This window comes from Cetorhinus maximus, chromosome 18 (genome assembly GCF_964194155.1).
Source record: "Cetorhinus maximus chromosome 18, sCetMax3.hap1.1, whole genome shotgun sequence".
NCBI lineage: Eukaryota > Metazoa > Chordata > Chondrichthyes > Lamniformes > Cetorhinidae > Cetorhinus > Cetorhinus maximus.
In genome coordinates, this window is record NC_135896.1 from 15,823,491 (window position 1) to 16,043,718 (window position 220,228).

The window sequence follows — 220,228 nt, forward strand, 5'->3', positions numbered from 1 at the left end:
TCATAATGAAGCAGACAGTACTTCAGGCTTAAATAAAAACAGAGCAAGCTGGAAATACTCAGCAGGTCAGCCAACATATGTGGAGAGAGAAACAGGGTTAACGTTTCATGAGAACTTAGAGATGTAACAGATTTTAAGCAAGTACAGAAGTAGGAAAGTGGAGGAAGAGGAGAAAGATCAAACAGATGGTCTGTGGTAGGGAGAAGGCAGAAATGATTAAATGACAAAAGAGATGATGGTGCATTGCAAAAGGAGTGGTAATAGGACAAGCAGAATCATTACCAGAATGTGCTACCTAAAAAGGTTGGAGCACTGGTTTTGATCCAAAATTGTTGAATTCAATATTGACTGCAGTTCCTGTCCATTATTTGCTGATATTTCATTTTTTTCCATCTTGTCAGGTATTATCAAAAGAATTTCCTTTATTCAACCCATTGTGGTTGGTGCTAGATTCTCCTCCAAAGCTGCTAATGGCATATTCCAGTTGACTCCCCACCCTGCTTCCTCCTCATCTGGAAATAATGGGTCCAGTACTGATCAATTCCTCATCACCTGAAAGCACTCAAAACAACATTAGTTCACTGCGAACACTCCTTTCTGCCTTATTTCCATAGCGGTGATGGACCTGCTGCCAAATATAGGCTCAGTACTTCCAGTTCATCTGTAAGGAGAACTTCGCCAGGTCTCTGCCCCTTTTTGTGACTTGTGCATCCAAGCAAGGATCAGGAAAATCCAACATATTTATGCTAAGTACCAATCTGAAAATAATCTGTTGCCACTATGTGAAATGTGATCTCTTCAACATCACGTTGAGTTGTAGAGTTCTCAGGCAGGGCCTAAGGACATGATGGTAATTAGTTAGGTCTACCTCATACAACAGCTCCAAATCCATTACTATTCCTCTACAGAAGGACAGAGTCATACATTACATCTTGCTGGACAAGGGGGAGTTATCTGAAATATAAGGCTGACCCGATAACATGAATCAAAATTAGCGGGCAAGAAAAATTGGCTGCCTTGATGTATTTACAGCAGAAAAACTCTACTTATTTCCCAGCTTCTCAATTTTAACTCCCGGTAGTTGCTGTTCGCCTTCAAGTGGCACGTTGCACACGCACATACATCAGCATTTCACACTGAAATTTGCATTTCTAAGACAGTGTCTACTTGTCAGCACTTGTTAGCCGAAAGAGGTGTGAGAGTCAGCTCTGAGTGAGATGAGCAAAAATGCTTCTGAAAAGTTTTCTGTGCATCCATGAAATGCATCGTATGGACAAGTGACTCCCATGTTGGTTCTGACCAGGTGGAATAATGGCTTTTTAAGGCCTTGTCAATTCAGGTGAGTTCCTCCTTTGTGTATAATAATATAGCTTCACAGCTCAAGATGATAAAGGTATTGATTGGAAGATATGAGGTTCATCTGATTTTTTTGGAAGGGAAAGGGATAGCATGAAAAAGAGGGAGAGGACAGTGCTAGGGCTAGATACTTGAGAGTGCCAATGGGCTACAAGAGAAGTCATTGCTGGAGATGCTCTGGCTACAAGTGCAACCAAGCAGGGCAAATGTTGAGCTGGGATATCCATTAAGTGTTATTGCTATTCTTGTCCACCAGGGGATGCCAATGTAAAATACAAAATCCATCAAAATGCTATTTTGAATTATATTTTATTGCCATTTATAAATATTCAATTTTTTCTCTTGTTCCTTTACAACCTCATTATTTCTCTGCAAAAGTGTTCTTTTATGTGTGTGAAAAAGTACATGAGGGCATGCCTTTTTAAACGCAATTGCCAGAGATTTTCAGACCATTATTCGATTACTAATTAAACTAATGGGTGATTTCAGGGCAATTCCAGGCCCCTTCACTTCTAATGCTGCAGGTATTATATCCATCTGTTAGACTGCAACCAGCTCTCACAGCTTCCAATTCTGAAATGCAGGAAGTCAAGTTAGACCCTTCTGATGGCTGTGTTGCTGTGGTTTTCAGGGAATATTCCATGAAAACCATCACCCATCTTGATTTCTTTGACTCCGGCCTTGTTGGGTTTGCAACAGCGATACTACAAACTGGCCTGCGGGTTTCCAATGCGCACTATGAATCGATTATTAATAATTCAAAAGTACAAAGGCTGGAAATCCACAACAGGCTGATCAGCATTGAGGAGCTCATGGCAGGGTGGTGAACAGGGTCAGCACCTGAAGGGTGGGCACCTGAAGAGATGCTACAGAGAGACGCAAGGTCAGGGCTCCGCCTGGACAAAGACGTCCACGATCTCTTTGAACTTGTTGGAGGTGAGGGAGGCATGTGAGAGTTAGAAGGTGGAGGGGGAGGCCACAGATTATCCCATGCCCTCCGGGAAGATCCTTGAGTGCATAAGAATACAGGAATAGGTCTTTTAACCCTTCAAGTCTGTTCTGCCATTCAATGGGGTCAGTGATCTCACTCTTTTTACCCACCTTTACCCCACATCCCTTGATCCGTTTGGTTCACAAAAATCTATCTAGCGTCAAGTAGTGGGTGGGTTTGCCTGCAGGTGCTGAGGTCCAAGCCAGACCTGATGATGGGTGGCTAAACCAGTTCTGCACCCAGGCACCCCTTGGTTTACAACCTTTGGAGTTCACAGACCAAGGATGGGGGCCATGCCAGAGGGAATGGGAGGATGGGAGGCAGTAAAAACTTCACTGGGGGGGAAAGGGATGTCTGAGGTGAAAATGGAGAATGTCGAGCAAATCAAGCTACAGAAGTATTACAGAAAATGAAAGGCAAAAGCCTGGCAATTGGCTGAAAGAAGTCTAATTTGGCCATCCCCAAGTAGTGAAGAAGTGCATGTTTGCTGCAATCTTTACCGACAGTGGATTAAACAAGTGAAATCCATGTCAATGTTGACGATATCCAGCCACTAGCTGCGGCCCTTTTGTGTAACATGTGCAGCTGTAAACTGCAGCGGCTGTTATCAGTCTTTTGAAGTTATTTTTTTAAATTGACATTTTGGCAAGGTTAACATTGAGCCACCTTGCTCATGCCAGGGCAAGAAAAGAGTATCTCTGCATATCTTCAACATTGTCCAATTTGTTACAGTGTTAAATATGGTGAAGCCCAAATTCGCAGAAATAATGCAGAAATTCGATCGCAGTCAGAGAAATAAACAGAAGAACTCACAAAATAAACGGTGACACTTCCCTGTAATTATCTTAGCTGTGAATAAGGCAAATTGAGAAATCATTCACAACTCCTTGAGCAGTGAAGTTATTTCTTCCCTGCCAGTCTCCCGCTTCATAGAATCGTACAGCACAGAAAGTGGCCATTCGCCCCATTGTTCCCGTGCTGTCTCTTTGTTAAAGCTAGCTAATTACCCTCACTGCCCTGCTCTTTCCCCTTAGTTGGCCCTGTAATGTTCCCCTGTTCAAGTGTTTATCCAGTTTCCTTTTGAAAGTAAGTGTTGAATCAGCTTCCGCCTCCCGTTCCCCGCATTCATAACAATTGGCCATGTAAAAAATATCATCTGGTCTCCCCGGTCCCTCCGGGTAATCCTCTGACAATTAGTTTAAATGCAGAAAGTGCCATCGGGATCCTGTTCAAAGCCTGGCCCGCTTGTCACAATTGAACCAACGAATGGATTTTATCCATTGCTTCCCGGGGTAATTCATTGTTTCCCTAATAAATCATGTACTCATCAATCTTTATTCCAAGAAACGTTGCGGCAAAATACAGCTAATAACTGACTCTCCAAAGTTTGAAATCGGTAAAGCTATGCCCGGAATGGATTGTAACCCTCACTCCGTACGCCGGAGAAATTCATTCTATTTTGGATACAAGCCGATCAAATGTAACAATACCGACACACACACACACACACCACAAAATTCAATAATCCCAGCTAGCGGAAGGAAAGCAGGAAGGTGATCAGATCTTTGTCCTTATACGGGATTTAAAAAAAACGCCCCTGTAAAGTCTAACTGCAAAATCCACAGCAGGATTTTCTTAAAGCAACAGGTGTATTGTGGGGTCCGATTTCAGGTTTCTAATCAGGCTATTTCCTTTCGTGTGAATCACTAAGTAACAGGCACACCGATTAGGGCAAGAGACTGAGACTAAGACGTGTAAATGACAACCTCCTTTCCCCCCTCCCCCTCCCCTCCCCTCCCACGACCACATAGTTTCTGCCTCTCCCAAGGACAAATAATGATCACTGAACTCAGGAATTCGGCACTTTGTGACCTCGGCTTTGGAATTTATGTTAAACCCAGTAACTAGTAGATTTCGGCAAATAAGAGTGTGTTTTATTTTAAACCACTGAAGATTTGTTTGGAATTGTACAGCACAGACGAACATTCGGTCCTTGGCCATTTAAATGCCACTCTCCTGCGCTTTCTCCTATACAATCGCCTCAGTTCCCTTTGGCAGGCATTTTACCCACTTCCCTTTTTGAAACTTGCTATTGGATCCGTTTCCGTCACTCGTCCAGGCAGGGTTTTTTTATCTTACACCAGCCGCACAATCGGCTTGCAACATGATAGCTGCTGACAGGTAAGCGGGTGTTGTGAAATGGTTAATAAGGCTGCGGGGATAAGTGATACAATTTGGTGTAATCCTGCCACCCACACGTGATAAAGCGTAGCCTGTGGAGGGAGGAGAGAGAGAGAGAGAGAGCCTAGCCCAGTGTGTGGTGTGTGTGACGGCGACTCTGTAAAAATCTCTCTCTCTACCTGCTTTTAATTCTGTTTGCTTTCACTTTGATTGGATTCCCGGGGGTGCCGGTCAGAGCCTGTGGAAGAACTTTCAACATCATTGAGCGATAGCTGAAAATCCTCTCCTGGGGAGGGGAGAGAGAGAGAGAGAGAGGGAGTGTGTGTGTGTGTGTGGAAGAGAAGCCGAAGTTCTTTGTTACCAGTATCGATTCTGAGGAACCAGTTGCACTTTGGAATCGCCTGTACCCTGAAGCCGCCACCCACCAGGGAGTGGAGAGGGATTCAGTGACTCTGTTGGTGGAAGGGCTTCGATGCTGTTTGCGGGCGGACACATCACGATTAGGAGACACAAGGTGGATTACATCCCGTCCATGTTCGACAGGATTCCCCTTCTCTTGCGACAGGAATGCGCTGCTCTCCTTTTAAAAAAGAATTACAAACCAGTTGACATCAGTGTGTAGTTTTTTTTTAAAAAAAAATATAAACAACCAACCACAGGCAGCCCGGAAATCTTAGCCGGCTAGGAAAGCCTTTTTTTAAAAAAAAACCCACCGAGGCTGCAATTGAGGCGGAGAATTGAAACCATTTATTGAAGTCTTTCTCCCCCCTCCAATCTTTTTTATTTTCCCAAATCGGGGCTACTGGAAGACTTTTTTGTTTTGTAGAGAAGTTGGTAAAAGCTCTCTCTCTCCCCCCCCCAAATAAAAGCCATTGAGTGAGTGGCTGCCAAGTTGCTGGGTCCTCACGTTCAGGATAATTCCTCAGCCCTGACCTGGGTCAGCATGAGTTGCTCTTATTACAACACGAGGAGGTAAAGCGCAGGACAGGAGAGGAGGGGAGGGGAGGGGGGGTTTATCAGGAAGATTGTTTTTTTAAATAAGAGATTGGAATATAAATTTAAAAATTTTTTTTTTTAAAAAAGAGGACATGGCTAAAAATTCACCGGATGGATCGAGAGAGGACCTGAGTAAGATACCCGATGAGGAGTTGGTGAAATGGGGGAAAGCAGAGCTGGTTAGGAGGCTCCGGATGACAGAGGGTGAGAGGGTGAGCCTGATGCTGGAGCATGGCAACCTGATCAAGGATGTCAACCGCCGGCTCCAGCTTCACCTCCATGAGATCAGGGGGCTGAAGGACATCAACCAGCGGCTGCAGGACGACAACCACGAGCTGCGGGAGCTCTGCTGCTTCCTGGACGATGACCGGCAGAAAGGCAAGAAGCTGTCCCGGGAGTGGCAGAGGTTCGGCCGCTTCACCGCCAGCGTGATGTGGAAGGAGGTGGCCACCTACCAGCAGAAGCTGAGGGAGCTGGAAGCCAAGCAGGAGGCACTGCTGAAGGAGAACCTGGAGCTGAAGGAGATCGCCCTGATGCTGGACGAGGAGCGCAACGACGCCGGCAGCCGGAGCTCCATCGACAGCCAGACCAGCCTGACCCACCTGAACGGGGGCTCGGGCACCAGGGACGTGGGAGATGGCAGCAGCACCTCCAGCACGGGCAGCGCCGGCAGCCCTGACCATCACCACCACCACCACCACCACCACAAAGCTGTGGACAAGGGGGCTCCCAGCAAAAGATCCACCGATGACCTTTCCGGACCCCCACATCACAGGAGCATCCCCAACGGGCTGAATGGTGAGTACCTGTTGCTTAACCCCTTTTGAGATTTGTGTGCCCACAAGGGTGCTGGGTATTGGTGGGAGTTGTGAACGCTCGCCTCTTCCGTACTTTTGGTTTTGGGGGTCAGGGGGGTGGGAAAATTGGTAGAAAACGTTCAAAAACTGCGACCAGTGCTTCAATCCCGGGGGTTCAGTCAGAGTCCGGGACATGGAGCTAAATCGCCTGGTGACATTGGAAAGTTGAAACCTTTTATTTTCTGGGCATTCTGACAACATCCCGCGTGTGAACCTGAAATCGACCTGTTCAAGTAGGTTCAGCTACCAGCTAACTTCACCCTGAAGTTGAGTAAGTGGTGTGGGTTGGTGAGTTGAAACACTATGCACTGCGCAGACAGAATTTGCACTCAAAATGTAACTACTATATCCAATAATTTGAATTAAGCAACTAACCTCATCCCCATTCTCTCTTTGTAAGAAGCTGTTCTGAAATTTACATATGATTTCTATATAAATAGGCATTTCTTCCTAACTCTCCCTTGACCACTTTCCAATGTCTCTCTCACCTATTTATGCTTATTAGTAGACCAGGATAGGGATACAAAGCATTACAGTGGGATTTTTTTCCCTATAATCTCCTAAATTCACCTTTTTCCCCTCCACAATTTTTGTACTTTATTAACCATCAGCTAGCCAAATTACATTCCTGGTAATGGCATGTCTGCTGTTAATTAACATGGAAAAAACAAACAAACCAATCTCCCATTTTGTGTTAAGAGGAATTTTGGGCCCAAGTTCAGCTATTTCCTAGCGCTGCATGTGCAGCACATTTAGGCAGCTGCATAAAAAGTGCTGTTACTTAAAATTCTAGAAAAACAACAATTTGGTATCTGGAATGATGCAGGAATCCAAACCACCTTTTTTTCCCTTGATGGTTTTTGCATTTCCTTTCCATGTCAAAGCAGCCAAATTGCTCTAATGCCAGATAGATCCTTCCATGTGGCCATGCTCAGTAAAAGTGAATTCTGTTTTTGTTTTGGATTTCCAGCATCCGCAGTAGTTTTTTGTTTTTATCTCAGTAAAAAGTGTCTGATGTAAGAATTTCTTTACAAGTTCAATTTTCAAAACAGCGTTCGTGACTTAACTCTGTAGGAATCAGGAGCAATTCTGTATTTTAAAAATTAAAAGGATGAGAAAATGCTGGAATTACTCAGCAGGTCTGGGAGCATCTGTGGATAGGGAAAACTGAGTTAACGTTTCAGGTCCATGACCCCTTGTCAGTGATCCCTCAGGGGATCGAAGGATGTGGGGAGTAGATGGGAAAATGGAGTTAAGGTCGATGATCAATCATGATTGTATTGAATGATGGAGCAGGCTCGAGGAGCTGTGGTTCTGAAGAAGGGTCATACAGACTTGAAACGTTAACTCTGTTTCTCTCTCCACAGACGTTGTCAGACCTGCTGAGTTTTTTCAGCATTTTCTATTTTTATAATCGAGGAGCTGCATGTTCCTCTCCTGTTCCTGTTTCTTATATTGAACAACTGGGTTGTGATATATTCTAGGGGAGTCATAACTTTATAGTTTCTTACAGTGGGTGTGGTTTAATTGGACTTTCAGAAGGCTTTCAACAAAGCCCCACATAAGAGATTGGCGTGTAAAATTAAAGCACATGGGATTGGGGATAGGGTATTGAGATGGATAGAAAACTGGTTGGCAGACAGGACACAAAGAGTAGGAATAAATGGGTGTTTTTCCAAATGGCAGGCAGTGCCTAGTGGGGTACCACAGGGATCGGGTGCTGGGACCCCAGCTATTCACAATATATATCAATGATTTAGATGAGGGAGCTAAATGTAATATCTCTAAATTTTGCAGATGACACAAACTGGGTGGGAGGGTGAGCTGTGAGGAGCACGCAGAGATGTTTCAGGGTGATTTGGACAAGCTGAGTGAGTGGGCAAATGCATGGCAGATGCAATATAATGTGGATAAATGTGAGGTTATCCACTTTGGTAGCAAAAACAGGAAGGCAGATTATTATCTGAATGGCTATAAATTGAGAGAGGGGAATGTGCAACGAGACCTGGGTGTCCTTGTACACCAGTCATTGAAGGTAAGCATGCAGGTGCAGCAGGCAGTAAAGAAGGCAAATGGTATGTTGGCCTTCATAGCGAGAGGATTCAAGTACAGGAGCAGGGATGTCTTACTGCAATTATGCAGGGCCTTGGTGAGACCACACTTGGAATATTGTGTGCAGTTTTGGCCTCCTTATCTGAGGAAGGATGTTCTTACTATAGAGGGAGTGCAGCGAAGGTTTACCAGACTGATTCCTGGGATGGCGGGACTGACATATGAGAAGAGATTGAGTTGATTAGGATTATATTTGCTGGAGTTCAGAAGAATGAGGGGGGATCTCATAGAAACGTATAAAATTCTAACAGGACTAGACAGGGTAGATGCAGGAAGGAAGTTCCCGATGGTGGGGGAGTCCAGAACCAGGGGTCTGAAGATATGGGGTAGACCATTTAGGACTGAGAGGAGGAGAAATTTTTTCACCCAGAGAGTGGTGAGCCTGTGGAATTCGCCACCACAGAAAGTAGTTGAGGCCAAAACATTGTATGTTTTCAAGAAGGAGTTAGATTTAGCTCTTGGGGTGAAAGGGATCAAAGGATATGGAGAGAAAGCGGGAGCAGACTATTGAGTTGGATGATCAGCCATGATCATAATGAATGGCGGAGCAGGCTCGAAGGGCCGAATGGCCTACTCCTGCTCCTATTTTCTATGTTTCTATGTTAATTAGGGTATTGGAATAGTTACAAAATTGAATCAATTGCATTCAAACTCTTTCGAGTTATCAACAGTCACAGATTGCAACTCTTTCAAGTACAATCACAGTTCTTGGTTTTCCAGGAGTGGGACATGAACCCACAACCCTTTGATTCAAAGGCGAGGGTGCTATGAACTGAGCCACAGCTGACACCTCCAATTGCATTCAAACTCTTTCAAGTTATCAACAGTCACAGATTGCAACTCTTTCGAGTACAATCACAGTTCTTGGTTTCCGGGAGTGGGACAAGAACCCACAACCCTCTGGTTCAAAGGCGAGGGTGCTATGAACTGAGCCACAGCTGACACCTCCAATTGCATTCAAAGTGCACACCATATCATAACCGGCTAATTAGTATGCCAGTTTGGTTCTTGTTTTGAAGATGGCTGGCTGCTGTATAATTACAAACTGCTGCAGTTTCACAAGTATGGGCCCTGGACTGCAGGACACACTGCATGCAATGTTATCACATTGCATTGTAGAGTGACCTATTTGAACAGGACCAGGATAGTTGGCTAGATCTTGAAGGATAGAGGGAAAGAAAAGAAAGACTTGCATTTCTATAGTGCCTTTCACAACCATTGGACATCCCGAAGCGCTTTACAACCAATGAAGTACTTTTGAAGTGTTGTCACTTTTGTGATGTAGGAAATTTGGCACCAGTTTGCATTTAACAATGACCTGATAATTGGGGTTTTTTTGTGTGAGATGTTGATTGAGGAATAAATGTTGGCCAAGACACAGAGGATAATGCCCCTGCTCTTCTTCAAAAGAGTGCCACAGATCCTTTACGTGCGTCTTTGAAAGCAGATGGGGCCTCGGTTCATCGTCTCATGTAAAAGATGGCAGCTCTAGCAGTGCAGCACTCCTTAGTACTGCGTTAGTGTGTGAGCCTTGATTTTTTTTTTCTGTTGAAGGGTCATTCGGACTCGAAACGTTAACCGTGTTCCTCTCCGCAGATGCTGCCAGACTTGCTGAGTTTTTCCAGGTATTTTTGTTTTTGTTTTGGATTTCCAGCATCCGCAGTTTTTTGCTTTTATCTTGATTTTTTTCTCTCTCTCTCTCTCAAGTCCTCAAGCAGGACTTGAACCTGGAATCTTGCGACTCAGTGGCAAGACTGCTGCCAACTGAGCCACAGCTCTCTGAAAGGAATCAGAAGTAAGTTGTCGGCACCAGAAATATTTTTTTTAAAAAAAGGGGCTTCCTGGTAGCTTAGTGAATAGATGCATTGGCTGGTGTGATGTGAATTCATACAAACCAGGATGTACCATTTTGATCTGTGCCGGCCTCAGAAGCTGGGCAGTAGTGAACTATATTTGACCTCCTGTGACCCTGCACGGGAAAAGGAAAAATTAGCCTCAGTTCTGCAGCCAAGTTTCTGATTTTTTTTTTGTATTTTTAACTCTTTGGACAAAACCTGAATTGAACTTTGCTGTAATTTGTCTCTTATTTTCCATCTCCATAAGAACAAAGGCATAGGAGAGCGGACAGTCGGTATTTTTCTCCTGTTATTATTGAACAATGATTTGCATTTGTATAGCACCTTTAACACAGTAAAATGCCCCAGGCGCTTCATAGGACCTTTATCAACCAAAATTTTACACTGAGCCACTTGAGGAGGTATTAAGACAGCTGATCAAAAGCTTGATTTAAAGCGTTAGTTTTAAGGAATGTCTTAAAGCAGGAGGGAGAAGCTTAGGGAGGGAATTCCACATCCTAAGCAGCTGAAGGCATGGCCGGCAATAGTGAAATTATTACAGTGGGGGATGTGCAAGAGGTTAGAATCAAAGGAGTGCAGAACTCTTGGGAGGTTGCAGGGCTGGAGGAGTTTACAGAGATACGGAAGGGCGAGACCATGGAGTGGTTTGAAAATTAGGATGAGAAATTTCCTTTTGAATTGAGGCATTGCCAAGCTGGGAGCCAGTCGAGGTCAGCGAGCACAGGGCACACTGGTCTTAGCACGAGTTAGGATATGGAAGATGATTGACTGCCTTCAAGAGAAAATTATATCGTTGGCGTTCTGTGCCTATTTTACTTCATCTTATAAATATTGTGGGCCTGTTGTGGAAGAAGTGAGAGAAAATCACAGGAACCATTCCTGGCAATTCCTATTAGGCAAGTCTGGGGGGTTAAATATCACTAAATTGTTCCACAATATTTCTTATGTCCCTATTTTAACGAGCAGCAAGAATAAATGAGCTTGTTATTGATTGATTGTAGTGTTTTTGCAAACATGAAATCTGTCTACATAGTGTTGAATCGAAACTCGGAGCAGGTTGGCCTATTTATTTAAAACTAATTCTAATGTCCATCGATTTTATTTATGTGGTTGTTGAAAGCAAGGATAAAGCAACGTGATTATTCATTTCCTGATGATCTGATCAGTGTTAGATATGCAGATAATAGTGTTTAGCTACACTTGCCGTTTTATTCTTGGAACCATTATCCAAGCCAAAAGGCTTCACTATGATCTTATCAGCCAGTTTCCTTTAATCTATCCTGCTTATCCCAGGATTACGTTGGGCACATTCAAGTACCAGTGTATTGGGCAAAGAAACACATCTAGTTTCACAGCTATGATCCTTCACAGAAACGATGGGTCCTTTCCAAGTTATACTTGATGTAACCTCATTGATGCATTTACTTAATTAACCTTCTGAGATTTAGCCACCATCATTTCTTCATACCTTGGTACATCTGCACAGCTCTTTCTGGACTACAGATTTAAAAGGGGTGTTGTGCTTGAGTTTACAGTGTTACATTGAAACGAACGAAAACTGCTGGCAACACACCAAAGCTTGGTGAGGTTGTTTAATGGTGAATTTGTGTTGTTGACTCAACAGTCCAGAATCCACTAGTTGTTGTGATTAGCATCAACCCAGCAGTTACATTAACTTTACTGTCTTAGTCCCATACAGGTTGACAGATAATTTGCAATTTGATGCCTGATTTGACCTGGTAGTGTGACAGCTAGATTTGCAGGTGACTTCCGAGTCACTGTGCTGTTGGAAAGCTGATCTTTTTGAAATTGAGGAGGAAGGAGTACAGGCTAGTAGAACCTGAAAAGCAAGTTCTGGCACACTAAGTTGTGCAATGGGCAAGGGTTGTGCCAGTGGCTGTGGGAGATGTTTTGGAGGGACTAGGAAAGGCTGCTTGCTAATTGCTGGGTTTTGCCCTAGGAAATTGGCCTTTACCCGTTCTCTGGGCCTGTGGGAAATGAAACTTCTGTTTCTTTTTATTTGTTTGTGGGACGTGAGTGTTGCTGGCAAGGTTAGCATTTATTGTCTATCCCTAATTGCCCTTTCTAAGGTGGTGGTGAGTTGTCTTCTTGAACCGCTACAGTCCATGTGGTGTAGGTAGGGAGCTCCAGGTTTTTGCCCAGTGACAGTGAGGGAATGATGATATATTCCAAGGCATAATGGTTTCTGGCTTGAAGGGGAATTTTCAGGTGGTCTTTTGCCATTGGTCTGCTGCCCGTATCTATCTAGGTGGTAGAAGTGAAAGGTGCTGTTGAAGGAGGCTTAGTGAGTTTCAACCTATAGGTGGGGGCATGGTGGGGAAGGTGGAAGAAAGAGGAAGTTGGGCATTGGGATATAGAGGATGGATAAAGGAAAGTTAGGGGCAGGAGGGGGAAAAAAAAAATCAGGATTAATTTTCCATTGCTTGAGAGTGGGAAAGGGGGTGGGGTGGGAGGGAAAGCCCTGAGACTGAGAAGTTAAGGGGGAATTAGTGTTAGAAATGGCACAACATTGTTTTTTCATTTCCTGTAACCGGTATGTTTTATAAATGACTTCATTTATTGACCGGATGGGATATACTAAATGTGTAGAAGGAATGTGGTCAGTCAGGTTTGGAGCAGGAATTCCGATGATAAGCAAGTGGACTATATTTAAAAAAAAGTGTACCTGTTCACCTGTTTTGAATCTGTCAGCACCTGGTGGCCTCAATACACCTGCAGCAGGTATGCACGGTCTGTTTAACACCCTTCACTGTGACAGCAGCACTTCCTGGCTCATTTGCTTATCTCAGCAATAAATTTTAATTAAAAGCCTTGTCTCAGCATTGTTATATACTGAATTATTGGTGTAAAAAGTTCTGATGTGTTTATGTCACAATGTTTATAGCACACAAGGAGGCCATTTGGCCTGTCGTGTTTTTGTTGGCTCTCTGAAGGAGCAATTTACCTAGTGTCACTCCCCCATGTTTTGAATTTTGAAGTCACTAAAATGTAAATTCCTTGCCCTACATTATCTTGCTAAATTCCTGGTGTATGGGTTTGTGGTAAACTGGGCCAGGGGCACTTATCGAACATATCTCCTGAGGCAGCAAATTAACGCACAATGTTTCTAAATTTTACATTTAAACTTGGCATAGTTGATGGGCAAAGACCAGGTCATTTGTCACAATCAACAGGTCCTTCCCTCAGCTGGCCCATTCCACTTGGCCTCAGGACCAAAGTACTGAGACTGAAGGAGAAAAGCAAAAATAAACTTGGGTTCCTGTTCCTGATGTCCAGCTGGTAACCTAGCTAGACACTGCCAGAGGGCTACCTTGACTTACTGCCTAATATGGTATAGTGTCAAGACATGAAGAATTGCTACTTGGAGAAGATACCAGAGGACTGCGATCCCCACCTTGCCATGTACCAGTGTCTTCTGGAGGGGAAGTTAGATAGTTGTGGAGGCAGGAATTTTCAAATGGTTAGGGTCAACCTAGGCATCTGCTCCTTAGTTCGGTTTGCAGCTACCAGACTGAATTCCATTGTTTGCCACATTTAGATAAATCGAGTTTGGAACTGGCTCATCCAAGTTACAAGTAACAAAAAGAAATAGATGAATTGTGAACTGGAGTTATTTGATCCTCTTTTTTTTTTGTTTCTGAGAAATCTATACTAACAAATTGTACTTTTATTGTGCCTGTAATATTTTTTGAGGTACAGTCATTGTTATGTATGCTAACATGATTGTCAAATTGCACATAGCAAATAAATGCATGGCAACGTAACCTCTTTCTGGTACTATTGGTTTATGGCAGAATATAGGACAGATGAAAAGTGGGCAAGAGCATTTGTAAATAAGGAGAAGAATTTTGAATTTCATGCTTTGGGGAAATGAGAGATGATGAAAACAACAAGGACAGGGTAATGGGTGAGTCGGACCTATAGTGGGAATGGATGAGTACAAATGAGTTTTGGATGAGCTGGAAGTAGTGTATGGTGTAACTGTGAAGGCCACTGAGTAGGCAATGAGAAAGTCCTGAATTGACGCAACTAATGCTTTATTAAGGTTTCAGCATCTGTAGGAGAGTGGTAGATGCAGAGGCATGGAATGTAGCAAAAGTGGAAGTAAGTAATCATATTGATGGGTTTGAATCTTAGTTCCAGAGCGAATAAGATACCAAGGTTTTATGCAATCTGGTTAAACCTGAGTGAGAAGACAAAGTAGGGATTTAAAAAAATTTATTCATTCATGGGATGTGGGCGTTGCTGGTAAGGCCAGCATTTATTGTCCATCTCTAATCACCCTTGAGAAGGTATTGGGGAGCTGCTGCCTTGAATACAACTGAGTAGCTTCCTAGGCCATTTTAGGGGGCAGTTAAGAGTTAACCATGTTGTTGTGGGTCTGGTGTCATGTAAAGGTCAGACCAGGTAAGGATGGCAGAAGATGTGAGTGAATCAGATGGGTCTTTATGACAATCCTGTAGTTTCCTGGTCATTATTACTGATACTAGTATTTTATTCCAGATTTCATTTATCCTTAGATGCCTTGATGGGATTTGAACTCATGCTCATTTGTCCAGGCCTCTGGATTACTAGCCCAGTAACATTACCACTATGCTACTATCTCCATTGGATGGATTTGGGAATAAGGGCGCAGAGTTCAGGACCCAATGATAAATTGGAGAAAGTTCTGCCTGACTGGTGTCAGATTGCCAGTCTAACCTCTCCCACCCTGGGCTTGCCAGACCCCCTGCTTTTCTCCGAGGTTCCTATCTGAACTGTCATTGAATCAGTAACTACTATTGTGTTGTGTTTATTTTTGAACTTTCTCTCCTTCCTTCCTCAAGGCGTGGACAGTTGTTTGGGCTGTCCCACTGGTTCCACCCATTGTTCAGTAGTGTGTCCTAGGCTGTTTATAAGTGCACCAAGATAGTGAGTACTAGCAACCTATCAATCATGTCTGGCCGCCACCACATATATTTTCTTGGGAATGTTGTATGCTGTAATTTTACAAACTGGAAGAGAACATCATACCAGCCAGGACTGAACTTTAACCAGGCGCTGTTCTTAATCTTCAGTGAAGCACTATGGAAACCGCAATTTAATGCTAGGGCTTTCTGAGATAACCCTTTTTATTATATTGTACTTTACACTTGGTTGGCAGATGATTGAATATACATTACACTTGGCTTGAAAATGGAGTGGATTGGTAAACCATTTAATTTTAATTGTATATCCTTAACCACATAAAATACACTGTTGTGGCATGAAACATGATAGCTGGTATGGTCAAGCAAAGAGCCACATTTAATTGCTAGTTGTGGACTTGTCTGTTCCAATTTTCATTGCAAGAATGACAACATTCTTAAGTAAGTTTTCAGAGTCCTTTTTTACCCCACATGATTGACAGCTAATTTTATGTAATGTTATTAATCAGGAAGCGTTAGAGGTATCGACGTGGTGCTATCGACTACCAGACTGGCAATTTCAGGCTTTCAACAGACCCAAATGGAAGTGTGCTACATTCATCCATAGCCATAGGTATCATTGAGGAGAGAGCAGGGGGTACACTACGGTGGGAGTGGAAATTGGAGCGTAATTAAAATTTAAAAGGATGGAGACAATTAAAGGGGAGCACATGCGGAGTAGGCTCAAGGGCCGAATGGCCTACTCCTATTCCTGCTCCTATATTCCTATTGTTATAGGAGGATTCTTTAGCAGCCTTTGCCAGAGCTGAAAGAGCAGAAAAAGACCAAGAAGAGGCAAGCGAAATTGAAGGGGTAAAGAAATCTAAGGTGCAGGTACGATCTTCAGGTCAGAGCTTGGAGATGGTGCTGCAGGAAGTGATTGTAAGAAGGATCCTCGACACATCATCCCTATTGGTCAGCATGCTTGCAAAAAGGTAGAGCCAAGGTTAAGGTCACAGCTATCAATGTCACTGCATGCACTAGCCCTATGATGCATGATTGCTGGGGGGTGGGGGGGTGGTGGTGGTGGAGGAGGACACTTATGTGGAGTGGTGGGAAACGTTTCATCCTGATGCTTTCCAGTCTTCTCCAGGCTGTTTTTTGTAGCTGAGGACCCCCACAGGTCTCCTCTCCCGAATCCTAGGAGCTAAATATTGTTCGCTAAGCACAGCATCAAGCTAGAAGGAGAGAATGCTACCTCTGTTCTAATCCCCGCATGTCCCATTATCCTCTGCCCTCAAGTGTCAGACTCGTCCTAAAAACAAACACCTGAAATTCTAGTTGTACGAAACAAAGGTTTTGATGGGTATCTACTTCCTACTCTAAGGATTGGCCTAGGCTAAATTCAAGGTGTGTGATTATGAAATTCAATCTAAGTGTAATACACCTTGTTGATGAAAACCTGAATACTGCCATATGCTGTTGATCAATAGCCACTGATATACAGTACAAGCCTGTACTAGAATTTCTTTTGCCTGGAGGAGAAACCTAATAATTGAATTTGTGAAGCTGTCTATATTCCCAGAATGAACAGCGGCTGTTCATTCTGACCTGATTTGCTTTGAAGGGTGTAGTGTAAAGTGTGGAGCAAATCTAGTTGCTGGGATTATAGAATATAGCACTGCAGTAGCAGTTAATGGGCTGTGTCCTGCAGGTTGATCAAATCCAGTCAACATAGCCATTGTGGATTAGCAAATCTAATCAAAATTACAGTGTTAGCCTGCTCAAAAAGAGAATATGAGGGACAGGGAGTCGGAATGTGGTAACTGAATGGTTATGACCACCAGAGGAGGAGAATTCTGGCCTCGCCAAAGAGTGCATGCAATGAGAAAATATAGTGCCTTTGTAGGCCAGAAGAAAAAGAAGGCCTAAGATACTTGATGCTAATTCGGGAGAGGAGGCCTGTGGGGGTCCTCAGCTACAAAAAACAGCCTACTACTCCTGGAGAAGACTGGAAAGCATCAGGATGAAACCTTTCCCACCACTCCACAAAAATGTTTGCCAAGCCTATGAAGAAGAGATTAGGATGGGTGACCCTAAAGCTTGGTTGATGAGATGCATTTTGAGGCAAGAGGAAGAGAGACTTTCAGAGTGGGGCTCTATGCGACTGAAAGAATGGCCACCAATGCTTTGTAAAAGGGAGGAAGCTATAAAGAGGCTGCAGTCAGAGCGAGTCAGAAACACTTGGGGTTATTTTTGCAGGGTGATCGTGGAGTAGTCTGCCGTTTTGGTAGCTGAAACCTGCTACCAATGATGGGCTGAAGAGAGGAGGGGTTGATGGTGCTGGAGGGGAGAGGGTGCAGTCAAAAGGCTGAATGAAATTGCAGAGATCGATAGTGGTGATGCAGTTAAAGGATATTGGGGGACTGGAGAAACCAATGTAGATCAGTAAGGACAGGAGTGATGGGTGAAGACTTGATGGCAGAAAGGATATGGGCAGCAGAGGTTTGTTAAGTTGAAGTTTGTGGGATGGAGGTGGGAACTTGAAAAATATTGAAAGAAAGAACTTGCATTCATATAGTGCCTTCCACAACTTTGTGAGGTCACAAAGCACTTCACAGCCAATGAGCTGCTTTTAAGTGTGTTGTAGTATAGGGGTAACTAATTTGCACACAGCAAGGCCTCACAAGCTGATCTGTTTTAGTGATGTTAATCAGGGGTTTAATTTTGGCCAGGATGCTGGGGCGATCACCTGAGCTCTTAGAAATAGTGTTATGGGATCTTTTACATCTGGGTGCAAGGGCAGATGGAACCTCAGTTTAACATCCCAGCTGAAACATGGTGCCTCTGGCAGTGCTGCACTCCCTTAGTACTGCAGTGGAGTGTCAGCCTGGATTTTGTGCTGACATGACTTGAACCCACAACTTTAGCCGGTGCTCACCACTGTGCCACGGTAGAAACTGGAGTAAGGCAGTCTGAATGTCACTAAGGTTAGGATTGGGTTTGCAATTACAATACCAGAAAGGAATTGATTCCCAGCCATCGCAGTAGTGATTTACTTCTCCCGCGCATCCGCCCTTACGCCTTCTCTCCCCTCCCAGAAACATGATAGGGTCCCCCTTGTCCTCACTTATCACCCCACCAGCCTCCGCATTCAAAGGATCATCCTCCGCCATTTCCGCCAACTCCAGCATGATGCCACCACCAAACACATCTTCCCTTCACCCCCCCGGCGGCATTCCGTAGGGATCGTTCCCTCCGTGACACGCTGGTCCCCTCCTCCATCACCCCCTACTCCTCAACCCCCTCACACAGCACCTTCCCATGCAACCGCAGAAGATGCAACACCTGCCCCTTCACTTCCTCTCTCCTCACCGTCCAAGGGCCCAAACACTCCTTTCAAGTGAAGCAGCATTTCACTTGCACTTCCCTCAACTTAGTCTACTGCATTCGTTGCTCCCAATGTGGTTTCCTCTACATTGGAGAGACCAAACGTCAGACTGGGTGACTGCTTTGCAGAACACCTTCAGTCTGTCCGCAAGCATTACCCAGACCTCCCTGTTGCTTGCCATTTCAACACTCCGCCCTGCTCTCATGCCCACATGTCTGTCCTTGGCTTGCTGCATTGTTCCAGTGAAGCTCAATGCAAACTGGAGGAACAGCACCTCATCTTCCGACTAGGCACTTTACAGCCTTCCAGACTGAATATTGAGTTCAACAATTTTAAATCATGAACTCTTTCCTCCATTATCACCCCCTTTCCGTTTCTTCCTCCTCCTTTTTGTTTTTTTCAATAATTTATATAGATTTTCCTTTTCCCACCTATTTCCATTATTTTTAAATGTATTTCCACCCATTGTTTTATCTCTACCGTTTAGCCTTTTTTGATTCCTTCACCCCACCCCACCCCCACTAGGGCTATCTGTACCTTGTTTGTCCTGCTTTCTACCCTTAATTAGCACACTCCTTTAGATAATATCACCACCTTCAACAGCTCTTTGTCCTTTTGTCTGTGACATCTTTTGGTTATCTCCACCTATTACTGGCTTCTCATCCCAACAACCCGACCACCCCCCCCCCACCTTTAACCAGCTTATATTTCACCCCTTTCCTATTTTTACTTAGTTCTGTTGAAGGGTCATGAGGACTTGAAACGTCTACTGTGCTCTTCTCCGCCGATGCTGCCAGACCTGCTGAGTTTTTCCAGGTATTTCTGTTTCTGTTTTTGTTTAGGAATTGACTCCAATGGGTAATGTTTATAGAATAAGCGCAGTGAAGTTGAAATGTTTTCTCTTGCAGAATTTAGGAAGGACTGGTGGTCTCATGTTGCCCTTATCAAACAATCATTATTGCTGCAGGCCATTGTAAATGTTTTCCTGCACACATCAGGAGGTCTCTTTATTTTGCACACTGTTTCACATTTCCAAAGTGTTCCTAATGATGATTTCCGGTTATGGTGACTGGCTGATGGAATGAACTGTTTCTTAACTGTGAGATCATGATCTCTGCCCCTCTCTCCCTGTGCAGGTAAAGCACTAATGGAATGCATACCCATTAACCACTACATTTGTACTCCTGCATTATGTTGTCTTTTGGAACACAATGGATTTTCAGTTAAGGGAGGGGAAAGGGATGCAGGGGTGTGGTGGTGTGGGTTAGTGGGAAAGCACAATTCCTAATTGAGAAATCGATTGCAAGGAAGGGCGATGTTCAGTTTCTGCTGTGGAAAACTGTTCCAAACTAAAACTAGTTCCAGAACCGAGGATACCTTTCCATTGTCAGGCTGCCTTTCCCCTTTTATGCCTCTGAATTCTCATTCATTAGGGTCATGAATGCGTCTCCTTTTGTTTGCTACGCATCCTTTCAAAGCAGCGCAACAAAGGGCACTGAAAAGAGCGTGACAGTTGTTTTGAGGTCTGGGGGGCAGAAAGGGTCAGCTAGGGAAAAGGGGTCTGCTTGTCAAATCGCCCTTTTATCTTGGTAATTGGATTCCAGCTGACTCGGGGGCCCTGCAGCCTGGTGGGTGAATGGTGCTGAAACAGAGAATTTGTGGGCAGGCACAGAAAGAGCAGAAAGAGATTGATTGCTGCAAACCTGTCGGTGTGTTATCTCCAGTAGTAAACGCTATCTTTATTGTCATTGGCTGTTGCGTAGCAGCTGCAACACAGTGATTTACAAAATGCTCCAACCAGAGACGTCCAAGTAGTAAAAGTCCACCTACAGCGACCTATCTAGTGTACCCAGCAGTGAGGCGGCTCTATTGAACATAACACTAGAGATTGGTGTAGGGTACAAATGGTCACTTGGCATTATCTGTATTTATTGTAGAACTGAGTTTAAATGTAGTCAAATTTAACACTGCTATTGTAGCTCTTTATACAATAGATCTTTTTTTAAAAATCCAATCTCTTCCCTCTCCCGCCCACACTTTTTCTCCTCAAGGCATTGTCTGATGCTGTGATACGGTTACATGAGCAACAGCAACCCAAGTGACCCCAGGCAATGTTGTCAGCTTGTTTGACTTGGGAATATGTTCCAGCTGAGCCCGGTTCCTTGGCCGTTTAACCTCCCCAAATTTCTGTCTTGAATTTTGTCCAATTTACTGCAAAGTGACACGTTGTCGGCGATGATATGCAAAAGACAATCATCAGAGTACAGTTCAAACTTGAATATGGATTTGTGCTAATGAAGCAATTTAAGCTTAGAATGCTTGTCTGCTATTTTTCTAATAGGTCAGTTGGTTGATTTGCAAGATGATAATGAGTGAAATCTAACATTAACTGCTGCCCTTTTTGGGGGAGGTAGGCAGTGTTCTTTGTTTATGCTGGCTCTTTGACACTGCTTTGAGGGTCCAGTCCCTCAGAAACAGCAGTGAAACTGCAGTAGGCTTGAGAGGAGGTTCAGAACAACAGATCAACACACACATCCATCTGGGAGCAAGATGAAGGTTGCTTTGGTGTATATCGTAACCTGAGTAATGGATTTAACCAGTGCTGAAATTTTTGTTCATCTCTATGGTGAGAATGAAAGCACGAGGACAGGAAAAGAAAACTATAACAATTTAACTAATCCCTGGATTAGGGATGGGAAAATTGGCAGAGGTTCCAACTCTTGGGATGCTATTGAATGATCGCTATCTGCTGCAGATGTACAGGTATTGGGGAGATTTAGATTTGCCTCTAATGGTCCACTCCCACCTGCTGATACTCATTGTTGAGACTCACACATGAATAACGGTCACATGGGCGACGCATTGAGGTGAGTGGTGGCTGTGAAACTCTACCTAGCAAAGAATCGACAGCTTTGGGCAGTGGTAGAATTGACAAGTAGGAAGTGGGGGATGGGGGTGGGGGGATGGTGAAGAGGGGGAAAGTGATGTACCCTAACGATACAGAAACACTGCTGAGCATCAATATCATGACAGATGTAAAAGATGTATCATTCAGTTTGCTGAGCAGGGCAGAGGTAAATGGAAAAGCTTTCCTGCATGGATCTGGATAATCCATTAGAATGCTAGGCAAGGGTCAGGGAATCCGTACAAAGGGAGGAGGGAACGGGAAGTGATCAGGCATATTGTAATTCTATGCTTGGATTAGGCACACATTCATTCAGAGTCGGCGGGACAGAATTTCTAGACCCCGGCTCTGCTGTCTCATGTTAAAAGTGCTTCTAACTCAGCAGGTCCTCAGATGCTTCCATGGTTGTCAGGTTTACAGACTGACTGGATTGGAAAAGCCATAATACAACCTTGCAACAGCTAAACTGGAGCTGTTGAGCTTGAGCTAGTTTGATAGTAAACCTTGCCTCATAAAGCTTATTAGACTCTCCACAAAAGACTCACTGGGCGTCTTTCATATGACTCAAAGTGCAGGTAATAAAGACTGATGAATTTTCTTAGTGATCAAGCTTTGTAAGGAATGTACAATTATAATGTGGGGGGTGCACTTCAGAGAGTATGCTAATGCAGAAACATTTTTCAGCAGGACTGGAACATTCTAATGTGTGTGTGGTACCTCTCACATTTCCTTCTCTCTCTTGCTCCCCACCCCCGCCGCTCGCTTCAGGTCACTTGAGATTACATTGTGTGGGTTGATGAGCAGCTTCCCATAATGAGTATTGGCAAGCTATACAGTAACTGTTTTGAGATGCAGATGCTAATAAGCAGCCTGCACTAGGGGTGTCCAAGCGTTTTTTGTCTTTTCGAGAGTTATGAATGTGGGCACTGCAGTGCCACACAGAAGTTTACATCTATGTTCCATTTAATCCATATGTATTTCAAGTTGCTGTTACTGACAGGCCTCTTTTTTTCACCAAAGTTCGAAAGAAAAAAGGCTCTTTCCAAACTCTCAGACCCACAAAATTCAAAGGGGGCAATTAGGAGACATAACTGCCAATGGAGCAGACTTGTGTCAGTGTGTCAGCTGTAGCTCAGTTGGTAGCGCTCTTGTCTCTTGAGTCAGAAGGTTGTGGGTTCATTCTCACTCCCAAGTCTTGCGCATAAAAATTTAGGCTGACACTCCTGTGCAGGATTGAGGGAGCACGGCATTGTCGGAGATGTCATGTTCAGATGAAATGTTAAACCAAGGCCCTGTCCGCCCCCTCGTGTGAAAGTAAGAGATCCTATGGCACTATTTCGATGGAGGGCAGGGGAGTTATTCACCACATCCTGGCCAAATTTATCACAAAAAACAGATAATCTGTTCATTATCACCCTGCTGTTTGTAAGAATTTGCTATGTGCAAATTGGCTGTTGTGTTTTGTCCATTACCACAGTGTCTAGAGTAAAAAATATTTAATTTGGCTGTAACATCCCGTGGTTGTGAAAGGCATTATTTAAATGCATGTCTTCTCTTTTTATGGTTTTCAAACTGAATTGCAAGGTTCAGGAGCCATATGTTGTCAAGGGCCCTATGTGAATAGCGCTGGCCTACATACTGCAGATAATTGAGACATAAATGTGAAATTGTTTGGTTTATGAGATACCCAACAGTGACCATTTTAAGTTCTCTTTGTAACTAAACAAGTTACCTTTTAATTGTTCATGGATTTGATAAACTAGTTACTCATTCTCAAATGCAATCCTCTTTAGTTGCTTTATTTTAGTTTTCTAAAACAGCAACTTATATAGCATCTTTAACATAATGAAATGGCGTAAGGCACTTCACAAGAGCATTTAAGAACAAAATGTAACACTGAACCACGTGAGGCAATATTAGGTCAGATGGCCGAGGCTTAGTCAAAGAGGGAGGTTTTAAGAAGTGTCTTGAAGGAGGAGAGAGAGAGGGGGAGAGGTGTAGGGAGGGAATTGCAGAACTTGGTGCCGAGGTAACTGAGAGCACGACGACCAATGATGGAGCAATTATAATTGGGAATGCACAAGAGATCAAAATTAGAGGAGCACAGATATCTTGATGGGTTATGGGGTTGGAGGAGGTTACAGAGATAGGGAGGGGCAAGGTCAAGGAGGAATTTGAAAACAAGGATGAGAATTTTGAAATCAGGGTGTTTAAAAGCTGCTTATAAAATGCTCAGTTGTGTCAACTTCAACTTCAAAGAGGGGAGGGCTAAAAGTCAGAGTTTGACAGGGTACCTGGTCTCTTTTGGGTATTAAGGTGGATATGTCTGGTGTCAGCAGAATTTTAGATTACGTTTCCACATTTCCACATGGAAGCAATGGCTCACTAATTGCTTGGTCCTGACCAGATTGAAAGCAGGGCTGAAATTTATAAAAAAAAACCTTTTCCCTCTCTGCCTTCCCACTCAAACTTTAAGGTCGGGCCTCCTACTTGCATCAAAAAAAGTGACTGGAATGTTAGGTCTTGTCCTGGATCCATGCAATTTACTGAATATTCACCTAAAGGCCATGTAACCTTGCTCTGCACATAAGGCATTAGGATTTGAGAACAGCACTGCATTATAAGGTTAAAAACGGAAAAAATGTTGGAAATACTCAGCAAGTACCCTGCACTATAGGGACCGTTTAGCTTTCATAACTCACATGTTGGCAGCATTGACAAGTTTGGGTTCTTTTGTGCATCTAAGATCTCCCCAGTGTACACAATCCAATTGAGCTCTTTCTACCAGCAACCAAGTGCTAAAGCTAGATTGATGTATGGGGTAATGCTGATGAATTTCATTGAATAACACAAAGTGAAGTGAGCTTGAGAATTGCATCTCAACATCATTTTAGAAAATAGAATGGCCTATTACATTACATATATTAAATTACATATTATATATTAATTACAAATGGCGTATGTAGGCATGGCAACTATGTTAAAGGTTTTATCTGCAGGTGATTGAATGTACTGGACTCCTGAGAGAGTTCCTCATTCAGTGAGTTACCAGTGTTAACTGGGCCTGGGAGAGGGGCTGAAGAGAAACAAAGGTAGAAAAATTGCGAGACATAATATGTAATACTGAATGTTTGATCCTGTCTCAGGAAAGCTGCCTCTAGAATATGGGGACTCGAAGTACAAATGCTCAGCTTTACTGAAACTTGCAACAGCACATTCATACCCCCAGAGCTTTAACCTAATAGTTTTGTCATACAGTGACATTTCTATGGGCTTACAGTGCTGTAAAAGTGTTATGCTTCATGGTAGCACTCTGCGAGTCTGAAGGTTGTGGAGACTTGAGACTTGGGACATTTCAGAGACTTGAGTGTAAAATCTTCACTGATATGCAAGTGCAGCACTGTCAGAGGTACCTTCTATTAGGTGAGACATTGAACAGAGGTCCTACCTGTCCTCTCGGGTGGGCATGACAGATCCTATCACACTAAATTGAAGACTAGCAGAGGAGTTCTCCTGGCCAATATTTATCCCTCAATCAATGTAATTAAAACAGAATATTTAGCCATTAGCACCTCACTGTTTGTGGGGTCTTGCTGTGCTCAAACTGGCTACAATATTTCCTACATTAGAGTAGTGGTGACACTACAGAAGCATTTTATTGGATGAAAAATACAAATTCGTGTGTGTTGATCTGTTTTTTTTTTGTTGTTGGTTTCCAAACATCAAGTCATATTGTGTGCGTTCAGTTGAGGAAGAACTGTGTGTCTGCTATGGGCTGCATTTCTTTAATGTTCACATATTTTCAAGTTTACCGCTCTAACCAAGTGGTTAGTTATGCAACAGAATGGACATAGACATGTGAGGTGGTTACCTTTCCATTCTTTGGGATTGGGAAATAGTGAGGGACACTTTACTACGTTAAAGACTCTATAAATATGAGTTGTTGTTGATGCAATGCGGGAAAAAGCTTACTTTCTACCTGAAAGGTGATCATTGATCCTACCTGAGATTGGTAGCTTGTTGTGGAATGATTTATACATGCTTCCAGTAATGATAGTAAAAACCAAGTAGAAAGGATCAGAGTTAGCTTTGTGTGTGATGAACTTGGCATGCTGTTTAAATATCACTCCGATTAGCACACTCCAAACAAGGTTCTGATTCATCCTGGGGATAAACAAAGAAACTGACCCAGAAACTGTAAGGTCAGTGTTTATACAAATAAAATGTTCAATGGCTGGAAATTGGGTGCAAGCATGCAACTGGCCCAGTCTGTCTTGAACTCGGTCTGTTTCTACATGGGATGGGCTGAATTTAAAGCGTGCCATTTCCATGAAGAAAAGTATTGCCAAAAATATTTCCTTTTTTTTCTCTTTTTCTCTCCCTCTGCCAACAAAAAGTTAAAGACTTGCTAATTGCTTGTCATACAGATTTCCCACTAAAAGCTAGTAAATGTTACTACTGAGTATAATATCAGATCCCAGTACTGTGTGGATTTACATTAATTGTCACATTGCAGTGTGACACGGCTTGTGTTACGCTTTGCGGAGAGACATGAGAATGATTCAGTTGCAGTTGAACTTAAGGGGACCCCATTTAGCTGATGCAAATTGGTATGTGCGTTTTTTTTCCAAAAAGTGCATATTTCTCGTTTTTTTTGATGACATTCAAATAAGATGCACAGGATGCTCCTGAGATAATTAAATAAGATAATTTATCAAACTATCCTCAATTCAGTTAGATCCAACGACACTCACTTAAATATCCTGCGAAGCATCCAGAAGAGATCGGCAAAAGCTGGATTCCGTTAAGCAACTTAATGGTGCTTTTCTAATAGCGAGGAACATTTTATTACATTAAAGGTGCTATATCAATGCAGGTAGTTATGGATCTCACAATCCTAGAGTGTGGTGTGGAGTTTATTGGAGATGTTAGGTTAAGCAATGGGAAATAGTATGGGTTCATTCTAGATTTTCAGTTGGGGTGGGTGGAAGGGCACGGGATTTGTATTTTTACTCTGTTCACACTTGTGAAACTGCAACAGAATTGCAAGTATGATGGATTAAGTGGGATCTCATGGTAGTAACCACTAGGTTTACAATATCTACCATTGTTTACTTGTCATCCTCTCTCTTTTGCTTGTCATCACTCCAAAAATAAAAATCGTATCTCCTACCTTAGCTGTAAGGTCACATTCAGTTCAGGAATTGGTGGGAATGTACAAATGCAATTTTGTATTAATTTGCAATCCATAGATGTGCCTCCATTCTGCATTAGGATGAGGAAAGCACAAGAGAAGCCTGCTGAGGGACTGGCTCACTGCCTTGGCAATGGTAACACACTGGCTTGAGACCGCGCTCTCTGCCAAACACGCACTCTCTCACTCAGGAGTTCCTAGTCAGTAGCTATTCTGCTGTGGAAAGTGCCAGGCATTTCCCTTTGGGTGGACAGTCAAGTTATTTTTGGATTGAAAATGGCATTTGTGGAAGCTACTGATAAAACTGACGCTCGGCCTGAGAACAGAGGAGAATGGAATGATTTCACCTTCCTGTGTATATCATAGAATCATGCAGCACAGAAAGCAGCCATTCAGCCCACTGTACCTGTGCCAACTCTTTGAAAGCACTATCCAATTAGTCCCACATTCCTGTTCTTTCCCCATAGTCCCAACAACTTTCCTCCTTCAACCTTCAAGCACTGTATTTACCCAAATCTCTTTTTACAAATGTTCTAACTGAGTAAAAGATGCAGTTGCTGGCAAAATGCAGCCACCGTGGGAAGGTAACAGTGGAGTGATGCCACATTTGGAGTAGTGGAGGTTAGCAGTGAATATTCACAGGTGGAAGTTCAATACTGCTACCCACCAATGCTTACGGCCGTGTATCTCTGAGGAGACTTAAAAGATGGGCATGAGTAAAGACTGAGGCTGTGGCCAGAATGAACTGAGAATTGTAAATTAACAGCAGCATTAGAGTGGGCTGAGCTCCAATCGATCTCCTTAAATTGCAGTTTGTTATATTGCCTCCACAAACAAGACACTATCGTTATGTGCTAGATTTCCACAAGGAGATTTCATAACATTGCAGTGATCGTTGCAACAAAAAAAATCCAATAATCTGTGCAGAATGATGACATAATTACAGTTTAATAGTTTGCCAGCAGGGAGTTTCTCAGCAATAAAATAGAGCAGGTCTGATGATGGGCACTGTAGGAGCAAGGCTCAAGCAACTTCTAAATGTCAGAAGAAGCCTGAGATGGAATTACTGTTGGGATATTTGTTCCCAAATTTATGGCTTGATTTACAATGAGATGTGATAGGCATTGGTGAAAGGATGAGCCATAACGTAGAATATGTTGATGGGGTTAAATGAAGTTGGGTGGGAGGAGGCTCGTGTGAAACATAAACACTGGCATAGCTCAATTGGGCTGCGTGACCTGTTTCTGTGCAGTATGTTCTATTTTATTAACTTTATAAATAGAATAATGTTATTTACAATTGATTCTGCACTGTTCGCTTCAGCACCCCCCTTGTGGAAACTACACCTCCACCCATTCAAAAAATTTTTATGATGGTGTGTTTAACTAATAACAGGGTCTCTTTCCACTGGAGCTGATGGGGTTTAATAAATATGAAGGGTTTGAATAAGGTGAATAGGGAAAGATATTTCCTTTTTGGTTTGGTGGTCAGTGGGGTTGCGAATTCCCGTTGCATGCTGGAAGTTTGATCACGTGACATCTGATGGACCAAAAATGGTGAGGCCGCAGCCAGACTTCTCGCGATGTTCTAACATAAAAGCCAAATACTGTGGAAGCTGGAGATCTGAAATAAAAACAGAAAGTGCTGGAAAAACTCAGCAGGCCCGGCAGCACCTGTGGAGAGGGGAACAGAGTTAACATTTCGAGCCAATATGACTCTTCTTCGAAACCTTGTAAGTTATCTTGAGACCTGAAGAAGAGTCGTATTGGCCTCGAGATATGAACTCTGTTCCCCTCTCCACAGATGCTGCCAGACCTGTTGAGTTTTCCCAGAACTTTGTTTTTATTTCTCATGATGCTTTGTGCCTCTAAAGCAGCTCCACGGCGTGAGGGGAGAAGTTGCCTTTGCTCAGATGCACTCCCTGGAGGTTGGACAAACTAAGGCTACTCACAGGTGCTTGGGAGATATTTCCTAAAATCCAAGGACCCCTGAAGCTGTCAACTCCATTGAAGAGAACTCATCAACTGAATAATGTAACTGAGCATAAAGAGAGATTAGGAGAAAATTCACTATATTAATGCATAGAATGCTTTGTATCAGGAATAGATGAGGAAAAGACAGTTAGTGGAAATTAGCATTTTAAGAAAAGGCTTTGCAGAAAGAGGTAACCAATGGAATTGGTTTTGGGTTACTCTAGAAGAGTTGACAGACATTGGCACAGAAGACAGCTCACCACCACTTTTTCCAGGGCAATTAGGGGAGGGCACTTAACTTTGCCACTGATGCTCACATCCCAAACAGTCTCCAATTCTATGTTTCACAGAATCACAGAATTGCTATGGTGCAGAAGGATGCCATTTGGCCCATCATGTCTGCACCGGCTCTCTTGAGCATTTTAACTTAATGCCAATCTCCTGCCTTTTCCCCGTAACCCTGCACATTGTTTCTATTTAAATAATCATCCAATGCCCTCTTGAATGCCTCAATGGAACTTGCCTACGCCACACTTCCAGGCCGTGCATTCCAAACCCTAACTACTCGCTGTGTGAAGAAGATTTTTTCTCACCCCGCATTTGCTTCTTTTTCAAAACACTTTAAAACTGTGCCCTCTGGTTCTCGATCCGTTTACAAGCATGAGCAGTTTCTCCCTATCTACTCCGTCTACACCCTTCATGATTTTGATAACATCTTTCAAGTCTCCTCTTAGCCTTCTCCTCGCCAAAGAAAACAGTCCCAACTTCGCCAATCTTTCCTCATAACTGAAGTGTCTCATCCCTGGAACCATTCTCGTAAACCTCTTCTGCACTTTTTCAAATGCGTTCACATCCTTCCTATAGCATGGTGCCCAGAACTGAACACAATACCCCTGCTGAGGTCTAACCAGTGTCATATATAAGTTCATCATAACCTCCCTGCTCCTATGCCCCTATTAATGAAGCCTAGAATACTGAATGCTTTAGAAACTGCTCTACCTGTCCTGCCACCTTTAATGACTTATGTACATATATACCCAGGTCTCTCTGCTCCTGCACACAGTTTAGAATAATATCCTTTATTTTATAGTGTCTCTCCATGTTCTTTGTACCAAAGTGTATCATCTCATGGTCCTATGATTATAAATTCATATTTCCTGATTTGAGTTTGGAGTATAACCATGGATTTTCTACATTGTGTTGTGTCACAACCTCTGTAAACGGGCCATTATTCTGCATTTGTTCAAATTCAATCCAATTGCCAAAAAAATGTTCTGCTGGAGTCACAATCTCAGGGTGTATCTTCTTCAGAATAAACAATTTGTGCTCCTGGGAGCAACTGAAGAAAATCATTAAACTCAAATAAAAGCAGAAAGCGCTGGAAATGCCAGCATTTTCTGCCGCCTTATATTGCTTGAGCATCTGAAGAAAGAATTATGTTTCTGATGTCAGCCAGAACAATTCTCTTTTGGGTCTTTTACAAGACATGATTAACATGCAAAAGAAGATGGCTGTTGCTGCCCTGGCAACAGCCTGTGCCCTGTCGACTGAGAAAGGGAAATGTGACTAATTGGACACCATTTTATGCCTTCATGAGTTCTGTGTAATGGGAGTAAATAGGGATTGATTTGCTACTTCCAAGATTTCTCTACACTGAAATTGGGTATTGATCTGGAGTTAACCGTGTTTTGTGTTTGCCATTGAGGACCTGATCTCTCGCTTAAACTTGTGGAGAAAAAGAGTGACTGCTGGAAGTAAACAAGTTGTGGCCCTTTTTAAGATGCAGACTTTCACCATGGGAAACAATAACGCTTATCTTTTTCTCTCATGAAGTAATTCCCACAAAAATTAGAATTCCTGCAAATAAAAAGTGCAATTCTGGTGCATTAAGTCCAACCACTTTGCCAATTGGTACAGTAATATCCACTGATTGTAGCAGCACCAAGATGTTGGAATTGGGGTACTGACATTACTATGAAAATATTCCAGACGTATAAATCATTGGTGATGACCATGTAGCCACTCACTCACAAACAGCCAACAGAATTCATGTATTCTTCAATGCATTCCTTCTACCAGCCTCTACACCCCCTAGTACTGAATGCTGATAATGCATTTCTTTCTCCACATGAAGCCCAAATATGCCTGTATGGTTATAACGTTTTTTTGAGGTGGTAAAAAAGTCTTTGGAGTTGGACCACCGTGTTGTACTTGTTACAATCACTACATCTCCCACACTGGTGCTCCTTTCATACTCCTGTTTGATTTAGTGCCCTCATGTTGCACAGGAATCAAAGAAAGAAGCCTGTGAACATTTGTGTCCTCGCTGCATTTTTGAGCCCCTCGAGAGATTGGTGCACTTTACAATGCAAAGCTGTCAAAAGAGCCAGATGGCTGCCCACCTTGAGACATTTGCAATTTCCCAGGGTTACAAAACACTACTATAGCAAGTTGCACTTATATAGCCCATTTTAAGTGGCACTGCATGGGACCGTAATCAGGGGAAAAATTGACACCTAGCCAAAAAAGGAGATATTAAGACAGGTGACCAAGGCCGAGAGGTAGAGTTTTATTACAGATAGGGGAGAGATGGTAAGATGGTTCCCCTTTTCCCACCCTCGACTTACTGAAGACAGATGTATTTTAAAAGAAAAGTGTTTTCACCACCACCCCTGCCCGAGTGGTGCAGCTGTAAAGAACAGATATATAATAGGCTTTCTCATAGGCTTTGAAAAGAAGGAAAACATTTCTTATTTAACCCCCGAATGTGTTTGCAACCACACCCAATCACACACACATACTGACACACACACACACACACAAAGAAAAGATTGTGATTGCAAAAAGATAGCATGCATTTGGGTCTCAGAAGTCCACAGTTCTCTGTCACACTTGCTTTTTGTGAGATGAAATCTTGAAACATTGCAGGCCTTTAGGTCTTTTAATCATCCACTGAAGAATAGAGTCTGGAGGTTTAGAAAGTTGAATTTGCTGTGGATTACAGCAGCAGATTTCTCTTGCTCCACTCTAGTAGAGGTGCAGTTGAACCCTATAGCAAAAACCTGGTTCTGTTCCTAAAATAGATGGGTAATGGTCAACCTGAATTTTCTGCCTGCTGATGGCTCTTAGGCAAGATCTGGATCGTTTTCCTCATCCTACTCCAAAAATGTGTCTTATTAACTGTCCTGATCTGAAAACCTAGCTTCTTTCATGTGACTGGAGCGTTTCTGCCCATCATCCCCGCAAATGGTTTTTGACGCTGCCATTGTCAAACAATGGGTTCCGAGTTTCACCCATTCATACTTCATCGTAATAGGGTTTTCTTCACACCCATTCTTTGGAATTCCACGCCAAAGCCAAAAAGCCTGCAAGCAGTATTGTGTACCAGTTTCTTTGATTCTTTGGAAAGGGGTAGCCATTAGCCACAGGAAAATTATTACATTTTAATGATTTCTCAATGAGATGTCCCTAAAGTTTTGTTTGCATTTTAATGCCTTGTCCAGACATGAAGATTAGCTCCAGGGTCTTGTGCAGTTCCATGTATATTGACAGGAAAGAAGTTCACCTGACCTCTCAACTCCTTTTGTTCTAAAAGTAGTGACCATTTCTAATTTATATTTCACAAATCCTTGAGGCTATATTGCGTGAGTGACAGTTTAAACAGAGTCTTAAAGGAGCTGGAGAGATGAATAGGTTTCAGGACAGAGTCCAGAGTTGGGGGTCTAGACAGCATTGTTGTCATTGACAGGGCAAAGGAAGTGCGGCATGGCCCAGAGTTGGAACTCCAAGTTCTTGGAATGTTGCCGGGCTGCAGTTGGTTACAGAGATATGAATGGATGAGGCCATAGAGGGGTTTGGAGGGCTGAGAGTCAGGTCAGGTTAGTGAGCCTGGCTTAAAAAGTGTCCACTTGAGGCCAAAGTTTCAGTTAAGATGCTCAAAAGGTGTTAGAAATGCCATACACTACCACACAGGAAATTTGACTTCCAGAAAAGAGTATTGAATCTTACAAATTTGGAATTGTTGTGAAGCAGTCACAAGGTTAGCAGATGGGGGTAATTTGGTAGGCATTGTTTCATGATAATGAAGGAAAAACCGAATTGAGTCCTGAAATATTGGACTTTAAAAATAAGACCTGAGTTTTTGAAAATGCACACAAGCCATTGGCTGGAATGCTGAAAGGTGACTCCCTGCAGACATTGGTGTTTGAGCCTTTTGCTGCTTACTGTTTTCACTAATGATTTGGATATTGGAGGAATTATCTGCAGGTTTACTGACAATACCAAGTTATGAGTGAGAATTGGGGATGTCGAAGATGCTTAATGTTGGGGAATCGACCGGTGTTTGGAAAATGATAACACTTTTTCTAAAAGTGCTTTACATATGGACAGGTCTCATGCCAAATATACTTAGTACATAAGGGGTAGGTTCTGTGATGTAACATAAATCATGATCAATGTGATCTCAAAGATTAGGTTCAATGCTTAAAGAGGCCAGAGAGGAATAGTCCACATTTTCTCCCCTCGTTGATGTAGGTTTTATTATGTAGTTTTTATCTGGCCATTTCAAGGCAGATTATGCGGCTCTGGATGGGATGGGATCTGTCTGTGTCAGAATGCATGGGGCATGACAACTAGATGAGTCAGGCTAGATGGACCAGGGTCTTTTTCCTTCTGTAAATTTTTGTATGTTTGAATTTTAAACATTAATTTTGGGGCGGAGAGCTGCTGCACACGTCTGCGCATCCTGGATGGAAACGACACTTCCCCAAACACCTCTGGAGATTGTTTAAACTGCATCAAGGTGACAGAATTCAAAAGTATTCAGCCTCAGGAAATGAGCCTTGCTGAAATGCCACGTTTCACAATCTCCCCTTCCTGTCTTTCCTTTTTTTCTGATGGCTTGTCTGTTTTTTTTTTAACTGGCTCCTGGATTTCTGCATTTCACAACATCGGGATTACTGTTTGGAAGATGACTTGAATCTTTTTCAATAATAAAATTAGTTAGTTGATCCGGTGAGGTTAATTGCCCACTGTGACAGCCAACTGTGCCTTGTCTATCATGCTTTGTTTCCCAGGGAACGGTGAAGTTAAAGAAAGGTTTGCTTTTGATGTGGAAATTTAAGGAATAGATAACGGCCATAGTGTGCATGAGTGCATTTGCATTTGCAAAGCAGCAAAGTGATTTCTGTTTGTGCAGACGGTGGGGTCTGGTTGCAATATATTCTTCATTGATAACTCAATTGGACATCTATCACACTAAATAGCCTGTAGTCAGAGTCTAGCTGCAATAAATGTCAAGCCAGCTGCTTAAATCTTCTGAGAGCTTAATTAGAAGAATGAGCTATCTGCACCTGACAGTGACTGAGTTTTCTTGCACTTGCTCCTTTGTACCTGTGTGGAATGATTATCAAGCCCAGTAGTAACATCTTTGGATGAGTTCCATTGGATTGGACAGTTAAGGGCATCAACTCCAATGGTTAAGGTTGCAATCTGGGCATCGCAGCAACTTCCCTCACCCCTCCACAGTCGTAACGGAGATTCCTGTTTCTTCACCATTTGAGGGTGACATTGCATTGTTCGAGTATAATACAATGCGCAATATTATGCAAATGCCCCCAATTTGAGCTTGGTATGAATTTAGCAGCTCAAGATCACTAAACCAGGTTATCTTGTCATCATTACATTGCCATTTGTGGGAACTTCCTGTGTGCAAATTGGCTGCCATGTTTCTTGCATTACAATAGCGACTACACTAAAGTACTCATTGGCTGTAAAGCACTTTGGGCTGTGGAAGGCACTATATAAACACAAATCTTTTTCTTAATACAGCAATCTTCACATTTGCTTTACAATTGTGTCCAGAATAAGTGAGTCATGTATATCCTAGGGCAGGACTGCTGTTGCTCTTGCTCTTGCTCTCATCATGCCTGTGCCTGTGCAGTTTTGTTTAATCCTGCCTTACAATTACCAAAGTGAAACCCATTATCATCAGTGAAGTTTTATAGCTGAGGCTAATTGCAAACCTATTGAAATGTATTAGGGGTGTGTATGTGAATTGGGTTCTTCCATTCAAATTACTATCTTTTTACGTTGTCTTTGTTGAAAAAAGAATGGAAAGAAACAGTCTCAAGTGATTTAAATGCTCTGTGGTAAGTTCAGTAGATAATTGTCTGGATGTGCAAGGGACCTACCGCAAACTCTTGTGCTGAAGTTATACTCTGATACTGTCAAAACTGAGTGGTTGTGTAAGTCTGCTGTCTTCAGGGGATCTTGGTGTTTGGCCCTGGGGTCAGGTTTGCCCCACAGCTGGAGTCGGAGTGTAGATGTGTCTAGGGAGTACAAAAATTCTTGCGAGCACAAAAATCTGAACAAAATAAAAGTCTTAGGGTAATGTACGTTTATTTCAGCTGTTTACTTCAAAAGCCAGAGTTGAAAGGTCAGGATTTCAAAAATACCACTTGATCTCCTTACTGACCAGAGGTGTGAGCTCTGACATACTTATGATGTTGAGATGCAAACATAGCCTGTTGTTTTCAAGGGCACTGCTCAGGTACATTGTGTGGAGATTGTGCATGTAATCTGGAGATAAATTAGTGTTTGACTGGTTAGAAAGTTTACTGGCTGCCAGCATGACTATCTTCCTCAATTTGTTTTAGATACTTTTGAGTCTTTACAATGTGATAAAGAAATAACTTGCACTTATATAGTATCTTTCACAATCACTGGAGATGCCAATCCATTTCACAGCCAATTACATACTTTGAGGTGCAATCGCTGTTGTAATGCAGGAAAACACACTGCAGCCAATTTGTACACAGCAAGGTCCCACAAACAGCAATGAGGTGATAGGCATAATGTTCCCACTTTTACTACATTAAAACAATGATTACACTTCAATAAGTGCACTTAATTGGCTGCAAAGTCCTTTGGAACATCCTGAGATTGTGAAAGGTGCTATATAGATGTAAGACTTTCTCTATTAGGAGGATTCTGATCTAAATTTACCTTTGTAATTGGAACTCTATGTGAAAGCAAGACTTTTCTTTAGCTTAATGTCTTGAAGTTTCCGTTCCTTGTTAGGATTCCTGGACAGCTGTGGTTTCTCACACCCTATGGCAATGTTACTTTCAAATTTGGCAGTGAAGAGATTGACAAGAATGGCCTGAGTTGATGGGAGAAGAGAACGCCATGTTAAAATAGCTTGTTGGTGCAGCTGATTGTTAAGTGCCTTTTTGCGGAGTATGTATTATTCTGTAATCTGTGGGGCCCAATTTCAAGGTGAGTCAATGTGAGTAAAGCTTCCCGAATTTTACTGAAATTAATTATTAAGCGATGAAAGGAGGGGGAAAACAGCAAGTGTGTTTATTTATGTAAGTAGACTGATAAGTAATTAGGAGAAACCATAAATCCTGATGGTAAAATGATGCTGATAGTGTCCCCTCTAGTGGGAGAGAGAGCTGGGAATGTGAAAAAAAACTTGCATTTACATAGCACCTTTCGTGACCTCGGGGTGTTCCAAAGCACTGCACAGCCAGTCTTTACTTTGTACTGTAGTAACTGTACTGTAGGTAACATGACAACCAGCTTGCAAAGACCAAGGTCCCACAATAAGGAATAGTCTCTGAAGTGAAGCCCTTATTAGAAAAATGCGTGCTCCTTCATCAGATGATGAATGCACATTTTTCTCTTAATTTCTCCTTTTAAATAGAGTTGCTGATTTCCAAGTGAGAGGGAAGTCTGAGATGGAGTCAGTGTGTACTGTTATTGCACAGTCCCTTCCAATCAGATCAAGAGAAGTATTGAGCAAGTCCTTAGCACAGAAGCACTCCTTTGCATTTTTGACCAGTGTCTGGGGATCGATCTGCCTGTCTCTTCTCCCTCACCCCAATTGGCCTGTTTGTGCTTGGAGACGAATTTGGTGCACTTACAGGATGTTCCACCTCATTGAAATTTGGTGTGTCTTTGTGGTGCAATGTAAAAGCCACAAAACTGCAACAAGTGGTTCATTTGACACCTTGAACTTGTGCCACCACCCAACAAAGGATTTTTTTTCCCAGGTAGACTACATCCCTAGAACAGAATGCACAGAAGGCTCAGCTATGTTGACTCTCAGTGTAAGCATGTGGATCAGTAGACATTCAGTTCAGAACAGCACAAAGCTCGACAGAGTCCAGCCCTTTGATGTTTAACTTTACCTGATATCAACTCGATTTGATATGTTTTCCTGAATGCTAAAGTATTTAGATGACTTCACTGATATGTTGCAGTGGAGTCAGAATCGTTAATGGATCTCTTGCATTGACTGCTTAAAATAAAGTATACAATTATGTTGCTTTGCTTTGTGTTTCTGTATGAAGTTTTGGGCTATTCTGAAAGGGTGGAAACTAAAGTTCTAAAAGGCCAAGGGAGCTTTGTGCTGCGTGATGCCTCCAACTTGATGGACCTGATTTCTGAATTTTTATCCTTGCAACAAGAATCGGAGGTTCTTTCATCAGCCACTGTAGCAAAATACAAAGATCATTGCTGAAACAGAAGTGTTGATCATGACTGCTGACTGATTTGCAGAGGTCATCAACATAAAACATGCTGGTCGTCTCAGCTTTAAGGAACATTGTGTTAGAGACAGGCTGGGGTTTCACAAGTTTCTTTCCAAAGCATTGCCTGCGAGCATACAGCCTTTGGGAGAACTGTGAATATTTGAAGCTGGTTGGATAACTGTCCAGTTGAAATTTGGCGAAAATGATGAGTTGGCAAGTTCAGGACAGCTCGACTAATGCAAAGTTAGGGGGGTGGGGTTGGATTTTATCATGCAGCACCTGACTGCTCAGTAAATTTCTAGAAGTTGGTTGCTGTGCTTAGCAATTTAATTGCTTCTTGACCTGCAAGAATATGTGGCAGGACTACAAATAGCAGCAGCTTTATGTGGATAATAAAGTAAGAAGCCATGTGAGTCAGCCTGCAGATCAGTACACTGTTCAAGGGACTGAAGAAAAAGTTCCCCTTCACCAACTGACTCTGGTACCAAGACCATAAAAGATGTCTGGCCCACTCGCTCAACATTTCCACTGTACTGTTCTCTCTCATTAAAATGGGTTATTTTGGTGGATCACTTTGGTGAATTATTTTATATGGAACTGTTGCCAGTTTGCAATTGTTGGAAAGCCAAATGGACAGATTTATGTAATGATGGTGGTTGAAAGCTTTTTTTTGTTCAGCTGAACATATGGTGCTCAAACTTCTTGGATCCCGTCAGAGGTAGGTCGATTGAAACTTCAAAGTGCATTGGTTTAGTAGTTTGTGGCAGCAGATATGAGCACGGATGCGCTACAGTAGAGTTGGCAAAGCATCTACTGAAAGGTCAACAGATTGGCTACCATTTTAACAATTAATTTAGGGCATCACTAGGAGTGGTGTGTGTGTGTGCCCCACCCTATATAATATGTCAGCAATAGGATTAACTGCTACTTAAGCTCAGGATCTGGGTGACCCTGGCAAGGCAAAATATGTATTGCCCATCTCTTGTTGCCATGACAACTGAGTGAGTGGCTTGCTTAATGAGGACATTAAGAGTTGACTATGAAGTATGGACTTTAGTCAGGGGCAGGTTAGCATGGCAGATTCTCTTCCTTTGGGAACTTTCCTGTTTTTTGTAGTGTTTGTGTGTGTGTGTGTGTCTGTTTATGTATATTTGGAAAAGAATAGTATCTAGTTTTTGTTGAGAGTATTGACCCAGTTATGGGATGCTGATTGCTGTTGACTTAGAAAATTTTACAGCTTGATTGGCCTTCACAATGACTAATGCATCAAAGTCGCTTCTTCCAGTTCCAGTTTCCTCCCTTTACGGTATTCGTTGTCTCACCAACATCCTGTATAACTGCCAGCATAATGCCTTTTACCTTTATGTTCTGAACTGTTGAAAGATTGTTTTTGAGTGGTAGCTTAATGGGTGGCATCCAGATAAGGAGTTCCATCTTTTTTCTTTTATGGCATTTACACTTGTTACAAAAGTCTCTTCATGAAAATCCTAATTCTATAGCACTTCCTGATGCTGCTACAATATTTGAATTGGCCTCTGCAGGAATGAGAGCTGTGAAGTGATGTGCTAATAACACACTGGCACCCCTCATTGCTTATGCCGTGGTTATATTGCAACACCAACAACTTGCATAAAATAAAAAACACCTTTGGCAAAATGCTTCACAGGGCGTTACTAAACAAACTGCATTGCATGAAGACATATTCGAACAGGTGGCCTAAACCTCGCTCAGTTTTAAGGAGCATCTTAAATAGAAAAAGAGAGATTTTAGAGTGGGAATTCCAGTGTTTAGGGTCTAGGCATAGTTCCGAATGATGGCGTAATTAAAAATCAGGGACATGTGAGGCCAGAATTGGAGGAATACAGAAAGCATTGTAGGGTTGTAGGATTGTAGGGCTGGAGGAGCCCAGAGATGGGGAAGGGCGAGGCCATGGAGGCACTTGAACACAAGGATGAGAATTTTAAAATCGAGATATTAACCTGGCCGGATGTGGAACTTGACTGTGACTCCCACCCTGTGATTATACTTGGCCCAAACTGCATTTTCAGGATTTTAGCCTCAAGTGCTCAAACTGCTCTGATTGTTAAATTGTTGAAGGCAGCGAGCACTCGAACCCTGACCACCAGGAATGTTAAAAGTTGATCCTCTGTTCTTGGCTGACTTCAGCAAAGGTCATGGTACAGACACAGAGATTGTTTACAGTGCCTGTGGGTTAGGGATGAGAAAATTGGCCAGGGTTCTCACTCCCGATCTACAACTCCCGGCAGTACTAAAGGGGTGCTGAACAGTCGAGGTTCCCTACTCAGATGAGAAGTTAAACCAACATTCTCTTTGCCCTTTCAGGTTGATGTAGAATATTGCTTAATTGGCCATCTATCTTATTGCTACACGTGGGATCTTGCTGTGTGCAAATTGGTTGCTGTGTTTACCTACTTTATGACGGTGATGATATTTCAAAAAGTACGTAAATGGTTTTAAAGTACTTTAACACCTCCTGAGGTCAAGTAAGGTAACGGTGTGAACAGGAGGAAGAACTTCTTTGTCCAGAGGGTGATGGGTGTTTGGAATTTGCTGCCTGGTTTGGTGATGGAGGCAGAAAATCTCAGCTCATTTAAAAGGTACCTCGATCTGCACCTGAAGTGCTGTAACCTGCAAGGCTATGGACCAGGTGCTGGAGAGTGAGATTAGAATGGACGGCCAGTTTTTATCCTTTTTTTAGCTGGCGCAGACACTGATGAGCTGAATGGCCTCTTTCTGTGCCGTAATATTTTTTGTGGTTCTATGTGCTCTCATGAGAGGGTTGGTCTATGAGGACAATTGAGTAGAATTCCTCTATACTCTCTAGAGTTTAGACAAGTAAGAAATGATTTCATTGCAACATGTATAATTCTTTGCCCCGGCTGGAGTGTGTAGATTGAGGGGACATGGTTTCAAGATAAGGGGTTGGTCATTTCAGAGTGAGATGAGGGGTAATTTCCTGACTTAAGAGCATTTTGAATCATTGGAATTGGCTACCCCAGAGGGTGTGGATACTCGGTCACTGTGTTTTCAAGGCTGAGATAGTTTTTTGAACTCTGAGGGAATCGAGGGATATAGGGATTAGTTGGGAGACCTGAGTTTGAGGTACTAGATCACCATGATCTTATTGAATGGCAGGACCAGGCTCAACAGGGCACACGGACCACTCCTGCTTCTATTTCTTATGTTGAGTCAAATGTTGCAGAAGGGACTATATGAAGCCAAATTCTTCCTTAAATTTAAATGCTGAATATGATCATGTGGAGTCAGTTTGGAGAACAAATTGATCTAGATTATGAGGTTGAATACCTTGCCAGCCCTCACTTTTCCATTTCTGCTAGGGAGGAATAAAAGACATGTAGTGGTGAGCAAGTGACACGCTGGTACTTGTGTTGTGGTTATATTTGCATGTGGTGTTTGACAGTGGCTCATCCACCCTCCAACATAATAGTTCTGAATTGCAGCATTCAAATTGGAAACCTATTCCTACATAACTAGTATTATTTGGGCGAGGTATATTGCTGGATGTCTGAAACCTGTGAGCCATAGCCCAACAAGGAATCGACATGTTTAGGAAAGGTGGAGTGAAAATTAGTGAGACAAAGTTACAGTTAAAACAAAAAGCTTCCAGCACTGATTTTTAGCGTAATCGGGCAGAAGACTGGATGGTGAAGTTTGTTTCCTTTCTTTCTTTCCCTTGCCTTGCCTGTTCACATCAATTCTCATTGTTCACTCCCCCCAAACCCCACCACCACACCGCTATTAACCTTTCCCATTATGATCCATGGTTGTGCCATTTCTCCCAAATGGATCAGAAGAGCTGTAGAGTCTGTGGGATGCTTCCCTGCTTTATGAATAATCTGAAACTTCCACACAACCTGTTGGTTGTTGCATTATACTCCTGCCATGATGTCAAGAGGCGCTTGCCACAGTGGATGGATACCAGGCTGGAAACTTGAGCCTCCATCCCTCCCCTAACAAAGCCATCGGGCAGAATTAGAACCAGGGCCTGAACCTGGCTGATTTGTTATCCGACATCCCATCGCACTGCGAGTTGAAGAAGTTCTTGCCACATTGCCTAACTATGTTCATTTGTGTGCATGCACCCATGTATTTGTGTCCCTTTTGTGCTCTTTCCCCCCACTCCCTCCACCCCACTGAGCCCGAGTGAATTAATTTCCTGCCACATTCCATGATAAACTGCATCCTGAGAATTTTCATTTAATGACAAGTTGATTGATCAGCATGCTTCGCAACACCATTAGTTAGCAAAGGACCCAGGCAGTGTGCTGTGATGGCATTAATTAGAGGCCAGATTGTTAATGATGACTGTGTTGGCATTGCGCCCGTTTCCTTGAGTAATGCAAAATGTTAAGTGCCTGTGCAAATCAAAACTGTTTGCTGGATAAGAGGAACTGCCAGCTTTTAAAACAACATCACCATATTATTTGTGTAAAACTTGTGTAGTTATTGGGCCCCTTTTGAAGTGTGTGCAAAACTTTGGTTGGCAGCCTTTCAGTGTACTTATCAAGGAAAAATGATTAAATGTGATGGTGTTTCTGATGTGGGAGCTGGTCTTTTGTTGTTCCAACTTTGGTAAAACTGTTAAACGAGCACATATGCCTCACCGGGGCCTATAATAATGCTTTCATTTTGGAGTATTCTTTCCAAGCAGCAAGGTAAGGCCCCACCCTATATAATAAGTTAGCAGTAGGATTTACTGCGACTTTTTGTAAGCTCAGGATCTGGGTGACCCTGGCAAGGCAAAGTATTTATTGCCCATCTCTCGTTGCCATGACAACTGAGAGAGTGGCTTGCTTAAAGAGGACATTAAGAGTTGACTATGAAGTATGGGCAATAGTCAGGGGCAGGCTGGTGTGGCAGATTCTCTTCCTTTGAGAACTTTCCATTTGGGTTTTTATGAAATTCTGGCAGCTTTCAGGTTTATTTTAAGGTGTTAGCCCACAAATTGGCAAGGCCCCATGTACCCACAGGCTGCAACCCTAGCACTACTGCCATCATTGGCCCCTCCAACACTGATCTGTGGAGTCAGCAGATGGGTACTCCATTTGCTTGGGATTCATTGGGTTCCTGCGCCACTCTGGGTGTCCACCTGCTCAATTCAACTGGAAAATCCAGCTCCTTGTTGCCTTGAGGGAAGGGTTTACCCAGGTTCCCAGGTACTCCAATACCATGACCACTGCACAATGCCACTCGAATGCTGATCTTGAGTATGTTGACTTTTCCTGAGGTTGTGAAGAAATGCGGCATTCCTGCCTCCTTGCTGAGCAAAGCTTCAGAGGGTGAAGCTGCTTGGCTGAAACTCTGGCATCGCCAGTTCTCAAATCCATTCTGACCTTTGCTTGAAAATTTGTGCCATGTCATCTTTACATCCACCTGAGGGGGAAGGCAGGCCATCAGTTTAATGCCTGATCTGAAAGATGGCACCTCCGTCAGTATGGCATTCCCTCAGCACTGCACTGGGGTGTCGGCCTTGAATCTCTGGAGCGGGACTCGAACCCACAACCTGACTTGAGGCCAGAGCGTATCGACTGAGCCACGACTTGATGCCCTGCTTGTTGATGGATTTTTAACTTAATCCTTCTGTTTCCCAGAGGGGGGCAGTTCTGTTTTGGTAGACACGCCAACTTATCTGCACCAAACTGTCTCCAGCTGTAAACAACACAAAGCCTGACACTCTGGCGCTGTTCTGAGGGTCTGCTGCATTGTAGGAGCTGTGGTGATAAAGCAAGGTCCCATTGGCCTGTTTAATTAAGTTCGGAGTCAGGATTCTTTTGCATTCGTTTGTGAGATGTGAGCGTCGGTGGCAAGGCCAGCTTTTGTTGCCCATCCGTAATTGCCCTTGAGAAGGGAATGGTGAGCTGTCTTCTTGAATCGCTGCAGTCTGTATGGTGTAGGTACACCCACAGTGCTGTAGACATATGATCATCCCTGGCACCTTTCAAAGAAAAGCAGTAAGATCTCCTGGCCAATGTTCCATCACCAAAAGAAAATAGTTCAAGTGATCATTCGTCTCTTGGTCTGTGTGTGTGATCATGCTTAGAGTAAAATGTCTGTCAGGTTTGCCAAATATCAACAAGCACTGCGCATGCAAATAACTCCAGTGCATTGAAATGTTTCCAAGAGATGTGAGAGGGTAGTTATCTCCCTGTTATGTATTGCACCGAGGGAAAAACTCACCATATGGATTCACAGCAGGCAGTCATTAGAAAATTAACTTTATTTGCACCTCCACAGCAGAGGGGGCAGTATAACAAAATGCTCAGCGATTGCAATATACTGCAGGATGTAAATACACATTTTGCTTTCTGGAATTTGGATTAGGCCTATAAAAATCTGACAGTTATAACGGATGTTTTTTTCTGAATCCCATTTTCATCCCTCTCGCTCCCCTACCATATCCTTTGCTCCTAATAGTGTTGACTCCTCACTGGTGTACGATGTCACTGGCATTCAACCCTCGTCCAGAAATCTTTTTCATCGTGAGGTGTGATGGTTTTGGGGCTTTTCGACCTTGGTGAGCAGTGCCCCTTGTCTTCACCCCTTTGACATCCAAACAGGCATACTTCCATTTGAGACTGTTGCCTCGCGATTAGGATTGCATGTTTTTAAGGAGCTTGAAGTTCGATTTATAGGTTTGCTTTTCCACTGGGAAAGACCTGGCAGTTGTCATTAAAACAAGAAAGAAAGACTTGCATTTATATAGTGCCTTTCACAACGTCAGGAATAACTAAAACGTTTTGCAGCCAATGAAGCAATTGTGACATGTAGATACAACTAAGGACTTAGCTTTTCTGCTGTTAGCATTGAACTGTACTGAATTAAATCCGTTTAAAGTGCTAAGCTCTGAGCTAACCTGCTAGATAATTAGCTGAAGGATATGGATTTACATTGGAGCCCAGACAAACTTAATCTTAAATTTATGCCCAAATTTAAGTATTCTATGCTAAGTGGATATTGCACCAAGATGTCATTTTAAGAGTTATTTGTAAAGTCATTCAAATCATGTCTAGCTCGTTCACTGCTGATTGTACTTACATTTTAAAACAGAGTATTAAAGTGCTTCCTAATATCTTGTTGATAATAGCATATGGTGTCGCAACAAGTTGGACACATACAGAGGTGTCCCAGATTCGATCCATACTTTGGGTTTTGGGGGTCTTGATCCCTGCAAGAAGGGAGTTGTTGCCTAGTTTTCCCCCGGCTCCTATCCAACGTGCAATAACCGTCTTCTGAAAGGGTGTGTTTGAGAATGATGATGAGATTACGGTTGGCTTCTATGGTTCCATAAACCACAGAGACATGGAGTCTAGGCTCTTACCTGAATGATGCCACTTGTGCAATACACGGGAGACTGGTGTCTGTGTAAGATTTTTCATTGAGTTGATGCTTTCAGAAAAGAAATTATATCAAAATCATGTGCCGGCTCTTTGAAAGAGATATTCGGTTATTCCCATTCCTTTTGTTCTTTCCCCATGGGCCCTGTAATGTTTACATTTTCACATATTTATCCAATTCCCGTTAGAAAGCAACTATTGAATCTGCTTCCGCCACACTTTCAGGCAATGCATTCCAGATTGTGTAAAAACTCACTGTGTAAAAAAAAAATAAGTTCTCATCTTCCCTCTGGCTCTTTAGCTAATTACCTTAAACCTATGTCCTCCAGTTACTGACACTTACAGTGAAAACAATCAGAAACTCTTCATAATTTTGAACGTTGTTATCAAATCTCTCAAATTCTGAGGAGCACAAATTCTGAGCTTCTCTGGTTTCTTTAGCCTAATTTCCAGACAAATTGATCAAAATAGCCAATAGCAAATTGATCAAAACAGCCAATAGTGAGTTGTGTTTAGAAGACGCTGCCCCTGGGACTTAATGGGAGACCGGGCCCCTTAAATCTAATAAACCAACTGAACATTTGCTTGCCCTCTTTTTGTGCGTATGTGCATTTAGACAAACTGTCCCTTTGTTTCAATATGTCGTGGCAGCTGGTGGCTGACAAGTGGCTGTCATTGCATGGCTGAAGCCTTCAAGACAAGTTTTTTTTTGTGTGTGTGTGGGGGTGAGAGAGGGAAAGAGAATTCGCCGGTTCATTCTTTGGAGGGGAGTAAACGATTTAATTCACATTGAATTGAAGAGTATAAAATGCTTATTTCCTTGCCTCAAGCGTGCAGAAGAATCAGGAAGAGTGAAGAGTCCATTTTCTGACACTGATTTTCATGTTTCAAGATTAATTTCTGAAGTTGACACGAATACTTGCCCTTTGCTCCAGACATATTTTTTCAAAATAAATTTTCATCCCATTCCTTCACCACAGCCCTTCCAATTCCCAGGCTTACTAATGCCTTTCACGACTAGTTGCTGGTGTGACCTTCGCTCTGTTAAAAGTTCTGTGTCCTGTGATGTAAAAGGACACAGGCAAACATTGATTGACTATGCGGGCACTCTTCCAAACCACCCCCGACTGTTGACATCACACCGGTCTTGCGGATGGGCCTGTTTCAAGGAGATTAAGAGATGTGAAAGAGAATCTCGGCTGTTTCAAGCTGTCGCTTGACATTGTGGAATATCGCAACAGGAGTGGGCCATTCTGCCCCTCAAACCTGTGCGCAGATGGTGCAGCGCAGATGGCTGACCTTAGAGTCAGCAAAGTGGTTGTATGCAGACGTTTAATCATGATTAATCTGGAGACTGTTCCAATATCTGCAGGTGCACATTTCATCAAGGTCACTGGACAGTGGCAAGAACCAGGAACCTTGGCTGGCTTTCCTAAGCCCTCTCCCCCCCACGCCACCTTTAAATCCCTGGTTGATGTCGGTTAAGTTGGAATACACCAGGGATCGGACCAGGGTCGTGTCCTAGTGTCAGTGGTTCGGTACTACGTCAGATGGTGCACTTGCCTCCTCGGCCAGTACGGGAGTTCTCTTTAAAATTTTTTACTGAACACTGAGCTGCCGTCTGCTGCTGGGAGGTGCTGTGTTTCTGTGCAGCGAGATAGGACAAGAGCACCCATTACACCTGAGTCCCAGCTTTAAAAACCGACCCAAGCTTGCAGAAGAGTTTCAAAGTAATGATCGAAGATGATGCATTGTTGTTGAACAGCTTGACCACCAAATCTTGGGCTGTTCACTGGCTGCTGTTGCAACCAATTGTTGAGCTAATGACTTGATCTGAGACCACTGAGCAAGTTGTGCCATGTGTGCGAAAGGCATACTCTCTTGTTAATTGGATCCTGTTGCATTCTAGATGAGGATCTATTTGATCCTTTCGCCACCATCGCCCACACTGGGATTATCCATTTTCGCCCAACGATGTCTTTTTAGAATGAATTCTGAAACCAACATGAATAGTCCCAAACTCCTGCAGACTGAATTATAGCCCTGTAATAACTATTTTATCCCTGGACTTGGTCTAATCATTCTGAACACCACCTCCTTTTGGTGAAACTATTGCATCTACCGCAATAAATTTCAATGATAGAGCATCTTTATCATAGCAAAATGGCCCAAACCGCCCCATGGGACTGTAGTCAGACAAAATTTGATACCGAACCACATAAGGAGAAATTAGGCCAGTTGACCAAAAACTTGGTTAAAGAGAGAGAATTTAAGGAGCGTCAAGGGAAGAGAGACAGAAAGAGAAAGATGTGGAAAGATTTTGGAATGGAATACCAAAGCCTTGGGGCCTAGAAAGCTTTAGTTACCACTTCCAATAGTGGGGCCAAGGTGCCTTTCAAATTTCCCCTTAGACTGTGAACAGTAGCATTGGCGAATCCTGGAAGGTTTATTTCTCGGTTGACAGCTGGTTTGTTTGAGACCTGCATCTCAGGAGCTAGCATTACTCCCACAAGATCTTGGAATATAGGGCCTGAATCTTGCATTCGTCAGGCGCGCGTGATCGGCAGGCCCAGAAGCGGACACGAAATGTGCTTCTGCCTGTGATCAGCTCCTGAACGCAATTTCATACTGGCTGGTCAGTTATTGGCCAGCCAGTGTGAAATGCAGGCTGAAAAAGGCTCAGCGCTGCCAGGGGGGGAGTGGGGGTATGCGGAAAGCGGCCGGGCGCCGAGAGAAGGGAGGGTGTGGGCCTCCGCTCCCTGAAGGCTGACGGCTGCTGTGGAGCTGCCTTAGGGAGCTGCAGTAATTTAAAAATGAAATGAGCTCAATTAGCTGCTGCAAACTGTGCCAATACTGTAAATGCAAGCACCTGGCAGCAGACTACGTAGTAGAACACCCCTCAAATGTCTTTTTTATTTAACCCTGGACATTTCATCCTGCCCTGGATGCAGATTGGAGTGAAAACGTGAAGCCTGCCTGGCCATTTGGCCCATCTGTCAACCGTAAAAGTGGATGGGCCATGTAAAATTGCTGATAAGTGGCTCCTTAATGGGCTTAATTGCCCACTTAATTGTCAGCCGGTGCACTTCTGACTCCCTTGGCTCGCCTGCCGACTGTAATGTTGCGCGGGAGCACGATGACATCAGGACACGTGCCTGACATCTTCTCGTGTGATTTCACGCAACTCTGGGTCGAGGGCGTGCCTGCACGAACAGCATAAAGTTCTGGCCTAGGAGCAGGAGCGGGCCATTCAGCCTGCTCTGCCATTCACTTAGATCATAGATGGTCTGTATCTCAACCCCATTTATCCCTGTAAATAACTGGCATTCCTGAGGTCTCAATCTTTTCTCATTCACTTGGATAGCGCAGACACTTGCATGTCGAAAAACAATCAGTTTTTAAGTGAGACAATTAGATAATGAATCTCAATTCTATGCTTGAGTCAACCAATTGGTAATGAACAAGAATTCTTGCCTAATTGTGGAATGATGCAAAACTCAGGAGTAGACTGACTGCAACGCCAGGGCAAATAAGTGACAACAAAGTCTGACTATTGTCCCTACTGGAGACATTAGCCCCAGATAAGTTTGATATTGTGACCCACCTGTGACAATTCCAGTTGAATTTTAAAAATTATATTTTTTAATGTGCATCATATGGCACCATGATGGTTATTCAATTGGACAAGCGATCCAGGGCTTGTGACAGTGTGAGCAGAGCACCGACAAAATGCTGGCTGCGCAAGCTGCTGGTTTTGATATTTAAAACCCAACTGGTTCCCTAATGTCTTTCGGGGAAAGAAACTTACCACATGAAGCAGGTCTGGCCAATAGCATGACGTCAAATCTTGCATCTTGTGCTTGACTGTTAATCTTCTCAGGCAGTCCCTTGGGACCAAGGATGACTTGCTTCCGCTCTGGTTTAATGGGTTCTGAGATGGCTGACGAGCCCAAATCTGCAGACTCCGTCACATGCCAGGCAGACGGTGCATGGAAGGTCGGCTAGACGAGTTGCTGGGACGCCTGAAGTGGACCCATTGCGCAAATAATTGTTTAGAAGAAGCAGGGGGCTGGCACCACTTGCCTAGGGTGGGTAAGAATGGGAACTAAAACATTAAATGCTGCGTCATCATCATCATCATCATCATCGCATTCTGAAAACAAATAATGTCATCTAGCCTATCACCCCTGATATTGAAAGGAAATCATCTAATTGTAACATGCGAAGTGCAAACATTTGTTGCCTGATATTTCACCCTCTTGTCTGCAGCCTAATCAGCAAAAAATCATCCTTTCTGAGTTGGCCCTGTTGTGCAATGTGTGTAAATGGGGCAACTCTGATCTTCAAGTCTTGGCAGTGCCCAGAATGAATGCCTCAGAATCCTGAGTTTTACATGCAGCTAAAACTACTGTTGTAAAGAACTTAGAGCATTGAAATTCTGTTGAGTCGCCAAATTAAAGGAACTTTAAAAAAAATGGTTAGTCTGCTTTCCTTTGATGATGTCCGCTGATTATGTTTTCTTCAATTGTGAATCATTGAATTGCATTAAGTTATTTGTCATGGATTGGATTACAGTTTGAATAAAAACTGAGGTGAGGGGAGCCTTAATGTGGAGCCCAGGCTTTGGGAGAGTCACCCAGCAGCACTGGTAGGTCGACGGGCCAGGTCCTGCCAATACGTGGGGTGGAATTTTGCAGCCTCATGAAGGCGGGGGCTGGGCCGGAAAACGAGGCGAGCCGTTCAAAAGCCCATTGACTTCATCGGGACCAGAAAATCCCGCAGGCGGGAGGGGCAGTAAAATTCCACCCGGGGTGTTTGAAACGGGAAGGCAAGTGAAAAGAAAGGTAGAGGGTGGACAAAAATAGTTTTACACTAGGATTTTTTTTTTTTGGGGGGGGTTGGTGGTAATCTTGAATCCCAAAAGTCATCCGATACATGGGAAGAGTTAATAACATGTTTGTTTTACACTTGTTTCATTTGAGGTATTCTGAAGGATAAAACCTGTAGCCTCGCTGGGTACTGTTGTACAATGAGAGGAGTGGGTGGGTTCAGTGCCGTGGGTTTGCAGTCCCTTTCAGTTCTTGCTCTCACTAAAAGCGGCTGATCCTTGGGATTAAAAGGCATTGTGACATTTGTCCCTTGGCCTAGCCCTTTACAATCAGGGCTCCCTGCCACACCATGGTGTTTTTCCAAGTTCCCAGAAAAACTTGGCTTTGATCTTCTTTTCTGCCTGCAAGGTTTGAGAGTTTTAATGTGTCAGTTTGCTCACCAAATAGACGAGGCTGATTCCAATCTGGCTCTGGCGCAGTGAGGCTTGTGAAAACACCACCCAGTGTTCTGAAAAGCCCGCTTTTGAGAGGCTCAGTCATTGAGGTATAGTAAAGTGAATCGCTCTGCTGTAGCAAACGACTAGCAGCATCTGTCATAGGACATAAAGTTTCCAAAGATCAGATTAAATGCAGCAGTCCCTTCCAACAATTTTGGAGTCTGATTATCAAGCACTGCCTCAGTGAAGCCCTTCAATCGGAAAAATCAAATGGGGTCTTTTTTTTTAATGCGTTCGTGCACGTGGGCATCACTGGCATTTATTGCCCATCCCTATTTGTCCCTCCGCTGAGAGGGAGCAGGTTCAATTGGGACTTGGGGGGAAATTGAATCATTGCACGTGAGGGATTGTAGAATGGAAGGGATTTTAAAATTAAAAACCGATTTCCTGGAATAGTTTCCTTGTCTTGGTGTTGGTTATGCTGTCGGGCTACATATGGCTGCGCCTCATGCCAAGGAACAGTTTACTCGGGCCACTGTACAAAGGATTACTTCTGCAGGCTGCCAGGACGAACAATTGGTTCACGCTCAGTGATTCTTGACCGCCCGCCATCTGCACACTCCGATTACTTCATGAACAAAAGCTTGTGGTGGGCTTTTAAGAGTTTGTTTTTTTTAAAGGAATTTGAAAGATGGCAGTCACCAGCTTCTGGCAGTGTGCAAGGATTGTGGGACGGGAGTAGGATGCCTGTTTTATTGGTGAGCGGGAAAGTATGTTGAAGTGGAAGATTGGGGTTGAATGCAGAGCAGGCTCAGCACCATCTGGAAAGAGAGGACTCAGATTGACTTGTAAATAGAGAATTGAAAATCCAAAATCTTGTTTTCGTTGTAGCTAACTGATTTGCCATAGCATTGCTTGCAATGGGCTGAACCATCATCCCAAGGTCAAAGCGGGCGTGCCAGCAATTTCTCACTACCAGTGTGCCAGTCTGTTGGCATGTTCCCGGCCTGTTTTCAGGGAGGTGACTTCTGAGAGCATGATGGTTACCTGCCCTCTTCCTATGGCATCTGATTGTGACTGGAGCTTGTAGATGGCATGGTGGCAGCCTCCCAGCAGCAGGCTGGGGTGGTGGGGCCAGAGGCGCTTCCTGCAAAGTAGCCCAGCATGAATCAGCTGGACTGTGAGAGGCATATCTCCGGCCACAGGCCATCCCCTGTGGAGGGAGGCCCCCTCTGCTCTGATGGCATGGCAGCTGCAGCCACAGTATATTTTGTAGTCTTGAGGATGGGGTGGGGCTGCCTGGAACCTCATCTGTTCCACTGGCCCTCCCAGCTGTGGAACTTGCTAGCCATCCTTAGTTGGGTGGGGCTTCCAGAGGCGCCCTCTTAATTAAGACCATAAGACATAGGAGTAGAAATTAGCCCATTCGGCCCATCGAGTCTGCTCCGCCATTCAATCATGGCTGATAAATTTCTCAACCCCATTCTCCCGCCTTCTCCCCGTAACCTTTGACCCCCTTACCAATCAAGAACCTATCTATCTCGGACTTAAATACACTCAATGACCTGGCCTCCACAGCCTTCTGTGGCAATGAATTCCATAGATTCACCACTCTCTGGCTAAAGAAGTTTCTCCTCATCTCTGTTCTAAAAGGTCTTCCCTTTACTCTGAGGCTGTGCCCTCGGGTCCTAGTCTCTCCTACTAATGGAAACATCTTCCCCACGTCCACCCTATCCAGGCCTCTCAGTATTCTGTAAGTTTCAATCAGATCCCCCCTCATCCTTCCAAACTCCATCGAGTATAGACCTAGAGTCCTCAAACGTTCCTCATATGTTAAGCCTTTCATTCCTGGGATCGTTCCCGTGAACCTCCTCTGGACCCTCTCCAGGGCCAGAACATCCTTCCCGAGATACGGGGCCCAAAACTGCCCACAATATTCTAAATGTGGTCTGACCAGAGCCTTATAAAGCCTCAGCAGCACATCCCTGCTTTTATATTCTAGTCCTCTCGAAATAAATGCCAACATTGCATTTGCCTTCCTAACTACCGACTCAACCTGCAAGTCAACCTCAAGAGAATCCTGGACTAGGACTCCCAAGTCCCTCTGCACTCCAGATTTCTGAATTCTCTCCCCATTTAGAAAAGTCTACGACTCTATTCCTCCCACCAAAGTGCATGACCTCACACTTCCCCACGCCGCACTCCATCTGCCACTTCTTTGCCCATTCTCCTAACCTGTCCAAATCCTTCTGCAGCCTCCCCGCCTCCTCAATACTACCTGTCCCTCCACCTATCTTTGTATCATCCGCAAACTTAGCCAGGATGCCCTCAGTTCCTTCATCTAGATCATTAATGTATAAAGTGAAAAGTTGTGGCCCCAACACTGACCCCTGCGGAACTCCACCAGCCACCGGCCGCCATCCTGAGAAGGACCCCCTTATCCCCACTCTCTGCCTCCTGCCAGACAGCCAATCTTCCATCCATGCCAGCTCCCCGCCCCCAACACCACGGCTCCCATCTTACCGAGCAGCCTCCCGTGCGGCACCCCGTCAAAGGCCCTCCGGAAGTCCAAGCAGAGAACATCCACTGACTCTCCTCCGCCTAACCTACTCGCCACCTCCTCAGAGAATTCCAACAATTAGTCACCGCTTCCAGAGTCCCGCCACAGTCACCTCCAGGCTGCTGTCCTGGAATTCACCCCGGCCTTGAGAACGGGACCCTGGAGCTAAATTTCAGCCCAATGAGTCCGAGTACAACAAATATCTGTTTATTCTGTATATTAGTCAATGCACCCTCCTACCTCTAAGTCAAATGTGGTTGATAATTTAATTGGCCTGGGAATCAAAATATCCAGTCAAAGCCCAGATCTTTAGCGACAGGCTAAAACCTTGAAGTTAATACTTTAATGATGCTGTTACAACATGAGGAAGACAATTCTGCGTGTAATTTAATAATTTCATTCTGATTTATCTAATTGATTGTTTATTTAGTTTAAAATATTATTTTTGAGATCGATTTTACCTGCTAGGACAGAAGGCTGTTAAAACTAGCCTCAGTGTCCCAGGTTGAGGGAAGAGAAACTGGATTCCCATTTCCGGATTGTGCCTGTGTGCGCGTTTTAGTTAAAGATGTTCTGGCTTCACCATGACCACTCCATGTTAGATATTTCACCGAGGGTTGCTCGGTCCAGGTCACACGTGGAAAACAGTTTGTGAGAGTTAGCGAGAGCTGCCCGTTTCCATGGGGACAGTATAACAGCATGAGTTTTTTCTTTCGTGAGAGGTGGGGTGTTGGAGGGGATGGAGGGTGGTGGTATGGGTACAAAATAGGGAGGCCAAAGAGTAATACTTTCTCAAGATATCCTGGAAGATCCCATCAAAACTTGTACGCAAGTGGCAGTGCAATGATGTATTTAGTACCACAGAACTGCGGTTAAGACATAAAATTCCCCAAATAGTACATTGATGGCCTATTAATGTAGTTTTGGTCTGTGGTGCAAATTTACCATGGCAGCCAACATGACAGTATGTGAGTCAACTTTTAAGTTTGGCCAGTAGTTAGTTGGTCCATAGGAGCTGTAGTTTAGCCAGTCAGGCAGGTGATCCCTCCTGGATCCTGGATGAACATCTAGAGACGTTGAAGCAAGAACGGGAGGATGAGGATGAGGGTGGGGTGGGGGGTGGAGGGTGGGTGGGTGGACTTTTTTTTTTCATGCAGCAAGTTGTGATCTGGAATGTGTTGCCTGAAAGGGGTGAAAGATATCATAGTGACTTTCAAAAGGAAAATTTGGATAAATACTTGAAAGGAATGTCATGCCAGGCATTGGGGAAAGAGCAGAAGAGTTGGTGCTAATTGGTAAACTGCATAGCTTTTTCAAAGAGTCAACACTGGCATGAGGGCAGAATGGCGACCTCCTATGCTGGGAAGATGGTGGTGTAGTGGTAATGTCACTGGACTAGTAATCCAGAGGCCCAGGGTTATGCCCTTGGAACTCAGGTTCAAAACCCATCATAGCAACTTGTGGAATTTAAGTTCAATTAATAAACCTGGAATATAGTCACAGTAATGGTGACCACGACAACTATCACTGATTGTCGTAAAAACCCATCGGGTTCACTAATGTCCTTTGGAGAGGGAAATCTGTCATCCCTACCTGGTCTGGCCTATATGCAACTCCATATCCACATTAACGTAGTTGACTCATACCTACCCTCCGAAATGGCCTAGCAAACCATCAGTTTTTCTTTTGAAAAGTTACTATGAAATCTTTCACCCCTTTCAGGTGGCGCTCCCAGATTAAGGGCAGTTGGGGACGGGCATCAAATGCTGGCCTTGCCAGCAACACCCACATCCCATGAAAGAATAATTTAAAAAGAAATCACTTTGAGCAGGGGAACATGCGATTGTCTCCATGGTCGGAAAACCTCAGTGTCCAGCCTTGCGTCTAAAGCATTTCTGCTACTGAAAAAGACATTTTGTTGAAGCTTTCATCTAGCACTCATCAGGATACCAATGTCAGGGGATGCAGCAACTTCATACTGTATGAGAATGGCACTGTCAGTCACAATTAACTGGTGCATTCTCCATGGCAATGCCTCTACCAATCACAGTCCACTTGCCAACCAATCAGCACTCTGCTCATACAGTAGAAAGTTGTTGCATCCCCTGACATTGGTATTCTTACGATTGCCCTGATGAGTGCAAGACAAAAAGCTTCAACAAAGTCTTTTTTTCAACAATCCTCAAGTTCTGGACTGCCAAATGACTATATAAAATAAGATCTGCTGAGGTAGAGAATTTCCTTCCAGACTGCCAGCGCTATCTTTGTCCCACGACAGCATCTAGCTGCTTCTTAAAATGAGCCTAGAATCTTGGCCTCATTGATCCTTCCTTGAGGCCCATTACAGCTGTTGTGTAAAGAAATGCTTTCTGACGCCTGTCCCAACTTTGCCTTTTAACTTTGTACCCTAGAGTGTCTTCTCCCACTGGTGTGCATCTGAAGGAACACCCTGGCATCACTTTCACCACCCGACTTTCAGTCACGATCACACGAGCACTCCTGGAATTCAACCCCTGCAAGCATTCCCCGCCTGCAAGGAGAGGAGGGAAGAGCATTCAGGAATGGGGAAATGTTTTTTTTACATTCCCTGACAGTTACAAACCAGTTCAGGACTTGCAGGGCGTGGAACTTCAAAAAAAAGGTTAAAGAAAGGTTATTGGACAAAGTGTTCTATGAAGGCAATTTAGTTAACAAGGTCATAGAACATCCAGAGTATTTTTTTAAATGAGAAACGGAAACTACATTGTTCCTCAGTTTTAAGTATTGAGGTGCCTGAATGAGCAATGTGTGCTGTATCTCAATGAGCCTAACATTCTTTTAATTAATTCATTACAGCTTATTATTGCCACTGTTTTGTTTGGTAAATGCAGATTTATAAATTGAATGTTTGCAGGAGGGATTTGTTAACTGTCTAAATTGTCTTTTATTCATTCAGGTTAATTACAGCAATCGGACAGCTGAATCCCATTTTAGATTCGAGCCGATCCACGTTTCACTCAGTTGTCCGCTTGTACAAAGTGAAGTAGAGGCTGGGTTTAAAAATAGCATTTGCAATGCAAGTTCACCAGCGTTTTCCTTTTTGCCGTCTTCGAAGCATTTGAATGGCTTTGAAAGTGACAGAAAACGAGGTTTTGAATAGGTCGGCTTTAATGACACTAACATGGAAATCATTGTGATTTGCCTTTGTGCTCGACATTATGTAGGAGGTCATTTCTGAAGCCTTGGAATGTCAAGAAGCTTTTTAAGCACTTCATTTAAAATAAAAACCTAGCAGGTTAGTGTCTACACTAAGGTCACTTTTCGAGTTTGACTCAACCGTCAATTTCCAAGAAGTTACCAAATCGATGAGTGAGTGAGTGGCTGGGTGGTGGGGTGTGAGAAAGAAAATAAAGCACTTCCATTCGCTATGTACCACAGAATACTCAAAATGTTGAGCTACCACTCCTTACCTCTTGAAAAAACTCAAGTTAGCAAAACAAGATTTACTCTTAGCAAATATGCATTGACTTTCCTTAACTAATCCATATTTGTTGAAGTGACTGTTAATTTTATCCTGGATGATCATTTCTAAAAGCTTTCCCACCACGGAGGTTAAACTGACTGGGGTTTTTTTCTAGCAGAATGGTGCAACAGGTTTGAAGGGCTGAATGACCTACTATTATTCCTATCTCATTCCCTATAACTGATGTTTTAATTTGAGTGGGGCCATTCTGGCTGGGGGTGGGAAGCCATGTTGAACAGAAATTTGGAGATTTCTTGAGGGTGAAAGCAGATTTATGCCCTTCATTGGCACCTCCTGCCAGCCAGCATCGGTGGATCTGGGATTGAGCTGCCTTCTCGTTCACTTACCCAGCAAGTACCAGAACTATATCAGCATAGGTCCTAGCTGGCCTTTTGTACCTTAATAAAGCGGCATTCTTAATGTGTGAACCCAAACTAGGAGCTGTTTGATCGCAATGATGTTGTAGCAGAGCCCAGCGCTGATCAGATCTCCATGTGCACATTGTGCCAGGGGTCACTCAGCATTGACAAGTTTTACCTGATTCCTTCCTTTCCCCTAGCACAGGATGTCGAGGTTAATTATAGCAGTCTTGAGTACTACCTTGGCTAAGGCCGATCTAATATAACTGAAACCAGAGGTTGGTTTATGGTCATTCTGATTTGTGTGGTTCTGTGCCGCACAGTGCAATTGCATGTGGAGCCCAAGAGGAGAGCTGAACGTGCTTTTCTCTTCTCTCTGAATCTTGCACAGGTCCCTGGGGCTCCCAAAGGCCTGCTGTTTGTCCTATCTCCCCTCTCACATCTCTTCCTCTTCCTCTTGCATCTGCAGGAACATTTAGTTGTTTGGCTGCACAGTTTTGAGGTCAAGAACTTGCCATGTGTAGAATTGTGCGTGAGAGTGCATGCATTACTCATTGTCTTGTTAGGAACAGAAAATGTAGAGATTTAAAAGTGGCCTTCAAAATTATGAAAGGTTTTGACAGAGTAAATAGGGGTAAATTGTTCCCATTGGCAGGTGGGATTCTAACCAGAGAAGATGATTAGAAATGTTTTCATGTAGCAAGTTGTTATGGTCTGGACTGTAATGCTAAAAGAGAGTTGTGGAAGTGGATTCAGTTGTAACTTTCCAAAGGGAATTGCATAAATATTTGAATACAGGGCTTTGGGAAAAGAACAGGGTTATGGGACTAATTGGATTGCTCTTTCAAAGGGCTGCCAAAGGCATAATGGGCTGAATGTCTCCTTTTGTGCTGTATAATGCTATGATTCTAATATATCTGATCAGGGCTGACACTAAAGCATATTCGTAGGAGTCAGACTCTGCTAGATGGTTAAGTGGTTACAGGTTAGCATTCGCAAGTGCTTCAAATTAATTACAATGACCACCACGCATTTGAATAGGAGATTGTCGGTAACCAGTTGAAGGTGGATCTTGGCTGTATGTTAATGTCTGAGAATGTGTTAATTTTTCAGTAAGAAGCCAAAAGCATCTCCCAATGAGCCTGTGCTAAAGAGGTCTTATTATCATTGATATGAAAGTACAGCCTTGTGCAGCATTCGCAAATGTCCTGCCTACGTTGTCAATGCGCTGCGGCAATTGGCTTGTTTCCATTGGGGTTTACTGGACTTGGTGTATAGCTGGCGATGTGTGAAAATGGTTCTCTACAAAACAATGCTGAAGGGCCAGTAAATAAAAAATGCGGTCCTGTGGGATTTCAAATTTAGCTGCACTCCTAATTAAATCTGCTTGAAGTTCCTGAAAAGTATTGACATTTATTGAAAAATCAGTGAGTCTTGTTCAATGTATGTAATATGCACGTGTCTCCCAGGCTGAGTACTGCAAAGCTGCTCATTCTAAGAGCTATATGCTGACCCAGGACCAGAAGTTCTGCCTTCATATGTTGCCACGTAACTCGTAAGAAGCATCCTAGGCTGGAGGAAGAAAGGAACTGGTAACTCCTAACCATATCTTGCAACAGCCAACAAGTGAACACAATTGTCGATAGTCCCCTGATTGTTATCCATCCACCACCACCCCACCCCGGCCAACTTTTTAGTTTACGACATTGCAACAAGTATAAAAAGTTTCCTCACAGCATTAGCCCACCCACATTGCTTGTCAGCTAGATGAATCACTGCTCATGGCTGTCAAGGCTCAATCATTTATCCAATTTGATTTGAACGACAGTGACTTGTGATCTCCTCCATGGAATATTAAACATCATGACATTCTGCTAATGTCACCCTGTAAGGATTAGCATAGAATTGTAGTGCAGTGCAGTATTCTAATGTTTAGGTTATTGATGGAAAAGGACACGAAGCAATCTAGAGTTTAAAAAAAATTTAATTGGAGGGTCAATTTCAAAGGGGTGCTGTAAATTGGGATCAAAGCTTGGCAGGCAAAACTGGAACAATGGGCTGCCATTTAAGAGGCAATAACTTGGGTACAGGCGCGATACATTTCCACAAGGAGGAAAGGTAGGGCAACCAAAACCAGAGCTCCCTGGATGATGAAAGAGAGAAAGGTGAAGCAGTAAAACGGTGCATATGACAGATGTCAGGTTGGTAATACAGGCTGAATAGAGAGAGTTCAGAGGGGAAGTGAGAAAGGAAATAAGAGAGACAAACAGTGTGAGAAGAGATTGGCAGCCAGCATAAAAGGGAATACAAAAATCTTCTATAGACATATAAATAATAATAAAAGGAGGGGTGGGGCTGATTGGGGCCAGAAAGGGGGATCTACACATGATGGCAGAGGTCACGGCTGAGCTATTAAATGAGTACTTTGTATCGATCTTTCCCGAGGAAGAAAATGCTGCCAAGGTCATAGTGAAAGAGAAGGTACTGGATGGGCTAAACATTGCTCAAGAGGAGCCATTAGAAAGGTTGGCTGTGCTTAAAGTTGATCAGTCACAAGGACTGGGTGGGATTCATTTAAGGATGCTAGGGGAAGTAAGGGTAGAACTTACACAGGTACTGTCAAATATCTTCCATGCCTCCTCAGACATAAGGGTGGTGTCAGAGCACTGGAGAATTACAAATGTCGGGCCTTGTTCAAGGAAGGCTGTACTGATAAACTGAACAGCTACAGGGCTGTCAGTTTAACCTCAGTGGTGTGAAGGCTTTTAGAAAATAATAACTTGGTATGAAATTCATTTGGACAGCTGTAGATTAATTAAGGAAAGCCAGCACAAATTTGTTAGAGGCAAACCATGTTTAACTATCTCGATTGTGATGTTTTGATGAGGTAACAGAGAGGGATAATGAGGTTGATGTGGTGTATGTGGATTTTCAAAAGACATTTGGTAAAGTAACACACAATAGGCTTGTCAACGAAGTTTAGTCCAAAGGTTTCAAATGGAAAGTGGTAGCATGGATAAGAAGTTGACTGAGAGATAGGAAGCAGTGAACTGGTGAACGGTTGTTTTCAGACTGGAGGAAGGTATACCATGGGGCACTTGGGAAGTTTTGCGAACTGTGAGAAGGATAGTGATAGACTAAAGGACATAGACACAGGCTGGTGTAATGGTGAACATGTGCAGATGAAATTTAATGCACAGAAATGTGAAGTGTTATATTTTGGTGGGAAAAATGAGAAGGGGCAATATAAACTAAATTATCTTTCAAGCTGCCTCAGATACAGTGGGATGAAGGAGCAGTGAGACCTTGGGGTGTATGTGCTCAATTCATTGAAGATTGCAGGGCAGATTGAGAATGTGGTTAAAAAGGCGTACAGGATCCTGGGCTTTATAAATAGAGGCATAGAGTACAAAAGGCTTAGAGTACAAAGACAAGGATGTTGTGGTGAATCTTTATATAAAAAAAGGTTCAGCCTCAACTGGAGTATGTTGTGCAATACTAGGTACCTCACTTTAGGAAGCATATGAAGGCTTTAGAGAGGGTGCAGAAAATAATCAAGAGAATAGTTCCAGGGATTAAGAGACTTCAGTTCTGTGAGTACACTGTAGACACTGGGGCTGTTCTTATTAAAGAGGAGATTTGATAGTGGTGTTCAACATGGAGGGGTCTGGATGGAGTAGGTAGGGAGAAACTGTTCCCATTGGGGACAAGAATCAACATCAAGAGGTCACAGATTTAAAGTGTTTGGCAAAAGATCCAATGGTGACATGAGGAAAAACTTTTATGCAGTGTGTGGTTAACATCTGCAGAGCATTGCCTGAGAGTGTGGTGGAGGCAGATTCAATCATGGTATTCAAAAAGATATTGGATAATTATCTGATGAAAAACTATTTGCAGAGTTATGGGGAAAAGAGAGAGGAGAAGGACTAGGTGACTTATAGAGAGCTGCCATGGGCAAGTTGGGCTGAATGTAACCATTCTAGGATTCTATGGTATTCAAAATCAGAATTTCTTCCAATAATTTTCCCACTACTGGGGTTAGGCTGACGGGTGTGTAATTACTCGGGCTATCCTTTCCCCCCCTTTTTAAACAATGGCAGAATGTTAGCAGTCCTCTGGCTGGAGAAGATTGGAAAATGATGGCCAGAACCTCTGTTATTTCTTCCCTTGCTTCACTTAATGGCCTAGGGATGCATTGCATCCAGATCTGATGATTTTATCTACTTTCATAGATGCTAAATCCTTTAAAATTTCCTCCCTCATTGTTTATCCAATCCAAAATTTCACACTTCTCCTTAGCTACCACGCATGCATTGTTCCTGTTTTCTGAAGACAGACGCAAAGCATTCATTAGGAATCATGCTTGCGCCTTCCAGCCTCCACACATCGTCTGTAATAGATCCTACTCTTTAGTTCCTCTTGCTCTTTACGTATTTTGAAAACCTCTTAATTTTAATGTTGAGAGAGTGAAATGGACCAGAGCACTTAACAAATAGGAGTCGAATGATTCTGTGCAATTTTATTCCCCTGAGAAGCTCAGTGCCTTCAAGTGGGAACTTTTGGAATACAAAACACACCAACGATTACTGAAGCTGGACACATGACACGCAGGCTGTGTGCCCGATCCCGGCAGCTGGAAGGTGAATACCTAACCTGGACAATTTTAACTGTTCACCTGCCCAGTTTCCCCTGGGCAGGTAGGTTTAAAGTCCCAGATCCCTGATGGGAGCTGAGGGCTATCACCCATCACTCATAGTCTTTCTTTTCAACATTAAGGTCGACACAGCATAAAACTGGGAAAATCATAAGGCTCATTTCACAACTATGAGCAGGAGTGCCAAGTAGGCAATCAATTTGCAAGGACAGTCTATATGGAGCTCTGACTAATTAAACATGGGTTATGAAACAGGGTAAAACACAGCAATCATTTTATATTCAAATAAGTGACCTTTAATGAAGCAAAATTGAGAAGCCAGAGGCCCCTGGTGTGTAATAAACATTGAAAGCAGCTTGAAGGTAACTCACTAAATCTCAGCTAATGATGCATGCAAAATCTAATACAGCACTAATAAACAAATCTTGACTCGGCTAATAACCACAGGAGCAAACCACAATCTTAAGCAAGGAAGGCTATTCAGAGATGGTTTGGTCACCATTGAAACCCATTTGCACAGACTGGACCCAATTTTAATTCTGTAAGGTGAATGGGTTTTGAGTGAATTAAAATCTGGCCCTCTGGAATCTGGAATTCTGTCCTCCAAAAAATGGCGTTGGATGCTGCTGCATCAATTGAAATTTTCAACAGTGATAAATTTTTGTTAGGTAAGGTTATCAATATGGAGCATAAGTGCGTAAATAGAGTTGAGGAACAGCTCAGCCATGAACAAATTGAACAGCGACGCATGCTCAAGGGGTTAAACATTCCTACGACAGTCAAAATTTCACAAATCGGGATCCTCTTGATGAAAGCCTCTGGATAAAGTGATAGCTCTTCTGCTTTGGTAGGTTGGTGCTTTGGCACTAAGTCTGAGACCAGAGCATCTCAGGTTCAAGCCCATCTCGGGTGGCTGACTTTAAACAAATTGTGTTTAACTAACTTGGGACTTTTTTGATGAGTCATCAGATATGGCTAATGGGGGGGGGTAATTCCTTCTGTAAAGCCTAGGTTTAAACAGTAAATGGAATGTGCCTTTACGATTTAGTCCACAGTGCTAATTCACAGCTGATTAAGAGCTGTGAGAGGAAGCCCTTGTGGTGCAGAATGCTGACACAGACAATTTTGGCCAAACGGACCTGTTTCTGTGCTGTGGGGGTGTTTTTAACCCCCAAATATGATTGGACAGGAAATTTAAAATGTAAAAGATTTCAAACCTGAGCTCAACCCACCTTGAACCCACCCATTGCTGGCTGTAAAGATGATGGGGATGGGACAGACAACATTGCTGTCTCTGTGCCGGATCCCTCTTAACTATTCCAATGAGGCTGCGTGCCTCAGGTTTTATCTGTGTTCCAGTTTCAACACTGGCCGACATGCTTTCCCAGACCTTGGGAGACCCGGCAGCTGAAAGGAACTGAGGACCACTGGGTGGGACAGTATCATCCTGCTGCTTGTGGAGCAGGATCTCCCATCCCCAGTCCTGCTCCCTCGTAAATATTGAGCCTAATATGTAATGCATTTCCATCTCTAGAAAAACCACTAATCCTTGGCAATTACCTACTTGCCTACGTTGCAACAGTGATTGCAATTCAGAAGCACTTCAGTGGCTGTGAAGTGCTTTGGCACATGCTGGGATTGCGAAAGGTGCTGTGCAATTTAAAATCCTTGTGCAGACGCCTGCACTTGGAATACCAACTCTGTCTGTTCCACAGGCGCTGCCAGGAAACTACCTGTTATTAGGATGATTATTGTCAGCTGAAAGAAAGAGGAACTTAGGAGTTGTTTGTTCTGAGCATTTGGTTTTGATGTTTCTCCTTGTGTTCAATATGTTGCACGCTATTGATAATATCCTCTTCACTGTGATTCTTAAGCCACCAACTGCTATCGTGCATAATCTGTACTGCAGAGATGGATGAGTCAAACTGTTTGGCTCATCTTGGCCTATCCGCCATGGTAGAAAAACCTGTAATTCCCTCATCACTGCCTCCAAATGACTCTTAATTGATTGAAGATCTTGGATTCATTGACCTTTGACAATGATGAATGATTTCTTTCTCCCCACACATCCGCCCTCTAAAAATTCACTTAATAGCTGCTTTCTGTAAGCAGAAAGTCCCATGGAATTTATAATTGCAGGTGAAATTATACAGTGAATGTTTCTGCTAAGAGCTTGATGCTGGGACCATTAGGTTGTTTGTATTGAAAACACACTGTTCAAAGCCTGGAGTTTTAATAATGAGGTGTTAAACTGATTAGGATTTTCTGTATTTGCATCTACAGAGTGAAAAGCTGAGGCTGTTTTATTTTGGCTTAGGTCACATGCTGACTGCAAAACTATAAACCTGAATTATCCTAACTGCTATAATTACATTTGCCAATTGTAAATTAAAGGCATATTTGAGGGATGGCTTCGCAATTATTTGAATCTAAACCCAAATGATATCAGTATAATGTGTAAAAGTTTTACACTTTACTCTGTTGACTTGAATTATCTTTCCACATTGGCTCTCTATGGGATCTATATCAAATCTGGGACAGTAACATCTTTTGAAATAACAGGACAAGTTGAGGCTGCTTTTATATTGAAATAAAAAAGCTGATGGGATCATTGACTTTAGTGAATGAAGGCATAGAGTGCTGAAGCAAGAAAGCTTTTAAAAACACTGGTTAGGTCCTGGCTGGAGTATTCTATCCAGTTTTGGGCACCACACATTCAAAAGGATGTCAAAACCTTGGGAGTGGGTGCAGAGAAGATTAATTAGAATGATATCGGGGATGAGGGATTTCGCCAACATGGAGAGGTTTACAGAAGCTAGGGTTCTTCCCCTTGAAGGTAAGAAGATTATGGGGAGGTTTAATAGGGAAGGAGTAGATGGTGAAAAGCACTTTACACTTATAGGAGGGTTGGCAACTGGAGGGTACAGATTTAGGGTAATGACAAAAGAACCAGAGGTGGGCTGAGGAGAAATGTTTTGTGCATTGAGTTATGATCTGGGATGCACGCCCTGAAAGGGTGGTGGATGCAGATTCATGAGTAACTTGCCAAAGTTAATTGGGTAAATAATTGAAGGAGCAAAAATTTGCAAAGCTACGGGGAAAGTGAAGGGGAGTGGGAATAACTGAAGAGCTCTTACAAAGAGCCAGTACAGGCACGATGGACCAAATGACCACCACCTGGGGTATTTCATTGCAATATGGGGGAGATTTAGAATCAGCACTGGTTGATGCATCAAATTAGTATTCATTTAACTCTACACCAGTGCTGCTGCAGCACATCTGTGACTGTAAAGTCCCTCGCACTGCCGGTGTTAAAACAGAACGATTGCTGCCGCCAGCAGTGGCCACCTTTTGTCAGCCTGCTGTCTGACAGAGCTCCTCCTTTACAGTAGTGGCAATTTATGACTGTTGTGTTGCTGACCTGCATGAACCAAGCCCCATGGTTGTGTTGTGTTATGTGTCATGGTGTGCTGACATCCAGAGCACCTGTGGCAGGAGCTTAGTTTCAAATGGATAATGCATTACAGGACTGCAGTGGCCATGAAAATAAGCTGCAAGATGTACTGCAATGTCTGGAGTGTGCAGCACCCTGGATGTATTTTTTGCATCTGCTTATGTCTATAATATCTATATATTTTATAGCTATTTAATGGGGAGGTACGGATGTGACTTGTTTGATTTGTGCTGAGATAAGAGAGGAATGACTTAGTCCTTAGTCTTTTTAATTCACTAATTTCTTTCTCCTCTACCATGCGCCAATGCATGGCCCTCATGCTGTTGAACATGCCATGTCCTCCCTTATGTAGGACCTCAGTCACTAAGGAATCATGATCACCTTGTTTTTTTTAATTCAACTCATAGACTTCAGGGCGATTTGCATTTTGTTTTCATTTTGTTGAAGATTGGGGTCGCCAAACTGTGTTATCTGTTTTTCCAAGTGATGCCTTCACTGCCCAACCACCACACTGATGTGGTCAGTCTGAGTCAGGAACCAGCAGTGCACAGTGACATTCAGCAATGTGTGTAAACCAGGGGGAGGGATCGGGATAAACTGGAGTTGTAGGTTAGAAGTAACGCTGAATCTTGACTTGGTGAGTTAATGGTGACTGTTCAAACTGGTAAGGTGCATTGTTTATTCCATGTCTGAATCAAGTTAGCCATTCTGGGCCTTAGAGACTGGAGGTGCAACATTCAGGTTCACAGCTCATTTATATCGTACAAGAATTCCTTGGATTCCAAACTTGTGAGCACATTTGCTTAAAAAGTCATGCATTTTTTTAAGGTCACATTTGCAGTTCTCATTTTCTGCCTTTCCCGCCGAAACCACTTCATTTACATTGAAGCCCTGAAGTGACGGGAAGAAGGTGGGGGAGTGGCAACAGCTGAATTGCTCAATCAGAGAGCCCCCTTAGTCACAACAGGCCGAATGGCCTCCTCCTGTGCTGTAACAATTCTATGATTCAGTGAGAGCCGTTCCCAGAGCACACAGTAAATGAATTACTTTTTTTCTTTTGAAGTGTAGTGATCATTGGCTACCATGATTCCTACATTACAATTTGTGCACAGCCACGTCTCTCAAACTGCAGTGAGAGAAATGCCATATCATCAATTTTTTTTAGTGCTGTTAGTTGAGGGGTAAACATTGGCCAGGACACTGGGGAGAACTCCCCTGCTCCATTTTGAAATCGTGCCATTGGAATGGGAGTAGGTCATTTGGCCCCTCTAGACTGTTCTGCCATTCAATGAGATAATAGTTCATCAGCAATCTAAATCCATGCACCTGCATTGTTCCATATCCCTCAATATCTTTGGTTCACAAAAGTCAATCAGTCACAAAAGGTACAATCTGCTTGGGCACTGATAGAACCCCAGCATTTATGGACTTTCTGTTTCTCTTGATCTTCTTTACTAACTACTTTGTCCAACTTTTTCTGTGTCTTGGTCCTTTTACCTAAATTACTCAGTTTAACAAAAAATTAGGCCTAGTGACAGACAGCAGTCCAAATTCCACCAACTACAAAGATAGTGGGCAGATTCGTCTGTGCCCACTGGCGTTGGGCGTGTTTGGTGGCGTGAGCAGACAATGTGGCGAGAGGGCCAAAAATCAATTTCACGATGTCGTGAAACCAACTTGTGATCACCTGTTCTACCCGCTGATGGTGGGCCACGTTTCTTGTCATCGGACGCCGGGAACCCCGTTGTAATACATCTGCGTATCATTATAAGCCCAGCCCGCCAGAATCGTCCCCCCTGCTGGATCATCCGCCATCACGCTGATGTGTTTTCCAACAGCGTATAAAAGGTGTGCACTTGGTGGCTACACTTTGAGGGGAACTTGGAGGTGAGTGCACAGTAACGTTGCGGAGCGCTTGCCCGGGCTGCCTGTTGGACTTCAAGGCTGAGGCGCGTTGGGCAGGGGGTTGTGGGGGGGCAAAGGGCTACCCTGCGGGTTGAAGATAGTGTTAAAAGCACATGCAGGGTGGGGGTGGTGTGGGCGAGGGAAGTTGCCACGCATTAGGGAAACCTTGTATGGAATGACCATTCCTCTGCAGCTGAGACAGTTCAGGCGCAGCCACATTGATATGATTGGAGTCGGGTCTCTAACTTCTCTGCCTACTCGAGCCAAGCAGAGACATCAAAGTACCACCAAGTGCTTCAGAGCTTTTCACCCCTTGGGCATAGACTGCAAAGTAGTGAGCGCTTTAGTGGACTAAAGAACAATTGGACGACTGGGAATGTTGTACAATCTCATTGCTAAAGCTGACTGTTGAGCAGTCACTGGTGGAAGTGCTCACAGTCCTTTGCAATGTCATCATCCCGGTTTGGACCAGTCTCTCCAGTGGTTCAAGCTAATAGTGGAGCCTCGCAGCGCGGGTTAAGAGAGTGCCTGAGCTGAGAGGACAGCATGCAGTCCAGTGGGCAAAGCTGTTGCCAATTGGTCAGGTGGGGTTGGGCGGAGGTGGTTGGGGTTTCAGGCAGCCATGCAGCGCACTAATCTCTGGCCATCCAAGTGGTAGCCAGCACTCTCCGGGATGTATTAAGGGACCTTCAGACTTAACCAGGATAGGTTCTTAGTATACCCATGCTAACCCACATGTCTCTGTCTTTCATCCTACAGCAGGAGTAGATCAAAATCATGGATCCTGTTGAACTAGCTCTATGGTTTGTGGCATACCGAGAGTGAAGACAACTGAAGATATCCCTGGCTGCGCAGAGGGAGGATCAGCACCCTCTGGAAGAAGGGGCAGCTGGGGCTCCCGCACACACAACCAAAGAGCCACAGTGAGCTAGACCCATGGTCAGTGGCCGCTGCCTTTCATTCCTGCAGATGACCGAGAACCAGTGTCACTGAAGACTGCACATGTCTAGGGAACTGGTCAGCCACATCTGCCACCTGCTGTAGGATTTGGCCCCACTGGGGCATGGAGGGCATTCACTGCCAGTGACTGTGAAAGTGACAGCGGTGCTCAATTTCTATGCCAGTGGCTCCATTCAGGGCACCACAGGTGACCTCTGTGGGATCCACAAGCTTCCATCCACAAATGCACCCATGAGGTCATGGATGCCATCTTCGTGAGGGCACACAACTTTGTGCATTTCGCCTGGGAAAGCCAGGATGTAAGAATGATTGGGTTTGCCCAGATCTCAGGTTTCCCACAGGTGCAGGGTGTCATCGACTGCGCTCATGTGGTGCTCAGATCTCCATCGCAACACATGGTCAACTATGTCAACTGCAAGGGATTCCATTCACTGTGCAGCTGGTGTGCGACCACCACAAATGCATCCTTCAGGTCTGTGCACGGTTTCCAGGGAATGTCCATGACTGCTACATTCTCAGTCAGTCGCAGATCCCTGACATCTTCCAGGGCCCACAGAAGCTATAGGGTTGGCTCCTTGGGGACAAGGGCTACCTGTAGAGGGTGTGGCTGATGAGACCCATGAGCCTGATGAGGCCTCAGACTGCAGCAGAGCAAAGATACAATGAGGCTTATGCTGCAACTCACAACTTGGTGGAGCAGACCATCGGGATGCTGAAAATGAGGTTCCGGTGCCTGGACTGGTCTGGTGGAGCCCTGTGATATAGTCCACAGAGGGTGTCATGCATTGTCGTCATGTGCTGCACCCTTTACAACCTGGCGCTGCAATGGGGAGAGGGGCTGGCTGAGGAGGAGCTGGAGGTCTCCTCCGATGAGGACGCTGCCAATGGGGATGAGGGTGAGGAGGTCCTCAGAGGCGACGATGATGGTGATCTGGCTAGATGAGGCAGGCGTGCTCAGGAGGCCCTCAGTTGCTAGGTTTGTAGACTATGATGACGACATGCAGTGAGGAGACACCATAGACCCTCACATTGCACCTATGAACGTTTGACTCCAGTCTGGCTTATGGCAGCGCACATACCCTCTGTAATAATGCTCCTGTCATGGAGACGCAGTGGAGGCCCTAATAGTTGCTCGATTGCAGGAAGATGATAATGACATGCAGTGAGGACATTCCATAGATCTTCACATAGCCTCTGAGAATATCTGACTCCTGTCTGGTCGAGGGCAGCTCGCTTGCGCTCTGTGATCAGGGTCATATCATAGAGATGCAGCCAAGAAACTTTAAAAGCATCTGACCCTTTTTCCGCCTTCACCTGACTCCTTGAGGAGCACAGCATCACAGCTGCTGAAGAGATGGGGGGGCCAGCCCTACCTTAAAGATGCTGAGAGCACACAGAGAATGACAGTACTCTGTGATGCCTGCCCACAACATTCTGGCAGCAATGACGAGCACCGTCGAGGTGCAGGCATCAGTAATGTGTCCAGGGAGAGTGATACCGGAACATCACTTTGGTCTGAAAGCTGCACAAAGCTCAGGGAAGATGCCCTGGACTGAGACACCTGTCTTTATCTTGTGCAGAAATGTTTCACATCTGAGTGACAAGAACACTGCTCATCAGAACAAGGAGCCATAGGCAGGGAGACATTCTTGGGAGTTTATTGACAATAATGAACAGTATGTATAAGTGATTAACACCTGTGCCCAGGCTGTGCAACTACATCATCTTAACCTGCTCCTGGGCCTGGCCAAATTGGCCATCAACAGGTCCAGGCAGTGGGCGATCGAGGGGGGAGTCCCGCCCGATTGTTTGTCCCTCTTCTGCGGCTACGTTCGCGGTCGGGTGTCCCTGGAAAGGGAGCACGCGGTGTCTGCCGGCACCATCGAGGCCTTCCGTGCCCGGTGGGCACCACGGGGACTGGGGTGTTTTGTTGACCCCTTTAATCACATCTTGGTTTGATGTTTGTAAGGTTCCTTTAAAGTTTTTCCTTGATTTTACAGCTGACCTGACTTAGGGGCTGTGCTTGATTTCTCCCTTGTTATTGTTAATTTAGTTAATTGTTTTAACTCTACAAGGGTTACATCATCTTAACCTTCCTAAACTTGCCGCTACGTCTTGGTACTCTGCGGACATCCACAGCGGAGATGGAGGCGGCCTGCTGACTGTTATGCCCTGATCCTCCTCCCTATGGCTGCCCAGGGGCCCCTGGCTGACTCCTTGAGGAGCTGGAGTGAAATCAAGCCGCCCCGCACCCTTCTCGCATACACACTGTTGGAGGCCAACTGTGGCAATAGCGATGGAATTGAGCCTGCGCAGCAGTATAGGAGCAATGTCCTGGACCAAGGTCTCCATGGTGGCCATCATCTTACCAGTGTTAACCTCGGTGCGTTTGCAGGCCGGCACTATCACCTCAGCCTGAAGACGGACGGATTCCTCCATCGTGCCTTGCAGCCTGAGAAGTGCAGTGGATATCCCTTCCTGATGTTCCCAAACTTGCCTTTGCAGCTCCAGCATCTGTGACATGATCGAGTCCAGAGGCTTGTCATCTGATTTGGACTCAGCAACATTCTGGCCTCCAGCAGTCCTCCAAGTGCCGGACACCTGGAAGGTCCCTGCTGCCACTTGCTGTGGATCAGACAGTGCAATGTGCTCACCAGATTGTGATCCCGAAGTTATTCTAAAGCTAGATCCCACCGAGGTGTGTGTCTGTGCGCTGGTGAAGGGTGTGGGTGAGCGCTGTGATGGGACTTCTAGGAGGGTGCCTCCAGATTCCTCTTCAGTGGTTTCTTCAGGGCTTGATTGGAGGCCCTGGGTCATGGACTCCAATGGCTGTTTCCCAGATGTCCCTGCAGAAGCAAGGGGAGATAATTAGTGCATGGCAGTGGCCTGTGAAACAGGACACATCACTCACAGCATGGTTGTCTGATGGATGTTGCACTGCTGGATCCTCACTTGGTAGAGCAGCGTCGACCTCACTGTCAGCACAGGACCGGTCCAGATTGTCACCGGCCAGCTGGATGGATCTGTTTTCAAACTCCCGTAAGGACTTTGATCTCAGGCATTCCTTCATCGGTCTGCGGCCCCTCCCTCTTGTTCTGTGCCAGCTTGTCCTGCATGAATAGAGGTGGAGAGAGTGTAAACAGGACACTTGCCAGGCTAGATGAAAAGTGTGCCTGGCATGTGTGGGTGGTGAGTGGTCCCATGTCACTTGAAGCTCCCAGCTCCAAGTGGACAGTAATTGTCAACTCTCACGACATAAAACAGCCTCTGAGATAATCCTGGCATCCCCGATGGCTTGGCTTAGTAAAGCCAGTGAGTAACTGAGTCTCACAGGTCAGAGAAATGCCTCCTGGTTGATGTTGTGTACTGGCAGTGATAAGTACAATGGTTTGCAGATGTTGGCTCGGACAGCAAATACAATTCATGCAGATGTTGGGCTTTGCTGTGATGCCATTTTTCATGGTGGAATGTGTTCACTGTCAAACTTGCACATGTAAAATCGCCGGTTGCATGAGGTACTAGGAGATGCCCTGTAGCAGAGGAATCAGCCGTCAGCAAGAGTCTATGTCTTAAGAAGAGATGGAAGTGGGGAGACAGAAATTGCTTAAAGAAAATATCAATTCTGACTAAGGATATGATACATCCATTGTCTCTAGTGAACTTTAAACTCTCTGCCCCATCCCCTGAACTACTTGGGGTGCCATGAGTGGGTTTTATAATTCATAGGGTCTGGAACAGGCCATGCAGCCTTTTGAACAAGTTCCAGTTAGATCATGGCTGACCTTTCTTTATCTTGGCTCCTTTTGCCCGCCTTTGCTCAATATTTTTAGCACCGTTACCTTTGTGGAGCACGCTCGAAGGGCCGAATGGCCTACTCCTGCTCCTAGTTTCTATGTTTTTTTTCTAACAAAAATTTATCGATCTCCGTCTCCTAAGGTTTCAGTTAGTAGCATCCACGGGAGAGTGCTGCAGATTTCCACTGCCCTGTGTGTGAAGATGTGCTTCCTCGTCGCAATCCTGAATGGCCTGGCTTCAGCTTCAAAATTGTCCAGTTGGTCTGTGCAAAGCCTGGGTTTCCTTGAGAAAATTGATGAGCAACAAATCCTGGATGAATGCTGAGAGCTCTTCGAACAGATGGCTACAGCGCTACACTTGGGTCATGTGTGTAGCAGTGCTGTTTAATCCATTGTTGACAAGCATGTACATATGGAACTATTATCTCCACTGTCCACATATGTGGGAACCTGTTTTGACAGCGAAAATGAGTGAAGATTAACTGGGCAGCTTGGAAGAAAGGTTGGGTGCTACCTGAAATGAAGGGAAGCTGAAACACCTGTGCATTGCCTAATCTTTCCTCCCTTGTCTCTCCTCCCCCCGCACTCACACTCTCTTCTTGGTGAAAAGATAATGAGAAGTGAAATTAATTTTAAAATGGTCATTTTAAAATGCTAAAATCATTAGTACTGTGTAGTTGCACATGGAAATGTGGTGCCCACGAATCCAATTCCTGTGGATACGATATTGGGTGTATTGCAGGAACAATCTGCTGCCAGTTCAGGGCTGTACTTCAGTGTGATGCTGCCTGCTTAGCTTTACAGTGACAATTGCCTTGACAATTTAGCTTTGACTGAGACTTAGCTCATGGGTCATGGTACCTTGTCCCTCACTGAAGCTTCTCATCCCATCTATGCTTTCCAACAGCAGGCCTACCCACCCTGCCAAGATGGCGGGTTGTCTCTCCTCCAACTGCAGTGTTGTTTCAGTCAGGAAGCCAAGGGATGACTTTTGGTGGGTGGGGGTGGGGGTGGGGAGGTGGTGGTGGCTGGGTGGGGTGGAGGAAAGAATGTGGCCCTGAAAAGTCCTGTGGCATATCTGCATGGGAAAGGAAGGCCTCGTGATTTAAAAAAAAAAATCTATTTCGGTTGTGATCGGGCAGGGTAATAACTGTACGCTTGAAAAAGGCATTGTCACAAGTACACAAGCAGGGTCAACATCTGTTGGGAGAGAAAAGACAAGTTAATGTTTGGGATGAAATCTTCAGCAGAACAGACATGAACAGTTCTGACAAAGAGTTTTTCCAAAGCATTACTGTGTTTTTGTCCCCAGGTGCTGACTGAGCTGTGCGCTTTTCCTGTTTTTGCTTCAGATTTCCAGCCTTGCAGTTTATTCCCCTTCTAAGAAAAACTCTAAACTTGAAGCATCATGTACGAAATGCTTTTAGCCAAGTCGACTTCCAGCCTTGCAAAGGCTCTCAGACTGAGGTGATGCCCTGCTCTTAATAGACATTGACCCTAACTACTTGGGGCGACAGTAAATATCCAGTTTAGATGAAATAATGGAACTGTGAAAAGAGAACCTTTTTTTTTGTCTGTTGAAGCAATGGGCAGAAGGAATGATTCATCCAATTGTTGTGTGGTGTAGGGGAAGTGGCAGCTCCTCAGGGAATTCAAGAAGCTTATTCCTCCTTTATCCAGTAGTTTTTGATGAACAAACATAATCTGATGACTCTATGTGTGAAGACAGAAGTTTAAGTTAAAGGATGATATCCCAGTGCTTTCAATTACCAGACTGCCAAAATCCATCTCTGTGACTGAGCAACTGAAAATAGAAACAGCCTCCACGTTTCTCGGTTTCCTGGGAACTCTTGAATTGATAGTACCAATTCCAGAAAAACCTTGAAGCGATAATTTCAAAAATCAGTTCAAAAGAATCGTATTGTTGATTTAACATGAGCTTTTTCCCCGCCTTTCTTCTCTTCCTCTCTCTTCCCAACTTACTTTTGAAAAAAGGACTTGTAATACTTCCCCTCAAAAGAGGAACTAAGTAGGTTCCCACCCCCACATGTATTTTTTGGCCTCTCAAGGAGATCAGGTGCCTGGAAATGGGGGTGGGGTAGGAAGTATCTAACTGTGACATTCCAGGCATCGGGAGCATGGGGTAGATGTGGAGGCCCAGCTTGTCCTTTCTTGCTCATTGTTTTCGTATAGTCACTTTTTTGAAGTCCTTTTCCCAATTTGAATTTGTTTTTCGGAAGAGCATGACAATGGTGCTGGGCTACACAATATTTATTGTTCAGTTCCAGGACCTAAACAACAGCTAATATTTATATAGTGCCTTTAATGTAATAAAACGTCCCAAGGTGCTTCACTGGAGCATTATAGAACAAAAATGACACTGACCCACAAAAGGGGATATTCGGTCAGATGACCAAATGCATGGTCAAAGATGTAGGTTTTAAGGAGTGTGTTAAAGGAGAAAAGTGAGATAGAAAGGTGTAGGGAGGGTATTCCCTCGCTCAGCACTGAGGTAAGTGAAGGCCCGGCCACCACCGGTGGTGGAGAAATTATGATTGGAGATGCACTAGAGGTCAGAATTAGAGGAGCACAGATATCTGAGGGTTGTGGGGCTGGAAGAGATTATAGAGATGGTGGGGGGTGGTGAGGCCATGGAGGGAATTGAAAACCAAGGATGAGAATTTTAACATCAAGACGTTGCTTGACAGGCAGCCAATGTAGGTCAGTGAGCACGAGTGATAAGAGCATCAGGACTTGATGTGAGTTAAGACACGGGAAACAGAGTTTTGGATAAACAGCATTATGTGGATAAAATGCACAGCACTGTAATTGGATGCAAACCACATAATTCCAGTTTTATTCAAATGGGCTGACCCATTCGAAGGGTACAAATGCCCTACGTGTACATGTGCCACATTAATCACTCGTCATCATTCCATGTGTGCTTTTCCATAGTCTTTTCCATGTATGGCACAACTGCAGAATATCTTGTACAGCTGAGGGGAGCATATGAGGCTGTCCAGCTTCTCTACCTTCTAGGAAAGGATAAGCATCACATCTTCCTGATCCCAGTGCTTTTTATTTTCAGTCCCTTGTAGTTTAATCTTTTGTATTCATATACTCCTTTTGGCCAAAGGAGGCTCCTCTGAATATGTTTCTTACTCTTCCTTGGGTTGTCAGAGTTGAATGGTCATTGGGTAGAATCGTCCCAGACTTGCACTAAGTGCGGTAACGGGCACGAGAAAAGATGTTTTACTCGCCAACCACAATGGCGGGTTTCCGTGCCGTATCTTCCGCCTCCCGCCTAATTAATTATGCAGCCTCAGGAAACCCGCCATCTTGATGGTGAGTGGCCTCTGAATCACCTGCCACGCTGTTACCTCACCATTTCCTCACTCTGGGTACTATATCTAAACTGCAGCCGCACACACAGTTCTCGATGCTTTCAGCCCAGGACGGCTGCAGTGAAGACATAGCCCTGAAAGCCAAGAACAGTTCAGTGACCCGTCACTGGAATGTCTTTTGGAGGGCCGCAGTGATGTCCTCCACCCCCACTCTGGCTTCAGGAGGTCCAGCAATCTCACCACTCCAGCTTGGAAGGCGATGGCAGTGGTGATCAATGCCAACGCTGCGCAGAAGAGGTTGGCCATCCAGTGCAGAAAGAGGATGAATGATCTCATCCATGCTGTCAGGGTAAGACAACCATCTCATCACTCTAAACTCACAAGGCCATCACACATTCACTGGCATCTCACTCACTGCCAGCTCAAGGGACATCACCACTCGGTCTCTCACACACACCCTCACATCTCCATCTGGCCTCATCTCCTCTGGAGGCTGCCTCCTCAGCCCTCTCCATCTTGAGGCCACCTGCACAGTTCAACATGTGTCCCTGCACACACCCTGGGTACCCCCTTCCCCAGTACAGCCCTCACCCTGCAGCCTCTTCCCTTGCCTGAGGCCACTTCTCCCCCTTTCCCAAGCAAGCCCTAGCCTTGCAACCATTGAAAAGGTAGCCCCGCCTTATGGCTGGCCTGGTAGAGACCTGCCCTTAAGCCCCACTAAAGTGATGTGGTGCTGCCTGCAAAGCCTGGTGCTGATGACCATGAGTGCTGCCTGTAGCAAGGTAGGTGAACAAACCTCAAAATCCTGAGCCCTGCAGCTTGCCAGGTGCATGTCACTTATGTACAGTTGTGAAACACGTCGGCATGAATGTGCCCAGATGATCCAGCATGGGGGGGATGATTCCGACAAGCAGGGCTTATATGAGATGCTAAAGTATTGAAATTAGGCTCCCAACGTGCGGCAGTGGGAAATGCGGCCCGCCATTGACTAGTGGAGCAGACGATTGCAAACTGGTTCATGACAGCATAAAGCCGATTTTTGGCCTTCTCGCCATATTGTTACACTGCCAAACACACCCGCTGCCAACGGGAGTGGAAATTCCACCCATTATCGGTGACACAGTGCAACTTGTGCCTTTTAAGTGAATTTAATGGTGAATTGGACTATCATTTGCAATGGTTTTGTTTCCATCTGTGACTTTGGATTTGGATTATTCAGGTTTTGGGATCCAAACTGATTTGCCCATTGAATCTTCTTTCTGGTCAATAGAAAGATGGTCTTTGTTTCATCAGCCTAGAAGAGGAAGGTCAACGAGCTAACCTGTAACACCCAGTCTTTCCATTGACCCACCCAAAGTAACCCATATCTAAAACAATTCTTTTATTTCATTTTTGTTCTGGGATGGCAGGATGTCTGTCCCTTCTCCGTTTTAACATCTCTTATTGACAACTGGTTTATCCAGGGTAATGGGCCTGGCTGTTTGCATGCGGCAAATTCGCAGGATGAACAGCAACAATCTCAATTTATATTCCACCTATCATGTACTAAAATGTGTCAAAGCACTTCACAGGAGAGTTTTCAAACAAAATTTAATACCTAGCCTCATAAAGACTTAACAGAGCAGATGGCCAAAAATTTGGTTAAATGGAGTTAATTATAAGAAGGAGAGATAAAGAGGAAAGGATTACGAAGGGCATTCCAGAGTTTAGGAGCTTGGCAGCTGAAGGCATGGCCACTGGCCACAAATTTTGGGGCAATTGAAACCGGTGATATAAAGGAGTCCAGAATTGGAGGAATGTGGAGATCTCAGCAGATTGTGGGGCTGTTGGAGGTTATAGAGAAAGGGAAGGGTGAGGCCATGGACAGATTTGAAAACAAGGATGAGAATTTTGAAATTGAGGCTGTCATGAAGCTATTAACATATATAATATTATTGAAAAATATTTTTCTTTTAAAATTAGAGGTTTAGTCTGTGGGTGTGGCTTAATTGGATTAAAGTCAGCTAGTCTGGGTGCTTTGATATGTACTAGTTTTGAGATGTAAGAGAGAGAGAAAAGTGTATTTTCATTCTTTGAATAGAGCATTCAAGAAGTGGGTGAAATTCTGGCACCTAGCGAGCAGAGACCATTCAACATGTTTATATTGCTAATAAAATTGGTACAATGAAAGGGGTTTTATTGTTAGAAGAAGCTGGTGATAACAATGAGAATTTACATTCAATGGGCTGTGCTAGGTATAAAAAGACGACCATTTTGTGTCTGTAGAGCAGAGGCAATGTGAGATCAAAAGCAACTGTAAGCCTCCAACTGTCTCCACTGGAACCAAATTAAAATCCTCATTTTGAATTCGTAAGGTGAAAATGCTTTGTCGGGTCTCTGGTTAAGTCTATGGGCTGCTGTTGCCTTGATGGAGATTTGTTTGGGAATTTGTTCAAAGTTATGATCGTAGTGATTTATAGCCATGTGTATATATTTAACTTGTGTAAGTTAATCAAATGTTTCATCATAGCTTAATATAAAACCTTGAGATCTGGTGGCATCACTCCTGAATTTAGAGTTGCATCTCAAACATAACACTTAAAATTATAGGCTACAACAGCGGCTTAAAGTTTCCCTCTGGGATTTAAAAAAAAATAACTCAGCTTTACCGACTGCTCAGTCATAACAATGTGGCACCAGACCCGGAGTTAATGTGGGTTAGGGAGCACAGGGATGATGGGTGAAATTGGCGCGAGCCGGTTCATGTAGGGTGGAAGATAGGAGGCCAACCAAGAGAGAATTTTGGAAGACAAAAACAGAATCACCTGGAAAAACTCAGCAGGTCTGGCAGCATCGGTGGAGAAGAAAAGAGTTGACGTTTCGGGTCCACACGACCCTTCAACAGGGTCGTGTGGACCCGAAACGTCAACTCTTTTCTTCTCCACCGATGCTGCCAGACCTGCTGAGTTTTTCCAGGTAATTCTGTTTTTGTTTTGGATTTCCAGCATCTGGAGTAGTTTTTTGTTTTTATCTCTGAGAATTTTGGAAGTGTCAGGTCTAGTGATGTTAAAGGCATGGTTGAGAGTTTGAGTAGGAGATGTAATGGGCAATGTTACAGAACTAGATCAGCACCTCAATGGTTCTAATTTAGATAGCTTCAAGCTACAACAGATTCCTAGAGTCATATTGTTCTGGGTTTACAGTGCCCTCCTCTCCAACTTCCCCCTACCCCCCACCCCCCAAATCTAAGGTGATTTAGAGCATACAGTCTATATAGTGCAGCTGGGCAAGTGAGAACATAAGCTGCAGTTCCCTTCTGTTATAAGACTTAGTCCTTTGCAAACCCAACTGCCACAGCCACATGATTGTGATGAGATATTGCCAGAAAAAATTAAAGCTCTCCCATTGTAAATTGGCTTGAGCTAGAAGAGAAATGCACTTATTTTAATATGAGTTCTGAAATACAGCTCAACTCATCTGATTTGATTTGAAGAAGCTGGTAAGTGAGTTGCTAGGAAACCTAACCTATGAAATCAAACCCGATTTGCATGTACAACAAAAAAGCAGCTGAGCAGGCCCAATCAGGCCCAATCTTGCTCTGTAGATAAATCAGCAGCAGGCAACCTACATCATCAAAGGTTCACCGAGAGCATCAGGAATCTGCAAAAGGATAATCTTCATTCCAGACTGCACACTGTGCAAATTAATGTGACCTTAACCATTAGAGGATTGGGCAGCATTATCCGGGCAGAATTCAACTTTGATGAGGCCAGTTAAATATTTTGTGTATTCAGCGATTTAAATATTCTGTTTGTTTTTCCCTGAGTTCTTGTTCCTATTTAGCAATAGAAACTTGGGCAATCTAGTTGTTAATAACAGCTATTGGAAATCGGAAACCAAAACAGAAAATGCTCAAAATGCTCAGTAGGTCCTCAGGACATCTTAAAGCTCCTTACAATGAACGCAGTACTTTTGAAGTGTTATCAATGTTGTGATGTAGGAAAAACAACAGCCAATTTGTGCACAGCAAGCTCCCATAAACAGCAATATGATGATGACCGGATATCTCTTTTTAAAAAATTTTTTTCTTTTTTTAGCAATGTGGATTGAGAGAGAAATATTGCTCAAGACACCATAGAGAATGTCTACATCCACCTGAGGGGGCAGACAGAGTCTCCACTTAGTCTATCATCTGAAAGGTGGCACCTCCAACAGCGCAGCTCTCCCTTAGTATTGTACTGGACTGTCAGCCTAGATATGGTGCTGCAGAGAGAAACAGAGGGTTAATGAAAAGTCCAAGCTCTTTAATAGATGTTGGTACTTGTTTCATAGAGGAAAAGTATGTAGTTTTTTTTTCCCTCTGGCCAATTTCATCCTCTCATCTACTCAAAGCATTGACTCTTGCTGGTATGTAGTCCTGTAGATATTTCACATGGGAGTTGAAACAGTTGATTCTCCTGCAATTCCTGCCAATATGGGATAGGGTAACGGCAGAGAATATGGAAGAATCTAGCTGGCAGTGAGGCGTATTGTTGCCTCACAGCTTAGACCTGGATTCCCCGGTGCTCCCCAGTGACCATCACTGGTTTCCCCATTTCTCTCACTCTGGTAGAGATGGGAACCAGCTCTCGTTTTTTTGCTGCACTCCCCCGTCACCTCAGTTACCACCACCTCCTGGGATTGTCATGTGGACGGGGCTGATGGGTGCAGGATGGGAACAGTAAAGGCCTGAGGTCTGCAGTTATAGAGTGAGGGCCTAGTGAAGGTCTCTAATCCCCATTCACCTCCCCCGGCCCCAGACTTAACTATGCCTAGGCCTACAAGGCTCCAGAGCCATTGGCATTTATTGGTTTCTTAATCCTGTTTTAAATAGCTGGCTGCCTCCTTCATGAGGGTTCCAATAGGATTTTACAGCAGTGGGTTGGTGGTGCGGGTGTGTGGTGGTGGGTGGGTGGATGAAGAGAGACTGCCAGGCTCCTTTTTTTAAGATGGAAGGAATCCTGTTGAAATCCTGCCATACATCTTCAGCGACCCCCTGGCCCAGGTAAATGGAGTGGTATTGTGGCAGAGATGGAGGAGCGAATAGAAGTTTTCCTCACCGCTACTCTGTCAGAAAGAAGACTATCCAACCCTTAGTGTGTTCTTCATGAGTAGAAGGCACCATAGAGGAAAGCAGTCAAGCCTAGTACACCCTCATTCAATATCCCTGTACACACATTTTACCGCAGGAGTCATTGGTTAACAACCTGGATGCAGAGGCCTTGGATGACTTTTCCCTTGCCCTTGATCCCACCCTGAGGCTGAGGACAATTGTAAGGCTGTGAATTCTTGTGATCAGTTAGCTCAGAGCTTTCTGTTCTGTATGACTTTACTTCTATGCTGCAGCGCAGCATCTAGGCTGACACTCATCCTGAGGGACTGCTGCTCTGTCCTGTTGGAGGTGCTGCCTTTCGGATGTTAGACTAAACGGAGGCTCTGTCTACCCCCTCAGACGGATATGGAGGAATCCTCTCTCGTGTCCTGAGCAATATTTCTCTCTCAATCAACATTACTGAAAGAAAACCCAGATAATTGGTCATCATAACATTGCTGTTTATGGGAGCTTGCTGTGCATGAATTGGCTACTGTTTTTCCTACATCACAACAGTGGCCACACTTCAACAGTGCTACATTCGTTGTGAAGAGCTTTTAAGATGTCCTGAGGACTTGAAAGGTGAATATACAAATTAAGTCTTTCTTTACGCTAGACTGACCAGTGTTTTTACCCACTCGCCTACTGAGAGATCTCTCCAATATTAGTTCTTTGATATGTGCTCCCAATTTACAGTTTCACACCACTGCTGAATGTGAAAATTCATCTCAAGATGTGCCTGTCTGAACTTTCTCCTTTTTAGAATTTCAAGTACATTTGAGTGTTTTCTTAAACCTAGTATGTACACTCAAAAATAATGGACTACAGTTGCAGTTATGATTTGATACAAGAGTTGCTTTGCTTTTTTATTCAGTGGTCTCTCACTATCTGGCCAAGTCACTGTTTGAAAATAAGGGGTTGCCCATTTAAGACAGAGATGAGGAGAAATTTTTTCTCTGAGGGTTGCGAATCTTTGGAACTCTCTTCCTCAAAAGGTGCTGGAAGTAGAGTCTTTGAATAATTTAAGGCAAAGGTAGATAGATTCTTGATAAGCAAGAGGGTGAAAGGTTACTGGGGGTAGGTGAGAATGTGGAGTTGAGGTTACAATCAGATCGGCCATGATCTTATTAAATGGCGGAACAGGCTTGAGGGGGCAAGTGGCCTACTCCTAATTCGTATGCTCGTATGTCAGATACTCAGGAAAAGAATTATATTGAATCTACAGCACAGAAACGGACCATTCTGTGCTCCACGCAAGCCTCCTCCAAACCTACTTCATGCGCTATTGGTATAACCACCTTGTTCCTTTCCCCTGCATGTACTTATCTAGCTTTCCCTTAAATGCATCTATTCTATTTGCTTCGACTACTCCTGGTGGTAGTAGGTTCCTCTTTCTAACACTCCAGCTATCTCAGTTTCCTATTGGATTTATTAGGGACTATCTTACATTTCTGGCTTTTTGATTTGTACTCCTCCACAGCTGCGGCTCCCTTTATGCAAAGTTGTGCCATTGGTATTGTTAGGAAATAGAGATTAAGTTATATTGGTATTTGCGGGTGTTAGGAGTGAGTTTTAGCTTTAATGTTTAAGTTTGATTTGTATTTCTGTATATGTGTGTTAAAAAGAGTCAAGTTGAGTTTTAGTTTCACCTTTAAAAGGTGCCTGCATTTCTAATGAGAGTTTACAACTGTAAGAGCAGTTAAGCAAACACAAGAGTAGAGAAACTGGGCTGTTGCCTAGCAAGAGGGGTCCAGAGAGGCAGGACCCTCCCACAGACACATTCAGAAGACACTAGAAACAGCAGTTTTTGAGTTGGGTTTGAAGACAGCTGCCAACCAGAAGCAAGCTAGAAGGGGCAAATAGCCAGTCCCAAGCTAAAGAAGTCGTCCCCAAGAACCCAGGGAAGTGGAACAGGAGAAAGTCCCAAGAAGACCTTCTAGTCAAAGGAAGGACAGGAACCTGGAAAAGGTCCTGTTAAGTGAAGTTAAGAGTGAGGGGCAGAGAAAGGCTTCAAGCTGCAGAATGCAGGGTCAAAGCGATATAGAATTGAGAAGCCAGAAGGTCCAAAGAGACAACTGAAGGTCTGTAACTTTTTGCTACGGACATATGAAGCTGTGGTGCATGGTTGACAGCTGAGTCAGTGGGCGAGAGTGTATGGAGGAAAGCCTGAAGGCATGTGGTGACCCGGGGGAGAGGAACACTGGAAGGGGAGTCTGAAACCCTGGAGGTGAACCCTTGCGGAAGGCGTCTAAGAGAAAGTGTCGGTTTGGGAGAAGAACGCAAGGTGAGTTTTTGGAGAGTGGGGATTAGAAACCCTCGTGTGGTACCCTCCATGGCATTTGCTCAGCTAGTTACCCCATGCCACCTGGTAGATTTGATGCTGCTGTGTACACACACACTTTGGCTGTTCTTCTCATCCTATTTTAAGATCAGTGGCATGTCTTTAACCCTTAAACTCACCACCACCAACAACCATGCCCCCGAGAGAATGTTGTTTAAGCCTTACATTGACAAACAAACAGTGATTGAGTTTTATTTCCTTTTGCCATTTAACGGTCCAAGCTTATAACCAAATAATTATAGACTGGCAATAAACCTGACCTGTACAGCCTTCTAACTGCACCCTATTAGAGCAAACGCTTCTGTAGTTAGGGAATCAGAGCTAGTCACTTGTAGCAACTTCCACCAAATGCACTCTGCATGGAAAGTGATTGTAGGATAAGCTGCCGTGAAGCTCCATATTTCCAAACCAAGTGAGCACATAGGGTTCTGAGTAAAAAGAAATGAAAATAGCTACAGAACATGAGAAAATTACTGAATGATATGCAACAATAATCTCCTACTTACCATGAATAGCCTTTGACTGAAATGCACCAAATGCTTCTCACAATTAAATAAGTGTTTTTGAAGCGTGGTGTCAGTTGTTATATGCAGAATAGGACGATCTCTATGGTTTATATGGCTCACATGCTCTGTTTTTTTTGGTTGCATAATTTGTGAGCAGATACCAGGGATATTTCTGGTATTTGATTCAATGAAGCGCGAGCGGTTAAAAACTTTAATATAAAATAACTAACATCGGGCCACTAATCTCACCTAACAACAAAGGAGAGAGGGCGACTGACAGGAGGAGCTGGAGAAGGGTGATCAACCAGCATTGAGGTGACCTCAAGTAAAATGAGAGAATCTGAAACGAAAAGCAAAGATCACTGGGGTTATAGGACCCTGGAAAGATTATTGTTCCACAGAATCAGGTGGAAATTAAATAATTGTACAGCCTTAATTCTAGAACCATATAAATGAAAATAATCTCCCATTACCAGATAATATTAATTTATGATCACCCAGGCATAGTTTTCATCTTTTAGTGATTCTATGAGGAGAATAAGTTATGGTTGAATTATTTTTTTAATGGTGTAAAGTGATTTATATCATGATCTCACAGGGGCAGTCTCAAACTATGGGTCACAAATAAAAGTCAGTTGCTAATAAATCCATTGGTAACTGCTTTACCCAGAGTGTGGAACTAGCTGACACATGGAGTAATGGAGGTGAATAGCATAGATGCATTTAAGAGGAAGCTAGTAAGTACATGAAGGAGAAAGGAATAGAAAGATAGTCTGTTAGGTTGGTGATGGTGGGTAGACTTGTGTAGAGCATAAACACTGGCATGGGACTACGGGGCTGACGAGCTTGTTTCAGTGCTGTACACTTTATTTAATACTCTTGTGGTTCCATGACACAGTCTGCTTTGGAGCACTCCTGTGTAAGTCCAAGATCAATCTTTGAGATGATCCTTGCAAACAAACCTGCCTCTGTACCCACCCCACCTCCCCTGCCAACATTCCACTGCCCGTACTGAAGGTTTCATTGGTGCTTGATTAGTTTGGATTGCAGGAGAGCCATGTCCATCTGCTAGCTCCAGCTCCCTGGATCAGAACTGTGCAATGTATATCCTCTCCATTATACCAACCAGTTCAAATGGAGACCACCAAAAGAAATCATTGTTAAAGCTTTGGATCTTATGCATGAGGTCCTGGCAAGACTTTTTTTTTATTCATTTATGGGATGTGAGCATCATTGGCAAGATCAGCATTTATTGCCCATCCCTAATTGCCCTTTAGAAGCTGTTCAGTGTATTGAAAGTTAAATGCCATTAACAGGCAGTGTATGTTCAATTAACTACTTGTGTTTTTTCTCAAACTACTCCCCAAGCGTCTAATGCTTAGGATTCCAAACATACCAGTACTTATTGCTTCCAATACTGGGGTTGCTGTCAGGCTTAGTAGCAGTGCTCACATCATCACTTCACAGAAGTCCTGTGTTTTGTCAGTTTATATGCTTCCTTGCGAGCACTGTCTCTGAGATTGCTTCTTGGGTTCACATGGGTGGTCTAGAGTGGATTTTATGTTGGGTTTCTGGCAGTGAGCTTACAGCATTCCACCAGAGATCATGATATATGATCTATAAATCCTTTACATACATTTTTCAAATAATCCAACAGCATTTGATGCTTTTCATCTTTTATTTTACTACCAGTTCCTGAATTCTCAAGTGAAAGCTGATCTCTGCTGGTGTAGCTTGAGTTGAGTTGCAAGGGAATGTTGTCCCATGGTTCCCCCTGTGGGAGCAGCAAGGGTGATGAGAGGAGGATCTGGCTTTCTTGTGAACCCACTGTCCTGTTGCTATGTGAAAAGTGATTAGCTGGACCAGGAATGAAAGAAGGAAAACTTACAACATCTGTAATGCCTTTCACAACATAAGGATGTCTCAAAGTCCTTTACAGACAATGAAGTAAATAGGGGACATGACCCAACAAGATGCCAGTGTCATTGGCAGGGTGGGGGTGGAAAAAGCTACAAAATAGAGGGTATTGTAAATCAGGTGGCTGTAGCTTTGGCCTTTTGCTACAAGGCCTGACTGAAAAGTTGAGTCTCAATAATGCCATGATATCGCAACGGGGCCAATAGAAGAGACAGGCCCCAAAAACTACCTCAGCTGGTGCGCGGAGTGAACGCACACCATCAGCATTAAGCATTACACTCTAACCAACTGAGCTAACTGGCCCGACTTTGTTCAGGGGAGAGATGAGAAGCCGTTGCTGGACATTTACTGGCTGCGTTTTGGATAGGTAGAAATGGAACCATGAAAGAGCAGTTCCACAAGAGGAGGATAGGGGGGGAATCCCTGAAGGAGACTGGAATAGAGACCAGAATAGAGAGGAAATAATGAGGCCTCCTATTAACATGGACTGGATCAGTAAGTTTGGTTCAGCATTGTAGTATAAAATGAAGGCACATTTTCATTTCTGCTAAACCTGCAAAGGTTCACACCTTTTATTAATTAAGGTTCTTTATATGATCTGTTTGTGTCTTTTTTCCACTTTCCTCCCCCATGGGACGTTTGCTGAGCCTCTGTAGGGTGAAGCCACAGTGATGCAACAGTTGGATGGCACCAATGTGGAACCAAAAGCTGTATTTATCATGGTTTTTAAACACTATGCTCAGCACATCAGCCTATTCCCTGCTAACTGCTCTCTAATCCAGTGTTGTTTTGGAGGATTAAATCATGAAAACACCCTACCACAGGCATTCGAATCCTCAGCCCGAACCCTGTGGAAAGCCTGACAGTGCATGTCTCGAGTGAGTCGCCTTCATTATCAAGGGACAGACAGATTCCTGCTCCTCTTGTTGACTTGTTTACTAAACAAATGCCAACTCTTTAAATTTAAAACAACATTGCATTTAAAATTGCATTTAAATTTAACTGGGGAATACGACAAGTAGGACTTACCCAGATGTGTCGAGCCTTCAACTTCAAATTCCAACTGGTCATGAGATCCAGAGACTTGAGCACAGAATCTAGGCTGATGCTCCAGTGCAGTACTGAGGGGAGTGCTGCACTGTGTCTTAGATGAGAGGTTAAATCAAGGTTCTGTCTCCCCCCCCGCCCCTCGGCTGAAAGCAAGAGATCCCATCGCACTGTTTCAAAGGACAGCAGGGGAGTTCTCCAGAGGGTGCCAGTCAATGTTTATCCATCAACCAATTTTACATTTTTAAAAAGGCCCAGTTGATCTGGAAATTATCTCATTGCTGTCTGAGGGAACCTGCTGTGCGAGCTTTGGCGGCCGCATTTCCTAATTACAACAGTGACTGGATTTCAAAGGTATTTAGTTGGTTGTCAGGAGCTTTGGGACATCCTGAGTTTGTGAAATGTGCGATATAGATGCAAGTCTCTTTTTGTTTCCTTCTAACTTTTTTGTGAAGTTGCCCTATCCCCAAATGACTCCGCCCCACCCACGTTGCTGAGGCTCTCAAGCATTTTAACTCCGGACTCAACAACTTGAACACTCTCCTTGATGACCTCCCATCCTCCAGCATCCATAAACTTCCAACTAATCCAGCACTACAGCATATACCCCGTCTCTCGATATGTCTCATTTGATAACCCAAACTGGTTCCCCCTCCCAACCCACAAATACAATTAACATTTTTGCCCACATCTACCTCCTTAGCTTCTCATTGCTCTATCTCCACCAGAACTATAATTCTCTCCTGGAAAATTCATCCTCTAGATCTGTCCCTCTCTTCATAGAATCAGAAATCACAAGAGGCCATATGGCCCATCATGCTCGTGCCAGCTTTTTGAATGAGCTATCCAATGAGCCAGGTTCCCCAGCTCTTCAATTACAGCTGTGCATTCTTTTTATTCTTATTGAAGTGTAGATCTAATTCTTTTTGAAAGGCATTATTGAATCAGTTTCCACCACTCATTCGGGCAATTTCACTCCATCATTTGGAGCTGGAGCCTTCAGTTGGCTGGGCCCTGCTTACAAGAACTTTCTGCCTTAATTCTTCAAATCCTATTTTGACTTTGCTTTCAGTCGCCCTTCCGAATCTGTGCTCACAGCCCGATGTCCAATCCATGATTTGTGAACGTTTGTGTATGTGGAAACTACTGCAAAAACTCAGGCGGATGCCCTGGCCTGTGATACCTGTGATCTAGGAAGGCAGTAAGCACAGCTACTTCCTTGCACTGAGTTGAATTGCTGAGATTTCTACGCACCCCCAGGAGGTTAACAGCACCACAAAGAGAGTGCCAAGGCAGCGTGCTGAGAATTCATGCCCAGGGAACAATAAAGAGAAGAAAGCTGCCAATGCTTTCAATCTGAAATGAAAACAGAGGTTGCTTGTCATGCATGCAACCAGCCCATCAACACCTGCAAGAGAGAAAAGACAATTAAAATGCTTCAGGAAGAGACACTTCAGCGGAACAGCACTCTCTCTCCCTGTGCTGTTAAATTTGTTCTCTTTCTTTCCAGAAACTCTCCAGGTTGCTGTCTGTTTCCAGCATTTTCTGGTTTTATTTATGAATTAATATCCCGTTGAATTTTCTCCATGCGGAGAGCCCTTGTTGCTGTGCACAGTTTTGATGCAAGAATATAACATCTTCTGATACGGCACCAATGTGCAGAACATTTTCACTCATGCCTAGTTGTCTTTCTTGAGGCATTACAGTTTACATAATTTCTCAATTTCCCCCTTAAAAATTGGGTAAATTCCAAACCCTGGTACAATAATAGGTTTTTACTGAACAGTATCTTGGTATTGGCTCAGCTGTTCAGGAAGCGGTGTACAGTTGTGGATGAAAGTAACTAAAGACATAATGAGCCTGAGTAAATGTCTATCATGTAATTCCTCCAGCATGAAGTATAATTGGTTTTGGACTCAAATTATTACTTTCATAAATCTTTGGTTTCAAGATTGTGACATTTCCCTGCAATCTGTGGAGGAAAGTGTAGAAGAGGATTTGTCTCGTGCATTTAGAGGCTAAACCCACAGCTTGCAGTAGCCAGATGGGCGATTAGTTACAACCAGGGGCTCGGAGAATAAAATGTCTGTCGTTAACCTTACACTTGCAGTTATAAGTCAGTATATATAGTCAATCCTTGCTGTAGTTTCCATGCATTGTGTTCAAAATGGACTCTCCATTATCTATCATAATGAAGGACCCCCTCCCCACTCCCCCCTCCCCACTGTGGATAATAGAAATTGGTGAAAAATTGTGTGTTGCCAAACATGGCACAATAGCACCCGAGACATGGGAATTAATACAATTATAACCCAGGTGACATTATGTTTTATTCATCAAGAAGAGGGGATGAAATATCAAAAAAGATGAGGCAAAGTCTTGCACAAGGCGCTGTGCTGGAAAACAATCAGGATGGCAGATAAGAAGAATCCGGATAATGGAGGGCCCCCTGAAAATTATGCTTTGTGCATTGGAAATAAGCATCTGCCAATTCCTGAAGTGTAAATAATTGAATCTTCCCAGTATGTGAATGTGTCCTCTTTAATGTGGAACTTGCCCCTCCATTGCTGAAATGGTGCTCCAGTTTATTGGGTTGGGTTTTGCTCGCCTCTCTGCCAAACCTCCCAATGGCACTGACTCGTGCTTTTGGAGGCATAACTGGTCCACCATGTTTGACTTGAACAAAAAGCACTACCCTGTACCGTTTTGATCATTGGCACAGTTGCTTTTTGGAATGTTTGTAGTGTGCTGGCTGGTTGTGTGCTACAGTGTCACCACAGCATCATGCCTTCAGTGGTTTTCAAATTGGCTTTTGCATCCTGATTAACGACGCAAGGACCTTAGGCACCATTGACAGCCCAAATGCCTTCTTTACAACAGTGGCTACACTTCAAGGGTACTTTGGATCTTCTGAAGTCATACATTCCTTAAGTTTCTGTAAAATTTTAATGAATCATGTTAGCTTAAAAGGGGGTTTTAACCATGTGCGCAAGACCAGGACCACTGTCTTGGCCAGGCCAGAGGCCCCAGTGTGGCCAAGGAATATCAGGCCAATGAAAAAGTAGCTTTCATGCTGACATACTGAAGTTTGTTCTGAGTTACAATACTGAACATGTCAGGCGTGGGAACTGGGTGGCCTTAGGTAATGGTTTTTCAATGTGTCTGATAAGAGACTCTCTGGAATGAATGATATTCAAGGCTGTTACCATAGGTTTGTGTGGGAAACAAACCCATCACACGATCTTGATGAAGATTACAGCAACTTGAAAAGATTTCCTGACCATACCATTGCATAAAGAACACCAGCAGGAAGGGGAGAGTCAGGCTGCCTTGATTCTGATACACACAGCTCCTGATAAATCAATGGCTGGTTGGTTGCAAAGTGCTATTTGTGTACATGGAGCTCTTGCACTTGTGTACTGCAGCAGTCACTGGGATGTGAAACCTAGGAACTTAGTCTTTTGACATAAGCAGGCAAAATTCTGCGGCACTCATACACAAAAGGAAAGTACTCGCAGCAAGACAAGACAGAGAGGGTGGTCACTGAGCAGATAAAAGGGGAAAAATAAACTTGCATGACAGTGACTGCACTTCAAAGTAATTAATTGTGCACACTTTGGGAGGTCTTGAGACACCTGATCACCGTGTAAGCATTTTTTCTTAAGTGAAGGGAGAGTGAAGGCAAATTGAAGCCGAAGGGGTTTTAGGATCTCGAGACTAGAAGAACATGATCATAGTGACTGAATGAGTGGATAATGGAAAGCAGTAATCTGGAGGCAGAGTAGTGTGAGATGTATACAGTGATGTACGACAGGGGAAGGTAGTTTAGATAGAGCGAGGCAGAACTGTGGAGGCGCTTGCAGATTCCCAGCTGTGCTGCAGTTTTTCAAAGTATGCATCTTGAGGCAGAGATATGTGTTGGTATTTAAATAAATGTTCATCAAAAAAAAGCTGCCCATGATAAAAGTGCAAGTTAAAACATAGAATTTGAGAGTCATGATGATGAAGGAGAGTTGATCCAGACAAATTGTTTGATTAAGGTGAATAGTTCAGCAGCAGTGGCATTCGGTTAAGAATCTATTTGTGAAACTTGGAAACCCAACTAAAGTTTTCCTTCGCTGACCTAACTTCAGGAAATAGCGTGCAGTATCCTATTGTAGAAAACAACCTCAGTCTTGCTCAACCCCTAGAGACTGGGAATGCAGGAAATAAGCTCAGAAAATGCCAGAAAGACACTTCACATCAGTCAGCGGCTGAAAGAGAAAGACATGTTATACTGGGCGGGATGGGACCGCAAACTGTGACGAGCCATCCAAAAATCAGTTGACTTTGGCGGGACCGGAAAATCCCACCGGTGAGGGGGTCCCATAAAATTCCGCCCTTCAAAACGTTAGCCAACTATTTCAGATACTTACTGAACTGTTGTGTGTTTCAAGAATCATCTTGCATTATTTGCATAAACGCTCGTTTATTTTCTTCTGCTGTTGCCATAGACCAGGAACCAGACCTAGAAGCTTCCGCACCTCTATGGGTGATCTGTTCACTTTGATAAACCCACTTGAGTGATCAGGACAGCTGATTAACATCAACTTGTTCAATAAGCAGACCTCACCTTCCTGCAGCAAGATTACTGTGTAACCAAGTTGATGCCAGGGATGAGAAACTATAGCTGAGAGAGACTTGAGATACTGAGACTATTTCCACTCAAGCAGGGAATGCTGAAAGAAGATTTAATGTTTTTTTTTAATTGTGAAGGGTTTTATATTGTAAACAAGGGGAGATCGTGATGAGGGATTATCAATTTAAAATTATGACCAAAAGTTGGAAAAGAGGCTTCAGAAAAATCTCCTTAATAGTGGGTTGTTAGAACATGAAATGCTTTGTCACACAGAGTGCTTGAGGCAGGGACAGTTGCATCCAGGAAGGTAAAATCAGATAAATTGTTCAATTATTTTTGCATTGCTGTGCTGAAGAACCAGCACAGACACAATGGGCCAAATAGCCTCCTTCTGTGCTGTGAACTGACATGATTCTAAGACAGCTGCTGAGAGTGGAAGTGCTTCAGCTAAGTGTTGGGCAAATAGTCTGATTTATTTTCACACTTCCATAGCACTCCTTCAGTTCTGCACTGGAGGGTCAGCCTAGGTTTATACTCAAGTCTCCAGAGCAAGTCTTGAACTCACAACCTTTTGACTCTCTGGCAAGAGTGCAGCCACCAAGCCAAGCTTACAGTTGAGGGAGGTCTGAAAGATAAATGGAAATATTGGAGATACTCAGCAGTTCTTGCATTGTCTGTCACGAGACAAGAAGTTGGATAAATTGTCAAACTGGTGTGTATTATCACCACAAAGGCTTTCCTGGCTTGATGAATGTCTCCGATGTTTTACGTGTTTGGTTATTTTCAGATTTTTCAGCACCTGCAGTGTTATGCTTTGTAGCTCGCTTAAGGAAGAGCCTTGTTTCAAACCGGTGATTTACCTGTCATCCTTGCATCAAAAGGGCCAACATTACCGTACGTTATGACAGCTGGTTACTGAAGCCCAATGAAAAATGGGCATTTAAGGGGTGGGGTGGAGAAAACTAAATAAACACCCAAGGAAAGATATTATAGGGTACATAAAGGAAATAATGGTGCACAGCTCGAGTGTGGAGCTGCCATCAGCATGACTACAAGTGGCCTCCATCTGTGATGAAAGCTCCATGGTCCGGTTTCACCAGTGGAGCTCATTAGCATTGTGGAGTTTCCTGGTGATTGTGAATGCATCGTGACAAGTGACCTCTTGTCCTAACCTGAATTTTTCAGTGACATCCCTGTGAAGCACCCAGATCATTCAAGTGTTCTTAGGAGCGTGACACAATTATACCACTAATTGGTGTTGGCAGTGTCAGGCACCCATGGATTTGAATATTGACAGGGCACTTTTGAATATGAGCTCATTGTGGGCATCCATTGGGCTGGCTCCATTGCTGCAGTACATTTATTATATTTATAGTGCTGGCTGTGAGGCTATTTTTAGAATATGGACCTGTAGCTACTGGGAGCTGCATTAATTCAACACACATCTCATGCATGCACATGCATGTGGAGCAAGGTAACCCTGGTCAGTGTTAGCAGATGGTTTGGAGTTTCATTGTGATTGGGTTCACGAGAGGTGGGTGGAAAATTGCAATAGACCACTGTTAAGCCAGGGGATTTGTTGTAATGTGACATCCTGCAGTTATTCACATTCCTGGACAGCACTTTCGCCAAATTCTAATTTTAAGCAAGTGCTGGTGTGCGCTTGCCAACTGTAAGAGCAGCTGTTACAGTAACCATCTGGAAGTTTCTGTCAGAGTTTGGGTGAGGAGGGGAGCAGTATGGAAGTGTGGGAGAAGAGACAGAAACATCGATGATTAAACTTGTTGATGAGGAGAAACTGATGGGAGAATGTTCAACCTGATCGAAATTCCCTTGAGTTTAAGATGGGCCCTCTATCTCTCTTTATATTTTTCATCCGCCACCTTCAACATTCACTCCCTCCACCACTGACGCACAATGGCAGCAGCATGTACAAAATGCACCGCAGCACCATGGCTCCTTCGACAGCACCTTCCAAACTCATGGCCTCCACCACCTAGAAGGAGAAGGGCAGCATAATGAGATCACCAGCACCTGCAAGTTCCCCTCCAAGCTACACACCAACCTGACTTAGAACTAATCGTTGTTCCTTCACTGTTGCTGGACCAAAATCCTGGCAATCCCTTCCTAAGAACATTGTGGGTGTACTTACACCACATGGACTGCAGTGGTTCAAGAAGGTGGCTCACCACCATCTCACCAAGGGCAATTAGGGATGGGTAATAAATGCTGGCCTGGCCAGCAACACCCACATGCTGTGAAATAATTTAAAAAAAGAGTCTTTTGAAGTCTTGAAGACCTTTATCAAAATATCCCGTAAACTTCCCAGCCTGGGAACTCTTTCTGAAAATGGTGTTTGTATCTATCTCTGTGCGTGAACTCAGAGAAATAGTTTGACAAATAGATGGGAGGAGTAATGTTACATTCTGGGATCAGGTGTCATAATGTAATCTGAGAAAGAGGGAAGGGCTGACAACTATCCTACTGGGAATAATTAAAGGAACCACAAAACTCATGGCTGAATAAACAGACCACTGTACTGCATGGGATTCAACCAGAGTTAGGTTAGTGCTGTGTTATAATGTTACACACAATGACCTTTGTATGAAGTCTTCCATCTAAATGCAGCAACAAAGCTGATTTTAAAATGGACTGTGAATGTTGGGGAAGAAGATTCAAGAGGATGAAATTTATGAATGCCTCGCTTGATCCACCAAAAACAGGAACAAGACACCAGTGTAGGGTGAGAGGCACAATCCTTGTGTGTGGAATTTACGCACTCTGAGACTGTTACCGCTGCACTGTGACAGTGCTGGTCCCAGTGTTTGCCTAATGAATAAGACTTGGGCCAAGAACTGCACAGTGAGGAAGGAGTTACAATTTGGAAGAAGGCCTTAGAAGTTAAGTATACTTTTCTGCTATGGATGAGCAGATTTAGTAGTGACCCGATCAAGACCTTTGAGGTTATTAAGGGTTATAAGATAAATGGTGATAATTGCTGAAAAAGAGACATACCAAAGCTTTTCGTCTTGCACTCATCAGGACACTTCACAAGAATATCGATATATGGGGAAACAACAATTTATATTTTGTGAGGAGAGTGCTGATTGGTTGGCAGATCGGTCACCATCACTGGTGCACCTCCATGGCAACGCCTCAGTCACCATCACTGGTGCACCTCCATGGCAACGCCTCAGTCACCATCACTGGTGCACCTCCATGGCAACGCCTCTACCAACCAGAGTCCACTTGCCAATCAAACTGCACTCTCTTCCCATAAAGGGAAGCGATGGTGCAGTGATATTGTTGCTAGACTAATAATCCAGAGACACAGGGTAATGCTCTCCTGGTGACCCAGGTTTGAATCCCACCATCGCAGATGGTGAAATTTGAATTCAATAAAAATCTGGAATTAAAAGCCTAACGACGACCATGAAATCATTGCCAGTTGTCGTAAAAACCCATCTGGTTCACTAATGTCCTTTAGGGAAGGAAATCTGCTGCCCTTACCTGGTCTGGCCTACATGTGACTCCAGACCCTCAGCAATGTGGTTACTCTTAAAATGCCCTCTGAAATGGCCGAGCAAGCCACTCAGTTGTCACCACTACCTTCTCAAGGGCAAATAGGGATGGGCAATAAATGCTGGCGAAGCCCACATCCGGTGAATGATTAAAAAAAAAAATAGTTGTTTCCCCTTATATTGGTATCCTTGCAAAGTGTCCTGATGGGTGCAAAATGAAAACCTTCGACATGTCTCTTTTTTCAGCAATACTCAAGTTCTGCACTACCAAACGACTTAAGTAGTGATAAGTTGTTCCTAACCAGACAGCAGGATAGTGATGAGAGGACACAAATTTAAGATAATCGTAAAAAATTTAAGGGATGATTAGGAAATACTTAACATAGCGGATGATTAGAATGTGGATCTCTCTGCCTCAAAACTGTTGTTGAAGCTACATAGATTCTGTTAAGAGAGAGTTTGATATTTGCTTGAAAATGGGGAATATTAAACAGCATGGCGAGCCAGCAAGAGGATGTGTGTGGAGAAAAATACTTGTGCAGGCTGGACTAGACTAAATAGCCTGCTCCTGTGCTGTCTCGTTGACACCTTTTAAGGAAAAAAGGTTGGCATCGGGTGCTTTACAGTCAATGAAGTACTTTAGAGATGTCGTCACTGTTGTAGGAAACATGGCGGACACCTGTGCATGCTGCAAATTCGCACAAACAACAATGTGATAATAACCAGCTAATCTGTTTTATGATGTTGATTAAGGGATAAATATTGGCCAGGAGATCAAGGGATAACTTCCCTGCTCTTCTTTGAATTAGTGCCTTAATATAAACAGTGCTTGTTTCCTCTTAGCTTGGCAAATTCATTCTATAACACCCCTCTCTTTATATTTTTCTTTGTAAAAGCCTAGTTATATCTGTGTGTGTGTGTGTGTGTGTGTGTTCTGTGTTGTCACGGAGACACTCCAGAACGGTTATATTGTATCTCCCTTAAGTACTGGATGCACGCTTTTGGATGTTTCCCAATGCAGCAATTGTTTTCTCTTCCAGATGCAGGCTCTTAAATTCATTGGGGATTCTTCTACTCTCATGTCATAACTCTGCCAGCATCCCTGCCCTTCCCCTCAGGAGAACAGTGTAAATGGCTGCTTTAACTGTTTTTTTTGATGCCTGTGCTAACTAATAGTGCAAATGCTACATAATAAACCTGTCAACAAAGTCCATGGAATAAAAGGGACAGTGGCAGCAAGGATATGAATTTGGCTGCATAGTAGGAAGCAGAGAGTAGTGATGAACAGTTATCTGACTGGAGGAAGGTATATAGTGGTATTCCCCAGGGCTCAGCTTTTGTTTATATCTATATTAATGACCTAGACTCGGGTGTAGAGTACACAACTTCAAAATTTGCAGTTGCCACAAAACTTGGAAGTATTATGAACTGTGAGTAGGATAGTGTTAGACTTCAAAGGGATATAGACAGGCTTGATGGAATGGACGGATATGTGGCGGATGAAATTTAATTCAGTGAAGTGACACATTTTGGCCGGAAGAACGAGGAGAGAGAATATAAAATAAAGGGCAGAATTCTAAAGGGATGAAGGAGTAGAGGAATCTGGAGGTATATGTGTATAAATCATTGAAGATGGCTGAGGAAAAGGCACACTAGATTCTGGGCTTTTTAAATAGAGGCCTAGAGTATAGTAACAAGGGCGATCTAATGAATCGTTATGAAACCCTGGTTCGGCCTCAACTGGAGTATTCCGTCCTATTCTGGGCACCGCACTTTAAGAAGGCTGTGAAGGTTTTGGAGAAGGAGCAGTGAAGATTTCCAAGAATGTTTCCAGGCTTGAAAGAATTCAATTACACGGATAGATTGGAAAAGCTGGGGCTGTCCTTTTCGGAGAAGAGAAGATAGGAGATTTAATAGAGGAGCTCAAAATCATGTAAGATCGAGACAGGGTAGGTAGAGCGAAATGGTTCCCATTGGCAAAAGAATCACAAACCGGTGGACACTGATTTAAAGAGATTGGCAAAAAAACCCAACAGCAAAATGAGGAAGAACCTTTTTCTGCAGTGACTGATTGGGCCCTGGAATCCACTGCCTGAGACTGAATCTGCCTCCACCACAATCATGGCTTTCAAAAAAAATAACAGAATTGAACCGAAGAGAAAACATTTACAGGCGTGTGTGGAAAGGCAGAGGAGCGGGATTGCTGAGTTTCTCTTAGAGACCGTGCATGGACATGACGACTGAATGGCCCCTTCCTGTGCCATAACCATTCTATGATTCTGTGATTCCCGTTGCTCAGATTTTGTCCCCCTCCCTTTCAAAATGGATATCATCAACCCCGTCTTCAGAAAACCCACCCCATGACCTCTGTCCTTGCCCCATCAGCAGCTTTTCCAAAGTTCTTCAATGCACTGTGACCTGTCAGATCCCTGAATTAATTCCCACTAGCTCACCATCCCTGTCCTGGCTGTCCCACACTGGCTCGCCATTGTTTGATGTATCAAATTCAAAACCCTTGTCTTTTCTTTGAATCTCTTTGTAACCTTGCCTGCAACCTTGTCTCTATATACAACCTTGTCTTTATACACACATGCATGCACGCACCATTCCTCTTACTAACCTCGGGTACTTCGCCCACCCATCACTCTCACACTGGTGACAAAGGATTTTGGACCCAACTCTCCTTTTTATTGTTGTTGATCCACCAGAGCTTACCTCATATTAGCTGCCCAACACTTTCCTTTCCCAAGTGTGAGACTCATTTTTCCTGGGACATGCTCTTAAAGGGGGACACACCTCAAGAATTTCCCGTGTGCAAGTCAGAAATTGCACACGCAATCAAAAGTCAGTTTGGAGTGCTATTTCCAATTTGCAACTTTAAAATAGCCCGTGGAATTTACAGCAATCCTGTAGAATCCTTTGGCAATTTACAGCGACACTTCCCTCCCTCCCACATGCAGAATCAGTCCTGTGGGCAGACTGCTGTCTGGTTGACCCCTCGAAGCACACATTCTGTGTTATGTTGCAAAATGAGTTATGCCTCTTTGAAAAACAGTTCAATTTTGAGTGCACACACATTAAGTATAGATCACATCCTTGTTACTTTTTTATATGAATATTCTCAGGCTTTTATTCTGTTGCTATAACAAGCTAATTATGCAGGCTTCGGGTCTCTGGGGAGAAGGCAATAAACAATTAGTAAATGATAAATATTTGCTCACTTTTAAAAAAAAAATTCCATTCCCACCCCTCAATTGCCCCTGTCTGCACATGATGTCTTCTTTTGCTGTGGTCTCGTCCTCCAGTCCCTGGTCCAAGCGCACAGTCTTCACCTGCTAGCTGGGATGGTGAATCTCAACTGGCTGTTGGTTCATGGATGACCTCACACACCCAAGCCTAAGCTTGGCTTCATCCAATCACGTATGTGCACGTTCAAGTAGGAATTGACTGGATGGCAATCAGCTGCGGGAGCTCTAGAATCTCTTTTCCTCCCGTCCGCCATTGCTATCCAAGCCTACAGTACTAAGACCAATTGCAGCAGCTGAGGTTAACTAACTTAGCAGGAACCAAGAATTGAGCCTCAGGACCATCTTGCTTTTTAGAGCAGTGTCATTACCTACTAGGCTACTGGGGAAAACTCGCAATTGTTCACGCCGCAGGTGTTTAATACACTAGAAATGAAGGTTAAAGAATCCATTCAGTGAAGCAGCCTCTACTTGACTTTAGATTTCTAAGTCTCCTGATCTTTGATGTGAACCCTGTTTGAGATGTGTGTCTTTACAATCCGTGCTGTGTAGCGAGGTATTATAGACTTTGCCCTTCTCCAAAGGGGCTTCTAACTGCCTGTAATTAAATATCTGTGTATAATTCACTTGGAAAGATTTGCCTTACTGACTTCACTTTGTTTTTATTAAATTCCCTTAATTTACTTCAAGGTTTTTTTTAAATCCCTCACTCTGATTGAAGTGTGTGGACGTACTGACCAAGATGAAATGAGTACTTGGGCTTTGAACTGTTTCGGGACATCCTGAGATTGTGAAAGATGCTATATAAATGCAAAACAAAAACAAAAATACCTGAAAAAACTCAGCAGGTCTGGCAGCATCTGTGGAGAGGAACACAGTTAACGTTTCGAGTCTGTATGACTCTTCAACAGAACTAAATAAAAATAGAAGAGAGGTGAAATATAAGCTGGTTTGGGGTGGGGGGGGGGGCCCTAACCCTTAACCCCTCCTTAAACCAGCTTATATTTCACCTCTCTTCTATTTTTACTTAGTTCTGTTGAAGGGTCATTCGGACTCGAAACGTTAACCGTGTTCCTCTCCGCAGATGCTGCCAGACCTGCTGAGTTTTTCCAGGTACTTTTGTTTTTGTTTTGGATTTCCAGCATCCGCAGTTTTTTGCTTTTATCTATATAAGCAAGTTCTTTCTTCTGTTAAAACTTAACTCATTGGTACAATACATATCAAGGGTGGTGCTCAGTGTGTACAAAGCCCTGACGATAATAGATGGTGGCTAATCTAACTATTGATGAATAGGACGAAGCAACCATTCTGCAGCAACATTGCCCAAACTGCCTTGTTTGGTATCCTTGAACTTATTCTGTACACAGTGTAAATACATAAAAGATTGCATTCTTTCTCTGTCGGTGAGGATAGCTAGGTTATTCAGTGGGGGTTACACAGCTTGTTTTATATGGTTATTGCTTTCCTAGCTGAGAAAAATGACATGCAGCCATAACTTGTTGTTAGATAGGCAGATATGAGTTTGGGCACACTCCCAGTGGGGGGTAGTGGATAGTGATTAGTGAGCTTGGATGAAAGCTCCCTCCTTTCTCAGCTCAAGAATGGGCAGACTAACAACAACAATATCCCCAGCGTTGCTCTGGCTGAAATCCAGCAACTCAGCAAAGACATCAAATGTTCTTTTAATAAAAGCCATGAGGTGTCTAGTTCCATATAAGGGCCACCTCCACAGCTTTGTCCTTGGAAATATCAAGAAGCCTTCAAGTGACATTGCCTTTGGCTTCCACTCAAAGGGAAACTGCCTTAATCTAATCTCCCTTTTCTTCTAGTGGTATTTCCCTGGTCTGGGTGTGTTGCACAATCACTTTTTTCCACTGACTTGTCTTAGATAGGGAATGAGCAGGACTAGTACCAGAAAATAAGCCCTTGACAAGCGGGTCCTGTGGAAAGCACAAAGCTAAATAAAGGCAGACATTGTTAAAATCCCACCAAGCTCACGTGTCTGTCAAACTGGCTGAAGTGCATCAGCCACCTGCAGGAACAAAGAATGCATTTGAAAAGCAACTTTTATGATCTCAGGGAATCTTAAAGTGCTTCACAACCAATCAAGTTATTTTTGAAGTGTAATGTTATAATGTAGGAAATGCAGCAGCCATTTTGCACACAGCAAGGTCCCACAAACAGCAATGAGGTCATGACTCGATAATCTGCTTTAGTGATGTTGGTGAAGGGATAAATGGTAGCCAGGCTACTAAACTGATAACAACTTAAAAAAAACAAAGGACTTGCATTTATATAGCACCTTGATCACCATTCTTGGCAAAGTGCTTAATAGTCAATTAAGTACTTTTGGAGTGTAGTCACTGTTGTAATGTAAGAGATGCAGCAGCTAATTTACACTCAGCAAATTCCCACAAACAGATTATTTTTATTGTTTGGGAATGGGTGTCACTGGCAAGCCCAGTATTTGTTGCTCATCCCTAATTGCCCTTGAACTGAGTGACTTGTGAGGCCATTTCAGAGAGCAGCTAAGAGTCAACCACATTGCTGTGGATCTGGAGTCATATGTAGGCCAGACCGGGTAAGGATGGCAGAGTTTCTTCCCTAAAGGACAAGTGAACCAGATGGGTTTTTATGCTAATCAATGACCGTTACATGGTCACTATTATTTAAACTAGCTTTATATTCCAGATTTTCTTCATTAAATTTAAGTTCCACCAGCTGCCGTATTGGGATTGGAACCCATGTCACCAGAGCATTAACCTGGGTTAACAGTCCAATGACATTACCACCACTAGCTTTCCTTAATGATAATGACCAAATAATCTGATTTTTGTGGTGTTGGTTGAGGGGAAAAAAGAGGGCCAGGACACTGGGGATAACTCCACTGCTCTTCTTCAAAATAGCCACAGGATCTTTTACATCTAGCCGCACAGGCAGATGGGGCCTTCGTTTAACATCTCTCCTGAAAGACAACACCTCTGACAGTGCGGGACTCCCTCAGTACTGCACTGAATGATGTGCTTGGGTCACTGGAGTAGGACTTGAACCCACAACGTTGTGACTCAGAGGCAAGAGTGCTACCGGCTGAGCCAGGGTTGATGACAGAGGGGCCGTTGTTCATTAAGATGGAGAATCTTCCCCACACTGTGTCCAATTGAGAGTCTGAAGATATGCCACAATGAAACTAAGCAAGAAGTATTATGGGGGAAGGTGCCTCTGCCCATTATCTACTAGGCTACTGAGAGAAACGTGCAATTACTTACACCGCAGGCGTGATGATTGTGCAACACACCCATACTAGGAAAATATCACTAGAAGAAAAGGGGTGGCATGAGCAGTGGTAATTTTGTCCTTTTCAGTCTGAGGGGCATTGCAAACCACTGCATTTTACATTGACAGATCCTAAATGCCAGCAACTCAGGATTAGTATCTCAAAGATGCGGAGAATCCCTTTCTCAGTAGTCTTCCTGTCAAGTCTCAGTCTGGCTGCATCCAAGTGGTAATGAAGCTGTTGCACCCATTAGTCGAGGGTTTACTGTTTGTTTTTTTTTAGTTTATTCAAAACTCCATTTCCAAGAAATAAGTTTGGTGGCTGCACGGAGGATTGAAGCTGTTCATAATTTGAATACCAGTGACGTACGCGTTAAATAAATATGGGTGTGTTGCACAATCATTACGCCTGTGGCATGAGCAATTGCATGTTTCCCTCAGTAGCCTAGTAGGTAATGGGCAGAGGCGCCTTCCCCCGCAACACCCCTGAGAGTTTTTAATTTCTTTTTAAAGCACCATTAAATCCAATTGCATAACACTGAAATCGTATATTTTCAATATTTGAATATTTTTCATGGCGCTAATTATTTAACTTGTAGTTCATGTGGGAAATAAGGGTGGGAATGGGCCATACAGATCAATAAGGCCTCAGATGTACCTTCAGGGTAGCATTGGCCCAAGTGATCCTCAATCAGGTGATGGCAGGGGAACAATACAACTGGCTTCCGAATCTCTGGACAGCTATGGGAGATATTAGTAAGAGTGGGAATTTTCTGCTCCCTCTTTTGTATGTGAAGGGCAATTTCTTGGGGTAAACTGATGGGTGGCTGCGAAACTGAACCAGTCTTCAGGGGAGCAGATGGCTGTTGGGGGGCTGTTGGGATATTGGAGAAGGATGCAGAAAGTTACACACACAATAGTGTTTCAAAAGAGCTGCTGATATTTCATTAAGAGAGCGTCGGAACGCCTCAGTGACTAGAATAGCTATTATTGATAACTCCACCCCCTGCTGCTGTGCTGGCTTTGGATAATAAAACATCCACTGTGGAGGGACACCAGCAGTGCGGTCTTCACTTCCTATTAACGTCAAGAATTAAAACCATGTCGGTCACTGTGCTTCCATCTCCTTTCCAATCCAGCAAAGTGTCGTAGTAGACTGTCTCCTTGAGTTTTCACATGCTGATAGAATCCATATACTTGGACAAAAAAAAAATCAAAACTCGACCTCATTGCTTCCTGACTTTTTCCCTTTGCACTCTGTGCTATCCCACATCACAATGCCACTTCACCATGGGTTCTCAATAAACATTAACTTGAATCTATAGCACAGCCTAGTGTTCTGTGGAATGTTGCTCCAATTTTTTTATATAAGCTTTGGCGGTGGGGGGGACATAAATAAGAAGCATGTTACTTGTTAAAATTCATTCTCAGGTTGTGCATATCGTTGGCAAGACCAGTATTTATTGCCCATCCCTGTTTGTTACAACTGAGCGACTTGCTTGGCCACTTCAGAGGACAGTGAAGTCAATCACATTGCTGTGCGACGGGAGTCACAAATAGGTCATTTGTGCCCTTCAAGCTGAGGGATGTTAAGGCTGAGGGATGGGGTGTTTGCATTTCCATGGATAGCAAGCACTCTGCTATAACACAAATTATATCTGCTCTGTCTTTAACCATGGGGCTCATTATCCCCTTCACCCACAATAGTGGGACATGTATTTCACCCCATTTCTTATTTCAATTAATGCCTCATTTAGAGACAGTTTTGGCCCAAACTCATAGGACTCTTGCAACCCCACAGTAAATGGTTTTTGTTACTTCACTCTGGGCCGAATTTGTACCCAGATGCCAGAGGTCAAAGGTCAGCATCTAATAACCCCACATTGCACCGTCCCTTGCTTTATTTTGTTTCCATAAGTTAGATGTGAACCCCCTAAGCTTTGGGAAAGAAATACAGCCTTGAAGTAGTGCCTTTGGCATGGGATCTCTTTCTCTTATGTGGGAGAGATACACTTGTATGAAGGGAAAAAGGAGTATGTGCGTCAGTTAAACAGACATTTCATTCAATAGGCCTTGCTAACTGATTTATGTAGACTTGTTTGTGTTAAATCTCGGAAGTGAGTGCAATATTTTGACAGCGCCTAATTTATCATTTAACTTTCAGCGGAGACTTTCAAACTTTTCCTTGTCACAGACCAATTGGGAGTACTGACATTCAGCAAATACAGAACAGATTTGGTATGCTGAATTCCCGTTGTAGTTCATGTCAGGCAAGCAGCCTGACAACAGCAGGGAAGTGGAGAGTTTGGCAAATGTCATCAGCGTTGTTGTGGAAAGTTGACTTTGCATCTACAGATGGTGTCACCAAGGAGAAGCAAGTAGATGAAGAAGAGGAAGGGGCAAAGGAAAAATCCTTAGAGTCTGGAGGTAATGGCCAGGGCCAAGAATAGATGCCATTACTGGAGCAGATCGGGCTGGTAAGAGTGAAACCAAATGAGGGCATTTCCAACACTCTTGCTGCATAAAATATTTTCCACTGGAACACAACACCAGAAAGTCAAAAACAGGGAACAGATCTTGAGTACAGAATTCTCAAGGCACAGTGGTCATGGGGAATGGTATCCCCATTCATGGATGGACAAAAAAACTTAACAAATCCCATAGATTCTCTTGGATCCCCTCATAGCCTCTGTAGGGTCCGGGGGCCCTAGTTTGAAAAGCTACAGATTATCTCCATTGCAAAGGGACGCAATAATTTGTATTTAATCCCAGGATGGACGAGTGCATAGATGACTTTGGTTGTACAAAGTTATCTGTAGTTGTGAGTTTGCAATAAATTTATCTCGTAATTCTCTCCATCTATTAACCTTCAAGTAAATTTGCACTACAGCTTTACAAAGCTACATTACAACAGTATTTAAGTAGATAAATGAAGAAAAACATTGTGTATTCACGCTCCCATGTGCACAGTTTTGACTGCTGGGTGTGCATGTTAGGGATTGGCCATGTGCCTGCCTTCCCAATATTCCCTCCTGCCTGTGAAGCTACCCACAAGGAGATTAAAAACTCATAAAATTAGCCCATGGTCTCTCAAGTTGCTTTATTTCCACCTTTTTGAAAATCCTTTTATTAGACAGCTGGGTTTCTGGCCCACACTGGAATTACTCCCCACGTTTAAAAGGATGCCAAGTCAAGCCCCTGAGAATTTATGTTTGTGTAGAAGCACGCTCTGGGAGGCCTCTTAGTCAAACAGAACAAACTTAATCTACGCGAGGGCTCCCATTGCTGCTTGTATCCAGCCAGCCCCTCATACAGCCATTTTTTCCTAGGAAATCCCTCCCTAGAATTTTTTCCCCCGTGCTAGCCACACATTGGTTGAACAAATCACATGACCCCCCCTACTCAGTTGAACTGATCTTAAAGTGACAGTCATCACAGTTTGCTCTCTCTCTTTAAAGGGCCCCATGCTCGCCAACCTTCAGGAAGTTCAGGTACAAATTGATTGAACCAATCCCAAGTGATGTGTGGCAGTAATGTTGGATTTTAACCTCCAACAACAGCATTTATGTAGCACCTTTAATTTAATAAAACATCCCAAGGTGCTTCAAGGAGCATTAAAAAAACAAAATTAGACACTGAGCCACATAAAGAGATATTGGGGCAGATCACCAAAAGCTTTGTTAAAGAGCTGGGTTTTAAGGAAGGAAAGAGAGTTGGAGAGTGTGAGAGGGGGACTTTCAGATCTTGGGGCCTGGGTAGCTGAAGGCATGACCACCAATGATGATGAAATCAAATTCAGAAAAGTGCAAGAGGCCAGCTGAAACTGCACAGTCTACCAGCGTTGACCTTCCTGCTGTTTGTCAAACTAGGACAGCCACCACCCCTCCTAGTTGTTTGGGGCAAATATTTGGAGGAAGAATCTCGGTAACTTCAGGTGCCTTTAATAAAGTAGAATGGCTAGCCACAGTTGACAATGTTAGAAATGCAGGTCCCTTTAAGAGTAAACCAGGACAAGCTTCACAGTGAATTTAGGGCAGGTGATGTTCATTGAAGCCTGTATTTAAGAGCTGGGTTTTTCCCTAGTGAGAGGGTTTTTGCTTCTTGCCAAGGAAAGGGTCAAGGAGGGAAGAGAGGCAACTGGTATTTGTACTGAACTGCAGTTTAGCAATAAAGCAGTTGTGATTCACAGAATGTCTTCTGCTGTCTGATTCAGTAACTGGATATCCACCTGTTAAACAACATTGACACTGAATATTGTAGACCTGTCTGGTTCTGGTCAGATTTGTGAGTTACACAGGGAGTTCCTAATGCACAGCATAGGTACCTTGATTCCAGAGACTCACTTTACCTCCTGTCACCTTCTAAAGGAGACTAGTAACTAATTGGCTAAGATCCAAGGTTGGAATTATTCTGTAACGATAACACCACACTACAGCAACCTTCAGTAATTTCAACTCTACGTTTTCACTCTGGTTCTCGAATTCTTAAAAGAATTATTTGAAACCCAAGTAAATATATTTTGTACTGTAATGAAGTGGCTGGGAAGTGAGACTGAGACTTTGAGTTAGGTTAAGTCCTATAGGAAGCTTAAGTTTTTTTTGGTTTGTGATAATGTCTGAAGCACTTAATTAGTCTGATCTATTCTCTCACTCCCAAATGCATTCCATTCCAGGTCACTGCTGATGCCTCCAGAACCTGCTTTACTCTCTCTGCGGCATAATACTCTTATTGCCTGTGTTGTGCCTGTACTCGATGTGCTACGTAATAAGTGTCAAATACTGAATGGGCTGACACCCTCATTTCAACTTTGGCTCCTCGCTTGGCCTTGCTGTCTTGAGGGAGAGTTTTTTTTTAATGAGTTGTAAATTGGGTTTGAGGTGAAATAATTCAGAGGCCTAACATTTCTTGAATGGAGGGGGCAAGGAAAAGAAGGACGAAAGAGATTGTTGAAGAGGCAAACTAAACCTTGACCAATGCAATCTTGTCTGCTGTGAGGAAATTGTTTTGGCAATAAACAATGGTACATAGAGGAAACTAGATGAAGACCGGAGGGGAATTTTGGATTTGCCTTTTCATTCTTCTTAGCATAGCTGGTCACTTTTGCTTCAATTTTGTTGCAAATTGAATTGTGTAGACTGCGAAGTAAGTTGCACTATTTCAAATTCACCTCAGTACCAACCTGCCCCTTCTCTTAATATTTGCATGTTATTCATGATTCAGTGTTCCTCCCCTTTTACACACCCCGTCCTAATTTATTTGGTGATGGCAAAATCTAGATCTATTTATAGAGTTCCCAAAAGGGATCCACAATGTCAGCTGTAGCTCAGCCGGTAGCATTCTTCCTACAAATATTGAGAGTTCAAGCTCCGCTCGAGATTTGAGTGCAGAATCTTGACTGGCGCTCCAGTGCCAGTAATGAGCAGGTGGTGCACTGTCGGAGGTGCTACCTTTCGGCTGAGGTGTTAAACTGAAGCTGTGTCTCCCCTCTCGGGTTGATATAAAAGACCCTACGACAATATTTTGAAACAAAGCTCTGGAGTTCTTCCTGGTCTTCTGACCAATATTCGTCCCTTAACCAATGTCACTAAAACAGATTATCTGATTGTTATTGCATTGCTGTTCCAAAATTGGTCGTCTTGGCTGTCACAACAGTGACAACACTCTGTTCTATTTCTATGTTTGCTTAATACAAAATTACTACTCTCACACAGGAATGGTAAACAAAACATACATTTGGGTTTAGTTGAAGATGTAGTACAGGATTTCTCAGCAGTCAGATTTACTATAAAGATAAAACAGCTATTGTTAATAGGAAAGCATAGCTGCAGTTCCTTCATGTCACATGCTGTTAGCTAAATTGGAAGCTCCTCTGAATAATGTCTGCTGGTCACATAGTTTTCATCCTGGCTACTTTCTAATTAGCATATTTTCTCAATGCGATATCACAACACACTTGAAGCACTTTGGGGAAATTTTAAATTCATTTCTGGGATGTGGGCATCACTGGCTGGGCCAGTATTTATTGCCCATTCCTAATTGCCCTGAGGAGGTGGTGGTGAGCTGCCTTCTTGAACCGCTGCAGTCTATGTGGTGTAGGTACACCCACAGTGTTGTTAGGGAGGGAGTTCCAGGATTTTGACTCAGCGACAGTGAAGGAACAGCGATATATTTCCAAGTCAGGATGGTAAGTGTCTTGGAGGGGACTTGCGGGTGGTGGTGTTCCTATGTGTCTGCTGCCCTTGTCCTTCTACATGGTAGCGGTTGTGGATTTGGATGGTGCTGTCTAAGGAACCTTGGTGAGTTTATGCATTGCATCTTGTAGATGGTATGCACTGCTGCTACTGTGCGTCGGTGTTGGAGGGAGTAAATGTTTGTGGATGTGGTGCCAATCAAGCGAGCTGCTTTGTCCTCGATGGTGTCAAGCTTCTTGAGTGTTGTTGGAGCTGCAGGCAAGTGTGGAGTATTCCATCACACATCTGACTTGTGCCTTGTAGATAGTGGACAGGCTTTGGCGAGTCAGGAGGTGAGATACTCACCGCACAATTCCTAGCCTCTGACCTGTTCTTGTAGCCACAGTATTTATATGGCTAGTCCAGTTCAGTCCCTGGTCAATGACATCGCGTTCTCAAAAGGCACAAAACAAATACAAATCATTTCTTTCTTTTTCACCCCCATTTACTGTTTCCGCGTTCCATACCCTATCAATCTGGCAATGAAATGCACACATTGCCAGTATAAAGGAAGACTTGGGTTTTCTGTAGCCTGCTGTGCCATGTTTCTCAGAAACTCCAATACTTGAAGCAATCGATAGTGTTTTTTTAAAATACTTTCTTATTTTGGTGCAAAATAAGTAATCGTTTCTTTGTGTCCTACTTGTCCTCTGAATTGGAGATGTTGCAGAAATGCCTGCAGCAGATACTTGAAACCACGGTGGAGTTATTGGCACAATGCCAAGTTAGCGTGTATAGTGCTTTTGTGATTCGCTGTGGTTGGAAGGTGTTAATTTTAATTTTCTATCAAACATCTTTGATCTGTCAACAAAATGGATTGTAGGTAAGGAAACTTAGTGATGTTATCTGTTCGCACTCTTACCATCAATACAATGGGAAGGATGCAATACACATGAAGTGTTTTATAAAAGCTTGCATTCATATAGCGCGTTTCACAACTGCCAGTCATCTCAAAGTGCTATTTAGCCAGTGAAGTACTTTTGAAGTGTAGTCACTGTTTAATACAGGAAACGTGACAGCCAGTTTGTGCTCAGCAAACTTCCACAAACATCAATGTGACAATGACCAGATGAACTGTTTTTTGTGATGTTGATTGAGGGATGAATATCGGCCAGGACGACAGGGAGAACTCCCCTGCTCTTCTTTGAAATAGTGCCATGGGATATTTTACGACCAGCTAAGAGGTAGACTTGGTTTCATGTCTCCTCTGAAAGGCAACACCTCCTATTGTGCAGCACTCCCTCAGTACAGCACTGCAGTGTCCGCCATGATATTTGTACTCAAGTCCTGGAGTGGAACTTGAAGTTGGAGCTGTGTGTCTTAGAGGCAAGAGCGCTATCAGCTGAGCCACACTGACACTAGAGGAGCGCTGAGCTAATTCAATCTATATCATGGGTAATGACTAACAGAGGATGATGTAATTTGGACAAGTCAAGTATGATTAAAGTTCCTTTTGAATCCAAATAGTGAACCCCATCAAATCTCTAAATAGAGTGATGTTGTGGTGAAGAATAACTGCAGGTTTGTTCCACAGGCTGTATGCCTACTCTATGGGGAGAATTTTCCCCCCGTCGGGTGGGCCTTCGGGAGTGGGCGCGAGCAAGCGTGGAGCCGATCGCCACCCGTGATCGGCTGCGCGCTATCATTTCACGTGGGCCAGCCAATTAAGGCCTGTCCAGCGTGATGCGCGCCCGGAAGTACTCAGCGCTACCTGTGCGGGCAGGGGGAGGAGGGAGAGTCGGGGCCTGTGCTCTTTCGTGCATGTGCGCGAAAAAGTACAGAAATCTCCCTGAGGCACGGAGCTACCTCAGGGAGATTAATTTCATAATGTGAATTTTAAATAAAGAAGCTAAAAAAATCATGACCCCTCATGAGACAGTGTCACATGAGCTGGGACATGTTTTTGAAATTTTTGAAAAATATTTATTAATGTAATGAACCCTTCATGAAACCTCATCCCACCCGTGGATGAGGTTTCATGAAAAATGTGAAGGCCGCCTGGGCTCTTCACCTGCCCGCCAACCTTAAGGTTGGATGGGCAGCCCTGTCAATATCTTTAATTGGTTTAATAATGGCCTTAACAGGCCTTTGACAGTTCGGCGGACGCGCAGCCGATTCTGGTGCGTGCCCACCGAACGGAAGATCGGAATGTCGCGCAGTGATGTCGGGATACACGCCCAACATCGCCGCGCGTCATGTTGTGCGTCGGTGTTTGGGGCCCGCCCCCGCACGCCAAACAGAAAATTCTCCCCTATATTTCCATATGCTGCCCATGAACATGAACAGCCCAGTTATAACCTGATTCAAGTAAAAACAGAAAATGCTGGAAAAACACAGTTGCTGCCAGACCCTGAGGAGAGAGTTTTTCCAGTATTTTCTGTTTTTATTTCAGATTTCCAGCATCTCCAGCATTTTGCTTTCCTATTAATATAACCTGATTAAGTTGCTGTGGGGAATGTAATTGTTAGATAAACTGCTTCAAAATGACCCAGTTGTTATATATTCAGAAGTAAAACTCCAGGCTTGGTCCTTGCTCTGTGTTGTGTTTGCCAGAGAAGTGGTCGACGAACTCCTGTTGTCCACAGCCCCTCTTGACTGGGGAGGTGGTGGAGTAAACAGCTCTGCTGAGTAGTGTACATGTGTGGATGTCAAATTTAGATCGTATTCTAATTTGGCTATAGTGGTCAAATAGATTATTGACACTTATTGCCTGGGCCCAACCATATGGAGTGGCTGGGGTACCAAAATGTGGCCAGTACATTTCCTGGGGACCTTATTTCAGTGTGAATTAGCAGTTCATGGGGAAAGGGAGAGGTGAGAATATTGGAGAAGAATATTTGTTTCAAGAAATGTCATCAATCTTCTTAAATCCAGTTCGATCAGCATAAGAGACATGGTCATTGGGCACCAGTAGTGACACTCACTGACCATGAAGTTTAGGTGCAGATCATCCATGATGTAATTGAACGGTGGGGTAGGCTCAAGGGGCTGAATGGGGCTAAACCAGGACACGTAATTCAGAGAGTTGTTTAGATGGCTGGCTGTTTAGATAAAACTTTGGGAAAGTTCCAAAGCATCCACAGACAAAAGTTCATGTATAAGGGGTGAAACCACTTACACTTTTGCTAGGGCTCTAATGAATGAAACACAGATACATTTGGACTGAGCTTGCTAACTCCGGTTGGGTGGCATTCCTGGAGATTTTTTCATATGACTTCCAAACCCCTCCTTCCACCCACGCAGCCAAACCACTTTTTCTTCCCATCTCCAATATTTTTTATAGACAATGAACAAAAGTATTCAAAGAAAATGAAGAAATGCACAGTTTTTTTTTTGTAATGACCCCTGTGATTTCTTGCCCTGGGTTTGTGCCTGCAGCAGTGCTCCAGCGATTCATATTTAATTCCTGATGGCTTCAACACAATCCTGGAGGGTTGGCAACCCTAATGTGGGAACTGTACCTCATGGAAGGGGAAGGACTTTGTGAACCCAGTATACATTTAAAATTTAATTATTGGCTTTTGTGAAGGTTAATTGGCAAACGCAGCAAGAAGGTTTTCTGTATTTTGTCTCGATGAAGACAGTACCAGTTTGATCAGCTATTGAGGGGGCTTTTATTGATTCACTTCGGTTGCTACTAAAGAAATGTTATCGACCCTTAGGCCTCCTGAAGACGTGATCATTATTTTCCTTTTTTAAAAGAGAAAAGCTTTAGCTCCCCAGTGGCTTATTTCATAAAGGTAACTTACAACCTTTGCAGCAACTGTATACTCAAGTCAAAGTACAGGCACTGCTGCCATCTTTTCTGCCTGTTGATGCTCTGAGCTACAGGCCTACAAGCTTTGTTTTTATTCAGCAGCCCAGGAATATCTTCCCTAGCCATCAGGGAGGGCCCACTGGCATGAAAACAGACTCCTCAGTCGTGGTTTGAAGACAATGAATGGTGCAGTTGATTTTTTGCTGTTGTTTGGATTGTGTGGAATGCTCACAGTGCTGTAAACAGAATGGTTTCCATGCTGCAGAGAGCTGCCAAACCAGTTCAAGGAGCAGCACAATTGGGCAAACATGGCAAATGGCATTCGACACTGATAAGGAACTTGGAAAAAATGTAGAAGTATACAATCAGCTGAATTGAATTAGGGCAGACAGAGGAAAGGAATCTAAGTCGAGTCGTGATTTTCCATTTCTAAACAATGTGCTGATGAAAGTTGAAAAACGTTTTAAAAAGGAAAGAATGCATAGTCAGAAGAGTATAGTTACTGCTTAACTACTGGTAGATTCAGAGGTTGATTTCCCCTGGCTGCAGAGTCTAGAGCCATGGATTCAGAGTCTCAGGGTAAAGGGTTAAGGACTGTGGTGAGAAGAAATTTCTTCAAATGGTTGTAAGTCTTTGGAATTCTCTACCCCAGGTGTTGTGGATGCTCAGTCATTGAGTATATTCAAGGCTGAGAGCAGTAGATATTTGGATCCTAAGGGAACCAAAGGACAGAGGGATTAGGAGTTGATGTAGAAGATCAGCCATGATTTTATTGAATGGCGGAGCAGATTCAAGGGGCTGTTTGGCCTACTGCTGCTCCTATTTCTCATGTTTGTAACGGTATAGAACAAGTCTACTACAGAGGCTAATCTAAGGCTTCACAGTCCACTGGATTAACCAGTTTGAAGCACTGTGTGCCATCCCGGTCACTACACCATGCCATACCAACATACATCTGCAGTGGTGAGTGTACAGAGAAAAGCAACAAGCCTACCATCAGGTATATGGGGATTAGCCATGAGGAAAGATTAGAGAAAACTGAGCTCTAATATCGAGAAGGAAGGTGCTTTAGGGGACCCCTTGTGTAAAGTATTCAATAACAGTGATGACCAATCTGCCAGGCAGGTTAGCAGAGGTCAAAATATTAGTAGAGTGAGAAAGAAAAGCGAGAAATATACAGCAGGTCAAACAGAATCTGTAAAGTGAAAAGATCAGGCCTGACACTTTTGGGGGTGCACCTACTGCCAACTTAAATATTAGCCTTGTTTTCTGCTCTGTGGTTGAGGTAGATGAGGTGTGAATGGCAGGATAGCAGCCATCCAAACATAAAGTAAAAAAGAAAAAAGAAACGAGAGATTTAAAAAAAACAAACCAGCAAAGAGAAAAGGCACAAAATAAAATGGAGGCAGAGGTTATGATCTAAAGTTGTTGAACTCCATGTTGAATTCGGGAAGCTGAAAGTGCCCAGTCGAGAAATGAGGTGCTGTTCCACAAGCTTGCATTGAGCTCCATTGGAACACTGCAGCAGGCCTAATACGGGAAGGTCAGAGTGGGAGCAAGATTGGGAATTAAAATGACAAGCAGCAGGAAACTCAAGGTCATGCTTGCGGACTGAATGGAGGTGTTACACAAAGCGATCACCCAGTCTGCAATTGGCCTCCCCAATGTAAAGGAGACCGCGTCATGAGCAGAGAAAACCGTATACTAAATTGAAAGAAGTACATGTAAGAAGTACAAGAAGTACTGTTTCACCTTGAAGGAATCTTTGGGGCCTTGGATGGTGAGAAGGGAGGAGATAAAAGGGCAGAAAAGATCAGATGAAGCAATTCCCATCGGGAAACCTGTTGCTGATAGCAAATGGTAGCAAGAATAGAATGGATACAATGCAGCAATGAACCAAAGGTTCTCTTGAGAGAGAGAAAATGAAACAAGGTAGTGAAGAAATGGATGAAATAATCTTAGTTCCTTAATCTCCTTAATCTTAGTCTCTTAATTTACTGCATGTCCATGTGTTTACGATTGCCTGGCAAGCCTGGGCACCCAGTTCACACAAGAATAGTTTTGCATGAACACCAGGAGATGATGCACAGGATGCCCACACACCTTTTACATTCAAATGATTTTCCTACTTGTCGGTGTAAAATTTGTTACTTATAAACTTCCTCAGATTTTTTTTAAAAAAAGGTTCCAGTTCCACTCTTGCAAAATCGAGAAGCCACAAAGTTTTAGGAAATTCTGGACCAATGTATGAACCTGTAAGTTTTTTTTTAATAACAGAAGTTCAATTCACTGAGAATAGGTTCATGGCGAGCTCATTGATTTGAAACCAATGAGCAGTTGAGAGCCCTTTCCTGTGTCTGCACCAGTCTTCCTTTACAAAGTGCTCTGCTGGAACATCAGTAGTTGTTTGGCAGCAGATTGTGTGTTATAATAACCGTAGTGACTGTCTACTCAGTCTTGACGACTTTAGAATGATTTTGCACACTGTCCCATCTGGTGCATAATGAAGATTCTTTTAAATGAACAAGCTGCCTTTCTGCTTCTCCCCATGTGATGATTGGACTCTCCAAATCCTCTATTTATAGAATTTGCAGTAAGATAGACATCATCCATTTATAACCCTTACCAACAACTCTGTGTACTTTGCTTTGAATGGACCATCCATGCAGAAGTGTGGTTGAAATCCACGCTCATTTTTGAAGTGGCAACTCTAACAGAGCAACTACATGTGAAGCTATTGAGAGGGATGGTGCATATTGAGGAAAATGGGCAAGATGTTTGCCCATTGGTGTAACACCAAGTTCTGTGTGAACCCTGTGACCTGCTACTTGCTGAAGGAATGTAAGCTGTACCTATAATTTGCTATTCCAGTCACTGCTTCAATGCTGGCCAAGGCTTGAACAGGGATTGAGTGCCTGAACAAGCAGCTTCACGGTGCAGCCCAGAGGTCAGATGACCAGATGCAGACATGATTATAGGGTCACGAGGAACAGAAAGAGGCTTAAAGACTGGGGTCTTCTTAGTGAATCACTTTAACTCACTGTGGACTGATATCTTTCACAGCACAGACACCAAGGTGCCTTTAGTAAGTCTAAAAAGAGAGCGGAGGAGTGGAATTGGAAAACATCCCTGGAATTCAAAGTCCCTTGATTGAAGAGCTGGTGCTACAATCATTGATCCAGAAATAGACTCTTTTATGAAACCTTTTGAATATTGTAATTGCGTTCTGCAAACGAAAAAAGGCTTGCATTTATAAAGTGGCTTTCATGACCTCAGGATGTTTCAAAGCATCAATGAAATACTTTCAACTGTGCTCATATTTTAAAATATGCTCTTTCTCTGCACTCCCTGTCTTTACAATGCAGCATGAATTGACAGTGAATGAGAAGATGGGCAGGCACCCTGACACCAGCTTCAGCCGCTCACGTGGAGCTGCATATGGATTTCACACACTGGTGGTCGGGTGGTTGGGAGGAGAGCTGGGTTTCGTTTTCTATACGATCTGTGAGCTGTTTGGATGAATGCACGTCCCTTTCGAGTGTAGTATATCAATTCAGTTATATAATAGGAAATCATGCACGACGTGTAGAATATGTTGGCTGATTTTTTTTCTCCCGGGTTTACCATCATTCAACAGGCTTGTAAAATTGATCAACATAATCTTGGAACTGGTATGTCCCATCAGTGATTTTATTTATAAAAAGTCAGAACAATATGAGCATCCTTTACAAGGTTTGCCACATGAACTTACAAAATTGATGGGTGGAAAAAGAGCAGCTGGTCCATTAAGCTGTCCCACACTCATGATGGCTGATCGTCAAGACTAAACACTCCCCTCCCTCATTTCTGTGCCACTCTCCCCCTCCCCCCACTTCCAAAGCCACATAATGTCCCAAGAGGCAAAAGAGAGAAGTGGGGGGATTGCAACCAGTACAGGAGATCAAATGAACCAAGTATTATCTATAAAAGTATTTATTTTTGTTAGACAAGGGATATGGAACCAACCAATTCTCAGCCATCATGCCCAAAGCCTCTGGAATGTCCTCCAACAAGATCTCCAATTGGTCAACTCCTTCACTGCCTTCAAAAGTTTCCTTGAGAGTAGTCTTCCCTCAGCTGGTAGCACTCTTGATGCAACCTGATCCATCAGGAAAAAAAAATTCAAGTCAATGGAGCAAGAAGTTCCTGATTGCAAAGAAAAAGGCCCTTCATCTGAAGCTGTATTGCAAACATTGAATCAGTGGTTTATGTTACTCCTCTTTCAAGAATACCTAAATACCTTAACAAAACAAACCTCTCTAGCTTCTCATAAATGTAACTCCTTGACATTAAGGTACATAATAGAGTGGATTCCTGGGGCCAGCTTGGTCCCATGGCCGGCTGTGGAAATCCACCTATGAGAGGGAGGGTGAAGAAAAAGAATCAAAATATAAACATGCTGCTCTTGTCAAGCTGTTCCAACCAATCATGAGCCAGTAACGAAAACCTTATTGTTTTCAAGCGGGTGGTGAGGTGCAGTTTGGTTTTTCTGCCTTGTTGGTCTTGGCCAACGTTTTTTTCCCTCCTCAGATACCACCATTAACCGGGTAATTCACCATCCATCTCGCTTGCTGGTGTGGAGACCCACTATGCACAAAAGTGGCAATTGCATTATCCCACGTAACAACAATGAATCAACCTTGAAAGAAATTTGTAGATTATGAAGCTATTTGGCGATGCCTGAGGATGTGATGAAGTGCCGTATAACTTTGGGTCCTTACTTTTCCCATTCTGTAAGTTTTTTTCTTCAATCATGCTTTTTCCCCACCAGACACTTGCACCCTGCTGTCAATTTTACTCTCTGCTGCCATGTACAACACACAGTGATGTCTAATCTGTACATAATGTGCTCCTGAAATATAAGTTGTTTGTTTAATTTAATGGCTATATATAATGACTCCATTATGCCAGGCCAGAATAGAGATGACTGTATCATTTTGCAGTCAGTCATGTGTGGTGACCACTACTGTAAGTGACAGAAATTTGTTTTCCACACAATTTGTATTTTGTTATATCCTCCACTCACTCCATTTCACTGAAGCAATAATCTTGTACTGGCGAGACTTTGTCTTGGTCATGAGTTCAGAGCTCGCAAGTCCCACCCTGCCTCCAACTCATTGGCTAATACAGTGGTGCCAGTGTTCACCCTGTACTTTAATTGTATCCAGTGAAATGATGAGGCCCCTTTAACTTCCTTAATTCCCTAAGCCACATGAACACTTTGTGACATTTTGTCCTGATCTACACTGAAGTGATTTAACTTCATGTTCAGTGTACTGCCTGAGGAACATAATGTTCAAACGAGCATTGTGGCTGGGGTGTTTTTAAAAAATGACAGTCGATATTACACCTCTGTAAGAGAAGGAAAACTATCAAGTTGTTCCTGGGCCTGTGGAGCACAACCTCCATGGTGTTTGCACAAATAAACTGTAATTCTGCCAACTAGCACATTGCATGTTACTGTGAAAATTGTTGTAGCTGGCTGTCATTGGGGCATTACCATTAGCCTCGGTGCACAGGCAAGGGCAGGAGGAATAAAATCAAGTTTCCCATACCTGCTCACTGTCCACTGAGTGTGGTTGTGTCTGTTGATTGAGGGCAGAATCAGACCAATTATCAAATTACCAATTACCATACACTTGCTATCAAGGCTCATATTTGGAGGGTAGAACTTACATTGATTCACTGCACAGAAAGGGGTCATTCACCCTATGCCAGTGTTAATGCTCCACTCGAGCCTCCTGCCACCTTTGCTCAACTCACCCTATCAATACGAACTAATCTGGGGATAGGGTACCAGATAGTGACTGGTGCGTATGAAACCATCACCTACCAGGAGAGGAAGAGAGAAATTGGGTGGCGGAGTGGGGAGGAGGTTGGCAAAAAATGTTTCTCTGATAATATCTTTTGTGCGTAAATTTTGTCAGCAGTGGGGGTGCTTTGCCTTCAATCTTGCTTTTGGCTCAATGACTGACAGCCCCCTTGCCGGGAAAGAAGACAGCTGGCCGCAGGAACCACTTGGATACATTCTGCTTCTCAAACCCTCATCCATGTATTTGTTACCTCTAAACTTGACGATTTGACTGTGCTCCAGGACGGCCTCCCATCTTCCAGTCTCTGTAAACATGAACCCAAAATTCTGCTGCCCATATCCTCACTTGCACCAAGTCCCGTTCACCCATCTTGCCAACCTATATTGGCTCATGGCCTGGCAATGCCTCCTTTTTAAGTTGTTTTCCGGGTCCCTCTTATGTCCTCACTCCTCCCAGTCTCAGAAATCAGCTTCAGCCCAGCACCTCTCTGAAATTTCTGTGCTCCTCTAATTCTGGCTTCTTATGCTTTCCCAATTTTTTAATCACTCCACCATCAGCTACCAAGGCCTAAAGCTGTAGAATTCCCCCTCCACATCTCTACCTCCCTTTCCTCCTTTAAGGTGCTCCTTAAAGACAACCTCTATGACCAAGCTTTTGTTCATCCGCCCTAATAACTTAGTGCCTGATTTTGTTTGATTATGTTCCTGGGATGTTTTACTATATTAGTACTATTTTTTACTACATTAAAGACCCTATATAAATACAAGTTGTTACGTATTTAGACTGATTCTAAATGCAGAGGACAGTGTGAGCCTTCTCCCCTAAAAACTGAGATGTGCGTCTAGCAGTGCACCCCAAGACCATCTCCTCTTTACCTCCCTACACCCCATTAACTGGGAAATCAACCAAACCTTGGGAAATAAATGTACTAAGACAAATAAAGTGACTGGTGTTTTATTTTTATACAGGGTGTAAAGGATATGGACACTGACCCATATTTATTGCCCCTTTTCTACCCCTCTCCTTATAGCATTGAGAGTGATCCATGTAGGATGTGAGCAGGGACACATCACAGACCACAGAAAGGTGGTAAATTCACTTGATTGAAGGGCGTTGGTAAACCAGTTGGCTTTTGACAACAATCCAGCAGTTTTCATAGTTATTTTATCAGGAAGCAGCACACAAATTGCCATATTTGCCCTGGTGGGGTTTGAACTCTCAACACCTGGATTACAAGTCCAACACCACAACCACTAGGCTAGTGGATTGTGCACCTTGGAAAGAGGGCTTGTATCTTGTCACTTTTATTAAAAGAGAAGCCTAATCAAATCTAACCAAACTGGGCACAGTTTATTTTCTGAATCAGATTAATTTACTTCAGTGTGACCTATTTTTAAAACATCTTTGGTTTGTTGCCTCAGTGATGACTGGCAACAATACTTGGAGTTACACAATCTTTGTGAGTTACTCCATCCTGTTCCCAGCTGAAGGTAGCTGGACAAACCTGAATAGCGGTTAGCACTGTCGCAAAAGTTGTTCCACCCTTAATGCCACTTCCTGTCTGAGAGTTAGGTAGAAGTTTACATAACAAGCATCTCCTGTTACATTTTTAATAAGCTGTTTTGAAACATTGCAACATTTAGAAAAGGGGTGTGACTCATGCCTGTATCCAGCCTGCCAGTGCGGTTCTGTAGAAGGAGTTGCCTGGTTTCTTTGAAAATCTCCTTCTATACTTATCAAGGCACTTATGGTCAACACCAGGAATGGTGGGAATGTTGGCAGTCTTTCTAAAAGCAGAAAAACAGGTTTCTAATATCAAACCATCAATCCCCTTCATGTACTGCTGCTTCACCGTGTATTGAGTTTCTTGCCATGGTGAAAGAATATTTTCCCAAGAGCAGGCTGCTGAAAACCAAAATGTTTCTCTCTCCTGAGAGAAACAATGAGAATCACAATCGGTGCAAACTCATTCCCACCCCCCCACCCCCCAACTGCCATCTCCCAGAATCCGAGAAAACTCTTTAATCAGAGAGAGAGAGAGAGGGAGGTTAGAACGTGGAATTTACTATCACAGGAAGTGATTGAGGCAAAAATAGCTTGGATGCTTTCAAAAAGAAACTAGACAGATCAGTGAGAGGAAAAGGGAGTATATTGAAAGGTCAAGATGAGATAGATGGAATAGAAGGATAATTATGTGGAGTATAATCACCAGCACAGACCAGTTGGAACGACTGACCTGTTTCTGTGCTCTCTTGTCTATGTAACTCTAAGTATGGTGATTCACACTGAAAGTGAGTGAGACTTTAGAGGCCTTTTGAAAGTAGCATTTTCAATCCAACACGATGCTGCCAGACCTGCTGAGTTTTTCCAGGTATTTCTTTTCTGTTTTTGTTTTGGATTTCCAGCATCCGCAGTTTTTTGTTTTTATATTTTTGTCTCTGTCTGTGTTTATGTTCCACCCAAATCCCCACCCACTTCATCTAAGCCTATCTGCGTATCCTGCTAATATTTGTCAACATTTGAGGATTGGGGCATATCTGAGGATTAGATTCATAATCAGCTTGATACTGTAGCATGGTGAGTTAGGGAGGTCCTTCCCACTGGATTGCAGCTTTCTTTATCCCTTATTAAAAGCCCACTGTTGAGGAAGGCCATTTAGCCCATCATAACTGATCTATCCTGAAAGACAATATGGTTCCCTTCTGTAAGTCGTCACAGCGTTTACTTGTTTCTTAAATAATCCCAAGATTTTGCCTCCATTATGCAAGCCCAACAATGAATTTCATGCAGAGATAAAAACAAAAAGCTACTGCGGATGCTGGAAATCCAAAACAAAAACAGAATTACCTGGAAAAACTCAGCAGGTCTGGCAGCATCGGTGGAGAAGAAAAGAGTCGACGTTTCGAGTCCACATGACCCTTCAACAGAACTGAATTCTGTTGAAGGGTCATGTGGACTCGAAACGTCGGCTCTTTTCTTCTCCACCGATGCTGCCAGACCTGCTGAGTTTTTCCAGGTAATTCTGTTTTTGTAATGAATTTCATGCATTGGCCACAAGAGCTTTGTGGGAACAAACTTCCTAAGGTCAGTTTTAAATGTTCCTCTTTACGTTCCACTGAGTAACCTTGTCCTTCATTCAGTTTAGTTTGAAGTCAGGGTTTGGACCTACACACATCTACATCTATTTGTTTATGTATACCGTACTGAAAACCCACATAGAGTGGTTAGAGCACAGAAACCCGACAAATCCATGCCAGCTCTCTGTATGGTAACCCAGGCATACGTAAGACCCCTTCTTTCAAGTCTGACCTGGTCTTTCCTCCTGCCTCAGTCATTCAAAACGCTGAGCAGCTTTCCGGACTTGAATATCTCCCAATTGTATTGGTGATTAGAATTCTGTCCGGTGACCAAGGGACATCTCTGAATTACTTAGCCCCCTAATCAGTGGTTGTGCCTTCAGCCGTCTAGGTGCTAGGCTCTGGAATTCCCTCCATAGCCCATTCCGCCTTTCCCTCTCCTTTTAAGATACTCTTTAAAACCTATTTCATGGTAATGCAGTGATGCCAGAAATAGGTGGCCTGGCACCAATAACACATTGTTAATTTAAAAAGGAATTCCGACAATGTCATGCAAGGAATAGTAATGATATGTAATTGGAAGCAGGCATGTTGTGAATTTGTGGTTTTATCTTTGTTTCTTTAAAAGCCCAACTCTGTGCACAAATGGTTATTCTCCGCCTGCGCTTATCCCACCCAGCTCACTTAAGGTAAAAATGGATCACTGCTAAACATACAGGGTGCCAGAGGCTTTCAAACTTTTCAGTAAATCTTAGTGCATTCTAGATACTCCCCCGTATATATTGGTGTATTCTAGTGGCTCCCCCAATAAATATTGGTGTATTCCAGGGGTTCTACCCACAAATATTATCAGAACCCTGGAGAGTATCCCTGTAAATGTTGTCAGACTCTTGGTAGGCTGCAGGGGTAGGGTGGTGCGGGCTGCTACCCTGTAAATATAAACAGAGTCAGACTGCTGGAGGGGTCTGTCCCTTTAAACATTCAGACTCCTGTGGAGGTGGTTGGGGGTGGGTCAGGAGGGTTGTGGGTGTGCTACACCTGTAAACATTGGCAAACTCCGGGGGAGGGTGGGGCTACACCTGTAAAAATTGGCAGGCTCCTGGAGAAGGGGGTGGTGGGGGGTAGGGCTACACTTGTAAACATTGGCTGACTCTGGGGGCTGCCCCCTGCAAATTTTGATCTTTTTTTCTGAGGCAGGGGTGGGAGTGGGTATGGTGGTGTGCACGGGGAGTAGCAGGGCTGCAAATGTTGAGATGCTCTGTTTTAATGTCTGAAAGGCTGCGTCAATTGCTGATAGGACCATTGTTCTCATTACAGAAGGCAGAGTTTTATTGGTAGACATCAACTAAAATAACATTCTGGCGAGTCAACACGTACAGAAAGTCAATCAGTTTGTGCAGTGCTATTATCACAAATAGATTTTCCATATAGGAACGCATTCCTCCATAGAAATTGTATTTGTCGACAGTATCTAGTACAGTTCCAAAACCAGTAGTTAGCAGATGCCGTGAGACTGGTTCTATTGTTATAATGCCAGAGTATTTTTCAAAAATAAATTTGGTTTATACTTAAAAATAGTGATTGAATGTTTAAGCACCAGGAATGAAGAACAATGAAAGTTGCTGCTTGGTGTTAGAATCAGAGCCAGATTTGGAACCTTTCTTAGTAATATTTTTGTTTCCAAGACGGAAGCTTGTGTGTCAGCTCCCATTTGTACTGAGGGACCGCTGCGACTGTCAGAGATGCTCTCTTTCAGATGAGATGCCGCCTTAGTGAGATGTAAAAGATCCCATGGCACTACTTGAAGAAGAACATGAGAATTCTCCTGACTAATATTATCCCTGAGTCATTATCATGTTGCTGTTTGTGGGAACTTGCTATGCAGAAATCGGTCATAATGCTTTCTACATTACAGAGGTATCTCAAAAGTACTTCATTGATGTAAAATACTTTGGGGCATCATGAGGTTGTGAAAGATGCTATTTAGATCTATTTTCCTTATTTGTGCTGTTCTGCAAATTAAACAACTTTAATACAGTCTACTCTTGAAAACTCAGTCATTTTCATGCTAAAAAAAAATTAGCAAATGCTTTGACATAAGAAATGTAAATAAAGGAATTTGAGTTATCAGAAAATTTGAATTAAGGGACTGGATTCCGAAAAATCGGCTGCAATTCAGCCCTTTACTGTGATGACAGAATGCTTGTTGATTTTGAAAAGGAATCTGCCATAACCCAATCTGTCGTCGCAAATGTTTGTTGTTTGTGTTTTATCCTGCTCATAACCCCTCAAGCTAAGCATTGTTTCAGATTACAACACCTTTAAGCTTCTGACAACCTTCTCTGCTTCAGGTCATCTCTTATTCTTCCATGTTTTAATAAAGCGCTGTACTGTCTGTGGAGGCAGTGATGTTTGCTGTGAAGGGGTGTGACTCTTGGAGTGCATTCGTGTCCTGCTAAGCTAAGCCTATCTTACTGACTGTTCGTTTTGCTAGCCTTGCAACACGCAGTCAGTTTGGGTCAGGATGACCTGAGTGGATTACAATCTCTCAGCATCCATATAGCAGACTGCTTCTCGTTTACAACATGCACTGGGAGGCCTTAGGTTGCTTTACCCATCCCTTGCACCAAAAGTTCATATTATATCACAATGTTGGAGGTTGGCATCAAGGTGTTTATGCCAACTCTCTTGCAGATCTCTGATCCCATACACTCTCTTTATGCCATTAGAACATCAGACTGAGAAAATCCTCACTCGGCCCATATGTTGCCCAGGCCCAGACTTGGGACTTTATCTAATTGCCAAAATGAAGATGCACTGTTTTTACTCCACTGGATGATTACAGTAAATCAGCTCAATTAGCTTATAGCGCATTTGCCAGAAGGATGCCCACCATTTATTTGACCCAACTGGGAGTGTCCATTGACTGTCCTAACCTGCACCAAGTCCTGTTCATGCATCATCCTTGTGGTCACTGATGTACATTGGTCAAACAATGCCTCCTTTTAAAATTCTTGCCATAGTTTTCACATTCCTCCTTGATCTCACCCCTCCCTATCTCTGTAATCTTCTCCAGCCTCATAACCCCCTGAGATATCTGCATGCCTCTAATCCTGATCTCTTGAGCTTCTCTGGTATTAATAACTCCACCATTGGTGGACATGCCTTCAGTGGCCTGGACCTGAAACTTTGGAATTCCCTCACTTAAACTCTCTGCCTCTCTATCGCTCTCCTCCTATAAGCTGCTCCTTAAAACCCTTTTCTTTGACCAAGCTTTAGGCCATCTGCCCTAATATCGCCATATGTGGCACAGTATCTGATTTTGCTTGACTACACTCCTGTGAAGTTTTTTTTATTCGTTCATGGGATGTGGGCATTGCTGGCTAAGCTAGCATTTATTGCCCAACTATGATTGCCCTTGAGAAGGTGGTGGTGAGCTGCCTACTTGAACCGTTGCAATCCATGTGTTGTAGGAACACCCACAGTGCTATTAGGAAGGGAGTTCCAGGATTTTGACTCAGCAACAGTGAAGGAATGGCAGTACATTTCCAAGTTAGTATGGTGTGTGGCTTGGAGGGGAACTTGCAGGCATGGTGTTCCCATGCATCTGCTGCCCTTGTCCTTCTAGATGATAGAGGTCATGGGTTTGGGAGATGCTGTAGAAGGAGCCTTGGTGAGTTGCTGCAGTGCATTTTGTAGATTTGTAGGTGGTGCACACTGCTGCAACTGTGCATCGACGTTGGAGAGAATGAATGTTTAAGGTGGTGGATGGAGTGCCAGCCAAACGGGCTGCTTTGTCCTGGATGGTGTTGAGTATTTTGAGTGTTGTTGGAGTTGCATTCATCCAGGCAAGTGGAGAGTATTCCATCACACTCCAGACTTGTGCCTTGTAGATGGTGGACAGGCTTTGGGGAGTCAGGAGGTGAGGTACTTGTATTATTATATAACTACATAGTTATTACATTAAAGGTGCTACATAGATACAACATGTTGTATAAATGGGACTTTGTAGTCCATATTTAACAACAATTTGCATCTAAACCTCAATGGGTCTTTTTCAATGTGCCACCTACAAGGTTTGCCAAATATGTTGGAGTGGTCAGTAATGTAAGGCAAGCGGGTATGGCACTGGCTGCCTGGTATACTCACCACCTGAGATTCAGTCCCGTTAACGTCAGTCGAACTGAACAGCTGGCTCACTGTATAACGGGCAGCCAATGCTGCATTGCTGCTTCCTAAGGCAAAATTCTACCTCGTGTTATTTGTCGTACTTCAGGGAAGGAAAGTATTTTGAAATTTGAAAGAAATATTCAGAAGTTGTTGATAAACTGGGTTCTTTTTCTTTTGGCTTCTGCCCTTTTTGGAGATCCCCAGACTGTAAATCCTGCACTGAGTTCCTAAGTTTAAAGAGTTGCAGGAAGAAGTGGTAGATCAACATCTCGGAGGGGATGAAACTCACTCAGCGTTATTGACAATAACCAGATCGCTGTCACTCATCTTTCCTAACTCCAATGTTGCTCTTCTTTTACAGATCCAGCTTCAGCCTACATCAGACAGCTAGAAAGCAAAGTCAAGTTACTGGAAGAAGATAACAAGATTTTATCACAGGTATATCCTACCAGACTCTTAGTTTGCTTATACCCAAGTCCAAATTGAGCATTGGGATAGTGTGCAGAACTCTCCAGCATCAGCCACTGTTCATAGTGATCAATGTAAAGTCCTCTCTCAGAGACAAAGCAGAACAGAGATGTTGTATCATGCTTCTATACACTCAGCATTGTTGCTCTCTGGAGCCTTCCCAAATTCAACCCGATGGCCCGAAATGCTTTTCCATAGTGATTGCGCTTAGGTTGACTAACATCCAAATGGTACTGTGCATGTGAAATTGTGACAACAGGTCAATGGCACATCCATTGGTACTTGTCGGAAATGTGGGTCCAAGATGACCTAAGAACAACACGGTTGCTGATTGTCATTTCTGACTGATTGTAGGTCTGGTGTGATTGCCCTGAACAAATATATATCTGCATCACTTGTGGGAATGATTTTATATGCATCGTGATTCTTAGCGGTAGGACCTGTCCGCGTGCATGTAATACTTTAATGAAACACCGCTGAAAATTGGTGACGTCATTCAAGTCCCAATGCACTTCCTTATCCAAGAGCAGAATTAAATGCAATTCATCTGCAGAGCCAACCAGAACAGATTTGGATGAGATTACTGGTCTGAGCCCAGCAGTTTTTTCAGTAATGGTTAAATTTAGTTGCCAGAAAGAAATATTTGTGAATGCCTGTTCCCTGCAAGCATCCTACATACCAATGTTGTCAAACACCGACCTCAGGAAGTAGGTTTTCAACTTGCCTGGCTGTCCATCAATCAGCTACCTATTATAAACACTGTCTGCTTAACATTTGCATTGATTTCAATGGCAGTAAAAACTGGACGGTTTCTATAATGGACACCTGATCCTCAACACCAGCCTTAGGCCAACTTGAAAATCTACCCCTTAGTCTCCACCCGGAAATGTTACCTGCATATAGCAGTTTTTATTGATTACATGGTGTGCAAGCTCTGGAAGAAAGGTAGTGTGGCTGTGAGGCACATGCTTGAAAGTTCTACATTTAGAGCACAGCATTGAGGAATGTCATGCACAGGACTGTTTTAAAAACCTCCCCAGTGACAATGAAGCAGAGGCACAATGGAGAAAGGTCACTGCATGAGACCTTCCAGCCATAGTACACTGAGGGGCTGGAAAATTTGTAGAGCCCCTTGGGCTGTAAGTTTCACATGGAATGTATATTGTGAATATCAAGAATATTGAAATTGTATTGAGGCACCTCAGAGAGGAGCATGTTGTATGGAGAAAAGTTGAATTCTATTGCACTTTCTGTAATTGTTCAATTTGAAATATTTTGCCCTCAGGCTGTATTCCTGACATGGAAAGTATATAGTATATAGTAAATATCACGAGTATTACAATTGTATAGAGTGGAACATACTTTACAGAGACAGGCCGAAGTTTATTAAACTTTTTGTAATTTTTTAGTTGAAATGTTTCGTCATGAACTTTTACAAATTTTATGAATAAAGTATACTTTTGGAAAAAGTGACAGCGAGGGAGTTAGGGATGAGCTGCACACCACTCAAAGCAAATTGGAAAGGATTTTTACGACTGACTTAGACCTTGGTCTTTCTTGTTTCACTGCATGTTACGCTATTGCCAAAATGCTGCAAATGTAATTATTCACTGCTAGAAAAGAACAACACTTCATCCTGTTTATTGACTCCTTACCATTAAAGATTTAGTTTATGTATAGTGCAACATCACAATGTTATGGGCAGGACTGCTCATAACCACCTTCTCAAGGGCAATTAGGAATGAGCAACAAAATGCTGACATTGCCAGAGACGCCCACATCTCATGAAAGAGTTAAAAAAAAAGACGTTTCAAGCAAGCTATGAATACTTTACCTTTTTTGAGTGGGTGGATTTTAACATCACCTTCAGCTTATTGCTGCTTCGTGACTGTCTAGTATTCCTGAATCTTGTAATAATAGATGTTCCTTCTTGGGGAAAATTCGGCTTTTTCCATTTTATTCTTTCTAAAAAAGCAAAACTTTAGGTAAACTTGGAAGGATAACAAAAAATGAGGAGGTGTATTTTCACTGAGAATGTACCACCTTCAAAATGGGGTTGACCTGGTCAAAGACCTTGCAGCTCAGCTGAGCATCAAGTGGACTAATCCACTGAGAACAGAAAGTCATCCTCGCTCGAAACTTAGAAAACAGTGTTCTTTTTCTCAATTGATTCTGATTCGGAGTAAAAGATCATTAACATCCATGTTCCTAATTTTTTCTTCATAAAGCTGATCTACCTGTAAGCTGCAAGAAGGGTCGATTTGATCAGCCTTGTTCTTAGAGAGGTGAATACATCTAAGTGTGTGAGATGTTAAGGATAGTCTCCCAACAGAATTACCTGGTTTATCTCTTAATGAAGGCAGTGAACCAGGCTGGTAAAGATCCCAGTATACACTGAATCCCCTCAACGACCTCGCTCAGGCTTTTCTTCTGTGTGATCTTCATGGTGATGGCTACCCAGAACAGGGATCACAGCCAGACTTAACAGTAACCTCACCCTATGCCCATATGCCCATGTATGTAGGGGTAGGGAGAATTCAACAACGTGCCGCTATGTCATAATGTACCTTTCCATGTCGATTTACTACAAATGCAAGTTTTGATCTTTGTGTACTGTTTGAGGCAGCGAGCACATTGCACAAATTGGAATAGACGGCAATGGTTTCACAGGGCGGAATCTTCCGGTCCTGCCAGCAGCGGGAACCTTGGCGGGCAGGGAAGCTTAATTTGGCAGGAGGCCAAATATCAGTTTCCTGATGGTGGGGTGAGCCTTATTAATTAAGTTCTCGGGACTTTAAAGGCCGGTTAAAGGCGGGTCGAGCTTCCTGGCGAACAATGTTGGGAAGCTCTTTTGCATTCATTAGCATGTCATGCATACTCATTAAAAGGCCACTATGCCGGATTTAAGCACCCCCCCTCCAAATTAAGTTCCCACCAGCAAGAAATTAGAAGGTTCTGCATGTAAGTAGTGTGCACCTGACGAGGTAGGCTACTTCATGATTAACAGTGAGTTGTTGTGCATTGTCCTATCTGTAAACGCCAGCCTATGTTTGAGACTGAGTGATGGCAGTGCAAGTTGTGTGGAGGATCACTGAGGAAGGATTAGCAGGGAAGGGTGGGGCAGCGGCTATGCAAAGGTGGAAGGGGTAGTGCAAACTGTCCAGGTGCCCTTTAAATATGGTACCCGGACCTTGGGCCCCATGAGGTAGTGGCGGGGATGGCAACATCCTGCCCGTCCGGCAGTGAGAATGGGCAAGCTCCTCATGGACGCGTATGTAATGAGCTGAACTGTGCAATATTGCGCGTGGCCAGCTATCCTGCCCAACAGCGGAAATCACTCTCACTGCTGCGCCCGCCACCGAACTTAGATTCCAGAATGGAAGATTCCAGCCTCGGTCTCACTCGGGGTGTTGAATATTTCCAGTAGTTTTGTTGCTAGGAGCCAACTGTACAGCATCATGTGGACCTTCTTGATCCTGTCTGTAGGAACTGAGGTTAAACATTATGAACAGCTCATCAAATGTGTAACCTTTGAACCAACTGCTGACTGTGGGCTTGATTAACTTTCTACCTCCTGCTTCCATTCCCTTCCTAATTTCTTCTGCAATCTGTCAGCATCCACTATACTCTTGTTATCTCTCTCTCTCTTTACCTCTCAGTGTGTGTTTATTTTTGTCTGTCAGTCATCCTCTTTGAAATTGAATGCATTGAATCTGGTAATTTGTGGGATAGCAGTATAAAAATACCCATGAAAGCCTCTGGGTTGGCATTGAAAGATACACATGTCCCACCCTAATTGGTTGATTTTGAATGCTCTTTGAAGTAGCCAACCAGTTGTGAACAATAACTACAAAATCTAATAAAAAGAAAATTGGACACATCCATTGACAACAACCCAGGCACGCTGCCAGGGGTAAGACTAAAGCAATCACAGCCCTCTCAAATTCAGATTGTCCAAATTCAAAGACTGAACACTGAGCAAAATGTCAAAAGCCATACGATAAACATAACTGCGTGAATGTGTCAACTGGCGAAAGCTGAACCCTACCCAGAAGCAGTCGGGCTAATTTAGGAATCGGCGAATGCTCATGCTCACTGAGCTTGTTTGCTCTGAAACCAGGTGCTTTTATCATTGCCCCTTTCTTCCCTTTCCTTTGTTCCAATCTTCTGACATTCCAGTCCCCTGACAGCAGTCTCTGTGTGTGTGCTGCTGTTCGTTTATATTTGCCATCATGTGCCGTTCTCTTTAGGCCTGCTTTGCTCCAATGTGAAATCCAGAGACTGGATTGAGGATGTGTAGCTGAAGAACACCAATAGGTCTGTATTGCTGCTCTGAATATGACGGCAGATTCATTGACCTGCTTTTCACGGCTCAACAGTGTCAGACATTTCCTGCAGGCCAGGCAGCTTATGGCATTAGGAAGCCTGGCCTGATTCCCCTTCTCTTCCTACCCATGCCCCCTCCCACATAAACATTCCACTGAAATGCTTTTAAAGATGAACTTTTCTCTTGCATTGAATTACTATTTCCTTCTGGTGCCTGAGGTCACAATACAAATCTGCCCAGCCTTCCTTGGCTCTTTTTTGTGATGTTATCTGAGTGGGACGTCTAGCATCTAATCAACATGCGCAGTCTTTTACTCTTCATTGCACCAGGACTGCTTATGCCTTTTCTTCACAACCCATAGGGAGGAACTGAGTTGCTCCAGTGTCACAAATAGGGCGGCCGTTGGTCCAGTTTTATACTGCACAGTCAGTTTTCAGCTGGTCTGGCCCCCATCCAGTACCAGGCGTGATTATGTCCAGTATTTTGATTTTGAAACGCCTCTAAGAACCACCTTTGTTTACCTTCATTGTTTCCTGAGGTGCCCATTGGTCACAGGCCTCAAGCCTCCCACAGGCCGTGAAAATATTGTCTAAGGAACAGTGTGCCCGAGGCATAAGAATTCAATCACCAATCAACCACAAAAAGCTGCCTTAACATTTTAAATAACAAACTGGGTGTGTAAACTTATTTAACTAACAGTGCTTTGCTGCTGCTCCAGCACCGCTATGTCTGGCTGTTGTGCTGTAGCCTGACCTCATTTCGCTCCCTGTCAGCTGGTTGTTTAGAGAATTGATGTAAGAGATGTGCTGGTAAATCTGGCTCTATACCTTAGCTTTGAACCTCGTGGACAACAGCAAGACCAGTGCATTGAAGGGTGTTACAATGCTTAGTTTATAACCACTGTCCCCCTTCTGTGCTCGTCAATGTGAAGGGATCTTAGAAATTGGGATATAGGCCATCTTGTTTTGGACAGACGGTGTTTTGTGTGAACTCTGGGATACTGCAAACAGATGCTGACTAAAGCTCCTCTGCCCTATCCATGTCAGACTTATGCCTCAGGAAAGTAGGCAATTAACTGCACATTTTCCTAGTGTGGCATTTTCCATCACCCATCTGTACTTCATCCGAATGTTATAAAGCTCAAAATAATCCTTGCAGATTTCTTGCAAGTTTGGAAGAACATCAATCCATTACTGGAGAGAGAGAGAGAGAGAGAAAGCAAGTTAACATCTCAGGTCCATGACCTTTCATCAGAACCATGCTGGTGAAAGGTCATCAGCCTGAAATGTTAAACTCTGCCACTCTCTCCACCGATTCTGCCTGGCCTGCTGAGTATCTCCAGCATTTTCTGTTTATTTTTCAGATTTCCAGCCTCTGTAGTACTTTTCTTTTGGCCAATTTATAACTGGCTGCTTTACCATATGGCACCTCTAAATGAGAGCAGTTGAATGTTAAATTGGAAGGATAGCGTAGCTCATGCCTGATAGGAATTGGTTGCGACTGCATGAAATCTGTTTGATGTAGGACTCTTGCTAGTACATTAGTCTGCCTTGAATCTGAAACTAATCCTTGCGGTGCAAGTTGCTAACTCTCGGTGGCTCTGAAGCTATATCCTAATAACTTAAAATAAACACTAAGAATGGTCAGCATGTGAAGGTAATTGTTTTTAACTGAGTAAAAGTAGAGTGCTGCTCCTTTTAACCCTTAGAAATAACAGTGCGTTTTCACACTTGTTGGAGAGGTAAATGTTTACATTTCTTTTGTGCGCCTCTGGGAGCATGACCTCCATACCTTTCAAATGGTGTTCTTAGAGGGGCCTTTGCAGCCTCCAGTTATACTGGCTACACATTTGTGGTTTTCTGTAAAAATGCAGGGTGACTAAAATTGCCTGAAAAACTGAGAGGCAAACGATGACACGCACTCTGTAGGGGAACCATTTTATGAGTTTGTGTTCCGATGGGGAGCTGTGCCCTCTGACCTATATTTGCCCTGTGTGCTGGGAAATGATTTTCCAATAAGCAGTGCAAGAGAATGAGGCTTGACCACCACATCACTCACTCCTAAAATGACCTTTGGTGTGCTGAAACCATGAACCCCATTCATGAAGAATGTTCCATTCCTAACGGCATTCCTCAGATAATCTCCCTTCTCGTAATTAAAGAAATGCTCCTTACTTAAAAGCAATGAAAAACATTGTTCCTATTTTTAGGGTAGATTTGCTAGATTGATGGGTTCTGCTTTTTTGGCAAGATATTTCAGATTTACTAAGATAAAAGGAAAATACTGCAGATGCTGGAAATCCGAAATAAAAACAGGGAACGCTGGAAAAGCTCAGCAGGTCTGACAGCATCTGTGGAGAGAGAAGCAGAGTTGACGTTTCAAGTCTGTATTATCCTTTTTCAGAGCTAAAAGGCTTTAGCTCTGAAGAAGGGTCATATGGAATCAAAAAGTCAACTCTGTTTCTCTCTCCACAGATGCTGTCAGACCTGCTGAGCTTTTCCAGCGTTCCCTGTTTTTATTTTGGATTTACTGCTGCCCCAAGTTGCTTGTTGTGCTCTGAAGGCTTTCAATCAGGCCACTTGACCAAAATGTATTGCCACCATTAAAATAAACAAATGTATCTATTTGGACAGAATAGGTTTTGCTATAGCTCATCAATATCCCCCACAGTCATCGGCCAAAACCTCATCAATACTGTGTGGCTGCTCCATTGTGTGAAAGTGTCAGGATGAAGCATAAAAGGCTCCATTAGTGGCTGATTGATCTTTGAAAGATCTCCAGATTGGGTGTCAGCGGCAGTGCTGTCAATTAGTTCACTAGCCACGAGGAGCAGAACTATCCCTACAGTCAATGTGACTTTTAAATGTGTTGCAAAACTCCTGCTTTTTACTAATAGCAATAGATTGCATCACGTCAGCTGGCATTATGAAGGGGCAAAGTATTATCTGTACCACACAGAATGGGCAAACCTGCTTATTTTTGTCAAATGAAAATCAGCCCCACTTTGATTTATTCACTTCACATATTTATTCATAATTCTGATTGTTAAGAGTTTTGGTTTTATTTTAATTTAATGTTGTACTGTTTTGTGTTTTGGTCAGCACGAAAGCAGTGATTTTCTTTAATTAAACACCGGAATTTTATCCAAGGTCCCAAGCATTACTTCCAGCTGAAGCAGCAATTTATGTGCACTTCTTTCAATTTAGTCTAATGTATTCACTGCTCACAATGTGGTCTCTCCTACACTGGGGAGACCAAATACAGATTGGATGACCACTTTGCGGAGCACCTCTGTTCAGTCTACAAGCACAACCCCTAGCTTACAGTGGCCTGTCATTTTAATTTTTCACCTTGCTCTCACACTGACATCCCTGCCCTCAGCCTGCTGTATAGTTCCAGTGAAGCTCAATGTGGAACAGCACCTCACTTTCCGATTTGGCACTATACAGCCTTCCGGACTCAACATTGAGTTCAACAATTTCATGAACTCAGCCCTCGCGTTTTGTTTTATTTTCTTTGCACGTTTCAGTTTTTCTCTTATTTTTGCTTTCAGACAGCAGGACACCTGTTATAGGCCCATCTTTTGTTTCTTTTCTTGCCTCTTCACCATTCCCTTTGGGCTTGTAAGACTAATTCTTCTATCATTCAATCTCTCCTGTCTTTCACCCTATCCTTTGTCATTGTCCCACCTACCCCTTGCTCAAAACCTATTACATATCTAACTTTTCCCAGTTCTAATGAAAGGTTATGGACCTGAAGGGTTATTTCTGTTTTTGTCTCCACCTGACCTGCTGAGAATTTCCATCATTTTCTGTGTATTTTTCTGATTTCCAGCATCTGCTGTATTCTGCTTTTTGGATAGAATTTTATGGTTGTCCACACTCTCTCTAATTATCACCACCCACTACCATTGATTTTTAAGTAAAGTGAAATGGTGGGCTTTCTAAAATTTTCAAGCAATGTCACTTAAACTGTGAATGCTACCCAGCAGTACAACGGTGAATTTTTCCAATTCAGGTTTGAGAGTTATATATAGGGAGAGGATTTTTGTAACACTATGGTCACAGATCATATCGCCAGTTGGAATCATTGAATGATATAGTACAGAAGAAAGCCTTTTTTAATATGTTCATTTGATGTGTCGCTGGCAAGGCCAATATTTTTTGCCCATCCCTAATTACCCTTGAGAAGGTGGTGGTGAGCTGCCTTCTTGAACTACTGCAGTCCATGTGGTATAGGTACACCCACAGTGCTGTTAGGAAGGGAGTTCCAATTTCTTGATCCATTAACAATGAAGGAAGAGCAATATAGTTTCAAGTCAGGATGGTGTGTGGCTTGGAGGGGAACTTGAAGGTAGTGTTTTGTGTCAGCTGCCCTTGCCCTTCTAGGTGGTAGAGATTGCGGGTATGGAAGGTGCTGTCGAAGAAGGCTTGCTGAGTTGCTGCAATGAGTCTTGTATATGGTATACACTGCTACCACTGTGCACCAGTGATGGAGGGAATGAATATGCAAGATTTTGGATGGGGTGTCAGTCAAGTGACTGCTTTGTCCTGGATGGTATCAAGCTTTCTGAGTGTTGTTGGAGCCACACTCATCCTGGCAAATGGACAGTATCCCATCATACTCCTGCCTTGTGCCTTGTAGATGGTGGACAGGCTATGGGAGTCAAGAGATGAGTTAGTCACACAGAATTTCGAGCCTTTGGCCTGCTCTTATAGCCACAGTACTTATATGGATGGCCAAGTTAAGTTTCTGGTCAATGGTAACCCTAGGTTGTTGATAGCGGGTGATTCAGCGATGATAATGCCATTGAATGTCAAGGGGGGGGTGGTTATGTTCTCTCTTGTTGGAAATGTTCATTACCTGGTACTTGTGTGATGTGAATGTTATTCGCCACTTATCAACCCAAGCCCAAATGTTGTCCAGATCTTGCTGCATATGGGCAGGAACTGCTTCAATAACTGAAGAGTTGCAAATGGTATTGAACATTGTGCAATCAGCAAACATCCCCACTTCTGATGGAGGGGAGGTCATCGATGAAAATGGTTAGGAATAAGACACTACTCTGAGGAACTCCTGCAGCCTTTCACCCCATCATGGCTTTGCTGGCTCATTGAAAGAGCCAGCCAAATGGTCCCACCACCACACCATCTTCTACCCGCCCACCCTGCTCTTTCCCCACAGCCCAGATAATCTTTCCTTTCCAAGGAAAAAAAATTGCCTTATTTGAGGCGATGAATTCAAGCTTTGAAACCATCTGGACAAAAAGGTGAATTTAGATGACTAGGCTACAAATGAAAATAAACAATTGCTGTTTTAAATGCAACAACTTGGGTAATTGCTGGGAATAAGTTTGCTAAGACAACTAAATATGCCAGATAGAGTGTACAAACAGCAGGGTGCTCAGCAAAAGACCCAGATTTAAGATAATTGGCAAAAAAATCCAGAGAGGAAATGAGAGTGTTTTATACACAGCAAGTTGTTCTGATCTGAAATACACTGCCTAAACGATGGCGGGCACAGGTTCAGTAGTAACTTTCAAATGGGAATTGGATATAAGCTTCAAACGGGGAAATTTGTAGAGCTATGGACTAATTGGATAGCTTTTTCAAAAAGCTCCAGGCACAGTGAGCCGATGACTTCTGTCTGTGCTGTGTGGCTCCGTGACGATAGAGCAGATCAAATGATGCATGGAAGGGTCTGCCTTGATCTTTTCTCAGTTAGTCATGAATGCTTCTCATTTATTTAACCTTTTTGTGTCCTTATGTCAAGGCAATGGATGTCTTTGACCTATAAGCACTTTATAAAATTGGACCTGATGCTGTGAATCTTGCACATGACACGGTTTGGGGTGAAGGCTGGCAATGGGGAACGCTGTTAGCAACAGACATTCCCAGTTCGGGTGTTTACTGAGTTAACCCCTCACCCCAGCTACTCCGTAGATTTTTAAACTGGGGTAGCCAAGTCCTAAGGAGTACATGAGGGGCTCACGGGAATCGGTGACGGTTTTGTCATCCGATTTCCGGATTTTCCCAGTTGTTTCTGTGTGTTCTGTGTACGCAGCAGGACATAAAGAATTTTTTTTCTTTGGAGGTGAGAAGAAGTTGTTGCTGGGAGGGTATCGATATTGGCAAGGGGCATGTGGGGCTATCATTCCATAGAATTACATAACATTTGCAGCACAGAAACAGGCCATTCGGCCCGACTGGTTTGTGCTAGTGTTTATGCTCTGTACAAGCCTTCTTCCAACCCTCTTCATCTAACCTATCAGCATATCCTTCTATTCCTTTCTCCCTCATGTGCTTATCTAATTTCCACTTCAATCAATCTATGCTATTCGATTTAACTAATCCTGGAGGTAGCAAGTCCCACTCTTTGGGGAAAGAAGTTTCTCCTGAACGTCCTATTGGATTTATTAGCGACCATTCTATATTTATGGCCTTTAGTTTAGTCACCCCCACAAGTGGGGCGTAGCTTAGTTATACCCTACCCTGGGGTCAAATCCCCTCATAATTAAAGACCTCTATTAGGTCACCCCTCAGCCTTCACTTTTGTAGAGAAAAGAGGCCAGCCTGTTCATTCTTTCTTTTAAGTAAATCCTCTCCGTTCTGGCATCATCCTTGCAAATCTTTCTTGCACTCCAGTGCCTCTGTATCATTTTTTTTTAATATAATGCGGAGATAAGAACTATTATAGAATCGTAGAATTCTATTCCCAGCACTGTGTAACCAATGGTGACATTGGCAGGGGGTCCCTCACACAAAACTACTGCAGCAGTCTGTCAGAACAACGTGTTTCAGCCCAATCTTAGATCATCTCGCACCAGGGTCACGTTTCTGTCACGCTGTGTCCTGCCTGAACAATATTTTCAATTTAGTGCCAAATTGCACCACCTAGTCCCAGGTGCTGGATGATAAGTTTGAGTGTTTAATTTATCACGATAAGTGAAGAGAGCTACGTCTACATTTAACGTATGGAAGCATGTAGGCTTGTGCGAGAACTAAGATTGGATAGAGGCCTGCAAATAGCACAGGATGTAAGTGTTTTGTTAAATATTCATCCCCTGGTTATGAGCGTCACTGGCTAGGCCAGCATTTACTGACCTAACGTCCTTTGGAAAGGTGTGGTCAGGCACCACCTTGAACCGCTGCAGTCCCTGTGATGTAGGTACACCCACAGTGCTGTTAGGGAGGGAGTTCCAGGATTTTGATCCAGTGACATTGAAGGAACAGCGATCTAATTCCAAGTCAGGACAGTGTGTGTCTTGGAGGGGAGCTCACATGGAGCTTGCACGTAGAGAGACAGTGGCATGGTGGCTATGCCACTGGCCTAGTAATTCAGACATCCAGGCTAATGCTCTGGGGACATGGGTTCAAATCCCACCACAGCAGCTGGTGGAATTAAAATTCAATTAATAAAATCTGGAATTTAAAGCGAGTCTCCATATTGGTAACCATGAAACTATCATTGATTGTTGTAAAAACCCACTTGGCTCACTAATGTCCTTTAGGGGAGGAAATCTGCTTTCCTACCTGGTCTGACCTACTTTATTTTAACATTGTTCCACAGAATGTGGGTGTCGCTGGCGAGGCCAGCATTTTTATTGCCCATTCCTAATTGCCCTTGAGAAGGTGGTGGTGAGCTATCTTCTTGAACCACTGCAGTCCATGTGGTGTAGGTACACCCACAGTGCTGTTAGGGAGGGAGTTCCAGGATTTTGATCCAGCGACAGTGAAGGAACAGCAATCTAATTCCAAGCCAGAACGGTGTGTGGCTTGGAGGGGAACGCACAGGGACCTTGCATGTGTGGAGATAGTGGCATGGTGGTAATGCCACTGGGTTAATAATCCAGAAGTCCAGGCCAATGCTCTGCGTTCAAATCCCACCATGGCAGCTGGTGTAACAGCGATATGGTTCAAAGTCAGGATGGTGTATGACATGGAGGGGAACTTGCAGGTGGTGGTGTTCCCATGTATCTGCTGCCCTTGTTCTTCTAGATGGAAGCGGTCATGGGTTTGGAAGGTGCTATCTAAAGAGTCTTGGTGAGTTTCTGCACTACGTCTTATAAATGGTACAAACTCCTGCCACTTTTCATCAGTGGTGGAGGGACTTTGAGGGGCTCTGGAGCCCACGTGAAAGAATATTTCTTTCCCCTGTGGTTTTCGTACTGTAAATCTTTATTTTCTTTACCCTTCTCTTTACTATCTGAATGTGAGGTGGATGTTGCAAAACCTCTTTTCACATTTTAATTGTGTGCATATAACTTTTGAGTTCATCCTATTTTGAATTTGCTGTGGGGTTATTAATAGAAAATTGGATTGCACCAAAACTGAGGGGTTGGGAAATATGCCGCCACTTATAAAGAGGGAAACAGATCAAAACACCTTTCTGTTTACAGATGGTGGTGAGAGGAGAAATTAGTGCTGTTTAAATTAACCCCCTCCTATCCATAACACCATTGAATTGCAAGGGGAGATGGTTAAATTCTCTCTTGTTGGAGATGATCATTGCCTGGCACTTGTGTGGCATGAATGTTACTTGCCACTTATCAGGCCAAACCTGAATTTTGTTCAGGCCTTGCTGTATATGGACACGGCCTGCTTCAGTGACTCCAGATTCACAGGAATGTGGTTGACACTTAACTGCCCTCTGAAATGGCCTGGCAAGCCAATCATTTCAAAGGCAATTGGTGTTGGGCAACATATGCTGGCTTTGCCAACAACGCTTACATACTATAAAAGAATAAACGAAGAAAAGATGATGGTGTTCCCATGCGTCTGATACCCTTGTCTTTCTAGGATGGTAGAGGTCGTAGGTTTGATAAAGGTGCTGTTTAAGGAACCTTGGCGAGTTGCTGTAGCGCTGGTACACCCTGCTGCCACTGTGCGCCAGTGGTGGAGGGAGGGAGTGAATGTTTAAGGTGGTGAATGAGCTGCCAATCACATCGGACTGTTTTGTCCAGAATGGTGTTAAGCTGCTTGAAGATGCACATATACCCTGGGTACATGCTACAGACAACTTGGGAACAGGTAAAACATTGTAGTCAGCAATTCAGGGAATACGACTTTCCTTGAAGTAGCCGAGGTAACATCCAAGTTAGTAATTCAGCAGATCCATGTGAACGAAAGTATTTCCCTGACAGTTTTGACGAGAGGAATACTGGACAGAAAATTTGTAACTGTCAAACTAAAGTAAATTGTACTGTGTTGCATCAGACATGCTACTACCACCCACATAGGCCTGAATTTCTGTGCCTGACCTCATGCTTTGTGGCTGTAACTACGTTGTTGCTGACACACGGCGGCAGTTCCATCAACCCACTCTCGGACATGCTCATAATGCTGACTCCAGGTTGTGGCGTATGCAGATACACGTTTAATCAAATGGAGTACCACCTTAGTCACTTCAGTACTGGAAGCAGAAAAATCTGTGACCCCATCTTTCTCCTAATTACATATAGCTATGTGCTTTATTTTTACCCCTCTCCTGTCAGCATCGACTCCCTCACTGGGCGCAGCTCCATGAGTTAGCAGCTTACCGAGGTGGCCACTATTTATGTGTGAACCTTGATGGTGAATGGCAGAATACCTGGCCTGGTTTTTAACCTGGAGGCAAGATCTATGGGCTGGGAGATGTGTTTGTGAGGTCAGGAAATCTGGAAGAAGGAGTTTCCTGTATGTCCGGCTGAATTTAACTGCCTAGGGAGCCATTGACTGGGGCTCCTGCCCACAAGCAGCTGGAGGTCTTTCAGACAGGAAGCCTGCTTCACAGGCCTGAAGCCTACAAGAACAGTTAGGTCGATTGGGGAAATGAGAGAGAACCTATGGGGGCTTGGGCATGGGGAAGGGCCCTTACCTTAAAAGATGGATTCAGCTCCCCATCTTCTTTAAGCTGTTGAGTTTCCAGAGGTTCAGGAAACCCAGAGACCTGTGGTTTACAACGGAGTGAAGCCTCTGGAGTGGGACGTGAACCCATAACCTTTTGATTTGGAGCCAGTGAACAAGTAACATGGTCAACATTTTTAATGTTTAAAAACCAAGCTTTGGATCTGAATCCTCAATAATGAAATGGCATTTAACAGGAGCTGCAAAATTTCCTAAGACAAATTGAACTGAGCTCAGTGAGACTGCTGTCCCAAATGTCAGGTGCCATTCAGTCCACGTTTTTTTAAACTTTTGGTCATTGGCCTAATGGTCGTTGCTCAGTTTCAGAGCTGTGGCTCAGATAGCTTCTTTAGCACCTGTCAAATACAACAATTATCACCAGGAAGTTGAGTCTGCGGAATTTACCTCATGAGATTAATCCACTGCTTGAAGGATTCCTCATTAACAGTCCCTTTACAGGTCTCTATCAGCTGTCTCACCTGTAACTCTCCATCTGCAGTCTGCCTCAGGGCATCCTGTCCCTAACATACACTGGAACTCCACTTATTCAACTGTTGAAGTTTATAATGGTTTGAAGGAAACCTGTGAAGGCTCAGCAATTTTTCCAAATTACTTTTGAAATCCTCCACTTAGCCTGTTTCACATTACGTTTTTATATGTTTGTTTGTTTGCTGTGCTTTGTGATTTTAGAAGTTTATTCTCCAAATTCCTGAAAGCAGCGGGTGACTCAGGCCATATTCTCATCATCGTTATCTCAGTGTTTGCTTCTGGCCTGACTGGCCCCTGTTAGTGTGCGATTCTAGACAGTGAAGGTTTGCAACCATAAGGTTATCTTAGAGCTGACCAATCATGTCCTTACCTGGCAACTACGAGGTGTTTTTTTTTGGCCTGAGATCCCAATAATCACACCTTAAATCAGAATCTTATTGCCCGCTATTTCAAAGCGTGTCCTGGATTTCCAAAACATTGCCAAAGCGGTGTTCGGATCAATAACTACTCATTAGATCACTAAGAACATAAGAAATAGGAACAGGAGTAGACCATTCGGTCCCTCGAACCTGCTCCACCATTCAATAATATCATGGCTGAGCTTCTTGTGTTTCAATTTCCACATTGCATCTAACCCCAATAACCTTAGATCCTTGTTAGGCAAGCGAATCAATCTACCTCTAACACAAGGAGTAGGAATAATCTTAACTCAACCGCAGGAGCATCATGGCTGATCTCCTACCTCAATTCCACCTTCCCACACTCTCCATAAGCCTTAATATCTTTAGTATCCAAAAATCTAGCAATCTCGGTCTTGAATATACTCAATGACTGAAAAGAACTTGAAAAGCAAAGAACACCAATGACAACCTCAGGACATCCCAAGGCACTGTACAGCCAATGAAGTACTCTTGTAGTATAGTCACTGCTGTAATGCAGGCAATCTAGCAGTCAATTTGCATGTGCCAAGCTCCCTAGAACCTTCCTGGTCTGCCAGAGTCCATGGTTGCCAAAGGCCATGCTTGACTAATGTTAGGACAAGTTCTCCAGCAAGTATGTTTCTGTGTGAATTTCTGGTGCTAAATTAAGTATAATTTTTGAAAATTATTTGAACATTTTAACTTCCCTTCCTCCGGACTCTCTGTGCCACAAATTATAGAATGTGGCCCGCATCTTATTTCCTGACCTGTCCTAGTGCTGTTCTTAGACCAACTGCTAGTAGGTACAAGAAAACCCCTGGGCAACTTTGCTATTTGAATTTCCCTCTCTCACTGGTGTTCTGTTCTGGTTTTCTCAGAACACAGTTAGTTCCCTGTCCACCATCTACAAGGCACAACTCAGGACTTTGATGGAATACTTCACACTTGCCTGGATCAGTGCAGCTCCAATAACACTCAAGAAGCTTGACGCCATCCTTGACTGGCACCCCATCCACCACCTTAAACATTCACTTGCTCCACCACAGTGACAGCAGTGTGTACCATCTACAAGATGCACTGCAACAATTTGCCAATGCTCCTTCAACAGCACCTCCCGAACCCACAACCTCTATCACCTAAAAGAATAAGCCTGGCAGATGCATGAGAACACCACCACTTGCACCTTCCCCACCAGTTCACACACCATCCTGACATGGAACTATATCGCTCTTCTTTCACTGTCGCTGGGTCAAAATCCTGGAACTCCCTTCCTAACAGCACTGTGGATGTATCTGAGCCACATGGGACTGCCGTAGTTCAAGAAGGCAGCTCACCACCACCTTCTCAAGGGCAGTTGGGGATAGGCAATAAATGCTGGTCTCGTCAGTGATGCCCATGTCCTGTGAACCCTCTTTATTAGACTATTGGGTGATGGGGGTGGGGAGATAAGGGCAGATGTGAGGGGGGTTTAATCTTAGGAGGAGATTCCCCCTCCTTTCCTCCCTTTACAACAGTGTCCAGCTGCAGACCCGTCCACCCAGACGATCTTCTATTCTCAAAGACTCTGCAATAATTGTCACAATACATGGAATCAGAGGCCTGGGGTGAGGCCAGAAACCAACTAATGCTCTCCTCAAGCAGACAATTTCCTGAAAAGCACTGTACGATTGAGACATGTACCAAATCATTGAGATAAACTGCCGCAGTCAAATCTTCTCATTAGTCTGGGGCAGTAAAACTCTTTTGTAACTGCTCCTCACCACCTTCGCTCCAATCCCAACTTAATCAGCCTGTGAACACTGTTCTGTGACCTCTCTAACCCTTTCCCAGAATTCCACAATGTTTGCAGCCCTCAGACAGCTGCTGCAATCCCATTAGTTTCAGAAATGAAGCCTGGCGCTTGTGGCTTTTCAAATCTCTCGGAGCTTTGCCCCTTGCTTTTGGATAATGGCAAGTTTGCCACACACGGTGAAACAGTTTCTGTAATGATCACATCTGGCCATGACCACAGGCAGTCGTTTTAGTCACCGGCTTTGCACCTGGTCAAGTTGGATTCACTCATTCATTGTCAGGCCAGATGCTCTCATTGCTGATTCCAGCTGTGCCAGCTGCTGTTTGAATAGTTAGTGATCCAGAGGTCATTGTGACAAACTGGTAAATTTCAAAGTACTGTAGAGTGGAAAGAGGGCGGGGAAGGGGGAGAAAATTCTGTACCCTCTGACAGTCATTTAACATTGGGAAATGTGATTAAAAGCTATCATATTATTGGGGTTGCTACCCTGAAATTTTTGAAGATAAACTTGGACTTCACTTTCCAAATTCGAGACTAAGGAGAAAGTATACCTAATTTTGAGCCAAGGGCCCTGTTGGGATACATGTACGTTTTCAATCATTACAATTCTACTCACTTTCCCCATGCCCTTCCAACAAGTGCACCAGTTTTCCCAGGTGAGATTTTGGTTTCAGCCCTCTCCCACTCCAGGATTGTGCCAATAATATCCTGTATTGAGCTCGTTCAAAACTCTGCCTGTAGCCCAGCCCGCACTACATCCCATTCACCCATTTCGTTGACCTATGTTGGCTCCCGGTCTGGCAATGCCATGATTTTTAAGATTTTCACCCTTGTTTACAAATCTCTCTATGGCTTCAACTCCTCCCTATCTCTGTAACCTCCTCCAGCCCTACAGCCTTCTGAGATTTCTGTGCTGTTCCAATTCTGGCCTCTTGCGCATCCTCAATTTTCAACGCATCACCATTGGCAGCTGTGCCTTCCACTGTCTCTGTCTTAAGGTCTGGAATTCCCTCTCTCAACCGCTCCACCTCTTTACTTTTCTCTCTTCTTTTAAGATGCCCCTTAAAACTTACTCCAATATCTCTTAATGGGGGTCACATTTTATTTGACCTTACTCCTATGAAGCACCTATGGACATTTTACTATGTAAAAGGCTATATAAATGGAAGTTACATAAATTACAGCCATTATCTGGTTCATTCCCCAGGGCAGTGCCTTGACAAATCAGTCAACCTGTCTGCTTTGAATGAAAACAAAGCTTGGCAGTTAACTGTCAGCCATCAGTTAACTGGTGCATTCGCCATGACAATGCCTCTACCAATCAGAGTCCACTTGCCAACCAATCAGCACTCCCTCCTCATGCAGTATAAATTGTTGTCCCTTCACATTTGGTATTCTTGCAGATTGTCCTGACGAAAATTGTCAAGATGAAAAGCTTTGACAATATGTCGTTTTATAGCAGTACTCAAATTCTGTACTGAACAACAAATTACATAAAATACATAGGATATACGGCGGCACAGCAACTGGCCAATCGACCCAATCAGTTCATGCCAGTTTTTATGCTCCATTCAAGCCTCCTGCCATCTTTTCTTATCTAAGTCTACCATTGTAATAATCTGTTCCCTTCTCCTTCATATGCTTGTCTAGTTTACTCTCAAATGCATCTGTACTATTTGCTTCAGCTACCCCCTGTGCTAGTGAGTTCCATGTTCTCACTATTCTTTAGGTAACAAAGTTTCTTCAGAGTTCCCTGGGAGATTTTTTGCTGAATCTCTTATCTTGATGGCCTCTAGTTAGGCTCCAGTTAACTGTGCCTCTGTTTATGGTGCAAAACAATGCCTCCGGTACCTAACTTGTGACTGAGTATCTTAGAAGTAAATCTTGCAAGTTGGATGTTTACAGTTCTACATTCTTTTTTGCTCCGTGCTAAGCTGTTGCCATGACGACGCTTTAATGCTCTCCGAAACTGCTCAGCACTCAGGCCCTCTGGATCAGGTTGCAGCCAATGCCGCTTTGACTCTTTGTCCTTAAGCGAACAAAGCAGGCATTTTAAAAAGTGCAGTTTGCCAAGGGGGTTAAGCACAAAGCCTACCTGGGCAGCCTCTGTTTCACAGAGGGACAGTTACCCGTCTTTTTTTAAAAAAAACAATGTTGGTGGGTTTATCTCTGAGATGTGTTACCCAGCAGCAAAAAAAAAACTTTCAATGAATGGTTAACTGATGAAAGTCCCTATTGTATACACGCTCATTATCTGACTGTGTCCGTCTGGTCTTTAATTATTGTAGTGTCTGACCGCAATGTCACCAGGGATTGAACAATATCCTTTTTAACCAAATTCAGTGCTGTGGTCTAATCAGTGCCACCATAAACAGTCCATTCATTGTATATTTAATAATATTCAGGACATGAGCTGTCACTTCTCATCAGGAGGAGAGAGTTTGCTGACTGAAAATATCATTCACTGTCACGGAGACAGTTTACTTTCTAATTTAAGAATGCATCAATCCTTCATTTTGATTTTAGAAAGGCTGATGTTAATTGTGGGCAAATATTTAGGTACCCCAACATTAAGATGACCATGAATGTGCCAGTTTTGTAATGCTGCCATGCACAATGGATGGCCTTTTTTAAAAAAAAGTTACAATAAGAGAAAAGCTTCCAGTTAAGTGAATGGCTTTTTGTTTGTGAAAGGGGAATGCAGACTCAGCAGTGAGGCCCTATTGGTTACCGTCCAAAGTGCGATGTCATTTCCTGTGGAGGAGTGTTACATTGGGGAGTGAGGAGGAGGAGGTTTTCATCAATAAGGACAAGAGCCAGTCAGGAAAAAGTTACTGCTTTTACCTTCTCGTGATGTTTTTCCTTTATTCTTTTGTGGGATGTGGGTGTCGCTGGCAAGGCCAACATTTGTTGCCCATCCCTATTTGCCCTTGAACTGAAAAGCTTGCTCAACCATTTCAGAGGGCAGTTAGGAGTCAACCACATATTGTGGGTCAGTAGGCACATGTAGTCTAGACCAGGTAAGGACGGCAGATTTCATTCCCTCAAGGGCACTAGTGGACCAGATGGGTTTTTATGACAATTAATGATAGTTTCATGGTCACCATTACTGAGAGTAGCTTTATTTTTTCAAATGTATTAATTGAATTCAAATTCCACCAGCTGCTGCGGTGGGATTTGAACCAGTTCCCTCAGAGCATTAGCCTCGGCCTAGTCCAGTGATAGTACCGCTATACCATCATATCCCCGTAGATTGAAAAAGCAGATCTAACAAAAGAACCAGAGGTGAGATGAGGAGAATTTTTTTTAACATGGTGATTTGTTACGATGTGAAATGCAGCAGAAGCAGATTGGATGATAACTTTTGTTACGACCCATCCCTAGGCGAGGTCCCCCAATTTGTAAACTTCCCAAACGGGACCCCAATTTTGTTATGCTCTGGGTGAGGAAGAATCAGCTGGCTCCTTTTCTCTATTCAAGCCTCTCTGTTGGTCACGATAAGGTTAATTTAAAAGGGATTCCTTCCCCCATGGGTACCTTTTCCCAGTCCAAATGTATTTATTTTTTAAAAGGAGCCAACTTAACTAGGCTTTCTTGAGTCAAAGAAAGGGTAAGTTTATTAGTTGCTAAAACCTGAGAAAAATAATAAAAATGCAACACACAGGCACACAGATCAGAAATGAGAAGTTGAATTCAAATAAAAGTTTAAAAAATATATACGAATCAGTTTTTGGCTTGTCCGCAAGGCATAGATGGTGATACGTTGCGGCCGTTAAGTTGGGTGATTCTGGCAGAGCTGACTCTGGCAGCTTAGCAGTTGGTTTGGAGACACTTGCTTCTGCAGGTTAGCTGAAGAAGCTGTCCTATTTCTTTTTGATTGTGGCTTCTGCTGAGTCTTACTTCTAGCAACAGAGAGAGAGAAAGAGACTTTGCCTGCAACTGTAGGGGTGACTAGTTGGTCTTGCTGTCACACACACCAGCACACACTGCACTGCACTGCTCCGCAGCTAGCTTTTTAGCCCATTTTACCATGTGTATTCCTGTAAAGGAAAAAAGCCATGGCCCGTAACTTCTGCGTTCCCCAGCGTTGGATTTGGGGGGTACCCCAAAGGTGCACTGGGGAATCCCTCTGCCAAGTTCCTGGGCAAGGGTTTGCCCTCTGGACAATTGCGCTGCGCTGGGAACCATCTGAAAATGCGATTTAAATCGCAAACTTCAATGGTTCCGTCAGGGTAATACCAGCAGTTACCCAGAAAACGTCAGAAGAATTAAAACCTCTTCTAACTTCTGGGTAAGGCCCCCAATCCCCCCCCACACTCCGATCTCAGGAAATCCCCAACCCTGACCTCTGAACACCCCTCCCCTTCCCCCAGACCTTGGTCACCCCACCCCCCAGACCTCTGGACACACCCCCCCAAACTCTGGACCCACCCCCTGACCTCTGGACACACTCAACCCACCCCCCCACCCCCCCCAATCTCTGGAAACACCCAACCCCGACTCTAACCTCTGGACACAACTAACCCCCCACCTGACCTCTGGACACTCCCAACCCCCAATTCCTATGCACTTACCTTAGACACTCACCTTCCCCTGGCCTATCAGTTTCTCTGGCCCTTTAAACTTACCTGCTCCACGGCAGCATGTGCTGTAATAAAGGGGGCATGGCCTTCTTGAATATGCTGGATCTGGACTTTGCAGGGGCCTGTGAAGAGTCTTTTGATGCAGGCCCCAAGCAGCTCCAGCAATCGGAAGTGGCAACGCAGTTTTCAAGACCAGGTAAGTATGCATTTATTTCTTCTAATTTCTGTGGGCCAACACTTTCCAACGCTAGTTGGAGGTTATGGCCCCATGTCGTGTAACCAGAGTCTGTTTCCCTTCATCTCCAAACATTTTACACATTGAGCTATAAATCAGCAGGAGGTGGATTTTCAATGGCTGCTGTGACATGGTAATTAGTCTTTGTCTCCGCAACCACAGGAGATAAAAGTTCAATCTTTTGCATCTTTCCTATCTGTCTTCCAATGTCTCTGCTTGAAGGAGGCCATGACACCTTTTTAGTGTGACATTCCCTATTCTCTCAGGACAGGTCTGTTAGTATAATCCACATAGGAATTTTCAAAAAAGTGGTCACTTTACGTTATCAGCCATCTTTTGCTCAGTGTGCTTGCTTGTATTTCTCAAAAAACACACACGTCTTCTTTAAAAAGTTCAATATGCCCGTAAGGAATTTGTGGCAGTAATCCGCTTTTCATGACACTTTCAAAAGGGAATTGGATAAATACTTGGGAAAAAGCTAGAGTTACTGGGACATGGGGAAAGGGCAGGGAAGTGGGATTAATTGGATAACTCTCTTAAAGAGCCAGCACAGGTGCAATGGGCCAAATGGACATCTGTGCTGCGTAATTCTCTGAATTCTATAAATGTTACTGGAGACCTTAAACATTTAAAAGAATTTAGTTTTAGTTTTTAACACCTAATGAGCCAGAGGGATTGTCATTCAGTAAATGATCTTGGAAAACTTTTTTGATCAATTGTTCCCCATATGTGCTGGATTTTTCTACAAATCTCTATATTATCCCTATAAATATATGAGAATCCTCTCTGAAATATTCTCATGCTCCCCCAGTACCAAGGTGACCAACTGTCCTGGATTTTCTGGGATCGTCCCATAATCTGGGACTTTGTCCCGGGTCAGGCCTTCCCGGGACGTGTCTTGTCCTGGATTTGTGCTTCAATGCATGTTGGGCCCTGAACATTCTTTTCTCATTTCTGCACATGTGTTGAACCTAGTACTTTCTTCTGCTGTTGATGCGCGTGCGTCAGACCTGACACCTAGTTTTTGTTTTACATAGAATCAATCTCAACAGCGAGGCAAGCTGCATCGCAGGAATTCTAGGTGAAGTGTATTGAGGGTCTGCTACAGATGATGTTCCCCAGTCACCAACAGTGCAGCCTTGAGCCTTCACAGTAAAACTAAGGCTTCCTCAGGAATCACAGTTCAGTGACACTTCTCCTCTAACTCATGTTTTGTACATCAACACTAGCCGATCCCACGTGGCATTACCCATGGAGTGGGCAGTGAGGTGTGTGGTGGCATTTTAGCTTTTATCACTTTTTAACAAAAGTGTGATATTGTCAGTGCAATAGAAGTTCAGTCAAAGTATAGAATAGGCTGCTGATCTGCTGGCATCTTTTTCTTGCCAAGCGAAACAGGTTAAAATTTCCCCAGGGTGTTGAGACTAAGCTGAGGCCTGGAATGATTTTACCAGACCCCACCCTCATGATCCAGTCAAGACATACATTCTATTTTGATTTTTCTCTAATACATTGATTTTATAATATTACTTATAGTGTCATAGCAAAATTTACAACAGCGGCTAAGTGGAATTGCTTGGGACATAGGAGTTTCTCTGCTGTTTAATCTGAGGAGGTGTGAGCTGCAATAGTGGGGAACTGCATTGCTGCCGGTGGTAGGAGGGTGTCATTACACTAGGCATAAGCAGACCCCATTATCAGAATATATGACAGGAAGAAGTTAACGCAAAAGTGTAACAAAACATGACAACCAGAAGTAAGGTCTCGTAGATAGAAAGAGTGCACTGATATAAACTTTTTAATAGAATATAAGGTTGAAGTGTAACCACTATTGCAATGTAGGAAATCCATTTTGAGTGCAGCAAGTTCCACAAACAGCAATGTGATAAAGACTACGTAATCTGGATTAGTGGTGCTGGTTGAAGGATAAATATTGTCCAGGGCACTGGGGCAAACTCTACTGCTCTTTCTGCAGTGGGATCATTCAAGCCCACCCGAGAGGGTGGACTTGGTTTAACATCTGACACAAAGGATGGGCTTGGGAGTGCCAGCCTAGATTATGTCCTCTGAAGGCTCCATTATCTCCTCACTATCATGTCTACCCAATGTAACTTTTTTTTTATTCATTCATGGGATGTGCCTTCGCTGGCTGGGCCAGAATTTATTGCCCATCCCTAGTTGCCCTTGAGAAGGTGGTGGTGAGCTGCCTTCTTGAACTGCTGCAGTCCATGTGGTGTAGGTACACCCACAGTGCTGTTCGGAAGGGAGTTCCAGGATTTTGACCCAGAGACAGTGAAGGAACAGCAATATGTTTCCAAGTCAGGATGGTGAGTGACTTGGAGGGGGACTTCTAGGTCGTGGTGTTCCCATCTATCTGCTGCCCTTGCCCTTCTAGATGGTAGTGGTTGTGGGTTTGGAAGGTGCTGTCGAAAGAGTCTTGATGAATTCCTGCAGTGCATCTTGTAGATGGTACGCACTGCTGCTACTGTGTGTCGGTTGTGGAGGGAGTGAATGTTTGTGGACGTGGTGCCAATCAGGTGGGCTGCTTTGTCCTGGACTGTGTCACGCTTCTTGAGTGTTGTTGGAGCTGCACTCATCCAGGCAAGTGGGGAGTATTCCATCACACTCCTGACTTGTGCCTTGTAGATGGTGGACATGCTTTTGGGAGTTAGGAGGTGGGTTACTCGTCGCACTATTCCTAGCCTCTGACCTGTTCTTGTAGCCACAGTATTTATATGGCTAGTCCAGTTAAGTTTCTGGTCAATGGTAACCCACATGATGTTGATAGTGGGGGATTCAGTGATGGTAATGCCATTGAACATCAAGGGGCGATGGTTAGGTTCTCTCTTGTTGGATACGGTCATTGCCTGACACTTGTGTGGTGCGAATGTTACTTGCCACTTGTCAGCCCAAGCCTGGACATTGTCAAGGTCTTGCTGCATTTGGACATAGAATGCTTCAGTGCCTGAGGAGTCGCGAATGGTGCTGAACATTGTGCAGTCATCAGCGAACTTCTGAACTTATGATGGAAGGAAGGTCATTGATGAAGCAGCTGAAGGTGGTTGGGCCGAGGACACTACCCTGAGGACCTCCTGCTGTGGTGTCCTGGAGCTGAGATGACTGATCTTCAACTAAAGTGAAGAAATGCAGTTTAAATTTAGTATTCTACCATTTGCGCAGAGAGGAGCCCATGGAAAATGGTAAAATCAGTCTTTCTGAAATTTCCTTGTATTCTGTGGTACTGAACTCTAACATTTTTAAAAAAAGGATAATTGATATCATTGCTGGGATGTCAGTGGCTGAAACCTGTTTACGGCTGTTTGTTGCCATTTTGAACCCTGGCAGTCAACTGAGCTTGAGCGCTCTCTGTTGGTCCCCACAATCATATTGTATCAACTTTGTTTTCAGGATTGACTTTCTATGGCACAAATATAGTAATTTTATTTCTATGACCGTAACACTTGCGTTTATACAGCACATTTAATGTAAGAAACACCACATGGCACTGTACAGAGGAGAACCAGGAATGCTGAGTAGTAATAGGATATCAGGAGAGGTGACTGAAAGCGCAATTGAAGAGAGGAGCAAGGAAAGAGGCTTAAAGTGGGGGTTCCATAGTGTGGGTCAACAAGGATGGTCATAGAATCATACAGTACAGGAGGCCATTCAGCCCATTGTGCCTCTGCCAGTTCTTTGACAAAGCTATCCAATTATCCCACTCCCCCTGCTTTTTCCCCATAACCCCGCAAACTTTTCCTTTTCAAGTATTTATCCAATTTTGAAAGATACTATTGAATTTGCTTCCACTACATTTTCAGGCAAGCATTCCGGATTGCCATAACTTGCTGTGTTTAAAAAAAAATCTCCTTGTCTTTCCTCTGATTCCTTTGTCAATTATTGTAAAAGGACCAGGAAACTTCTGTATTTTAGTGGGAATGCAACTTTTGTCTTCCTCTTTGAAGGAAATGGGCATCCATTTGCAGAGAATCCCAGCAAACGGCCATCACCTTCAGATAGAAAGAAGAATGCGTGTATGTGTGTGCATGTGTTTTTGTGTATTTATATGGCCTCGTAATGACTGCTACTGAAATACTGTTTGGTTTGATGGAAATTTTAACGAGTTCAAAAAGAATTGAACCCAAAAATCTGCCCGGAGATATAGCCAGTTGTAAGAAGTGTTCTGCAGGATCCTCTGCTGCACATCTTGGTGGACTTTCTAGAGCTCCCCACTTTGTAGTGCAATGTCAAAAGTCTGGACCACCAGTAAGTGCACCTAGTGTCCTCACTGTTGTAAAGAGGGCAGACAGCATAAACACAACCTACACCCAACAACCCATCTTGGTAAGGGTGTTGGGTGGGGGGTTGGGCAGGGGTGGTGGTGGGCTTAAATTTAATTTTACAAAATAATGCTGTTCCTCTTTGGGGTTGCAGGGCCTCACTTGGTTGGCATGTGGTGATTGTACCTGGTGCACCGCTGTGGGCCCTACGTTGCCTCTCAGTGAGGGTTGGGAGAAGCAGCAACTCCCAATGTTAGGAGTCACCACCTCCCCCCACTTCCCACCCTTTTCCCCAAGGGAGGAGGCTTCGCCCTCACAAGCCCCTCCCAGAAACTGCAGCTGAATGCTGGGAGCCTGGTGTATCCAGGTCCCAGACTAGATTCCGATCCTTCCTACCGCCAACCTCACACCAGTGCACTGCACATTTTTTGGCGGTGGGGGTACACACATTGATTTCAATGCTTGCATTCTCTTATCTGAAGGTAAGGATGACTGTTTCCCGACAAAAGGACCAAACAATTTCTCTTTGTACCCTTCTTAGCTTGCAGGACGGAATAATTCGCCAAGAAATTTCGCACAGGTACATCTATGCCCTCGGGCATTCTGGGAGGCATGTTTTGTGATGGTGGTGCGTGGCTGATGGTGTTTGATGTGGTGACACTTTCTTCTTTTGCTTCTTTTCGTACACAACCTGGTGCGAGGGATCTATCACGCCAGAGAAACCTCCAGAACTGAAACAAAAGCAAAATACTGCAGATGCTGGAACTCTGAAATAAAAACAGAAAATGCTTGACATGTTGGGCAGTTGCATTCCAGTTCTGACAAAAAGCCATTGCCTTGAAATATTAATTATTTTTCTTTCTGCACAGATACTGCCAGCATTTTCTGTTCTTACTCCAGAACGGAATGCTACTTTTTTCATATATATGTCTCCTCTTGTTCCCTCCAAACAGTAATAGTTATTTAAAAGCATTTGGTTTATTATTCTATGCTATTTAATTTCATCTATATATCTCTATTTGTCAAGGGCCAAAATGCTAAAAGCCCTTTGATTGTAAGCCCATGAGTAATATTGATCACGGAATGGATAGAAGGGGCATTCCTGAATTTCGGCATTACTGCTTTTGCACTGCTTGTTCCTTAGTGTCTGTGTGTATTTTAAAAAAAATGTTATTTCCATGTGGGCTACCCATGGTAAATAATTAGCAAGTAATCCGAATGCCGTGGACACTGCTGTATGGACCAGGGGGGGGCCACAGGTTTGATTCTTTATCTCTCTGATGCTGGATTAACTGATCTCAGCCATTTGGGTTAAGGGTGACAGTCAAGTGGGGGCCCTTGGAGCAGGGAAGGAAGGACCAGCTAGAAGTTGCCATTGCCTGTTAACCAGGACCCCTACTGGGAAGTGCATAGGTGAACATCTCGCGGGGAGGGGTGAAGGTCAGGATTGGGTTTGATGCCCCGCATGAAGAATAGCCCTCTTGTCAGGCGTCACGTGTGAAAAATGGTGCTGTGTGTGTGAGGGACTGGAGGATACCTGATAACTGTGAAGTCTGTACTGCTGTGGTGGCTGTAAATTTGGCTTTCAACTAAGCTGTTTCAGGGTAAACTGGCTAGTTTGTTTGTTTTGAAACTGGGCAGTGTAGGATTTTGTGGGAGAGGTATAAGGTTTGGGAGCTCCAGTATCGTTGTTAGCACACACTTCCAAAGCTCTTTATCACCATACTCAGCTGGTTCAATAGGACTAACATGAAACTCTATTGTTCAAGTGTTTTAGTCCAAGGGCACTACACTTGAGCAAGTTACTAAGGTCAGGAATGTAGTGCCCGAAAGAGTAGTGGAAACGGAACTTTCAAAAGGGAATTAGATATGGAACGGCAAGTTCCCAGGGTTGTGGGGATAGCTGTTTCAAAGAGTTGTGAAGGGCCAAATGACCTTCTTATTCTATGATCTGCAATAATGAGGAGAAATGTTCAAGGAACAGCCTTTCAGATATTCAAAAGAACTTAAAAAACAGATTTTCAGAGAGAATTAATAGAATTTATATCACAGAAACAGGCTTTCAGCCTAATTGGTCTCTGCTGGCATTTAAGCTCCACATAAGCCCCCTTCCACCCCTCTTCACCTAACCCTATCAACATATCCTTCTATCCTATTTTCCTTCATGTGCTTATCTAACTTCTGCATATTTGCACCTATCCTATTTGCCTCAACTACTTCCTGTGGTAGTGAGTTCCATATTCTTACTGCTCCCCAGCTTAAGAAATTCCTCCTCAATTCCCTAATTGAATTTATTAGTGACTATCATATCTATGATATCTCTAGTTTTGGCCGCCCTCACAAGTGGAAAATTTTTCTCTACATCTGCTCTATCAAACCACTTCATTATCTTGCATCGAGAGGTCACCCCTCAGCCTTCTCTTCTCTATAGAAAACAGACCCAATCTATTCAGTTCCTGGTAGATCCAGGAGGCAGCCAAGGAAGCTGGTAAACACTGAACATCAGGAGCAGATATGTAATCTTTCACTGGGGCACACAGACAAACATCACTGTTTGGTCAGAAGCATCAACCTGTGTGCTGTCAATCAAATGCTTATTGTTTCCTAACCAACAACAGTTAATCATCCTATGCCCCATACCTGTGTGGACTGGGTCAAAGGTGACAACGCCATGTACCACAGCAAGAGTCAGCACCTTCACGAGAGGAGAGAATTTGCTGAAACAATGTACAACAAAAATAGACCAACAATGAATGGAGGTGCTTCTCAGTTTATTTTCATGCATTTAATCCTGAGATCGGATGTGTTAGCTGTTTTTATGTACCTTTCTTCTCTCTTCCCCTCAAAATTATTAGGTTGGGACAGGTGTGAAGGTTGGTTGTGTTCAACACCTCAGCAGGGGACAGGATGTAGTTACATGAAGGATTATGTACAGCAAGGGGGTGGGGTGGGGAAGCTCATGAATTATGAAATTTGAACAAACTCAAGCTCCTTTTAAAGAATTACTGGCGCTTTAGCAAGTTTGCTGTTTGCTCTTATCATTTCCAGTCTTTCACAAATGTCTTTGGATATTTTCCACTTCCCTTTTACTTTTTAATGATCGTTTTCTGTTGCATTTCTTCACACGTTCTCCAGCTTTCACCTTTAACTTTTCCTGATTTCTTTCAAGGACTGTTCTCCAGAGCACAGCTCGCACCTTTCCAGTTTAAACTCGGGGAGATCTGTCAAACCTTCATATGCGATCAAGGTGAGGCTTGTTAGTGTTGGGTGATTGATGGCTGACCAGCTGGCCTGAATGACTTGTGGAAGCTCTCTTTGTTGGTGGGGGGAGGTTAAGTCTGTCACTGGGAGATGGGTTCTGTACTCCAGATAATCCTACAGGCCAGAGCTTTAATGGGTTAGATGGTCTTGAGTGGAGAAGCAGCAGGAAACCTACCAGCACTCTGGGCTGTTCTGTTTTGGTTGGTTGAATTTTGCTGAAAATCTATGTGCATATTTGGTGGGGGTGATAGTGAGTGCCAATCACTGGCTCTGCATCTTTGCGCTCTCGATTGAAATGCATTCCATGCATCACCACAGGACTCCAGGCAAAACAACAGAGAAATTCTACCCGTGTAAATTTCTTTTCAAGAACTTGGTTAGGAAACCCTTAAGCAAGTTGATGAGCTTCTACAAATGCTGGACCAATAAAGACATTTTGGGCAGTGGAACACTTTTTAGTTTGCTGCTAAGTGTCTATCTAAGACTTTCAGCTAAAGGTCGAACAGGCTAGACTCAAGCTCAAATCTCTACTGTAGACCAACATTGGACATTAATGCTGGGTAGTAAGTCCTATTGACTCTTCTAAAAGATTGCACCTTCATTGTTGTTTCCATAACGAAGAGCTTCAATCTGTCTAAGAACGGGCTATTCTCAATCCTACAGCTTTGCACTCACAAGTTTTCCTTCTTTTCAAGTGTTTTTGACCCAACAACTTGCATTTTTTGCAGCGCCATTGACATAAGAAAACATGGCGATACAGGAGAATCTGTAACTGTAGATTCTTCCTTTAGTTGTACTTCATGGCTTAAACAAGGCCAATTCCATTAACCAGCACAGTCGTAGACCCATTAAAACCTGGGTCTATGATTCAGGCATTGGGAGAAGAAAGACAGGTCTATTTACATCAGTATGTGTCTGTACTAAAGAGGACCCCAGGGTATATCCAGAGACTGGCTTTCGATTTTGAGGTTAGAAGAGAAAGGGACATAGGATGTAGGAAGAGCAGAAATAGGATGTAGAAAGAGCAGAAGCATAAAGGTAAAAGTACCACGGAGACTTTGAACCACCATTGCTGAGAGAGGTTTTATGGTACTGCACACTTCCCTTTTGATAAAAGAATCACACAGTAAGGAGGAAGGCCCTAGGTGATAATCGTAGAGCAGCTTTGTGAGGCATTTTATTGAAAATCAGTCACTCATCTTTATTACCCACCTCAGTCTTTTAGTGGTCATTTCTACCAAACCAGAACAGGTTTCTGCACCTGCTTTGTACATTATCTCTCTTATTGTGTTAGGCAGTTTGTTTTTTGTGCTTTTCAGCAACTGTGCACCCTTATTTGGACTCGTGCAGGCACTTAAGAGAGGAAACCTTCGGCTGATCAGTTGGATCTGAGATTGAATCCAGGCCCCAGGGATGAGTGGATCCTCAATTACAGCAACTAGCCTCTTCCATTCACGTTTTTAATGTCAGAAATTGGCAGAGTAAATCACCAAAATGAAAAGCTAACTGTGACATGAAGAGAAAACACAAAAGCTGCGTTTTTGATTGTGTGTCAATTTGTAAAAAGTATTTGACGGAGTTTTAAATGTTGAAACCGCGTCCTTCTGGCACTGCTGGTATGCCTTGCCCGTTTTATCTGTCTGCCTCGGGATAAGCCAGGGTTGCCAGTTTTCAAGTGGTCTGATGTTTCATTTTACACAGAGTTTCAGGGCAGCAGTCTGGAGCCCTGCTGTGCCCATAACATCCAAAATGTCAGTCCAACAGCTGCATGCTGAGGAGGCTGCTGTACCCATAACACACAGGAATGCAGCCCTTGCATTAAGGTGCTGGACAAACAGTACAAAATGCAACAGCAACAATCACAAAACTAGGATCCGAAGAAGCGGCAGAACGTTACCAATGTAAGGAATTCACAGCACGTTCTGCCAAGAGGAGTGCCCTGGAAGGTTTAGAGGCTGTGCATTCTCTGCAGGCTGTGCAGTAACTTTCTGTTCTGTTGCTTTTTTTTGTCAGTACGAGATGATGCATTTTATTACATGTCACTGTTCCGCTGTCTTCTCCCCTGTGTCTCCTGCATTATTTGTGGAAACATGGTCTGATCTCAAATACCAAGCAGCTATTTCCTCCTATTCACGCCATCCTTTCTCCCATCCTCCCCTCCTCCACTCATTCATATCGATACAATCATCTGACTGAGAGGCTGGGCGTGTGACCTGCTCCCATTGAACAGGCTGCAAAGAATCAGTTTGACTCTCCTACTGATTCTTAATGTTAAAAGAATTTCACTCCCTCCCATTAAGAAAGGTCCAGTCACTGCTTCCCCCTGTTGGTCAGTGTGAAATGAGACGGTTGACTTGCAAGAGAGTTTAGATGGGAGCCGCCATCTTGTCAACAGAGATGGGATGAGGAAATTCCTCTTACATATAGACATATAGGAATGAGAACAGGAGTAGCCCATTTAGCTCCTCAAGTCTGTTTCTGCCATTCAACTAGATCATGGCTGATATAAAAGCAAAATACTGCCGATGCTGGAAATCTGAAACAAAAATAGCTGGAAAAACTCAGCAGGTCTGACAGCATCTGCGGAGAGGAATATAGTTAACGTTTCGAGTCCGTACGACTCTTCATCAGAACTAAGGAAATATAGAAATGAGGTGAAATATAAGCTGGTTGAGGGGGGTGGGACAGGCAGAGCTGGATAGAGGGCCAGTGATAGGTGGAGGCAAAGAAGAGATTGCCAAAGATGTCATAGACAAAAGGACAAAGGGGTGTTGACGGTGGTGATATTATCTAAGGAATGTGCTAATGGTGACATTAAGGGTAGAAAGCAGGACAAGTAAGTGCCCTAGTGGGGGTGGGGTGTGGGGAAGGGATTGAAAAGGGCTAAAAGGTGGAGATAAAACGATAGATCGAAATGAATTTAAAAATAAGAGGGAAAAGAAAAATATATTTAAAAAATTATAAATTATTGAAAAAAAGGGGGATCGGAAAGGGGGTGGGGGTGGAGGAGAGAGTTCATGATCTGAAGTTGTTGAACTCAATGTTAAGCCCGGAAGGCTGTAAAGTGCCTAGTCAGAAGATGAGGTGCTGTTCCTCCAGTTTGTGTTGGGCTTCACTGGATCAATGCAGCAGGCCAAGGACGGACATGTGGGCATGAGAGCAGGGTGGAGTGTTGAAATGGCAAGCGACAGGGAGGTCTGGGTCATGCTTGCGGACAGACTGAAGGTGTTCTGCAAAGCGGTCACCCAGTCACGGCTGATCTGTCCCTTTGCTCCAAATTTACCCACCTTTGTTCCAGATCCCTCAACACCATTAGCTTAATAAAAATTCACCGTCTCCTCCTTGAAAATTTCAATCGACCCAGAATCCACAACTACTGCACCTGGTATTCCCAGGCGGTCTCCCATCCAAGTACTAACCAGGCCTGAGTCTGCTTAGCTTCCGAGATCAGACGAGATCGGGCGTTTTCAGACTAGTATGGCCGTAGGCCCAGAACTGTGTAGACTTTGTGATACGTGGAGATGAAGTTGCCGGTAGGCAGTTTTTAAGTTAAGCTGCAGTTATACCTAACACTTGATCACTTTTATTGTAGGGGAAAAATCCTAAAGTATATAAAAATACAGTTTGTAGCAGCATAAGTGAACTTAGAAACGACTGAGGATTGAGGCTGCTGCAGATGCGAGATTTATTTTCAAGAGGAATCAAAGCAGGTTTTGAATTTTAAGCATTTATTTTGCATATTTATTTAGCATTTTGAAACCAGCTATGCTCCCATTGGAACAGGGGAACAGGAGTGAGTGGCCCATTCAGCTCCTCGAGCCTGTTCTGTACTCAAGTGCAAATATCATTTCTGTTGGTAAGGGTTAAAGATATTGGTCCTGAACATTCTGAGACTAACAATGCACTCTGGCGTAAATCAGCTGAGAAAGAAAAAGGAGGATAGACTTTAATTTAAATGGCAGCTTTCACGGCCTCCAGATGTCTCAAAGCACTTGCCAGCCAATGAAGTATTCTTGAAGTGTAACCATTGTTATATTGTAGGAAACCTGGCAGTCAGTTAGCACACAGCAAACTCCCACAAACAGCAATGTGATAAGACAGAATAATCTGTTATTTTTTTTCCCCACTGATCTTGATTGAGATGTAAATATCGGCTGGTATTCTGGGATAACTCCCCTGCTCTTCCAAATAGTGCCATGGGATTTTTTACGTTCACCTGACAGCAGACAGAACCTGGGTTTTACGTCTCTTTCGAAAGACGGCACCTCTGACAGTGCCGCCCACCCTCAGTGCTGCACTGTTGTGTCAGCCTTGATTTTTGCGCTTGACTCTCTGAAGGAAACAGAATATCACCAAGTCTGGCCTAAGCCATGAATTTCTATCAGGACCTTGCATTATGTGGCCCTTAGATAATATTTGGTAGGTACCACAGTAGAATTTAAAAAATTTAGGCCTGAATTTTGCGCTTGGCGTGCGCACCAAGTCGACGGTTGCAGAAGCGGGTGTGGAATCCACTCCCAGCCCTGGCCCACGTTGCAAATGTGATTTCACGCTAGATGGCCAACTAAGGTCCGCCCAGCATGAAACACGTCTTCTCAGTGGTCGGGAAGGGCTGGGCAGAGGCGGGAGCTCGTTGGGTGCCGGATCCAATGGCGGCCCAGTGGGACCTTTAAAACCGGCAGAGGCAGTTCCCTGAAGGCTGCCGGGGAGAATCTTTGGAGCCTGTCCAGGAAACCATTTCACTCGAACAATGGCCTCATCTACGGCTGGAGATGTCAAACAGGGTGGGGGGCAAGCCGGATGGGCACTCGGCGATCCGTTCCTCGGACGAATGCCTCACAGTCCTTGTGGAGGAGGCGGGTGTCAGGCGGGACACTCTAGTGCCCAAGGATGGCAGGAGGAGACCACTGCACCTGGCCAAAAAAGCCTGGGAGGAGGTGGTAGCCGAGGTTCATGGCCACGACGTTGTGTGGCGCACATGAGTGCCGTGCTTCAAAAGGTTCAACGATCTGCTGTGCAAACATGAGCACCGAGTTGGCATGGATCAGTGTGGAGAAGTGTCAAGGGCTGGCGGCTCCCCCGTGGAGCTCAGCGGTGTTAGAGTCTGAGTGCCAACTGTCACTGACACCGGCACCGGCCAAGGGGGTGAGCCCTGGCTGCTTGGCCTGAGTGCCTCGTAGGTCGAAGGCAACGACTCGGATGTGCCCTGCAAAGTGTCCCGGGGGTGGGGAGGGTGTTTGCCAGGCTGCAATGGCGCTGCAGTTAGAGAGTGGACGAATCAGTGCTCCTCTGTCATTTCAGGAGGAGAGAAGCCATAACATCAACGAAAGAACTAAGACAGGCGGAGGCATAAGATGGATGCCATGGACCTGGAGTGCCACTGCCCACCTCAGTCAGCCGGTTGTGGAGAGGCAGGGGTCTCTAACGAAGGTGAGAGTGCAGTGCACAGAGGTGAAGTGTCAGATTATGCAAACATTCTTGTGCAGTCTCATCATTATTGGAAACCTCAAACCTGGAGGCCCATTGATCATTGAAAGATGATGGCACCATGATGCAGATCTCCATTGTTTCACCAGGGCGCCTGGCGTGCACAGTGACAGTGTGATGACATTATCTAATGACATGTCATTGTTCACACCTAGAATTGTCAGCTCGCCCACTAATGCAGGACCCCGAAGAGCTGCCCTTGATGCCAGAGGACCACTGGGCTTTAGGTAGACCTGCATCACACCTGTCAATCTCTGCACCAAGCACCAGCGCAGATACCAGCACCTCCGTGGGCATTAGATTGTCAGCTAGACTGTCAGTGCATAGCGATGAGGGCACTTCACACTCACTAGAGGAGCAGGCAGAGGCACAGAGTGCCCAGGGCGCCTGCAGTTGGAGGGCTGCTGGAGACCAGGACGATGCTGAGTCGAAGGCAGATGATGAGCCTCTGGAGTCGTCCATTAGGTGGCAGATGCTGGATGTCCAACGAGATGTGCAGGAGGGTCTGGCGGAGATCCATGGGGGTGTGCGTGCTATCGTCTCTGTTGTGGAGGAGTCCATCTGGAGCATGAGCACTGCGTTGACCCTCATGGCCGAGCGCACTGCCTCCTCCACTGAGAGCGCAGCAATTCTCATGGAAAGGCAGCTCCAGGAACAGAATCATGGGTTCCTGGGGTTGCGCTCGGACCTGCAAGCCCTCACACAGACAATGACCTCAGATGATCAGTGCCAGTGTGGGAGATGGATGACGCACCCGGTATCCCAGCAAGGTGCCATCCACCAATGGCAAGCAGGGAGGTCCAGAGCGACCTCATGGGGCACCTCTGCGGGCTCCTTTCAGGGCACTGCAGATGAGGGCAGCAGCTCCTCTGCCCCTCTGCCAGTGACCATGACATCTGATGAGGCTGTGATGACTGGGGAGATGCCAGCCTGGCTGCTCCCTCCCAGGCGGGGTCAGCACAAGCTCCACCGGCCAGAGGACGACCGCCAAGGTCAACAAGGCCAACAGGACAGGACAGTCAGCAGGCTGGCTCCAATGTCACTGCCAGCGAGGGGGGCGGGGCAACAAGACACAGCACTCACCAGTGTAAGCTTAAGGCACCATGAGCACAAGAGGGACTGTTCACAGGTGATCTCCTGTTCTGCCATGTTTTGCTGATATGTTTACTGGTGTGAGCATTAACACCAGCTATGGTTATGTTCATTTGATGTGAGTGCCAGCATGATATAAATTTTGCTTTTGTCTTGATCTGAGTATTCTTCGCTTGTTTTGTAGGTGCAGGGCACGCCAGCATCTCATGCTGGACATGAGTGGCTCTAAACTTTACTGCACAGGCACTGAGTGGACTTTGGGCTCAAAGGAAAGGTTCATTTCAAAATCCCAGGAGGGAGGCAGCAGCCCTGAGGATGGAAGCAGGTCTTTGGCAGCCTAGCTGAAGGAGCTTTGGATCAAGGCATCCCTGGTGTCCCTGCCTTAATGAAGGATCCAGAGGTTTGCCTCCACACCCTCACCGTGCTCCTCTTCTGACTCACCACTGGATTTATCATCTGTGGCCTGTGAAGCTGCCTCAAGACCCTCTTTCCCCCAGTGAGTGACCACTTGCCAGAACCAGATTGTGGAGAGCGCAGCATGCGACCACTATCAGTGACACCCGCTCTGGGGGGCATTGTAGTGCTCCCCCTGAACGGCCCAGTATCGGAAGCACATCTTTGGAAGACCTATGGTCCCCTCTATCACTGCCCTTGTGGAGGCATGGTTCTTATTATAACCCTGCTCTGCCTCTGTTCTTGGGTGGCGGAGAGGCGTCATAAGTCACCATTTCAACGGATAGCCCTTGTCACCCAGCAGCCATCCATCCAGTCAGGCTGGAGCACTGAATAGCCTTGGCACCTGGGAGTGTCTGAGGACATAAGCGTCATAGGAGTTGCCAAAGCACCTTGCACAGACTTGTAGAATCTTCGTCTTGTGGTCACAAACTATCTGGACCTTCATCGAGTGGAAGCCCTTCCTGTTGACAAAGGCACCCGGCTGACCTGCTGGTGCCTTGATGGCTATATTTGTACAGTTGATTGTCCTTTGGATGCGGGGGAACCCAGCAATCACTGCAAATCCTCTGGCTCGCTCAGCCTGGCTGGCCTTGTCCGTACAGAAATGAATGAAAGTCATTACCCATCTGAACAGAGCTTCTGTCACCAGCTTGGTGCAACTGTGGACAGCTGATTGGGAGACTCCACAAAGATCTCCCACTGACCCCTGGAAAAAGCCGGAGTCATAGGAGTTGAGGGCCACTGTGACCTTCAGAGCCGCTGGCTTGGGGTGTCCACCCACACAGTTGGAGGTGACCTTGGTCCTAATCATCTGACAAATGGTCACTGTCTCCCTGGAGAGGTGGAGCCTCCTTTGGTATTGCACCTCAGACATATTGAGGTAGCGGCATCACTGCCTGTAAGCCCTGGCAGCAGGATTGTGGCGTCTTCTGCAGCCCCTTCCGCCTTGGACTTCCTGCTGGCCCTGCGCCCCTCTGCCTGCGCCTCTCCTACCACAGGTCCCTCCCCTGGAAGCTGCATTGGGACACCTGGTCTCCTCTCCCTTCTGCCCCTCTCTTCCTCCTCAGAGGAGGTGCCACCAGTGGAGACCACAACCCCCGTTACCAGGGTAACAGAACGTTGCCTGGTGCCTGGAAGGATCCACACGGTCTGAATCCTCCGGGGCCTTGGAGACACCAATGCTAAGACTGAAGCTCAGAACAGAGATGAAGCTGTCAAGTTCAAATAAGCAACCAGCAGCAAACTATTTCCTAAATTCCTCACTACTCACAATGGCAATGCTGCGGACTCTCTTTATCCCACCCTCGGATGAGGTTTCATTAAAAGTGGGTCGCCCGCCTGCATGTTTTGCCCATGCGACGAGTCCGGGAAACATCGCACGGGAAACATAAGGTCAGGATTAATTGCCTTTTTAATGGCCTCAAGTGGCCCTTTAGTTGTTGGCAGGTGCAGCTCCGACTCCTGCGCGTGCCTACCAACCTGAAGATTGCTCACGTGCGGGATGGTGTTGGGACGTTTGCCCGATGTCATCTTGTGCTATTTCATGTCCATTGGGTCGGGCGCGTGCCCGCGAGACATAGAATTCTGGCCTTAGTGTTTTTACCTTACTGAATCTGGTAGAAAATGCTGTAAAACCATCTGGGTTTTTCTGTTGGATTAATTGTTTTTAAATAGATCGTGCTGTGTAAGATTAGGGAATTTAATAATATGTGGCAGGAGGACTGGCATGTGCTGTGAGACGTAGTGGAGACTCACGGGTGCATTGCCTGTTATTTTCTACGCAGCCTGCACGTGTGCTAGGGAGGCCTCAAAGTTCTGGTCCGCAACTCTTTTCCGATTTTCTTCCTACCGTCCAGTTTTCTCTTCCTGCATCTGCAATATCTAATACTGAGGTTTGTTTCCAAGGGAACCAGTGCTCTGACTGGCCATCCTTCACAGGCTGTGAGTACAGGAGGTTGGCCAACCATATGGAGTGGGTGGGGCATCGCAACTGAGCCCAGCGTCCAGTTGAATACTGATCTAGACCGGAAACTCTAAATGTATGTTTCCCCAATCCAGGATGTTGAAGGCAACGTTCCCAGTGTGCAGGCCGAAATCAGTAACTGGGCAAAATACCAGAGGCCCAACTTGGACCCATTCTGGCCTGGCTGAGTCATATATTCGAGCCTTCAATCCATTGGACTATTGAGGAGAGCCATACACTTGCCTTTTTCTCAATGCTCTTGTCTTAGCCTCCATGGAGGCAGTTTTGGATGTAGTACGCCTGCTTATTTGTGCAACTGTTGCCCTGCAAAGCCTCTAGACAGTGAGCGTGGCGGGGCTGTTCAGTTGTGAGGACTGTCCGAGTGCATCACAATTCTTCCCATCACTTTGTGCAGATGCGCACATCCACCAGGAGTCACTGAGCAAAAAACCCAGGAATGAGAATCCCAGCCAATTGATTTTGGGAATGCTGATTGGAAGCTGTTGTCTGGCTATTAGAAATGGCTGACTGGGGATTGAACCTGGCACCACCTTGACCATAAGTACACCTGTCCACGCAGCCCCGCTTGGGAATGCATACTACTACTTTTTAAAGTAATGGCATGTCCAATCCAAATTAGTTTGCTTTGAAATGAATTTCTAAGGCTTCCATCGCTTTAGCAATCCCTGCCTCCTTCAGAGAGCGAGCGCAGACAGGATGGGCTGAATAGCCTCCTTCTGTGCTGTCACCATCCTGGCATCTGTGACTAGTCAGTCAGCTGCCTTTTATTTCCTCCCCTCATTCCTGCCCTACTTTATAATAATCATGTCCCTAGGCGGTAGCTCGCCAAACCAGTCAGAGCTCCGAGTTATTATTAATGTCACGTTGTGACTGAAAGCTAGATGGAAGAATTCTTAGGCACTAGCATTTCATCACGGTAGCTGTCTCTTCAATCTTATTTGAACTCAGAGTATCCAAAAAATGGGCTGACAGCAAATTAGGATTACTCATGCAGGTTATTGTTTAAAGATGTTGTGTATCTAGCTGGCCTTTGAAAGATTGACAGTGAGTTTGGGTAATGTGTAATGTGTCAGCCAGCACAAGCAGCGCAGAGATACCCTGTCAGAATCCAATAATAGGAGGAGGGAAAAGCGCAGGCTGACCTGAATGATGTGCACAGGGAAGAAATGCTGAAGTCAAAGCTCTAGGCAGGCTTCATTCTTTGCTCCTCAGAGGATTGAACATCACGGTGTAAACAGCAGCGAGCTGCATCCTTGGACTGTCTATTTCCTTCGCTTTTATATCTGATCAAATAAACATCAAATACACTATTTGGCCGAGGTCCTAGTGATGTGAGATATGCAGCCTCCAGACAAGCAGCTTACAACGCTCACCAGTGCCTTTGTTGCCTCCGAGACTTGACTGTTCCAGCAGCCTGCACAGAGGTCTCCCATCCCGCGCCCTCTGTAAACTTCAGCTTACCTGAAACTTTGCTGCCCGTATCCTAACTCACGCCAGGTTCCGTTCCCCTAGCACCCCTGTTCTCGCTGACCGACGTTAGCTCCCGGTTAAGCAACGTCTCGGTTTTGAAATTCTCATCCCTGTTTTCAAATCCCTGCAGGGTCTTACCCCGTCCTATCCCTGTAACCCCCCCAAAAATGAGTAGATTGGGGTCGAATGAGATATAAAAGTTTTAAAAGTCTCAAATCTGACTCCAACCCGCCTCCAACCTGTCCACGCCAGTTTTAATGAAGGCAGGCCAAGGAGTGGGCAGCCAACTCACTCCAAGGAGGGGGATTATCCATTTAAATATTATAATGAGGTTGGAACTTGTCGATCTTCCAGGTTTAACCTTGGCTGGCTGGGTGTTGTGAGCCTTGAGAAACCCGGCAGCTCGAGGGAAGTGAGGACAGCACAGGGCAATGGTTAAGAGCCATTCCAGCGCTGTCTATGGGCCAGGAAGAGCAGGGGTCTTTCCCCTGAATCCCCGAGCCACCTTCTTCGCTGCCCCACCCCTCACACCTTCCCTCCCCTCCCCAACCCCCAAAAATCCAACTACCCCACCTCTCCTCCCCTCCCACCTCACCTTCTTATGGATTGCAACTTCTCCTTCCAGGATCCAGACATTGTCACTAGTACAGCAGTGAGTTCCTTAGCTGCTCCTGTGACATTCTGCTAAGGGTTCCCCACTGAACTGGAAGTCAAGCCTGTCAATCAGACTGGCTTCCTGGTGGGGCACACGTTGACAAATAGGCTCGCGCTTTTGAGTTAAAACTCCACTAGCCTGGGGAAAAGTCGGATCCCAGGCTTCCCTGACCAAATCCCCTCCCGCTTGCTTACGCAGCCTGCCCCAGTCAGTATCGGGGTCCATATATTTATGGTGTTATATGTGATAGTCCCTGAGTTTTGACCACGTTATAGTCCATGGATGATGATTGCTCAACATCCCTCATGTGACAGTTCAGAGAATTCAGATATAGCCTAACGGCTGAAATGCTGTGTTCCAGAAATATTTTTGTGAACTTTTAAGTGCTTTTGCACATTAATTTGGGAGAATCGGATACTTTCCATATAAGGGCCGGTGGAGTTAGATTTCAGCTCATTTCCCCACCAATTTTCCTGATGATTTGAGGCGGGTGGAGATGGAAACTTGTTGAGGACACAATCTAATACAGCCCTCCCTTCACTTCCACCACCACCATGCACCTCCCCCCCACCCCCCCACCCCAATTCCCAATTTTCCTGTCGATGGACCAAGTGGCCTAAAGTCAGTGAGCGCAAATTAAGTTAAGATGTAGAATATTTCCTGCCATTTGTCCCAAGTGAACACTGGTCATCAGATAGTTCCTGAGGCCTGGAAGTTAATCTCAGCACTAGGGGCCTTGGAGTTCCAATGAAAAGAGGCCTTGTCGAAACATTGAGCAGAGAGGTGAACATCCCCATTAACATCTGGAAGAATTAATAAAAATATTGACATTGTATTTTTGTGCAGGCAGCTCTGTGGCTGCCTCTTCCTTTTCAGTAGCCTTTCCCAACAATTCTTCTCTTCACCTCTAGTCAGTTGCAGTTCCCTGGTAGAGACCACCTCCTGCATTCAAATAACCACACAGCCAGGACGACGGCTAGGGGTGCCATCTCCGTGTCCCTCAGAATTGCACTCTCACTCCAAAAGCCAGGCCGTGATGTCAGCATGAAGCCTGGTCAGGAGCGGGTAGATCACCACCCTTCCTGCAGCTGGGCCCATTAGATCACCTGGGTGTTCAGTGAAGAAATCATGCCCGTAATATGGGGAGAGGCCTCCAACTTAACTTACGTTGCTGATGTGGATCAGAACCCTATCCTGGCATGCACCATCTGTGGTAATTAGTGGGAAGTTTAAACTTCCAATTTGTTGGTTTTACCCTGCCCAGATTACTCCGTGATTCCAACGATAGTTGGATCGGATGGTCAGAACCACGGAGACTTGGGCTGTTTGCGCTATGCTTACCCTGGTTTTTACACGTATTTACTTAGAGCTTTTCTTAGCAGGTATAAAAGCAGCGTCACCCTCAGTAAATCAGCTGCTCACACCCCCCCCACCCCCCAGACAAAGTTCACTCCCCTCCCGGCTCCCTGGACAGTGCTCACCCTCTCTCTCAACTCACCTTCTGGAATCCCTGGCTCCTGTCGGGGCCAATGTCGGAAGAGTCAGCATTTTCAGAGAGTGAGGGGTTCAGGCTGTACGTTTTCATGGTGTGAGGGGGGCTGAACATTGTTGGGGGGGTGAGGAAAGGGTTTGAGCATTGTCAGGGAAAGGAGGAGGGGTGAACACTATTGGGTAGGTGAGGGGGTTTAGCACTGTTAGTGAGGCAGAGGTTGAGCAGTAGTGGGGTTGACAGCTCCATTTTAAACAATGTAAGTCATTGAACTGAAGACAGCCCTGAAGGAGTGTGTCTTCAGCTCATGATGAAAAAAGGGGGTGTGGCTGCACTGGAAGTACGCTTGGCAATTGGCCCCCTGACTCGGTTTGTCCCTGCACCCTTGCTGGAGCTGGCATCGGAAGGTGCAAAGGCTCCAGTGTAAAATGTTAAATGGGCATATTAAATCGCAGCCAGTGTGAGGCGCACCCTCCCCAACGCTGACCGGAAGGTCTGGGCCTTCATTTCTAGGCCTCCATGATCACAAGGTAAATTCTGTTTGCCAAAGTCATTTGGCGCATCCTTAATTGGTCCAGCCAGGATGACATTAAGTGTCACACTCTGTCCTGGCCTCATTGCTGCATCCAGTTGTCTCTTAAATGATCCCAGGGATGTTACCTTCACCAACTCTGCCCAAAAGCCCATCTCACTCAAATTTAGTTGAAATGGAGTTGTTTGGATCTCATTCTTGACAGTGCTGAATATTAGCACACTCTGGTTTTTGACACCATTTCTATTAGCAACGGTGAATGAGATGCAAGCAAAACTGAATTTGAGGTAAAACAATATTGTGTCTGAAGGTGCCTCAATAACCTTAGCATTTTCCCCACTACATTAGAATAACCTCCGCCCGTTGTATTAAGTTCCTGTCAAAAATTAATTACATTTACTCCAGAGGTCGGCGGCTGTTCAGCCATTGAGCATATTCAAGATGGAGATCGATAGACTTTTGGGCACTAAAAGCATCAAGGGGTATGGGGATTGGATTTGAAGGGAAATGGATTTGAAGTGAAAAATCTGCCATAACCTTCCTGAATGGCAGAGCAGGCCCGAGGATGTATGGCCACCCCTGCTATTTTCCTAATGTTCTTATCTCACTGCAGAGTCACTGAAAGCACATTTCAAATCGTGTCCAATCTGAACTGTTTCATGTGCTACCAGTTCATTTTGTTCCTTTTCATAATGTGCACTCTCCTTTTTTGTGTTTGATTATCTTAACAATTTGGCTCTTTTTGTAGACTAACGTGTTTTGTCAGTGACAGAAAGGTCACTGGTGGCTTCCAGTCTGGGTGGGTGGTTGCTCTATTTACAGTGCCATTTGTATACCTGTCTGCTTTATTCAGTGCCTCACGTCAACCTGTTTTTGAACCAATGCAGTACAGGAGAATTATTTTCATAATCTGTTTTAAACTATGAGGAGCTGGCACAAAAGAGGGGTTGAGGCCTGGGGCAGGGCAGCCATGATCTCATTGATGGTGGGGCAGGCTTGAGGGGCCGAATGGCCTACTCCTGCTCCTGTTATGTTATGCTCTTATGTTTGTGTACGTCAAACCCTGTAAATGCCTCTAATCAGAAGTGGAGATCGCTGATAGATATTTGAAAATGTGTACACTTTCTGCCCAATTTCCCCTTGTCACAACTTTTCGCCACATTTTTTAGTCAACATTTAACAGTGAAATGGCCTTTATAAACAATTATGAAAATCCTGACTGTAACTGTGTAGTTGCAGGTTCTAGCCTGTAGGGGGTAGTGTAGAGAGCGACTGAAGTCTCCCTCCAAACTGCACCACCATTTTATGTTTGTGTTTTGTGATAAATGTACAGAGTATTTTTATTCTATGTATATGTATATTTTAATCTTATAGATTTTATATATATAATTTATCAACTGACTGTAAGCAATGCCTTGTGCAACTGTCCAGGGTCTGTTTAAAAATGTAAATTCTACAAAACAAACCTGTATAATTTAACCACAAGATACCATTGACAATTAAAACCTTTCACAGAATATAGAAACATTAGTAGACAAAAGAATTTGCATTTATGCAACAACACCAAAGTGCTCCATAGCTAGAATTGATTTTGAAGTGTAGTCATTGATTGAACGCAGGCTCACCCATCTTTCCAAAGGTCTGTACCCCTGCTGCAGGGATGAGAAAACTAGTTTTATCGACAAGAGCATCAGGCAAGGGGCTGGGTGTGCGGGCAGGTGAGGGTTGTTATTTATACATTAATTGTATACGGTCAGTGGATTACATGGAGATTCACATGTGCTCCTACAAATAGGAACAGACTGGTTTTTAGTTAAGGAGAATCACGGAATCTTAACGGCACAGAAGGAAGCCGTTCGACCCATTATGTCTGCACCAGCTCTTCAAATTATGACCTAATGCCATTGCCCTGCCTTTTCCCCGTACCCTTGTACATTGTTTCTCTTCAAATAGTTATCTTAATGCCCTCTTGAATGCCTCGATTGAACCTGCCTCCACCACACTTCCAGGCAGTGCATTCCAGACCCGAACCACTCGTTGTGTGAAAAAGTTTTTTCTCACATCACGTTTGCTTCTTTTGCCAGTCATTTTAAATCTGTGCCCTCTCGTTCTTGATCCTTTTACGAGTGGGAACAGGTTCTCCCTATCTGTTCTTCCTGGCCCCCCTCCTGATTTTGACCATCCCTATCAAATCTCCTCTCAGCTTTCTTCTCTGCCAGGAGAACAGCCCCAACCTCTCCAATCTATCCTCATAGCTGAAATTTCTCATCCCTGGAACCATTCTTGTAAACCTCTTCTACACTCTCTCCAATGTTTTCACATCCTTCCTATACTGTGGTGCCCAGAACTGTACACAATATTCCAGCTGAGGTCTAATGAGTGTCTTATATAAATTCAGCATAACCTCCTTGCTCTTGTACCCCATGCCCCTATTAATAAAGCTCACGATACTATATGCTTAACTAACTGCTCTCTCCACTTGTCCTGCCATCTTCAATGATCTATGCACATATACACCCAAGTCTTTCTGCTCCTGCACCCCCTTCAAAATTTCACCCCGTATTTTATATTGTCCATTTATGTTCTTCCTACCAAAATGCATCACTTCTCACTTCTCCGCATTGAACTTCATCTTCCACCTATCTGCCCACCCCACCAACTTGTCTATTTCCTCTTGAAGTTCCACACTGTCCTCCTTGCTGTTCACAACACTCCCAGGCTTTGTATCATCCAGAGCACTGGACAGAAATCACATCGCACCAACACCGACCTGTGGCATTCGCGGTGATTTGTTTTAATTAAACAGTTGGATTCCCCCGGTCTGCACCAGTTTTGCTTTCCAAGCGGATGTTTGTGATGTGTACATATCCCTGTAAATGCTGATGAAATGGGGTAACGATTGGATCCAGTTCTAACCTTCACCAAAATAAAAGCAAAATACTGCGGATGCTGGAGACCTGGAATAAAACAAAAAGTGCTGGAAAAACTCAGCAGATCTGGCAGCATCTGTGGAGAGAGAAACAGAGTTAATGTTTTGAGTCCAACATGACTACTTCAGAGTTCCGAAGGAGAGTCATATTGGACTTGAAACATTAACTCTGTTTCTCTCCCCACTGACGCTGCCAGACCTGCTGAGTTTTTCCAGCATTTTTTGTTTTTATTTCGAACCTTCACCATCTGGCTTTCTGGAGTTAAAAATAAAGATCTGCTCACAGGGGTTGGATTCCCTCGATTCAAATTAAACAAGAGCCAATATAAAACCTCTTTACAGACCCATCGTTAACTGTAGTTATAACTTCATTGTATTTTGTAATACGTGCTACTGCATTTGGAGGCACTAAGACTGTCCTAAAGAACCAGTGTTTCCCCGGTGACTCTGAGATGAGCTATGGTGCAGCAGCAGGATAAACACTCAGTGGTCAGCCCTCAGTGATGGCGTACACTGACCCATAGAAGCAAGGACTGCCTGATTCCGGGAGGGGTGTGCAATGAGCAGACAGTCCTCTACTGGCCGTTTCCAATCACACGGGAATCACCTCCTAAATGTCCAAATGATGGACAGGTTTGACTACATTTGTGAATTGATTTGATCTGGCCTGATTCAGACTGTTCCTGCATGGATATTCAGTTACAGGCTATCCATAGGTTATAATAATAAGCAGCAACAGATCCCAAAAAAAAGGTTGGACGGAGAAACTTGTGTGGAACAGGGTAGGATGTACCGATACTCCAACTCAGTGCAACGAGTTGCTAATCCTGTAGCTTTAGCAAAACTTGCACCCTGCAGTTCTCTGATTATTTCTTTGATTTTCAACAGGTTTCAGTTACATTATTGGCATGCTGATCAAAACCAACTTGAATAAAAAGCTTACGTGACTGATTTAGGCTAATAGCAGATCAATCTGATACTGTTGACATCTGAGCACAAACATTTCAGTGATACTGCGTATCCAGTCACCTTGTGACTCATTAGTTGAAGGTTTCACTCTGCGTGGTATGCCTTTTACTTTTACAGCCAATTAGTGCTGAATTATTGGTATGTTTGTGGCTCTAAACCCAACAGGACCTGATTGAGATTATTTAAAAGCCCTTAAAGGTTGTCTGAAAGAGAGAGGTATTAAATCCCACTAGCCCAATGAAAACCGTTCAAATTCAGCTCTGAGTTAAAACTTCTGTGTTTCTGAGCACAATGCCTGAACACAAACATTTGCGGATTTAAAAAAAATTATTCCACCACCCATATAATATTATCGAGCCCTAACTCTGTTCATGACTCTAGAACTATTTAATTTTGTAAAAAATCCCTCTCTGAGGGGACGTTGCTTCACTTTTTTGCTTAAAAGAAAACGGGCTCAGGCCAGCGGGAAATGCTCACAGGGAACGATTCCAGTGCCAGTGAGTATAGCCCGAGGCCCACCCAATATTGGGCTTCAGGTCTAGTTTCCTTGAGGCCCGTGAGCTGCCTGCTAGGCCACCCCCCAGGCTGCTCGTTGACGACGAGGATTTGAATTTTGGGTTGCTGCATCACCACAGATGTTGGAAGAAGTGGAGGAAGTTGATTGGAGGAGGTGGGGGGTGGGGGGCGATTGGAAGAGCAAGGGTCAGGAGACAGTGACCATGAGAGGGAGCATGGCAATCAGGAGGGTACGGGTGTACAGTGGGAAGCCTGATGCTCGTAGTTTTAATGTGGGCTCATTTTAGGTGGTGGCCTGCACTGGCCCCTTTAAGGATCACTGGTTAGGCCCTATACCGACCAGGCTTACTTGGTGCAAGCAGCAATCAGGCCAATCAAATTTTACTAAGAGGACCTCAAAAAGGCATTGGGTCCCCTATTTGAATATGCAAATAGGGCCTAGTGCTTGTTTCAGGCACGGGCCTTGATGTCTGTACCAACGTTATCATAATATTTGATACTTTTGCATCCATTTTGCGCCTGTAAAACAGATGGGGTGTCATTGAATTTCTAGGCCATTGTAACCAGCCTGAAAGACTGTCTGAACACAGTTTGTGCCCTGATGAAATCGTATGTTGAGTAGTTAGGGAGCTCCATCAATAAGTACAGCTATGCGAAACCTGTGTCAGAAGCCTAGTGCTGCTTATTTGGCCGATTGCCATTATTCTCCTTACTTGCTGTAAATAGAACTGTTCATGCTTCAAAAGGTTGTAGGGGAGGAACATTGCTCAGTGTTAATTCTGTTGTGAAAATGGAGAGAAATCAGAGGGCTGAAGAAGATGGGGTTGCATTAATACATTTTGACATTATATTGTGGCAGGCACTTTGTTAGGAGACTCTGCTTTGCTGTGCCTCTTCATGGGCTTCATTCCTGTGGTGGTGCATTGGTTAATGTCCCTGGAAAGTTCATAGTTGTTAACCACTTTAGTAAGCACATCAACACACACACCAACACACACACACACACATCAACACACACACATTCAGCATTAGTGAGAGCTTTTCCCGATAGTCAAGTTTCAATCGCATTCCTTTGAGGCGGGTTTGGTCTATCATCATCTACCCTGAGCTTTCACTCCCCAACCCCACCCCCCCAATCCCAACGACAACCTCAAGCCTGGGGATTGTGGTTATCATTATGGCCTGTTTAGTTAGCTTGGGTTGCGAGAGAACAGGTTTCCTGTGTCCACTCCCCATCATTGTTATGTTGAAGTCAGACCAGGCAGTGGATTCAAAGCTCCATTTTGTTTTTTTGCGGGAGGGGGGTTGAGTTGGGGGAGGCTGGAGGTCTGTGTTTCACGTGCATCTCCTGCCCTCGCTACTGAGTATAATCACAGAATCATACAGTACAGATGGAGGCCACTCGGCCCATCAGGCCTGTGTCATGCCCTTTGAAAAAGCTGTCCAATTAATTAACTCTTCTGCTCTTTCCCCAGAGACCTGCAAATAATGGAGCTGTGAGAAAGTTGAGCCTGTTTTTATTTATCAGCTTGAAACACAGCTTATCAGCTCAGGAAAAGGTTCCATTTAAAAAAGGAATCACCTGGATGATGCTTCTGAGTTACATTGTAATTGGGCCATTGGAAAAGGAAGGAGATAATGCGAGCTTAATGAGGCAATGTTATAATAAGGTGTCGAGCCTGCAATGATTTTGAACTGCAGTTCCTACACAGCCAGGGAAAGGATCCAACTCTGAACCACCTGGGGATTGCTAAGTTTATTAGCTGCGCAACTACTTAGGCTGCGGCAGGCGTGTGGGAGGTCAGAGAGTGGAGCTCTCAGGGGAGGAATGCCTGCTTCAGATCTGAGAGCGGCTGACAGCTGCACAGATGAATGGTCCCACTGGGCCACTTCAGGGGTCTTGGGCTGAAAAGGTCCCAACCCTGAAGCACGGAATACACTGATCTCAACTGCTGGGATTAAGAGGAGCTCGAGAGATGGATTGTGTGTCACGGTGATGAAAAACAGCTGTAGTTCTGTTACTGCAGAAAGTGGTGGGGGGTGGGGGGTGTTGGTGGGGAGCGGAGGAAGATAGCTCAAAGGTAACTGATAGGCTTTAGAATGCACACTTTTAGAGAACTAACATTCTTTATAAAGAAAATTGACGAGAGTGAGCGCCGCATGAGTGCCAGTGGTATTTGCATATTTGAAGCCCTCAATTGGTTCCTTCTCCTTTTCTGTTGAGTGTTTGTGAGTTTATTCCGAGCACAGTTCCAAGAGTGGATTGTGCAGTTGTGACAGGATGGAAATGTAGAGGTGAAGATTAGTATATTGGAAGAACGGGCTTTATGGAGTGACTGTGCCATGCCATAATGTGAAATGTAACTTGAGAAAGTGATGAGCCAAGGCTCATATCACCAAACTCTGGCTATAAAGGAGGGTGAAGCGTGCTCCACCCGATAACTCATTCAATTATTGTTAAATAATTGAGTTGACCGGAGTAATGACAAATCATTTAGTTTTAAATGTGGCCCGTAAGAAGCCGTGGGCAGGATTTTTCAGATGGTAGGACCCGCCCCCATCTGGGGGGCAAGTCAGATGACCGGCAAATCTGTTGTCCCAGCAGCGCTGGTTTGAGTGGTGGCCATTGCCGGGACTGCACGCAGTCCTCAAAGAAGAGGAGATAATGGAAATCGGACTCGAGGTAGGGTCCGGAGTATCAGCAGGGCCTGGCTGGCAGCCCCCAGCGAGGGCAGTTTGAAGGTTGGGATGGGGGCCAGGTTTGAGAGGCTGGCTGGGGCAGGGTTAAAGGGCGGGGGGGTATGACCTGAGGGATTGGGGTAGGGTGGGAGCAGTTGCCTCCACTGGGCACAGGGGACCCCCAAAGGAGGGAGCTGCCCCTTGCCCAATACCAGCCCACAGAGCTAAAACTGTTGGGATACCCGCTTGGCATGGGCCTCGCTCTGGTGCGGATAAAATAGTGGCGGGGGCGTGATGAGGTAGTTAATTGGCCACTTAAGTGCCTCAAGAGACCCAACGGAGGGACAGCTGCCTGTCTCGTCCAACCCCCAAAATGGAAAACAGGTTGGGGGCGGGCGGGTAGAGCACATGCTGCATTTTATGAGCCCACCCCCGCCTTCAAACTCACTAGCGGGGGACGGTAAAATACCGTTCAACGGCTTGTGCCAAATAGTGTGACGGACAGGAATTGAGACCTGGCAGATTGACAGTTACCTGGCAGATTGAAAGCTTTACCATTCATCAGTGTCCAATCCACGGGAGCAATTCAGCTTCAAGCAGAGCAGAATTATTTCTCACTCCTGAGTTTCCAAGCACTATTTAACATTTATGTTGTGTGTGTAGGTGTCTGCAAAAGTGCTGACAGATGTCAATTGAGAATGTCAGCTCAGTTTGCAAATCATATTTTGTTTTTAAAAAAAAAAAAATACATGATCCTGCAGACATTAGTGGTAAAAAGCACCACGAGGCTGCCTAGGATAAGCATGGTCTGTGACTCCAGCCCTCACCCGCTCCCGTAACCACCCCCCGCACCCTGACCAACATAATGTATTATACGCAGCAAAATTGATTACAAAGCCATTTCAAGTAGATGTAGCAGATCTAAAGGTAGTGAATTTGGGCCTTTCCCGTTACATTTCTCATCTGCATTTAATTCCTGTGAATGTCTCTCCGCTGATTTATTCCTTTGGCCACTCATGTAGACCATCCGGCAGTGATGCCAACTTCGTGAGGAATTGTAGGAAAATTCTCTGATTAAGAACCGCTGCTTAAATCTCCCCTCCGAATGCCGTTTCAGTGGTGAGGTGGAATTGTACTGGGGTAGGGGTGAATGAATAGATCTCTCAGGCTTGGGCATTCGAACTGACGTTCTGTTTTCCTCTCGAACAAGCAGGTCTGCATGAGTCAGCCCGACACCAGCTGAAGATCTTGGTGGGAGGGGACAGCTCTGACCTTCCCAAGTTTTAAGTGTAACTGCAGCCCTTTTGCAAACACCGACTGTGGCAAGAATGTGGTTTAATTTGAAGGGTCCATGTTGATTCAACTCCCTCACACTGGTGCTTCTTCCGGGCCATCACTCCTAAAGATCTTATAAGTCTTCTGAACAAAAATAGTCAACAAAACGTGATAACTGGAAAAAAGAAAGGACCACAATGGTTAAATTTTGCCACTGTTAGCCATTGGTTCAGTGGGTAGCACTCTTGACCTTGATTCAAATCCCAGCCCCGAGACTTGCGCACAAAATCTAAGCTGTTACTTTAATTCAGTACTGAGAGAGTGCTGCACTGTCAGGCATGCCCGTCTTTCAGGCGAGGCAACAAACTGAGGTCCCTTCCGCCCTTTCTCGGATGGACGTAAAAGATTCCCAAGGCACTGTTTGAAAAAGCTCAGGGGATCTTTCCCCAGTGTGCCGACCAACATTTATACCTCAACCGGTGTCACTCAAACAGATTGTCTGGTCATTATCACATTACTGTTTGTGGGATCCTGCTGTGCACAAATTGGCTGCCACTTTTTCTACAACAATGATTACTTTTCAAAAGTACTTAAGTGGCTGTAAAGCTCTTTGGGATGTCCTGAGGTCATGAAAGGTGCTATATAAATGCAAGGCTTTCTTTTTTGTAACTTTGATTGTTGAATGTGCAACTGGTGCTAAAAACAGTATCTTTACATTGTGTCAAAGGGGCACCACCTTTATTATCAAACTAAAAATGGTTGCTGAGTGTTTCCCGTCCATAAAAGACACTTTAGCGACATTGTAAATCTGGTCAAAATGCGCTAAAACATTGTGTGTGAGGCTGTTGTCATGAAATTTCGCACAGCACAGAGCAGCAGGATTTAGTTGAATAGCAGAACAAGCTCAAGGGGCTGAATGGCCACCTCTTGCCCTTATGTTCCTCGTGCTGCATTTCTTCCTCCTGTTACCAAAGACAGTCGGCCATTTAAAAGGTCCCATCCTTCTGCCTCTTCGCCTGTTTGTTATGCCCTTGCCTTTAATCTCAACAATATGTACATGTTTGGATATTACGCTATGGATAATCAGTGCCTGGGACTATGGGCTGTAATTCATTCAACTGGGAAGTCTGCTTGATGGCCTTTGATAGTACATCCAACACAATGGAACTACCAGGGGTTACATGGAAGCCATTCTAGGAGCTCTGCTTCCCATGACCATGTTGACCCTAGTGTTTCAGTAAATATTATTGGCAGCTAATGTTGTCTTGAACTACAAGTTATAGATTTCTTCCCCTGCCCTAAACCTGACATGAGTCTGGAAAGACTATTTTGTATTCCAAAACACTCGGGTGTGGTAGTGCTGGAACTAGTTTCACTCAATATTAAAGCACATTGGCTTGGTGCAGCTTTTTCTCAATACAAAAACATTTACCTAGTTTCTGATTTTACAGCAGTGACTATACTTCAAAAGTACTTTGGCTGCAAAGCTGTTTGGTGTCTTATTTTGTATTATAATGCCCCTGTGAAGCGCTTTGGGGTGATTTATGTGCAAGGTGCTATATAGATATAAGTTGTTGCTGTTGTTGGATATCCTGAGGTTCTAAAAGGCACTATATAAATGCAAGTTCTCGATTACTTTTCAGTGACAACCAGAAATACTAGAAATACACAGCAAGTCCTTCAGCACCTGCAGGGGGGAAAGGAAAGGTTAATGTTTGGCTTTAATGGGTCAGAACTGGGCTCTGGAATGAAGTACTGATAAAGGGTCCACATGTGTCTTCTCTGTTTCACATATTGATGGACCTGCCATGCATTTCTTCTCTTTTACGTTTTTGTTTTGAATTCCCAAAGATTGTGGTTGTCCCTTTGTATCTTTTGTAGCAATACTGATTTCTATTCAACGGGAAGCCTGGTTGGATTGGTGTAAAGGTGCTGCAAGCACAGTGTGGGGTTACTGGAAAAGGTATGGGAAGTCTGACCTCTTTAATAAACACAATCCATTTCTCTTAAAGCAGTCAAGCACCAGTGACCTGAAGGTCGGCCGCAAGACTTACCCGGCAGCGCACAAGTCAGATTCTTCACATTCTTCACCGCTGCCACCACCATTTCAGGATCCTACACAAAATGTGAGTATTGCTCAGGACAGGGATTACCACTTAATAACCCAAACCTTTTGCTGCACTCCCAGGTCTGATACGAAACATCCCTCCTTGCTCTGCACCAATCACCAACGGCCAGACCGGCCATAGAGTCTTAACTGTAAGAGAGGAGCTGATTGTGTGATCAGTGTCACGTGCCGGGACAGTGTGTGATCAGTGTTACACGCCGGGACGGTGTGTGATCAACGTCACGCGCCGGGACGGTGTGTGATCAATGTCACGCGCCGGGACGGTGTGTGATCAACGTCACGCGCCGGGACGGTGTGTGATCAACGTCACGCGCCGGGACGGTGTGTGATCAACGTCACGCGCCGGGACGGTGTGTGATCAACGTCACGCGCCGGGACGGTGTGTGATCAACGTCACGCGCCGGGATGGTGTGTGATCAACGTCACGCGCCGGGACAGAAGTAGCTACCTTTAAGATAATAAAAGGGTTCGGTAGGGTTGTTGTAGAGAATATAATTTCATTAGGGGACATAAATACATGTAGTCACCAATAAATCCTAAAGGGATCAGGAAAAAAAGCATTTACCTAGGTAGTGTTTAGAACTCAGTACCACAGTGAGCCGTTGAGGTGAATCACAGAGATTCATTCAAGGGGAAGCTACATAAATATGGAAGGAAAAGCAACAGAGGGATCTGCTGAGAGGGTGAGCTAGAGAGAATAGAGGAGGCTTCTGTGGAGCCTGGACCCGTTGGACCAAATGGCCTGTTTAGGTGCTGTAAATTCTCTGTATCACATTTGAAAGGCACACAAACTATCCGGTAATTAAATAGTAACGGAAATGGGAACCTGTAAAAAGAGCGATGGATTAGCAAATGCCCCCTCCAGTCACATGCTGGTGGAAACAATCTAAAAGGTTTTGTATGTATTAAAAGATTATTGCAGCTGATGAAACATGAAAGGGGCAAAATCAGCGAGAACGCGATGAATCTCCTACAAAATCTTCAGCCAAGTGGATAATTTGAGGAGCAGAGCTCTCAAGGCAAGGTTTTCAATTGTTTTTCTGCCAGTCTGGGCTCATTAAGCTGTGTCCTTTACGCACGATTGCAATGAGAAATACATAATCCTATCAAGCACAGCATTATTCTGAACCTAATTGCAATCATACAGACACAGTTTCATCACTAATGACCTATGTGGCTCAACAGTGGCATGAATAATGACACATGGCTCTGCAAAACCATGATAACCGCAAGGTTATTTGTCTAAATTAGACCATTCATATTCATTTAAGGCTGGTATACGTGGAGGTAAACGCATTGCTTTTTGTATAATTGGCAGCAGAATCCAGTGTGATAGATGCCAGCTGGGATCTAGAAGCAGCAACAAACTGGATGTGGCTCAGGGGATTTAGTTGAAGTATATTGGAATTTAGAGCAAGCATGTCATTTGACTTTGCACAGCAAATTCTCAATGTAGACTGCTTTTTTAAAAAAAAATTCACTTTCAGACCTCTCTGTTTTCATGTATTGCTCTGTCGTGCTGGTAGGTCAGAGGTTGTTAACTCATCCTCACTGTGATAGGGGGATTGAAATTAAAAATGTCTCCCTGGGATTCAAACATGTAACTACCTTGCTTGAAGAGCTGGTGCTACAATCACTAACTTCTGAAATTGATTCGAGTATGAAATCCTCTGAATATTATGATTGCATTTTGTAAAGGAAAGACTTGAATTTATATGGTGCCTTTCACAACCTCAGAGCATCCCAAAGCACTTTGCAGCTAATGAATTACTTTTTGAAGTGTAGTCACTGTTGTAATGCTGAAATGCAACAGCTCATTTGCATACAGCAAGTCCCCACAAACAGCAATGTCTTAACGATCAGATATCTCTTCCAGTGATGTTGGCCCCTGCTCTTTTTCAAAATAATGTTATGGGACCTTTTACATCCACTCAGGGGTCAGTTTAAGGTCTTATCCAAAAGATGGCACCTTTGATAGTGTAGCACTCCCTCAGTACTGCACTGGAGTGTCAGCTTAGACTTCATGCTTAACTCTCTGGACTTGGTCTTGAATCTACAACCTTGTGACTTACAATAAATGGAAGGGCCAAACTATAGTTCCCAAACCCATCCCTATCAAAGAGGTGCACAAGAAATGGGCATATTGGTTCTCTACTTATTGCTTCTTCATTATGAGTAAGCATACGATTTTGGCTTGGCATCTCCCTATTATGGCACGGTCAAGATTGTTCACAAACATGAATCGCCGTGCAACTTGGATGCGTATCGCAACTTCCTCCATGCTCCCCGACTCAACACATTTTCATAAAATGGGACTAATTGCAGCAATTTGAAGCATGTATCTGAACTACTTTCCTGTTTTCATCCCCTCCCTTTTAAGAACTATGCAAATGCAAATTTTTGGTGATGCTTATTTTGGGGAATTCCTGGGTAGGGAGAGGGTATAACTCCCATTCTGCCCAGGATGGTGGGGTGGGGCAGGGGAAAAATATGGATTCACAACCCTCTGAGTGAAGAACTTTCTCCTCACCTCAGTCCTAAATGGCCAAACCCTTTTCCTGAGACAATGGGCGGAATTTTATGGGCCTCTCCCCACGGCGGAATTTTCTGATCCCGCTGAAGTCAGGGAACCTTTGAACGGCTTGTTTTACAGCCCTGCACCCCCCCCCACCACCACGACAGGGCCGTAAAATTCAGCCTTATTACCCCTAGTCCTAAACTCTCCAGCCAGAGGAAACAGGGTCCCAGCGTCTACCCTGCCAAATCCACTAAGTATGTTATATGTTTTGATGAGATCACCTCTCATTCTTCTAAACTCCAGATGGATGGCAAGGCGTAGTCCTGTCTCAGGGGGGGCAGATTGGGCTGTGCCAGGCACTTCTGGAGCACCTGTGCAGGTGTGGGTGGGTCACCCCAGACATGCAAGGGACCCTGACACCAGGATTTGGGACAAGGGCAAATTTGGGCCTCATTCTGCCACACTTAAGCACGTGGAACAGAGCCCCAGGAATGTTTGCGCACGTTTTACTAATAAACAACCATAGCTTGCATGTAACCAGCACCTTTAACATGGTTACACACCCCAAGGCACTTGGCAGGGGCGCTATCAACCAAAATTTGACACCGAGCCACGTAAGGAGGTATTAGAAAAGCAAACGATGCGGGTGCTGGAAATCTGAAGTAAAAACGGAAAATGGTTTGGAAGTAACTCAGCAGGCCTGTCGGCATGTGGAGAGAGAAACCGAGTTAGCCACGGAGGAGGCAAATAGGAGCCGCGTTTGTTTTTGGGTCAGAAGCCCACTTCCGGTGGGAAACTGGTTAACATTCAGATTTTCACGGAAGTGAGCTCTTAAACTGATACAGAGACAAGTTTCCTGCCCTCTTAAAGCCCCTGGGGGCAGGAATGGAGGTGGGTCAGATGAAGCGTGGGGACACATTTAGACTCCTACGGCAGCCGAACCTGTCAACAGGCTTTCAGTAACTATGACTGGGAGATGAAATGACGAGCATATTGTGTGTCAGATTGAATAAGTGAGCAATCTAAATAGTGGGAAATTGGATTGTAATGGTAGAAACTGTATTGCTAACGTGACCGTGCTGCACAGCGATGAATATTGCTTGTTTTGATGCACACTCTGTTGATTGTTTCAGTATAAAATGTGCCAGGACTATACCATAGTGATGAGCTCTGCTTGGCTGGAGAGTTGAAAATGCAGCTTTCAATTAGTGCCTTGTATAGGATTGCTTGGGTACGATAAACGTGTGCTGAATGACCTCGGTGCTTAATCACTCAGGTGCTGCACGGAGTTGCTGATGACATGTGGCCATGCGGGCAGACTAATGGCAGCTGGTAGAGCCAATGGGTGTGTTCATGAGTTGGCACAGACATGTGGTGGCAAGCTGAGTTCTGCTTTAATGAAACATCTTGTTGCTGAGTGGGCAGAAAACATTAGTCTTGAAGTTACACCAACACGATGACCTCCCTTTCACTGGTCTATGTTAACCCTAAGTTATGTCAACAACATCAATAAGGACATGCATTTATTTAGCACTTTCAATGTTGAGAGACACACCCCGCAGAGGTTTATGCAAAAATATGGTCACTGAGCCACAGGAGAAGATATTAAGATGGGTGACCAAAAACTTGGTCATGAGCCTGTCCTCATCTGATATCCACACATGCGCTTTGAATGGTGCTCATTGTATAGAGGTCAGGAGTGGAGTGTTGAAGTCAATTGTAGCATCCTTTATGCTGACCCACTCTGCACAAATGGTGTCCTACTATTCTATTTGTTTTTAAAATGCTTCATTACATTGTCTTAAAAGTGTTAGGTCCTCTCTTACTCCCAAGCCCTCTCTCTATTTCCTTGTGCTAATTCTATTCTATTTAGCATTCTTAGGTCGCACACTTGACTTTTGGTGCAGTGTGAAATTCATTTGTCAGTATTAAATTTAGTTTGCTATGTGTCTCCAAAATTGCATAACTGCTCCAAATACCATTGCAAATTATTAACTACATCATCCTACTCTACTATTTTAGTACAAAATCACAACAAATGCTCTGATGTTAGTATGAGGTTGGCCAAGCAGTAAAGTCAGATCATGAAAACATGGCTGAAGTTTGGAAATGCTTCTTTCTTACGCTGATGTAACTCTGCGTCCACCTCAATCTACTTTTCAATAATCCTTTCAAGTGTCAGTATAGCTATTGAGAACTTATTGACTCTTAACTGGTATCAGAAGTTAATGGGATTGAAAAAGGAACTTAACAGGGTAATGTCACCAAATAGGGTGCAGGGATATTAGTAAAACTGATTATAGGTGGGCCAGATGTACCGAAGGAAGATCCTCTCTTGTCTGAAACTATTATTATCTAGGCACTCAAAAGAGTTGTGCAAAGTTTTGCCTTTAATCTTGTTACGCAATTTTTAATTCAGTCTGAGCACTGTGAGGCTGAAGCCAAATAGTGTAGGACAAGTGCCCTAGTGTTTAGGCCCAATTTACTCCGTCTATCATCGTAGGATCACCCTCTGACCCCAGGCCAATCTAATGAACCTACGCTGCACCACATCCAAGGCATGTATATCCTTCCTCAAATATGGAGATAAAACCACGCATAGTACCAGGTATGGTCTCACCAAAGCGCTGTGCAATTGTAACAAGACTTCCTTATTCTTGTACTCCAATCCTCTTGCAATAAAGGCCAATTAATTGCTTAGTGTACCTGCATGTTAAATCCTATCGTGAAATGGTAGGGCCCCATGACAATCACAAACTCTACAGTATGAGGGTCAGCACGCTGTTCCATGGTTGGGGTGTGTGGGGGGTGGGTAGAGGTCTCAGAATCAAGCCCAATTCTCACTTGAATGAGCAAGTGAAGATGATCAAAAGGCTTGGAGATCACATCACCAACTTGAAGAGTTGCTAGCAGTATTCCCAGGACACCATTAGGATAAAGAATCCTCATATAATTGCTCTAATTATTCAACTTCTCTAATCTTTTCTCAAAGCCAGAAATTGTTTTTTTTTTCCTTTTTCAAGTATTTATTCCAATTCACTTTTGAAAGTTACTATCAAATCTGCAACACCACTGTTTCAGGCAATGTATTCCAGATTGCAACAGGAATCTTGGCTGACTTTTACTGACCATCCCCACCATGCTCCCTCCAACCAACTAAGGGACTCGGTTACAAGAAGCTAACCGGGTACAGATAGAAGCCTTTCCAGTCTGTATGACCTAACACCTTGCCAGCTGCTGCATTTATCCTGTAGACTGTTAACATAAGCTCAAAAGTCTTCATTGGACGAGCTGCCCTTCGCCTGCTGTTCCTGGCTCACTGGCAAGTTTTCTCCTGAAAGTGTGAAGAGGTGCAGCCTGGGTATAACTATCAAGGTGGTGTTGGAAGTTGAAACATGAAGTGAAGCCTCTTCACTGTTTTCTCCTGTTCACTGGCTTGGATTTTGAGTGTGTACGTGCTTCACAGAAGGAGATCATGTTACTTCACTGACAGAAACTTGACAGTTGAGTCCATTTAATTGCACAAGTCTGAACTGCCTTGGAAAGATCACAAGGTTCGGTAGGGGAACTCATTAGATTTGAGCATGGGTCAGAGACAGGGTTACTGCATCGTAACCCGGGTTCTATTGCACATCATCAGCAGAGGCTCACATTTTCTGTACTTATATAAGAACATTATTACATTTGTCAAGTATAATTTTTTTCATGGCTGAGAGTATAGAAAGATAGTTTCCAACATGATGTTGGTGGTGCTTCTGAGCCCGTTATTATGAGGTGCCCATTTGCAGTCAGAGGTTACTGTCCCCAGAATGGTTTCTCCCAGAGTAGAAGCACCCAACCTAATGACCAGGACTGGGATTGTGATTTTGGTTCTGACTGTAGTGGAAACTGATTAAAAAGCCTTTTCAATAATTTATGCCTTCACATCTCAAGAACAGGAGGAAATTAGTACAATCATTTAAAATGACCTAGTGTCATTTAAAATATCTGGGGCAGAATTTTCTGCCTGTTGGGCGGGCGGTGTGGGAGCAGGCGCAGGCGGGTGCTGACCCGATCGGGTCTGCGCCACCATTTTACGCGGGTGGGCCAATTAAGGCTGATTTTACTCTAAAGAAGACTAATGCTGAGGGCTCCCTGTGCTGGTGGGGTGGGGGTTGCCTGAGTCGGGAGTGTACTCTATCCCACGCAGAGATGCCTCAGGGAGATTAGTTTTAAATCCAAAAAGTGTAATAAGGTGGCGAGAAAATTTTTATGACATGTCCCCTCATGTGAAACTGTCACACGAGCTTGGGACATGTGCATTAATTTTAATAAAAATTTTCCTGAAAATTTTAAATCATTCATGAAACCTCATCCCGCCCGTGGATGAGGTTCCATGCAAAATGCGAAGGCCACCTGGGCTCTTCGCCTGCCTTAAGGTTGGATGGGCAGCTCAGCTGATTGCCCTAATTAGTTTTTAATAGGCCTTTGACAGTTCGGCGGGCGCGCAGCTGACTTGGCTGCATGCCCACCGAACTGAAAATCTAAATGACACGCTGGGGCGCACGCCCAACGTCACCCCGCGTCATTTTACTCCTCGGCAAGTGGGCCTTGCTCCCGAAGATTCTGCCCTCGGTGTCGGCTGTGGCTCAGCTGGTAGCACTGTTGCGTCTGACTTAGGAGGTAGCGGGTTCAAATCCCAATTCAGAACTTGAGCACAAAAATCTCGACTGACACTCCAGTGCAACATTGAGGAAACAAGTGTAAAAGATCCCATGGCACGATTTTAAAGAAGAGCAGGGGAGTTATCCATGGTGTCCTGGCCAATATTTATCCCTTAATCGACATCACAAAAACAGATTATCTGGTCATTATCACATTGCTGTTTGTAGGAGCTTGCTGTACACAAATTGGCTGCCTTGTTTCCTACAGCAGTGACTACTCTTGAGAAGTTGGCTGGAAAGCACCTTGAGACATCCGGCGGTTGCCAACGACGGTACATGAATGCAAGTCTTTCTTTTATCTTCAATCTGTCTGCTCCCAAACTGCAAGAGTGCAAACCATAATTTGGTGGTATGGTCAAAATCTGTCACTCGATGCTGTGTGGAATTTTCCAACCATTTAAATGAATTTTCGGAAAAGCATACACAGCACATGCACGAGGTTTTCATTTTGCAACCTTTATGGGTGAAGATTCCCACCTGCAGTGTGAAGTTAGAACACTATATATTATGTGAATCCAAACTGTAAACCTGTATCTTGACCCCGCCACCCCATGCACCATGAGTGATGGGCAAAATATTAAAGGTGATGTGTCGTCCACTGAAGCACTCTATAACTCTGAATATGACAGATGGAGTTGATTTTATATTAAGTCAGTGTGTATCTGTCAATCTCTGTTACCCTGCTTTGTGGCTTTGACCTGCTAAGTGCATTCAACCCACTAAGAAACAACTTGCGTTTATGTAGCACCTTCCACGACTGCAGTGTGTCCTAAAGCACGGTTACAACCAATGAAATACCTCTAAAATGTGGTCACTAGTAATGTAGGAAATGCAGCAGCCAATTTACAGAGCAAGATTCCACAGCAGCAATGTGATAATGACCAGACAATGAGTTTTGGGTTATTAAAACAGAAAATGCTGGAAAACTCAGCAGGTCTGGCAGCGTCAGTGGAGACTCTTCAAGAGTCATATGGGCTTGAAATGTTAACTCTGTTTCTCTCTCCAGAGATGCTGTCAGACCTGCTGAGTTTTCCAGCATTTTCTGTTTTAATTGCAGATTTCCAGCATCCACAATATTTTGCTTTTGTAATGAATTTTGGGTGTTGGCTGAGGGATAAATGTTGTCCAAGATGAAATAGTGCTGTGGCATCTTTTACATCCACCTAAGAGGGCAAACAAAGCTTCAGTTTACCATCTCATCCGAAAGTTGCATGCCCAACAATGGAGCATTCCTTCACCGCTGCATTGGAGTGTCGGTCAAGATTGGGTGCTCAAGTCTCTGGACTGGGGCTGACTTGGAGGCAAAAGTGTTACCGCTGAGCCAAGGATGTCAACTTTAGAAGCAAAATTTGGCCTACAATTCAGGCCCCTGCCTCCATGACATTGTACAAAATGTGAAATGCGAAATGGGAGCGGAAGTAGGCTATTCAGCCCCTCGAGCCTGCTCCGCCATTCACTAAGATCATGGCTGATCTGCTTGCATTCCAAGTTCAACATTCCCATCACACTGTGATTTGGCTCCGAGACAACGATCAGTGGTTCAGTGGTTAGCCCATTGAGGAGCTGGAACAGCCAGAGAAATGTATTTAAATTAAAAAAAAATGTCTTATTACCCACACTCCACTCAACTCATTCAAAACACAGGGAGCAGAATTTCATGAGCGTTTTTGTAGGAAAAAATGCTTTTAGATTGTGTGTAAGCTTCAAAATTCACGCAGAGTAGCACAAGGTGACTGGCACTGATGTTGTGCAGTAGAATATTTTTTTATCTAAATGTTTAAGTTTGGAAAGTTGGGAAGGAGCAAGTGTGGTGATGGAATTGGGGTATGGAGCAGTATTTCGAGGCAGGACTGATGGAGGATTGGATATATCCCAGCAATTTCTGCACACGGCAGGTTTTTAAGCCTGGCGCTCATTGCAGGGATTTGTTGTTTTAACATTGATGGGAGGAAGAGGATAGCTCACATTGGAAATGTGAGAGATGTGGACAAATACACCCTGGGTCACCTGCTCTGACTGACCCATTTCACTCCGTGAGGACACTGCATGAGGTTTTCACTTGTTTAAACGGAACTGGTGCCGAGATTGAGTAGTGGCCAATGTACAGGCTGATTATTCTGGCAGGAGGCCGTCATTCCCCTGACAGGTGGATAGTTATCCCTTCCTTCCCTGTGATTTCACAGTTAATGGGGTCATCTCTTTGTGCAGCAGCCCGCGAAAGTGGGAATGCGTTCTGATACGAAGTCTGTGTGGGAGGAGGAGGATGGAGAAATGCTGAAGGCTAAGAGAAGTGGGGGGTGGGGGAAAGGAAAAGAAAGAGAAACGTTTTGACATAATGGAAAAAAATTGGGGAACAGAAAGCTGAAGGTAATCAGCAGAGCAGTATGAAGAGGATTTTATCTGGATTTAGCTAAAATTTAATGTAAAAGTGTAGTTTGAGGCCAGCTCGAGGAAGAACTTGCCTTTATACTGAATCTCTTACATTTTCAGGATGCTCCAAAGTGCTTCATAGCCACTGAAGTGCTTTTTGAAGTGTAGTCTTTGCTGTTTTATTGGCAAATTGTGAATAGCAAAGTCCTACAAAGAGGAATGGGGTAAGTTGATATAAAATGGAAAATGCTGGAAATACATGTCAGCATTTGTGGGGAGAGAAACAGAGTTAACATTTCAGGTCGATGACCTTTCATCAGGACTGGGAAGAATTAGAGATGTAATAGATGTTGAGTCAGTTAAAGGGATGTGAGGAGGGTGGGAAAAAGAGCAAAAGGGAAGGTCTGTGATAGGTGGAAGGCAGGAGAGATTAAATGACAAAAGGTTTCATGGTGCAAGGCCAAAGGGAGTTCTTTTTTTATTTATTCACGGGATGTGGGCTTTGCTGGCTGGGCCAGCATTTATTGCCCATCCCTAGTTGCCTTCAAGAACGTGGTGGTGAGCTGCCTTCTTGAACTGCTGCAGTCCATGTGGTGTAGGTACACCCATAGCGCTATTAGGAAGGGAGTTCCAGGATTTTGACCCAGCGACAGTGAAGGAATGTATTTCTAATATATATTTCAAAGTCAGGATGGTGAGTGGCTTGGAGGGGACCTTCCAGATGGTGGTGTTCCCATGTATCTGCTGCCCTTGTCTTTCTAGATGGTAGTGGTCGTGGGTTTGGAAGGTGCTGTCGAAGGAGCCTTGGTGAATTCCTGCAGTTCATCTTGTAGATGGTACACACTGCTGCTACTGTGCGTCGGTGGTGGAGGGAGTGAATGTTTGTGGATGTGGTGCCAATCAAGCGAGCTGCTTTGTCCTGGACGATGTCAAACTTCTTGAGTATTGTGGGAGCTGCACACATCCAGGCAAGTGGGAGTATTCCATCACACTCCGGACTTGTGCCTTGAAGATGGTGGACATGCTATGGGGAGTCAGGAGGTGAGTTACACGTTGCAGGATCCTAGCTTCTGACCTGCTCTTGTAGCCACAGTATTTATATGACTAGTCTTGTTCAGTTTTTGGTCAATAGTAACCCCCATGATGTTGATAGTGGGGGATTCAGTGATGGTAATGCCATCGAACGTCAAGGGGTGATGGTTAGATTCTCTCTTGTTGAAGACGGTCATTGCCTGGCATTTGTGTGGTGCGAATGTTACTTGCCACTTGTCAGCCCAAGTCTGGATATTGTCCAGGTCTTGCTGTATTTGGACGTGGACTGCTTCAGTATCTGGGGAGTCGTGAATGGTGCTGAACATTGTGCAATCATCAGCGTATATCCCCACTTTTGACCTTATGATAAAAGGAAGGTCATTGATGAAGCAGTTGAAGATGATTGGGCTGAGGACACTACCCTGAGGGACTCCTGCAGTGATGTCCTGGAGCTGAGATGACTGACCTCCAAGAACCACAATCATCTTCCTTTGTGCTAGGTATGACTCCAACCAGTGGAGAGTTTTCCTCCGATTCCCATTGACTCCAGTTTTGCTAGGCCTCCTTGATGCCACACTCAGTCAAATGCGGTCTTGATGTCAAGGGCAGTCACTCTCATCTCACCTCGGGAGTCCAGCTCTTTTGTCCATGTTTGAACCAAGGCTGTAATGAGGTCAGGAGCTGAGTGGCCCTTCTGGAACCCAACTGAGCATCCGTGAGCAGGTACAAAAACGGAAAATGCTGGAAAAACTCAGCAGGTCTAACAGCATCTGCGGAGAAGTTAAAAAAACAAGAGTTAACGTTTCAAGTGCATATGGCTCTTATGTGGTAATCAGCAGGAGGTTTCCTTAGCCATGTTTGACCTGATGTTATGAGACTTCATAGGTTCCAGAGTCAATGTTGAGGACTCCCAGGGCAACTCCCTCCCTCCCAACTGTATACCACTGTGCCACCACCTCCACTGGGATAGGGCATACCCAGGGATGGTGATGGTGGTGTCTGGGACATTATCTGTGAGATATGATTCTGAGGGGATGACAATGTCAGGCTGTTTCTTGACTAGTCTATGAGACAGCTCTCCCAATTTTGGCACCAGCCCACCCCCCCACCACCGCAGATGTTAGTAAGGAGGACTTTGAATGGTCGACATGGCTGAGTTTGCCATTGTCATTTCTGGTACCTAGGTCAATGTCGGGTGGTCCATCCAGTTTCATTCCTTTGAGACTTTATAGCGGGTTGATACAACTGAGTGGCTTGCTAGGCCATTTCAGAGGGCAGTTAAGAGTCAATCACATTGCTGTGGGTCTAGAATCACATGTCGGCCAGACCAGGTAAGGGCGGCAGATTTTCTTCCCTAAGGACATTAGTGAACCAGATGGGTTCTTACAACAATCAACAATGCATCATTAGATTTTTAATTCCAGATTTTTTTATTGAATTCAAATTCCACCACCTGAGTATTACCCTGGGTCTCTGGATTACTTGTCCAGCGACAATACCACTATGTCATCGCCTGGGACAAGTAAAGAGCCAAAAGATGTGTCTAGAAGAGGTGTGAATGGCAGATTCATGAACAGCTGTTGGATGAAAACAAAAAAATGGGGGGGAAAAGAGAAGAACAAGAAATAAAAAAAAAACACCAAAGGATAAGGAAACAAAATGAGGACAGAGGCTATGATCTAAAATTGTTGAACCCAATGATGAGTCCAAAATGCTGTAATGTTCCCTTTTGAACGATGAGGTGCCGTTCGTCAAGTTTGTGGTACGCTTCATTGAAACACTGAAGAGGACAGAGGTCAGAGGGGAAGCAAGGCGGCGAACTAAAATAACAGGCGACCAGAGGCTCAGGGTGATGCATGTGGACTTAACAGAGGTTTTCCACAAAATGATCACCCAGTCTGCATTTGGTCTCCTCAATGTAGAACAGACCGCATTGTAAGCGGTGAATACAGCATCCTCCTCCTCCAGGTCTCATACCCTAAGAGGGCATTGGCAGCCACGAACTTCCATTGGATTGGTCCATGGTTATGGCTCATCATTTCCTCCCATCATCGGTGCTTGGCAAAATACTGCAGTGGATTGCCGCTGCCATTGCCTTCTGCAGCATGGCTGACCAGGAATCTCTCCTGTTCTAACCACCTGTCACCAGGTGTATGGGAAGGATTTACAGGCTGCCACATTGTGTACACATCTTCCATGGCCATCAAGTCCTGCATTGGGACTTGACCTGGGAGCTTCTGGCCCAGAGGTAGGGACGCTACCACTGCACCACAAGACCTCCTGCTGAATACAGTATACTAAACAGGAAGAAGTACAATTAATTTACTGTTTCACTTGGAAGTAGTGTTTGGGACCTTGGACGTTGAAAACTGAGGAGGTAGAAAGGCAGTTGTCGTATTTCCTCCACTTGCATGGAAAGGTGGCATGGGAAGGAGAGCAGGTGACAGGAGTGCACCAGGGTATCGCAGAGGGAACATTCCCTTCACAATGCTGAAAGATGTCTTTGGTGGCGTCTTCATGCTGGAGGTGGCGGAAAGGGCGCAGGATGATCCATTGAATATGAAGGCTGCCAACGTGGAAAGTGAGGACAAGGGAAACCCTATCATTGTCCTGGGTGTGAGAGAAGGGATGAGAGCAGAAGTGTGTGAAATAATCAGTTAAAAATCAGTTATCTGTTTTAGATGGTGTAGATTGAGAGAGAAATGTAGGGCAGGAAATCCCTTCTCTGCTTTGAATAGTTCCCACAGGATAATTTACATCCACCTGAGGGGACTGCCAGGGCCTCTGCAACCCTTTTCAGTACAGCACCAAAGTGCCAGGCCCCATTATGTGTTCAAATCTGATTGATGGGCAAGATTGCTACCACTGAGCCAAAGCTGCCACTTATATTATTATCTTAGTTGTTTACAGAACTTCAATATTGCTGAAAAAGAGACATTTCAAAGCTTTTCATCTTGCACTCGCAAGAATACCAATATAGGGTGAAGACAACAATTTATACTGTACGTGAAGAAAGTGCTGATTGGTTGGCAAGTGGACTCTGATTGGTAGAGGTGTTGCTATGGAGAATATTATTATCCTGTATCGTTTTGAGCTTTGACATCCTGAACAGCAACATGTTAAATTTAAACCACTCATTAACTTAAAAAAAATGTAACATTGTACATCACAGGTTGCCTCGTTGCACTCTTCTCAGTTCACTAGTCTGACAAAGTGTTCTGCCAACACATCTTAAGGGGATCAAAGGTTACGGGGAGAAGGCGGGTGAATGGGGTTGAGAAACTTATCAGCCATGATTGAATGGTGGAGCAGACCCGATGGGCCAAATGGCCTAATTTCTGCTCCTATGTCTTATGGTCTTATAGCCTTATCTTAGCATTCACAATGCCCTCTTCAAAGGTCCTTTTACATTTAGCATTTCTCTAGTATGGATCACAGGCAAAGAGAGTCCTGGAGTTGTTCTTAGCTGAAGCAACAAGATCTGCAATAATATAGTGTATTTAATGTGGAAAAATAGTCCACAGCACTTCATAGAGATCCTAGATAAATATGTACACCAAGGCAAAGGTGGAGATATTCGGATGGGTTTTAAGGAGGGATTCAAGGATGGTAGGCAGGCGGTAGAGTTTGAAGGCCCTATTCTGTAGGGCCTCAATGGTTGCAGGCATAACTGAAAATAGGACAAAGGAAGGGAGGGATATAAAAGAGGCTTGTCAGAGGAATGGTGAGTCTTTGAGTGAGCTCGTAGAGTTTAGAGAGAAAGTAGGTCAGATGACCAAAAGCTTGGTCAAAGTGGTGGGTGTTAAGGACTGACTTAAAGGAGGAAAGTGAGGTGGAGAGGTATAGGGTGGGTATTTCAGAGCTTGGGGCCTAGCAACTAAATGGAACCAATGGCGGAGTGACTAAATACAGGAATGCTCAAGAGGTTAGAATTAGAGGAGCACAGATAGGGTTGTGGGGCTGAAGGAGATTAGAGAGATGGAGAGGAGCGAGGCCATGGAGAGATTTGAAAACAAGGATGAAGACTTTGAAATCAAGATGTTACATAGGATTTACTTGACTTCCTTAAAGTCCAAAGTAAGTGTCAATCATCCAGATCTTTTAAAGTATCAAAGGCAGAAATTGCAAGCACTTGAAATCTATATATCTTGTGTAAATAAACATTGTGCAATTGACAGCATAGATCAGAGGTGTTTTAAGAAAATGGAAAGTTAGCAATAAATTACTTTCTAAAAAAAACTTTTTTTATGCATCCTACTGTCACTGTAGGGTTCATTGGTTCTGTACAGATGAAAATCCAGCCCAAAGTGTGAAAGAAATGTAGGATGGGATTTGGAGGATGGCAGAAATGTGGATTTTAAGAGGGAAGGGGTGGAAAACGGTGAGGTTCCCAAAGGAAGAGAAGGTGCCAGTGGAGCAGCGGGAGAAGCCAGCTCCCTTATTCCCAATAGGAGAATCATAAACACATCTTTTGTGTAAGTCTCTCAGTCGGAGAATTAAGGAAAAGGATTTAGCAATGTAAAATATGGGTGCACAGCATGGACGTTGTTACCCTGCGATCTGAACTACATGTACATAGGTCCTGAGAGTAGTGATTAGAACAAGTGTCATTTCTAACCACATGACCCAGAGATGTGGAGTGTAAATAGTGACACGGACTGCTTGGGCTGACTGACCTGGTTTCGTGTTGTAATATCTATATGAGCCTGATTTTAATTCTGCGCAAGTGGGTGGGTTTTGAATAAGTTAGAATCTCACTATACATTTCTACACTGACCTGAATGGGGTCCTTTAATGCGGTGTGTAATTCCAGCTGCAGCTTAAAGGCTTTTCCACAACAGCATTTATTTTTAAATCACCCTTAAACCCTGTCGCTTGAACCTATTCACTTGGCCCGAGGGAAGGTAAGAAGACGTTGATTTAATTCCACGAAGCTATTTTAACCTACTTGAAAGTTTATTCTGCATCCTTTTGCTAGAAGTGACATGTACATTAAATCTAAAACAAATGATGCCTGGAGTTTTACTGGGTTTGCTGGGGAAGTTTATAGTTGAATTAGTAAATTGTTTCATTGTCCCTTGCTGAGAACTGTATTGGCCTTCAATAATGGAGGCATGAAAAGGGCTTTTATTCCTGGTGTGTGGTAGTCTTTTTTTTGGGCTTGTCTACACTGAAAATGCTCAGAGGTAATAAGTATTGCAGCCTCCGTTCCTTTCATCTTTAGTGCAAGAGATGTCGAACCGTTTATAGAGGTTTAAGTCGCATCATTTACTTTAGAAGATGAGTTCCCAGAAGCTACGCAGTAAATTAGATAACTTTATGTAGTTCTGTCACATCTGGTTTTACAAATTATGTTCTCACCACAGGATGTTATTTGTAAATTGCTGCGTTTTGATTGATTTAAGCAAGTAGTAGAGTTATTGCAGGAAATCCCACCGTGTTGCTCACTGAACTGCACCTATATTCTTCCCCCTCAGTTTCAACACCCGGCACGTTTTGCCCTTGCTTCCCCATTCTCTTTCTTCTCTTATTCTCCCCTTGTCTTCCTGCACTCTTTACTCACCATCTATCCCTCTCCCCCTCCCTTTCTTGCCTCTCTCCTCTCTCCCATTCCTTGCCCCAGCTCCACCCCCCATCAGCCTCTTCCCCTCCTTTTTTTCCATTTACCCCATACCTTCTCTTCTCTTGCCTTTCTCTCTCTCTCTCGTGTTTTCCTCTTTTACTCTCCCCATCCTTTCTTCTTCTCTCTCTCTTCCCTTTTGTTCCTCCCCCAGGCTTCATTCTCTACCCAACCACCTCCCCCTCCCTTCCTCTCCTTTCTTTCCGTTCCCCTCTTTTCCCTAATCCACACGCTTCTCCTTCCTTTTCTCTCTCTCTCTTGCTTTCCGTTTTCCCATTCCTCTCCACCCGCCACTGCATCCTGTTGATGTACACAGTGTACTCACAACCTTTGTGTTCTTTAAACAGGGTCCTCCGTGGCTGGTGACTGGAGACCCCAATGTTCCAGTGATGCCACCTGGATTCATCCCCACTGCCCAAAAGCCAGAAGCTGTAGTGCATGCAATGAAGGTAAAATGCTGCAGCCCTTTTTTCCCCAAGGAAATGCCTTTATTCATTGAAGGAAAAGTCCTCACCAAAGGTGCAGACTTAGCTAGTGTTGGAACTGACCACCAAAATAACAACAAAGTGACAGTGAGCTGATGGACTGAAAACTTCTTTATCTTGTACCTGGAAAGAGGGCGGATGTGCTGCATAGCCTAAACCTTGTGTTCCTTTGTCTGATTGACAGAGGTAAATCAGTGACTGCTAAACAAAACAACCCAGCCAGTCCTGTGCCAATCACCCATGACTAAAACAGTCCTTCAAATAATGCAAATAAATGGCTGTGTTTTTTTTCAGTGTTTATACTCATTTTGTTCACAGGGCTATCTGTTTTCACTTTGGTGTCCAGTTCTTTCTCTCTCTCGCTCCCCCGACCCCCACCCACCATTTGGCTCCTCCCCCAGCCCAGACACTGCTCAGTCTTGGCTCCGTCTGGGAGCATGGGCGAACCTAAAGAGGGTTCTGTGTTATCCTATGGATTAGCTGATAGAAGAGCCATACTTAATTAATTGGTCTTTTGTCTCCTCTACTCTCCTCTTGTTCTTAAAACAGTCCCCGCCAATAAAGTATAATGGTCATCTTAAACCTTTGAGCGACAGATGCCTTCCTACGTACACCTGCTGCTCATCAGTTATTTGCTTCCATTGTATGGGAAAGTTATAACTTTGTTAGATCTTTAATGTTCTAGCTCCATCCTGTTACCCTGCCCTTCCTCCCCCCCTCCCCCCCCCCACCAACTCCATTCACCCTTCATGCCAAATCTACGGAATCCGTTTCCCACACGCTAAAGTGAAGATCCCTTACACGGGATTTAACAGGGCCACCACTTTTCAATGACTGAACAAATCAAATTCTGTTTTCATTACTTGTTTTTCGTTATGGGATTCTGGGAATTTTAACCAATGTTTTGATGGTTCTATTTTCTTCCTCTATTTTTGGGCCTATTCCTCTGTGGAGCAGGGTCATTTTATCAATCTGAACAGAGCTTTGCTGCCAGGACGCACAGCAGGGATTCAGGCACAAGGTTCAGCAAATCCCACCTGCAGGATTAACCGCCAACAATTCCCATTAATTAGCTCCTTGCAGGTCACACAGTTCCATTTCTGCAGCAGCAATTCATAAAATCTACCCTAGAAAGTCACATGCTGTTTTTTTTCCTTTTCTTTATGTGGGATTAAGAGGTTTCCCAATGCTTTGTAGATCCAATTCCACAATTGTGGGATTTTTCCCACAAAAACTACATATCAGTGGCCTCGTTACCACAGCTTTCACAGGCACCTGGTATTTTCTCAATACCACAGAGAAAAATACACACACATATATCTTGGAAGCCAAGCGGACTGCTAACTAATCAACATGCCTGTTAGCAGAGAACTTGCAATTAATCATGCAAGTGTGGTAACTTTTTGGACATTTGGTAGATTGGAGTACATATTTGTTGTCACAGGGAAAATCTTTCAGTGCTAAAATGCCATTGTGAAGAGGCTAGTGAAAACCTGGAACTCTCTTTTCCCCACCCCCACCCACTAAAAACACTGCTGAGGCTGGGGGTCAACTGAATATTTCAAAACTGAACTTGTTAGATTTTTGTTTGGCATGATGTTATGGATTATAGAACCACAGCATGTTGAAGGAGTTGAGATACAAATCAGCTATGATCTAGTTAAATGGCAGAACAGGCTGGAGGGGCTGAATGGCCTCTTCCTGTTCCTATTTTCTTGTGTGTGTTTTGGCTGGTGAATATGTCCGTCATTCGGTTCCATTGACTTCAATAGAGCACAATATGGGTTGGGCTGTATACGAGGCAAACAATACAATAATGCCTTTTATGATCTTATTGCCCAAGACAACTTTCTACCTCATTAGTATGTATTGCTACTGCGTTTAAGTTTAAAACATAATTTCCTTTCCAACATTTTTTTTAAACCCCAACTACCTCCACTCCCAGAGGCATGGACTCTTACTGAGGTACCAACCCTCAATGCCAGTGCTCCTCTGATATTTTGGCTCAGGTAGTCAGGTGAGAGCTTGGAGAATGATTAGCAGCAGGCTGATTGACACCGGAGGGCATCACGGCCACATCTAATATTCAAACATAAGCCAGGAGCCACTTGATAGAAATCAGGCTCCCTCTTTGATCTTGTTAATTCCCCTTCCAGCCCTAATAATCCGTTAACGTTGTACAGAGTGGGGCATGGAACCTGGGCACCTCCTATGTGGCTCAGTCCTACACTTGGTACCGCATTAACCAACTGATTAAACATGAGCCCTTCATGAGAATAATTAGAAAGCTAGGCTTTTATACTGAGAATGCTAGCTACACACTGCAAGACATTTCTATGTGACTACAAAGAGCCGAGTGTTCAAGCTGTTTTCTGGAATACATGTGATCCAGAGTTTCTTCACTGTTAACTTGATGTACATTTTGGGTTTCCAGGTCCTGGAAGTTCATGACAACCTGGATAGACAGTTGCCGGAAGACTGCGAGCACGATGACTTGAGTGAGAAGGAGAAGGCCATTGTTCGCGAGATGTGTAATGTAAGAATTCTGTTGTCTTAGCGATGTGAAGCGATACCAGAACAATACAATATCAGAGAGCAGTGCTTGTTTTCAACAGGTGTCTCGCAATGCGAATCCACATGACAAAGCTATATTTAGGAAATAAACAAAGTTTTGGATAGAGTTTGATTTGGTGTGATAGTGTAAGGTGAGTGGATTGGCAGCTCATTTACATGTCCCGGTTTTTAATTCTGTTGGCAAGTCATGGGAAATGGTGTTTGTGAAACGACCTGCTGATTCAGTATAGCCTGTCTTACACTATCACACAAAGTCAAACTCTACCCCCTTGTGTTTATCCTGAGTTAGAACATACATTGGTATTAGTCTATACTCAACACGAGATTCTGATGGATTAAAACCAACAGAAAGACTAACTCTGCTGTCAGCTTGTATAATTGCACGTACACAATGTTACTGTCCATTTCATGGATCATTAAAAACAGAAAATGCAGGAAACACTCATCAAGTCAGGCAGGACCTGTAGATAGTGGAATCGAGTTAATGTTTTGGGGGTAATGTCACTGAACTGGTAATCCAGAGGCCTGCACTAATGCTTTGGGGTCATGGGTTCAAATGGCACCATGGGAGCTGGTGGAATTTAAATCCAATTAATAAAAATCTGGAATGAAAAGCTAGTCTCAGTATTAATGGCCATGAAACCATTGCCAATTGTCATTAAAAAAAACACCTGGTTCACTAATGCCCCTTTTGCGAAGGAAATCTGCCGCCCTTACCCAGTCAGACCTATGTTTTGGGGGTAATGTCACTGGACTGGTAATCCAGAGGCCTGCACTAATGCTTTGGGGTCATGGGTTCAAATCGCACCATGGGAGCTGGTGGAATTTAAATCCAATTAATAAAAATCTGGAATGAAAAGCTAGTCTCAGTATTAATGGCCATGAAACCATTGCCAATTGTCATTAAAAAAAACACCTGGTTCACTAATGCCCCTTTTGCGAAGGAAATCTGCCGCCCTTACCCAGTCAGACCTACATGTGACTCCAGACCCACAGCAATGTGGCTGGCTTTTAAATGCCCTCTGAAATGGCCTAGCAAGCCACTCACTATGAAGTCTAAAAGGAATTAAACAGGACATATCACATGGCATTAACCTAAGCACCAGAAACAACAATGGCAAACCCAACCCTGCCGACTCTGCAAAGTCCTCCTTACCAACATCTGGGGGCTTGTGCCAAAATTGGGAGAGCTCCACACGGACTAATTAAACAACAGCCTGATATAGTCATACTCACGGAACTGTACCTTATAAAAACATCCCAGACACCACCATCACCATCCGTGAGTATGTTCTGTCCCACTGGCAGGACAGACCCAGCAGAGGTGGCGGCACAGTGATATACAGTTAGGCGGGAGTTGCCTTGGGAGTCCTCAACATGGACTCTGAACCCCATGAAGTCTCATGGCATCAGGTCAAACATGGACAAGGAAACCTCTTGCTGATTACCATGTATTGCCACCACACCGCTCCCTCCCTCCCTCTGCTGATGAATCAGTACTCCTCCAAGTTGAACACCACTTGAAGGAAGTACTGAGGGTAGCAAGGGCACAGAATGCACTCTGGCTCAGTGGCTTCAGTCTCCATCACCAAGAGTGGCTCGGTAGCACCAGTACAGACCAAGCTGGCCGAGTCATAAAGGACATGGCTGCTAGAATGGGTCTGTGGCAAGTAATGAGGGAACCAACAAGAAGGATAAACCTACTTGACCATGTCCTCACCAACCTGCCTGATGTAGATGTATCGGTCCATGACAGTATTGGTAGGAGGGACCACTGGACAGTCCTTGTGGAGACAAAGTCCCACCTTCACATTGAGGATACCCTCCATTGTGTTGTGTGGCACTAGCACCATGCTAGATGGGATAGATTCTGAACAGATCTAGCAGCTCAAGACTGGGCATCCCATGAGGCGCTGTGGGCAGCTGCAGAATTGTACTCAACCACAATCTGTAACCTCGTGGCCCGGCATATCCCCCACTCTACCTTCACCATCAATCCAGGGGATCAACCCTAGTTCAATGAAGAGTTCAGGAGGGCATGTCAGGAGCAGCAGCAGCAGGCATACCTAAAAATGAGGTGGCAACCTGGTGAAGCTATAAAACAGGACTATTTGCATGCCACACAGCGGAAGCAGCATGCGTAAATGGTGGTGGACAATAAAACAATTAACCAGAGCAGGAGGAGGTTCCGCAAATGATCCATCTTGGCCTCCTCCTCATCACAAATGTCAGTCTTCAGCTAATTTGATTCACTCCACATGATATCAAGAAAAGGCTGAAGGCACTGAATACAGCAAAGGCTTTGGGCCCTGACAACATTCTGACAATAGTGCGGAAGACTTGTGTTCCAGAACTAGCCACATCCCTAGCTAAGCTGTTCCAGTACAGCTACAACATTGGCATCTATACAGTAATGTGGAAAATTGTCCAGGTATGTCCTGTCCACAAAAAGCAGGACAAATCTAACAAGTCCAATTACAACCCCATCAGTCCACTTTCCATCATCAGCAGTGATGGAAGGTGTTGTTAACAGTGCTATTAAGTGGCACTTACTCAGCAGTAACCTGCTCACTGATGCTCAGTTTGGGTTTTGCCAGGGTTGCTTGGCTCCTGACCTCATTACAGCCTTGATCCAAACATGGCCAAAAGAGTTGAACTCTAGAAGTGAGGTGAGAGTGACTGCCCTTGACATCAAGGCAACATTTGACCCAGTGTGGCATCAAGGAGCCCTAACAGAACCTGAAGTGAATGGGAATCAAGGGGAAAACGCTCCACTGGTTGGAGTTATACCAAGCACAAAGGAAGGTAGTTGTGGGTGGAGGTCAATCATCTGTCCTCAGGGTAGTGTCCTAGGCCCAACCATCTTCAGCTGCTTCATTAATGACCTTCCCTCCATCATAAGGTCAGAAGTAGGGGTGTCCTCTGATTATTGCACAATGTTCAGCACCAATCGTGACTCCACAGATACTGAAGCAGTCCATGTCCAAATACATCAAGACATGAACAATATTCAGGCTTGGGCTGATAGATGGCAGGCAACATTCATGCCACATAAGTGCCAAGCAATGATCATCTCCAACAAGGGAGAATCTAACCACCTCCCCTTGACATTCAATGGCATTACATTGCTGAATCACCCACAATCAACATCTTGGGGGATACCATTGACCAGAAACTGAACTGGACCAGCCATATAAATACTGTGGCTACAAGAGCAGGTCAGAGGCTGGGAATTCTGTGGAGACAGACTGTCCAAAGCCTGTCCACCATCTACAAAGCACAAGTCAGGGGTGTGATGAAATACTGTCCACTTTCCTGGATGAATGCAGCTCCATCAACACTCTCAAACCTCGACACCATCCACCACTTGACTGGCACCCCATCCACCACCTTCGACATTCACTCCCTCCTCCACTGATGCACTGTAGCAGCAGTGTGTACCATGTACAAGATGCACTGCAGCAACTCTCCAAGGCTCCTTCGACAGCACCTTCCAAACTCACAACGTCTATCATCTAGGAGGACAAGGGCAGCAGATGCATGGGGTCACCACCACCTGCAAGTTCCCCTCGAAGCCACACACCATCCTGACTTGGAAATATATTGCTGTTCCTTCACTGTCGCTAGGTCAAAATCCTGGAACTCCCTAACTGCACTATGGGTGTACCTACACCACATGGACTGCAGTGGTTCAAGGCAGCGGCTCACCACCGCCTTCTCAAGGGCAATTAGGTATGGGCAATAAATGGCGGCCTAGCCAACGATGCCCACATCCAGTGAAAGAATAAGTAAAAAAAAAAGAACATTACATGGTTGCTGTTGTGATGTCTAGCTTGATCGGGTTACTATTGAAGTTGATGACTTCAGATGGGATAGCAGCAAATGCATAGCAATTGGTTTCATCATCCCTGGTGGAGGGGATGTCATTCAGCATCCCCTTGCCTGATCGCTATTCATCTATTGGTGCTGGAAGCACAAGTGAGAATAGGATTGAGTTCAGTTGTGATAGTCCAAACGATCAAATAACCTGGCAACACTCAGCATCCAAACTCTCTCACTTGGTAAGATACTAAAGGCAGCTTTATCCACGGACATTCTGCTCCTCCGAGGATTTAGTGCTTCAAAAAGACAGGGGTGAGAAGGAAGGAATATGAAACTAACTAACCTCATGTAACTAACCTCAATTTCTGCGTAATCAGTGATATGGGAAAGAGAAAGTGAGTACAATGGTCATGATCTAACTGAATGGCAGAACAGGCTCAAGGAGCTGAATGGCCTACTCCTGTTGCTATGTTCCTTCCTATTATTGTGTGTTTGAAGCATAGAAAGAAAAAAATGTAAGTCTGTTTCCAGATGTTGTTGAACAGTAACATATCTTATCTTTCAGGTGGTCTGGCGTAAGCTTGGAGATGCAGCTGGTTCGAACCCTTCCATCAGGCAACATCTCTCAGGCAATCAGTTCAAGGGACCTTTGTAGTGCTGTTGCCTGCAAGGCATGGACTTGTGAGAAGGATGGAAACACATTCTCATTGCATCTGCACACAAGTGGAAAGAGTGGAACTTCTGAGAAGTGTAATCCTGGCCACTGACTCAACTTGGCCCTACCTACTGTCTAAATGCGAAGAAGGATGCTGACGTGTGCCTATAGTGGTAGAGAGTTCTACAATGTGCTGACCACAAAACAAATGTAAATTACTCATATATAACTGACTGTACATGCAGCTCTGGTAAGGTGTACTGCACAGCATACTGCAGTTACGTGAATTGATTTAATGGAGTCTGTGTAAAGAGATTAATCTAAATACGTTGATCTCTGGATAATGTTGAATAATCTACCCCCCCATCCAGCCCACTCCCTGAATGTCCATTCACATTAATGATTGATATGGCTCCATTATAAGCAGGCTCCTTTGAGTGCAGTGTTTCCTCATTACATTACTTGGAATGGACAATATTGCTGGGAGGTATTTGAAGCAAATCCCAGTCTCAGCATATGCAGCAATAGTTCTATAGAGTCTGTTCAGCAGAGGCAATGTGAAAGGGATCATGTTTCCACATAGAGGAATACCTGGCCCTCAAGTACACCTGTCTTTCAGAATATAGGTGTATAGCTTCCGCTGAAAAGGTCTGTCACCAGCTTTGGTTTAGAAAGTCATTGACCTGTGCAGCCCTAAGAACAGAGCATTTGAAAATGTTCAAAAGATGGAATTTCCACTGCTGGATGTGGCAACTAAGGAGAAAATATAGTTTTCTTTAAAGGGACAGTATTCTTTTCAACAACCAGAATTTATCTTGTTGGTTTTTGCTCTGAGTTAGTCTATTTTAGGAAATCTAATCGCTCGGCCCCCACTGTAAAATTATATTTGCAGTTTTCCAGTGTGATTGTTTCCCAGCCCCGTATTTGGATGCAGGTGGTCACAAGTTGTGTGAAATTGATGTAGTAAAGTTCAATTTTCAAGTAAATGGGTCTGGCATAATTTTAGGTTCTGTGAAATAAGTTTTATCTGACCAAATCACTAAAGTATTGCTCATTGGCTTGATATCTTGCCCGCTTTAAATTTTGAAGCCCCCGTGTGTGATCAGATGGAAGACTGTCTCTTTAACAGATGATGGTGAGGCTTCGAGATTGAAATGGTAACAGATAGGGAATAACTAGATGTTAAGTAGTTCTATTTTAAGCCGTGGGATAGAGAATGATACAGTACCAACTACTCTGTGTTAGAGTGACTGACTTAGGAGGCGCTGTCAATCAGCACTGGTTTTGAATTGAACACTAACTGTGCAGTGAATATTCAGGAATGGTCCATTTCCAATTGAAATAAGAATGCACATGGAAAGATATTTTATAAACTCATTAATGAGGCTGTTTTCATAGGACTTTTGAGCTCGTAAATCTTTAGACCTGAGATATACGACCATACCAGTGTCACAATGAGAAAAGGCTAACCTCTACAATTTAGTTCCTACATTGAGCGTTTTCACTTATTCCTTCATCAACTCCACAGCCTTCTCTCTGTTCAGTTCCATTTTGGGGGTATATTTTTTTTCTGGCTACTGATGTGAGTGACCTGCATGATTTTCTCATGCATGTGAGCGATGGGAGGAAAATATAATGATATTTATAAAGAACATAATATTATCTCTCAGCATTGCACATCATGAATTATTTCAAAGCTCAATGATGTTTATAGCTGCAAGCACAAAGTCATTTTATGCATAGCAAAATTCCACAAACTGCAGTTGAATAAATGAGCAATTGGGCAATTTTGAGGGCTGAAGAAGATATATTGGTCAAAATAGCTCCCTGTTCTTCAAATAGTGACAGTGCCATGTTTAATGCTCACCTAAAATAGCAGCTCATACCTCATTTTACCATCTCGTCTGAAGAGCAACACCATGCAGTGTTGATTGAGCTTGAGTGTGCAATTCCTGGAGTGAATATTCAGGAACGCTGTATTCCCAATTGAAATAAGAATGCAGTAACTACTCAGATTTATATAGTATCTTCAGTGTAGTAAAACTTTGCAAGGTGCTTTGCAGGAGTGTTGTTATTAAAATTGGCACTGGGTCATCGGAGGAGACATTAGGACATGTGACCAAAAGCTTAGTTGAAGAAGTAGGTTTTAAGGAGTATCTTAAAAGAGAGAAGACACTTGGACAGTTTGAAGAAAAAGACAACTAACATAACATTTGACTGAGCAATCTGCACAACCCCACCATGTCCCCCCTCCCCCGCCAAACCCAGGACAACACCGGCCAAACAAACATTTTAATTTGTTCTAATACACAGCGTCTATATATGTCAGTGTTCAACACAGGCAATGAAAGACACAATGGTTTGAATGTGCTTCTGACTGTGCCTGATTTGATTCTGCAGTTGCTTGACTGCCATTCCCAAGTGATTTGTGGTTGGGAGTGTGTTTATTTTGCTAGTTTCAATTTGCTTTCCTTAGAGTGGTAGCTGATACCTCTCCAGTGTAATCTGATCCTGGTAGCCCTGAGATGAGATTCTGAAACAAATTGGCAGAAATGATGCACCAGTAACATGGAGAAACTTTGCTGGACTTTATATCTTGAATTAGAATTATTCTACTGCCACCAGCAAAAGAACAGTTGGATTATAATACTTATATAGTGCTGTTCACAAAACACCATGAATGTTTACAGGAGGAAGGAGTACATTTGACCTAAAGTGCACTGAGAGTAAATGTAACATCTAGCATGACAGTTGACCATGTAGAACGACAGCCCACTGGTTTGACCTACAGCCTATTCTCAGTCAGTTATTGAATGAGGCAGAAGTTGAGGGCATTATAATTAGTCTCTGTAAGTCTGGGCTAGGATGCAATAAACGACAACTGCTGGTGTGTTTGTAAGTATGTAAGAACATCAGTCGAGGATTGGATCAGGCTTGGCCCCTGTCATTATATAACTGATTGCCACTCACTTTCCGAGGTCTCAAGTGAAGAAAGATCATTTAAGGTGAACTGGAGGAAAACTGCGGCCCAAGAATCCCAACACCTTCCAGGTTAGAGGGACAACAGGAGAAAAATAGGGAAGGGATGAAAGTTGTAGCTCAAGATTTGCAAGCATTGTCATACTAGATGCCAACATAACACTGACAGATCCTCATAGTTCTCCACATGGTGAGCTTGCAGACTCAACTGGAGATCTGGGAAGGTGATCATTATCCTGATGGAAGAGAAGAAAAGTGAAGAGAGGTCAAGGCACCGTGCTGGTGTCTAGATGGTTCAGGGTGGCAGAGGCCTGCAATCAGATAGTGTAAAGTCAGAGACTTCATACAGGAAAATTTAGTACCAGCTGGGAGATATTAAATCAAAACTTTATTTGAAATGATGGACTTCTCCATGTTGGCATATTCACTTTATGGAAACCATTAAGATTGCTGGGAACTGTACCAGGTTAAGGCTTCCTTCATTTTGCTGCGAACCTGCCACTAAATCTGTCACTCCTGAGTCAGCTTTTTGTGCTTACAGTAGGCTGATTTAAAACTTTGACTGGGTTAAACTAAGGAGCTTAAAATGGGTATGGGATTCACAATATGCTCAGGCATTTGGGGCTCTTAAAGGTGACAGGACTGAAGTGGACTTGTCAACATTTTGTTACATATCCATTTCTAGCCAATGTGTTTCGGAAACAACTTCATTCATTGGTTTGTCCAAAGCAAAGAACAAGAACATTTTATTTTCAATTTGATCATTGATAAAACTAGAATTTTGAAAATCTAATTCTGATGGCAGCTGCATTTTATGTTTTGCGCACTAACCTCCTTGTAAATATACCGTCTGCAACATTCTCTAAACGCTGGAGAATTAAAAGCTTTCCTTTTACCTCAGAATATTAAAATGTAAGAGCTATACACTGGAATATGGAGAATACCCAATACAATTTTGTTTTCTGATAGTATAATATTTGAATAAGATTGTATAAATTTATCATATCAAACATATATATTATGTAATTCTCTTTTAACGTTGCTGAATAATGTCTGCTTCTTTTGAGGAAGGAAAGACTCAGTTCTATTCTGTCGATGATTCTGATTTTGATTGTTGCAGTGGGTTTAAAAATAAGCTAGTACAATTGTCATTTTTTTAAGGGCATTACATTCATTTATCACACTCCCGCCATAAAAACAAAGGTGGAAAAAATGGTCCACTTATCCTAAAAAAGGTAAATTCTTACAGGTCCTTCCACCTGCTGCTGACTTCCCCTCCCTTCGGTTAATGGTACCTTGCCCCCTTTTGTGTTATTGGTGTCAGGCTGCAGACAATGTATTGTGGTTTATGGATGGATTGATTCTACTTGGAGACACTGATCCCCTTTTTCACCAAGCACACAGGAATTATAAATGAACAGCAACAAGACTTTTACTTTGGCTTTTCAACAGATTTTCATTTTATCCCAAACTCCATTAAATGTATTACTGTCCAATCTTTTTTTTTTAAAAATCGATTTTATTCTACAGTAATGGTTTTGACTAAATTTCTTTATGCCTTCTTTGTTTTTATGGCTGAAGGAAGTATGTTGGCAAAACTAAAAGAATAAAGGCTCTTAAAAAAAATCTTCTAATAGAATATGTTATTGCACTAGCATTGGGACGTGTTTTTTAAAAAAAAGTTTCAATAATCAATAGCCCTTAAATAAAATCAGGAATTCACAGTAGAGCCATCAGCATTTGGAAGGAAAAAAGGCTAATGGTTAAAATTTTATGAACACATGAATTAGGAGCAGGAGTAGGCCACTCATCCCCTTGGGTATGCTCCACCATTTAATGAAATCATGGCTGATCTGATTAGGTCAAGAATGCCAGTCGGAACTCTGATAATTTAGTTTCCTGGGTTTCTTTTTAATTGTTGAGTGTGTAAGGGCTGTTGAGATTGGGGCAAGTGTTTCTGAAGACAAATTGAGCTTGACTATATTGAACTGTCAGTTCATAAGTAGCGATGTGGTATTTAACCCGGGCTGGGGTTAGGTGATTAATCCCTCTCCTTCAGCTCAGCCACTTCTTCACTCAATGCCATCAGCATTTAATGGCCAAAAGGAAGATACAATACTTAGATTTATACATACAGCATCTTGTTGTGGTCTACATAAAAGTTATTGAGGGATTTTGTTCTTCTCAAAAAAGTAAAAAAACTAATTGATATTTTTTGAATGCTGGAGTCAGTATTTGAAGTAAATGGCAGATGTGGGAACAACAAAACCAGTCCAGTTCTGGAATCAAGTTCAGAACTTCTTCCAAGTTATTTGGATTGGCATGTTTTGGCACAATTGATAACTTACTGACGTAGTGTTAATAGTGACTTTGAGTACAGGCCTGTTAGTGTTTATAGAGTTTAAGGTGTGGTAACAGTATCTGTGCACATGTTGGGTTGACAATTTAAGACAATGTTCCCATTTCTGAATCCTCTAAGGGGTGGAGCTTGATTGCTGCACTTGCACAGCTGTCACACCAAAGACTATTGACGAAAGACATTGATAACTATAAGTCTAATGGACTCCTTAAACTCTCCGTTAACCTTTTCAGTGTTAGTCTAGTTTTTACACAAAATAGATCATCCTATGTGCCTTGAGATAGCATATGTATCATAGTGTGGCCATAACGAGACTAGGAGTCTGGGTGCTCTGATGGTGTTATGAGATAGAATATTAGGATCAATGAGAATCATTCAGGAACTTGTTCCATCTGTGGATCTGAGTATCAATCTTTGTTCTTGGCACAGTAGGTGTTTAGTTAGAGGATGATTTACACTGCTGGCTCAAATAGAGTATACTTGAAAGGCTCCTGGTTAATTGACTATGACTGTTGATCTCCACAATCTCCTTATAATTCCAATTCCCACTTTCTGTGGCCAGTTAATAAATCATATTGATTGGGTTTTCTTTCAGCATTTACAAGTAATGATAAAAATGAGTTATTCTTACTCAACCTGCTATTAATCAGTTCTCTCAGTAGGTTCCTAACAGGTATCTAATAGAAATGATTTTGCTATTGTAAGATTCTGTGGCCTGTGGATATTTTTTATCTGAAGTGTCTGTAGTAAATCTTTGAACTGCAGGTTCTTTAAAGAAGTACTTAAGACCTGCTGAGGAAAGCACCATTCGCTACCTTATTAACCACACAGACCTGAATTTTCCAGGTTCAATCTCTGAAATTATCTCGCACAAAAGGATATGGAAGCTGGAGCTTTAAAGACCAAGATCAGTAGGTTTTTGTTGGGTAAGGATATCAAGGGATATAGTGGCTAAGGCGATTAAAACGGATCAGCCATGATCTAACTGAGGGCGTGAATGACCTGCTCCTGTTCCTGTGTTCATTTGGTCTGTTGTGATCCAGGCACTCTGGTGGCTGAGCACCCTTGAGTTAATGGAACGCGGGCTCCCTGTTCCTGATCGCTAACCAGTGACTCCTGCTGGAAATTTGTATGCGCGGAGACCACGGGGAGAACAGGATCAAACTGGCTCAAAATATCCCACAGTGTAGCCTCACAGACGAGGAATGGAGACTTAGGCCAGCCAGTTCCCCGGGGGGTAGGGGGGTGCTATTTTCAGCTTATTTTTGTCATATTTGTTTACTGGCCACGGTGCCTAGTTGGCCACCGATTTTAACATTGGAGTTCACAGAATTGTTACAGTGCAGAAGGAGGCCATTCCCATCGCGTTTGCACCAGCTCATCAAATAAGCAATTCACCTACTGCCATTATCCCGCCTTCTCCTCATAATCCTGCATGTTCTTCCTTTTCGGACAACAGTCTAAATCCCTTTTGAATGCTTCGAGTGAACCTGCCTCCACCACACACTCAGGCAGTACGTTCGAGAAGTTAACCACTCGCTTGTTTTCTCACATCAGTTTTACTTCTTTTTCCAGCTACTTTAAATCTGTGCCCTCTCATTCTCAATCTTTCCTGAGCAGGAATAGTTTCTCCCTATCTACTTGTCCAGATGCCTCATGATTTTGAATACCTCTATCAAATCTCCTCTCAGCCTTCTCTACTCCAGTCCTACCTTCTCCAATCTAACATCATAACTGAAGCTCCTTACCCCTGGAACCATTCTCGTGAATCTTTTCTGCACTTTCTCCAATGCCTTCACGTCCTTCCTAAAGTGTGGCACCCAGAACTGGACACAACACTCCAGCTGAGGCTGAGTTAGTGTCTTATAAATATTCAATGTAAGCTCCATACTCTTATGCTCTGTGCCCCTATTAATAAAGCCTAGAATACTGTATGCCTTATTAACTGCGCTCTCAACCCATCTATGACTTATGCACATTTGCACCCATGTCCCTCTGCTCCTGCACCCCCTTTAGAGTTGTACCCTTTATATTGTGGCTCCATGTTCTTCCCTCCAAAATTAATCATTTCACATTTCTCTGCATTGAACTTCACCTGCCGCCTGTCTGCCCACTCCACCAACTTGTCTGTGTCCTTTTGAGGTTCTATATGGTGCTCCTCACAGTTCATAATGCTTCCAAGTTTCATAACATGCACAAATTTTGAAATTATGCCCAAGGTCTAGGTCATTAATATATATCAGGAAGAGCAAGGGTCCCAACACTAGGACCTGGGGAACTTCACTACAAACCTTCCTCCAGCCTGAAAAACATCTATCCTTGGATGCACCTCAGCTGGTCCTGGTGGCTTATCAACTTTAAGTACAGGCAGCCTATCCAATACCATCACCTTATCAATTTTAAACCCTTCTAGTGTCTGAATTACCTCCTCTTTCACCATGGCCTGGGTAGCATCATCTTCCATGGTAGAGACAGAGGCAAAGTATTCATATTTATATTTGTATTTAATCAAACAAGCTTGATATTTATACATGATACATCACCAGATACTCTTAACCAATCCCATATTTCTCTGTGTCCCAAAACCATGGGAACAAGAAGAATGTAAAGTGCATCTTTATCCATTTGGCTAGATCCAAAAGTCACAAAATCCATCTCCCACTATAATTCATTCTGCTTGGCACCCTGAGCAGCCAAAAATGTATCCACTGGCCTCTTGAAAATTCCATGTATCTATATATGCATGTTGGCCTGTAGATTCTGAGCCATTAGCTTAATATTGAGCCCTGAACAAAAACTGAGCTGAGCATGAACACCAGAACTTGCAAAGCCAGATGTAGCAACAGAGAAAGTTGCCATGGTATCCTTCACTTCCTATGTGCAATGTTAGTAGCCTTGTAACAATTGTCTGAAATGGAATAAGTGCAGGTACACTGCAGTTAATCAGTCAATTGCGATATTCTGCAGACATGTTTCCCTCTACGTTGTTAAGCTGTGTAAAAGGTTGCTTTTGATGAGAATTATACAGAAAAAGCCAACAATCTGGTTTCAAGACAAATCTCTTTTTCATTTAAACAATTGGCTGCATAGTGTCGCTGGGTCAAAATCCTGGAACTCCCTTCCTAACAGCACTGCGGGTGAAACTACACCACATGGACTGCAGCGGTTCAAGAAGGCAGCTCACTTCTCAAGGGCAATTAGGGATGGGCAATAAATGCTGGTCTAACCAGTGACATCCACATCCCATGAATGAATTTTTAAAAAGTTTCTTTTTCTGCAGTACAATATGGTTTTATGCATTGGTGAGTTCAATTTTTGAGAAGTTTAGAAGTTTTTGTTTTGCTATTTGTTTGACAATTTGCAGATTCTACCGGCTGGGTCTAAAGTCCCAGGGGAACTATTTTTCCCTTCCCAAAATCTTCCCTTCATGAATGAGCCACCAAGATCAGTATGGGCACATGGGGTTTAGGGATTAATGCTTTCAAGAGAGGGCACAGGAAGAAAAAAAAAATGGCAAGAAATAAAACCTTACTTTTCTTTCTTAGTACCAAAGTTGTGTTGAAGCTTGCTAAGATGGAGAATGCATGTTTCCAAATGCCTGCAAATGCCACCACGGCAATATTGTGGCTGTTTATTTGTTTAGCTCCACCCAAATAGCAACACTGCGACCTAATAAATGATGATTACTAAGGTAGAACTTAACCAGCTGTAGAATCCTAGTTTAATGTGAAAAAGCCCCCAAAGCAGATCACTTCCAACTCAACCATGCCTTTTGAAGAAGCTGCATTGAGAGAATCAGAACAGTGGTTCAGGGCAGGGAGTGAGACAGAAGGTGGATATTTTTTTAAAATGAAAAATATTGTTTTTTTTTCTTGAGGGAATTACCAGTAGATATGTACGTGTATAAAAGAAAACTTAGAAAAATGGAGAATGAGAGTAGATGAACTGTGAATATAAAAGATGAATATTTTGATAAGGTTGTGAAGCGACCGTGTTAACTACTTGAGCAGAATTGCAACTGAAGTTTCGCTGTGGAACTTGTGATAAGGAAATTCCTGCTGTTAATTTACCTGCTGTATATGTGCGTGCTGATCCTGTAAACAATAAAGAGTGCTGCTGTTTTTGACTGCTGTATATATTGAACACTCTGGGCCTGGCATGGATTTGTATCTTCAATGGAATACGCCATTCGTTTCCCTGTCCCTGAAGTGTACTTTTTAAAAATAATTTTAGTCTTCAATATGTTAGTTAAACAATGAAAGGAAATATGTCTCATAGGAACTGTTAGCTGGCTTTAAAACAAAATAAAACATACAGATTCGCTGTGCATGTGTGTGCCTTTGTTTTTGAAACACCCGACGATAAAGCACAGATAAGGATGTGCTAAATCATTCTTCAAACACAAATGTTCAGTTCTTTCCATCCCAGCGTCTGAGCTGCATGTTGATTGATTCCGGCGTTTCTTTGCTTCCACCACTATTCCCAAAAGACCATCCCCAGGTAATTGTGCAGTTTGAAGGAGTGTTTCCTGATACCAGTCCCCAACTTCACCAGTTAGCATGAAAGTCGGATGTGTTTAACACAGACGCGACCTACAATTTACAAGGAAAGGTTTACTTTGTTTTGCAAACCATCGTATCTTTAAATTTGCTTTTAAGTAGATTGTTTCCTCTCCTTAACTTTGCTGAAGCTGCTGACTCGAGTTGAAGTTTCACAATGGACCTCGGCCCTCTGATCTCACAGATGGACATCCTTCACACATCAGCCTGAATGGTACTGGCTTACTTTATGATGAGCCCCTTCAGGAGCAAGAAACTTGGCAACTGCTTGTCCAGTCTCTGATTAATTCTAGCATTTTGACTCTCACCTTGTCAAACTCAACATATATGTTAAACACCTATCCACTAAAGAGTCTTCACTTATATAGCACCTTTCACATCCTCAGGATATCTCTATTTGTTTCAGAGCCAATCAACTGCTTTTTGATGTCCAGTCACAGTACGGGTTCCTCAAACAGCAAATGAGAAAGTTAATCAAATATTCTCTTTTGGGCAAGTTGATTGGGGAAAAATGTTGGCCAAGACAGCAGGACAACTTTTTTAAATGTTTGTCACAAGATCCCTTGCATTGCTAATAAGAATAGGCTTCAATAATTAAAATCAATCAGGCATAATCCAACAAAAGGACCAAGTGATTTTTTTAAGCTGTAATTTTTTTTTGGAAATTGCATGAGTTTTAGAAACCACTTGAAGTTTATGATGTCCGGTTAGAACTATTTCTGATTACACAAGGATAATGGTAAGCCTACAGATTGATGCACCACATCGCACCACAACTCCCCAACCCCCACCAATGCCCAAAGAGAAGGTTATGGGAAATAAATACAATATTGTGCCCTATCTTTTCAAGGATTAAATGCACCAACCCATTGAGGTTTTGCTCCAGAGAGATAAAAAAAATCTAAGGTGCAGTCCCAGGTCTTTGCTGAATTTAAGCTCAGCTGGTGCAGAAGTGTATTTATATTTGGCTTCAATACTCTGGGTTAGAGAGGGTCAAGTCTGCTTCTGATTGTACTTCAGTGCCTCCCAGCAGGTGTATGGATGCCAGATGAGGGCATGATGTAACTTAGCTGTGATGCTCCCATGGTTGAATACCGTGAAGACACTTCACCAGAATCACAGTGCAGAAGAGGCCCTTCGGCCCATCGAGTCTGCACCGACACGTGAAAAGCACCTGACCTACCTACCTAATCCCATTTACCAGCACTTGGCCCATAGCCTTAAATGTTATGACGTGCCAAGTGCTCATCCAGGTACTTTTTAAAGGATGAGAGGAAACCTGCCTCCATCACCCAGGCAGTGCATTCCAGACCATCACCACCCTCTGGGTAAAAAAGTTTTTCCTCACATCCCCCCTAAACCTCCTGCCCCTCACTTTGAACTTATGTCCCCTTGTGACTGACCCTTCAACCAAGGGGAACGGCTGCTCCCTATCCACCCTGCACCCTGTCGATGCCCCAGATGAAGAACAGTTTCACAAAGCTGATGGAACCATGCTCCAGATGTGTTGGTGACTTAAGAATTGGGGGTGGGGAGGGGGGAATGAGATAAACAGAAGAACTTCTGGAAATGCACAGATTTGAGTGTAACTACCCACAATCGTACAACAGTGAGGTGAACACCTTTACATTTAAACTTTATGTTATCCATTTAACTCAGATAATTATGTCTGAGGTGGCCTTGTACCGCAGTGGGTAGTGTCCTTGCCACTGAGGCAGAAGCTCCAGATTCAAGACCTGCTCCAGGACTTGATAGCCAAGGAATGCAGCCTGTAAATCCTTCCAATATATGCCAATGGCGGGTGGTTAAGAAAGGGAGAGATTCCTGTTCAGCAATGTGATAAAAAGAAAATTGGAGCCTCTACCATCACCATTCATAGCTCTGGGACACAACATCCATGTAAAAGTGCATGTTACCACATCACTCCCAGTTACACCTGCTGTGTCCTATCATTTATAAACCAAAGATTATTTGAATGAAACGCCATGCAGAACAATCCTAGTTCATCATCTTTACTAACTTCGTGGTGCCAATGCACCCCCTGCTGAATAAAAGAACACATTGCAAAGCGTACGCGCTGTAACAACAAATGACCCACTTTACTAGGTGGTATTTGAAATCTGGTTAGAAACAGGTGCTGCAGAAGGATTGTTGAGGGAGTGCATGAGGTAGCTTGCATCATCTCACTCTTCCTTCAGATTGTTGGCTGCTTATTTGCGCCAGTACCTTTTTGGTTGGGGTGCAGGGTGGAGTTTACAATTCTTCTGATAAATTGGACAAACCCAGCCAGCTCTCAGAAATAATAATAATAAAACCACGAATGCTGGGGATTAGAAACAAAATGCAGAAAATACATCAGCAGCTGAGACGGAATCATGGAATCATACAGAGGAGGGAGAGGCCATTCGGTCCATCATGCCCGTTTCAGCTCGTTGAAAGGACTGCCTAATTTCGTCCCTTATACGGAAGCTTTTTTTGTCCATAACCCTGCAAAATTAGCGATATTCAAATTTTAATGAGTGTTTTTTGATCTACTCCAGATAACGTAACAATATAATTCCCGATGCACAGCAGTGCAGAAAGGAGTAACTTGCAAACCCCAGACCGATCCTCAGTTGCAACGGGAGGTAAATAAGCTGTTGAGTGTTGGGAGTTTGCTGAAGATTCTCTCACCTCAGTTGTCCCGTTGGGAGCACACTTTGGGAAGTTCTGCTTATCAGACAGTGATATCCTGTCCATTCATTACCACCCCGCCCCACTGTGTGCTTCAGTGTGGCAGAGAGAAAAATCTCCACTACTCTCCTCGCTTCCAGGTGCCGTTTTGCAAAGGGCTGCCCCTGTCAGCAACTGACAACTCTTACATAAGCGGCATAGCTAATAAAGGAACAGCCATAAAAATAAGGAAACTTATAAAACTCAATGACTACGTTGCTCCCGGTGTCCACAAAACACTGGGCCTTGCAGAGCCGACAGGTCGCAAGGTCTAGGTTGCTACCTATTGTCGTAACCGAGCTATCAAAAACTATTTTACTCATTCCACTGAGGCTCGAAACTTGGGCTTCCAGTTTTAGGATCCAACCTGCTGATGCCCCACCAACAGATGGATTCTTCAACATCCATTACTGCCCTTCTGGTGTGATGCATGAAGACACTGCACTGATGGTCTGAATCATCTTTCCTGGACAACATCAATGTTGAATGGAGACCTCGTACCTCTTTCCCAAATGGTGGAACAAGTAATGATGCTGAATTAGGTGCAGTTTTGTGTTGTAAACCCGTGCCTACTAGTTAATGGATTGCGAGTGCCCAAAAATACTTTACAGAGGATCTTAATCAGAATTAAGGCAGCTTCTTCTTATCGTGTCCACGGACAGTCTATACATGGCCCAGCCAGAACTGGACACATTTTTGCACCTTGCGAGGTAATGCATTTTGGAAGGTCTAATACAGGCAGGAATTATACAGTAAATGGCAGAGCCCTTAAGTACATCGATGAGCAGAGGGATCTGGGTGTACAGGTTCACAGGTCGCTGAAAGTGGCAACGCAGGTGGATAAGGTAGTCAGGAAGGCATATGGCATGCTTGCCTTCATTGGCAGGGGTATTGAGTATAAAAGCTGGGAAGTCATGCTGCAGCTGTATAGAACCTTGGTTAGGCCACACTTAGAATATTGCATGCAATTCTGGTCACCACATTACCAGAAGAATATGGAGGCATTGGAGAGGGTGCAGAGGAGGTTGACCAGGATGCTGCCTGGTCTGGAGGTTATTAGCTATGAAGAGAGGTTGGAGAAACTCGGATTGTTCTCACTAGAGCGACGGAGGTTGAGGGGCGACTTGATAGAAGTTTACAAAATTATCAGTGGCATGGACAGAGTGAATAGTCAGAAGCTTTTTCCCAGGGTGGAAGAGTCAATTACTAGGGGACATAGATTTAAGGTGAGAGGAGAAAACTATAGAGGAGATGTGCGGGGTAAGTTTTTTATGCAGAGGGTAGTGAGTGTCTGGAATTTTCTGCCAGAGGAGATGGTGGAAGCAGTTACGATAGTGGTGTTTAAGAGGCAGCTTGACAAATACATGAATAGGACGGGAATAGAGGGATATGGACCCCGGAAGTGCAAAATGTTTTAGTTGACGGGCAATATGATTGGTGCAGGCTTGGAGGGCCAAAGGGCCTGTTCCTGTGCTGTACTTTTCTTTGTTCTTTGTTGTTGAATTTGGCAAGATCTGCAACAGTGCAGTGTTCCTCTAGCGATAGGCATTGCAGGAGATGTTGCATAGTCTGTGGCTCAGTTCCACATTTACAAGTTGTATATCCCCATTTGCTTAGTGACACCTTTGAACGACCTACACCAGTCCTAAGCCTGTTAAGGCACTTCCAGGTTGCCCAGTTGCAATTAGCTCCTGGGGGAAGGCTTTCATCCGGTAGAATTTCCATCGCTGGGGGTTGTTCGAGACTGGCGAGCCGGTCTTTCCACAAGGCGATGCGGGCTTCAGATGGGGTTGATTGTAATGGAACAACACTGTTCATGAAGCTCTTCCTTGACTTTAGGCGGCTGGGTGTAGGTGTATGACCATGTAGAGGGTGCCTCTCATCTGATGTTTGATGGAGTTGCTCTTTCTTGCTGGCTACCGTTCTTCTTATATCAGGGGGAGCGATACCCGCCAGGATATATAGGCTGTTGGTGTTTGTTGGTTTTAAACAACCTGTGATAAGTCGGCAGCTTGCATTCAGAACGGCATCCATCTTAGCACGAGTAGATCTTTCCCATGCAGGGCAGGCGTATTGGGCAGTGGAATAGCAAAGAGCAAGTGCACTGGTTCGCAATGTTTTCGAGCTTGCTTCCCATTTTGTGTTAGTGAGCCTATTCAGGATGTTGTTTCGTGCGCTCACTTTTGCCTTTGTCTTTTCGATGTGGTTCTTGAAGGTGAGGCATCTGTCAAGGGTGACTCCTAAGTAAATAGGGTGCTCGCAATGCGTCAGTGTTGCTCCACACCAGGTTACTTTAAGCTGGCGTTTGGCTTCACGGTTTCCGAGGTGGAATGCATAAACTTGCATCTTTGATGGGTTTGCGCGAAGGTGGTTTTCTTCATAGTAGGATGTTAGTCCCTCCAAGGCCTCAGAAAGCATTTTCTCCACGGTGTTAAAATCAGCGCTTTGGGCAGTGACACATAAGTCATCAGCATATATAAAACGGCGTGTGACACCGTCTATAGGTTGGTCATTCGTGTAGATGTTGTACAGCAGCGGTGCAAGGTATTAAGGCAGCTAATGGAATGCTATCCTTTATTACGAGAGGGATTGAACTGATTGCTTCAGTTATACAGGGCAATGGAGAGACTGCACCTTGAATACTGTGTGCAGTTTTGGTCCCCTTATTTAAGGAAGGATGTAAATGCATTGGAAGCGGATCACAGGAGGTTTACTAGATTGATACCTGGAATGAGTGGGTTGTCTTATGAGGAAAGGTTGGGCAGGCTGGGCTTGTTTCCACTGGAGTTTAGAAGAGTGAGGAGTGATTTGATTGAAGTATACAAGATCCTGAATGGCCTTGACAAGGTGGATGTCAAAAGGATGTTTCCTCTTGTGGGTCAATCCAGAACCAGGGGTCACAGTTTTAAAATTAGGGGTCGCCTTTTTAGGACCGAGATGAGGAGAAACTTTTTCTCTCAAAGGGTTGTGCGACTTTGGAACTCTCTGCCTCAGAAGGTGTTGGAGGGGGTGTCATTGAATATTTTTTAAGGTGGAGGTAGATAGACCCTTGTTAGGCAAGGGAATCAAAGGTTATCAGGCTTGGATGGGAATGTGGAAATTGAAACACAAAAAGATCAAGCATGATCTTATTGAATGGCGGAGCAGGCTCGAGGGGCTGAATGGTCTACTCCTGTTTCTATTTCTTATGTTCTTATCAGCAGTCTGGACTAGAACTGAACCCAGGTCCCAGAGGCCACTGTCTCTAACTTTTAAAAAATTCACTCACAGGATGTGGGCTTCGCTGGCTGGGCCAGCATTTATTGTCCATCCCTAGTTGCCCTTGAGACAGTGGTGGTGAGCTGCCTTCTTGACTGCTGCAGTCCATGTGATGTAGTTTCACCCGCAGTGCTGTTAGGAAGGGAGTTCCAGGATTTTGACCCAATGACACTATGCAGCCAATTGTTTAAATGAAAGAGAGATTTGTCTTGAAACCAGATTGTTGGCTTTTTCTGTATAATTCAAGGGCAATCACTTTCACCTCACCTTGGGAGTTCAGCTCTTTTGAAAGTGTTTGAAGTCAGGAGCTGAGTGGCCCTGGCGGAACGCAAACTGGGCGTCAGTGAGCAGGTCATTGCTAAGCAAGTGCTGCCTGATAGCACTGTTGATGACCCCTTCCATTACTTTACTGATGAACGAGAGTAAACTGATGGGGCGGTAATTGGCCGAGTTGGATTTGTCCTGCTTTTTGTGGACAGGACATACCTGGGCAACTTTCCACATAGCCGGGTAGATGCCACTGTCATAGCTGTACTGGAATAGCTTGGCAAGTTCTGGAGCATGAGTCTTCAGTACTATTGCTGGAATATTGTCAAGGCCCATAGCCTTTGCAGTATCCAGTGCCTTCAGCCGTTTCTTGATATCAGATGGAATGAATCAAATTGTTTGAAGACTAGCATCTGTGATGCTGGGGACCTCCGGAGGCGGCCGAGATGGATCATCCACTTGGCATTTCCGGCTGAAGATTGTTGCGAATGCTTCAGCCTTATCTTTTGCACGGCTGTGCTGGGCTCCTCCATCATTGAGGATGGGGGTACTTGTGGAACCTGCTCCTCCAGTGAGTTGTTTAATTGACCACCATCATTCATGACTGGGTGTGGCAGGACTGCAGCGCTTAGACCTGATGCATTGGAACGCTTCACGAATTTGCGTGTCATCCTTGCGCAGGGGCCATGCTAATCTTCTCTGTATCGTTCCAATTTTAGTATATGTGCTGCCGAAGCGAGACCTGATGCATTGGTTGTGGGATAACTTAGTCTGTTACTGGCTGCTTATGCTGTTTGGCACACAAGTCAAACTGTTTTATACCTTCACCAGGTTGACACCTCATTTTTAGGTATGCCTGGTGCAGCTCCTGGCATGCCCTCCTGCACTCTTCATTGAACCAGGATTGATCCCCTGGCTTGATGGTAATGGTAAAGTGGGGGATATGTCAGGCTACGAGGTTACAGATTGTGTTCGAGTGCAATTCTGCTGCTGATGGCCCACAGTGCCTCATGGATGCCCAGTCTTGAGTTGCTAGATCTGTTCGAAACCTATCCCATTTAGCACAGTGGTAGTGCCACACAACACGATGGAGGTTATCCTAAGTTCTGAAGGAGATAGCTGAAGAGATAGTGGAGGCGTTAGTGGTGATCTTTCAGGAATCACTGGAGTCAGGGAGGGTCCCAAAGGACTGGAAAATCGCTATTGTAACCCCCCTGTTTAAGAAGGGAGTGAGGCAAAAAACGGGAAATTACAGGCCGATTAGCCAGACCTCGGTCGTTGGTAAGATTTTAGAGTCCATTATTAAGGATGAGATTTCAGAATACTTGGAAGTGCATGGTAAAATTGGGCAAAGTCAGCATGGTTTCATCAAGGGGAGGTCATGCCTGACAAATCTGTTAGAATTCTTTGAGGAGGTAACAAGTAGGTTAGACAAAGGAGAGCCAATGGATGTTATCTACTTGGACTTACAGAAGGCCTTTGACAAGGTGCTGCACAGGAGGCTGCTCAGTAAGATAAGAGCCCATGGTGTTAGAGGCAAGGTATTAGCATGGATAGAAGATTGGCTGTCTGGCAGGAGGCAGAGAGTGGGGATAAGGGGGTCCTTCTCAGGATGGCGGCCGATGACTAGTGGAGTTCCGCAGGGGTCAGTGTTGGGACCACAACTTTTCACTTTATACATTAATGATCTAGATGAAGGAACTGAGGGCATCCTGGCTAAGTCTGCAGATGATACAAAGATAGGTGGAGGGACAGGTAGTATTGAGGAGGCGGGGAGGCTGCAGAAGGATTTGGATAGGTTAGGAGAATGGGCAAAGAAGTGGCAGATGGAATACAACGTGGGGAAGTGTGAGGTCTTTGGTAGGAAGAATAGAGGCATAGACTATTTTCTAAATGGGGAGAGAATTCAGAAATCTGGAGTACAAGGGGACTTGGGAGTCCTAGTCCAGGATTCTCTTGAGGTTAACTTGCAGGTTGAGTCGGTAGATAGGAAGGCAAATGCAATGTTGGCATTTATTTCGAGAGGACTAGAATATAAAAGCAGGGATGTGCTGCTGAGGCTTTATAAGGCTCTGGTCAGACCACATTTAGAATATTGTGAGCAATTTTGGGCCCCGTATCTCAAGAAGGATGTGCTGGCCCTGGAGAGGGTCCAGAGGAGGTTCACGAGAATGATTCCAGGAATGAAAGGCTTAACATATGAGGAATGTTTGAGGACTCTGGGTCTATACTCGATGGAGTTTAGAAGAATGAGGCGGGATCTGATTGAAACTTACAGAATACTGAAAGGCCTGGATAGAGTGGACGTGGAGAAGATGTTTCCATTAGGAGAGACTAGGACCCGAGGGCACAGCCTCAGAGTAAAGGGAAGACCTTTTAGAACAGAGATGAGGAGAAACTTCTTTAGCCAGAGAGTGGCGAATCTATGGAATTCATTGCCACAGAAGGCTGTGGAGGCCAGGTCATTGGGTGTATTTAAGACCGAGATAGATAGGTTCTTGATTGGTAAGGGGATCAAAGGTTATGGGGAAAAGGCGGGAGAATGGGGTTGAGAAATTTATCAGCCATGATTGAATGGCGGAGCAGACTCGATGGGCCGATTGGCCTAATTTCTGCTCCTATGTCTTATGGTCTAATGTGAAGCCGGGACTTTGTCTCCACAATGACTGCGCGGTGGTCACTCCTACCGATACCGTCATGGACAGGTGCATCTGCAGCAGGCAGGTTGGTGAGGGTGAGGTCAAGTACATTTTTCCCTCTTGTTGGTTCCCTCACCACCTGCTGCAGACCCAGTCTAGCAGCTATGTCATTTAGGACTTGGCCAGCTCAGTCAGTAGTGGTGCTACCAAGCCATTCTTGGTGATAGACATGGAAGTCCCCCACCCAGAGTACATTCTGCACCCTTGCCACCCTCAGTTCTTCCTCCATGCTGAACATCACTTGGAGCACTGATTCATCAGCTGAGGGAGGGTGGTATGTGGTAATCAGCAAGAGGTTTTCTTGCCTATGTTTTACCTGATGTGACTTCATGGGGTCCGGAGTCGATGTTGAGGACTCACAGGGCAACTCCCTCCTGTATACCACTGTGCCATCACCTCTGCTGGATGGGGATGGTGGAGTCAGAGACATCTCAGGGATGGTGATGGTGGAGTCTGGGACGTTATCTGTAAGGTATGATTCCGGGCGGGTGACTATGTCAGGCCATTGCTTTACTAGTCTGTGAGACAGCTCTCCCAATTTTGGTACTAGCTCCCATATGTTAGTTAGGAGGACTTTGCAGGGTCAACAGGGCTGTGACTGCCTTTGTCGTTTCCGGTGCCTAGGTCAATAGTGGGTGGGCCGTCCGGTTTCATTCCTTCTTTGTGACTTTGTAGCAGTTTGTTATAACTGAGTGGCTTGCTAGGGCATTTAAGAGTCAACCACATTGCTGGAGTCACACGTAGGCCAGGTCAACAGATTTCCTTCTCTTACAACAATCAACAATGGTTCCATGGTCATCATTAGACTTTTAATTCCAGATTTTTATTGAATTCAACATTCCACCATCTGCCTTGGCAGAATTCAAACCCAGGTCCAGTGACAATACCACTACACCATCACCTCCCCATGTTCGTTGGGTCATCCAGTTCTCACTTGAGTCTTAATATGCCCAGATGATGCAGATTCTTTTTTATGTTAGCACATGGTTTTCCCATTGCACTTTGATATCAATGCACATGCAAAGGATTTATAGCTCAGGATTCCTATTGGATTGTTACACAGCAAAGCTCCAGAAGGCAGATACATGTAGATGTTGGACAAGGTAGTCCAGGAATCTGCCAAAAC

General features: G+C 44.0%; 1 protein-coding gene and 2 non-coding genes across 12 annotated transcripts; 1 reads left to right on the plus strand and 2 right to left on the minus strand.

The window, feature by feature from the left end:
* Positions 1 to 5,097: 5,097 nt before the first annotated feature.
* ccdc85ca (coiled-coil domain containing 85C, a) lies at positions 5,098 to 209,934 on the plus strand. Of its 10 annotated transcripts, none has more exons than XM_078562138.1 (8): positions 5,570 to 6,322; positions 123,456 to 123,532; positions 150,110 to 150,148; positions 152,738 to 152,815; positions 176,375 to 176,488; positions 193,081 to 193,182; positions 195,653 to 195,754; positions 200,180 to 209,934. In XM_078562138.1, the coding sequence occupies exons 1-8, from the start codon at positions 5,617 to 5,619 to the stop codon at positions 200,267 to 200,269; spliced, it is 1,308 nt and encodes a 435-aa protein (XP_078418264.1). In that variant the 5' UTR covers positions 5,570 to 5,616; the 3' UTR covers positions 200,270 to 209,934. The 10 variants fall into 10 exon arrangements, with proteins under 10 accessions (XP_078418271.1, XP_078418264.1, XP_078418265.1 ...); XM_078562139.1 differs by having other exon boundaries at positions 176,378 to 176,488; XM_078562141.1 differs by lacking the exon at positions 193,081 to 193,182.
* On the minus strand, positions 156,200 to 156,318 carry LOC144693573 (5S ribosomal RNA). Its single transcript, XR_013579562.1, has one exon. It is a non-coding gene; the product is annotated as a 5S ribosomal RNA (ribosomal RNA).
* A 7,105-nt stretch (positions 209,935 to 217,039) lies between the features above and the next one.
* LOC144693585 (U6 spliceosomal RNA) lies at positions 217,040 to 217,145 on the minus strand. Its single transcript, XR_013579568.1, has one exon. It is a non-coding gene; the product is annotated as a U6 spliceosomal RNA (small nuclear RNA).
* Between the last annotated feature and the right edge of the window lie 3,083 nt (positions 217,146 to 220,228).

Bases quoted from the DNA above. Each gene is read 5' to 3' on its own strand.
- ccdc85ca (XM_078562138.1), top strand. From the start codon at position 5,617: ATGGCTAAAAATTCACCGGATGGATCGAGAGAGGACCTGAGTAAGATA. The intron at 6,323-123,455 runs GTGAGTACCTGT...CTTCTTTTACAG, and splicing joins CATCCCCAACGGGCTGAATG to ATCCAGCTTCAGCCTACATC. The intron at 193,183-195,652 runs GTAAAATGCTGC...TTGGGTTTCCAG, and splicing joins CTGTAGTGCATGCAATGAAG to GTCCTGGAAGTTCATGACAA.